This window comes from Schistocerca gregaria, chromosome 1, assembly GCF_023897955.1.
Source record: "Schistocerca gregaria isolate iqSchGreg1 chromosome 1, iqSchGreg1.2, whole genome shotgun sequence".
In the NCBI taxonomy this organism is placed as follows: domain Eukaryota; kingdom Metazoa; phylum Arthropoda; class Insecta; order Orthoptera; family Acrididae; genus Schistocerca; species Schistocerca gregaria.
This window is the reverse complement of record NC_064920.1, coordinates 79,322,661-79,611,018: the sequence shown is the minus strand read 5'-3', so window position 1 is coordinate 79,611,018 and position 288,358 is coordinate 79,322,661.

The window sequence follows — 288,358 nt, the reverse complement described above, 5'->3', positions numbered from 1 at the left end:
AAACCGCAAGTAACGAGGCATTGGCTACCTTAAGAGAGTCATAGTTACTCGTCCCAATTGCTCACCCAGTCTGCCACTTTTCCTTACTGCGGCCAGTCTGCCAGAAGCGATATGTCACTCGTTGTGTATCTTAAGAGATTCATCGTTACTCTTTCCATAGGTTACTGATATTCTCTGATTCAATGCCTCTCGTGACGAAAAAGTGGCTATCTTAATAGTGCAATACTTCTTCCTCCCATTTGCTCACACAGTTTACTACTTTTTTGTGTAGTTTTTGTCTGCCAGAAACTATAATTCACTAGTTTTGTATCATAAAAGAGTCATCGTTTCTCCTCCTAGGGGTTATTCGAGACCTCTTAATGCAAACCGCAAGTAACGAGGCATTGGCTACCTTAAGAGAGTCATAGTTACTCGTCCCAATTGCTCACCCAGTCGGCCACTTTTCCTTACTGCGGCCAGTCTGCCAGAAGCGATATGTCACTCGTTGTGTATCTTAAGAGATTCATCGTTACTCTTTCCATAGGTTACTGGTATTCTCTGATTCAATGCCTCTCGTGACGAAAAAGTGGCTATCTTAATAGTGCAATACTTCTTCCTCCCAGTTGCTCACACAGTTTACTACTTTTTTGTGTAGTTTTTGTCTGCCAGAAACTATAATTCACTAGTTTTGTATCATAAAAGAGTCATCGTTTCTCCTCCTAGGGGTTATTCGAGACCTCTGAATCCAAACCGCAAGTAACGAGGCATTGGCTACCTTAAGAGAGTCATAGTTACTCGTCCCAATTGCTCACCCTCCCTGCCACTTTTTCTTACTGCGGCCAGTCTGCCAGAAGCGATATGTCACTCGTTGTGTATCTTAAGAGATTCATCGTTACTCTTTCCATAGGTTACTGAAATTCTCTGATTCAATGCCTCTCGTGACGAAAAAGTGGCTATCTTAATAGTGCAATACTTCTTCCTCCCAGTTGCTCACACAGTTTACTACTTTTTTGTGTAGTTTTTGTCTGCCAGAAACTATAATTCACTAGTTTTGTATCATAAAAGAGTCATCGTTTCTCCTCCTAGGGGTTATTCGAGACCTCTTAATGCAAACCGCAAGTAACGAGGCATTGGCTACCTTAAGAGAGTCATAGTTACTCGTCCCAATTGCTCACCCAGTCTGCCACTTTTCCTTACTGCGGCCAGTCTGCCAGAAGCGATATGTCACTCGTTGTGTATCTTAAGAGATTCATCGTTACTCTTTCCATAGGTTACTGGTATTCTCTGATTCAATGCCTCTCGTGACGAAAAAGTGGCTATCTTAATAGTGCAATACTTCTTCCTCCCAGTTGCTCACACAGTTTACTACTTTTTTGTGTAGTTTTTGTCTGCCAGAAACTATAATTCACTAGCTGTGTATCATAAAAGAGTCATCGTTTCTCCTCCTAGGGGTTTTCGAGATTTCTTAATCCAAACCGCAAGTAACGAGGCATTGGCTACCTTAAGAGAGTCATAGTTACTCGTCCCCATTGCTCACCCAGTCTGCCACTTTTTATAAACTGTGGCCAGTCTGCCAGAAGCGATATGTCACTCGTTGTGTATCTTAAGAGATTCATCGTTACTCCTTCCATAGGTTACTGGTATTCTCTGAGTCAATACCTCTCTTGACGAAAAAGTGGCTATCTTAATAGTGCAATACTTCTTCCTCCGAGTTGCTCACACAGTTTACTACTTTTTGTGTACTTGCCAGTCTGCCAGAAGCGATATGTCACTAGTTGTGTATCATAAAAGGGTCATCGCTTCTCCTCCTAGGGGTTATTCGAGATTTCTTAATCCAAACCGCAAGTAACGAGGCATTGGCTACCTTAAGAGAGTCATAGTTACTTGTCCCAATTGCTCACCCAGTCTGCCACTTTTCCTTACTGCGGCCAGTCTGCCAGAAGCGATATGTCACTCGTTGTGTATCTTAAGAGATTCATCGTTACTCTTTCCATAGGTTACTGATATTCTCTGATTCAATGCCTCTCGTGACGAAAAAGTGGCTATCTTAATAGTGCAATACTTCTTCCTCCCATTTGCTCACACAGTTTACTACTTTTTTGTGTAGTTTTTGTCTGCCAGAAACTATAATTCACTAGTTTTGTATCATAAAAGAGTCATCGTTTCTCCTCCTAGGGGTTATTCGAGACCTCTTAATGCAAACCGCAAGTAACGAGGCATTGGCTACCTTAAGAGAGTCATAGTTACTCGTCCCAATTGCTCACCCAGTCTGCCACTTTTCCTTACTGCGGCCAGTCTGCCAGAAGCGATATGTCACTCGTTGTGTATCTTAAGAGATTCATCGTTACTCTTTCCATAGGTTACTGGTATTCTCTGATTCAATGCCTCTCGTGACGAAAAAGTGGCTATCTTAATAGTGCAATACTTCTTCCTCCCAGTTGCTCACACAGTTTACTACTTTTTTGTGTAGTTTTTGTCTGCCAGAAACTATAATTCACTAGTTTTGTATCATAAAAGAGTCATCGTTTCTCCTCCTAGGGGTTTTCGAGATTTCTTAATCCAAACCGCAAGTAACGAGGCATTGGCTACCTTAAGAGAGTCATAGTTACTCGTCCCAATTGCTCACCCAGTCTGCCACTTTTCCTTACTGCGGCCAGTCTGCCAGAAGCGATATGTCACTCGTTGTGTATCTTAAGAGATTCATCGTTACTCTTTCCATAGGTTACTGAAATTCTCTGATTCAATGCCTCTCGTGACGAAAAAGAGGCTATCTTAATAGTGCAATACTTCTTCCTCCCAGTTGCTCACACAGTTTACTACTTTTTTGTGTAGTTTTTGTCTGCCAGGAACTATAATTCACTAGTTTTGTATCATAAAAGAGTCATCGTTTCTCCTCCTAGGGGTTATTCGAGACCTCTTAATGCAAACCGCAAGTAACGAGGCATTGGCTACCTTAAGAGAGTCATAGTTACTAGTCCCAATTGCTCACCCAGTCTGCCACTTTTCCTTACTGCGGCCAGTCTGCCAGAAGCGATATGTCACTCGTTGTGTATCTTAAGAGATTCATCGTTACTCTTTCCATAGGTTACTGGTATTCTCTGATTCAATGCCTCTCGTGACGAAAAAGTGGCTATCTTAATAGTGCAATACTTCTTCCTCCCAGTTGCTCACACAGTTTACTACTTTTTTGTGTAGTTTTTGTCTGCCAGAAACTATAATTCACTAGCTGTGTATCATAAAAGAGTCATCGTTTCTCCTCCTAGGGGTTTTCGAGATTTCTTAATCCAAACCGCAAGTAACGAGGCATTGGCTACCTTAAGAGAGTCATAGTTACTCGTCCCCATTGCTCACCAAGTCTGCCACTTTTTATAAACTGTGGCCAGTCTGCCAGAAGCGATATGTCACTCGTTGTGTATCTTAAGAGATTCATCGTTACTCCTTCCATAGGTTACTGGTATTCTCTGAGTCAATACCTCTCTTGACGAAAAAGTGGCTATCTTAATAGTGCAATACTTCTTCCTCCGAGTTGCTCACACAGTTTACTACTTTTTGTGTACTTGCCAGTCTGCCAGAAGCGATATGTCACTAGTTGTGTATCATAAAAGGGTCATCGCTTCTCCTCCTAGGGGTTATTCGAGATTTCTTAATCCAAACCGCAAGTAACGAGGCATTGGCTACCTTAAGAGAGTCATAGTTACTTGTCCCGATTGCTCACCCAGTCTGCCACTTTTCCTTACTGCGGCCAGTCTGCCAGAAGCGATATGTCACTCGTTGTGTATCTTAAGAGATTCATCGTTACTCTTTCCATAGGTTACTGATATTCTCTGATTCAATGCCTCTCGTGACGAAAAAGTGGCTATCTTAATAGTGCAATACTTCTTCCTCCCATTTGCTCACACAGTTTACTACTTTTTTGTGTAGTTTTTGTCTGCCAGAAACTATAATTCACTAGTTTTGTATCATAAAAGAGTCATCGTTTCTCCTCCTAGGGGTTATTCGAGACCTCTTAATGCAAACCGCAAGTAACGAGGCATTGGCTACCTTAAGAGAGTCATAGTTACTCGTCCCAATTGCTCACCCAGTCTGCCACTTTTCCTTACTGCGGCCAATCTGCCAGAAGCGATATGTCACTCGTTGTGTATCTTAAGAGATTCATCGTTACTCTTTCCATAGGTTACTGGTATTCTCTGATTCAATGCCTCTCGTGACGAAAAAGTGGCTATCTTAATAGTGCAATACTTCTTCCTCCCAGTTGCTCACACAGTTTACTACTTTTTTGTGTAGTTTTTGTCTGCCAGAAACTATAATTCACTAGTTTTGTATCATAAAAGAGTCATCGTTTCTCCTCCTAGGGGTTATTCGAGACCTCTGAATCCAAACCGCAAGTAACGAGGCATTGGCTACCTTAAGAGAGTCATAGTTACTCGTCCCAATTGCTCACCCAGTCTGCCACTTTTTCTTACTGCGGCCAGTCTGCCAGAAGCGATATGTCACTCGTTGTGTATCTTAAGAGATTCATCGTTACTCTTTCCGTAGGTTACTGGTATTCTCTGATTCAATGCCTCTCGTGACGAAAAAGTGGCTATCTTAATAGTGCAATACTTCTTCCTCCCAGTTGCTCACACAGTTTACTACTTTTTTGTGTAGTTTTTGTCTGCCAGAAACTATAATTCACTAGTTTTGTATCATAAAAGAGTCATCGTTTCTCCTCCTAGGGGTTATTCGAGACCTCTTAATCCAAACCGCAAGTAACGAGGCATTGGCTACCTTAAGAGAGTCATAGTTACTCGTCCCAATTGCTCACCCAGTCTGCCACTTTTTCTTACTGCGGCCAGTCTGCCAGAAGCGATATGTCACTCGTTGTGTATCTTAAGAGATTCATCGTTACTCCTTCCATAGGTTACTGGTATTCTCTGAGTCAATACCTCTCGTGACGAAAAAGTGGCTATCTTAATAGTGCAATACTTCTTCCTCCCAGTTGCTCACACAGTTTACTACTTTTTGTGTAGTTTTTGTCTGCCAGAAACTATAATTCACTAGCTGTGTAACATAAAAGAGTCATCGTTTCTCCTCCTAGGGGTTTCCGAGATTTCTTAATCCAAACCGCAAGTAACGAGGCATTGGCTACCTTAAGAGAGTCATAGTTACTCGTCCCAATTGCTCACCCAGTCTGCCACTTTTCCTTACTGCGGCCAGTCTGCCAGAAGCGATATGTCACTCGTTGTGTATCTTAAGAGATTCATCGTTACTCTTTCCATAGGTTACTGATATTCTCTGATTCAATGCCTCTCGTGACGAAAAAGTGGCTATCTTAATAGTGCAATACTTCTTCCTCCCATTTGCACACACAGTTTACTACTTTTTTGTGTAGTTTTTGTCTGCCAGAAACTATAATTCACTAGTTTTGTATCATAAAAGAGTCATCGTTTCTCCTCCTAGGGGTTATTCGAGACCTCTTAATGCAAACCGCAAGTAACGAGGCATTGGCTACCTTAAGAGAGTCATAGTTACTCGTCCCAATTGCTCACCCAGTCGGCCACTTTTCCTTACTGCGGCCAGTCTGCCAGAAGCGATATGTCACTCGTTGTGTATCTTAAGAGATTCATCGTTACTCTTTCCATAGGTTACTGGTATTCTCTGATTCAATGCCTCTCGTGACGAAAAAGTGGCTATCTTAATAGTGCAATACTTCTTCCTCCCAGTTGCTCACACAGTTTACTACTTTTTTCTGTAGTTTTTGTCTGCCAGAAACTATAATTCACTAGTTTTGTATCATAAAAGAGTCATCGTTTCTCCTCCTAGGGGTTATTCGAGACCTCTGAATCCAAACCGCAAGTAACGAGGCATTGGCTACCTTAAGAGAGTCATAGTTACTCGTCCCAATTGCTCACCCAGTCTGCCACTTTTTCTTACTGCGGCCAGTCTGCCAGAAGCGATATGTCACTCGTTGTGTATCTTAAGAGATTCATCGTTACTCTTTCCGTAGGTTACTGGTATTCTCTGATTCAATGCCTCTCGTGACGAAAAAGTGGCTATCTTAATAGTGCAATACTTCTTCCTCCCAGTTGCTCACACAGTTTACTACTTTTTTGTGTAGTTTTTGTCTGCCAGAAACTATAATTCACTAGTTTTGTATCATAAAAGAGTCATCGTTTCTCCTCCTAGGGGTTATTCGAGACCTCTTAATCCAAACCGCAAGTAACGAGGCATTGGCTACCTTAAGAGAGTCATAGTTACTCGTCCCAATTGCTCACCCAGTCTGCCACTTTTTCTTACTGCGGCCAGTCTGCCAGAAGCGATATGTCACTCGTTGTGTATCTTAAGAGATTCATCGTTACTCCTTCCATAGGTTACTGGTATTCTCTGAGTCAATACCTCTCGTGACGAAAAAGTGGCTATCTTAATAGTGCAATACTTCTTCCTCCCAGTTGCTCACACAGTTTACTACTTTTTGTGTAGTTTTTGTCTGCCAGAAACTATAATTCACTAGCTGTGTAACATAAAAGAGTCATCGTTTCTCCTCCTAGGGGTTTTCGAGATTTCTTAATCCAAACCGCAAGTAACGAGGCATTGGCTACCTTAAGAGAGTCATAGTTACTCGTCCCAATTGCTCACCCAGTCTGCCACTTTTCCTTACTGCGGCCAGTCTGCCAGAAGCGATATGTCACTCGTTGTGTATCTTAAGAGATTCATCGTTACTCTTTCCATAGGTTACTGAAATTCTCTGATTCAATGCCTCTCGTGACGAAAAAGTGGCTATCTTAATAGTGCAATACTTCTTCCTCCCAGTTGCTCACACAGTTTACTACTTTTTTGTGTAGTTTTTGTCTGCCAGGAACTATAATTCACTAGTTTTGTATCATAAAAGAGTCATCGTTTCTCCTCCTAGGGGTTATTCGAGACCTCTTAATGCAAACCGCAAGTAACGAGGCATTGGCTACCTTAAGAGAGTCATAGTTACTCGTCCCAATTGCTCACCCAGTCTGCCACTTTTCCTTACTGCGGCCAGTCTGCCAGAAGCGATATGTCACTCGTTGTGTATCTTAAGAGATTCATCGTTACTCTTTCCATAGGTTACTGGTATTCTCTGATTCAATGCCTCTCGTGACGAAAAAGTGGCTATCTTAATAGTGCAATACTTCTTCCTCCCAGTTGCTCACACAGTTTACTACTTTTTTGTGTAGTTTTTGTCTGCCAGAAACTATAATTCACTAGCTGTGTATCATAAAAGAGTCATCGTTTCTCCTCCTAGGGGTTTTCGAGATTTCTTAATCCAAACCGCAAGTAACGAGGCATTGGCTACCTTAAGAGAGTCATAGTTACTCGTCCCCATTGCTCACCCAGTCTGCCACTTTTTATAAACTGTGGCCAGTCTGCCAGAAGCGATATGTCACTCGTTGTGTATCTTAAGAGATTCATCGTTACTCCTTCCATAGGTTACTGGTATTCTCTGAGTCAATACCTCTCTTGACGAAAAAGTGGCTATCTTAATAGTGCAATACTTCTTCCTCCGAGTTGCTCACACAGTTTACTACTTTTTGTGTACTTGCCAGTCTGCCAGAAGCGATATGTCACTAGTTGTGTATCATAAAAGGGTCATCGCTTCTCCTCCTAGGGGTTATTCGAGATTTCTTAATCCAAACCGCAAGTAACGAGGCATTGGCTACCTTAAGAGAGTCATAGTTACTTGTCCCAATTGCTCACCCAGTCTGCCACTTTTCCTTACTGCGGCCAGTCTGCCAGAAGCGATATGTCACTCGTTGTGTATCTTAAGAGATTCATCGTTACTCTTTCCATAGGTTACTGATATTCTCTGATTCAATGCCTCTCGTGACGAAAAAGTGGCTATCTTAATAGTGCAATACTTCTTCCTCCCATTTGCTCACACAGTTTACTACATTTTTGTGTAGTTTTTGTCTGCCAGAAACTATTATTCACTAGTTTTGTATCATAAAAGGGTCATCGTTTCTCCTCCTAGGGGTTATTCGAGACCTCTTAATGCAAACCGCAAGTAACGAGGCATTGGCTACCTTAAGAGAGTCATAGTTACTCGTCCCAATTGCTCACCCAGTCGGCCACTTTTCCTTACTGCGGCCAGTCTGCCAGAAGCGATATGTCACTCGTTGTGTATCTTAAGAGATTCATCGTTACTCTTTCCATAGGTTACTGGTATTCTCTGATTCAATGCCTCTCGTGACGAAAAAGTGGCTATCTTAATAGTGCAATACTTCTTCCTCCCAGTTGCTCACAAAGTTTACTACTTTTTTGTGTAGTTTTTGTCTGCCAGAAACTATAATTCACTAGTTTTGTATCATAAAAGAGTCATCGTTTCTCCTCCTAGGGGTTATTCGAGACCTCTTAATGCAAACCGCAAGTAACGAGGCATTGGCTACCTTAAGAGAGTCATAGTTACTCGTCCCAATTGCTCACCCAGTCTGCCACTTTTTCTTACTGCGGCCAGTCTGCCAAAAGCGATATGTCACTCGTTGTGTATCTTAAGAGATTCATCGTTACTCTTTCCGTAGGTTACTGGTATTCTCTGATTCAATGCCTCTCGTGACGAAAAAGTGGCTATCTTAATAGTGCAACACTTCTTCCTCCCAGTTGCTCACACAGTTTACTACTTTTTTGTGAGTTTTTGTCTGCCAGAAACTATAATTCACTAGTTTTGTATCATAAAAGAGTCATCGTTTCTCCTCCTAGGGGTTATTCGAGACCTCTTAATGCAAACCGCAAGTAACGAGGCATTGGCTACCTTAAGAGAGTCATAGTTACTCGTCCCAATTGCTCACCCAGTCTGCCACTTTTCCTTACTGCGGCCAGTCTGCCAGAAGCGATATGTCACTCGTTGTGTATCTTAAGAGATTCATCGTTACTCTTTCCATAGGTTACTGGTATTCTCTGATTCAATGCCTCTCGTGACGAAAAAGTGGCTATCTTAATAGTGCAATACTTCTTCCTCCCAGTTGCTCGCACAGTTTACTACTTTTTTGTGTAGTTTTTGTCTGCCAGAAACTATAATTCACTAGTTTTGTATCATAAAAGAGTCATCGTTTCTCCTCCTAGGGGTTATTCGAGACCTCTTAATCCAAACCGCAAGTAACGAGGCATTGGCTACCTTAAGAGAGTCATAGTTACTCGTCCCAATTGCTCACCCAGTCTGCCACTTTTTCTTACTGCGGCCAGTCTGCCAGAAGCGATATGTCACTCGTTGTGTATCTTAAGAGATTCATCGTTACTCCTTCCATAGGTTACTGGTATTCTCTGAGTCAATACCTCTCGTGACGAAAAAGTGGCTATCTTAATAGTGCAATACTTCTTCCTCCCAGTTGCTCACACAGTTTACTACTTTTTGTGTAGTTTTTGTCTGCCAGAAACTATAATTCACTAGCTGTGTATCATAAAAGAGTCATCGTTTCTCCTCCTAGGGGTTTTCGAGATTTCTTAATCCAAACCGCAAGTAACGAGGCATTGGCTACCTTAAGAGAGTCATAGTTACTCGTCCCAATTGCTCACCCAGTCTGCCACTTTTCCTTACTGCGGCCAGTCTGCCAGAAGCGATATGTCACTCGTTGTGTATCTTAAGAGATTCATCGTTACTCTTTCCATAGGTTACTGAAATTCTCTGATTCAATGCCTCTCGTGACGAAAAAGTGGCTATCTTAATAGTGCAATACTTCTTCCTCCCAGTTGCTCACACAGTTTACTACTTTTTTGTGTAGTTTTTGTCTGCCAGAAACTATAATTCACTAGTTTTGTATCATAAAAGAGTCATCGTTTCTCCTCCTAGGGGTTATTCGAGACCTCTTAATGCAAACCGCAAGTAACGAGGCATTGGCTACCTTAAGAGAGTCATAGTTACTCGTCCCAATTGCTCACCCAGTCTGCCACTTTTCCTTACTGCGGCCAGTCTGCCAGAAGCGATATGTCACTCGTTGTGTATCTTAAGAGATTCATCGTTACTCTTTCCATAGGTTACTGGTATTCTCTGATTCAATGCCTCTCGTGACGAAAAAGTGGCTATCTTAATAGTGCAATACTTCTTCCCCCCAGTTGCTCACACAGTTTACTACTTTTTTGTGTAGTTTTTGTCTGCCAGAAACTATAATTCACTAGCTGTGTATCATAAAAGAGTCATCGTTTCTCCTCCTAGGGGTTTTCGAGATTTCTTAATCCAAACCGCAAGTAACGAGGCATTGGCTACCTTAAGAGAGTCATAGTTACTCGTCCCCATTGCTCACCCAGTCTGCCACTTTTTATAAACTGTGGCAAGTCTGCCAGAAGCGATATGTCACTCGTTGTGTATCTTAAGAGATTCATCGTTACTCCTTCCATAGGTTACTGGTATTCTCTGAGTCAATACCTCTCTTGACGAAAAAGTGGCTATCTTAATAGTGCAATACTTCTTCCTCCGAGTTGCTCACACAGTTTACTACTTTTTGTGTACTTGCCAGTCTGCCAGAAGCGATATGTCACTAGTTGTGTATCATAAAAGGGTCATCGCTTCTCCTCCTAGGGGTTATTCGAGACCTCTGAATCCAAACCGCAAGTAACGAGGCATTGGCTACCTTAAGAGAGTCATAGTTACTCGTCCCAATTGCTCACCCAGTCTGCCACTTTTTCTTACTGCGGCCAGTCTGCCAGAAGCGATATGTCACTCGTTGTGTATCTTAAGAGATTCATCGTTACTCTTTCCGTAGGTTACTGGTATTCTCTGATTCAATGCCTCTCGTGACGAAAAAGTGGCTATCTTAATAGTGCAATACTTCTTCCTCCCAGTTGCTCACACAGTTTACTACTTTTTTGTGTAGTTTTTGTCTGCCAGAAACTATAATTCACTAGTTTTGTATCATAAAAGAGTCATCGTTTCTCCTCCTAGGGGTTATTCGAGACCTCTTAATCCAAACCGCAAGTAACGAGGCATTGGCTACCTTAAGAGAGTCATAGTTACTCGTCCCAATTGCTCACCCAGTCTGCCACTTTTTCTTACTGCGGCCAGTCTGCCAGAAGCGATATGTCACTCGTTGTGTATCTTAAGAGATTCATCGTTACTCCTTCCATAGGTTACTGGTATTCTCTGAGTCAATACCTCTCGTGACGAAAAAGTGGCTATCTTAATAGTGCAATACTTCTTCCTCCCAGTTGCTCACACAGTTTACTACTTTTTGTGTAGTTTTTGTCTGCCAGAAACTATAATTCACTAGCTGTGTATCATAAAAGAGTCATCGTTTCTCCTCCTAGGGGTTTTCGAGATTTCTTAATCCAAACCGCAAGTACCGAGGCATTGGCTACCTTAAGAGAGTCATAGTTACTCGTCCCCATTGCTCACCCAGTCTGCCACTTTTTATAAACTGTGGCCAGTCTGCCAGAAGCGATATGTCACTCGTTGTGTATCTTAAGAGATTCATCGTTACTCCTTCCATAGGTTACTGGTATTCTCTGAGTCAATACCTCTCTTGACGAAAAAGTGGCTATCTTAATAGTGCAATACTTCTTCCTCCGAGTTGCTCACACAGTTTACTACTTTTTGTGTACTTGCCAGTCTGCCAGAAGCGATATGTCACTAGTTGTGTATCATAAAAGGGTCATCGCTTCTCCTCCTAGGGGTTATTCGAGATTTCTTAATCCAAACCGCAAGTAACGAGGCATTGGCTACCTTAAGAGAGTCATAGTTACTTGTCCCAATTGCTCACCCAGTCTGCCACTTTTCCTTACTGCGGCCAGTCTGCCAGAAGCGATATGTCACTCTTTGTGTATCTTAAGAGATTCATCGTTACTCTTTCCATAGGTTACTGATATTCTCTGATTCAATGCCTCTCGTGACGAAAAAGTGGCTATCTTAATAGTGCAATACTTCTTCCTCCCATTTGCTCACACAGTTTACTACTTTTTTGTGTAGTTTTTGTCTGCCAGAAACTATAATTCACTAGTTCTGTATCATAAAAGAGTCATCGTTTCTCCTCCTAGGGGTTATTCGAGACCTCTTAATGCAAACCGCAAGTAACGAGGCATTGGCTACCTTAAGAGAGTCATAGTTACTCGTCCCAATTGCTCACCCAGTCGGCCACTTTTCCTTACTGCGGCCAGTCTGCCAGAAGCGATATGTCACTCGTTCTGTATCTTAAGAGATTCATCGTTACTCTTTCCATAGGTTACTGGTATTCTCTGATTCAATGCCTCTCGTGACGAAAAAGTGGCTATCTTAATAGTGCAATACTTCTTCCTCCCAGTTGCTCACACAGTTTACTACTTTTTTGTGTAGTTTTTGTCTGCCAGAAACTATAATTCACTAGTTTTGTATCATAAAAGAGTCATCGTTTCTCCTCCTAGGGGTTATTCGAGACCTCTTAATGCAAACCGCAAGTAACGAGGCATTGGCTACCTTAAGAGAGTCATAGTTACTCGTCCCAATTGCTCACCCAGTCTGCCACTTTTTCTTACTGCGGCCAGTCTGCCAGAAGCGATATGTCACTCGTTGTGTATCTTAAGAGATTCATCGTTACTCTTTCCGTAGGTTACTGGTATTCTCTGATTCAATGCCTCTCGTGACGAAAAAGTGGCTATCTTAATAGTGCAATACTTCTTCCTCCCAGTTGCTCACACAGTTTACTACTTTTTTGTGCAGTTTTTGTCTGCCAGAAACTATAATTCACTAGTTTTGTATCATAAAAGAGTCATCGTTTCTCCTCCTAGGGGTTATTCGAGACCTCTTAATGCAAACCGCAAGTAACGAGGCATTGGCTACCTTAAGAGAGTCATAGTTACTCGTCCCAATTGCTCACCCAGTCTGCCACTTTTCCTTACTGCGGCCAGTCTGCCAGAAGCGATATGTCACTCGTTGTGTATCTTAAGAGATTCATCGTTACTCTTTCCATAGGTTACTGGTATTCTCTGATTCAATGCCTCTCGTGACGAAAAAGTGGCTATCTTAATAGTGCAATACTTCTTCCTCCCAGTTGCTCACACAGTTTACTACTTTTTTGTGTAGTTTTTGTCTGCCAGAAACTATAATTCACTAGTTTTGTATCATAAAAGAGTCATCGTTTCTCCTCCTAGGGGTTATTCGAGACCTCTTAATCCAAACCGCAAGTAACGAGGCATTGGCTACCTTAAGAGAGTCATAGTTACTCGTCCCAATTGCTCACCCAGTCTGCCACTTTTTCTTACTGCGGCCAGTCTGCCAGAAGCGATATGTCACTCGTTGTGTATCTTAAGAGATTCATCGTTACTCCTTCCATAGGTTACTGGTATTCTCTGAGTCAATACCTCTCGTGACGAAAAAGTGGCTATCTTAATAGTGCAATACTTCTTCCTCCCAGTTGCTCACACAGTTTACTACTTTTTGTGTAGTTTTTGTCTGCCAGAAACTATAATTCACTAGCTGTGTATCATAAAAGAGTCATCGTTTCTCCTCCTAGGGGTTTTCGAGATTTCTTAATCCAAACCGCAAGTAACGAGGCATTGGCTACCTAAAGAGAGTCATAGATACTCGTCCCAATTGCTCACCCAGTCTGCCACTTTTCCTTACTGCGGCCAGTCTGCCAGAAGCGATATGTCACTCGTTGTGTATCTTAAGAGATTCATCGTTACTCTTTCCATAGGTTACTGAAATTCTCTGATTCAATGCCTCTCGTGACGAAAAAGTGGCTATCTTAATAGTGCAATACTTCTTCCTCCCAGTTGCCCACACAGTTTACTACATTTTTGTGTAGTTTTTGTCTGCCAGAAACTATAATTCACTAGTTTTGTATCATAAAAGGGTCATCGTTTCTCCTCCTAGGGGTTATTCGAGACCTCTTAATGCAAACCGCAAGTAACGAGGCATTGGCTACCTTAAGAGAGTCATAGTTACTCGTCCCAATTGCTCACCCAGTCTGCCACTTTTCCTTACTGCGGCCAGTCTGCCAGAAGCGATATGTCACTCGTTGTGTATCTTAAGAGATTCATCGTTACTCTTTCCATAGGTTACTGGTATTCTCTGATTCAATGCCTCTCGTGACGAAAAAGTGGCTATCTTATTAGTGCAATACTTCTTCCTCCCAGTTGCTCACACAGTTTACTACTTTTTTGTGTAGTTTTTGTCTGCCAGAAACTATAATTCACTAGCTGTGTATCATAAAAGAGTCATCGTTTCTCCTCCTAGGGGTTTTCGAGATTTCTTAATCCAAACCGCAAGTAACGAGGCATTGGCTACCTTAAGAGAGTCATAGTTACTCGTCCCCATTGCTCACCCAGTCTGCCACTTTTTATAAACTGTGGCCAGTCTGCCAGAAGCGATATGTCACTCGTTGTGTATCTTAAGAGATTCATCGTTACTCCTTCCATAGGTTACTGGTATTCTCTGAGTCAATACCTCTCTTGACGAAAAAGTGGCTATCTTAATAGTGCAATACTTCTTCCTCCGAGTTGCTCACACAGTTTACTACTTTTTGTGTACTTGCCAGTCTGCCAGAAGCGATATGTCACTAGTTGTGTATCATAAAAGGGTCATCGCTTCTCCTCCTAGGGGTTATTCGAGATTTCTTAATCCAAACCGCAAGTAACGAGGCATTGGCTACCTTAAGAGAGTCATAGTTACTTGTCCCAATTGCTCACCCAGTCTGCCACTTTTCCTTACTGCGGCCAGTCTGCCAGAAGCGATATGTCACTCGTTGTGTATCTTAAGAGATTCATCGTTACTCTTTCCATAGGTTACTGATATTCTCTGATTCAATGCCTCTCGTGACGAAAAAGTGGCTATCTTAATAGTGCAATACATCTTCCTCCCATTTGCTCACACAGTTTACTACTTTTTTATGTAGTTTTTGTCTGCCAGAAACTATAATTCACTAGTTTTGTATCATAAAAGAGTCATCGTTTCTCCTCCTAGGGGTTATTCGAGACCTCTTAATGCAAACCGCAAGTAACGAGGCATTGGCTACCTTAAGAGAGTCATAGTTACTCGTCCCAATTGCTCACCCAGTCTGCCACTTTTCCTTACTGCGGCCAGTCTGCCAGAAGCGATATGTCACTCGTTGTGTATCTTAAGAGATTCATCGTTACTCTTTCCATAGGTTACTGGTATTCTCTGATTCAATGCCTCTCGTGACGAAAAAGTGGCTATCTTAATAGTGCAATACTTCTTCCTCCCAGTTGCTCACACAGTTTACTACTTTTTTGTGTAGTTTTTGTCTGCCAGAAACTATAATTCACTAGTTTTGTATCATAAAAGAGTCATCGTTTCTCCTCCTAGGGGTTATTCGAGACCTCTTAATCCAAACCGCAAGTAACGAGGCATTGGCTACCTTAAGAGAGTCATAGTTACTCGTCCCAATTGCTCACCCAGTCTGCCACTTTTTCTTACTGCGGCGAGTCTGCCAGAAGCGATATGTCACTCGTTGTGTATCTTAAGAGATTCATCGTTACTCCTTCCATAGGTTACTGGTATTCTCTGAGTCAATACCTCTCGTGACGAAAAAGTGGCTATCTTAATAGTGCAATACTTCTTCCTCCCAGTTGCTCACACAGTTTACTACTTTTTGTGTAGTTTTTGTCTGCCAGAAACTATAATTCACTAGCTGTGTATCATAAAAGAGTCATCGTTTCTCCTCCTAGGGGTTTTCGAGATTTCTTAATCCAAACCGAAAGTAACGAGGCATTGGCTACCTTAAGAGAGTCATAGTTACTGGTCCCAATTGCTCACCCAGTCTGCCACTTTTCCTTACTGCGGCCAGTCTGCCAGAAGCGATATGTCACTCGTTGTGTATCTTAAGAGATTCATCGTTACTCTTTCCATAGGTTACTGGTATTCTCTGATTCAATGCCTCTCGTGACGAAAAAGTGGCTATCTTAATAGTGCAATACTTCTTCCTCCCAGTTGCTCACACAGTTTACTACTTTTTTGTGTAGTTTTTGTCTGCCAGAAACTATAATTCACTAGTTTTGTATCATAAAAGAGTCATCGTTTCTCCTCCTAGGGGTTATTCGAGACCTCTTAATCCAAACCGCAAGTAACGAGGCATTGGCTACCTTAAGAGAGTCATAGTTACTCGTCCCAATTGCTCACCCAGTCTGCCACTTTTTCTTACTGCGGCGAGTCTGCCAGAAGCGATATGTCACTCGTTGTGTATCTTAAGAGATTCATCGTTACTCCTTCCATAGGTTACTGGTATTCTCTGAGTCAATACCTCTCGTGACGAAAAAGTGGCTATCTTAATAGTGCAATACTTCTTCCTCCCAGTTGCTCACACAGTTTACTACTTTTTGTGTAGTTTTTGTCTGCCAGAAACTATAATTCACTAGCTGTGTATCATAAAAGTGTCATCGTTTCTCCTCCTAGGGGTTTTCGAGATTTCTTAATCCAAACCGAAAGTAACGAGGCATTGGCTACCTTAAGAGAGTCATAGTTACTGGTCCCAATTGCTCACCCAGTCTGCCACTTTTCCTTACTGCGGCCAGTCTGCCAGAAGCGATATGTCACTCGTTGTGTATCTTAAGAGATTCATCGTTACTCTTTCCATAGGTTACTGAAATTCTCTGATTCAATGCCTCTCGTGACGAAAAAGTGGCTATCTTAATAGTGCAATACTTCTTCCTCCCAGTTGCTCACACAGTTTACTTCTTTTTTGTGTAGTTTTTGTCTGCCAGAAACTATAATTCACTAGTTTTGTATCATAAAAGAGTCATCGTTTCTCCTCCTAGGGGTTATTCGAGACCTCTTAATGCAAACCGCAAGTAACGAGGCATTGGCTACCTTAAGAGAGTCATAGTTACTCGTCCCAATTGCTCACCCAGTCTGCCACTTTTCCTTACTGCGGCCAGTCTGCCAGAAGCGATATGTCACTCGTTGTGTATCTTAAGAGATTCATCGTTACTCTTTCCATAGGTTACTGGTATTCTCTGATTCAATGCCTCTCGTGACGAAAAAGTGGCTATCTTAATAGTGCAATACTTCTTCCTCCCAGTTGCTCACACAGTTTACTACTTTTTTGTGTAGTTTTTGTCTGCCAGAAACTATAATTCACTAGTTTTGTATCATAAAAGAGTCATCGTTTCTCCTCCTAGGGGTTATTCGAGACCTCTTAATCCAAACCGCAAGTAACGAGGCATTGGCTACCTTAAGAGAGTCATAGTTACTCGTCCCAATTGCTCACCCAGTCTGCCACTTTTTCTTACTGCGGCCAGTCTGCCAGAAGCGATATGTCACTCGTTGTGTATCTTAAGAGATTCATTGTTACTCCTTCCATAGGTTACTGGTATTCTCTGAGTCAATACCTCTCGTGACGAAAAAGTGGCTATCTTAATAGTGCAATACTTCTTCCTCCCAGTTGCTCACACAGTTTACTACTTTTTTGTGTAGTTTTTGTCTGCCAGAAACTATAATTCACTAGCTGTGTATCATAAAAGAGTCATCGTTTCTCCTCCTAGGGGTTTTCGAGATTTCTTAATCCAAACCGCAAGTAACGAGACATTGGCTACCTTAAGAGAGTCATAGTTACTCGTTCCCATTGCTCACCCAGTCTGCCACTTTTTCTTACTGTGGCCAGTCTGCCAGAAGCGATATGTCACTCGTTGTGTATCTTAAGAGATTCATCGTTACTCCTTCCATAGGTTACTGGTATTCTCTGAGTCAATACCTCTCTTGACGAAAAAGTGGCTATCTTAATAGTGCAATACTTCTTCCTCCGAGTTGCTCACACAGTTTACTACTTTTTGTGTACTTGCCAGTCTGCCAGAAGCGATATGTCACTAGTTGTGTATCATAAAAGCGTCATCGTTTCTCCTCCTAGGGGTTATTCGAGATTTCTTAATCCAAACCGCAAGTAACGAGGCATTGGCTACCTTAAGAGAGTCATAGTTACTCGTCCCAATTGCTCACCCAGTCTGCCACTTTTCCTTACTGCGGCCAGTCTGCCAGAAGCGATATGTCACTCGTTGTGTATCTTAAGAGATTCATTGTTACTCTTTCCATAGGTTACTGATATTCTCTGATTCAATGCCTCTCGTGACGAAAAAGTGGCTATCTTAATAGTGCAATACTTCTTCCTCCCATTTGCTCACACAGTTTACTACTTTTTTGTGTAGTTTTTGTCTGCCAGAAACTATAATTCACTAGTTTTGTATCATAAAAGAGTCATCGTTTCTCCTCCTAGGGGTTATTCGAGACCTCTTAATGCAAACCGCAAGTAACGAGGCATTGGCTACCTTAAGAGAGTCATAGTTACTCGTCCCAATTGCTCACCCAGTCGGCCACTTTTCCTTACTGCGGCCAGTCTGCCAGAAGCGATATGTCACTCGTTGTGTATCTTAAGAGATTCATCGTTACTCTTCCCATAGGTTACTGGTATTCTCTGATTCAATGCCTCTCGTGACGAAAAAGTGGCTATCTTAATAGTGCAATACTTCTTCCTCCCAGTTGCTCACACAGTTTACTACTTTTTTGTGTAGTTTTTGTCTGCCAGAAACTATAATTCACTAGTTTTGTATCATAAAAGAGTCATCGTTTCTCCTCCTAGGGGTTATTCGAGACCTCTTAATGCAAACCGCAAGTAACGAGGCATTGGCTACCTTAAGAGAGTCATAGTTACTCGTCCCAATTGCTCACCCAGTCTGCCACTTTTTCTTACTGCGGCCAGTCTGCCAGAAGCGATATGTCACTCGTTGTGTATCTTAAGAGATTTATCGTTACTCCTTCCATAGGTTACTGGTATTCTCTGAGTCAATACCTCTCGTGACGAAAAAGTGGCTATCTTAATAGTGCAATACTTCTTCCTCCGAGTTGCTCACACAGTTTACTACTTTTTGTGTACTTGCCAGTCTGCCAGAAGCGATATGTCACTAGTTGTGTATCATAAAAGGGTCATCGTTTCTCCTCCTAGGGGTTATTCGAGATTTCTTAATCCAAACCGCAAGTAACGAGGCATTGGCTACCTTAAGAGAGTCATAGTTACTCGTCCCAATTGCTCACCCAGTCTGCCACTTTTCCTTACTGCGGCCAGTCTGCCAGAAGCGATATGTCACTCGTTGTGTATCTTAAGAGATTCATCGTTACTCTTTCCATAGGTTACTGATATTCTCTGATTCAATGCCTCTCGTGACGAAAAAGTGGCTATCTTAATAGTGCAATACTTCTTCCTCCCATTTGCTCACACAGTTTACTACTTTTTTGTGTAGTTTTTGTCTGCCAGAAACTATAATTCACTAGTTTTGTATCATAAAAGAGTCATCGTTTCTCCTCCTAGGGGTTTTCGAGATTTCTTAATCCAAACCGCAAGTAACGAGGTATTGGCTACCTTAAGAGAGTCATAGTTACTCGTCCCAATTGCTCACCCAGTCTGCCACTTTTCCTTACTGCGGCCAGTCTGCCAGAAGCGATATGTCACTCGTTGTGTATCTTAAGAGATTCATCGTTACTCCTTCCATAGGTTACTGGTATTCTCTGAGTCAATACCTCTCTTGACGAAAAAGTGGCTATCTTAATAGTGCAATACTTCTTCCTCCGAGTTGCTCACACAGTTTACTACTTTTTGTGTACTTGCCAGTCTACCAGAAGCGATATGTCACTAGTTGTGTATCATAAAAGGGTCATCGTTTCTCCTCCTAGGGGTTATTCGAGATTTCTTAATCCAAACCGCAAGTAACGAGGCATTGGCTACCTTAAGAGAGTCATAGTTACTCGTCCCAATTGCTCACCCAGTCTGCCACTTTTCCTTACTGCGGCCAGTCTGCCAGAAGCGATATGTCACTCGTTGTGTATCTTAAGAGATTCATCGTTACTCTTTCCATAGGTTACTGATATTCTCTGATTCAATGCCTCTTGTGACGAAAAAGTGGCTATCTTAATAGTGCAATTCTTCTTCCTCCCATTTGCTCACACAGTTTACTACTCTTTTTTGTGTAGTTTTTGTCTGCCAGAAACTATAATTCACTAGTTTTGTATCATAAAAGAGTCATCGTTTCTCCTCCTAGGGGTTATTCGAGACCTCTTAATGCAAACCGCAAGTAACGAGGCATTGGCTACCTTAAGAGAGTCATAGTTACTCGTCCCAATTGCTCACCCAGTCGGCCACTTTTCCTTACTGCGGCCAGTCTGCCAGAAGCGATATGTCACTCGTTGTGTATCTTAAGAGATTCATCGTTACTCTTTCCATAGGTTACTGGTATTCTCTGATTCAATGCCTCTCGTGACGAAAAAGTGGCTATCTTAATAGTGCAATACTTCTTCCTCCCAGTTGCTCACACAGTTTACTACTTTTTTGTGTAGTTTTTGTCTGCCAGAAACTATAATTCACTAGTTTTGTATCATAAAAGAGTCATCGTTTCTCCTCCTAGGGGCTATTCGAGACCTCTTAATTCAAACCGCAAGTAACGAGGCATTGGCTACCTTAAGAGAGTCATAGTTACTCGTCCCAATTGCTCACCCAGTCTGCCACTTTTTCTTACTGCGGCCAGTCTGCCAGAAGCGATATGTCACTCGTTGTGTATCTTAAGATATTCATCGTTACTCCTTCCATAGGTTACTGGTATTCTCTGAGTCAATACCTCTCGTGACGAAAAAGTGGCTATCTTAATAGTGCAATACTTCTTCCTCCCAGTTGCTCACACAGTTTACTACTTTTTTGTGTAGTTTTTGTCTGACAGAAACTATAATTCACTAGCTGTGTATCATAAAAGAGTCATCGTTTCTCCTCCTAGGGGTTTTCGAGATTTCTTAATCCAAACCGCAAGTAACGAGGCATTGGCTACCTTAAGAGAGTCATAGTTACTCGTCCCCATTGCTCACCCAGTCTGCCACTTTTTCTTACTGTGGCCAGTCTGCCAGAAGCGATATGTCACTCGTTGTGTATCTTAAGAGATTCATCGTTACTCTTTCCATAGGTTACTGATATTCTCTGAGTCAATACCTCTCGTGACGAAAAAGTGGCTATCTTAATAGTGCAATACTTCTTCCTCCCAGTTGCTCACACAGTTTACTACTTTTTTGTGTAGTATTTGTCTGCCAGAAACTATAATTCACCAGCTGTGTATCATAAAAGAGTCATCGTTTCTCCTCCTAGGGGTTTTCGAGATTTCTTAATCCAAACCGCAAGTAACGAGGCATTGGCTACCTTAAGAGAGTCATAGTAACTCGTCCCCATTGCTCACCCAGTCTGCCACTATTTCTTACTGTGGCCAGTCTGCCAGAAGCGATATGTCACTCGTTGTGTATCTTAAGAGATTCATCGTTACTCCTTCCATAGGTTACTGGTATTCTCAGAGTCAATACCTCTCTTGACGAAAAAGTGGCTATCTTAATAGTGCAATACTTCTTCCTCCGAGTTGCTCACACAGTTTACTACTTTTTGTGTACTTGCCAGTCTGTCAGAAGCGATATGTCACTAGTTGTGTATCATAAAAGGGTCATCGTTTCTCCTCCTAGGGGTTATTCGAGATTTCTTAATCCAAACCGCAAGTAACGAGGCATTGGCTACCTTAAGAGAGTCATAGTTACTCGTCCCAATTGCTCACCCAGTCTGCCACTTTTCCTTACTGCGGCCAGTCTGCCAGAAGCGATATGTCACTCGTTGTGTATCTTAAGAGATTCATCGTTACTCTTTCCATAGGTTACTGATATTCTCTGATTCAATGCCTCTCGTGACGAAAAAGTGGCTATCTTAATAGTGCAATACTTCTTCCTCCCATTTGCTCACACAGTTTACTACTTTTTTGTGTAGTTTTTGTCTGCCAGAAACTATAATTCACTAGTTTTGTATCATAAAAGAGTCATCGTTTCTCCTCCTAGGGGTTATTCGAGACCTCTTAATGCAAACCGCAAGTAACGAGGCATTGGCTACCTTAAGAGAGTCATAGTTACTCGTCCCAATTGCTCACCCAGTCGGCCACTTTTCCTTACTGCGGCCAGTCTGCCAGAAGCGATATGTCACTCGTTGTGTATCTTAAGAGATTCATCGTTACTCTTTCCATAGGTTACTGGTATTCTCTGATTCAATGCCTCTCGTGACGAAAAAGTGGCTATCTTAATAGTGCAATACTTCTTCCTCCCAGTTGCTCACACAGTTTACTACTTTTTTGTGTAGTTTTTGTCTGCCAGAAACTATAATTCACTAGTTTTGTATCATAAAAGAGTCATCGTTTCTCCTCCTAGGGGTTATTCGAGACCTCTTAATGCAAACCGCAAGTAACGAGGCATTGGCTACCTTAAGAGAGTCATAGTTACTCGTCCCAATTGCTCACCCAGTCGGCCACTTTTCCTTACTGCGGCCAGTCTGCCAGAAGCGATATGTCACTCGTTGTGTATCTTAAGAGATTTATCGTTACTCCTTCCATAGGTTACTGGTATTCTCTGAGTCAATACATCTCGTGACGAAAAAGTGGCTATCTTAATAGTGCAATACTTCTTCCTCCGAGTTGCTCACACAGTTTACTACTTTTTTGTGTAGGTTTTGTCTGCCAGAAACTATAATTCACTAGCTGTGTATCATAAAAGATTCATCGTTTCTCCTCCTAGGGGTTTTCGAGATTTCTTAATCCAAACCGCAAGTAACGAGGTATTGGCTACCTTAAGAGAGTCATAGTTACTCGTCCCAATTGCTCACCCAGTCTGCCACTTTTCCTTACTGCGGCCAGTCTGCCAGAAGCGATATGTCACTCGTTGTGTATCTTAAGAGATTCATCGTTACTCCTTCCATAGGTTACTGGTATTCTCTGAGTCAATACCTCTCTTGACGAAAAAGTGGCTATCTTAATAGTGCAATACTTCTTCCTCCGAGTTGCTCACACAGTTTACTACTTTTTGTGTACTTGCCAGTCTGCCAGAAGCGATATGTCACTAGTTGTGTATCATAAAAGGGTCATCGTTTCTCCTCCTAGGGGTTATTCGAGATTTCTTAATCCAAACCGCAAGTAACGAGGCATTGGCTACCTTAAGAGAGTCATAGTTACTCGTCCCAATTGCTCACTCAGTCTGCCACTTTTCCTTACTGCGGCCAGTCTGCCAGAAGCGATATGTCACTCGTTGTGTATCTTAAGAGATTCATCGTTACTCTTTCCATAGGTTACTGGTATTCTCTGATTCAATGCCTCTCGTGACGAAAAAGTGGCTATCTTAATAGTGCAATACTTCTTCCTCCCAGTTGCTCACACAGTTTACTACTTTTTTGTGTAGTTTTTGTCTGCCAGAAACTATAATTCACTAGTTTTGTATCATAAAAGAGTCATCGTTTCTCCTCCTAGGGGCTATTCGAGACCTCTTAATCCAAACCGCAAGTAACGAGGCATTGGCTACCTTAAGAGAGTCATAGTTACTCGTCCCAATTGCTCACCCAGTCTGCCACTTTTTCTTACTGCGGCCAGTCTGCCAGAAGCGATATGTCACTCGTTGTGTATCTTAAGAGATTCATCGTTACTCCTTCCATAGGTTACTGGTATTCTCTGAGTCAATACCTCTCGTGACGAAAAAGTGGCTATCTTAATAGTGCAATACTTCTTCCTCCCAGTTGCTCACACAGTTTACTACTTTTTTGTGTAGTTTTTGTCTGCCAGAAACTATAATTCACCAGCTGTGTATCATAAAAGAGTCATCGTTTCTCCTCCTAGGGGTTTTCGAGATTTCTTAATCCAAACCGCAAGTAACGAGGCATTGGCTACCTTAAGAGAGTCATAGTTACTCGTCCCCATTGCTCACCCAGTCTGCCACTTTTTCTTACTGTGGCCAGTCTGCCAGAAGCGATATGTCACTCGTTGTGTATCTTAAGAGATTCATCGTTACTCCTTCCATAGGTTACTGGTATTCTCAGAGTCAATACCTCTCTTGACGAAAAAGTGGCTATCTTAATAGTGCAATACTTCTTCCTCCGAGTTGCTCACACAGTTTACTACTTTTTGTGTACTTGCCAGTCTGTCAGAAGCGATATGTCACTAGTTGTGTATCATAAAAGGGTCATCGTTTCTCCTCCTAGGGGTTATTCGAGATTTCTTAATCCAAACCGCAAGTAACGAGGCATTGGCTACCTTAAGAGAGTCATAGTTACTCGTCCCAATTGCTCACCCAGTCTGCCACTTTTCCTTACTGCGGCCAGTCTGCCAGAAGCGATATGTCACTCGTTGTGTATCTTAAGAGATTCATCGTTACTCTTTCCATAGGTTACTGATATTCTCTGTTTCAATGCCTCTCGTGACGAAAAAGTGGCTATCTTAATAGTGCAATACTTCTTCCTCTCATTTGCTCACACAGTTTACAACTTTTTTGTGTAGTTTTTGTCTGCCAGAAACTATAATTCACTAGTTTTGTATCATAAAAGAGTCATCGTTTCTCCTCCTAGGGGTTATTCGAGACCTCTTAATGCAAACCGCAAGTAACGAGGCATTGGCTACCTTAAGAGAGTCATAGTTACTCGTCCCAATTGCTCACCCAGTCTGCCACTTTTCCTTACTGCGGCCAGTCTGCCAGAAGCGATATGTCACTCGTTGTGTATCTTAAGAGATTCATCGTTACTCTTTCCATAGGTTACTGGTATTCTCTGATTCAATGCCTCTCGTGACGAAAAAGTGGCTATCTTAATAGTGCAATACTTCTTCCTCCCAGTTGCTCACACAGTTTACTACTTTTTTGTGTAGTTTTTGTCTGCCAGAAACTATAATTCACTAGTTTTGTATCATAAAAGAGTCATCGTTTCTCCTCCTAGGGGTTATTCGAGACCTCTTAATGCAAACCGCAAGTAACGAGGCATTGGCTACCTTAAGAGAGTCATAGTTACTCGTCCCAATTGCTCACCCAGTCGGCCACTTTTCCTTACTGCGGCCAGTCTGCCAGAAGCGATATGTCACTCGTTGTGTATCTTAAGAGATTTATCGTTACTCCTTCCATAGGTTACTGGTATTCTCTGAGTCAATACCTCTCGTGACGAAAAAGTGGCTATCTTAATAGTGCAATACTTCTTCCTCCGAGTTGCTCACACAGTTTACTACTTTTTTGTGTAGGTTTTGTCTGCCAGAAACTATAATTCACTAGCTGTGTATCATAAAAGATTCATCGTTTCTCCTCCTAGGGGTTTTCGAGATTTCTTAATCCAAACCGCAAGTAACGAGGTATTGGCTACCTTAAGAGAGTCATAGTTACTCGTCCCAATTGCTCACCCAGTCTGCCACTTTTCCTTACTGCGGCCAGTCTCCCAGAAGCGATATGTCACTCGTTGTGTATCTTAAGAGATTCATCGTTACTCCTTCCATAGGTTACTGGTATTCTCTGAGTCAATACCTCTCTTGACGAAAAAGTGGCTATCTTAATAGTGCAATACTTCTTCCTCCGAGTTGCTCACACAGTTTACTACTTTTTGTGTACTTGCCAGTCTGCCAGAAGCGATATGTCACTAGTTGTGTATCATAAAAGGGTCATCGTTTCTCCTCCTAGGGGTTATTCGAGATTTCTTAATCCAAACCGCAAGTAACGAGGCATTGGCTACCTTAAGAGAGTCATAGTTACTCGTCCCAATTGCTCACCCAGTCTGCCACTTTTCCTTACTGCGGCCAGTCTGCCAGAAGCGATATGTCACTCGTTGTGTATCTTAAGAGATTCATCGTTACTCTTTCCATAGGTTACTGATATTCTCTGTTTCAATGCCTCTCGTGACGAAAAAGTGGCTATCTTAATAGTGCAATACTTCTTCCTCTCATTTGCTCACACAGTTTACAACTTTTTTGTGTAGTTTTTGTCTGCCAGAAACTATAATTCACTAGTTTTGTATCATAAAAGAGTCATCGTTTCTCCTCCTAGGGGTTATTCGAGACCTCTTAATGCAAACCGCAAGTAACGAGGCATTGGCTACCTTAAGAGAGTCATAGTTACTCGTCCCAATTGCTCACCCAGTCTGCCACTTTTCCTTACTGCGGCCAGTCTGCCAGAAGCGATATGTCACTCGTTGTGTATCTTAAGAGATTCATCGTTACTCTTTCCATAGGTTACTGGTATTCTCTGATTCAATGCCTCTCGTGACGAAAAAGTGGCTATCTTAATAGTGCAATACTTCTTCCTCCCAGTTGCTCACACAGTTTACTACTTTTTTGTGTAGTTTTTGTCTGCCAGAAACTATAATTCACTAGTTTTGTATCATAAAAGAGTCATCGTTTCTCCTCCTAGGGGTTATTCGAGACCTCTTAATGCAAACCGCAAGTAACGAGGCATTGGCTACCTTAAGAGAGTCATAGTTACTCGTCCCAATTGCTCACCCAGTCGGCCACTTTTCCTTACTGCGGCCAGTCTGCCAGAAGCGATATGTCACTCGTTGTGTATCTTAAGAGATTTATCGTTACTCCTTCCATAGGTTACTGGTATTCTCTGAGTCAATACCTCTCGTGACGAAAAAGTGGCTATCTTAATAGTGCAATACTTCTTCCTCCGAGTTGCTCACACAGTTTACTACTTTTTTGTGTAGGTTTTGTCTGCCAGAAACTATAATTCACTAGCTGTGTATCATAAAAGATTCATCGTTTCTCCTCCTAGGGGTTTTCGAGATTTCTTAATCCAAACCGCAAGTAACGAGGTATTGGCTACCTTAAGAGAGTCATAGTTACTCGTCCCAATTGCTCACCCAGTCTGCCACTTTTCCTTACTGCGGCCAGTCTGCCAGAAGCGATATGTCACTCGTTGTGTATCTTAAGAGATTCATCGTTACTCCTTCCATAGGTTACTGGTATTCTCTGAGTCAATACCTCTCTTGACGAAAAAGTGGCTATCTTAATAGTGCAATACTTCTTCCTCCGAGTTGCTCACACAGTTTACTACTTTTTGTGTACTTGCCAGTCTGCCAGAAGCGATATGTCACTAGTTGTGTATCATAAAAGGGTCATCGTTTCTCCTCCTAGGGGTTATTCGAGATTTCTTAATCCAAACCGCAAGTAACGAGGCATTGGCTACCTTAAGAGAGTCATAGTTACTCGTCCCAATTGCTCACCCAGTCTGCCACTTTTCCTTACTGCGGCCAGTCTGCCAGAAGCGATATGTCACTCGTTGTGTATCTTAAGAGATTCATCGTTACTCTTTCCATAGGTTACTGATATTCTCTGATTCAATGCCTCTCGTGACGAAAAAGTGGCTATCTTAATAGTGCAATTCTTCTTCCTCCCATTTGCTCACACAGTTTACTACTCTTTTTTGTGTAGTTTTTGTCTGCCAGAAACTATAATTCACTAGTTTTGTATCATAAAAGAGTCATCGTTTCTCCTCCTAGGGGTTATTCGAGACCTCTTAATGCAAACCGCAAGTAACGAGGCATTGGCTACCTTAAGAGAGTCATAGTTACTCGTCCCAATTGCTCACCCAGTCGGCCACTTTTCCTTACTGCGGCCAGTCTGCCAGAAGCGATATGTCACTCGTTGTGTATCTTAAGAGATTCATCGTTACTCTTTCCATAGGTTACTGGTATTCTCTGATTCAATGCCTCTCGTGACGAAAAAGTGGCTATCTTAATAGTGCAATACTTCTTCCTCCCAGTTGCTCACACAGTTTACTACTTTTTTGTGTAGTTTTTGTCTGCCAGAAACTATAATTCACTAGTTTTGTATCATAAAAGAGTCATCGTTTCTCCTCCTAGGGGCTATTCGAGACCTCTTAATTCAAACCGCAAGTAACGAGGCATTGGCTACCTTAAGAGAGTCATAGTTACTCGTCCCAATTGCTCACCCAGTCTGCCACTTTTTCTTACTGCGGCCAGTCTGCCAGAAGCGATATGTCACTCGTTGTGTATCTTAAGAGATTCATCGTTACTCCTTCCATAGGTTACTGGTATTCTCTGAGTCAATACCTCTCGTGACGAAAAAGTGGCTATCTTAATAGTGCAATACTTCTTCCTCCCAGTTGCTCACACAGTTTACTACTTTTTTGTGTAGTTTTTGTCTGACAGAAACTATAATTCACTAGCTGTGTATCATAAAAGAGTCATCGTTTCTCCTCCTAGGGGTTTTCGAGATTTCTTAATCCAAACCGCAAGTAACGAGGCATTGGCTACCTTAAGAGAGTCATAGTTACTCGTCCCCATTGCTCACCCAGTCTGCCACTTTTTCTTACTGTGGCCAGTCTGCCAGAAGCGATATGTCACTCGTTGTGTATCTTAAGAGATTCATCGTTACTCTTTCCATAGGTTACTGATATTCTCTGAGTCAATACCTCTCGTGACGAAAAAGTGGCTATCTTAATAGTGCAATACTTCTTCCTCCCAGTTGCTCACACAGTTTACTACTTTTTTGTGTAGTATTTGTCTGCCAGAAACTATAATTCACCAGCTGTGTATCATAAAAGAGTCATCGTTTCTCCTCCTAGGGGTTTTCGAGATTTCTTAATCCAAACCGCAAGTAACGAGGCATTGGCTACCTTAAGAGAGTCATAGTAACTCGTCCCCATTGCTCACCCAGTCTGCCACTATTTCTTACTGTGGCCAGTCTGCCAGAAGCGATATGTCACTCGTTGTGTATCTTAAGAGATTCATCGTTACTCCTTCCATAGGTTACTGATATTCTCAGAGTCAATACCTCTCTTGACGAAAAAGTGGCTATCTTAATAGTGCAATACTTCTTCCTCCGAGTTGCTCACACAGTTTACTACTTTTTGTGTACTTGCCAGTCTGTCAGAAGCGATATGTCACTAGTTGTGTATCATAAAAGGGTCATCGTTTCTCCTCCTAGGGGTTATTCGAGATTTCTTAATCCAAACCGCAAGTAACGAGGCATTGGCTACCTTAAGAGAGTCATAGTTACTCGTCCCAATTGCTCACCCAGTCTGCCACTTTTCCTTACTGCGGCCAGTCTGCCAGAAGCGATATGTCACTCGTTGTGTATCTTAAGAGATTCATCGTTACTCTTTCCATAGGTTACTGATATTCTCTGATTCAATGCCTCTCGTGACGAAAAAGTGGCTATCTTAATAGTGCAATACTTCTTCCTCCCATTTGCTCACACAGTTTACTACTTTTTTGTGTAGTTTTTGTCTGCCAGAAACTATAATTCACTAGTTTTGTATCATAAAAGAGTCATCGTTTCTCCTCCTAGGGGTTATTCGAGACCTCTTAATGTAAACCGCAAGTAACGAGGCATTGGCTACCTTAAGAGAGTCATAGTTACTCGTCCCAATTGCTCACCCAGTCGGCCACTTTTCCTTACTGCGGCCAGTCTGCCAGAAGCGATATGTCACTCGTTGTGTATCTTAAGAGATTCATCGTTACTCTTTCCATAGGTTACTGGTATTCTCTGATTCAATGCCTCTCGTGACGAAAAAGTGGCTATCTTAATAGTGCAATACTTCTTCCTCCGAGTTGCTCACACAGTTTACTACTTTTTGTGTAGTTTTTGTCTGCCAGAAACTATAATTCACTAGTTTTGTATCATAAAAGAGTCATCGTTTCTCCTCCTAGGGGCTATTCGAGACCTCTTAATCCAAACCGCAAGTAACGAGGCATTGGCTACCTTAAGAGAGTCATAGTTACTCGTCCCAATTGCTCACCCAGTCTGCCACTTTTTCTTACTGCGGCCAGTCTGCCAGAAGCGATATGTCACTCGTTGTGTATCTTAAGAGATTCATCGTTACTCCTTCCATAGGTTACTGGTATTCTCTGAGTCAATACCTCTCGTGACGAAAAAGTGGCTATCTTAATAGTGCAATACTTCTTCCTCCCAGTTGCTCACACAGTTTACTACTTTTTTGTGTAGTTTTTGTCTGCCAGAAACTATAATTCACCAGCTGTGTATCATAAAAGAGTCATCGTTTCTCCTCCTAGGGGTTTTCGAGATTTCTTAATCCAAACCGCAAGTAACGAGGCATTGGCTACCTTAAGAGAGTCATAGTTACTCGTCCCCATTGCTCACCCAGTCTGCCACTTTTTCTTACTGTGGCCAGTCTGCCAGAAGCGATATGTCACTCGTTGTGTATCTTAAGAGATTCATCGTTACTCCTTCCATAGGTTACTGGTATTCTCAGAGTCAATACCTCTCTTGACGAAAAAGTGGCTATCTTAATAGTGCAATACTTCTTCCTCCGAGTTGCTCACACAGTTTACTACTTTTTGTGTACTTGCCAGTCTGTCAGAAGCGATATGTCACTAGTTGTGTATCATAAAAGGGTCATCGTTTCTCCTCCTAGGGGTTATTCGAGATTTCTTAATCCAAACCGCAAGTAACGAGGCCTTGGCTACCTTAAGAGAGTCATAGTTACTCGTCCCAATTGCTCACCCAGTCTGCCACTTTTCCTTACTGCGGCCAGTCTGCCAGAAGCGATATGTCACTCGTTGTGTATCTTAAGAGATTCATCGTTACTCTTTCCATAGGTTACTGATATTCTCTGTTTCAATGCCTCTCGTGACGAAAAAGTGGCTATCTTAATAGTGCAATACTTCTTCCTCTCATTTGCTCACACAGTTTACAACTTTTTTGTGTAGTTTTTGTCTGCCAGAAACTATAATTCACTAGTTTTGTATCATAAAAGAGTCATCGTTTCTCCTCCTAGGGGTTATTCGAGACCTCTGAATGCAAACCGCAAGTAACGAGGCATTGGCTACCTTAAGAGAGTCATAGTTACTCGTCCCAATTGCTCACCCAGTCTGCCACTTTTCCTTACTGCGGCCAGTCTGCCAGAAGCGATATGTCACTCGTTGTGTATCTTAAGAGATTCATCGTTACTCTTTCCATAGGTTACTGGTATTCTCTGATTCAATGCCTCTCGTGACGAAAAAGTGGCTATCTTAATAGTGCAATACTTCTTCCTCCCAGTTGCTCACACAGTTTACTACTTTTTTGTGTAGTTTTTGTCTGCCAGAAACTATAATTCACTAGTTTTGTATCATAAAAGAGTCATCGTTTCTCCTCCTAGGGGTTATTCGAGACCTCTTAATCCAAACCGCAAGTAACGAGGCATTGGCTACCTTAAGAGAGTCATAGTTACTCGTCCCCATTGCTCACCCAGTCTGCCACTTCTTCTTACTGTGGCCAGTCTGCCAGAAGCGATATGTCACTCGTTGTGTATCTTAAGAGATTCATCGTTACTCCTTCCATAGGTTACTGGTATTCTCTGAGTCAATACCTCTCTTGACGAAAAAGTGGCTATCTTAATAGTGCAATACTTCTTCCTCCGAGTTGCTCACACAGTTTACTACTTTTTGTGTACTTGCCAGTCTGCCAGAAGCGATATGTCAATAGTTGTGTATCATAAAAGGGTCATCGTTTCTCCTCCTAGGGGTTATTCGAGATTTCTTAATCCAAACCGCAAGTAACGAGGCATTGGCTACCTTAAGAGAGTCATAGTTACTCGTCCCAATTGCTCACCCAGTCTGCCACTTTTCCTTACTGCGGCCAGTCTGCCAGAAGCGATATGTCACTCGTTGTGTATCTTAAGAGATTCATCGTTACTCTTTCCATAGGTTACTGATATTCTCTGATTCAATGCCTCTCGTGACGAAAAAGTGGCTATCTTAATAGTGCAATACTTCTTCCTCCCATTTGCTCACACAGTTTACTACTTTTTTGTGTAGTTTTTGTCTGCCAGAAACTATAATTCACTAGTTTTGTATCATAAAAGAGTCATCGTTTCTCCTCCTAGGGGTTATTCAGGACCTCTTAATGCAAACCGCAAGTAACGAGGCATTGGCTACCTTAAGAGAGTCATAGTTACTCGTCTCAATTGCTCACCCAGTCTGCCACTTTTCCTTACTGCGGCCAGTCTGCCAGAAGCAATATGTCACTCGTTGTGTATCTTAAGAGATTCATCGTTACTCCTTCCATAGGTTACTGGTATTCTCTGATTCAATGCCTCTCGTGACGAAAAAGTGGCTATCTTAATAGTGCAATACTTCTCCTCCCAGTTGCTCACACAGTTTACTACTTTTTTGTGTAGTTTTTGTCTGCCAGAAACTATAATTCACTAGTTTTGTATCATAAAAGAGTCATCGTTTCTCCTCCTAGGGGTTATTCGAGACCTCTTAATCCAAACCGCAAGTAACGAGGCATTGGCTACCTTAAGAGAGTCATAGTTACTCGTCCCAATTGCTCACCCAGTCTGCCACTTTTTCTTACTGCGGCCAGTCTGCCAGAAGCGATATGTCACTCGTTGTGTATCTTAAGAGATTCATCATTACTCCTTCCATAGTTTACTGGTATTCTATGAGTCAATACCTCTCGTGACGAAAAAGTGGCTATCTTAATAGTGCAATACTTCTTCCTCCGAGTTGCTCACACAGTTTACTACTTTTTGTGTAGTTTTTGTCTGCCAGAAACTATAATTCACTAGCTGTGTATCATAAAAGAGTCATCGTTTCTCCTCCTAGGGGTTTTCGAGATTTCTTAATCCAAACCGCAAGTAACGTGGCATTGGCTACCTTAAGAGAGTCATAGTTACTCGTCCCAATTGCTCACCCAGTCTGCCACTTTTCCTTACTGCGGCCAGTCTGCCAGAAGCGATATGTCACTCGTTGTGTATCTTAAGAGATTCATCGTTACTCTTTCCATAGGTTACTGGTATTCTCTGATTCAATGCCTCTCGTAACGAAAAAGTGGCTATCTTAATAGTGCAATACTTCTTCCTCCCAGTTGCTCACACAGTTTACTACTTTTTTGTGTAGTTTTTGTCTGCCAGAAACTATAATTCACTAGTTTTGTATCATAAAAGAGTCATCGTTTCTCCTTCTAGGGGTTATTCGAGACCTCTTAATGCAAACCGCAAGTAACGAGGCATTGGCTACCTTAAGAGAGTCATAGTTACTCGTCCCAATTGCTCACCCAGTCTGCCACTTTTTCTTACTGCGGCCAGTCTGCCAGAAGCGATATGTCACTCGTTGTGTATCTTAAGAGATTCATCGTTACTCCTTCCATAGGTTACTGGTATTCTCTGAGTCAATACCTCTCGTGACGAAAAAGTGGCTATCTTAATAGTGCAATACTTCTTCCTCCCAGTTGCTCACACAGTTTACTACTTTTTTGTGTAGTTTTTGTCTGACAGAAACTATAATTCACTAGCTGTGTATCATAAAAGAGTCATCGTTTCTCCTCCTAGGGGTTTTCGAGATTTCTTAATCCAAACCGCAAGTAACGAGGCATTGGCTACCTTAAGAGAGTCATAGTTACTCGTCCCCATTGCTCACCCAGTCTGCCACTTTTTCTTACTGTGGCCAGTCTGCCAGAAGCGATATGTCACTCGTTGTGTATCTTAAGAGATTCATCGTTACTCTTTCCATAGGTTACTGATATTCTCTGAGTCAATACCTCTCGTGACGAAAAAGTGGCTATCTTAATAGTGCAATACTTCTTCCTCCCAGTTGCTCACACAGTTTACTACTTTTTTGTGTAGTATTTGTCTGCCAGAAACTATAATTCACCAGCTGTGTATCATAAAAGAGTCATCGTTTCTCCTCCTAGGGGTTTTCGAGATTTCTTAATCCAAACCGCAAGTAACGAGGCATTGGCTACCTTAAGAGAGTCATAGTAACTCGTCCCCATTGCTCACCCAGTCTGCCACTATTTCTTACTGTGGCCAGTCTGCCAGAAGCGATATGTCACTCGTTGTGTATCTTAAGAGATTCATCGTTACTCCTTCCATAGGTTACTGGTATTCTCAGAGTCAATACCTCTCTTGACGAAAAAGTGGCTATCTTAATAGTGCAATACTTCTTCCTCCGAGTTGCTCACACAGTTTACTACTTTTTGTGTACTTGCCAGTCTGTCAGAAGCGATATGTCACTAGTTGTGTATCATAAAAGGGTCATCGTTTCTCCTCCTAGGGGTTATTCGAGATTTCTTAATCCAAACCGCAAGTAACGAGGCATTGGCTACCTTAAGAGAGTCATAGTTACTCGTCCCAATTGCTCACCCAGTCTGCCACTTTTCCTTACTGCGGCCAGTCTGCCAGAAGCGATATGTCACTCGTTGTGTATCTTAAGAGATTCATCGTTACTCTTTCCATAGGTTACTGATATTCTCTGATTCAATGCCTCTCGTGACGAAAAAGTGGCTATCTTAATAGTGCAATACTTCTTCCTCCCATTTGCTCACACAGTTTACTACTTTTTTGTGTAGTTTTTGTCTGCCAGAAACTATAATTCACTAGTTTTGTATCATAAAAGAGTCATCGTTTCTCCTCCTAGGGGTTATTCGAGACCTCTTAATGTAAACCGCAAGTAACGAGGCATTGGCTACCTTAAGAGAGTCATAGTTACTCGTCCCAATTGCTCACCCAGTCGGCCACTTTTCCTTACTGCGGCCAGTCTGCCAGAAGCGATATGTCACTCGTTGTGTATCTTAAGAGATTCATCGTTACTCTTTCCATAGGTTACTGGTATTCTCTGATTCAATGCCTCTCGTGACGAAAAAGTGGCTATCTTAATAGTGCAATACTTCTTCCTCCCAGTTGCTCACACAGTTTACTACTTTTTTGTGTAGTTTTTGTCTGCCAGAAACTATAATTCACTAGTTTTGCATCATAAAAGAGTCATCGTTTCTCCTCCTAGGGGCTATTCGAGACCTCTTAATCCAAACCGCAAGTAACGAGGCATTGGCTACCTTAAGAGAGTCATAGTTACTCGTCCCAATTGCTCACCCAGTCTGCCACTTTTTCTTACTGCGGCCAGTCTGCCAGAAGCGATATGTCACTCGTTGTGTATCTTAAGAGATTCATCGTTACTCCTTCCATAGGTTACTGGTATTCTCTGAGTCAATACCTCTCGTGACGAAAAAGTGGCTATCTTAATAGTGCAATACTTCTTCCTCCCAGTTGCTCACACAGTTTACTACTTTTATGTGTAGTTTTTGTCTGCCAGAAACTATAATTCACCAGCTGTGTATCATAAAAGAGTCATCGTTTCTCCTCCTAGGGGTTTTCGAGATTTCTTAATCCAAACCGCAAGTAACGAGGCATTGGCTACCTTAAGAGAGTCATAGTTACTCGTCCCCATTGCTCACCCAGTCTGCCACTTTTTCTTACTGTGGCCAGTCTGCCAGAAGCGATATGTCACTCGTTGTGTATCTTAAGAGATTCATCGTTACTCCTTCCATAGGTTACTGGTATTCTCAGAGTCAATACCTCTCTTGACGAAAAAGTGGCTATCTTAATAGTGCAATACTTCTTCCTCCGAGTTGCTCACACAGTTTACTACTTTTTGTGTACTTGCCAGTCTGTCAGAAGCGATATGTCACTAGTTGTGTATCATAAAAGGGTCATCGTTTCTCCTCCTAGGGGTTATTCGAGATTTCTTAATCCAAACCGCAAGTAACGAGGCATTGGCTACCTTAAGAGAGTCATAGTTACTCGTCCCAATTGCTCACCCAGTCTGCCACTTTTCCTTACTGCGGCCAGTCTGCCAGAAGCGATATGTCACTCGTTGTGTATCTTAAGAGATTCATCGTTACTCTTTCCATAGGTTACTGATATTCTCTGTTTCAATGCCTCTCGTGACGAAAAAGTGGCTATCTTAATAGTGCAATACTTCTTCCTCTCATTTGCTCACACAGTTTACAACTTTTTTGTGTAGTTTTTGTCTGCCAGAAACTATAATTCACTAGTTTTGTATCATAAAAGAGTCATCGTTTCTCCTCCTAGGGGTTATTCGAGACCTCTTAATGCAAACCGCAAGTAACGAGGCATTGGCTACCTTAAGAGAGTCATAGTTACTCGTCCCAATTGCTCACCCAGTCTGCCACTTTTCCTTACTGCGGCCAGTCTGCCAGAAGCGATATGTCACTCGTTGTGTATCTTAAGAGATTCATCGTTACTCTTTCCATAGGTTACTGGTATTCTCTGATTCAATGCCTCTCGTGACGAAAAAGTGGCTATCTTAATAGTGCAATACTTCTTCCTCCCAGTTGCTCACACAGTTTACTACTTTTTTGTGTAGTTTTTGTCTGCCAGAAACTATAATTCACTAGTTTTGTATCATAAAAGAGTCATCGTTTCTCCTCCTAGGGGTTATTCGAGACCTCTTAATCCAAACCGCAAGTAACGAGGCATTGGCTACCTTAAGAGAGTCATAGTTACTCGTCCCCATTGCTCACCCAGTCTGCCACTTCTTCTTACTGTGGCCAGTCTGCCAGAAGCGATATGTCACTCGTTGTGTATCTTAAGAGATTCATCGTTACTCCTTCCATAGGTTACTGGTATTCTCTGAGTCAATACCTCTCTTGACGAAAAAGTGGCTATCTTAATAGTGCAATACTTCTTCCTCCGAGTTGCTCACACAGTTTACTACTTTTTGTGTACTTGCCAGTCTGCCAGAAGCGATATGTCAATAGTTGTGTATCATAAAAGGGTCATCGTTTCTCCTCCTAGGGGTTATTCGAGATTTCTTAATCCAAACCGCAAGTAACGAGGCATTGGCTACCTTAAGAGAGTCATAGTTACTCGTCCCGATTGCTCACCCAGTCTGCCACTTTTCCTTACTGCGGCCAGTCTGCCAGAAGCGATATGTCACTCGTTGTGTATCTTAAGAGATTCATCGTTACTCTTTCCATAGGTTACTGATATTCTCTGATTCAATGCCTCTCGTGACGAAAAAGTGGCTATCTTAATAGTGCAATACTTCTTCCTCCCATTTGCTCACACAGTTTACTACTTTTTTGTGTAGTTTTTGTCTGCCAGAAACTATAATTCACTAGTTTTGTATCATAAAAGAGTCATCGTTTCTCCTCCTAGGGGTTATTCAGGACCTCTTAATGCAAACCGCAAGTAACGAGGCATTGGCTACCTTAAGAGAGTCATAGTTACTCGTCTCAATTGCTCACCCAGTCTGCCACTTTTCCTTACTGCGGCCAGTCTGCCAGAAGCAATATGTCACTCGTTGTGTATCTTAAGAGATTCATCGTTACTCCTTCCATAGGTTACTGGTATTCTCTGATTCAATGCCTCTCGTGACGAAAAAGTGGCTATCTTAATAGTGCAATACTTCTCCTCCCAGTTGCTCACACAGTTTACTACTTTTTTGTGTAGTTTTTGTCTGCCAGAAACTATAATTCACTAGTTTTGTATCATAAAAGAGTCATCGTTTCTCCTCCTAGGGGTTATTCGAGACCTCTTAATCCAAACCGCAAGTAACGAGGCATTGGCTACCTTAAGAGAGTCATAGTTACTCGTCCCAATTGCTCAGCCAGTCTGCCACTTTTTCTTACTGCGGCCAGTCTGCCAGAAGCGATATGTCACTCGTTGTGTATCTTAAGAGATTCATCGTTACTCCTTCCATAGTTTACTGGTATTCTATGAGTCAATACCTCTCGTGACGAAAAAGTGGCTATCTTAATAGTGCAATACTTCTTCCTCCGAGTTGCTCACACAGTTTACTACTTTTTGTGTAGTTTTTGTCTGCCAGAAACTATAATTCACTAGCTGTGTATCATAAAAGAGTCATCGTTTCTCCTCCTAGGGGTTTTCGAGATTTCTTAATCCAAACCGCAAGTAACGAGGCATTGGCTACCTTAAGAGAGTCATAGTTACTCGTCCCAATTGCTCACCCAGTCTGCCACTTTTCCTTACTGCGGCCAGTCTGCCAGAAGCGATATGTCACTCGTTGTGTATCTTAAGAGATTCATCGTTACTCTTTCCATAGGTTACTGGTATTCTCTGATTCAATGCCTCTCGTAACGAAAAAGGGGCTATCTTAATAGTGCAATACTTCTTCCTCCCAGTTGCTCACACAGTTTACTACTTTTTTGTGTAGTTTTTGTCTGCCAGAAACTATAATTCACTAGTTTTGTATCATAAAAGAGTCATCGTTTCTCCTCCTAGGGGTTATTCGAGACCTCTTAATGCAAACCGCAAGTAACGAGGCATTGGCTACATTAAGAGAGTCATAGTTACTCTTCCCAATTGCTCACCCAGTCTGCCACTTTTCCTTACTGCGGCCAGTCTGCCAGAAGCGATATGTCACTCGTTGTGTATCTTAAGAGATTCATCGTTACTCTTTCCATAGGTTACTGATATTCTCTGATTCAATGCCTCTCGTGACGAAAAAGTGGCTATCTTAATAGTGCAATACTTCTTCCTCCCATTTGCTCACACAGTTTACTACTTTTTTGTGTAGTTTTTGTCTGCCAGAAACTATAATTCACTAGTTTTGTATCATAAAAGAGTCATCGTTTCTCCTCCTAGGGGTTATTCGAGACCTCTTAATGCAAACCGCAAGTAACGAGGCATTGGCTACCTTAAGAGAGTCATAGTTACTCGTCCCAATTGCTCACCCAGTCGGCCACTTTTCCTTACTGCGGCCAGTCCGCCAGAAGCGATATGTCACTCGTTGTGTATCTTAAGAGATTCATCGTTACTCTTTCCATAGGTTACTGGTATTCTCTGATTCAATGCCTCTCGTGACGAAAAAGTGGCTATCTTAATAGTGCAATACTTCTTCCTCCCAGTTGCTCACACAGTTTACTACTTTTTTGTGTAGTTTTTGTCTGCCAGAAACTATAATTCACTAGTTTTGTATCATAAAAGAGTCATCGTTTCTCCTCCTAGGGGCTATTCGAGACCTCTTAATCCAAACCGCAAGTAACGAGGCATTGGCTACCTTATGAGAGTCATAGTTACTCGTCCCAATTGCTCACCCAGTCTGCCACTTTTTCTTACTGCGGCCAGTCTGCCAGAAGCGATATGTCACTCGTTGTGTATCTTAAGAGATTCTTCGTTACTCCTTCCATAGGTTACTGGTATTCTCTGAGTCAATACCTCTCGTGACGAAAAAGTGGCTATCTTAATAGTGCAATACTTCTTCCTCCCAGTTGCTCACACAGTTTACTACTTTTTTGTGTAGTTTTTGTCTGACAGAAACTATAATTCACTAGCTGTGTATCATAAAAGAGTCATCGTTTCTCCTCCTAGGGGTTTTCGAGATTTCTTAATCCAAACCGCAAGTAACGAGGCATTGGCTACCTTAAGAGAGTCATAGTTACTCGTCCCAATTGCTCACCCAGTCTGCCACTTTTCCTTACTGCGGCCAGTCTGCCAGAAGCGATATGTCACTCGTTGTGTATCTTAAGAGATTCATCGTTACTCTTTCCATAGGTTACTGATATTCTCTGAGTCAATACCTCTCGTGACGAAAAAGTGGCTATCTTAATAGTGCAATACTTCTTCCTCCCAGTTGCTCACACAGTTTACTACTTTTTTGTGTAGTTTTTGTCTGCCAGAAACTATAATTCACCAGCTGTGTATCATAAAAGAGTCATCGTTTCTCCTCCTAGGGGTTTTCGAGATTTCTTAATCCAAACCGCAAGTAACGAGGCATTGGGTACCTTAAGAGAGTCATAGTTACTCGTCCCCATTGCTCACCCAGTCTGCCACTTTTTCTTACTGTGGCCAGTCTGCCAGAAGCGATATGTCACTCGTTGTGTATCTTAAGAGATTCATCGTTACTCCTTCCATAGGTTACTGGTATTCTCAGAGTCAATACCTCTCTTGACGAAAAAGTGGCTATCTTAATAGTGCAATACTTCTTCCTCCGAGTTGCTCACACAGTTTACTACTTTTTGTGTACTTGCCAGTCTGTCAGAAGCGATATGTCACTAGTTGTGTATCATAAAAGGGTCATCGTTTCTCCTCCTAGGGGTTTTCGAGATTTCTTAATCCAAACCGCAAGTAACGAGGCATTGGCTACCTTAAGAGAGTCATAGTTACTCGTCCCAATTGCTCACCCAGTCTGCCACTTTTCCTTACTGCGGCCAGTCTGCCAGAAGCGATATGTCACTCGTTGTGTATCTTAAGAGATTCATCGTTACTCTTTCCATAGGTTACTGGTATTCTCTGATTCAATGCCTCTCGTAACGAAAAAGTGGCTATCTTAATAGTGCAATACTTCTTCCTCCCAGTTGCTCACACAGTTTACTACTTTTTTGTGTAGTTTTTGTCTGCCAGAAACTATAATTCACTAGTTTTGTATCATAAAAGAGTCATCGTTTCTCCTCCTAGGGGTTATTCGAGACCTCTTAATGCAAACCGCAAGTAACGAGGCATTGGCTACATTAAGAGAGTCATAGTTACTCGTCCCAATTGCTCACCCAGTCTGCCACTTTTCCTTACTGCGGCCAGTCTGCCAGAAGCGATATGTCACTCGTTGTGTATCTTAAGAGATTCATCGTTACTCTTTCCATAGGTTACTGATATTCTCTGATTCAATGCCTCTCGTGACGAAAAAGTGGCTATCTTAATAGTGCAATACTTCTTCCTCCCATTTGCTCACACAGTTTACTACTTTTTTGTGTAGTTTTTGTCTGCCAGAAACTATAATTCACTAGTTTTGTATCATAAAAGAGTCATCGTTTCTCCTCCTAGGGGTTATTCGAGACCTCTTAATGCAAACCGCAAGTAACGAGGCATTGGCTACCTTAAGAGAGTCATAGTTACTCGTCCCAATTGCTCACCCAGTCGGCCACTTTTCCTTACTGCGGCCAGTCCGCCAGAAGCGATATGTCACTCGTTGTGTATCTTAAGAGATTCATCGTTACTCTTTCCATAGGTTACTGGTATTCTCTGATTCAATGCCTCTCGTGACGAAAAAGTGGCTATCTTAATAGTGCAATACTTCTTCCTCCCAGTTGCTCACACAGTTTACTACTTTTTTGTGTAGTTTTTGTCTGCCAGAAACTATAATTCACTAGTTTTGTATCATAAAAGAGTCATCGTTTCTCCTCCTAGGGGCTATTCGAGACCTCTTAATCCAAACCGCAAGTAACGAGGCATTGGCTACCTTATGAGAGTCATAGTTACTCGTCCCAATTGCTCACCCAGTCTGCCACGTTTTCTTACTGCGGCCAGTCTGCCAGAAGCGATATGTCACTCGTTGTGTATCTTAAGAGATTCTTCGTTACTCCTTCCATAGGTTACTGGTATTCTCTGAGTCAATACCTCTCGTGACGAAAAAGTGGCTATCTTAATAGTGCAATACTTCTTCCTCCCAGTTGCTCACACAGTTTACTACTTTTTTGTGTAGTTTTTGTCTGACAGAAACTATAATTCACTAGCTGTGTATCATAAAAGAGTCATCGTTTCTCCTCCTAGGGGTTTTCGAGATTTCTTAATCCAAACCGCAAGTAACGAGGCATTGGCTACCTTAAGAGAGTCATAGTTACTCGTCCCAATTGCTCACCCAGTCTGCCACTTTTCCTTACTGCGGCCAGTCTGCCAGAAGCGATATGTCACTCGTTGTGTATCTTAAGAGATTCATCGTTACTCTTTCCATAGGTTACTGATATTCTCTGAGTCAATACCTCTCGTGACGAAAAAGTGGCTATCTTAATAGTGCAATACTTCTTCCTCCCAGTTGCTCACACAGTTTACTACTTTTTTGTGTAGTTTTTGTCTGCCAGAAACTATAATTCACCAGCTGTGTATCATAAAAGAGTCATCGTTTCTCCTCCTAGGGGTTTTCGAGATTTCTTAATCGAAACCGCAAGTAACGAGGCATTGGGTACCTTAAGAGAGTCATAGTTACTCGTCCCCATTGCTCACCCAGTCTGCCACTTTTTCTTACTGTGGCCAGTCTGCCAGAAGCGATATGTCACTCGTTGTGTATCTTAAGAGATTCATCGTTACTCCTTCCATAGGTTACTGGTATTCTCAGAGTCAATACCTCTCTTGACGAAAAAGTGGCTATCTTAATAGTGCAATACTTCTTCCTCCGAGTTGCTCACACAGTTTACTACTTTTTGTGTACTTGCCAGTCTGTCAGAAGCGATATGTCACTAGTTGTGTATCATAAAAGGGTCATCGTTTCTCCTCCTAGGGGTTATTCGAGATTTCTTAATCCAAACCGCAAGTAACGAGGCATTGGCTACCTTAAGAGAGTCATAGTTACTCGTCCCAATTGCTCACCCAGTCTGCCACTTTTCCTTACTGCGGCCAGTCTGCCAGAAGCGATATGTCACTCGTTGTGTATCTTAAGAGATACATCGTTACTCTTTCCATAGGTTACTGATATTCTCTGATTCAATGCCTCTCGTGACGAAAAAGTGGCTATCTTAATACTTCTTCCTCCCATTTGCTCACACAGTTTACTACTTTTTTGTGTAGTTTTTGTCTGCCAGAAACTATAATTCACTAGTTTTGTATCATAAAAGAGTCATCGTTTCTCCTCCTAGGGGTTATTCGAGACCTCTTAATGCAAACCGCAAGTAACGAGGCATTGGCTACCTTAAGAGAGTCATAGTTACTCGTCCCAATTGCTCACCCAGTCTGCCACTTTTCCTTACTGCGGCCAGTCTGCCAGAAGCGATATGTCACTCGTTGTGTATCTTAAGAGATTCATCGTTACTCTTTCCATAGGTTACTGATATTCTCTGATTCAATGCCTCTCGTGACGAAAAAGTGGCTATCTTAATAGTGCAATACTTCTTCCTCCCATTTGCTCACACAGTTTACTACTTTTTTGTGTAGTTTTTGTCTGCCAGAAACTATAATTCACTAGTTTTGTATCATAAAAGAGTCATCGTTTCTCCTCCTAGGGGTTATTCGAGACCTCTTAATGCAAACCGCAAGTAACGAGGCATTGGCTACCTTAAGAGAGTCATAGTTACTCGTCCCAATTGCTCACCCAGTCGGCCACTTTTCCTTACTGCGGCCAGTCCGCCAGAAGCGATATGTCACTCGTTGTGTATCTTAAGAGATTCATCGTTACTCTTTCCATAGGTTACTGGTATTCTCTGATTCAATGCCTCTCGTGACGAAAAAGTGGCTATCTTAATAGTGCAATACTTCTTCCTCCCAGTTGCTCACACAGTTTACTACTTTTTTGTGTAGTTTTTGTCTGCCAAAAACTATAATTCACTAGCTGTGTATCATAAAAGAGTCATCGTTTCTCCTCCTAGGGGTTATTCGAGACCTCTTAATCCAAACCGCAAGTAACGAGGCATTGGCTACCTTAAGAGAGTCATAGTTACTCGTCCCAATTGCTCACCCAGTCTGCCACTTTTTCTTACTGCGGCCAGTCTGCCAGAAGCGATATGTCACTCGTTGTGTATCTTAAGAGATTCATCGTTACTCCTTCCATAGGTTACTGGTATTCTATGAGTCAATACCTCTCGTGACGAAAAAGTGGCTATCTTAATAGTGCAATACTTCTTCCTCCGAGTTGCTCACACAGTTTACTACTTTTTGTGTAGTTTTTGTCTGCCAGAAACTATAATTCACTAGCTGTGTATCATAAAAGAGTCATCGTTTCTCCTCCTAGGGGTTTTCGAGATTTCTTAATCCAAACCGCAAGTAACGAGGCATTGGCTGGTTACCTTAAGAGAGTCATAGTTACTCGTCCCAATTGCTCACCCAGTCTGCCACTTTTCCTTACTGCGGCCAGTCTGCCAGAAGCGATATGTCACTCGTTGTGTATCTTAAGAGATTCATCGTTACTCTTTCCATAGGTTACTGGTATTCTCTGATTCAATGCCTCTCGTGACGAAAAAGTGGCTATCTTAATAGTGCAATACTTCTTCCTCCCATTTGCTCACACAGTTTACTACTTTTTTGTGTAGTTTTTGTCTGCCAGAAACTATAATTCACTAGTTTTGTATCATAAAAGAGTCATCGTTTCTCCTCCTAGGGGTTATTCGAGACCTCTTAATGCAAACCGCAAGTAACGAGGCATTGGCTACCTTAAGAGAGTCATAGTTACTCGTCCCAATTGCTCACCCAGTCGGCCACTTTTCCTTACTGCGGCCAGTCTGCCAGAAGCGATATGTCACTCGTTGTGTATCTTAAGAGATTCATCGTTACTCTTTCCATAGGTTACTGGTATTCTCTGATTCAATGCCTCTCGTAACGAAAAAGTGGCTATCTTAATAGTGCAATACTTCTTCCTCCCAGTTGCTCACACAGTTTACTACTTTTTTGTGTAGTTTTTGTCTGCCAGAAACTATAATTCACTAGTTTTGTATCATAAAAGAGTCATCGTTTCTCCTCCTAGGGGTTATTCGAGACCTCTTAATGCAAACCGCAAGTAACGAGGCATTGGCTACATTAAGAGAGTCATAGTTACTCGTCCCAATTGCTCACCCAGTCTGCCACTTTTCCTTACTGCGGCCAGTCTGCCAGAAGCGATATGTCACTCGTTGTGTATCTTAAGAGATTCATCGTTACTCTTTCCATAGGTTACTGATATTCTCTGATTCAATGCCTCTCGTGACGAAAAAGTGGCTATCTTAATAGTGCAATACTTCTTCCTCCCATTTGCTCACACAGTTTACTACTTTTTTGTGTAGTTTTTGTCTGCCAGAAACTATAATTCACTAGTTTTGTATCATAAAAGAGTCATCGTTTCTCCTCCTAGGGGTTATTCGAGACCTCTTAATGCAAACCGCAAGTAACGAGGCATTGGCTACCTTAAGAGAGTCATAGTTACTCGTCCCAATTGCTCACCCAGTCGGCCACTTTTCCTTACTGCGGCCAGTCCGCCAGAAGCGATATGTCACTCGTTGTGTATCTTAAGAGATTCATCGTTACTCTTTCCATAGGTTACTGGTATTCTCTGATTCAATGCCTCTCGTGACGAAAAAGTGGCTATCTTAATAGTGCAATACTTCTTCCTCCCAGTTGCTCACACAGTTTACTACTTTTTTGTGTAGTTTTTGTCTGCCAGAAACTATAATTCACTAGTTTTGTATCATAAAAGAGTCATCGTTTCTCCTCCTAGGGGCTATTCGAGACCTCTTAATCCAAACCGCAAGTAACGAGGCATTGGCTACCTTATGAGAGTCATAGTTACTCGTCCCAATTGCTCACCCAGTCTGCCACTTTTTCTTACTGCGGCCAGTCTGCCAGAAGCGATATGTCACTCGTTGTGTATCTTAAGAGATTCTTCGTTACTCCTTCCATAGGTTACTGGTATTCTCTGAGTCAATACCTCTCGTGACGAAAAAGTGGCTATCTTAATAGTGCAATACTTCTTCCTACCAGTTGCTCACACAGTTTACTACTTTTTTGTGTAGTTTTTGTCTGACAGAAACTATAATTCACTAGCTGTGTATCATAAAAGAGTCATCGTTTCTCCTCCTAGGGGTTTTCGAGATTTCTTAATCCAAACCGCAAGTAACGAGGCATTGGCTGGTTACCTTAAGAGAGTCATAGTTACTCGTCCCAATTGCTCACCCAGTCTGCCACTTTTCCTTACTGCGGCCAGTCTGCCAGAAGCGATATGTCACTCGTTGTGTATCTTAAGAGATTCATCGTTACTCTTTCCATAGGTTACTGGTATTCTCTGATTCAATGCCTCTCGTGACGAAAAAGTGGCTATCTTAATAGTGCAATACTTCTTCCTCCCATTTGCTCACACAGTTTACTACTTTTTTGTGTAGTTTTTGTCTGCCAGAAACTATAATTCACTAGTTTTGTATCATAAAAGGGTCATCGTTTCTCCTCCTAGGGGTTATTCGAGACCTCTTAATGCAAACCGCAAGTAACGAGGCATTGGCTACCTTAAGAGAGTCATAGTTACTCGTCCCAATTGCTCACCCAGTCGGCCACTTTTCCTTACTGCGGCCAGTCTGCCAGAAGCGATATGTCACTCGTTGTGTATCTTAAGAGATTCATCGTTACTCTTTCCATAGGTTACTGGTATTCTCTGATTCAATGCCTCTCGTAACGAAAAAGTGGCTATCTTAATAGTGCAATACTTCTTCCTCCCAGTTGCTCACACAGTTTACTACTTTTTTGTGTAGTTTTTGTCTGCCAGAAACTATAATTCACTAGTTTTGTATCATAAAAGAGTCATCGTTTCTCCTCCTAGGGGTTATTCGAGACCTCTTAATGCAAACCGCAAGTAACGAGGCATTGGCTACATTAAGAGAGTCATAGTTACTCGTCCCAATTGCTCACCCAGTCTGCCACTTTTCCTTACTGCGGCCAGTCTGCCAGAAGCGATATGTCACTCGTTGTGTATCTTAAGAGATTCATCGTTACTCTTTCCATAGGTTACTGATATTCTCTGATTCAATGCCTCTCGTGACGAAAAAGTGGCTATCTTAATAGTGCAATACTTCTTCCTCCCATTTGCTCACACAGTTTACTACTTTTTTGTGTAGTTTTTGTCTGCCAGAAACTATAATTCACTAGTTTTGTATCATAAAAGAGTCATCGTTTCTCCTCCTAGGGGTTATTCGAGACCTCTTAATGCAAACCGCAAGTAACGAGGCATTGGCTACCTTAAGAGAGTCATAGTTACTCGTCCCAATTGCTCACCCAGTCGGCCACTTTTCCTTACTGCGGCCAGTCCGCCAGAAGCGATATGTCACTCGTTGTGTATCTTAAGAGATTCATCGTTACTCTTTCCATAGGTTACTGGTATTCTCTGATTCAATGCCTCTCGTGACGAAAAAGTGGCTATCTTAATAGTGCAATACTTCTTCCTCCCAGTTGCTCACACAGTTTACTACTTTTTTGTGTAGTTTTTGTCTGCCAGAAACTATAATTCACTAGTTTTGTATCATAAAAGAGTCATCGTTTCTCCTCCTAGGGGCTATTCGAGACCTCTTAATCCAAACCGCAAGTAACGAGGCATTGGCTACCTTATGAGAGTCATAGTTACTCGTCCCAATTGCTCACCCAGTCTGCCACTTTTTCTTACTGCGGCCAGTCTGCCAGAAGCGATATGTCACTCGTTGTGTATCTTAAGAGATTCTTCGTTACTCCTTCCATAGGTTACTGGTATTCTCTGAGTCAATACCTCTCGTGACGAAAAAGTGGCTATCTTAATAGTGCAATACTTCTTCCTACCAGTTGCTCACACAGTTTACTACTTTTTTGTGTAGTTTTTGTCTGACAGAAACTATAATTCACTAGCTGTGTATCATAAAAGAGTCATCGTTTCTCCTCCTAGGGGTTTTCGAGATTTCTTAATCCAAACCGCAAGTAACGAGGCATTGGCTACCTTAAGAGAGTCATAGTTACTCGTCCCAATTGCTCACCCAGTCTGCCACTTTTCCTTACTGCGGCCAGTCTGCCAGAAGCGATATGTCACTCGTTGTGTATCTTAAGAGATTCATCGTTACTCTTTCCATAGGTTACTGATATTCTCTGAGTCAATACCTCTCGTGACGAAAAAGTGGCTATCTTAATAGTGCAATACTTCTTCCTCCCAGTTGCTCACACAGTTTACTACTTTTTTGTGTAGTTTTTGTCTGCCAGAAACTATAATTCACCAGCTGTGTATCATAAAAGAGTCATCGTTTCTCCTCCTAGGGGTTTTCGAGATTTCTTAATCCAAACCGCAAGTAACGAGGCATTGGGTACCTTAAGAGAGTCATAGTTACTCGTCCCCATTGCTCACCCAGTCTGCCACTTTTTCTTACTGTGGCCAGTCTGCCAGAAGCGATATGTCACTCGTTGTGTATCTTAAGAGATTCATCGTTACTCCTTCCATAGGTTACTGGTATTCTCAGAGTCAATACCTCTCTTGACGAAAAAGTGGCTATCTTAATAGTGCAATACTTCTTCCTCCCAGTTGCTCACACAGTTTACTACTTTTTGTGTACTTGCCAGTCTGTCAGAAGCGATATGTCACTAGTTGTGTATCATAAAAGGGTCATCGTTTCTCCTCCTAGGGGTTATTCGAGATTTCTTAATCGAAACCGCAAGTAACGAGGCATTGGCTACCTTAAGAGAGTCATAGTTACTCGTCCCAATTGCTCACCCAGTCTGCCACTTTTCCTTACTGCGGCCAGTCTGCCAGAAACAATATGTCACTCGTTGTGTATCTTAAGAGATACATCGTTACTCTTTCCATAGGTTACTGATATTCTCTGATTCAATGCCTCTCGTGACGAAAAAGTGGCTATCTTAATAGTGCAATACTTCTTCCTCCCATTTGCTCACACAGTTTACTACTTTTTTGTGTAGTTTTTGTCTGCCAGAAACTATAATTCACTAGTTTTGTATCATGAAAGAGTCATCGTTTCTCCTCCTAGGGGTTATTCGAGACCTCTTAATGCAAACCGCAAGTAACGAGGCATTGGCTACCTTAAGAGAGTCATAGTTACTCGTCCCAATTGCTCACCCAGTCTGCCACTTTTCCTTACTGCGGCCAGTCTGCCAGAAGCGATATGTCACTCGTTGTGTATCTTAAGAGATTCATCGTTACTCTTTCCATAGGTTACTGATATTCTCTGATTCAATGCCTCTCGTGACGAAAAAGTGGCTATCTTAATAGTGCAATACTTCTTCCTCCCATTTGCTCACACAGTTTACTACTTTTTTGTGTAGTTTTTGTCTGCCAGAAACTATAATTCACTAGTTTTGTATCATAAAAGAGTCATCGTTTCTCCTCCTAGGGGTTATTCGAGACCTCTTAATGCAAACCGCAAGTAACGAGGCATTGGCTACCTTAAGAGAGTCATAGTTACTCGTCCCAATTGCTCACCCAGTCGGCCACTTTTCCTTACTGCGGCCAGTCCGCCAGAAGCGAAATGTCACTCGTTGTGTATCTTAAGAGATTCATCGTTACTCTTTCCATAGGTTACTGGTATTCTCTGATTCAATGCCTCTCGTGACGAAAAAGTGGCTATCTTAATAGTGCAATACTTCTTCCTCCCAGTTGCTCACACAGTTTACTACTTTTTTGTGTAGTTTTTGTCTGCCAGAAACTATAATTCACTAGTTTTGTATCATAAAAGAGTCATCGTTTCTCCTCCTAGGGGCTATTCGAGACCTCTTAATCCAAACCGCAAGTAACGAGGCATTGGCTACCTTATGAGAGTCATAGTTACTCGTCCCAATTGCTCACCCAGTCTGCCACTTTTTCTTACTGCGGCCAGTCTGCCAGAAGCGATATGTCACTCGTTGTGTATCTTAAGAGATTCTTCGTTACTCCTTCCATAGGTTACTGGTATTCTCTGAGTCAATACCTCTCGTGACGAAAAAGTGGCTATCTTAATAGTGCAATACTTCTTCCTACCAGTTGCTCACACAGTTTACTACTTTTTTGTGTAGTTTTTGTCTGACAGAAACTATAATTCACTAGCTGTGTATCATAAAAGAGTCATCGTTTCTCCTCCTAGGGGTTTTCGAGATTTCTTAATCCAAACCGCAAGTAACGAGGCATTGGCTGGTTACCTTAAGAGAGTCATAGTTACTCGTCCCAATTGCTCACCCAGTCTGCCACTTTTCCTTACTGCGGCCAGTCTGCCAGAAGCGATATGTCACTCGTTGTGTATCTTAAGAGATTCATCGTTACTCTTTCCATAGGTTACTGGTATTCTCTGATTCAATGCCTCTCGTGACGAAAAAGTGGCTATCTTAATAGTGCAATACTTCTTCCTCCCATTTGCTCACACAGTTTACTACTTTTTTGTGTAGTTTTTGTCTGCCAGAAACTATAATTCACTAGTTTTGTATCATAAAAGAGTCATAGTTTCTCCTCCTAGGGGTTATTCGAGACCTCTTAATGCAAACCGCAAGTAACGAGGCATTGGCTACCTTAAGAGAGTCATAGTTACTCGTCCCAATTGCTCACCCAGTCGGCCACTTTTCCTTACTGCGGCCAGTCTGCCAGAAGCGATATGTCACTCGTTGTGTATCTTAAGAGATTCATCGTTACTCTTTCCATAGGTTACTGGTATTCTCTGATTCAATGCCTCTCGTAACGAAAAAGTGGCTATCTTAATAGTGCAATACTTCTTCCTCCCAGTTGCTCACACAGTTTACTACTTTTTTGTGTAGTTTTTGTCTGCCAGAAACTATAATTCACTAGTTTTGTATCATAAAAGAGTCATCGTTTCTCCTCCTAGGGGTTATTCGAGACCTCTTAATGCAAACCGCAAGTAACGAGGCATTGGCTACATTAAGAGAGTCATAGTTACTCGTCCCAATTGCTCACCCAGTCTGCCACTTTTCCTTACTGCGGCCAGTCTGCCAGAAGCGATATGTCACTCGTTGTGTATCTTAAGAGATTCATCGTTACTCTTTCCATAGGTTACTGATATTCTCTGATTCAATGCCTCTCGTGACGAAAAAGTGGCTATCTTAATAGTGCAATACTTCTTCCTCCCATTTGCTCACACAGTTTACTACTTTTTTGTGTAGTTTTTGTCTGCCAGAAACTATAATTCACTAGTTTTGTATCATAAAAGAGTCATCGTTTCTCCTCCTAGGGGTTATTCGAGACCTCTTAATGCAAACCGCAAGTAACGAGGCATTGGCTACCTTAAGAGAGTCATAGTTACTCGTCCCAATTGCTCACCCAGTCGGCCACTTTTCCTTACTGCGGCCAGTCCGCCAGAAGCGATATGTCACTCGTTGTGTATCTTAAGAGATTCATCGTTACTCTTTCCATAGGTTACTGGTATTCTCTGATTCAATGCCTCTCGTGACGAAAAAGTGGCTATCTTAATAGTGCAATACTTCTTCCTCCCAGTTGCTCACACAGTTTACTACTTTTTTGTGTAGTTTTTGTCTGCCAGAAACTATAATTCACTAGTTTTGTATCATAAAAGAGTCATCGTTTCTCCTCCTAGGGGCTATTCGAGACCTCTTAATCCAAACCGCAAGTAACGAGGCATTGGCTACCTTATGAGAGTCATAGTTACTCGTCCCAATTGCTCACCCAGTCTGCCACTTTTTCTTACTGCGGCCAGTCTGCCAGAAGCGATATGTCACTCGTTGTGTATCTTAAGAGATTCTTCGTTACTCCTTCCATAGGTTACTGGTATTCTCTGAGTCAATACCTCTCGTGACGAAAAAGTGGCTATCTTAATAGTGCAATACTTCTTCCTACCAGTTGCTCACACAGTTTACTACTTTTTTGTGTAGTTTTTGTCTGACAGAAACTATAATTCACTAGCTGTGTATCATAAAAGAGTCATCGTTTCTCCTCCTAGGGGTTTTCGAGATTTCTTAATCCAAACCGCAAGTAACGAGGCATTGGCTACCTTAAGAGAGTCATAGTTACTCGTCCCAATTGCTCACCCAGTCTGCCACTTTTCCTTACTGCGGCCAGTCTGCCAGAAGCGATATGTCACTCGTTGTGTATCTTAAGAGATTCATCGTTACTCTTTCCATAGGTTACTGATATTCTCTGAGTCAATACCTCTCGTGACGAAAAAGTGGCTATCTTAATAGTGCAATACTTCTTCCTCCCAGTTGCTCACACAGTTTACTACTTTTTTGTGTAGTTTTTGTCTGCCAGAAACTATAATTCACCAGCTGTGTATCATAAAAGAGTCATCGTTTCTCCTCCTAGGGGTTTTCGAGATTTCTTAATCCAAACCGCAAGTAACGAGGCATTGGGTACCTTAAGAGAGTCATAGTTACTCGTCCCCATTGCTCACCCAGTCTGCCACTTTTTCTTACTGTGGCCAGTCTGCCAGAAGCGATATGTCACTCGTTGTGTATCTTAAGAGATTCATCGTTACTCCTTCCATAGGTTACTGGTATTCTCAGAGTCAATACCTCTCTTGACGAAAAAGTGGCTATCTTAATAGTGCAATACTTCTTCCTCCGAGTTGCTCACACAGTTTACTACTTTTTGTGTACTTGCCAGTCTGTCAGAAGCGATATGTCACTAGTTGTGTATCATAAAAGGGTCATCGTTTCTCCTCCTAGGGGTTATTCGAGATTTCTTAATCGAAACCGCAAGTAACGAGGCATTGGCTACCTTAAGAGAGTCATAGTTACTCGTCCCAATTGCTCACCCAGTCTGCCACTTTTCCTTACTGCGGCCAGTCTGCCAGAAACAATATGTCACTCGTTGTGTATCTTAAGAGATACATCGTTACTCTTTCCATAGGTTACTGATATTCTCTGATTCAATGCCTCTCGTGACGAAAAAGTGGCTATCTTAATAGTGCAATACTTCTTCCTCCCATTTGCTCACACAGTTTACTACTTTTTTGTGTAGTTTTTGTCTGCCAGAAACTATAATTCACTAGTTTTGTATCATAAAAGAGTCATCGTTTCTCCTCCTAGGGGTTATTCGAGACCTCTTAATGCAAACCGCAAGTAACGAGGCATTGGCTACCTTAAGAGAGTCATAGTTACTCGTCCCAATTGCTCACCCAGTCTGCCACTTTTCCTTACTGCGGCCAGTCTGCCAGAAGCGATATGTCACTCGTTGTGTATCTTAAGAGATTCATCGTTACTCTTTCCATAGGTTACTGATATTCTCTGATTCAATGCCTCTCGTGACTAAAAAGTGGCTATCTTAATAGTGCAATACTTCTTCCTCCCATTTGCTCACACAGTTTACTACTTTTTTGTGTAGTTTTTGTCTGCCAGAAACTATAATTCACTAGTTTTGTATCATAAAAGAGTCATCGTTTCTCCTCCTAGGGGTTATTCGAGACCTCTTAATGCAAACCGCAAGTAACGAGGCATTGGCTACCTTAAGAGAGTCATAGTTACTCGTCCCAATTGCTCACCCAGTCGGCCACTTTTCCTTACTGCGGCCAGTCCGCCAGAGACGATATGTCACTCGTTGTGTATCTTAAGAGATTCATCGTTACTCTTTCCATAGGTTACTGGTATTCTCTGATTCAATGCCTCTCGTGACGAAAAAGTGGCTATCTTAATAGTGCAATACTTCTTCCTCCGAGTTGCTCACACAGTTTACTACTTTTTGTGTAGTTTTTGTCTGCCAGAAACTATAATTCACTAGCTGTGTATCATAAAAGAGTCATCGTTTCTCCTCCTAGGGGTTTTCGAGATTTCTTAATCCAAACCGCAAGTAACGAGGCATTGGCTGGTTACCTTAAGAGAGTCATAGTTACTCGTCCCAATTGCTCACCCAGTCTGCCACTTTTCCTTACTGCGGCCAGTCTGCCAGAAGCGATATGTCACTCGTTGTGTATCTTAAGAGATTCATCGTTACTCTTTCCATAGGTTACTGGTATTCTCTGATTCAATGCCTCTCGTGACGAAAAAGTGGCTATCTTAATAGTGCAATACTTCTTCCTCCCATTTGCTCACACAGTTTACTACTTTTTTGTGTAGTTTTTGTCTGCCAGAAACTATAATTCACTAGTTTTGTATCATAAAAGAGTCATCGTTTCTCCTCCTAGGGGTTATTCGAGACCTCTTAATGCAAACCGCAAGTAACGAGGCATTGGCTACCTTAAGAGAGTCATAGTTACTCGTCCCAATTGCTCACCCAGTCGGCCACTTTTCCTTACTGCGGCCAGTCTGCCAGAAGCGATATGTCACTCGTTGTGTATCTTAAGAGATTCATCGTTACTCTTTCCATAGGTTACTGGTATTCTCTGATTCAATGCCTCTCGTGACGAAAAAGTGGCTATCTTAATAGTGCAATACTTCTTCCTCCCAGTTGCTCAAACAGTTTACTACTTTTTTGTGTAGTTATCGTCTGCCAGAAACTATAATTCACTAGTTTTGTATCATAAAAGAGTCATCGTTTCTCCTCCTAGGGGTTATTCGAGACCTCTTAATGCAAACCGCAAGTAACGAGGCATTGGCTACCTTAAGAGAGTCATAGTTACTCGTCCCAATTGCTCACCCAGTCTGCCACTTTTTCTTACTGCGACCAGTCTGCCAGAAGCGATATGTCACTCGTTGTGTATCTTAAGAGATTCATCGTTACTCCTTCCATAGGTTACTGGTATTCTCTGAGTCAATACCTCTCGTGACGAAAAAGTGGCTATCTTAATAGTGCAATACTTCTTCCTCCCAGTTGCTCACACAGTTTACTACTTTTTGTGTAGTTTTTGTCTGCCAGAAACTATAATTCACTAGCTGTGTATCATAAAAGAGTCATCGTTTCTCCTCCTAGGGGTTTTCGAGATTTCTTAATCCAAACCGCAAGTAACGAGGCATTGGCTACTTTAAGAGAGTCATAGTTACTCGTCCCAATTGCTCACCCAGTCTGCCACTTTTCCTTACTGCGGGCAGTCTGCCAGAAGCGATATGTCACTCGTTGTGTATCTTAAGAGATTCATCGTTACTCTTTCCATAGGTTACTGGTATTCTCTGATTCAATGCCTCTCGTGACGAAAAAGTGGCTATCTTAATAGTGCAATACTTCTTCCTCCCAGTTGCTCAGACAGTTTACTACTTTTTTGTGTAGTTTTTGTCTGCCAGAAACTATAATTCACTAGTTTTGTATCATAAAAGAGTCATCGTTTCTCCTCCTAGGGGTTATTCGAGACCTCTTAATGCAAACCGCAAGTAACGAGGCATTGGCTACCTTAAGAGAGTCATAGTTACTCGTCCCAATTGCTCACCCAGTCTGCCACTTTTCCTTACTGCGGGCAGTCTGCCAGAAGCGATATGTCACTCGTTGTGTATCTTAAGAGATTCATCGTTACTCTTTCCATAGGTTACTGGTATTCTCTGATTCAATGCCTCTCGTGACAAAAAGTGGCTATCTTAATAGTGCAATACTCCTTCCTCCCAGTTGCTCACACAGTTTACTAATTTTTTGTGTAGTTTTTGTCTGCCAGAAACTATAATTCACTAGCTGTGTATCATAAAAGAGTCATCGTTTCTCCTCCTAGGGGTTATTCGAGACCTCTTAATGCAAACCGCAAGTAACGAGGCATTGGCTACCTTAAGAGAGTCATAGTTACTCGTCCCAATTGCTCACCCAGTCTGCCACTTTTCCATACTGCGGCCAGTCTGCCAGAAGCGATATGTCACTCGTTGTGTATCTTAAGAGATTCATCGTTACTCTTTCCATAGGTTACTGGTATTCTCTGATTCAATGCCTCTCGTGACGAAAAAGTGGCTATCTTAATAGTGCAATACTTCTTCCTCCCAGTTGCTCACACAGTTTACTACTTTTTTGTGTAGTTTTTGTCTGCCAGAAACTATAATTCACTAGTTTTGTATCATAAAAGAGTCATCGTTTCTCCTCCTAGGGGTTATTCGAGACCTCTTAATCCAAACCGCAAGTAACGAGGCATTGGCTACCTTAAGAGAGTCATAGTTACTCGTCCCAATTGCTCACCCAGTCTGCCACTTTTTCTTACTGCGGCCAGTCTGCCAGAAGCGATATGTCACTCGTTGTGTATCTTAAGAGATTCATCGTTACTCCTTCCATAGTTTACTGGTATTCTATGAGTCAATACCTCTCGTGACGAAAAAGTGGCTATCATAATAGTGCAATACTTCTTCCTCCGAGTTGCTCACACAGTTTACTACTTTTTGTGTAGTTTTTGTCTGCCAGAAACTATAATTCACTAGCTGTGTATCATAAAAGAGTCATCGTTTATCCTCCTAGGGGTTTTCGAGATTTCTTAATCCAAACCGCAAGTAACGAGGCATTGGCTACCTTAAGAGAGGCATAGTTACTCGTCCCAATTGCTCACCCAGTCTGCCACTTTTCCTTACTGCGGCCAGTCTGCCAGAAGCGATATGTCACTCGTTGTGTATCTTAAGAGATTCATCGTTACTCTTTCCATAGGTTACTGGTATTCTCTGATTCAATGCCTCTCGTGACGAAAAAGTGGCTATCTTAATAGTGCAATACTTCTTCCTCCCAGTTGCTCACACAGTTTACTACTTTTTTGTGTAGTTTTTGTCTGCCAGAAACTATAATTCACTAGTTTTGTATCATAAAAGAGTCATCGTTTCTCCTCCTAGGGGTTATTCGAGACCTCTTAATGCAAACCGCAAGTAACGAGGCATCGGCTACATTAAGAGAGTCATAGTTACTCGTCCCAATTGCTCACCCAGTCTGCCACTTTTCCTTACTGCGGCCAGTCTGCCAGAAGCAATATGTCACTCGTTGTGTATCTTAAGAGATTCATCGTTACTCTTTCCATAGGTTACTGGTATTCTCTGATTCAATGCCTCTCGTGACGAAAAAGTGGCTATCTTAATAGTGCAATACTTCTTCCTCCCAGTTGCTCACACAGTTTACTAGTTTTTTGTGTAGTTTTTGTCTGCCAGAAACTATAATTCACTAGTTTTGTATCATAAAAGAGTCATCGTTTCTCCTCCTAGGGGTTATTCGAGACCTCTTAATGCAAACCGCAAGTAACGGGGCATTGGCTACCTTAAGAGAGTCATAGTTACTCGTCCCAATTGCTCACCCAGTCTGCCACTTTTCCTTACTGCGGCCAGTCTGCCAGAAGCGATATGTCACTCGTTGTGTATCTTAAGAGATTCATCGTTACTCTTTCCATAGGTTACTGGTATTCTCTGATTCAATGCCTCTCGTGACGAAAAAGTGGCTATCTTAATAGTGCAATACTTCTTCCTCCCAGTTGCTCACACAGTTTACTACTTTTTTGTGTAGTTTTTGTCTGCCAGAAACTATAATTCACTAGTTTTGTATCATAAAAGAGTCATCGTTTCTCCTCCTAGGGGTTTTCGAGATTTCTTAATCCAAACCGCAAGTAACGAGGCATTGGCTACCTTAAGAGAGTCATAGTTACTCGTCCCAATTGCTCACCCAGTCTGCCACTTTTTCTTACTGTGGCCAGTCTGCCAGAAGCGATATGTCACTCGTTGTGTATCTTAAGAGATTCATCGTTACTCTTTCCATAGGTTACTGGTATTCTCTGATTCAATACCTCTCTTGACGAAAAAGTGGCTATCTTAATAGTGCAATACTTCTTCCTCCGAGTTGCTCACACAGTTTACTACTTTTTGTGTACTTGCCAGTCTGCCAGAAGCGATATGTCACTAGTTGTGTATCATAAAAGGGTCATCGTTACTCTTTCCATAGGTTACTGGTATTCTCTGATTCAATGCCTCTCGTGACGAAAAAGTGGCTATCTTAATAGTGCAATACTTCTTCCTCCCAGTTGCTCACACAGTTTACTACTTTTTTGTGTAGTTTTTGTCTGCCAGAAACTATAATTCACTAGTTTTGTATCATAAAAGAGTCATCGTTTCTCCTCCTAGGGGTTATTCGAGACCTCTTAATGCAAACCGCAAGTAACGAGGCATTGGCTACCTTAAGAGAGTCATAGTTACTCGTCCCAATTGCTCACCCAGTCTGCCACTTTTCCTTACTGCGGCCAGTCTGCCAGAAGCGATATGTCACTCGTTGTGTATCTTAAGAGATTCATCGTTACTCTTTCCATAGGTTACTGGTATTCTCTGATTCAATGCCTCTCGTGACGAAAAAGTGGCTATCTTAATAGTGCAATACTTCTTCCTCCCAGTTGCTCACACAGTTTACTACTTTTTTGTGTAGTTTTTGTCTGCCAGAAACTATAATTCACTAGTTTTGTATCATAAAAGAGTCATCGTTTCTCCTCCTAGGGGTTATTCGAGACCTCTTAATCCAAACCGCAAGTAACGAGGCATTGGCCACCTTAAGAGAGTCATAGTTACTCGTCCCAATTGCTCACCCAGTCTGCCACTTTTTCTTACTGCGGCCAGTCTGCCAGAAGCGATATGTCACTCGTTGTGTATCTTAAGAGATTCATCGTTACTCCTTCCATAGGTTACTGGTATTCTCTGAGTCAATACCTCTCGTGACGAAAAAGTGGCTATCTTAATAGTGCAATACTTCTTCCTCCCAGTTGCTCACACAGTTTACTACTTTTTTGTGTAGTTTTTGTCTGCCAGAAACTATAATTCACTAGCTGTGTATCATAAAAGAGTCATCGTTTCTCCTCCTAAGGGTTTTCGAGATTTCTTAATCCAAACCGCAAGTAACGAGGCATTGGCTACCTTAAGAGAGTCATAGTTACTCGTCCCCATTGCTCACCCAGTCTGCCACTTTTTCTTACTGTGGCCAGTCTGCCAGAAGCGATATGTCACTCGTTGTGTATCTTAAGAGATTCATCGTTACTCTTTCCATAGGTTACTGGTATTTTCTGATTCAATACCTCTCTTGACGAAAAAGTGGCTATCTTAATAGTGCAATACTTCTTCCTCCGAGTTGCTCACACAGTTTACTACTTTTTGTGTACTTGCCAGTCTGCCAGAAGCGATATGTCACTAGTTGTGTATCATAAAAGGGTCATCGTTACTCTTTCCATAGGTTACTGGTATTCTCTGATTCAATGCCTCTCGTGACGAAAAAGTGGCTATCTTAATAGTGCAATACTTCTTCCTCCCAGTTGCTCACACAGTTTACTACTTTTTTGTGTAGTTTTTGTCTGCCAGAAACTATAATTCACTAGTTTTGTATCATAAAAGAGTCATCGTTTCTCCTCCTAGGGGTTATTCGAGACCTCTTAATGCAAACCGCAAGTAACGAGGCATTGGCTACCTTAAGAGATTCATAGTTACTCGTCCCAATTGCTCACCCAGTCTGCCACTTTTCCTTACTGCGGCCAGTCTGCCAGAAGCGATATGTCACTCGTTGTGTATCTTAAGAGATTCATCGTTTCTCTTTCCATAGGTTACTGGTATTCTCTGATTCAATGCCTCTCGTGACGAAAAAGTGGCTATCTTAATAGTGCAATACTTCTTCCTCCCAGTTGTTCACACAGTTTACTACTTTTTTGTGTAGTTTTTGTCTGCCAGAAACTATAATTCACTAGTTTTGTATCATAAAAGAGTCATCGTTTCTCCTCCTAGGGGTTATTCGAGACCTCTTAATCCAAACCGCAAGTAACGAGGCATTGGCTACCTTAAGAGAGTCATAGTTACTCGTCCCAATTGCTCACCCAGTCTGCCACTTTTTCTTACTGCGGCCAGTCTGCCAGAAGCGATATGTCACTCGTTGTGTATCTTAAGAGATTCATCGTTACTCCTTCCATAGTTTACTGGTATTCTATGAGTCAATACCTCTCGTGACGAAAAAGTGGCTATCATAATAGTGCAATACTTCTTCCTCCGAGTTGCTCACACAGTTTACTACTTTTTGTGTAGTTTTTGTCTGCCAGAAACTATAATTCACTAGCTGTGTATCATAAAAGAGTCATCGTTTCTCCTCCTAGGGGTTTTCGAGATTTCTTAATCCAAACCGCAAGTAACGAGGCATTGGCTACCTTAAGAGAGTCATAGTTACTCGTCCCAATTGCTCACCCAGTCTGCCACTTTTCCTTACTGCGGCCAGTCTGCCAGAAGCGATATGTCACTCGTTGTGTATCTTAAGAGATTCATCGTTACTCTTTCCATAGGTTACTGGTATTCTCTGATTCAATGCCTCTCGTGACGAAAAAGTGGCTATCTTAATAGTGCAATACTTCTTCCTCCCAGTTGCTCACACAGTTTACTACTTTTTTGTGTAGTTTTTGTCTGCCAGAAACTATAATTCACTAGTTTTGTATCATAAAAGAGTCATCGTTTCTCCTCCTAGGGGTTATTCGAGACCTCTTAATGCAAACCGCAAGTAACGAGGCATCGGCTACATTAAGAGAGTCATAGTTACTCGTCCCAATTGCTCACCCAGTCTGCCACTTTTCCTTACTGCGGCCAGTCTGCCAGAAGCAATATGTCACTCGTTGTGTATCTTAAGAGATTCATCGTTACTCTTTCCATAGGTTACTGGTATTCTCTGATTCAATGCCTCTCGTGACGAAAAAGTGGCTATCTTAATAGTGCAATACTTCTTCCTCCCAGTTGCTCACACAGTTTACTACTTTTTTGTGTAGTTTTTGTCTGCCAGAAACTATAATTCACTAGTTTTGTATCATAAAAGAGTCATCGTTTCTCCTCCTAGGGGTTATTCGAGACCTCTTAATGCAAACCGCAAGTAACGAGGCATTGGCTACCTTAAGAGAGTCATAGTTACTCGTCCCAATTGCTCACCCAGTCTGCCACTTTTCCTTACTGCGGCCACTCTGCCAGAAGCGATATGTCACTCGTTGTGTATCTTAAGAGATTCATCGTTACTCTTTCCATAGGTTACTGGTATTCTCTGATTCAATGCCTCTCGTGACGAAAAAGTGGCTATCTTAATAGTGCAATACTTCTTCCTCCCAGTTGCTCACACAGTTTACTACTTTTTTGTGTAGTTTTTGTCTGCCAGAAACTATAATTCACTAGTTTTGTATCATAAAAGAGTCATCGTTTCTCCTCCTAGGGGTTTTCGAGATTTCTTAATCCAAACCGCAAGTAACGAGGCATTGGCTACCTTAAGAGAGTCATAGTTACTCGTCCCAATTGCTCACCCAGTCTGCCACTTTTTCTTACTGTGGCCAGTCTGCCAGAAGCGATATGTCACTCGTTGTGTATCTTAAGAGATTCATCGTTACTCTTTCCATAGGTTACTGGTATTCTCTGATTCAATACCTCTCTTGACGAAAAAGTGGCTATCTTAATAGTGCAATACTTCTTCCTCCGAGTTGCTCACACAGTTTACTACTTTTTGTGTACTTGCCAGTCTGCCAGAAGCGATATGTCACTAGTTGTGTATCATAAAAGGGTCATCGTTACTCTTTCCATAGGTTACTGGTATTCTCTGATTCAATGCCTCTCGTGACGAAAAAGTGGCTATCTTAATAGTGCAATACTTCTTCCTCCCATTTGCTCACACAGTTTACTACTTTTTTGTGTAGTTTTTGTCTGCCAGAAACTATAATTCACTAGTTTTGTATCATAAAAGAGTCATCGTTTCTCCTCCTAGGGGTTATTCGAGACCTCTTAATGCAAACCGCAAGTAACGAGGCATTGGCTACCTTAAGAGAGTCATAGTTACTCGTCCCAATTGCTCACCCAGTCGGCCACTTTTCCTTACTGCGGCCAGTCTGCCAGAAGCGATATGTCACTCGTTGTGTATCTTAAGAGATTCATCGTTACTCTTTCCATAGGTTACTGGTATTCTCTGATTCAATGTCTCTCGTGACGAAAAAGTGGCTATCTTAATACTTCTTCCTCCCAGTTGCTCACACAGTTTACTACTTTTTTGTGTAGTTTTTGTCTGCCAGAAACTATAATTCACTAGTTTTGTATCATAAAAGAGTCATCGTTTCTCCTCCTAGGGGTTATTCGAGACCTCTTAATGCAAACCGCAAGTAACGAGGCATTGGCTACCTTAAGAGAGTCATAGTTACTCGTCCCAATTGCTCACCCAGTCTGCCACTTTTCCTTACTGCGGCCAGTCTGCCAGAAGCAATATGTCACTCGTTGTGTATCTTAAGAGATTCATCGTTACTCTTTCCATAGGTTACTGGTATTCTCTGATTCAATGCCTCTCGTGACGAAAAAGTGGCTATCTTAATAGTGCAATACTTCTTCCTCCCAGTTGCTCACACAGTTTACTACTTTTTTGTGTAGTTTTTGTCTGCCAGAAACTATAATTCACTAGTTTTGTATCATAAAAGAGTCATCGTTTCTCCTCCTAGGGGTTATTCGAGACCTCTTAATCCAAACCGCAAGTAACGAGGCATTGGCTACCTTAAGAGAGTCATAGTTACTCGTCCCAATTGCTCACCCAGTCTGCCACTTTTTCTTACTGCGGCCAGTCTGCCAGAAGCGATATGTCACTCGTTGTGTATCTTAAGAGATTCATCGTTACTCCTTCCATAGGTTACTGGTATTCTCTGAGTCAATACCTCTCGTGACGAAAAAGTGGCTATCTTAATAGTGCAATACTTCTTCCTCCCAGTTGCTCACACAATTTACTACTTTTTTGTGTAGTTTTTGTCTGCCAGAAACTATAATTCACTAGCTGTGTATCATAAAAGAGTCATCGTTTCTCCTCCTAAGGGTTTTCGAGATTTCTTAATCCAAACCGCAAGTAACGAGGCATTGGCTACCTTAAGAGAGTCATAGTTACTCGTCCCCATTGCTCACCCAGTCTGCCACTTTTTCTTACTGTGGCCAGTCTGCCAGAAGCGATATGTCACTCGTTGTGTATCTTAAGAGATTCATCGTTACTCTTTCCATAGGTTACTGGTATTTTCTGATTCAATACCTCTCTTGACGAAAAAGTGGCTATCTTAATAGTGCAATACTTCTTCCTCCGAGTTGCTCACACAGTTTACTACTTTTTGTGTACTTGCCAGTCTGCCAGAAGCGATATGTCACTAGTTGTGTATCATAAAAGGGTCATCGTTACTCTTTCCATAGGTTACTGGTATTCTCTGATTCAATGCCTCTCGTGACGAAAAAGTGGCTATCTTAATAGTGCAATACTTCTTCCTCCCAGTTGCTCACACAGTTTACTACTTTTTTGTGTAGTTTTTGTCTGCCAGAAACTATAATTCACTAGTTTTGTATCATAAAAGAGTCATCGTTTCTCCTCCTAGGGGTTATTCGAGACCTCTTAATGCAAACCGCAAGTAACGAGGCATTGGCTACCTTAAGAGAGTCATAGTTACTCGTCCCAATTGCTCACCCAGTCTGCCACTTTTCCTTACTGCGGCCAGTCTGCCAGAAGCGATATGTCACTCGTTGTGTATCTTAAGAGATTCATCGTTACTCTTTCCATAGGTTACTGGTATTCTCTGATTCAATGCCTCTCGTGACGAAAAAGTGGCTATCTTAATAGTGCAATACTTCTTCCTCCCAGTTGCTCACACAGTTTACTACTTTTTTGTGTAGTTTTTGTCTGCCAGAAACTATAATTCACTAGCTGTGTATCATAAAAGAGTCATCGTTTCTCCTCCTAGGGGTTATTCGAGACCTCTTAATCCAAACCGCAAGTAACGAGGCATTGGCTACCTTAAGAGAGTCATAGTTACTCGTCCCAATTGCTCACCCAGTCTGCCACTTTTTCTTACTGCGGCCAGTCTGCCAGAAGCGATATGTCACTCGTTGTGTATCTTAAGAGATTCATCGTTACTCCTTCCATAGGTTACTGGTATTCTATGAGTCAATACCTCTCGTGACGAAAAAGTGGCTATCTTAATAGTGCAATACTTCTTCCTCCGAGTTGCTCACACAGTTTACTACTTTTTGTGTAGTTTTTGTCTGCCAGAAACTATAATTCACTAGCTGTGTATCATAAAAGAGTCATCGTTTCTCCTCCTAGGGGTTTTCGAGATTTCTTAATCCAAACCGCAAGTAACGAGGCATTGGCTGGTTACCTTAAGAGAGTCATAGTTACTCGTCCCAATTGCTCACCCAGTCTGCCACTTTTCCTTACTGCGGCCAATCTGCCAGAAGCGATATGTCACTCGTTGTGTATCTTAAGAGATTCATCGTTACTCTTTCCATAGGTTACTGGTATTCTCTGATTCAATGCCTCTCGTGACGAAAAAGTGGCTATCTTAATAGTGCAATACTTCTTCCTCCCATTTGCTCACACAGTTTACTACTTTTTTGTGTAGTTTTTGTCTGCCAGAAACTATAATTCACTAGTTTTGTATCATAAAAGAGTCATCGTTTCTCCTCCTAGGGGTTATTCGAGACATCTTAATGCAAACCGCAAGTAACGAGGCATTGGCTACCTTAAGAGAGTCATAGTTACTCGTCCCAATTGCTCACCCAGTCGGCCACTTTTCCTTACTGCGGCCAGTCTGCCAGAAGCGATATGTCACTCGTTGTGTATCTTAAGAGATTCATCGTTACTCCTTCCATAGGTTACTGGTATTCTCTGAGTCAATACCTCTCGTGACGAAAAAGTGGCTATCTTAATAGTGCAATACTTCTTCCTCCCAGTTGCTCACACAGTTTACTACTTTTTTGTGTAGTTTTTGTCTGCCAGAAACTATAATTCACTAGCTGTGTATCATAAAAGAGTCATCGTTTCTCCTTCTAGGGGTTTTCGAGATTTCTTAATCCAAACCGCAAGTAACGAGGCATTGGCTACCTTAAGAGAGTCATAGTTACTCGTCCCCATTGTTCACCCAGTCTGCCACTTTTTCTTACTGTGGCCAGTCTGCCAGAAGCGATATGTCACTCGTTGTGTATCTTAAGAGATTCATCGTTACTCTTTCCATAGGTTACTGGTATTCTCTGATTCAATACCTCTCGTGACGAAAAAGTGGCTATCTTAATAGTGCAATACTTCTTCCTCCGAGTTGCTCACACAGTTTACTACTTTTTGTGTACTTGCCAGTCTGCCAGAAGCGATATGTCACTAGTTGTGTATCATAAAAGGGTCATCGTTACTCTTTCCATAGGTTACTGGTATTCTCTGATTCAATGCCTCTCGTGACGAAAAAGTGGCTATCTTAATAGTGCAATACTTCTTCCTCCCAGTTGCTCACACAGTTTACTACTTTTTTGTGTAGTTTTTGTCTGCCAGAAACTATAATTCACTAGCTGTGTATCATAAAAGAGTCATCGTTTCTCCTCCTAGGGGTTTTCGAGATTTCTTAATCCAAACCGCAAGTAACGAGGCATTGGCTACCTTAAGAGAGTCATAGTTACTCGTCCCCATTGCTCACCCAGTCTGCCACTTTTTCTTACTGTGGCCAGTCTGCCAGAAGCGATATGTCACTCGTTGTGTATCTTAAGAGATTCATCGTTACTCTTTCCATAGGTTACTGGTATTCTCTGATTCAATACCTCTCGTGACGAAAAAGTGGCTATCTTAATAGTGCAATACTTCTTCCTCCCAGTTGCTCACACAGTTTACTACTTTTTTGTGTAGTTTTTGTCTGCCAGAAACTATAATTCACTAGTTTTGTATCATAAAAGAGTCATCGTTTCTCCTCCTAGGGGTTATTCGAGACCTCTTAATGCAAACCGCAAGTAACGAGGCATTGGCTACCTTAAGAGAGTCATAGTTACTCGTCCCAATTGCTCACCCAGTCTGCCACTTTTCCTTACTGCGGCCAGTCTGCCAGAAGCGATATGTCACTCGTTGTGTATCTTAAGAGATTCATCGTTACTCTTTCCATAGGTTACTGGTATTCTCTGATTCAATGCCTCTCGTGACGAAAAAGTGGCTATCTTAATAGTGCAATACTTCTTCCTCCCAGTTGCTCACACAGTTTACTACTTTTTTGTGTAGTTTTTGTCTGCCAGAAACTATAATTCACTAGCTGTGTATCATAAAAGAGTCATTGTTTCTCCTCCTAGGGGTTATTCGAGACCTCTTAATCCAAACCGCAAGTAACGAGGCATTGGCTACCTTAAGAGAGTCATAGTTACTCGTCCCAATTGCTCACCCAGTCTGCCACTTTTTCTTACTGCGGCCAGTCTGCCAGAAGCGATATGTCACTCGTTGTGTATCTTAAGAGATTCATCGTTACTCCTTCCATAGGTTACTGGTATTCTATGAGTCAATAGCTCTCGTGACGAAAAAGTGGCTATCTTAATAGTGCAATACTTCTTCCTCCGAGTTGCTCACACAGTTTACTACTTTTTGTGTAGTTTTTGTCTGCCAGAAACTATAATTCACTAGCTGTGTATCATAAAAGAGTCATCGTTTCTCCTCCTAGGGGTTTTCGAGATTTCTTAATCCAAACCGCAAGTAACGAGGCATTGGCTGGTTACCTTAAGAGAGTCATAGTTACTCGTCCCAATTGCTCACCCAGTCTGCCACTTTTCCTTACTGCGGCCAGTCTGCCAGAAGCGATATGTCACTCGTTGTGTATCTTAAGAGATTCATCGTTACTCTTTCCATAGGTTACTGGTATTCTCTGATTCAATGCCTCTCGTGACGAAAAAGTGGCTATCTTAATAGTGCAATACTTCTTCCTCCCATTTGCTCACACAGTTTACTACTTTTTTGTGTAGTTTTTGTCTGCCAGAAACTATAATTCACTAGTTTTGTATCATAAAAGAGTCATCGTTTCTCCTCCTAGGGGTTATTCGAGACATCTTAATGCAAACCGCAAGTAACGAGGCATTGGCTACCTTAAGAGAGTCATAGTTACTCGTCCCAATTGCTCACCCAGTCGGCCACTTTTCCTTACTGCGGCCAGTCTGCCAGAAGCGATATGTCACTCGTTGTGTATCTTAAGAGATTCATCGTTACTCTTTCCATAGGTTAATGGTGTTCTCTGATTCAATGCCTCTCGTGACGAAAAAGTGGCTATCTTAATAGTGCAATACTTCTTCCTCCCAGTTGCTCAAACAGTTTACTACTTTTTTGTGTAGTTTTCGTCTGCCAGAAACTATAATTCACTAGATTTGTATCATAAAAGAGTCATCGTTTCTCCTCCTAGGGGTTATTCGAGACCTCTTAATGCAAACCGCAAGTAACGAGGCATTGGCTACCTTAAGAGAGTCATAGTTACTCGTCCCAATTGCTCACCCAGTCTGCCACTTTTTCTTACTGCGACCAGTCTGCCAGAAGCGATATGTCGCTCGTTGTGTATCTTAAGAGATTCATCGTTACTCCTTCCATAGGTTACTGGTATTCTCTGAGTCAATACCTCTCGTGACGAAAAAGTGGCTATCTTAATAGTGCAATACTTCTTCCTCCCAGTTGCTCACACAGTTTACTACTTTTTGTGTAGTTTTTGTCTGCCAGAAACTATAATTCACTAGCTGTGTATCATAAAAGAGTCATCGTTTCTCCTCCTAGGGGTTTTCGAGATTTCTTAATCCAAACCGCAAGTAACGAGGCATTGGCTACCTTAAGAGAGTCATAGTTACTCGTCCCAATTGCTCACCCAGTCTGCCACTTTTCCTTACTGCGGCCAGTCTGCCAGAAGCGATATGTCACTCGTTGTGTATCTTAAGAGATTCATCGTTACTCTTTCCATAGGTTACTGGTATTCTCTGATTCAATGCCTCCCGTGACGAAAAAGTGGCTATCTTAATAGTGCAATACTTCTTCCTCCCAGTTGCTCACACAGTTTACTACTTTTTTGTGTAGTTTTTGTCTGCCAGAAACTATAATTCACTAGTTTTGTATCATAAAAGAGTCATCGTTTCTCCTCCTAGGGGTTTTTCGAGACCTCTTAATGCAAACCGCAAGTAACGAGGCATTGGCTACCTTAAGAGAGTCATAGTTACTCGTCTCAATTGCTCACCCAGTCTGCCACTTTTCCTTACTGCGGCCAGTCTGCCAGAAGCAATATGTCACTCGTTGTGTATCTTAAGAGATTCAACGTTACTCTTTCCATAGGCTACTGGTATTCTCTGATTCAATGCCTCTCGTGACGAAAAAGTGGCTATCTTAATAGTGCAATACTTCTTCCTCCCAGTTGCTCACACAGTTTACTACTTTTTTGTGTAGTTTTTGTCTGCCAGAAACTATAATTCACTAGTTTTGTATCATAAAAGAGTCATCGTTTCTCCTCCTAGGGGTTATTCGAGACCTCTAAATCCAAACCGCAAGTAACGAGGCATTGGCTACCTTAAGAGAGTCATAGTTACTCGTCCCAATTGCTCACCCAGTCTGCCACTTTTTCTTACTGCGGCCAGTCTGCCAGAAGCGATATGTCACTCGTTGTGTATCTTAAGAGATTCATCGTTACTCCTTCCATAGTTTACTGGTATTCTATGAGTCAATACCTCTCGTGACGAAAAAGTGGCTATCTTAATAGTGCAATACTTCTTCCTCCGAGTTGCTCACACAGTTTACTACTTTTTGTGTAGTTTTTGTCTGCCAGAAACTATAATTCACTAGCTGTGTATCATAAAAGAGTCATCGTTTCTCCTCCTAGGGGTTTTCGAGATTTCTTAATCCAAACCGCAAGTAACGAGGCATTGGCTGGTTACCTTAAGAGAGTCATAGTTACTCGTCCCAATTGCTCACCCAGTCTGCCACTTTTCCTTACTGCGGCCAATCTGCCAGAAGCGATATGTCACTCGTTGTGTATCTTAAGAGATTCATCGTTACTCTTTCCATAGGTTACTGGTATTCTCTGATTCAATGCCTCTCGTGACGAAAAAGTGGCTATCTTAATAGTGCAATACTTCTTCCTCCCATTTGCTCACACAGTTTACTACTTTTTTGTGTAGTTTTTGTCTGCCAGAAACTATAATTCACTAGTTTTGTATCATAAAAGAGTCATCGTTTCTCCTCCTAGGGGTTATTCGAGACATCTTAATGCAAACCGCAAGTAACGAGGCATTGGCTACCTTAAGAGAGTCATAGTTACTCGTCCCAATTGCTCACCCAGTCGGCCACTTTTCCTTACTGCGGCCAGTCTGCCAGAAGCGATATGTCACTCGTTGTGTATCTTAAGAGATTCATCGTTACTCCTTCCATAGGTTACTGGTATTCTCTGAGTCAATACCTCTCGTGACGAAAAAGTGGCTATCTTAATAGTGCAATACTTCTTCCTCCCAGTTGCTCACACAGTTTACTACTTTTTTGTGTAGTTTTTGTCTGCCAGAAACTATAATTCACTAGCTGTGTATCATAAAAGAGTCATCGTTTCTCCTTCTAGGGGTTTTCGAGATTTCTTAATCCAAACCGCAAGTAACGAGGCATTGGCTACCTTAAGAGAGTCATAGTTACTCGTCCCCATTGCTCACCCAGTCTGCCACTTTTTCTTACTGTGGCCAGTCTGCCAGAAGCGATATGTCACTCGTTGTGTATCTTAAGAGATTCATCGTTACTCTTTCCATAGGTTACTGGTATTCTCTGATTCAATACCTCTCGTGACGAAAAAGTGGCTATCTTAATAGTGCAATACTTCTTCCTCCGAGTTGCTCACACAGTTTACTACTTTTTGTGTACTTGCCAGTCTGCCAGAAGCGATATGTCACTAGTTGTGTATCATAAAAGGGTCATCGTTACTCTTTCCATAGGTTACTGGTATTCTCTGATTCAATGCCTCTCGTGACGAAAAAGTGGCTATCTTAATAGTGCAATACTTCTTCCTCCCAGTTGCTCACACAGTTTACTACTTTTTTGTGTAGTTTTTGTCTGCCAGAAACTATAATTCACTAGCTGTGTATCATAAAAGAGTCATCGTTTCTCCTCCTAGGGGTTTTCGAGATTTCTTAATCCAAACCGCAAGTAACGAGGCATTGGCTACCTTAAGAGAGTCATAGTTACTCGTCCCCATTGCTCACCCAGTCTGCCACTTTTTCTTACTGTGGCCAGTCTGCCAGAAGCGATATGTCACTCGTTGTGTATCTTAAGAGATTCATCGTTACTCTTTCCATAGGTTACTGGTATTCTCTGATTCAATACCTCTCGTGACGAAAAAATGGCTATCTTAATAGTGCAATACTTCTTCCTCCCAGTTGCTCACACAGTTTACTACTTTTTTGTGTAGTTTTTGTCTGCCAGAAACTATAATTCACTAGTTTTGTATCATAAAAGAGTCATCGTTTCTCCTCCTAGGGGTTATTCGAGACCTCTTAATGCAAACCGCAAGTAACGAGGCATTGGCTACCTTAAGAGAGTCATAGTTACTCGTCCCAATTGCTCACCCAGTCTGCCACTTTTCCTTACTGCGGCCAGTCTGCCAGAAGCGATATGTCACTCGTTGTGTATCTTAAGAGATTCATCGTTACTCTTTCCATAGGTTACTGGTATTCTCTGATTCAATGCCTCTCGTGACGAAAAAGTGGCTATCTTAATAGTGCAATACTTCTTCCTCCCAGTTGCTCACACAGTTTACTACTTTTTTGTGTAGTTTTTGTCTGCCAGAAACTATAATTCACTAGCTGTGTATCATAAAAGAGTCATTGTTTCTCCTCCTAGGGGTTATTCGAGACCTCTTAATCCAAACCGCAAGTAACGAGGCATTGGCTACCTTAAGAGAGTCATAGTTACTCGTCCCAATTGCTCACCCAGTCTGCCACTTTTTCTTACTGCGGCCAGTCTGCCAGAAGCGATATGTCACTCGTTGTGTATCTTAAGAGATTCATCGTTACTCCTTCCATAGGTTACTGGTATTCTATGAGTCAATACCTCTCGTGACGAAAAAGTGGCTATCTTAATAGTGCAATACTTCTTCCTCCGAGTTGCTCACACAGTTTACTACTTTTTGTGTAGTTTTTGTCTGCCAGAAACTATAATTCACTAGCTGTGTATCATAAAAGAGTCATCGTTTCTCCTCCTAGGGGTTTTCGAGATTTCTTAATCCAAACCGCAAGTAACGAGGCATTGGCTGGTTACCTTAAGAGAGTCATAGTTACTCGTCCCAATTGCTCACCCAGTCTGCCACTTTTCCTTACTGCGGCCAGTCTGCCAGAAGCGATATGTCACTCGTTGTGTATCTTAAGAGATTCATCGTTACTCTTTCCATAGGTTACTGGTATTCTCTGATTCAATGCCTCTCGTGACGAAAAAGTGGCTATCTTAATAGTGCAATACTTCTTCCTCCCATTTGCTCACACAGTTTACTACTTTTTTGTGTAGTTTTTGTCTGCCAGAAACTGTAATTCACTAGTTTTGTATCATAAAAGAGTCATCGTTTCTCCTCCTAGGGGTTATTCGAGACATCTTAATGCAAACCGCAAGTAACGAGGCATTGGCTACCTTAAGAGAGTCATAGTTACTCGTCCCAATTGCTCACCCAGTCGGCCACTTTTCCTTACTGCGGCCAGTCTGCCAGAAGCGATATGTCACTCGTTGTGTATCTTAAGAGATTCATCGTTACTCTTTCCATAGGTTAATGGTGTTCTCTGATTCAATGCCTCTCGTGACGAAAAAGTGGCTATCTTAATAGTGCAATACTTCTTCCTCCCAGTTGCTCAAACAGTTTACTACTTTTTTGTGTAGTTTTCGTCTGCCAGAAACTATAATTCACTAGATTTGTATCATAAAAGAGTCATCGTTTCTCCTCCTAGGGGTTATTCGAGACCTCTTAATGCAAACCGCAAGTAACGAGGCATTGGCTACCTTAAGAGAGTCATAGTTACTCGTCCCAATTGCTCACCCAGTCTGCCACTTTTTCTTACTGCGACCAGTCTGCCAGAAGCGATATGTCGCTCGTTGTGTATCTTAAGAGATTCATCGTTACTCCTTCCATAGGTTACTGGTATTCTCTGAGTCAATACCTCTCGTGACGAAAAAGTGGCTATCTTAATAGTGCAATACTTCTTCCTCCCAGTTGCTCACACAGTTTACTACTTTTTGTGTAGTTTTTGTCTGCCAGAAACTATAATTCACTAGCTGTGTATCATAAAAGAGTCATCGTTTCTCCTCCTAGGGGTTTTCGAGATTTCTTAATCCAAACCGCAAGTAACGAGGCATTGGCTACCTTAAGAGAGTCATAGTTACTCGTCCCAATTGCTCACCCAGTCTGCCACTTTTCCTTACTGCGGCCAGTCTGCCAGAAGCGATATGTCACTCGTTGTGTATCTTAAGAGATTCATCGTTACTCTTTCCATAGGTTACTGGTATTCTCTGATTCAATGCCTCCCGTGACGAAAAAGTGGCTATCTTAATAGTGCAATACTTCTTCCTCCCAGTTGCTCACACAGTTTACTACTTTTTTGTGTAGTTTTTGTCTGCCAGAAACTATAATTCACTAGTTTTGTATCATAAAAGAGTCATCGTTTCTCCTCCTAGGGGTTTTTCGAGACCTCTTAATGCAAACCGCAAGTAACGAGGCATTGGCTACCTTAAGAGAGTCATAGTTACTCGTCTCAATTGCTCACCCAGTCTGCCACTTTTCCTTACTGCGGCCAGTCTGCCAGAAGCAATATGTCACTCGTTGTGTATCTTAAGAGATTCAACGTTACTCTTTCCATAGGCTACTGGTATTCTCTGATTCAATGCCTCTCGTGACGAAAAAGTGGCTATCTTAATAGTGCAATACTTCTTCCTCCCAGTTGCTCACACAGTTTACTACTTTTTTGTGTAGTTTTTGTCTGCCAGAAACTATAATTCACTAGTTTTGTATCATAAAAGAGTCATCGTTTCTCCTTCTAGGGGTTTTCGAGATTTCTTAATCCAAACCGCAAGTAACGAGGCATTGGCTACCTTAAGAGAGTCATAGTTACTCGTCCCCATTGTTCACCCAGTCTGCCACTTTTTCTTACTGTGGCCAGTCTGCCAGAAGCGATATGTCACTCGTTGTGTATCTTAAGAGATTCATCGTTACTCTTTCCATAGGTTACTGGTATTCTCTGATTCAATACCTCTCGTGACGAAAAAGTGGCTATCTTAATAGTGCAATACTTCTTCCTCCGAGTTGCTCACACAGTTTACTACTTTTTGTGTACTTGCCAGTCTGCCAGAAGCGATATGTCACTAGTTGTGTATCATAAAAGGGTCATCGTTACTCTTTCCATAGGTTACTGGTATTCTCTGATTCAATGCCTCTCGTGACGAAAAAGTGGCTATCTTAATAGTGCAATACTTCTTCCTCCCAGTTGCTCACACAGTTTACTACTTTTTTGTGTAGTTTTTGTCTGCCAGAAACTATAATTCACTAGCTGTGTATCATAAAAGAGTCATCGTTTCTCCTCCTAGGGGTTTTCGAGATTTCTTAATCCAAACCGCAAGTAACGAGGCATTGGCTACCTTAAGAGAGTCATAGTTACTCGTCCCCATTGCTCACCCAGTCTGCCACTTTTTCTTACTGTGGCCAGTCTGCCAGAAGCGATATGTCACTCGTTGTGTATCTTAAGAGATTCATCGTTACTCTTTCCATAGGTTACTGGTATTCTCTGATTCAATACCTCTCGTGACGAAAAAGTGGCTATCTTAATAGTGCAATACTTCTTCCTCCCAGTTGCTCACACAGTTTACTACTTTTTTGTGTAGTTTTTGTCTGCCAGAAACTATAATTCACTAGTTTTGTATCATAAAAGAGTCATCGTTTCTCCTCCTAGGGGTTATTCGAGACCTCTTAATGCAAACCGCAAGTAACGAGGCATTGGCTACCTTAAGAGAGTCATAGTTACTCGTCCCAATTGCTCACCCAGTCTGCCACTTTTCCTTACTGCGGCCAGTCTGCCAGAAGCGATATGTCACTCGTTGTGTATCTTAAGAGATTCATCGTTACTCTTTCCATAGGTTACTGGTATTCTCTGATTCAATGCCTCTCGTGACGAAAAAGTGGCTATCTTAATAGTGCAATACTTCTTCCTCCCAGTTGCTCACACAGTTTACTACTTTTTTGTGTAGTTTTTGTCTGCCAGAAACTATAATTCACTAGCTGTGTATCATAAAAGAGTCATTGTTTCTCCTCCTAGGGGTTATTCGAGAACTCTTAATCCAAACCGCAAGTAACGAGGCATTGGCTACCTTAAGAGAGTCATAGTTACTCGTCCCAATTGCTCACCCAGTCTGCCACTTTTTCTTACTGCGGCCAGTCTGCCAGAAGCGATATGTCACTCGTTGTGTATCTTAAGAGATTCATCGTTACTCCTTCCATAGGTTACTGGTATTCTATGAGTCAATACCTCTCGTGACGAAAAAGTGGCTATCTTAATAGTGCAATACTTCTTCCTCCGAGTTGCTCACACAGTTTACTACTTTTTGTGTAGTTTTTGTCTGCCAGAAACTATAATTCACTAGCTGTGTATCATAAAAGAGTCATCGTTTCTCCTCCTAGGGGTTTTCGAGATTTCTTAATCCAAACCGCAAGTAACGAGGCATTGGCTGGTTACCTTAAGAGAGTCATAGTTACTCGTCCCAATTGCTCACCCAGTCTGCCACTTTTCCTTACTGCGGCCAGTCTGCCAGAAGCGATATGTCACTCGTTGTGTATCTTAAGAGATTCATCGTTACTCTTTCCATAGGTTACTGGTATTCTCTGATTCAATGCCTCTCGTGACGAAAAAGTGGCTATCTTAATAGTGCAATACTTCTTCCTCCCATTTGCTCACACAGTTTACTACTTTTTTGTGTAGTTTTTGTCTGCCAGAAACTATAATTCACTAGTTTTGTATCATAAAAGAGTCATCGTTTCTCCTCCTAGGGGTTATTCGAGACATCTTAATGCAAACCGCAAGTAACGAGGCATTGGCTACCTTAAGAGAGTCATAGTTACTCGTCCCAATTGCTCACCCAGTCGGCCACTTTTCCTTACTGCGGCCAGTCTGCCAGAAGCGATATGTCACTCGTTGTGTATCTTAAGAGATTCATCGTTACTCTTTCCATAGGTTAATGGTGTTCTCTGATTCAATGCCTCTCGTGACGAAAAAGTGGCTATCTTAATAGTGCAATACTTCTTCCTCCCAGTTGCTCAAACAGTTTACTACTTTTTTGTGTAGTTTTCGTCTGCCAGAAACTATAATTCACTAGATTTGTATCATAAAAGAGTCATCGTTTCTCCTCCTAGGGGTTATTCGAGACCTCTTAATGCAAACCGCAAGTAACGAGGCATTGGCTACCTTAAGAGAGTCATAGTTACTCGTCCCAATTGCTCACCCAGTCTGCCACTTTTTCTTACTGCGACCAGTCTGCCAGAAGCGATATGTCGCTCGTTGTGTATCTTAAGAGATTCATCGTTACTCCTTCCATAGGTTACTGGTATTCTCTGAGTCAATACCTCTCGTGACGAAAAAGTGGCTATCTTAATAGTGCAATACTTCTTCCTCCCAGTTGCTCACACAGTTTACTACTTTTTGTGTAGTTTTTGTCTGCCAGAAACTATAATTCACTAGCTGTGTATCATAAAAGAGTCATCGTTTCTCCTCCTAGGGGTTTTCGAGATTTCTTAATCCAAACCGCAAGTAACGAGGCATTGGCTACCTTAAGAGAGTCATAGTTACTCGTCCCAATTGCTCACCCAGTCTGCCACTTTTCCTTACTGCGGCCAGTCTGCCAGAAGCGATATGTCACTCGTTGTGTATCTTAAGAGATTCATCGTTACTCTTTCCATAGGTTACTGGTATTCTCTGATTCAATGCCTCCCGTGACGAAAAAGTGGCTATCTTAATAGTGCAATACTTCTTCCTCCCAGTTGCTCACACAGTTTACTACTTTTTTGTGTAGTTTTTGTCTGCCAGAAACTATAATTCACTAGTTTTGTATCATAAAAGAGTCATCGTTTCTCCTCCTAGGGGTTTTTCGAGACCTCTTAATGCAAACCGCAAGTAACGAGGCATTGGCTACCTTAAGAGAGTCATAGTTACTCGTCTCAATTGCTCACCCAGTCTGCCACTTTTCCTTACTGCGGCCAGTCTGCCAGAAGCAATATGTCACTCGTTGTGTATCTTAAGAGATTCAACGTTACTCTTTCCATAGGCTACTGGTATTCTCTGATTCAATGCCTCTCGTGACGAAAAAGTGGCTATCTTAATAGTGCAATACTTCTTCCTCCCAGTTGCTCACACAGTTTACTACTTTTTTGTGTAGTTTTTGTCTGCCAGAAACTATAATTCACTAGTTTTGTATCATAAAAGAGTCATCGTTTCTCCTCCTAGGGGTTATTCGAGACCTCTAAATCCAAACCGCAAGTAACGAGGCATTGGCTACCTTAAGAGAGTCATAGTTACTCGTCCCAATTGCTCACCCAGTCTGCCACTTTTTCTTACTGCGGCCAGTCTGCCAGAAGCGATATGTCACTCGTTGTGTATCTTAAGAGATTCATCGTTACTCCTTCCATAGTTTACTGGTATTCTATGAGTCAATACCTCTCGTGACGAAAAAGTGGCTATCTTAATAGTGCAATACTTCTTCCTCCGAGTTGCTCACACAGTTTACTACTTTTTGTGTAGTTTTTGTCTGCCAGAAACTATAATTCACTAGCTGTGTATCATAAAAGAGTCATCGTTTCTCCTCCTAGGGGTTTTCGAGATTTCTTAATCCAAACCGCAAGTAACGAGGCATTGGCTGGTTACCTTAAGAGAGTCATAGTTACTCGTCCCAATTGCTCACCCAGTCTGCCACTTTTCCTTACTGCGGCCAATCTGCCAGAAGCGATATGTCACTCGTTGTGTATCTTAAGAGATTCATCGTTACTCTTTCCATAGGTTACTGGTATTCTCTGATTCAATGCCTCTCGTGACGAAAAAGTGGCTATCTTAATAGTGCAATACTTCTTCCTCCCATTTGCTCACACAGTTTACTACTTTTTTGTGTAGTTTTTGTCTGCCAGAAACTATAATTCACTAGTTTTGTATCATAAAAGAGTCATCGTTTCTCCTCCTAGGGGTTATTCGAGACATCTTAATGCAAACCGCAAGTAACGAGGCATTGGCTACCTTAAGAGAGTCATAGTTACTCGTCCCAATTGCTCACCCAGTCGGCCACTTTTCCTTACTGCGGCCAGTCTGCCAGAAGCGATATGTCACTCGTTGTGTATCTTAAGAGATTCATCGTTACTCCTTCCATAGGTTACTGGTATTCTCTGAGTCAATACCTCTCGTGACGAAAAAGTGGCTATCTTAATAGTGCAATACTTCTTCCTCCCAGTTGCTCACACAGTTTACTACTTTTTTGTGTAGTTTTTGTCTGCCAGAAACTATAATTCACTAGCTGTGTATCATAAAAGAGTCATCGTTTCTCCTTCTAGGGGTTTTCGAGATTTCTTAATCCAAACCGCAAGTAACGAGGCATTGGCTACCTTAAGAGAGTCATAGTTACTCGTCCCCATTGCTCACCCAGTCTGCCACTTTTTCTTACTGTGGCCAGTCTGCCAGAAGCGATATGTCACTCGTTGTGTATCTTAAGAGATTCATCGTTACTCTTTCCATAGGTTACTGGTATTCTCTGATTCAATACCTCTCGTGACGAAAAAGTGGCTATCTTAATAGTGCAATACTTCTTCCTCCGAGTTGCTCACACAGTTTACTACTTTTTGTGTACTTGCCAGTCTGCCAGAAGCGATATGTCACTAGTTGTGTATCATAAAAGGGTCATCGTTACTCTTTCCATAGGTTACTGGTATTCTCTGATTCAATGCCTCTCGTGACGAAAAAGTGGCTATCTTAATAGTGCAATACTTCTTCCTCCCAGTTGCTCACACAGTTTACTACTTTTTTGTGTAGTTTTTGTCTGCCAGAAACTATAATTCACTAGCTGTGTATCATAAAAGAGTCATCGTTTCTCCTCCTAGGGGTTTTCGAGATTTCTTAATCCAAACCGCAAGTAACGAGGCATTGGCTACCTTAAGAGAGTCATAGTTACTCGTCCCCATTGCTCACCCAGTCTGCCACTTTTTCTTACTGTGGCCAGTCTGCCAGAAGCGATATGTCACTCGTTGTGTATCTTAAGAGATTCATCGTTACTCTTTCCATAGGTTACTGGTATTCTCTGATTCAATACCTCTCGTGACGAAAAAGTGGCTATCTTAATAGTGCAATACTTCTTCCTCCCAGTTGCTCACACAGTTTACTACTTTTTTGTGTAGTTTTTGTCTGCCAGAAACTATAATTCACTAGTTTTGTATCATAAAAGAGTCATCGTTTCTCCTCCTAGGGGTTATTCGAGACCTCTTAATGCAAACCGCAAGTAACGAGGCATTGGCTACCTTAAGAGAGTCATAGTTACTCGTCCCAATTGCTCACCCAGTCTGCCACTTTTCCTTACTGCGGCCAGTCTGCCAGAAGCGATATGTCACTCGTTGTGTATCTTAAGAGATTCATCGTTACTCTTTCCATAGGTTACTGGTATTCTCTGATTCAATGCCTCTCGTGACGAAAAAGTGGCTATCTTAATAGTGCAATACTTCTTCCTCCCAGTTGCTCACACAGTTTACTACTTTTTTGTGTAGTTTTTGTCTGCCAGAAACTATAATTCACTAGCTGTGTATCATAAAAGAGTCATTGTTTCTCCTCCTAGGGGTTATTCGAGACCTCTTAATCCAAACCGCAAGTAACGAGGCATTGGCTACCTTAAGAGAGTCATAGTTACTCGTCCCAATTGCTCACCCAGTCTGCCACTTTTTCTTACTGCGGCCAGTCTGCCAGAAGCGATATGTCACTCGTTGTGTATCTTAAGAGATTCATCGTTACTCCTTCCATAGGTTACTGGTATTCTATGAGTCAATACCTCTCGTGACGAAAAAGTGGCTATCTTAATAGTGCAATACTTCTTCCTCCGAGTTGCTCACACAGTTTACTACTTTTTGTGTAGTTTTTGTCTGCCAGAAACTATAATTCACTAGCTGTGTATCATAAAAGAGTCATCGTTTCTCCTCCTAGGGGTTTTCGAGATTTCTTAATCCAAACCGCAAGTAACGAGGCATTGGCTGGTTACCTTAAGAGAGTCATAGTTACTCGTCCCAATTGCTCACCCAGTCTGCCACTTTTCCTTACTGCGGCCAGTCTGCCAGAAGCGATATGTCACTCGTTGTGTATCTTAAGAGATTCATCGTTACTCTTTCCATAGGTTACTGGTATTCTCTGATTCAATGCCTCTCGTGACGAAAAAGTGGCTATCTTAATAGTGCAATACTTCTTCCTCCCATTTGCTCACACAGTTTACTACTTTTTTGTGTAGTTTTTGTCTGCCAGAAACTATAATTCACTAGTTTTGTATCATAAAAGAGTCATCGTTTCTCCTCCTAGGGGTTATTCGAGACATCTTAATGCAAACCGCAAGTAACGAGGCATTGGCTACCTTAAGAGAGTCATAGTTACTCGTCCCAATTGCTCACCCAGTCGGCCACTTTTCCTTACTGCGGCCAGTCTGCCAGAAGCGATATGTCACTCGTTGTGTATCTTAAGAGATTCATCGTTACTCTTTCCATAGGTTAATGGTGTTCTCTGATTCAATGCCTCTCGTGACGAAAAAGTGGCTATCTTAATAGTGCAATACTTCTTCCTCCCAGTTGCTCAAACAGTTTACTACTTTTTTGTGTAGTTTTCGTCTGCCAGAAACTATAATTCACTAGATTTGTATCATAAAAGAGTCATCGTTTCTCCTCCTAGGGGTTATTCGAGACCTCTTAATGCAAACCGCAAGTAACGAGGCATTGGCTACCTTAAGAGAGTCATAGTTACTCGTCCCAATTGCTCACCCAGTCTGCCACTTTTTCTTACTGCGACCAGTCTGCCAGAAGCGATATGTCGCTCGTTGTGTATCTTAAGAGATTCATCGTTACTCCTTCCATAGGTTACTGGTATTCTCTGAGTCAATACCTCTCGTGACGAAAAAGTGGCTATCTTAATAGTGCAATACTTCTTCCTCCCAGTTGCTCACACAGTTTACTACTTTTTGTGTAGTTTTTGTCTGCCAGAAACTATAATTCACTAGCTGTGTATCATAAAAGAGTCATCGTTTCTCCTCCTAGGGGTTTTCGAGATTTCTTAATCCAAACCGCAAGTAACGAGGCATTGGCTACCTTAAGAGAGTCATAGTTACTCGTCCCAATTGCTCACCCAGTCTGCCACTTTTCCTTACTGCGGCCAGTCTGCCAGAAGCGATATGTCACTCGTTGTGTATCTTAAGAGATTCATCGTTACTCTTTCCATAGGTTACTGGTATTCTCTGATTCAATGCCTCCCGTGACGAAAAAGTGGCTATCTTAATAGTGCAATACTTCTTCCTCCCAGTTGCTCACACAGTTTACTACTTTTTTGTGTAGTTTTTGTCTGCCAGAAACTATAATTCACTAGTTTTGTATCATAAAAGAGTCATCGTTTCTCCTCCTAGGGGTTTTTCGAGACCTCTTAATGCAAACCGCAAGTAACGAGGCATTGGCTACCTTAAGAGAGTCATAGTTACTCGTCTCAATTGCTCACCCAGTCTGCCACTTTTCCTTACTGCGGCCAGTCTGCCAGAAGCAATATGTCACTCGTTGTGTATCTTAAGAGATTCAACGTTACTCTTTCCATAGGCTACTGGTATTCTCTGATTCAATGCCTCTCGTGACGAAAAAGTGGCTATCTTAATAGTGCAATACTTCTTCCTCCCAGTTGCTCACACAGTTTACTACTTTTTTGTGTAGTTTTTGTCTGCCAGAAACTATAATTCACTAGTTTTGTATCATAAAAGAGTCATCGTTTCTCCTCCTAGGGGTTATTCGAGACCTCTAAATCCAAACCGCAAGTAACGAGGCATTGGCTACCTTAAGAGAGTCATAGTTACTCGTCCCAATTGCTCACCCAGTCTGCCACTTTTTCTTACTGCGGCCAGTCTGCCAGAAGCGATATGTCACTCGTTGTGTATCTTAAGAGATTCATCGTTACTCCTTCCATAGTTTACTGGTATTCTATGAGTCAATACCTCTCGTGACGAAAAAGTGGCTATCTTAATAGTGCAATACTTCTTCCTCCGAGTTGCTCACACAGTTTACTACTTTTTGTGTAGTTTTTGTCTGCCAGAAACTATAATTCACTAGTTTTGTATCATAAAAGAGTCATCGTTTCTCCTCCTAGGGGTTATTCGAGACCTCTTAATGCAAACCGCAAGTAACGAGGCATCGGCTACCTTAAGAGAGTCATAGTTACTCGTCCCAATTGCTCACCCAGTCTGCCACTTTTCCTTACTGCGGCCAGTCTGCCAGAAGCAATATGTCACTCGTTGTGTATCTTAAGAGATTCATCGTTACTCTTTCCATAGGTTACTGGTATTCTCTGATTCAATGCCTCTCGTGACGAAAAAGTGGCTATCTTAATAGTGCAATACTTCTTCCTCCCAGTTGCTCACACAGTTTACTACTTTTTTGTGTAGTTTTTGTCTGCCAGAAACTATAATTCACTAGTTTTGTATCATAAAAGAGTCATCGTTTCTCCTCCTAGGGGTTATTCGAGACCTCTTAATGCAAACCGCAAGTAACGAGGCATTGGCTACCTTAAGAGAGTCATAGTTACTCGTCCCAATTGCTCACCCAGTCTGCCACTTTTCCTTACTGCGGCCAGTCTGCCAGAAGCGATATGTCACTCGTTGTGTATCTTAAGAGATTCATCGTTACTCTTTCCATAGGTTACTGGTATTCTCTGATTCAATGCCTCTCGTGACGAAAAAGTGGCTATCTTAATAGTGCAATACTTCTTCCTCCCAGTTGCTCACACAGTTTACTACTTTTTTGTGTAGTTTTTGTCTGCCAGAAACTATAATTCACTAGTTTTGTATCATAAAAGAGTCATCGTTTCTCCTCCTAGGGGTTTTCGAGATTTCTTAATCCAAACCGCAAGTAACGAGGCATTGGCTACCTTAAGAGAGTCATAGTTACTCGTCCCAATTGCTCACCCAGTCTGCCACTTTTCCTTACTGCGGCCAGTCTGCCAGAAGCGATATGTCACTCGTTGTGTATCTTAAGAGATTCATCGTTACTCTTTCCATAGGTTACTGGTATTCTCTGATTCAATGTCTCTCGTGACGAAAAAGTGGCTATCTTAATACTTCTTCCTCCCAGTTGCTCACACAGTTTACTACTTTTTTGTGTAGTTTTTGTCTGCCAGAAACTATAATTCACTAGTTTTGTATCATAAAAGAGTCATCGTTTCTCCTCCTAGGGGTTATTCGAGACCTCTTAATGCAAACCGCAAGTAACGAGGCATTGGCTACCTTAAGAGAGTCATAGTTACTCGTCCCAATTGCTCACCCAGTCTGCCACTTTTCCTTACTGCGGCCAGTCTGCCAGAAGCGATATGTCACTCGTTGTGTATCTTAAGAGATTCATCGTTACTCTTTCCATAGGTTACTGGTATTCTCTGATTCAATGCCTCTCGTGACAAAAAAGTGGCTATCTTAATAGTGCAATACTTCTTCCTCCCAGTTGCTCACACAGTTTACTACTTTTTTGTGTAGTTTTTGTCTGCCAGAAACTATAATTCACTAGTTTTGTATCATAAAAGAGTCATCGTTTCTCCTCCTAGGGGTTATTCGAGACCTCTTAATGCAAACCGCAAGTAACGAGGCATTGGCTACCTTAAGAGAGTCATAGTTACTCGTCCCAATAGCTCACCCAGTCTGCCACTTTTCCTTACTGCGGCCAGTCTGCCAGAAGCGATATGTCACTCGTTGTGTATCTTAAGAGATTCATCGTTACTCTTTCCATAGGTTACTGGTATTCTCTGATTCAATGCCTCTCGTGACGAAAAAGTGGCTATCTTAATAGTGCAATACTTCTTCCTCCCAGTTGCTCACACAGTTTACTACTTTTTTGTGTAGTTTTTGTCTGCCAGAAACTATGATTCACTAGCTGTGTATCATAAAAGAGTCATCGTTTCTCCTCCTAGGGGTTATTCGAGACCTCTTAATGCAAACCGCAAGTAACGAGGCATTGGCTACCTTAAGAGAGTCATAGTTACTCGTCCCAATTGCTCACCCAGTCTGCCACTTTTCCTTACTGCGGCCAGTCTGCCAGAAGCGATATGTCACTCGTTGTGTATCTTAAGAGATTCATCGTTACTCTTTCCATAGGTTACTGGTATTCTCTGATTCAATGCCTCTCGTGACGAAAAAGTGGCTATCTTAATAGTGCAATACTTCTTCCTCCCAGTTGCTCACACAGTTTACTACTTTTTTGTGTAGTTTTTGTCTGCCAGAAACTATAATTCACTAGCTGTGTATCATAAAAGAGTCATCGTTTCTCCTCCTAGGGGTTATTCGAGACCTCTTAATGCAAACCGCAAGTAACGAGGCATTGGCTACCTTAAGAGAGTCATAGTTACTCGTCCCAATTGCTCACCCAGTCTGCCACTTTTCCTTACTGCGGCCAGTCTGCCAGAAGCGATATGTCACTCGTTGTGTATCTTAAGAGATTCATCGTTACTCTTTCCATAGGTTACTGGTATTCTCTGATTCAATGTCTCTCGTGACGAAAAAGTGGCTATCTTAATACTTCTTCCTCCCAGTTGCTCACACAGTTTACTACTTTTTTGTGTAGTTTTTGTCTGCCAGAAACTATAATTCACTAGTTTTGTATCATAAAAGAGTCATCGTTTCTCCTCCTAGGGGTTATTCGAGACCTCTTAATGCAAACCGCAAGTAACGAGGCATTGGCTACCTTAAGAGAGTCATAGTTACTCGTCCCAATTGCTCACCCAGTCTGCCACTTTTCCTTACTGCGGCCAGTCTGCCAGAAGCGATATGTCACTCGTTGTGTATCTTAAGAGATTCATCGTTACTCTTTCCATAGGTTACTGGTATTCTCTGATTCAATGCCTCTCGTGACGAAAAAGTGGCTATCTTAATAGTGCAATACTTCTTCCTCCCAGTTGCTCACACAGTGTACTACTTTTTTGTGTAGTTTTTGTCTGCCAGAAACTATAATTCACTAGTTTTGTATCATAAAAGAGTCATCGTTTCTCCTCCTAGGGGTTTTCGAGATTTCTTAATCCAAACCGCAAGTAACGAGGCATTGGCTACCTTAAGAGAGTCATAGTTACTCGTCCCAATTGCTCACCCAGTCTGCCACTTTTCCTTACTGCGGCCAGTCTGCCAGAAGCGATATGTCACTCGTTGTGTATCTTAAGAGATTCATCGTTACTCTTTCCATAGGTTACTGGTATTCTCTGATTCAATGTCTCTCGTGACGAAAAAGTGGCTATCTTAATACTTCTTCCTCCCAGTTGCTCACACAGTGTACTACTTTTTTGTGTAGTTTTTGTCTGCCAGAAACTATAATTCACTAGTTTTGTATCATAAAAGAGTCATCGTTTCTCCTCCTAGGGGTTATTCGAGACCTCTTAATGCAAACCGCAAGTAACGAGGCATTGGCTACCTTAAGAGAGTCATAGTTACTCGTCCCAATTGCTCACCCAGTCTGCCACTTTTCCTTACTGCGGCCAGTCTGCCAGAAGCGATATGTCACTCGTTGTGTATCTTAAGAGATTCATCGTTACTCTTTCCATAGTTTACTGGTATTCTATGAGTCAATACCTCTCGTGACGAAAAAGTGGCTATCTTAATAGTGCAATACTTCTTCCTCCGAGTTGCTCACACAGTTTACTACTTTTTGTGTAGTTTTTGTCTGCCAGAAACTATAATTCACTAGTTTTGTATCATAAAAGAGTCATCGTTTCTCCTCCTAGGGGTTATTCGAGACCTCTTAATGCAAACCGCAAGTAACGAGGCATCGGCTACCTTAAGAGAGTCATAGTTACTCGTCCCAATTGCTCACCCAGTCTGCCACTTTTCCTTACTGCGGCCAGTCTGCCAGAAGCAATATGTCACTCGTTGTGTATCTTAAGAGATTCATCGTTACTCTTTCCATAGGTTACTGGTATTCTCTGATTCAATGCCTCTCGTGACGAAAAAGTGGCTATCTTAATAGTGCAATACTTCTTCCTCCCAGTTGCTCACACAGTTTACTACTTTTTTGTGTAGTTTTTGTCTGCCAGAAACTATAATTCACTAGTTTTGTATCATAAAAGAGTCATCGTTTCTCCTCCTAGGGGTTATTCGAGACCTCTTAATGCAAACCGCAAGTAACGAGGCATTGGCTACCTTAAGAGAGTCATAGTTACTCGTCCCAATTGCTCACCCAGTCTGCCACTTTTCCTTACTGCGGCCAGTCTGCCAGAAGCGATATGTCACTCGTTGTGTATCTTAAGAGATTCATCGTTACTCTTTCCATAGGTTACTGGTATTCTCTGATTCAATGCCTCTCGTGACGAAAAAGTGGCTATCTTAATAGTGCAATACTTCTTCCTCCCAGTTGCTCACACAGTTTACTACTTTTTTGTGTAGTTTTTGTCTGCCAGAAACTATAATTCACTAGTTTTGTATCATAAAAGAGTCATCGTTTCTCCTCCTAGGGGTTTTCGAGATTTCTTAATCCAAACCGCAAGTAACGAGGCATTGGCTACCTTAAGAGAGTCATAGTTACTCGTCCCAATTGCTCACCCAGTCTGCCACTTTTCCTTACTGCGGCCAGTCTGCCAGAAGCGATATGTCACTCGTTGTGTATCTTAAGAGATTCATCGTTACTCTTTCCATAGGTTACTGGTATTCTCTGATTCAATGTCTCTCGTGACGAAAAAGTGGCTATCTTAATACTTCTTCCTCCCAGTTGCTCACACAGTTTACTACTTTTTTGTGTAGTTTTTGTCTGCCAGAAACTATAATTCACTAGTTTTGTATCATAAAAGAGTCATCGTTTCTCCTCCTAGGGGTTATTCGAGACCTCTTAATGCAAACCGCAAGTAACGAGGCATTGGCTACCTTAAGAGAGTCATAGTTACTCGTCCCAATTGCTCACCCAGTCTGCCACTTTTCCTTACTGCGGCCAGTCTGCCAGAAGCGATATGTCACTCGTTGTGTATCTTAAGAGATTCATCGTTACTCTTTCCATAGGTTACTGGTATTCTCTGATTCAATGCCTCTCGTGACAAAAAAGTGGCTATCTTAATAGTGCAATACTTCTTCCTCCCAGTTGCTCACACAGTTTACTACTTTTTTGTTTAGTTTTTGTCTGCCAGAAACTATAATTCACTAGTTTTGTATCATAAAAGAGTCATCGTTTCTCCTCCTAGGGGTTATTCGAGACCTCTTAATGCAAACCGCAAGTAACGAGGCATTGGCTACCTTAAGAGAGTCATAGTTACTCGTCCCAATAGCTCACCCAGTCTGCCACTTTTCCTTACTGCGGCCAGTCTGCCAGAAGCGATATGTCACTCGTTGTGTATCTTAAGAGATTCATCGTTACTCTTTCCATAGGTTACTGGTATTCTCTGATTCAATGCCTCTCGTGACGAAAAAGTGGCTATCTTAATAGTGCAATACTTCTTCCTCCCAGTTGCTCACACAGTTTACTACTTTTTTGTGTAGTTTTTGTCTGCCAGAAACTATAATTCACTAGCTGTGTATCATAAAAGAGTCATCGTTTCTCCTCCTAGGGGTTATTCGAGACCTCTTAATGCAAACCGCAAGTAACGAGGCATTGGCTACCTTAAGAGAGTCATAGTTACTCGTCCCAATTGCTCACCCAGTCTGCCACTTTTCCTTACTGCGGCCAGTCTGCCAGAAGCGATATGTCACTCGTTGTGTATCTTAAGAGATTCATCGTTACTCTTTCCATAGGTTACTGGTATTCTCTGATTCAATGCCTCTCGTGACGAAAAAGTGGCTATCTTAATAGTGCAATACTTCTTCCTCCCAGTTGCTCACACAGTTTACTACTTTTTTGTGTAGTTTTTGTCTGCCAGAAACTATAATTCACTAGCTGTGTATCATAAAAGAGTCATCGTTTCTCCTCCTAGGGGTTATTCGAGACCTCTTAATGCAAACCGCAAGTAACGAGGCATTGGCTACCTTAAGAGAGTCATAGTTACTCGTCCCAATTGCTCACCCAGTCTGCCACTTTTCCTTACTGCGGCCAGTCTGCCAGAAGCGATATGTCACTCGTTGTGTATCTTAAGAGATTCATCGTTACTCTTTCCATAGGTTACTGGTATTCTCTGATTCAATGTCTCTCGTGACGAAAAAGTGGCTATCTTAATACTTCTTCCTCCCAGTTGCTCACACAGTTTACTACTTTTTTGTGTAGTTTTTGTCTGCCAGAAACTATAATTCACTAGTTTTGTATCATAAAAGAGTCATCGTTTCTCCTCCTAGGGGTTATTCGAGACCTCTTAATGCAAACCGCAAGTAACGAGGCATTGGCTACCTTAAGAGAGTCATAGTTACTCGTCCCAATTGCTCACCCAGTCTGCCACTTTTCCTTACTGCGGCCAGTCTGCCAGAAGCGATATGTCACTCGTTGTGTATCTTAAGAGATTCATCGTTACTCTTTCCATAGGTTACTGGTATTCTCTGATTCAATGCCTCTCGTGACGAAAAAGTGGCTATCTTAATAGTGCAATACTTCTTCCTCCCAGTTGCTCACACAGTGTACTACTTTTTTGTGTAGTTTTTGTCTGCCAGAAACTATAATTCACTAGTTTTGTATCATAAAAGAGTCATCGTTTCTCCTCCTAGGGGTTTTCGAGATTTCTTAATCCAAACCGCAAGTAACGAGGCATTGGCTACCTTAAGAGAGTCATAGTTACTCGTCCCAATTGCTCACCCAGTCTGCCACTTTTCCTTACTGCGGCCAGTCTGCCAGAAGCGATATGTCACTCGTTGTGTATCTTAAGAGATTCATCGTTACTCTTTCCATAGGTTACTGGTATTCTCTGATTCAATGTCTCTCGTGACGAAAAAGTGGCTATCTTAATACTTCTTCCTCCCAGTTGCTCACACAGTTTACTACTTTTTTGTGTAGTTTTTGTCTGCCAGAAACTATAATTTACTAGTTTTGTATCATAAAAGAGTCATCGTTTCTCCTCCTAGGGGTTATTCGAGACCTCTTAATGCAAACCGCAAGTAACGAGGCATTGGCTACCTTAAGAGAGTCATAGTTACTCGTCCCAATTGCTCACCCAGTCTGCCACTTTTCCTTACTGCGGCCAGTCTGCCAGAAGCGATATGTCACTCGTTGAGTATCTTAAGAGATTCATCGTTACTCTTTCCATAGGTTACTGGTATTCTCTGATTCAATGCCTCTCGTGACGAAAAAGTGGCTATCTTAATAGTGCAATACTTCTTCCTCCCAGTTGCTCACACAGTTTACTACTTTTTTGTGTAGTTTTTGTCTGCCAGAAACTATAATTCACTAGTTTTGTATCATAAAAGAGTCATCGTTTCTCCTCCTAGGGGTTTTCGAGATTTCTTAATCCAAACCGCAAGTAACGAGGCATTGGCTACCTTAAGAGAGTCATAGTTACTCGTCCCAATTGCTCACCCAGTCTGCCACTTTTCCTTACTGCGGCCAGTCTGCCAGAAGCGATATGTCACTCGTTGTGTATCTTAAGAGATTCATCGTTACTCTTTCCATAGGTTACTGGTATTCTCTGATTCAATGTCTCTCGTGACGAAAAAGTGGCTATCTTAATACTTCTTCCTCCCAGTTGCTCACACAGTTTACTACTTTTTTGTGTAGTTTTTGTCTGCCAGAAACTATAATTCACTAGTTTTGTATCATAAAAGAGTCATCGTTTCTCCTCCTAGGGGTTATTCGAGACCTCTTAATCCAAACCGCAAGTAACGAGGCATTGGCTACCTTAAGAGAGTCATAGTTACTCGTCCCAATTGCTCACCCAGTCTGCCACTTTTTCTTACTGCGGCCAGTCTGCCAGAAGCGATATGTCACTCGTTGTGTATCTTAAGAGATTCATCGTTACTCCTTCCATAGGTTACTGGTATTCTCTGAGTCAATACCTCTCGTGACGAAAAAGTGACTATCTTAATAGTGCAATATTTCTTATTCCGAGTTGCTCACACAGTTTACGACTTTTTGTGTAGTTTTTGTCTGCCAGAAACTATAATTCACTAGCTGTGTGTCATAAAAGAGTCATCGTTTCTCCTCCTAGGGGTTTTCGAGATTTCTTAATCCAAACCGCAAGTAACGAGGCATTGGCTACCTTAAGAGAGTCATAGTTACTCGTCCCAATTGCTCACCCAGTCTGCCACTTTTCCTTACTGCGGCCAGTCTGCCAGAAGCGATATGTCACTCGTTGTGTATCTTAAGAGATTCATCGTTACTCTTTCCATAGGTTACTGGTATTCTCTGATTCAATGCCTCTCGTGACGAAAAAGTGGCTATCTTAATAGTGCAATACTCCTTCCTCCCAGTTGCTCACACAGTTTACTACTTTTTGTGTAGTTTTTGTCTGCCAGAAACTATAATTCACTAGTTTTGTATCATAAAAGAGTCATCGTTTCTCCTCCTAGGGGTTATTCGAGACCTCTTAATGCAAACCGCAAGTAACGAGGCATTGGCTACCTTAAGAGAGTCATAGTTACTCGTCCCAATTGCTCACCCAGTCTGCCACTTTTCCTTACTGCGGCCAGTCTGTCAGAAGCGATATGTCACTCGTTGTGTATCTTAAGAGATTCATCGTTACTCTTTCCATAGGTTACTGGTATTCTCTGATTCAATGCCTCTCGTGACGAAAAAGTGGCTATCTTAATAGTGCAATACTTCTTCCTCCCAGTTGCTCACACAGTTTACTACTTTTTTGTGTAGTTTTTGTCTGCCAGAAACGATAATTCACTAGTTTTGTATCATAAAAGAGTCATCGTTTCTCCTCCTAGGGGTTATTCGAGACCTCTTAATGCAAACCGCAAGTAACGAGGCGTTGGCTACCTTAAGAGAGTCATACTTACTCGCCCCAATTGCTCACCCAGTCTGCCACTTTTCCTTACTGCGGCCAGTCTGCCAGAAGCGATATGTCACTCGTTGTGTATCTTAAGAGATTCATCGTTACTCTTTCCATTGGTTACTGGAATTCTCTGATTCAATGCCTCTCGTGACGAAAAAGTGGCTATCTTAATAGTGCAATACTTCTTCCTCCCAGTTGCTCACACAGTTTACTACTTTTTTGTGTAGTTTTTGTCTGCCAGAAACTATAATTCACTAGTTTTGTATCATAAAAGAGTCATCGTTTCTCCTCCTAGGGGTTATTCGAGACCTCTTAATGCAAACCGCAAGTAACGAGGCATTGGCTACCTTAAGAGAGTCATAGTTACTCGTCCCAATTGCTCACCCAGTCTGCCACTTTTCCTTACTGCGGCCAGTCTGCCAGAAGCGATATGTCACTCGTTGTGTATCTTAAGAGATTCATCGTTACTCTTTCCATAGGTTACTGGTATTCTCTGATTCAATGCCTCTCGTGACGAAAAAGTGGCTATCTTAATAGTGCAATACTTCTTCCTCCCAGTTGCTCACACAGTGTACTACTTTTTTGTGTAGTTTTTGTCTGCCAGAAACTATAATTCACTAGTTTTGTATCATAAAAGAGTCATCGTTTCTCCTCCTAGGGGTTTTCGAGATTTCTTAATCCAAACCGCAAGTAACGAGGTATTGGCTACCTTAAGAGAGTCATAGTTACTCGTCCCAATTGCTCACCCAGTCTGCCACTTTTCCTTACTGCGGCCAGTCTGCCAGAAGCGATATGTCACTCGTTGTGTATCTTAAGAGATTCATCGTTACTCTTTCCATAGGTTACTGGTATTCTCTGATTCAATGTCTCTCGTGACGAAAAAGTGGCTATCTTAATTCTTCTTCCTCCCAGTTGCTCACACAGTTTACTACTTTTTTGTGTAGTTTTTGTCTGCCAGAAACTATAATTCACTAGTTTTGTATCATAAAAGAGTCATCGTTTCTCCTCCTAAGGCTTATTCGAGACCTCTTAATCCAAACCGCAAGTAACGAGGCATTGGCTACCTTAAGAGAGTCATAGTTACTCGTCCCAATTGCTCACCCAGTCTGCCACTTTTTCTTACTGCGGCCAGTCTGCCAGAAGCGATATGTCACTCGTTGTGTATCTTAAGAGATTCATCGTTACTCCTTCCATAGGTTACTGGTATTCTCTGAGTCAATACCTCTCGTGACGAAAAAGTGGCTATCTTAATAGTGCAATACTTCTTCCTCACAGTTGCTCACACAGTTTACTACTTTTTGTGTAGTTTTTGTCTGCCAGAAACTATAATTCACTAGCTGTGTGTCATAAAAGAGTCATCGTTTCTCCTCCTAGGGGTTTTCGAGATTTCTTAATCCAAACCGCAAGTAACGAGGCATTGGCTACCTTAAGAGAGTCATAGTTACTCGTCCCAATTGCTCACCCAGTCTGCCACTTTTCCTTACTGCGGCCAGTCTGCCAGAAGCGATATGTCACTCGTTGTGTATCTTAAGAGATTCATCGTTACTCTTTCCATAGGTTACTGGTATTCTCTGATTCAATGCCTCTCGTGACGAAAAAGTGGCTATCTTAATAGTGCAATACTTCTTCCTCCCAGTTGCTCACACAGTTTACTACTTTTTGTGTAGTTTTTGTCTGCCAGAAACTATAATTCACTAGTTTTGTATCATAAAAGAGTCATCGTTTCTCCTCCTAGGGGTTATTCGAGACCTCTTAATGCAAACCGCAAGTAACGAGGCATTGGCTACCTTAAGAGAGTCATAGTTACTCGTCCCAATTGCTCACCCAGTCTGCCACTTTTCCTTACTGCGGCCAGTCTGCCAGAAGCGATATGTCACTCGTTGTGTATCTTAAGAGATTCATCGTTACTCTTTCCATAGGTTACTGGTATTCTCTGATTCAATGCCTCTCGTGACGAAAAAGTGGCTATCTTAATAGTGCAATACTTCTTCCTCCCAGTTGCTCACACAGTTTACTACTTTTTTGTGTAGTTTTTGTCTGCCAGAAACTATAATTCACTAGCTGTGTATCATAAAAGAGTCATCGTTTCTCCTCCTAGGGGTTATTCGAGACCTCTTAATGCAAACCGCAAGTAACGAGGCGTTGGCTACCTTAAGAGAGTCATACCTACTCGTCCCAATTGCTCACCCAGTCTGCCACTTTTCCTTACTGCGGCCAGTCTGCCAGAAGCGATATGTCACTCGTTGTGTACCTTAAGAGATTCATCGTTACTCTTTCCATAGGTTACTGGAATTCTCTGATTCAATGCCTCTCGTGACGAAAAAGTGGCTATCTTAATAGTGCAATACTTCTTCCTCCCAGTTGCTCACACAGTTTACTACTTTTTTGTGTAGGTTTTGTCTGCCAGAAACTATAATTCACTAGTTTTGTATCATAAAAGAGTCATCGTTTCTCCTCCTAGGGGTTATTCGAGACCTCTTAATGCAAACCGCAAGTAACGAGGCATTGGCTACCTTAAGAGAGTCATAGTTACTCGTCCCAATTGCTCACCCAGTCTGCCACTTTTCCTTACTGCGGCCAGTCTGCCAGAAGCGATATGTCACTCGTTGTGTATCTTAAGAGATTCATCGTTACTCTTTCCATAGGTTACTGGTATTCTCTGATTCAATGCCTCTCGTGACGAAAAAGTGGCTATCTTAATAGTGCAATACTTCTTCCTCCCAGTTGCTCACACAGTTTACTACTTTTTTGTGTAGTTTTTGTCTGCCAGAAACTATAATTCACTAGTTTTGTATCATAAAAGAGTCATCGTTTCTCCTCCTAGGGGTTTTCGAGATTTCTTAATCCAAACCGCAAGTAACGAGGCATTGGCTACCTTAAGAGAGTCATAGTTACTCGTCCCAATTGCTCACCCAGTCTGCCACTTTTCCTTACTGCGGCCAGTCTGCCAGAAGCGATATGTCACTCGTTGTGTATCTTAAGAGATTCATCGTTACTCTTTCCATAGGTTACTGGTATTCTCTGATTCAATGTCTCTCGTGACGAAAAAGTGGCTATCTTAATACTTCTTCCTCCCAGTTGCTCACACAGTTTACTACTTTTTTGTGTAGTTTTTGTCTGCCAGAAACTATAATTCACTAGTTTTGTATCATAAAAGAGTCATCGTTTCTCCTCCTAAGGGTTATTCGAGACCTCTTAATCCAAACCGCAAGTAACGAGGCATTGGCTACCTTAAGAGAGTCATAGTTACTCGTCCCAATTGCTCACCCAGTCTGCCACTTTTTCTTACTGCGGCCAGTCTGCCAGAAGCGATATGTCACTCGTTGTGTATCTTAAGAGATTCATCGTTACTCCTTCCATAGGTTACTGGTATTCTCTGAGTCAATACCTCTCGTGACGAAAAAGTGGCTATCTTAATAGTGCAATACTTCTTCCTCCGAGTTGCTCACACAGTTTACTACTTTTTGTGTAGTTTTTGTCTGCCAGAAACTATAATTCACTAGCTGTGTTTCATAAAAGAGTCATCGTTTCTCCTCCTAGGGGTTTTCGAGATTTCTTAATCCAAACCGCAAGTAACGAGGCATTGGCTACCTTAAGAGAGTCATAGTTACTCGTCCCAATTGCTCACCCAGTCTGCCACTTTTCCTTACTGCGGCCAGTCTGCCAGAAGCGATATGTCACTCGTTGTGTATCTTAAGAGATTCATCGTTACTCTTTCCATAGGTTACTGGTATTCTCTGATTCAATGCCTCTCGTGACGAAAAAGTGGCTATCTTAATAGTGCAATACTTCTTCCTCCCAGTTGCTCACACAGTTTACTACTTTTTGTGTAGTTTTTGTCTGCCAGAAACTATAATTCACTAGTTTTGTATCATAAAAGAGTCATCGTTTCTCCTCCTAGGGGTTATTCGAGACCTCTTAATGCAAACCGCAAGTAACGAGGCATTGGCTACCTTAAGAGAGTCATAGTTACTCGTCCCAATTGCTCACCCAGTCTGCCACTTTTCCTTACTGCGGCCAGTCTGCCAGAAGCGATATGTCACTCGTTGTGTATCTTAAGAGATTCATCGTTACTCTTTCCATAGGTTACTGGTATTCTCTGATTCAATGCCTCTCGTGACGAAAAAGTGGCTATCTTAATAGTGCAATACTTCTTCCTCCCAGTTGCTCACACAGTTTACTACTTTTTTGTGTAGTTTTTGTCTGCCAGAAACTATAATTCACTAGCTGTGTATCATAAAAGAGTCATCGTTTCTCCTCCTAGGGGTTATTCGAGACCTCTTAATGCAAACCGCAAGTAACGAGGCGTTGGCTACCTTAAGAGAGTCATACCTACTCGTCCCAATTGCTCACCCAGTCTGCCACTTTTCCTTACTGCGGCCAGTCTGCCAGAAGCGATATGTCACTCGTTGTGTACCTTAAGAGATTCATCGTTACTCTTTCCATAGGTTACTGGAATTCTCTGATTCAATGCCTCTCGTGACGAAAAAGTGGCTATCTTAATAGTGCAATACTTCTTCCTCCCAGTTGCTCACACAGTTTACTACTTTTTTGTGTAGGTTTTGTCTGCCAGAAACTATAATTCACTAGTTTTGTATCATAAAAGAGTCATCGTTTCTCCTCCTAGGGGTTATTCGAGACCTCTTAATGCAAACCGCAAGTAACGAGGCATTGGCTACCTTAAGAGAGTCATAGTTACTCGTCCCAATTGCTCACCCAGTCTGCCACTTTTCCTTACTGCGGCCAGTCTGCCAGAAGCGATATGTCACTCGTTGTGTATCTTAAGAGATTCATCGTTACTCTTTCCATAGGTTACTGGTATTCTCTGATTCAATGCCTCTCGTGACGAAAAAGTGGCTATCTTAATAGTGCAATACTTCTTCCTCCCAGTTGCTCACACAGTTTACTACTTTTTTGTGTAGTTTTTGTCTGCCAGAAACTATAATTCACTAGTTTTGTATCATAAAAGAGTCATCGTTTCTCCTCCTAGGGGTTTTCGAGATTTCTTAATCCAAACCGCAAGTAACGAGGCATTGGCTACCTTAAGAGAGTCATAGTTACTCGTCCCAATTGCTCACCCAGTCTGCCACTTTTCCTTACTGCGGCCAGTCTGCCAGAAGCGATATGTCACTCGTTGTGTATCTTAAGAGATTCATCGTTACTCTTTCCATAGGTTACTGGTATTCTCTGATTCAATGTCTCTCGTGACGAAAAAGTGGCTATCTTAATACTTCTTCCTCCCAGTTGCTCACACAGTTTACTACTTTTTTGTGTAGTTTTTGTCTGCCAGAAACTATAATTCACTAGTTTTGTATCATAAAAGAGTCATCGTTTCTCCTCCTAAGGGTTATTCGAGACCTCTTAATCCAAACCGCAAGTAACGAGGCATTGGCTACCTTAAGAGAGTCATAGTTACTCGTCCCAATTGCTCACCCAGTCTGCCACTTTTTCTTACTGCGGCCAGTCTGCCAGAAGCGATATGTCACTCGTTGTGTATCTTAAGAGATTCATCGTTACTCCTTCCATAGGTTACTGGTATTCTCTGAGTCAATACCTCTCGTGACGAAAAAGTGGCTATCTTAATAGTGCAATACTTCTTCCTCCGAGTTGCTCACACAGTTTACTACTTTTTGTGTAGTTTTTGTCTGCCAGAAACTATAATTCACTAGCTGTGTGTCATAAAAGAGTCATCGTTTCTCCTCCTAGGGGTTTTCGAGATTTCTTAATCCAAACCGCAAGTAACGAGGCATTGGCTACCTTAAGAGAGTCATAGATACTCGTCCCAATTGCTCACCCAGTCTGCCACTTTTCCTTACTGCGGCCAGTCTGCCAGAAGCGATATGTCACTCGTTGTGTATCTTAAGAGATTCATCGTTACTCTTTCCATAGGTTACTGGTATTCTCTGATTCAATGCCTCTCGTGACGAAAAAGTGGCTATCTTAATAGTGCAACACTTCTTCCTCCCAGTTGCTTACACTGTTTACTACTTTTTGTGTAGTTTTTGTCTGCCAGAAACTATAATTCACTAGTTTTGTATCATAAAAGAGTCATCGTTTCTCCTCCTAGGGGTTATTCGAGACCTCTTAATGCAAACCGCAAGTAACGAGGCATTGGCTACCTTAAGAGAGTCATAGTTACTCGTCCCAATTGCTCACCCAGTCTGCCACTTTTCCTTACTGCGGCCAGTCTGCCAGAAGCGATATGTCACTCGTTGTGTATCTTAAGAGATTCATCGTTACTCTTTCCATAGGTTACTGGTATTCTCTGATTCAATGCCTCTCGTGACGAAAAAGTGGCTATCTTAATAGTGCAATACTTCTTCCTCCCAGTTGCTCACACAGTTTACTACTTTTTTGTGTAGTTTTTGACTGCCAGAAACTATAATTCACTAGTTTTGTATCATAAAAGAGTCATCGTTTCTCCTCCTAGGGGTTATTCGAGACCTCTTAATGCAAACCGCAAGTAACGAGGCATTGGCTACCTTAAGAGAGTCATAGTTACTCGTCCCAATTGCTCACCCAGTCTGCCACTTTTCCTTACTGCGGCCAGTCTGCCAGAAGCGATATGTCACTCGTTGTGTATCTTAAGAGATTCATCGTTACTCTTTCCATAGGTTACTGGTATTCTCTGATTCAATGCCTCTCGTGACGAAAAAGTGGCTATCTTAATAGTGCAATACTTCTTCCTCCCAGTTGCTCACACAGTTTACTACTTTTTTGTGTAGTTTTTGTCTGCCAGAAACTATAATTCACTAGCTGTGTATCATAAAAGAGTCATCGTTTCTCCTCCTAGGGGTTATTCGAGACCTCTTAATGCAAACCGCAAGTAACGAGGCATTGGCTACCTTAAGAGAGTCATAGTTACTCGTCCCAATTGCTCACCCAGTCTGCCACTTTTCCTTACTGCGGCCAGTCTGCCAGAAGCGATATGTCACTCGTTGTGTATCTTAAGAGATTCATCGTTACTCTTTCCATAGGTTACTGGTATTCTCTGATTCAATGCCTCTCGTGACGAAAAAGTGGCTATCTTAATAGTGCAATACTTCTTCCTCCCAGTTGCTCACACAGTTTACTACCTTTTTGTGTAGCTTTTGTCTGCCAGAAACTATAATTCACTAGTTTTGTATCATAAAAGAGTCATCGTTTCTCCTCCTAGGGGTTATTCGAGACCTCTTAATCCAAAACCGCAAGTAACGAGGCATTGGCTACCTTAAGAGAGTCATAGTTACTCGTCCCAATTGCTCACCCAGTCTGCCACTTTTCCTTACTGCGGCCAGTCTGCCAGAAGCGATATGTCACTCGTTGTGTATCTTAAGAGATTCATCGTTACTCTTTCCATAGGTTACTGGTATTCTCTGATTCAATGCCTCTCGTGACGAAAAAGTGGCTATCTTAATAGTGCAATACTTCTTCCTCCCAGTTGCTCACACAGTTTACTACTTTTTTGTGTAGTTTTTGTCTGCCAGAAACTATAATTCACTAGCTGTGTATCATAAAAGAGTCATCGTTTCTCCTCCTAGGGGTTATTCGAGACCTCTTAATGCAAACCGCAAGTAACGAGGCATTGGCTACCTTAAGAGAGTCATAGTTACTCGTCCCAATTCCTCACCCAGTCTGCCACTTTTCCTTACTGCGGCCAGTCTGCCAGAAGCGATATGTCACTCGTTGTGTATCTTAAGAGATTCATCGTTACTCTTTCCATAGGTTACTGGTATTCTCTGATTCAATGCCTCTCGTGACGAAAAAGTGGCTATCTTAATAGTGCAATACTTCTTCCTCCCAGTTGCTCACACAGTTTACTACTTTTTTGTGTAGTTTTTGTCTGCCAGAAACTATAATTCACTAGTTTTGTATCATAAAAGAGTCATCGTTTCTCCTCCTAGGGGTTATTCGAGACCTCTTAATCCAAACCGCAAGTAACGAGGCATTGGCTACCTTAAGAGAGTCATAGTTACTCGTCCCAATTGCTCACCCAGTCTGCCACTTTTCCTTACTGCGGCCAGTCTGCCAGAAGCAATATGTCACTCGTTGTGTATCTTAAGAGATTCATCGTTACTCTTTCCATAGGTTACTGGTATTCTCTGATTCAATGCCTCTCGTGACGAAAAAGTGGCTATCTTAATAGTGCAATACTTCTTCCTCCCAGTTGCTCACACAGTTTACTACTTTTTTGTGTAGTTTTTGTCTACCAGAAACTATAATTCACTAGCTGTGTATCATAAAAGACTCATCGTTTCTCCTCCTAGGGGTTATTCGAGACCTCTTAATGCAAACCGCAAGTAACGAGGCATTGGCTACCTTAAGAGAGTCATAGTTACTCGTCCCAATTGCTCACCCAGTCTGCCACTTTTCCTTACTGCGGCCAGTCTGCCAGAAGCGATATGTCACTCGTTGTGTATCTTAAGAGATTCATCGTTACTCTTTCCATAGGTTACTGGTATTCTCTGATTCAATGCCTCTCGTGACGAAAAAGTGGCTATCTTAATAGTGCAATACTTCTTCCTCCCAGTTGCTCACACAGTTTACTACTTTTTTGTGTAGTTTTTGTCTGCCAGAAACTATAATTCACTAGTTTTGTATCATAAAAGAGTCATCGTTTCTCCTCCTAGGGGTTATTCGAGACCTCTTAATCCAAAACCGCAAGTAACGAGGCATTGGCTACCTTAAGAGAGTCATAGTTACTCGTCCCAATTGCTCACCCAGACTGCCACTTTTCCTTACTGCGGCCAGTCTGCCAGAAGCGATATGTCACTCGTTGTGTATCTTAAGAGATTCATCGTTACTCTTTCCATAGGTTACTGGTATTCTCTGATTCAATGCCTCTCGTGACGAAAATGTGGCTATCTTAATAGTGCAATACTTCTTCCTCCCAGTTGCTCACACAGTTTACTACTTTTTTGTGTAGTTTTTGTCTGCCAGAAACTATAATTCACTAGCTGTGTATCATAAAAGAGTCATCGTTTCTCCTCCTAGGGGTTATTCGAGACCTCTTAATGCAAACCGCAAGTAACGAGGCATTGGCTACCTTAAGAGAGTCATAGTTACTCGTCCCAATTCCTCACCCAGTCTGCCACTTTTCCTTACTGCGGCCAGTCTGCCAGAAGCGATATGTCACTCGTTGTGTATCTTAAGAGATTCATCGTTACTCTTTCCATAGGTTACTGGTATTCTCTGATTCAATGCCTCTCGTGACGAAAAAGTGGCTATCTTAATAGTGCAATACTTCTTCCTCCCAGTTGCTCACACAGTTTACTACTTTTTTGTGTAGTTTTTGTCTGCCAGAAACTATAATTCACTAGTTTTGTATCATAAAAGAGTCATCGTTTCTCCTCCTAGGGGTTATTCGAGACCTCTTAATCCAAACCGCAAGTAACGAGGCATTGGCTACCTTAAGAGAGTCATAGTTACTCGTCCCAATTGCTCACCCAGTCTGCCACTTTTCCTTACTGCGGCCAGTCTGCCAGAAGCAATATGTCACTCGTTGTGTATCTTAAGAGATTCATCGTTACTCTTTCCATAGGTTACTGGTATTCTCTGATTCAATGCCTCTCGTGACGAAAAAGTGGCTATCTTAATAGTGCAATACTTCTTCCTCCCAGTTGCTCACACAGTTTACTACTTTTTTGTGTAGTTTTTGTCTGCCAGAAACTATAATTCACTAGCTGTGTATCATAAAAGAGTCATCGTTTCTCCTCCTAGGGGTTATTCGAGACCTCTTAATGCAAACCGCAAGTAACGAGGCATTGGCTACCTTAAGAGAGTCATAGTTACTCGTCCCAATTGCTCACCCAGTCTGCCACTTTTCCTTACTGCGGCCAGTCTGCCAGAAGCGATATGTCACTCGTTGTGTATCTTAAGAGATTCATCGTTACTCTTTCCATAGGTTACTGGTATTCCCTGATTCAATGCCTCTCGTGACGAAAAAGTGGCTATCTTAATAGTGCAATACTTCTTCCTCCCAGTTGCTCACACAGTTTACTACTTTTTTGTGTAGTTTTTGTCTGCCAGAAACTATAATTCACTAGCTGTGTATCATAAAAGAGTCATCGTTTCTCCTCCTAGGGGTTATTCGAGACCTCTTAATGCAAACCGCAAGTAACGAGGCATTGGCTACCTTAAGAGAGTCATAGTTACTCGTCCCAATTGCTCACCCAGTCTGCCACTTTTCCTTACTGCGGCCAGTCTGCCAGAAGCGATATGTCACTCGTTGTGTATCTTAAGAGATTCATCGTTACTCCTTCCATAGGTTACTGGTATTGTATGAGTCAATACCTCTCGTGACGAAAAAGTGGCTATCTTAATAGTGCAATACTTCTTCCTCCGAGTTGCTCACATAGTTTACTACTTTTTGTGTAGTTTCTGTCTGCCAGAAACTATAATTCACTAGTTTTGTATCATAAAAGAGTCATCGTTTCTCCTCCTAGGGGTTATTCGAGACCTCTTAATGCAAACCGCAAGTAACGAGGCATTGGCTACCTTAAGAGAGTCATAGTTACTCGTCCCAATTGCTCACCCAGTGTGCCACTTTTCCTTACTGCGGCCAGTCTGCCAGAAGCAATATGTCACTCGTTGTGTATCTTAAGAGATTCATCGTTACTCTTTCCATAGGTTACTGGTATTCTCTGATTCAATGCCTCTCGTGACGAAAAAGTGGCTATCTTAATAGTGCAATACTTCTTCCTCCGAGTTGCTCACACAGTTTACTACTTTTTGTGTAGTTTTTGTCTGCCAGAAACTATAATTCACTAGCTGTGTATCATAAAAGAGTCATCGTTTCTCCTCCTAGGGGTTTTCGAGATTTCTTAATGCAAACCGCAAGTAACGAGGCATTAGCTACCTTAAGAGAGTCATAGTTACTCGTCCCAATTGCTCACCCAGTCTGCCACTTTTCCTTACTGCGGCCAGTCTGCCAGAAGCGATATGTCACTCGTTGTGTATCTTAAGAGATTCATCGTTACTCTTTCCATAGGTTACTGGTATTCTCTGATTCAATGCCTCTCGTGACGAAAAAGTGGCTATCTTAATAGTGCAATACTTCTTCCTCCCAGTTGCTCACACAGTTTACTACTTTTTTGTGTAGTTTTTGTCTGCCAGAAACTATAATTCACTAGTTTTGTATCATAAAAGAGTCATCGTTTCTCCTCCTAGGGGTTATTCGAGACCTCTTAATGCAAACCGCAAGTAACGAGGCATTGGCTACCTTAAGAGAGTCATAGTTACTCGTCCCAATTGCTCACCCAGTCTGCCACTTTTCCTTACTGCGGCCAGTCTGCCAGAAGCAATATGTCACTCGTTGTGTATCTTAAGAGATTCATCGTTACTCTTTCCATAGGTTACTGGTATTCTCTGATTCAATGCCTCTCGTGACGAAAAAGTGGCTATCTTAATAGTGCAATACTTCTTCCTCCCAGTTGCTCACACAGTTTACTACTTTTTTGTGTAGTTTTTGTCTGCCAGAAACTATAATTCACTAGCTGTGTATCATAAAAGAGTCATCGTTTCTCCTCCTAGGGGTTATTCGAGACCTCTTAATGCAAACCGCAAGTAACGAGGCATTGGCTACCTTAAGAGAGTCATAGTTACTCGTCCCAATTGCTCACCCAGTCTGCCACTTTTCCTTACTGCGGCCAGTCTGCCAGAAGCGATATGTCACTCGTTGTGTATCTTAAGAGATTCATCGTTACTCTTTCCATAGGTTACTGGTATTCTCTGATTCAATGCCTCTCGTGACGAAAAAGTGGCTATCTTAATAGTGCAATACTTCTTCCTCCCAGTTTCTCACACAGTTTACTACTTTTTTGTGTAGTTTTTGTCTGCCAGAAACTATAATTCACTAGTTTTGTATCATAAAAGAGTCATCGTTTCTCCTCCTAGGGGTTATTCGAGACCTCTTAATCCAAACCGCAAGTAACGAGGCATTGGCTACCTTAAGAGAGTCATAGTTACTCGTCCCAATTGCTCACCCAGTCTGCCACTTTTTCTTACTGCGGCCAGTCTGCCAGAAGCGATATGTCACTCGTTGTGTATCTTAAGAGATTCATCGTTACTCCTTCCATAGGTTACTGGTATTCTATGAGTCAATACCTCTCGTGACGAAAAAGTGGCTATCTTAATAGTGCAATACTACTTCCTCCGAGTTGCTCACACAGTTTACTACTTTTTGTGTAGTTTTTGTCTGCCAGAAACTATAATTCACTAGCTGTGTATCATAAAAGAGTCATCGTTTCTCCTCCTAGGGGTTTTCGAGATTTCTTAATGCAAACCGCAAGTAACGAGGCATTGGCTACCTTAAGAGAGTCATAGTTACTCGTCCCAATTGCTCACCCAGTCTGCCACTTTTCCTTACTGCGGCCAGTCTGCCAGAAGCGATATGTCACTCGTTGTGTATCTTAAGAGATTCATCGTTACTCTTTCCATAGGTTACTGGTATTCTCTGATTCAATGCCTCTCGTGACGAAAAAGTGGCTATCTTAATAGTGCAATACTTCTTCCTCCCAGTTGCTCACACAGTTTACTACTTTTTTGTGTAGTTTTTGTCTGCCAGAAACTATAATTCACTAGTTTTGTATCATAAAAGAGTCATCGTTTCTCCTCCTAGGGGTTATTCGAGACCTCTTAATGCAAACCGCAAGTAACGAGGCATTGGCTACCTTAAGAGAGTCATAGTTACTCGTCCCAATTGCTCACCCAGTCTGCCACTTTTCCTTACTGCGGCCAGTCTGCCAGAAGCAATATGTCACTCGTTGTGTATCTTAAGAGATTCATCGTTACTCTTTCCATAGGTTACTGGTATTCTCTGATTCAATGCCTCTCGTGACGAAAAAGTGGCTATCTTAATAGTGCAATACTTCTTCCTCCCAGTTGCTCACACAGTTTACTACTTTTTTGTGTAGTTTTTGTCTGCCAGAAACTATAATTCACTAGTTTTGTATCATAAAAGAGTCATCGTTTCTCCTCCTAGGGGTTATTCGAGACCTCTTAATGCAAACCGCAAGTAACGAGGCATTGGCTACCTTAAGAGAGTCATAGTTACTCGTCCCAATTGCTCACCCAGTCTGCCACTTTTCCTTACTGCGGCCAGTCTGCCAGAAGCGATATGTCACTCGTTGTGTATCTTAAGAGATTCATCGTTACTCTTTCCATAGGTTACTGGTATTCTCTGATTCAATGCCTCTCGTGACGAAAAAGTGGCTATCTTAATAGTGCAATACTTCTTCCTCCCAGTTGCTCACACAGTTTACTACTTTTTTGTGTAGTTTTTGTCTGCCAGAAACTATAATTCACTAGCTGTGTATCATAAAAGACTCATCGTTTCTCCTCCTAGGGGTTATTCGAGACCTCTTAATGCAAACCGCAAGTAACGAGGCATTGGCTACCTTAAGAGAGTCATAGTTACTCGTCCCAATTGCTCACCCAGTCTGCCACTTTTCCTTACTGCGGCCAGTCTGCCAGAAGCGATATGTCACTCGTTGTGTATCTTAAGAGATTCATCGTTACTCTTTCCATAGGTTACTGGTATTCTCTGATTCAATGCCTCTCGTGACGAAAAAGTGGCTATCTTAATAGTGCAATACTTCTTCCTCCCAGTTGCTCACACAGTTTACTACTTTTTTGTGTAGTTTTTGTCTGCCAGAAACTATAATTCACTAGTTTTGTATCATAAAAGAGTCATCGTTTCTCCTCCTAGGGGTTATTCGAGACCTCTTAATCCAAACCGCAAGTAACGAGGCATTGGCTACCTTAAGAGAGTCATAGTTACTCGTCCCAATTGCTCACCCAGTCTGCCACTTTTTCTTACTGCGGCCAGTCTGCCAGAAGCGATATGTCACTCGTTGTGTATCTTAAGAGATTCATCGTTACTCCTTCCATAGGTTACTGGTATTCTATGAGTCAATACCTCTCGTGACGAAAAAGTGGCTATCTTAATAGTGCAATACTTCTTCCTCCGAGTTGCTCACACAGTTTACTACTTTTTGTGTAGTTTTTGTCTGCCAGAAACTATAATTCACTAGCTGTGTATCATAAAAGAGTCATCGTTTCTCCTCCTAGGGGTTTTCGAGATTTCTTAATGCAAACCGCAAGTAACGAGGCATTGGCTACCTTAAGAGAGTCATAGTTACTCGTCCCAATTGCTCACCCAGTCTGCCACTTTTCCTTACTGCGGCCAGTCTGCCAGAAGCGATATGTCACTCGTTGTGTATCTTAAGAGATTCATCGTTACTCTTTCCATAGGTTACTGGTATTCTCTGATTCAATGCCTCTCGTGACGAAAAAGTGGCTATCTTAATAGTGCAATACTTCTTCCTCCCAGTTGCTCACACAGTTTACTACTTTTTTGTGTAGTTTTTGTCTGCCAGAAACTATAATTCACTAGTTTTGTATCATAAAAGAGTCATCGTTTCTCCTCCTAGGGGTTATTCGAGACCTCTTAATGCAAACCGCAAGTAACGAGGCATTGGCTACCTTAAGAGAGTCATAGTTACTCGTCCCAATTGCTCACCCAGTCTGCCACTTTTCCTTACTGCGGCCAGTCTGCCACAAGCAATATGTCACTCGTTGTGTATCTTAAAAGATTCATCGTTACTCTTTCCATAGGTTACTGGTATTCTCTGATTCAATGCCTCTCGTGACGAAAAAGTGGCTATCTTAATAGTGCAATACTTCTTCCTCCGAGTTGCTCACACAGTTTACTACTTTTTGTGTAGTTTTTGTCTGCCAGAAACTATAATTCACTAGCTGTGTATCATAAAAGAGTCATCGTTTCTCCTCCTAGGGGTTATTCGAGACCTCTTAATGCAAACCTGCAAGTAACGAGGCATTGGCTACCTTAAGAGAGTCATAGTTACTCGTCCCAATTGCTCACCCAGTCTGCCACTTTTCCTTACTGCGGCCAGTCTGCCAGAAGCAATATGTCACTCGTTGTGTATCTTAAGAGATTCATCGTTACTCTTTCCATAGGTTACTGGTATTCTCTGATTCAATGCCTCTCGTGACGAAAAAGTGGCTATCTTAATAGTGCAATACTTCTTCCTCCCAGTTGCTCACACAGTTTACTACTTTTTTGTGTAGTTTTTGTCTGCCAGAAACTATAATTCACTAGTTTTGTATCATAAAAGAGTCATCGTTTCTCCTCCTAGGGGTTATTCGAGACCTCTTAATGCAAACCGCAAGTAACGAGGCATTGGCTACCTTAAGAGAGTCATAGTTACTCGTCCCAATTGCTCACCCAGTCTGCCACTTTTCCTTACTGCGGCCAGTCTGCCAGAAGCGATATGTCACTCGTTGTGTATCTTAAGAGATTCATCGTTACTCTTTCCATAGGTTACTGGTATTCTTTGATTCAATGCCTCTCGTGACGAAAAAGTGGCTATCTTAATAGTGCAATACTTCTTCCTCCCAGTTGCTCACACAGTTTACTACTTTTTTGTGTAGTTTTTGTCTGCCAGAAACTATAATTCACTAGCTGTGTATCATAAAAGAGTCATCGTTTCTCCTCCTAGGGGTTATTCGAGACCTCTTAATGCAAACCGCAAGTAACGAGGCATTGGCTACCTTAAGAGAGTCATAGTTACTCGTCCCAATTGCTCACCCAGTCTGCCACTTTTCCTTACTGCGGCCAGTCTGCCAGAAGCGATATGTCACTCGTTGTGTATCTTAAGAGATTCATCGTTACTCTTTCCATAGGTTACTGGTATTCTCTGATTCAATGCCTCTCGTGACGAAAAAGTGGCTATCTTAATAGTGCAATACTTCTTCCTCCCAGTTGCTCACACAGTTTACTACTTTTTTGTGTAGTTTTTGTCTTCCAGAAACTATAATTCACTAGTTTTGTATCATAAAAGAGTCATCGTTTCTCCTCCTAGGGGTTATTCGAGACCTCTTAATCCAAACCGCAAGTAACGAGGCATTGGCTACCTTAAGAGAGTCATAATTACTCGTCCCAATTGCTCACCCAGTCTGCCACTTTTTCTTACTGCGGCCAGTCTGCCAGAAGCGATATGTCACTCGTTGTGTATCTTAAGAGATTCATCGTTACTCCTTCCATAGGTTACTGGTATTCTATGAGTCAATACCTCTCGTGACGAAAAAGTGGCTATCTTAATAGTGCAATACTTCTTCCTCCGAGTTGCTCACACAGTTTACTACTTTTTGTGTAGTTTTTGTCTGCCAGAAACTATAATTCACTAGCTGTGTATCATAAAAGAGTCATCGTTTCTCCTCCTAGGGGTTTTCGAGATTTCTTAATGCAAACCGCAAGCAACGAGGCATTGGCTACCTTAAGAGAGTCATAGTTACTCGTCCCAATTGCTCACCCAGTCTGCCACTTTTCCTTACTGCGGCCAGTCTGCCAGAAGCGATATGTCACTCGTTGTGTATCTTAAGAGATTCATCGTTACTCTTTCCATAGGTTACTGGTATTCTCTGATTCAATGCCTCTCGTGACGAAAAAGTGGCTATCTTAATAGTGCAATACTTCTTCCTCCCAGTTGCTCACACAGTTTACTACTTTTTGTGTAGTTTTTGTCTGCCAGAAACTATAATTCACTAGTTTTGTATCATAAAAGTGTCATCGTTTCTCCTCCTAGGGGTTATTCGAGACCTCTTAATGCAAACCGCAAGTAACGAGGCATTGGCTACCTTAAGAGAGTCATAGTTACTCGTCCCAATTGCTCACCCAGTCTGCCACTTTTCCTTACTGCGGCCAGTCTGCCAGAAGCAATATGTCACTCGTTGTGTATCTTAAGAGATTCATCGTTACTCTTTCCATAGGTTACTGGTATTCTCTGATTCAATGCCTCTCGTGACGAAAAAGTGGCTATCTTAATAGTGCAATACTTCTTCCTCCCAGTTGCTCACACAGTTTACTACTTTTTTGTGTAGTTTTTGTCTGCCAGAAACTATAATTCACTAGTTTTGTATCATAAAAGAGTCATCGTTTCTCCTCCTAGGGGTTATTCGAGACCTCTTAATGCAAACCGCAAGTAACGAGGCATTGGCTACCTTAAGAGAGTCATAGTTAATCGTCCCAATTGCTCACCCAGTCTGCCACTTTTCCTTACTGCGGCCAGTCTGCCAGAAGCGATATGTCACTCGTTGTGTATCTTAAGAGATTCATCGTTACTCTTTCCATAGGTTACTGGTATTCTCTGATTCAATGCCTCTCGTGACGAAAAAGTGGCTATCTTAATAGTGCAATACTTCTTCCTCCCAGTTGCTCACACAGTTTACTACTTTTTTGTGTAGTTTTTGTCTGCCAGAAACTATAATTCACTGGTTTTGTATCATAAAAGAGTCATCGTTTCTCCTCCTAGGGGTTATTCGAGACCTCTTAATCCAAACCGCAAGTAACGAGGCATTGGCTACCTTAAGAGAGTCATAGTTACTCGTCCCAATTGCTCACCCAGTCTGCCACTTTTTCTTACTGCGGCCAGTCTGCCAGAAGCGATATGTCACTCGTTGTGTATCTTAAGAGATTCATCGTTACTCCTTCCATAGGTTACTGGTATTCTATGAGTCAATACCTCTCGTGACGAAAAAGTGGCTATCTTAATAGTGCAATACTTCTTCCTCCGAGTTGCTCACACAGTTTACTACTTTTTGTGTAGTTTTTGTCTGCCAGAAACTATAATTCACTAGCTGTGTATCATAAAAGAGTCATCGTTTCTCCTCCTAGGGGTTTTCGAGATTTCTTAATCCAAACCGCAAGTAACGAGGCATTGGCTACCTTAAGAGAGTCATAGTTACTCGTCCCAATTGCTCACCCAGTCTGCCACTTTTCCTTACTGTGGCCAGTCTGCCAGAAGCGATATGTCACTCGTTGTGTATCTTAAGAGATTCATCGTTACTCTTTCCATAGGTTACTGGTATTCTCTGATTCAATGCCTCTCGTGACGAAAAAGTGGCTATCTTAATAGTGCAATACTTCTTCCTCCCAGTTGCTCACACAGTTTACTACTTTTTTGTGTAGTTTTTGTCTGCCAGAAACTATAATTCACTAGTTTTGTATCATAAAAGAGTCATCGTTTCTCCTCCTAGGGGTTATTCGAGACCTCTTAATGCAAACCGCAAGTAACGAGGCATTGGCTACCTTAAGAGAGTCATAGCTAATCGTCCCAATTGCTCACCCAGTCTGCCACTTTTCCTTACTGCGGCCAGTCTGCCAGAAGCAATATGTCATTCGTTGTGTATCTTAAGAGATTCATCGTTACTCTTTCCATAGGTTACTGGTATTCTCTGATTCAATGCCTCTCGTGACGAAAAAGTGGCTATCTTAATAGTGCAATACTTCTTCCTCCCAGTTGCTCACACAGTTTACTACTTTTTTGTGTAGTTTTTGTCTGCCAGAAACTATAATTCACTAGTTTTGTATCTTAAAAGAGTCATCGTTTCTCCTCCTAGGGGTTATTCGAGACCTCTTAATGCAAACCGCAAGTAACGAGGCATTGGCTACCTTAAGAGAGTCATAGTTACTCGTCCCAATTGCTCACCCAGTCTGCCACTTTTCCTTACTGCGGCCAGTCTGCCAGAAGCGATATGTCACTCGTTGTGTATCTTAAGAGATTCATCGTTACTCTTTCCATAGGTTACTGGTATTCTCTGATTCAATGCCTCTCGTGACGAAAAAGTGGCTATCTTAATAGTGCAATACTTCTTCCTCCGAGTTGCTCACACAGTTTACTACTTTTTGTGTAGTTTTTGTCTGCCAGAAACTATAATTCACTAGCTGTGTATCATAAAAGAGTCATCGTTTCTCCTCCTAGGGGTTTTCGAGATTTCTTAATCCAAACCGCAAGTAACGAGGCATTGGCTACCTTAAGAGAGTCATAGTTACTCGTCCCAATTGCTCACCCAGTCTGCCACTTTTTCTTACTGCGGCCAGTCTGCCAGAAGCGATATGTCACTCGTTGTGTATCTTAAGAGATTCATCGTTACTCCTTCCATAGGTTACTGGTATTCTATGAGTCAATACCTCTCGTGACGAAAAAGTGGCTATCTTAATAGTGCAATACTTCTTCCTCCGAGTTGCTCACACAGTTTACTACTTTTTGTGTAGTTTTTGTCTGCCAGAAACTATAATTCACTAGCTGTGTATCATAAAAGAGTCATCGTTTCTCCTCCTAGGGGTTTTCGAGATTTCTTAATGCAAACCGCAAGTAACGAGGCATTGGCTACCTTAAGAGAGTCATAGTTACTCGTCCCAATTGCTCACCCATTCTGCCACTTTTCCTTACTGCGGCCAGTCTGCCAGGAGCGATATGTCACTCGTTGTGTATCTTAAGAGATTCATCGTTACTCTTTCCATAGGTTACTGGTATTCTCTGATTCAATGCCTCTCGTGACGAAAAAGTGGCTATCTTAATAGTGCAATACTTCTTCCTCCCAGTTGCTCACACAGTTTACTACTTTTTTGTGTAGTTTTTGTCTGCCAGAAACTATAATTCACTAGTTTTGTATCATAAAAGAGTCATCGTTTCTCCTCCTAGGGGTTATTCGAGACCTCTTAATGCAAACCGCAAGTAACGAGGCATTGGCTACCTTAAGAGAGTCATAGTTACTCGTCCCAATTGCTCACCCAGTCTGCCACTTTTCCTTACTGCGGCCAGTCTGCAAGAAGCAATATGTCACTCGTTGTGTATCTTAAGAGATTCATCGTTACTCTTTCCATAGGTTACTGGTATTCTCTGATTCAATGCCTCTCGTGACGAAAAAGTGGCTATCTTAATAGTGCAATACTTCTTCCTCCCAGTTGCTCACACAGTTTACTACTTTTTTGTGTAGTTTTTGTCTGCCAGAAACTATAATTCACTAGTTTTGTATCTTAAAAGAGTCATCGTTTCTCCTCCTAGGGGTTATTCGAGACCTCTTAATGCAAACCGCAAGTAACGAGGCATTGGCTACCTTAAGAGAGTCATAGTTACTCGTCCCAATTGCTCACCCAGTCTGCCACTTTTCCTTACTGCGGCCAGTCTGCCAGAAGCGATATGTCACTCGTTGTGTATCTTAAGAGATTCATCGTTACTCTTTCCATAGGTTACTGGTATTCTCTGATTCAATGCCTCTCGTGACGAAAAAGTGGCTATCTTAATAGTGCAATACTTCTTCCTCCCAGTTGCTCACACAGTTTACTACTTTTTTGTGTAGTTTTTGTCTGCCAGAAACTATAATTCACTAGTTTTGTATCATAAAAGAGTCATCGTTTCTCCTCCTAGGGGTTATTCGAGACCTCTTAATCCAAACCGCAAGTAACGAGGCATTGGCTACCTTAAGAGAGTCATAGTTACTCGTCCCAATTGCTCACCCAGTCTGCCACTTTTTCTTACTGCGGCCAGTCTGCCAGAAGCGATATGTCACTCGTTGTGTATCTTAAGAGATTCATTGTTACTCCTTCCATAGGTTACTGGTATTCTATGAGTCAATACCTCTCGTGACGAAAAAGTGGCTATCTTAATAGTGCAATACTTCTTCCTCCGAGTTGCTCACACAGTTTACTACTTTCTTGTGTAGTTTTTGTCTGCCAGAAACTATAATTCACTAGCTGTGTATCATAAAAGGGTCATCGTTTCTCCTCCTATTGGTTATTCGAGACCTCTTAATGCAAACCGCAAGTAACGAGGCATTGGCTACCTTAAGAGAGTCATAGTTACTCGTCCCAATTGCTCACCCAGTCTGCCACTTTTCCTTACTGCGGCCAGTCTGCCAGAAGCGATATGTCACTCGTTGTGTATCTTAAGAGATTCATCGTTACTCCTTCCATAGGTTACTGGTATTCTATGAGTCAATACCTCTCGTGACGAAAAAGTGGCTATCTTAATAGTGCAATACTTCTTCCTCCGAGTTGCTCACACAGTTTACTACTTTTTGTGTAGTTTTTGTCTGCCAGAAACTATAATTCACTAGCTGTGTATCATAAAAGAGTCATCGTTTCTCCTCCTAGGGGTTTTCGAGATTTCTTAATCCAAACCGGAAGTAACGAGGCATTGGCTACCTTAAGAGAGTCATAGTTACTCGTCCCAATTGCTCACCCAGTCTGCCACTTTTTCTTACTGCGGCCAGTCTGCCAGAAGCGATATGTCACTCGTTGTGTATCTTAAGAGATTCATCGTTACTCCTTCCATAGGTTACTGGTATTCTATGAGTCAATACCTCTCGTGACGAAAAAGTGGCTATCTTAATAGTGCAATACTTCTTCCTCCCAGTTGCTCACACAGTTTACTACTTTTTTGTGTAGTTTTTGTCTGCCAGAAACTATAATTCACTAGTTTTGTATCATAAAAGAGTCATCGTTTCTCCTCCTAGGGGTTATTCGAGACCTCTTAATGCAAACCGCAAGTAACGAGGCATTGGCTACCTTAAGAGAGTCATAGTTACTCGTCCCAATTGCTCACCCAGTCTGCCACTTTTCCTTACTGCGGCCAGTCTGCAAGAAGCAATATGTCACTCGTTGTGTATCTTAAGAGATTCATCGTTACTCTTTCCATAGGTTACTGGTATTCTCTGATTCAATGCCTCTCGTGACGAAAAAGTGGCTATCTTAATAGTGCAATACTTCTTCCTCCCAGTTGCTCACACAGTTTACTACTTTTTTGTGTAGTTTTTGTCTGCCAGAAACTATAATTCACTAGTTTTGTATCTTAAAAGAGTCATCGTTTCTCCGCCTAGGGGTTATTCGAGACCTCTTAATGCAAACCGCAAGTAACGAGGCATTGGCTACCTTAAGAGAGTCATAGTTACTCGTCCCAATTGCTCACCCAGTCTGCCACTTTTCCTTACTGCGGCCAGTCTGCCAGAAGCGATATGTCACTCGTTGTGTATCTTAAGAGATTCATCGTTACTCTTTCCATAGGTTACTGGTATTCTCTGATTCAATGCCTCTCGTGACGACAAAGTGGCTATCTTAATAGTGCAATACTTCTTCATCCCAGTTGCTCACACAGTTTACTACTTTTTTGTGTAGTTTTTGTCTGCCAGAAACTATAATTCACTAGTTTTGTATCATAAAAGAGTCATCGTTTCTCCTCCTAGGGGTTATTCGAGACCTCTTAATCCAAACCGCAAGTAACGAGGCATTGGCTACCTTAAGAGAGTCATAGTTACTCGTCCCAATTGCTCACCCAGTCTGCCACTTTTCCTTACTGCGGCCAGTCTGCCAGAAGCGATATGTCACTCGTTGTGTATCTTAAGAGATTCATCGTTACTCTTTCCATAGGTTACTGGTATTCTCTGATTCAATGCCTCTCGTGACGAAAAAGTGGCTATCTTAATAGTGCAATACTTCTTCCTCCCAGTTGCTCACACAGTTTACTACTTTTTTGTGTAGTTTTTGTCTGCCAGAAACTATAATTCACTAGTTTTGTATCATAAAAGAGTCATCGTTTCTCCTCCTAGGGGTTATTCGAGACCTCTTAATGCAAACCGCAAGTAACGAGGCATTGGCTACCTTAAGAGAGTCATAGTTACTCGTCCCAATTGCTCACCCAGTCTGCCACTTTTCCTTACTGCGGCCAGTCTGCCAGAAGCGATATGTCACTCGTTGTGTATCTTAAGAGATTCATCGTTACTCTTTCCATAGGTTACTGGTATTCTCTGATTCAATGCCTCTCGTGACGAAAAAGTGGCTATCTTAATAGTGCAATACTTCTTCCTCCCAGTTGCTCACACAGTTTACTACTTTTTTGTGTAGTTTTTGTCTGCCAGAAACTATAATTCACTAGTTTTGTATCATAAAAGAGTCATCGTTTCTCCTCCTAGGGGTTATTCGAGACCTCTTAATCCAAACCGCAAGTAACGAGGCATTGGCTACCTTAAGAGAGTCATAGTTACTCGTCCCAATTGCTCACCCAGTCTGCCACTTTTTCTTACTGCGGCCAGTCTGCCAGAAGCGATATGTCACTCGTTGTGTATCTTAAGAGATTCATCGTTACTCCTTCCATAGGTTACTGGTATTCTATGAGTCAATACCTCTCGTGACGAAAAAGTGGCTATCTTAATAGTGCAATACTTCTTCCTCCCAGTTGCTCACACAGTTTACTAGTTTTTTGTGTAGTTTTTGTCTGTCAGAAACTATAATTCACTAGTTTTGTATCATAAAAGAGTCATCGTTTCTCCTCCTAGGGGTTATTCGAGACCTCTTAATGCAAACCGCAAGTAACGAGGCATTGGCTACCTTAAGAGAGTCATAGTTACTCGTCCCAATTGCTCACCCAGTCTGCCACTTTTCCTTACTGCGGCCAGTCTGCCAGAAGCGATATGTCACTCGTTGTGTATCTTAAGAGATTCATCGTTACTCTTTCCATAGGTTACTGGTATTCTCTGATTCAATGCCTCTCGTGACGAAAAAGTGGCTATCTTAATAGTGCAATACTTCTTCCTCCCAGTTGCTCACACAGTTTACTACTTTTTTGTGTAGTTTTTGTCTGCCAGAAACTATAATTCACTAGTTTTGTATCATAAAAGAGTCATCGTTTCTCCTCCTAGGGGTTATTCGAGACCTCTTAATGCAAACCGCAAGTAACGAGGCATTGGCTACCTTAAGAGAGTCATAGTTACTCGTCCCAATTGCTCACCCAGTCTGCCACTTTTCCTTACTGCGGCCAGTCTGCCAGAAGCGATATGTCACTCGTTGTGTATCTTAAGAGATTCATCGTTACTCTTTCCATAGGTTACTGGTATTCTCTGATTCAATGCCTCTCGTGACGAAAAAGTGGCTATCTTAATAGTGCAATACTTCTTCCTCCCAGTTGCTCACACAGTTTACTACTTTTTTGTGTAGTTTTTGTCTGCCAGAAACTATAATTCACTAGTTTTGTATCATAAAAGAGTCATCGTTTCTCCTCCTAGGGGTTATTCGAGACCTCTTAATCCAAACCGCAAGTAACGAGGCATTGGCTACCTTAAGAGAGTCATAGTTACTCGTCCCAATTGCTCACCCAGTCTGCCACTTTTTCTTACTGCGGCCAGTCTGCCAGAAGCGATATGTCACTCGTTGTGTATCTTAAGAGATTCATCGTTACTCCTTCCATAGGTTACTGGTATTCTATGAGTCAATACCTCTCGTGACGAAAAAGTGGCTATCTTAATAGTGCAATACTTCTTCCTCCGAGTTGCTCACACAGTTTACTACTTTTTGTATAGTTTTTGTCTGCCAGAAACTATAATTCACTAGCTGTGTATCATAAAAGAGTCATCGTTTCTCCTCCTAGGGGTTTTCGAGATTTCTTAATGCAAACCGCAAGTAACGAGGCATTGGCTACCTTAAGAGAGTCATAGTTACTCGTCCCAATTGCTCACCCAGTCTGCCACTTTTCCTTACTGCGGCCAGTCTGCCAGAAGCGATATGTCACTCGTTGTGTATCTTAAGAGATTCATCGTTACTCTTTCCATAGGTTACTGGTATTCTCTGATTCAATGCCTCTCGTGACGAAAAAGTGGCTATCTTAATAGTGCAATACTTCTTCCTCCCAGTTGCTCACACAGTTTACTACTTTTTTGTGTAGTTTTTGTCTGCCAGAAACTATAATTCACTAGTTTTGTATCATAAAAGAGTCATCGTTTCTCCTCCTAGGGGTTATTCGAGACCTCTTAATGCAAACCGCAAGTAACGAGGCATTGGCTACCTTAAGAGAGTCATAGTTACTCGTCCCAATTGCTCACCCAGTCTGCCACTTTTCCTTACTGCGGCCAGTCTGCCAGAAGCGATATGTCACTCGTTGTGTATCTTAAGAGATTCATCGTTACTCTTTCCATAGGTTACTGGTATTCTCTGATTCAATGCCTCTCGTGACGAAAAAGTGGCTATCTTAATAGTGCAATACTTCTTCCTCCCAGTTGCTCACACAGTTTACTACTTTTTTGTGTAGTTTTTGTCTGCCAGAAACTATAATTCACTAGTTTTGTATCATAAAAGAGTCATCGTTTCTCCTCCTAGGGGTTATTCGAGACCTCTTAATCCAAACCGCAAGTAACGAGGCATTGGCTACCTTAAGAGAGTCATAGTTACTCGTCCCAATTGCTCACCCAGTCTGCCACTTTTTTTTACTGCGGCCAGTCTGCCAGAAGCGATATGTCACTCGTTGTGTATCTTAAGAGATTCATCGTTACTCCTTCCATAGGTTACTGGTATTCTATGAGTCAATACCTCTCGTGACGAAAAAGTGGCTATCTTAATAGTGCAATACTTCTTCCTCCGAGTTGCTCACACAGTTTACTACTTTTTGTATAGTTTTTGTCTGCCAGAAACTATAATTCACTAGCTGTGTATCATAAAAGAGTCATCGTTTCTCCTCCTAGGGGTTTTCGAGATTTCTTAATGCAAACCGCAAGTAACGAGGCATTGGCTACCTTAAGAGAGTCATAGTTACTCGTCCCAATTGCTCACCCAGTCTGCCACTTTTCCTTACTGCGGACAGTCTGCCAGAAGCGATATGTCACTCGTTGTGTATCTTAAGAGATTCATCGTTACTCTTTCCATAGGTTACTGGTATTCTCTGATTCAATGCCTCTCGTGACGAAAAAGTGGCTATCTTAATAGTGCAATACTTCTTCCTCCCAGTTGCTCACACAGTTTACTACTTTTTTGTGTAGTTTTTGTCTGCCAGAAACTATAATTCACTAGTTTTGTATCATAAAAGAGTCATCGTTTCTCCTCCTAGGGGTTATTCGAGACCTCTTAATGCAAACCGCAAGTAACGAGGCATTGGCTACCTTAAGAGAGTCATAGTTACTCGTCCCAATTGCTCACCCAGTCTGCCACTTTTCCTTACTGCGGCCAGTCTGCCAGAAGCGATATGTCACTCGTTGTGTATCTTAAGAGATTCATCGTTACTCTTTCCATAGGTTACTGGTATTCTCTGATTCAATGCCTCTCGTGACGAAAAAGTGGCTATCTTAATAGTGCAATACTTCTTCCTCCCAGTTGCTCACACAGTTTACTACTTTTTTGTGTAGTTTTTGTCTGCCAGAAACTATAATTCACTAGTTTTGTATCATAAAAGAGTCATCGTTTCTCCTCCTAGGGGTTATTCGAGACCTCTTAATCCAAACCGCAAGTAACGAGGCATTGGCTACCTTAAGAGAGTCATAGTTACTCGTCCCAATTGCTCACCCAGTCTGCCACTTTTTCTTACTGCGGCCAGTCTGCCAGAAGCGATATGTCACTCGTTGTGTATCTTAAGAGATTCATCGTTACTCCTTCCATAGGTTACTGGTATTCTATGAGTCAATACCTCTCGTGACGAAAAAGTGGCTATCTTAATAGTGCAATACTTCTTCCTCCGAGTTGCTCACACAGTTTACTACTTTTTGTATAGTTTTTGTCTGCCAGAAACTATAATTCACTAGCTGTGTATCATAAAAGAGTCATCGTTTCTCCTCCTAGGGGTTTTCGAGATTTCTTAATGCAAACCGCAAGTAACGAGGCATTGGCTACCTTAAGAGAGTCATAGTTACTCGTCCCAATTGCTCACCCAGTCTGCCACTTTTCCTTACTGCGGCCAGTCTGCCAGAAGCGATATGTCACTCGTTGTGTATCTTAAGAGATTCATCGTTACTCTTTCCATAGGTTACTGGTATTCTCTGATTCAATGCCTCTCGTGACGAAAAAGTGGCTATCTTAATAGTGCAATACTTCTTCCTCCCAGTTGCTCACACAGTTTACTACTTTTTTGTGTAGTTTTTGTCTGCCAGAAACTATAATTCACTAGTTTTGTATCATAAAAGAGTCATCGTTTCTCCTCCTAGGGGTTATTCGAGACCTCTTAATGCAAACCGCAAGTAACGAGGCATTGGCTACCTTAAGAGAGTCATAGTTACTCGTCCCAATTGCTCACCCAGTCTGCCACTTTTCCTTACTGCGGCCAGTCTGCCAGAAGCGATATGTCACTCGTTGTGTATCTTAAGAGATTCATCGTTACTCTTTCCATAGGTTACTGGTATTCTCTGATTCAATGCCTCTCGTGACGAAAAAGTGGCTATCTTAATAGTGCAATACTTCTTCCTCCCAGTTGCTCACACAGTTTACTACTTTTTTGTGTAGTTTTTGTCTGCCAGAAACTAAAATTCACTAGTTTTGTATCATAAAAGAGTCATCGTTTCTCCTCCTAGGGGTTATTCGAGACCTCTTAATCCAAACCGCAAGTAACGAGGCATTGGCTACCTTAAGAGAGTCATAGTTACTCGTCCCAATTGCTCACCCAGTCTGCCACTTTTTCTTACTGCGGCCAGTCTGCCAGAAGCGATATGTCACTCGTTGTGTATCTTAAGAGATTCATCGTTACTCCTTCCATAGGTTACTGGTATTCTATGAGTCAATACCTCTCGTGACGAAAAAGTGGCTATCTTAATAGTGCAATACTTCTTCCTCCGAGTTGCTCACACAGTTTACTACTTTTTGTATAGTTTTTGTCTGCCAGAAACTATAATTCACTAGCTGTGTATCATAAAAGAGTCATCGTTTCTCCTCCTAGGGGTTTTCGAGATTTCTTAATGCAAACCGCAAGTAACGAGGCATTGGCTACCTTAAGAGAGTCATAGTTACTCGTCCCAATTGCTCACCCAGTCTGCCACTTTTCCTTACTGCGGCCAGTCTGCCAGAAGCGATATGTCACTCGTTGTGTATCTTAAGAGATTCATCGTTACTCTTTCCATAGGTTACTGGTATTCTCTGATTCAATGCCTCTCGTGACGAAAAAGTGGCTATCTTAATAGTGCAATACTTCTTCCTCCCAGTTGCTCACACAGTTTACTACTTTTTTGTGTAGTTTTTGTCTGCCAGAAACTATAATTCACTAGTTTTGTATCATAAAAGAGTCATCGTTTCTCCTCCTAGGGGTTATTCGAGACCTCTTAATGCAAACCGCAAGTAACGAGGCATTGGCTACCTTAAGAGAGTCATAGTTAATCGTCCCAATTGCTCACCCAGTCTGCCACTTTTCCTTACTGCGGCCAGTCTGCCAGAAGCGATATGTCACTCGTTGTGTATCTTAAGAGATTCATCGTTACTCTTTCCATAGGTTACTGGTATTCTCTGATTCAATGCCTCTCGTGACGAAAAAGGGGCTATCTTAATAGTGCAATACTTCTTCCTCCCAGTTGCTCACACAGTTTACTACTTTTTTGTGTAGTTTTTGTCTGCCAGAAACTATAATTCACTAGTTTTGTATCATAAAAGAGTCATCGTTTCTCCTCCTAGGGGTTATTCGAGACCTCTTAATCCAAACCGCAAGTAACGAGGCATTGGCTACCTTAAGAGAGTCATAGTTACTCGTCCCAATTGCTCACCCAGTCTGCCACTTTTTCTTACTGCGGCCAGTCTGCCAGAAGCGATATGTCACTCGTTGTGTATCTTAAGAGATTCATCGTTACTCCTTCCATAGGTTACTGGTATTCTATGAGTCAATACCTCTCGTGACGAAAAAGTGGCTATCTTAATAGTGCAATACTTCTTCCTCCGAGTTGCTCACACAGTTTACTACTTTTTGTGTAGTTTTTGTCTGCCAGAAACTATAATTCACTAGCTGTGTATCATAAAAGAGTCATCGTTTCTCCTCCTAGGGGTTTTCGAGATTTCTTAATCCAAACCGCAAGTAACGAGGCATTGGCTACCTTAAGAGAGTCATAGTTACTCGTCCCAATTGCTCACCCAGTCTGCCACTTTTCCTTACTGTGGCCAGTGTGCCAGAAGCGATATGTCACTCGTTGTGTATCTTAAGAGATTCATCGTTACTCTTTCCATAGGTTACTGGTATTCTCTGATTCAATGCCTCTCGTGACGAAAAAGTGGCTATCTTAATAGTGCAATACTTCTTCCTCCCAGTTGCTCACACAGTTTACTACTTTTTTGTGTAGTTTTTGTCTGCCAGAAACTATAATTCACTAGTTTTGTATCATAAAAGAGTCATCGTTTCTCCTCCTAGGGGTTATTCGAGACCTCTTAATGCAAACCGCAAGTAACGAGGCATTGGCTACCTTAAGAGAGTCATAGCTAATCGTCCCAATTGCTCACCCTGTCTGCCACTTTTCCTTACTGCGGCCAGTCTGCCAGAAGCAATATGTCATTCGTTGTGTATCTTAAGAGATTCATCGTTACTCTTTCCATAGGTTACTGGTATTCTCTGATTCAATGCCTCTCGTGACGAAAAAGTGGCTATCTTAATAGTGCAATACTTCTTCCTCCCAGTTGCTCACACAGTTTACTACTTTTTTGTGTAGTTTTTGTCTGCCAGAAACTATAATTCACTAGTTTTGTATCATAAAAGAGTCATCGTTTCTCCTCCTAGGGGTTATTCGAGACCTCTTAATGCAAACCGCAAGTAACGAGGCATTGGCTACCTTAAGAGAGTCATAGTTACTCGTCCCAATTGCTCACCCAGTCTGCCACTTTTCCTTACTGCGGCCAGTCTGCCAGAAGCGATATGTCACTCGTTGTGTATCTTAAGAGATTCATCGTTACTCATTCCATAGGTTACTGGTATTCTCTGATTCAATGCCTCTCGTGACGAAAAAGTGGCTATCTTAATAGTGCAATACTTCTTCCTCCCAGTTGCTCACACAGTTTACTACTTTTTTGTGTAGTTTTTGTCTGCCAGAAACTATAATTCACTAGTTTTGTATCATAAAAGAGTCATCGTTTCTCCTCCTAGGGGTTTTCGAGATTTCTTAATCCAAACCGCAAGTAACGAGGCATTGGCTACCTTAAGAGAGTCATAGTTACTCGTCCCAATTGCTCACCCAGTCTGCCACTTTTCCTTACTGCGGCCAGTCTGCCAGAAGCGATATGTCACTCGTTGTGTATCTTAAGAGATTCATCGTTACTCATTCCATAGGTTACTGGTATTCTCTGATTCAATGCCTCTCGTGACGAAAAAGTGGCTATCTTAATAGTGCAATACTTCTTCCTCCCAGTTGCTCACACAGTTTACTACTTTTTTGTGTAGTTTTTGTCTGCCAGAAACTATAATTCACTAGTTTTGTATCATAAAAGAGTCATCGTTTCTCCTCCTAGGGGTTTTCGAGATTTCTTAATCCAAACCGCAAGTAACGAGGCATTGGCTACCTTAAGAGAGTCATAGTTACTCGTCCCAATTGCTCACCCAGTCTGCCACTTTTCCTTACTGCGGCCAGTCTGCCAGAAGCGATATGTCACTCGTTGTGTATCTTAAGAGATTCATCGTTACTCTTTCCATAGGTTACTGGTATTCTCTGATTCAATGTCTCTCGTGACGAAAAAGTGGCTATCTTAATAGTGCAATACTTCTTCCTCCCAGTTGCTCACACAGTTTACTACTTTTTTGTGTAGTTTTTGTCTGCCAGAAACTATAATTCACTAGTTTTGTATCATAAAAGAGTCATCGTTTCTCCTCCTAGGGGTTATTCGAGACCTCTTAATGCAAACCGCAAGTAACGAGGCATTGGCTACCTTAAGAGAGTCATAGTTACTCGTCCCAATTGCTCACCCAGTCTGCCACTTTTCCTTACTGCGGCCAGTCTGCCAGAAGCGATATGTCACTCGTTGTGTATCTTAAGAGATTCATCGTTACTCTTTCCATAGGTTACTGGTATTCTCTGATTCAATGCCTCTCGTGACGAAAAAGTGGCTATCTTAATAGTGCAATACTTCTTCCTCCCAGTTGCTCACACAGTTTACTACTTTTTTGTGTAGTTTTTGTCTGCCAGAAACTATAATTCACTAGTTTTGTATCATAAAAGAGTCATCGTTTCTCCTCCTAGGGGTTATTCGAGACCTCTTAATCCAAACCGCAAGTAACGAGGCATTGGCTACCTTAAGAGAGTCATAGTTACTCGTCCCAATTGCTCACCCAGTCTGCCACTTTTTCTTACTGCGGCCAGTCTGCCAGAAGCGATATGTCACTCGTTGTGTATCTTAAGAGATACATCGTTACTCCTTCCATAGGTTACTGGTATTCTATGAGTCAATACCTCTCGTGACGAAAAAGTGGCTATCTTAATAGTGCAATACTTCTTCCTCCGAGTTGCTCACACAGTTTACTACTTTTTGTGTAGTTTTTGTCTGCCAGAAACTATAATTCACTAGCTGTGTATCATAAAAGAGTCATCGTTTCTCCTCCTAGGGGTTTTCGACATTTCTTAATCCAAACCGCAAGTAACGAGGCATTGGCTACCTTAAGAGAGTCATAGTTACTCGTCCCAATTGCTCACCCAGTCTGCCACTTTTTCCCACTGCGGCCAGTCTGCCAGAAGCGATATGTCACTCGTTGTGTATCTTAAGAGATTCATCGTTACTCCTTCCATAGGTTACTGGTATTCTATGAGTCAATACCTCTCGTGACGAAAAAGTGGCTATCTTAATAGTGCAATACTTCTTCCTCCGAGTTGCTCACACAGTTTACTACTTTTTGTGTAGTTTTTGTCTGCGAGAAACTATAATTCACTAGCTGTGTATCATAAAAGAGTCATCGTTTCTCCTCCTAGGGGTTATTCGAGACCTCTTAATCCAAACCGCAAGTAACGAGGCATTGGCTACCTTAAGAGAGTCATAGTTACTCGTCCCAATTGCTCACCCAGTCTGCCACTTTTTCTTACTGTGGCCAGTCTGCCAGAAGCGATATGTCACTCGTTGTGTATCTTAAGAGATTCATCGTTACTCCTTCCATAGGTTACTGGTATTCTATGAGTCAATACCTCTCGTTACGAAAAAGTGGCTATCTTAATAGTGCAATACTTCTTCCTCCGAGTTGCTCACACAGTTTACTACTTTTTGTGTAGTTTTTGTCTGCCAGAAACTATAATTCACTAGCTGTGTATCATAAAAGAGTCATCGTTTCTCCTCCTAGGGGTTTTCGAGATTTCTTAATCCAAACCGCAAGTAACGAGGCATTGGCTACCTTAAGAGAGTCATAGTTACTCGTCCCAATTGCTCACCCAGTCTGCCACTTTTTCTTACTGCGGCCAGTCTGCCAGAAGCGATATGTCACTCGTTGTGTATCTTAAGAGATTCATCGTTACTCCTTCCATAGGTTACTGGTATTCTATGAGTCAATACCTCTCGTGACGAAAAAGTGGCTATCTTAATAGTGCAATACTTCTTCCTCCGAGTTGCTCACACAGTTTACTACTTTTTGTGTAGTTTTTGTCTGCCAGAAACTATAATTCACTAGCTGTGTATCATAAAAGAGTCATCGTTTCTCCTCCTAGGGGTTTTCGAGATTTCTTAATGCAAACCGCAAGTAACGAGGCATTGGCTACCTTAAGAGAGTCATAGTTACTCGTCCCAATTGCTCACCCATTCTGCCACTTTTCCTTACTGCGGCCAGTCTGCCAGGAGCGATATGTCACTCGTTGTGTATCTTAAGAGATTCATCGTTACTCTTTCCATAGGTTACTGGTATTCTCTGATTCAATGCCTCTCGTGACGAAAAAGTGGCTATCTTAATAGTGCAATACTTCTTCCTCCCAGTTGCTCACACAGTTTACTACTTTTTTGTGTAGTTTTTGTCTGCCAGAAACTATAATTCACTAGTTTTGTATCATAAAAGAGTCATCGTTTCTCCTCCTAGGGGTTATTCGAGACCTCTTAATGCAAACCGCAAGTAACGAGGCATTGGCTACCTTAAGAGAGTCATAGTTACTCGTCCCAACTGCTCACCCAGTCTGCCACTTTTCCTTACTGCGGCCAGTCTGCAAGAAGCAATATGTCACTCGTTGTGTATCTTAAGAGATTCATCGTTACTCTTTCCATAGGTTACTGGTATTCTCTGATTCAATGCCTCTCGTGACGAAAAAGTGGCTATCTTAATAGTGCAATACTTCTTCCTCCCAGTTGCTCACACAGTTTACTACTTTTTTGTGTAGTTTTTGTCTGCCAGAAACTATAATTCACTAGTTTTGTATCTTAAAAGAGTCATCGTTTCTCCTCCTAGGGGTTATTCGAGACCTCTTAATGCAAACCGCAAGTAACGAGGCATTGGCTACCTTAAGAGAGTCATAGTTACTCGTCCCAATTGCTCACCCAGTCTGCCACTTTTCCTTACTGCGGCCAGTCTGCCAGAAGCGATATGTCACTCGTTGTGTATCTTAAGAGATTCATCGTTACTCTTTCCATAGGTTACTGGTATTCTCTGATTCAATGCCTCTCGTGACGAAAAAGTGGCTATCTTAATAGTGCAATACTTCTTCCTCCCAGTTGCTCACACAGTTTACTACTTTTTTGTGTAGTTTTTGTCTGCCAGAAACTATAATTCACTAGTTTTGTATCATAAAAGAGTCATCGTTTCTCCTCCTAGGGGTTATTCGAGACCTCTTAATGCAAACCGCAAGTAACGAGGCATTGGCTACCTTAAGAGAGTCATAGTTAATCGTCCCAATTGCTCACCCAGTCTGCCACTTTTCCTTACTGCGGCCAGTCTGCCAGAAGCGATATGTCACTCGTTGTGTATCTTAAGAGATTCATCGTTACTCTTTCCATAGGTTACTGGTATTCTCTGATTCAATGCCTCTCGTGACGAAAAAGGGGCTATCTTAATAGTGCAATACTTCTTCCTCCCAGTTGCTCACACAGTTTACTACTTTTTTGTGTAGTTTTTGTCTGCCAGAAACTATAATTCACTAGTTTTGTATCATAAAAGAGTCATCGTTTCTCCTCCTAGGGGTTATTCGAGACCTCTTAATCCAAACCGCAAGTAACGAGGCATTGGCTACCTTAAGAGAGTCATAGTTACTCGTCCCAATTGCTCACCCAGTCTGCCACTTTTCCTTACTTCGGCCAGTCTGCCAGAAGCAATATGTCACTCGTTGTGTATCTTAAGAGATTCATCGTTACTCTTTCCATAGGTTACTGGTATTCTCTGATTCAATGCCTCTCGTGACGAAAAAGTGGCTATCTTAATAGTGCAATACTTCTTCCTCCCAGTTGCTCACACAGTTTACTACTTTTTTGTGTAGTTTTTGTCTGCCAGAAACTATAATTCACTAGTTTTGTATCATAAAAGAGTCATCGTTTCTCCTCCTAGGGGTTATTCGAGACCTCTTAATGCAAACCGCAAGTAACGAGGCATTGGCTACCTTAAGAGAGTCATAGTTAATCGTCCCAATTGCTCACCCAGTCTGCCACTTTTCCTTACTGCGGCCAGTCTGCCAGAAGCGATATGTCACTCGTTGTGTATCTTAAGAGATTCATCGTTACTCTTTCCATAGGTTACTGGTATTCTCTGATTCAATGCCTCTCGTGACGAAAAAGGGGCTATCTTAATAGTGCAATACTTCTTCCTCCCAGTTGCTCACACAGTTTACTACTTTTTTGTGTAGTTTTTGTCTGCCAGAAACTATAATTCACTAGTTTTGTATCATAAAAGAGTCATCGTTTCTCCTCCTAGGGGTTATTCGAGACCTCTTAATCCAAACCGCAAGTAACGAGGCATTGGCTACCTTAAGAGAGTCATAGTTACTCGTCCCAATTGCTCACCCAGTCTGCCACTTTTTCTTACTGCGGCCAGTCTGCCAGAAGCGATATGTCACTCGTTGTGTATCTTAAGAGATTCATCGTTACTCCTTCCATAGGTTACTGGTATTCTATGAGTCAATACCTCTCGTGACGAAAAAGTGGCTATCTTAATAGTGCAATACTTCTTCCTCCGAGTTGCTCACACAGTTTACTACTTTTTGTGTAGTTTTTGTCTGCCAGAAACTATAATTCACTAGCTGTGTATCATAAAAGAGTCATCGTTTCTCCTCCTAGGGGTTTTCGAGATTTCTTAATCCAAACCGCAAGTAACGAGGCATTGGCTACCTTAAGAGAGTCATAGTTACTCGTCCCAATTGCTCACCCAGTCTGCCACTTTTCCTTACTGTGGCCAGTGTGCCAGAAGCGATATGTCACTCGTTGTGTATCTTAAGAGATTCATCGTTACTCTTTCCATAGGTTACTGGTATTCTCTGATTCAATGCCTCTCGTGACGAAAAAGTGGCTATCTTAATAGTGCAATACTTCTTCCTCCCAGTTGCTCACACAGTTTACTACTTTTTTGTGTAGTTTTTGTCTGCCAGAAACTATAATTCACTAGTTTTGTATCATAAAAGAGTCATCGTTTCTCCTCCTAGGGGTTATTCGAGACCTCTTAATGCAAACCGCAAGTAACGAGGCATTGGCTACCTTAAGAGAGTCATAGCTAATCGTCCCAATTGCTCACCCTGTCTGCCACTTTTCCTTACTGCGGCCAGTCTGCCAGAAGCAATATGTCATTCGTTGTGTATCTTAAGAGATTCATCGTTACTCTTTCCATAGGTTACTGGTATTCTCTGATTCAATGCCTCTCGTGACGAAAAAGTGGCTATCTTAATAGTGCAATACTTCTTCCTCCCAGTTGCTCACACAGTTTACTACTTTTTTGTGTAGTTTTTGTCTGCCAGAAACTATAATTCACTAGTTTTGTATCATAAAAGAGTCATCGTTTCTCCTCCTAGGGGTTATTCGAGACCTCTTAATGCAAACCGCAAGTAACGAGGCATTGGCTACCTTAAGAGAGTCATAGTTACTCGTCCCAATTGCTCACCCAGTCTGCCACTTTTCCTTACTGCGGCCAGTCTGCCAGAAGCGATATGTCACTCGTTGTGTATCTTAAGAGATTCATCGTTACTCATTCCATAGGTTACTGGTATTCTCTGATTCAATGCCTCTCGTGACGAAAAAGTGGCTATCTTAATAGTGCAATACTTCTTCCTCCCAGTTGCTCACACAGTTTACTACTTTTTTGTGTAGTTTTTGTCTGCCAGAAACTATAATTCACTAGTTTTGTATCATAAAAGAGTCATCGTTTCTCCTCCTAGGGGTTTTCGAGATTTCTTAATCCAAACCGCAAGTAACGAGGCATTGGCTACCTTAAGAGAGTCATAGTTACTCGTCCCAATTGCTCACCCAGTCTGCCACTTTTCCTTACTGCGGCCAGTCTGCCAGAAGCGATATGTCACTCGTTGTGTATCTTAAGAGATTCATCGTTACTCTTTCCATAGGTTACTGGTATTCTCTGATTCAATGCCTCTCGTGACGAAAAAGTGGCTATCTTAATAGTGCAATACTTCTTCCTCCCAGTTGCTCACACAGTTTACTACTTTTTTGTGTAGTTTTTGTCTGCCAGAAACTATAATTCACTAGCTGTGTATCATAAAAGACTCATCGTTTCTCCTCCTAGGGGTTATTCGAGACCTCTTAATGCAAACCGCAAGTAACGAGGCATTGGCTACCTTAAGAGAGTCATAGTTACTCGTCCCAATTGCTCACCCAGTCTGCCACTTTTCCTTACTGCGGCCAGTCTGCCAGAAGCGATATGTCACTCGTTGTGTATCTTAAGAGATTCATCGTTACTCTTTCCATAGGTTACTGGTATTCTCTGATTCAATGCCTCTCGTGACGAAAAAGTGGCTATCTTAATAGTGCAATACTTCTTCCTCCCAGTTGCTCACACAGTTTACTACTTTTTTGTGTAGTTTTTGTCTGCCAGAAACTATAATTCACTAGTTTTGTATCATAAAAGAGTCATCGTTTCTCCTCCTAGGGGTTATTCGAGACCTCTTAATCCAAACCGCAAGTAACGAGGCATTGGCTACCTTAAGAGAGTCATAGTTACTCGTCCCAATTGCTCACCCAGTCTGCCACTTTTTCTTACTGCGGCCAGTCTGCCAGAAGCGATATGTCACTCGTTGTGTATCTTAAGAGATACATCGTTACTCCTTCCATAGGTTACTGGTATTCTATGAGTCAATACCTCTCGTGACGAAAAAGTGGCTATCTTAATAGTGCAATACTTCTTCCTCCGAGTTGCTCACACAGTTTACTACTTTTTGTGTAGTTTTTGTCTGCCAGAAACTATAATTCACTAGCTGTGTATCATAAAAGAGTCATCGTTTCTCCTCCTAGGGGTTTTCGAGATTTCTTAATCCAAACCGCAAGTAACGAGGCATTGGCTACCTTAAGAGAGTCATAGTTACTCGTCCCAATTGCTCACCCAGTCTGCCACTTTTCCTTACTGCGGCCAGTCTGCCAGAAGCGATATGTCACTCGTTGTGTATCTTAAGAGATTCATCGTTACTCTTTCCATAGGTTACTGGTATTCTCTGATTCAATGCCTCTCGTGACGAAAAAGTGGCTATCTTAATAGTGCAATACTTCTTCCTCCCAGTTGCTCACACAGTTTACTACTTTTTTGTGTAGTTTTTGTCTGCCAGAAACTATAATTCACTAGTTTTGTATCATAAAAGAGTCATCGTTTCTCCTCCTAGGGGTTATTCGAGACCTCTTAATCCAAACCGCAAGTAACGAGGCATTGGCTACCTTAAGAGAGTCATAGTTACTCGTCCCAATTGCTCACCCAGTCTGCCACTTTTTCTTACTGTGGCCAGTCTGCCAGAAGCGATATGTCACTCGTTGTGTATCTTAAGAGATTCATCGTTACTCCTTCCATAGGTTACTGGTATTCTATGAGTCAATACCTCTCGTTACGAAAAAGTGGCTATCTTAATAGTGCAATACTTCTTCCTCCGAGTTGCTCACACAGTTTACTACTTTTTGTGTAGTTTTTGTCTGCCAGAAACTATAATTCACTAGCTGTGTATCATAAAAGAGTCATCGTTTCTCCTCCTAGGGGTTTTCGAGATTTCTTAATCCAAACCGCAAGTAACGAGGCATTGGCTACCTTAAGAGAGTCATAGTTACTCGTCCCAATTGCTCACCCAGTCTGCCACTTTTTCTTACTGCGGCCAGTCTGCCAGAAGCGATATGTCACTCGTTGTGTATCTTAAGAGATTCATCGTTACTCCTTCCATAGGTTACTGGTATTCTATGAGTCAATACCTCTCGTGACGAAAAAGTGGCTATCTTAATAGTGCAATACTTCTTCCTCCGAGTTGCTCACACAGTTTACTACTTTTTGTGTAGTTTTTGTCTGCCAGAAACTATAATTCACTAGCTGTGTATCATAAAAGAGTCATCGTTTCTCCTCCTAGGGGTTTTCGAGATTTCTTAATGCAAACCGCAAGTAACGAGGCATTGGCGACCTTAAGAGAGTCATAGTTACTCGTCCCAATTGCTCACCCATTCTGCCACTTTTCCTTACTGCGGCCAGTCTGCCAGGAGCGATATGTCACTCGTTGTGTATCTTAAGAGATTCATCGTTACTCTTTCCATAGGTTACTGGTATTCTCTGATTCAATGCCTCTCGTGACGAAAAAGTGGCTATCTTAATAGTGCAATACTTCTTCCTCCCAGTTGCTCACACAGTTTACTACTTTTTTGTGTAGTTTTTGTCTGCCAGAAACTATAATTCACTAGTTTTGTATCATAAAAGAGTCATCGTTTCTCCTCCTAGGGGTTATTCGAGACCTCTTAATGCAAACCGCAAGTAACGAGGCATTGGCTACCTTAAGAGAGTCATAGTTACTCGTCCCAATTGCTCACCCAGTCTGCCACTTTTCCTTACTGCGGCCAGTCTGCAAGAAGCAATATGTCACTCGTTGTGTATCTTAAGAGATTCATCGTTACTCTTTCCATAGGTTACTGGTATTCTCTGATTCAATGCCTCTCGTGACGAAAAAGTGGCTATCTTAATAGTGCAATACTTCTTCCTCCCAGTTGCTCACACAGTTTACTACTTTTTTGTGTAGTTTTTGTCTGCCAGAAACTATAATTCACTAGTTTTGTATCTTAAAAGAGTCATCGTTTCTCCTCCTAGGGGTTATTCGAGACCTCTTAATGCAAACCGCAAGTAACGAGGCATTGGCTACCTTAAGAGAGTCATAGTTACTCGTCCCAATTGCTCACCCAGTCTGCCACTTTTCCTTACTGCGGCCAGTCTGCCAGAAGCGATATGTCACTCGTTGTGTATCTTAAGAGATTCATCGTTACTCTTTCCATAGGTTACTGGTATTCTCTGATTCAATGCCTCTCGTGACGAAAAAGTGGCTATCTTAATAGTGCAATACTTCTTCCTCCCAGTTGCTCCCACAGTTTACTACTTTTTTGTGTAGTTTTTGTCTGCCAGAAACTATAATTCACTAGTTTTGTATCATAAAAGAGTCATCGTTTCTCCTCCTAGGGGTTATTCGAGACCTCTTAATCCAAACCGCAAGTAACGAGGCATTGGCTACCTTAAGAGAGTCATAGTTACTCGTCCCAATTGCTCACCCAGTCTGCCACTTTTTCTTACTGCGGCCAGTCTGCCAGAAGCGATATGTCACTCGTTGTGTATCTTAAGAGATTCATTGTTACTCCTTCCATAGGTTACTGGTATTCTATGAGTCAATACCTCTCGTGACGAAAAAGTGGCTATCTTAATAGTGCAATACTTCTTCCTCCGAGTTGCTCACACAGTTTACTACTTTTTTGTGTAGTTTTTGTCTGCCAGAAACTATAATTCACTAGTTTTGTATCATAAAAGAGTCATCGTTTCTCCTCCTAGGGGTTATTCGAGACCTCTTAATCCAAACCGCAAGTAACGAGGCATTGGCTACCTTAAGAGAGTCATAGTTACTCGTCCCAATTGCTCACCCAGTCTGCCACTTTTTCTTACTGCGGCCAGTCTGCCAGAAGCGATATGTCACTCGTTGTGTATCTTAAGAGATTCATCGTTACTCCTTCCATAGGTTACTGGTATTCTATGAGTCAATACCTCTCGTGACGAAAAAGTGGCTATCTTAATAGTGCAATACTTCTTCCTCCGAGTTGCTCACACAGTTTACTACTTTTTGTGTAGTTTTTGTCTGCCAGAAACTATAATTCACTAGCTGTGTATCATAAAAGGGTCATCGTTTCTCCTCCTAGGGGTTTTCGAGATTTCTTAATCCAAACCGCAAGTAACGAGGCATTGGCTACCTTAAGAGAGTCATAGTTACTCGTCCCAATTGCTCACCCAGTCTGCCACTTTTTCCCACTGCGGCCAGTCTGCCAGAAGCGATATGTCACTCGTTGTGTATCTTAAGAGATTCATCGTTACTCCTTCCATAGGTTACTGGTATTCTATGAGTCAATACCTCTCGTGACGAAAAAGTGGCTACCTTAATAGTGCAATACTTCTTCCTCCGAGTTGCTCACACAGTTTACTACTTTTTGTGTAGTTTTTGTCTGCGAGAAACTATAATTCACTAGCTGTGTATCATAAAAGAGTCATCGTTTCTCCTCCTAGGGGTTTTCGAGATTTCTTAATCCAAACCGCAAGTAACGAGGCATTGGCTACCTTAAGAGAGTCATAGTTACTCGTCCCAATTGCTCACCCAGTCTGCCACTTTTCCTTACTGCGGCCAGTCTGCCAGAAGCGATATGTCACTCGTTGTGTATCTTAAGAGATTCATCGTTACTCTTTCCATAGGTTACTGGTATTCTCTGATTCAATGCCTCTCGTGACGAAAAAGTGGCTATCTTAATAGTGCAATACTTCTTCCTCCCAGTTGCTCACACAGTTTACTACTTTTTTGTGTAGTTTTTGTCTGCCAGAAACTATAATTCACTAGTTTTGTATCATAAAAGAGTCATCGTTTCTCCTCCTAGGGGTTATTCGAGACCTCTTAATCCAAACCGCAAGTAACGAGGCATTGGCTACCTTAAGAGAGTCATAGTTACTCGTCCCAATTGCTCACCCAGTCTGCCACTTTTTCTTACTGTGGCCAGTCTGCCAGAAGCGATATGTCACTCGTTGTGTATCTTAATAGATTCATCGTTACTCCTTCCATAGGTTACTGGTATTCTATGAGTCAATACCTCTCGTGACGAAAAAGTGGCTATCTTAATAGTGCAATACTTCTTCCTCCGAGTTGCTCACACAGTTTACTACTTTTTGTGTAGTTTTTGTCTGCCAGAAACTATAATTCACTAGCTGTGTATCATAAAAGAGTCATCGTTTCTCCTCCTAGGGGTTTTCGAGATTTCTTAATCCAAACCGCAAGTAACGAGGCATTGGCTACCTTAAGAGAGTCATAGTTACTCGTCCCAATTGCTCACCCAGTCTGCCACTTTTTCTTACTGCGGCCAGTCTGCCAGAAGCGATATGTCACTCGTTGTGTATCTTAAGAGATTCATCGTTACTCCTTCCATAGGTTACTGGTATTCTATGAGTCAATACCTCTCGTGACGAAAAAGTGGCTATCTTAATAGTGCAATACTTCTTCCTCCGAGTTGCTCACACAGTTTACTACTTTTTGTGTAGTTTTTGTCTGCCAGAAACTATAATTCACTAGCTGTGTATCATAAAAGAGTCATCGTTTCTCCTCCTAGGGGTTTTCGAGATTTCTTAATGCAAACCGCAAGTAACGAGGCATTGGCTACCTTAAGAGAGTCATAGTTACTCGTCCCAATTGCTCACCCATTCTGCCACTTTTCCTTACTGCGGCCAGTCTGCCAGGAGCGATATGTCACTCGTTGTGTATCTTAAGAGATTCATCGTTACTCTTTCCATAGGTTACTGGTATTCTCTGATTCAATGCCTCTCGTGACGAAAAAGTGGCTATCTTAATAGTGCAATACTACTTCCTCCCAGTTGCTCACACAGTTTACTACTTTTTTGTGTAGTTTTTGTCTGCCAGAAACTATAATTCACTAGTTTTGTATCATAAAAGAGTCATCGTTTCTCCTCCTAGGGGTTATTCGAGACCTCTTAATGCAAACCGCAAGTAACGAGGCATTGGCTACCTTAAGAGAGTCATAGTTACTCGTCCCAATTGCTCACCTAGTCTGCCACTTTTCCTTACTGCGGCCAGTCTGCAAGAAGCAATATGTCACTCGTTGTGTATCTTAAGAGATTCATCGTTACTCTTTCCATAGGTTACTGGTATTCTCTGATTCAATGCCTCTCGTGACGAAAAAGTGGCTATCTTAATAGTGCAATACTTCTTCCTCCCAGTTGCTCACACAGTTTACTACTTTTTTGTGTAGTTTTTGTCTGCCAGAAACTATAATTCACTAGTTTTGTATCTTAAAAGAGTCATCGTTTCTCCTCCTAGGGGTTATTCGAGACCTCTTAATGCAAACCGCAAGTAACGAGGCATTGGCTACCTTAAGAGAGTCATAGTTACTCGTCCCAATTGCTCACCCAGTCTGCCACTTTTCCTTACTGCGGCCAGTCTGCCAGAAGCGATATGTCACTCGTTGTGTATCTTAAGAGATTCATCGTTACTCTTTCCATAGGTTACTGGTATTCTCTGATTCAATGCCTCTCGTGACGAAAAAGTGGCTATCTTAATAGTGCAATACTTCTTCCTCCCAGTTGCTCACACAGTTTACTACTTTTTTGTGTAGTTTTTGTCTGCCAGAAACTATAATTCACTAGTTTTGTATCATAAAAGAGTCATCGTTTCTCCTCCTAGGGGTTATTCGAGACCTCTTAATCCAAACCGCAAGTAACGAGGCATTGGCTACCTTAAGAGAGTCATAGTTACTCGTCCCAATTGCTCACCCAGTCTGCCACTTTTTCTTACTGCGGCCAGTCTGCCAGAAGCGATATGTCACTCGTTGTGTATCTTAAGAGATTCATTGTTACTCCTTCCATAGGTTACTGGTATTCTATGAGTCAATACCTCTCGTGACGAAAAAGTGGCTATCTTAATAGTGCAATACTTCTTCCTCCGAGTTGCTCACACAGTTTACTACTTTCTTGTGTAGTTTTTGTCTGCCAGAAACTATAATTCACTAGTTTTGTATCATAAAAGAGTCATCGTTTCTCCTCCTAGGGGTTATTCGAGACCTCTTAATGCAAACCGCAAGTAACGAGGCATTGGCTACCTTAAGAGAGTCATAGTTACTCGTCCCAATTGCTCACCCAGTCTGCCACTTTTCCTTACTGCGGCCAGTCTGCCAGAAGCGATATGTCACTCGTTGTGTATCTTAAGAGATTCATCGTTACTCTTTCCATAGGTTACTGGTATTCTCTGATTCAATGCCTCACGTGACGAAAAAGTGGCTATCTTAATAGTGCAATACTTCTTCCTCCCAGTTGCTCACACAGTTTACTACTTTTTTGTGTAGTTTTTGTCTGCCAGAAACTATAATTCACTAGTTTTGTATCATAAAAGAGTCATCGTTTCTCCTCCTAGGGGTTATTCGAGACCTCTTAATGCAAACCGCAAGTAACGAGGCATTGGCTACCTTAAGAGAGTCATAGTTACTCGTCCCAATTGCTCACCCAGTCTGCCACTTTTCCTTACTGCGGCCAGTCTGCCAGAAGCGATATGTCACTCGTTGTGTATCTTAAGAGATTCATCGTTACTCTTTCCATAGGTTACTGGTATTCTCTGATTCAATGCCTCTCGTGACGAAAAAGTGGCTATCTTAATAGTGCAATACTTCTTCCTCCGAGTTGCTCACACAGTTTACTACTTTTTGTGTAGTTTTTGTCTGCCAGAAACTATAATTCACTAGCTGTGTATCATAAAAGAGTCATCGTTTCTCCTCCTAGGGGTTTTCGAGATTTCTTAATGCAAACCGCAAGTAACGAGGCATTGGCTACCTTAAGAGAGTCATAGTTACTCGTCCCAATTGCTCACCCAGTCTGCCACTTTTCCTTACTGCGGCCAGTCTGCCAGAAGCGATATGTCACTCGTTGTGTATCTTAAGAGATTCATCGTTACTCTTTCCATAGGTTACTGGTATTCTCTGATTCAATGCCTCTCGTGACGAAAAAGTGGCTATCTTAATAGTGCAATACTTCTTCCTCCCAGTTGCTCACACAGATTACTACTTTTTTGTGTAGTTTTTGTCTGCCAGAAACTATAATTCACTAGTTTTGTATCTTAAAAGAGTCATCGTTTCTCCTCCTAGGGGTTATTCGAGACCTCTTAATGCAAACCGCAAGTAACGAGGCATTGGCTACCTTAAGAGAGTCATAGTTACTCGTCCCAATTGCTCACCCAGTCTGCCACTTTTCCTTACTGCGGCCAGTCTGCCAGAAGCGATATGTCACTCGTTGTGTATCTTAAGAGATTCATCGTTACTCTTTCCATAGGTTACTGGTATTCTCTGATTCAATGCCTCTCGTGACGAAAAAGTGGCTATCTTAATAGTGCAATACTTCTTCCTCCCAGTTGCTCACACAGTTTACTACTTTTTTGTGTAGTTTTTGTCTGCCAGAAACTATAATTCACTAGTTTTGTATCATAAAAGAGTCATCGTTTCTCCTCCTAGGGGTTATTCGAGACCTCTTAATCCAAACCGCAAGTAACGAGGCATTGGCTACCTTAAGAGAGTCATAGTTACTCGTCCCAATTGCTCACCCAGTCTGCCACTTTTCCTTACTGCGGCCAGTCTGCCAGAAGCGATATGTCACTCGTTGTGTATCTTAAGAGATTCATTGTTACTCCTTCCATAGGTTACTGGTATTCTATGAGTCAATACCTCTCGTGACGAAAAAGTGGCTATCTTAATAGTGCAATACTTCTTCCTCCGAGTTGCTCACACAGTTTACTACTTTCTTGTGTAGTTTTTGTCTGCCAGAAACTATAATTCACTAGCTGTGTATCATAAAAGAGTCATCGTTTCTCCTCCTAGGGGTTAATCGAGACCTCTTAATGCAAACCGCAAGTAACGAGGCATTGGCTACCTTAAGAGAGTCATAGTTACTCGTCCCAATTGCTCACCCAGTCTGCCACTTTTCCTTACTGCGGCCAGTCTGCCAGAAGCGATATGTCACTCGTTGTGTATCTTAAGAGATTCATCGTTACTCTTTCCATAGGTTACTGGTATTCTCTGATTCAATGCCTCTCGTGACGAAAAAGTGGCTATCTTAATAGTGCAATACTTCTTCCTCCCAGTTGCTCACACAGTTTACTACTTTTTTGTGTAGTTTTTGTCTGCCAGAAACTATAATTCACTAGTTTTGTATCATAAAAGAGTCATCGTTTCTCCTCCTAGGGGTTATTCGAGACCTCTTAATGCAAACCGCAAGTAACGAGGCATTGGCTACCTTAAGAGAGTCATAGTTACTCGTCCCAATTGCTCACCCAGTCTGCCACTTTTCCTTACTGCGGCCAGTCTGCCAGAAGCGATATGTCACTCGTTGTGTATCTTAAGAGATTCATCGTTACTCTTTCCATAGGTTACTGGTATTCTCTGATTCAATGCCTCTCGTGACGAAAAAGTGGCTATCTTAATAGTGCAATACTTCTTCCTCCCAGTTGCTCACACAGTTTACTACTTTTTTGTGTAGTTTTTGTCTGCCAGAAACTATAATTCACTAGTTTTGTATCATAAAAGAGTCATCGTTTCTCCTCCTAGGGGTTATTCGAGACCTCTTAATCCAAACCGCAAGTAACGAGGCATTGGCTACCTTAAGAGAGTCATAGTTACTCGTCCCAATTGCTCACCCAGTCTGCCACTTTTTCTTACTGCGGCCAGTCTGCCAGAAGCGATATGTCACTCGTTGTGTATCTTAAGAGATTCATCGTTACTCCTTCCATAGGTTACTGGTATTCTATGAGTCAATACCTCTCGTGACGAAAAAGTGGCTATCTTAATAGTGCAATACTTCTTCCTCCGAGTTGCTCACACAGTTTACTACTTTTTGTGTAGTTTTTGTCTGCCAGAAACTATAATTCACTAGCTGTGTATCATAAAAGAGTCATCGTTTCTCCTCCTAGGGGTTTTCGAGATTTCTTAATGCAAACCGCAAGTAACGAGGCATTGGCTACCTTAAGAGAGTCATAGTTACTCGTCCCAATTGCTCACCCAGTCTGCCACTTTTCCTTACTGCGGCCAGTCTGCCAGAAGCGATATGTCACTCGTTGTGTATCTTAAGAGATTCATCGTTACTCTTTCCATAGGTTACTGGTATTCTCTGATTCAATGCCTCTCGTGACGAAAAAGTGGCTATCTTAATAGTGCAATACTTCTTCCTCCCAGTTGCTCACACAGATTACTACTTTTTTGTGTAGTTTTTGTCTGCCAGAAACTATAATTCACTAGTTTTGTATCATAAAAGAGTCATCGTTTCTCCTCCTAGGGGTTATTCGAGACCTCTTAATGCAAACCGCAAGTAACGAGGCATTGGCTACCTTAAGAGAGTCATAGTTACTCGTCCCAATTGCTCACCCAGTCTGCCACTTTTCCTTACTGCGGCCAGTCTGCAAGAAGCAATATGTCACTCGTTGTGTATCTTAAGAGATTCATCGTTACTCTTTCCATAGGTTACTGGTATTCTCTGATTCAATGCCTCTCGTGACGAAAAAGTGGCTATCTTAATAGTGCAATACTTCTTCCTCCCAGTTGCTCACACAGTTTACTACTTTTTTGTGTAGTTTTTGTCTGCCAGAAACTATAATTCACTAGTTTTGTATCTTAAAAGAGTCATCGTTTCTCCTCCTAGGGGTTATTCGAGACCTCTTAATGCAAACCGCAAGTAACGAGGCATTGGCTACCTTAAGAGAGTCATAGTTACTCGTCCCAATTGCTCACCCAGTCTGCCACTTTTCCTTACTGCGGCCAGTCTGCCAGAAGCGATATGTCACTCGTTGTGTATCTTAAGAGATTCATCGTTACTCTTTCCATAGGTTACTGGTATTCTCTGATTCAATGCCTCTCGTGACGAAAAAGTGGCTATCTTAATAGTGCAATACTTCTTCCTCCCAGTTGCTCACACAGTTTACTACTTTTTTGTGTAGTTTTTGTCTGCCAGAAACTATAATTCACTAGTTTTGTATCATAAAAGAGTCATCGTTTCTCCTCCTAGGGGTTATTCGAGACCTCTTAATCCAAACCGCAAGTAACGAGGCATTGGCTACCTTAAGAGAGTCATAGTTACTCGTCCCAATTGCTCACCCAGTCTGCCACTTTTCCTTACTGCGGCCAGTCTGCCAGAAGCGATATGTCACTCGTTGTGTATCTTAAGAGATTCATTGTTACTCCTTCCATAGGTTACTGGTATTCTATGAGTCAATACCTCTCGTGACGAAAAAGTGGCTATCTTAATAGTGCAATACTTCTTCCTCCGAGTTGCTCACACAGTTTACTACTTTCTTGTGTAGTTTTTGTCTGCCAGAAACTATAATTCACTAGCTGTGTATCATAAAAGGGTCATCGTTTCTCCTCCTAGGGGTTAATCGAGACCTCTTAATGCAAACCGCAAGTAACGAGGCATTGGCTACCTTAAGAGAGTCATAGTTACTCGTCCCAATTGCTCACCCAGTCTGCCACTTTTCCTTACTGCGGCCAGTCTGCCAGAAGCGATATGTCACTCGTTGTGTATCTTAAGAGATTCATCGTTACTCTTTCCATAGGTTACTGGTATTCTCTGATTCAATGCCTCTCGTGACGAAAAAGTGGCTATCTTAATAGTGCAATACTTCTTCCTCCCAGTTGCTCACACAGTTTACTACTTTTTTGTGTAGTTTTTGTCTGCCAGAAACTATAATTCACTAGTTTTGTATCATAAAAGAGTCATCGTTTCTCCTCCTAGGGGTTATTCGAGACCTCTTAATGCAAACCGCAAGTAACGAGGCATTGGCTACCTTAAGAGAGTCATAGTTACTCGTCCCAATTGCTCACCCAGTCTGCCACTTTTCCTTACTGCGGCCAGTCTGCCAGAAGCGATATGTCACTCGTTGTGTATCTTAAGAGATTCATCGTTACTCTTTCCATAGGTTACTGGTATTCTCTGATTCAATGCCTCTCGTGACGAAAAAGTGGCTATCTTAATAGTGCAATACTTCTTCCTCCCAGTTGCTCACACAGTTTACTACTTTTTTGTGTAGTTTTTGTCTGCCAGAAACTATAATTCACTAGTTTTGTATCATAAAAGAGTCATCGTTTCTCCTCCTAGGGGTTATTCGAGACCTCTTAATCCAAACCGCAAGTAACGAGGCATTGGCTACCTTAAGAGAGTCATAGTTACTCGTCCCAATTGCTCACCCAGTCTGCCACTTTTTCTTACTGCGGCCAGTCTGCCAGAAGCGATATGTCACTCGTTGTGTATCTTAAGAGATTCATCGTTACTCCTTCCATAGGTTACTGGTATTCTATGAGTCAATACCTCTCGTGACGAAAAAGTGGCTATCTTAATAGTGCAATACTTCTTCCTCCGAGTTGCTCACACAGTTTACTACTTTTTGTGTAGTTTTTGTCTGCCAGAAACTATAATTCACTAGCTGTGTATCATAAAAGATTCATCGTTTCTCCTCCTAGGGGTTTTCGAGATTTCTTAATGCAAACCGCAAGTAACGAGGCATTGGGTACCTTAAGAGAGTCATAGTTACTCGTCCCAATTGCTCACCCAGTCTGCCACTTTTCCTTACTGCGGCCAGTCTGCCAGAAGCGATATGTCACTCGTTGTGTATCTTAAGAGATTCATCGTTACTCTTTCCATAGGTTACTGGTATTCTCTGATTCAATGCCTCTCGTGACGAAAAAGTGGCTATCTTAATAGTGCAATACTTCTTCCTCCCAGTTGCTCACACAGTTTACTACTTTTTTGTGTAGTTTTTGTCTGCCAGAAACTATAATTCACTAGTTTTGTATCATAAAAGAGTCATCGTTTCTCCTCCTAGGGGTTATTCGAGACCTCTTAATGCAAACCGCAAGTAACGAGGCATTGGCTACCTTAAGAGAGTCATAGTTACTCGTCCCAATTGCTCACCCAGTCTGCCACTTTTCCTTACTGCGGCCAGTCTGCCAGAAGCAATATGTCACTCGTTGTGTATCTTAAGAGATTCATCGTTACTCTTTCCATAGGTTACTGGTATTCTCTGATTCAATGCCTCTCGTGACGAAAAAGTGGCTATCTTAATAGTGCAATACTTCTTCCTCCCAGTTGCTCACACAGTTTACTACTTTTTTGTGTAGTTTTTGTCTGCCAGAAACTATAATTCACTAGTTTTGTATCATAAAAGAGTCATCGTTTCTCCTCCTAGGGGTTATTCGAGACCTCTTAATGCAAACCGCAAGTAACGAGGCATTGGCTACCTTAGGAGAGTCATAGTTAATCGTCCCAATTGCTCACCCAGTCTGCCACTTTTCCTTACTGCGGCCAGTCTGCCAGAAGCGATATGTCACTCGTTGTGTATCTTAAGAGATTCATCGTTACTCTTTCCATAGGTTACTGGTATTCTCTGATTCAATGCCTCTCGTGACGAAAAAGGGGCTATCTTAATAGTGCAATACTTCTTCCTCCCAGTTGCTCACACAGTTTACTACTTTTTTGTGTAGTTTTTGTCTGCCAGAAACTATAATTCACTAGTTTTGTATCATAAAAGAGTCATCGTTTCTCCTCCTAGGGGTTATTCGAGACCTCTTAATCCAAACCGCAAGTAACGAGGCATTGGCTACCTTAAGAGAGTCATAGTTACTCGTCCCAATTGCTCACCCAGTCTGCCACTTTTTCTTACTGCGGCCAGTCTGCCAGAAGCGATATGTCACTCGTTGTGTATCTTAAGAGATTCATCGTTACTCCTTCCATAGGTTACTGGTATTCTATGAGTCAATACCTCTCGTGACGAAAAAGTGGCTATCTTAATAGTGCAATACTTCTTCCTCCGAGTTGCTCACACAGTTTACTACTTTTTGTGTAGTTTTTGTCTGCCAGAAACTATAATTCACTAGCTGTGTATCATAAAAGAGTCATCGTTTCTCCTCCTAGGGGTTTTCGAGATTTCTTAATCCAAACCGCAACTAACGAGGCATTGGCTACCTTAAGAGAGTCATAGTTACTCGTCCCAATTGCTCACCCAGTCTGCCACTTTTCCTTACTGTGGCCAGTCTGGCAGAAGCGATATGTCACTCGTTGTGTATCTTAAGAGATTCATCGTTACTCTTTCCATAGGTTACTGGTATTCTCTGATTCAATGCCTCTCGTGACGAAAAAGTGGCTATCTTAATAGTGCAATACTTCTTCCTCCCAGTTGCTCACACAGTTTACTACTTTTTTGTGTAGTTTTTGTCTGCCAGAAACTATAATTCACTAGTTTTGTATCATAAAAGAGTCATCGTTTCTCCTCCTAGGGGTTATTCGAGACCTCTTAATGCAAACCGCAAGTAACGAGGCATTGGCTACCTTAAGAGAGTCATAGCTAATCGTCCCAATTGCTCACCCAGTCTGCCACTTTTCCTTACTGCGGCCAGTCTGCCAGAAGCAATATGTCATTCGTTGTGTATCTTAAGAGATTCATCGTTACTCTTTCCATAGGTTACTGGTATTCTCTGATTCAATGCCTCTCGTGACGAAAAAGTGGCTATCTTAATAGTGCAATACTTCTTCCTCCCAGTTGCTCACACAGTTTACTACTTTTTTGTGTAGTTTTTGTCTGCCAGAAACTATAATTCACTAGTTTTGTATCATAAAAGAGTCATCGTTTCTCCTCCTAGGGGTTATTCGAGACCTCTTAATGCAAACCGCAAGTAACGAGGCATTGGCTACCTTAAGAGAGTCATAGTTACTCGACCCAATTGCTCACCCAGTCTGCCACTTTTCCTTACTGCGGCCAGTCTGCCAGAAGCGATATGTCACTCGTTGTGTATCTTAAGAGATTCATCGTTACTCATTCCATAGGTTACTGGTATTCTCTGATTCAATGCCTCTCGTGACGAAAAAGTGGCTATCTTCATAGTGCAATACTTCTTCCTCCCAGTTGCTCACACAGTTTACTACTTTTTTGTGTAGTTTTTGTCTGCCAGAAACTATAATTCACCAGCTGTGTATCATAAAAGAGTCATCGTTTCTCCTCCTAGGGGTTTTCGAGATTTCTTAATCCAAACCGCAAGTAACGAGGCATTGGCTACCTTAAGAGAGTCATAGTTACTCGTCCCAATTGCTCACCCAGTCTGCCACTTTTCCTTACTGCGGCCAGTCTGCCAGAAGCGATATGTCACTCGTTGTGTATCTTAAGAGATTCATCGTTACTCTTTCCATAGGTTACTGGTATTCTCTGATTCAATGTCTCTCGTGACGAAAATGTGGCTATCTTAATAGTGCAATACTTCTTCCTCCCAGTTGCTCACACAGTTTACTACTTTTTTGTGTAGTTTTTGTCTGCCAGAAACTATAATTCACTAGTTTTGTATCATAAAAGAGTCATCGTTTCTCCTCCTAGGGGTTATTCGAGACCTCTTAATGCAAACCGCAAGTAACGAGGCATTGGCTACCTTAAGAGAGTCATAGTTACTCGTCCCAATTGCTCACCCAGTCTGCCACTTTTCCTTACTGCGGCCAGTCTGCAAGAAGCAATATGTCACTCGTTGTGTATCTTAAGAGATTCATCGTTACTCTTTCCATAGGTTACTGGTATTCTCTGATTCAATGCCTCTCGTGACGAAAAAGTGGCTATCTTAATAGTGCAATACTTCTTCCTCCCAGTTGCTCACACAGTTTACTACTTTTTTGTGTAGTTTTTGTCTGCCAGAAACTATAATTCACTAGTTTTGTATCTTAAAAGAGTCATCGTTTCTCCTCCTAGGGGTTATTCGAGACCTCTTAATGCAAACCGCAAGTAACGAGGCATTGGCTACCTTAAGAGAGTCATAGTTACTCGTCCCAATTGCTCACCCAGTCTGCCACTTTTCCTTACTGCGGCCAGTCTGCCAGAAGCGATATGTCACTCGTTGTGTATCTTAAGAGATTCATCGTTACTCTTTCCATAGGTTACTGGTATTCTCTGATTCAATGCCTCTCGTGACGAAAAAGTGGCTATCTTAATAGTGCAATACTTCTTCCTCCCAGTTGCTCACACAGTTTACTACTTTTTTGTGTAGTTTTTGTCTGCCAGAAACTATAATTCACTAGTTTTGTATCATAAAAGAGTCATCGTTTCTCCTCCTAGGGGTTATTCGAGACCTCTTAATCCAAACCGCAAGTAACGAGGCATTGGCTACCTTAAGAGAGTCATAGTTACTCGTCCCAATTGCTCACCCAGTCTGCCACTTTTCCTTACTGCGGCCAGTCTGCCAGAAGCGATATGTCACTCGTTGTGTATCTTAAGAGATTCATTGTTACTCCTTCCATAGGTTACTGGTATTCTATGAGTCAATACCTCTCGTGACGAAAAAGTGGCTATCTTAATAGTGCAATACTTCTTCCTCCGAGTTGCTCACACAGTTTACTACTTTCTTGTGTAGTTTTTGTCTGCCAGAAACTATAATTCACTAGCTGTGTATCATAAAAGGGTCATCGTTTCTCCTCCTAGGGGTTATTCGAGACCTCTTAATGCAAACCGCAAGTAACGAGGCATTGGCTACCTTAAGAGAGTCATAGTTACTCGTCCCAATTGCTCACCCAGTCTGCCACTTTTCCTTACTGCGGCCAGTCTGCCAGAAGCGATATGTCACTCGTTGTGTATCTTAAGAGATTCATCGTTACTCTTTCCATAGGTTACTGGTATTCTCTGATTCAATGCCTCTCGTGACGAAAAAGTGGCTATCTTAATAGTGCAATACTTCTTCCTCCCAGTTGCTCACACAGTTTACTACTTTTTTGTGTAGTTTTTGTCTGCCAGAAACTATAATTCACTAGTTTTGTATCATAAAAGAGTCATCGTTTCTCCTCCTAGGGGTTATTCGAGACCTCTTAATGCAAACCGCAAGTAACGAGGCATTGGCTACCTTAAGAGAGTCATAGTTACTCGTCCCAATTGCTCACCCAGTCTGCCACTTTTCCTTACTGCGGCCAGTCTGCCAGAAGCGATATGTCACTCGTTGTGTATCTTAAGAGATTCATCGTTACTCTTTCCATAGGTTACTGGTATTCTCTGATTCAATGCCTCTCGTGACGAAAAAGTGGCTATCTTAATAGTGCAATACTTCTTCCTCCCAGTTGCTCACACAGTTTACTACTTTTTTGTGTAGTTTTTGTCTGCCAGAAACTATAATTCACTAGTTTTGTATCATAAAAGAGTCATCGTTTCTCCTCCTAGGGGTTATTCGAGACCTCTTAATCCAAACCGCAAGTAACGAGGCATTGGCTACCTTAAGAGAGTCATAGTTACTCGTCCCAATTGCTCACCCAGTCTGCCACTTTTTCTTACTGCGGCCAGTCTGCCAGAAGCGATATGTCACTCGTTGTGTATCTTAAGAGATTCATCGTTACTCCTTCCATAGGTTACTGGTATTCTATGAGTCAATACCTCTCGTGACGAAAAAGTGGCTATCTTAATAGTGCAATACTTCTTCCTCCGAGTTGCTCACACAGTTTACTACTTTTTGTGTAGTTTTTGTCTGCCAGAAACTATAATTCACTAGCTGTGTATCATAAAAGAGTCATCGTTTCTCCTCCTAGGGGTTTTCGAGATTTCTTAATGCAAACCGCAAGTAACGAGGCATTGGCTACCTTAAGAGAGTCATAGTTACTCGTCCCAATTGCTCACCCAGTCTGCCACTTTTCCTTACTGCGGCCAGTCTGCCAGAAGCGATATGTCACTCGTTGTGTATCTTAAGAGATTCATCGTTACTCTTTCCATAGGTTACTGGTATTCTCTGATTCAATGCCTCTCGTGACGAAAAAGTGGCTATCTTAATAGTGCAATACTTCTTCCTCCCAGTTGCTCACACAGTTTACTACTTTTTTGTGTAGTTTTTGTCTGCCAGAAACTATAATTCACTAGTTTTGTATCATAAAAGAGTCATCGTTTCTCCTCCTAGGGGTTATTCGAGACCTCTTAATGCAAACCGCAAGTAACGAGGCATTGGCTACCTTAAGAGAGTCATAGTTACTCGTCCCAATTGCTCACCCAGTCTGCCACTTTTCCTTACTGCGGCCAGTCTGCCAGAAGCAATATGTCACTCGTTGTGTATCTTAAGAGATTCATCGTTACTCTTTCCATAGGTTACTGGTATTCTCTGATTCAATGCCTCTCGTGACGAAAAAGTGGCTATCTTAATAGTGCAATACTTCTTCCTCCCAGTTGCTCACACAGTTTACTACTTTTTTGTGTAGTTTTTGTCTGCCAGAAACTATAATTCACTAGTTTTGTATCATAAAAGAGTCATCGTTTCTCCTCCTAGGGGTTATTCGAGACCTCTTAATGCAAACCGCAAGTAACGAGGCATTGGCTACCTTAAGAGAGTCATAGTTAATCGTCCCAATTGCTCACCCAGTCTGCCACTTTTCCTTACTGCGGCCAGTCTGCCAGAAGCGATATGTCACTCGTTGTGTATCTTAAGAGATTCATCGTTACTCTTTCCATAGGTTACTGGTATTCTCTGATTCAATGCCTCTCGTGACGAAAAAGGGGCTATCTTAATAGTGCAATACTTCTTCCTCCCAGTTGCTCACACAGTTTACTACTTTTTTGTGTAGTTTTTGTCTGCCAGAAACTATAATTCACTAGTTTTGTATCATAAAAGAGTCATCGTTTCTCCTCCTAGGGGTTATTCGAGACCTCTTAATCCAAACCGCAAGTAACGAGGCATTGGCTACCTTAAGAGAGTCATAGTTACTCGTCCCAATTGCTCACCCAGTCTGCCACTTTTTCTTACTGCGGCCAGTCTGCCAGAAGCGATATGTCACTCGTTGTGTATCTTAAGAGATTCATCGTTACTCCTTCCATAGGTTACTGGTATTCTATGAGTCAATACCTCTCGTGACGAAAAAGTGGCTATCTTAATAGTGCAATACTTCTTCCTCCGAGTTGCTCACACAGTTTACTACTTTTTGTGTAGTTTTTGTCTGCCAGAAACTATAATTCACTAGCTGTGTATCATAAAAGAGTCATCGTTTCTCCTCCTAGGGGTTTTCGAGATTTCTTAATCCAAACCGCAACTAACGAGGCATTGGCTACCTTAAGAGAGTCATAGTTACTCGTCCCAATTGCTCACCCAGTCTGCCACTTTTCCTTACTGTGGCCAGTCTGCCAGAAGCGATATGTCACTCGTTGTGTATCTTAAGAGATTCATCGTTACTCTTTCCATAGGTTACTGGTATTCTCTGATTCAATGCCTCTCGTGACGAAAAAGTGGCTATCTTAATAGTGCAATACTTCTTCCTCCCAGTTGCTCACACAGTTTACTACTTTTTTGTGTAGTTTTTGTCTGCCAGAAACTATAATTCACTAGTTTTGTATCATAAAAGAGTCATCGTTTCTCCTCCTAGGGGTTATTCGAGACCTCTTAATGCAAACCGCAAGTAACGAGGCATTGGCTACCTTAAGAGAGTCATAGCTAATCGTCCCAATTGCTCACCCAGTCTGCCACTTTTCCTTACTGCGGCCAGTCTGCCAGAAGCAATATGTCATTCGTTGTGTATCTTAAGAGATTCATCGTTACTCTTTCCATAGGTTACTGGTATTCTCTGATTCAATGCCTCTCGTGACGAAAAAGTGGCTATCTTAATAGTGCAATACTTCTTCCTCCCAGTTGCTCACACAGTTTACTACTTTTTTGTGTAGTTTTTGTCTGCCAGAAACTATAATTCACTAGTTTTGTATCATAAAAGAGTCATCGTTTCTCCTCCTAGGGGTTATTCGAGACCTCTTAATGCAAACCGCAAGTAACGAGGCATTGGCTACCTTAAGAGAGTCATAGTTACTCGTCCCAATTGCTCACCCAGTCTGCCACTTTTCCTTACTGCGGCCAGTCTGCCAGAAGCGATATGTCACTCGTTGTGTATCTTAAGAGATTCATCGTTACTCATTCCATAGGTTACTGGTATTCTCTGATTCAATGCCTCTCGTGACGAAAAAGTGGCTATCTTAATAGTGCAATACTTCTTCCTCCCAGTTGCTCACACAGTTTACTACTTTTTTGTGTAGTTTTTGTCTGCCAGAAACTATAATTCACTAGTTTTGTATCATAAAAGAGTCATCGTTTCTCCTCCTAGGGGTTATTCGAGACCTCTTAATGCAAACCGCAAGTAACGAGGCATTGGCTACCTTAAGAGAGTCATAGTTACTCGTCCCAATTGCTCACCCAGTCTGCCACTTTTCCTTACTGCGGCCAGTCTGCCAGAAGCGATATGTCACTCGTTGTGTATCTTAAGAGATTCATCGTTACTCTTTCCATAGGTTACTGGTATTCTCTGATTCAATGCCTCTCGTGACGAAAAAGTGGCTATCTTAATAGTGCAATACTTCTTCCTCCCAGTTGCTCACACAGTTTACTACTTTTTTGTGTAGTTTTTGTCTGCCAGAAACTATAATTCACTAGTTTTGTATCATAAAAGAGTCATCGTTTCTCCTCCTAGGGGTTATTCGAGACCTCTTAATCCAAACCGCAAGTAACGAGGCATTGGCTACCTTAAGAGAGTCATAGTTACTCGTCCCAATTGCTCACCCAGTCTGCCACTTTTTCTTACTGCGGCCAGTCTGCCAGAAGCGATATGTCACTCGTTGTGTATCTTAAGAGATTCATCGTTACTCCTTCCATAGGTTACTGGTATTCTATGAGTCAATACCTCTCGTGACGAAAAAGTGGCTATCTTAATAGTGCAATACTTCTTCCTCCGAGTTGCTCACACAGTTTACTACTTTTTGTGTAGTTTTTGTCTGCCAGAAACTATAATTCACTAGCTGTGTATCATAAAAGAGTCATCATTTCTCCTCCTAGGGGTTTTCGAGATTTCTTAATCCAAACCACAAGTAACGAGGCATTGGCTACCTTAAGAGAGTCATAGTTACTCGTCCCAATTGCTCACCCAGTCTGCCACTTTTTCTTACTGCGGCCAGTCTGCCAGAAGCGATATGTCACTCGTTGTGTATCTTAAGAGATTCATCGTTACTCCTTCCATAGGTTACTGGTATTCTATGAGTCAATACCTCTCGTGACGAAAAAGTGGCTATCTTAATAGTGCAATACTTCTTCCTCCGAGTTGCTCACACAGTTTACTACTTTTTGTGTAGTTTTTGTCTGCCAGAAACTATAATTCACTAGCTGTGTATCATAAAAGAGTCATCGTTTCTCCTCCTAGGGGTTTTCGAGATTTCTTAATCCAAACCGCAAGTAACGAGGCATTGGCTACCTTAAGAGAGTCATAGTTACTCGTCCCAATTGCTCACCCAGTCTGCCACTTTTCCTTACTGCGGCCAGTCTGCCAGGAGCGATATGTCACTCGTTGTGTATCTTAAGAGATTCATCGTTACTCTTTCCATAGGTTACTGGTATTCTCTGATTCAATGCCTCTCGTGACGAAAAAGTGGCTATCTTAATAGTGCAATACTTCTTACTCCCAGTTGCTCACACAGTTTACTACTTTTTTGTGTAGTTTTTGTCTGCCAGAAACTATAATTCACTAGTTTTGTATCATAAAAGAGTCATCCTTTCTCCTCCTAGGGGTTATTCGAGACCTCTTAATGCAAACCGCAAGTAACGAGGCATTGGCTACCTTAAGAGAGTCATAGTTACTCGTCCCAATTGCTCACCCAGTCTGCCACTTTTCCTTACTGCGGCCAGTCTGCCAGAAGCGATATGTCACTCTTTGTGTATCTTAAGAGATTCATCGTTACTCATTCCATAGGTTACTGGTATTCTCTGATTCAATGCCTCTCGTGACGAAAAAGTGGCTATCTTAATAGTGCAATACTTCTTCCTCCCAGTTGCTCACACAGTTTACTACTTTTTTGTGTAGTTTTTGTCTGCCAGAAACTATAATTCACTAGTTTTGTATCATAAAAGTGTCATCGTTTCTCCTCCTAGGGGTTTTCGAGATTTCTTAATCCAAACCGCAAGTAACGAGGCATTGGCTACCTTAAGAGAGTCATAGTTACTCGTCCCAATTGCTCACCCAGTCTGCCACTTTTCCTTACTGCGGCCAGTCTGCCAGAAGCGATATGTCACTCGTTGTGTATCTTAAGAGATTCATCGTTACTCTTTCCATAGGTTACTGGTATTCTCTGATTCAATGTCTCTCGTGACGAAAAAGTGGCTATCTTAATAGTGCAATACTTCTTCCTCCCAGTTGCTCACACAGTTTACTACTTTTTTGTGTAGTTTTTGTCTGCCAGAAACTATAATTCACTAGTTTTGTATCATAAAAGAGTCATCGTTTCTCCTCCTAGGGGTTATTCGAGACCTCTTAATGCAAACCGCAAGTAACGAGGCATTGGCTACCTTAAGAGAGTCATAGTTACTCGTCCCAATTGCTCACCCAGTCTGCCACTTTTCCTTACTGCGGCCAGTCTGCCAGAAGCGATATGTCACTCGTTGTGTATCTTATGAGATTCATCGTTACTCTTTCCATAGGTTACTGGTATTCTCTGATTCAATGCCTCTCGTGACGAAAAAGTGGCTATCTTAATAGTGCAATACTTCTTCCTCCCAGTTGCTCACACAGTTTACTACTTTTTTGTGTAGTTTTTGTCTGCCAGAAACTATAATTCACTAGTTTTGTATCATAAAAGAGTCATCGTTTCTCCTCCTAGGGGTTATTCGAGACCTCTTAATCCAAACCGCAAGTAACGAGGCATTGGCTACCTTAAGAGAGTCATAGTTACTCGTCCCAATTGCTCACCCAGTCTGCCACTTTTTCTTACTGCGGCCAGTCTGCCAGAAGCGATATGTCACTCGTTGTGTATCTTAAGAGATTCATTGTTACTCCTTCCATAGGTTACTGGTATTCTATGAGTCAATACCTCTCGTGACGAAAAAGTGGCTATCTTAATAGTGCAATACTTCTTCCTCCGAGTTGCTCACACAGTTTACTACTTTTTGTGTAGTTTTTGTCTGCCAGAAACTATAATTCACTAGCTGTGTATCATAAAAGAGTCATCGTTTCTCCTCCTAGGGGTTTTCGAGATTTCTTAATCCAAACCGCAAGTAACGAGGCATTGGCTACCTTAAGAGAGTCATAGTTACTCGTCCCAATTGCTCACCCAGTCTGCCACTTTTCCTTACTGCGGCCAGTCTGCCAGAAGCGATATGTCACTCGTTGTGTATCTTAAGAGATTCATCGTTACTCTTTCCATAGGTTACTGGTATTCTCTGATTCAATGCCTCTCGTGACGAAAAAGTGGCTATCTTAATAGTGCAATACTTCTTCCTCCCAGTTGCTCACACAGTTTACTACTTTTTTGTGTAGTTTTTGTCTGCCAGAAACTATAATTCACTAGTTTTGTATCATAAAAGAGTCATCGTTTCTCCTCCTAGGGGTTTTCGAGATTTCTTAATCCAAACCGCAAGTAACGAGGCATTGGCTGGCTACCTTAAGAGAGTCATAGTTACTCGTCCCAATTGCTCACCCAGTCTGCCACTTTTCCTTACTGCGGCCAGTCTGCCAGAAGCGATATGTCACTCGTTGTGTATCTTAAGAGATTCATCGTTACTCTTTCCATAGGTTAGTGGTATTCTCTGATTCAATGTCTCTCGTGACGAAAAAGTGGCTATCTTAATAGTGCAATACTTCTTCCTCCCAGTTGCTCACACAGTTTACTACTTTTTGTGTAGTTTTTGTCTGCCAGAAACTATAATTCACTAGCTGTGTATCATAAAAGAGTCATCGTTTCTCCTCCTAGGGGTTATTCGAGACCTCTTAATGCAAACCGCAAGTAACGAGGCATTGGCTACCTTAAGAGAGTCATAGTTACTCGTCCCAATTGCTCACCCAGTCTGCCACTTTTCCTTACTGCGGCCAGTCTGCCAGAAGCGATATGTCACTCGTTGTGTATCTTAAGAGATTCATCGTTACTCTTTCCATAGGTTACTGGTATTCTCTGATTCAATGCCTCTCGTGACGAAAAAGTGGCTATCTTAATAGTGCAATACTTCTTCCTCCCAGTTGCTCACACAGTTTACTACTTTTTTGTGTAGTTTTTGTCTGCCAGAAACTATAATTCACTAGTTTTGTATCATAAAAGAGTCATCGTTTCTCCTCCTAGGGGTTATTCGAGACCTCTTAATGCAAACCGCAAGTAACAAGGCATTGGCTACCTTAAGAGAGTCATAGTTACTCGTCCCAATTGCTCACCCAGTCTGCCACTTTTCCTTACTGCGGCCAGTCTGCCAGAAGCGATATGTCACTCGTTGTGTATCTTAAGAGATTCATCGTTACTCTTTCCATAGGTTACTGGTATTCTCTGATTCAATGCCTCTCGTGACGAAAAAGTGGCTATCTTAATAGTGCAATACTTCTTCCTCCCAGTTGCTCACACAGTTTACTACTTTTTTGTGTAGTTTTTGTCTGCCAGAAACTATAATTCACTAGTTTTGTATCATAAAAGAGTCATCGATTCTCCTCCTAGGGGTTATTCGGGACCTCTTAATCCAAACCGCAAGTAACGAGGCATTGGCTACCTTAAGAGAGTCATAGTTACTCGTCCCAATTGCTCACCCAGTCTGCCACTTTTTCTTACTGCGGCCAGTCTGCCAGAAGCGATATGTCACTCGTTGTGTATCTTAAGAGATTCATCGTTACTCCTTCCATAGGTTACTGGTATTCTCTGAGTCAATACCTCTCGTGACGAAAAAGTGGCTATCTTAATAGTGCAATACTTCTTCCTCCGAGTTGCTCACACAGTTTACTACTTTTTGTGTAGTTTTTGTCTGCCAGAAACTATAATTGACTAGCTGTGTATCATAAAAGTGTCATCGTTTCTCCTCCTAGGGGTTTTCGAGATTTCTTAATCCAAACCGCAAGTAACGAGGCATTGGCTACCTTAAGAGAGTCATAGTTACTCGTCCCAATTGCTCACCCAGTCTGCCACTTTTCCTTACTGCGGCCAGTCTGCCAGAAGCGATATGTCACTCGTTGTGTATCTTAAGAGATTCATCGTTACTCTTTCCATAGGTTACTGGTATTCTCTGATTCAATGCCTCTCGTGACGAAAAAGTGGCTATCTTAATAGTGCAATACTTCTTCCTCCCAGTTGCTCACACAGTTTACTACTTTTTTGTGTAGTTTTTGTCTGCCAGAAACTATAATTCACTAGTTTTGTATCATAAAAGAGTCATCGTTTCTCCTCCTAGGGGTTATTCGAGACCTCTTAATCCAAACCGCAAGTAACGAGGCATTGGCTACCTTAAGAGAGTCATAGTTACTCGTCCCAATTGCTCACCCAGTCTGCCACTTTTTCTTACTACGGCCAGTCTGCCAGAAGCGATATGTCACTCGTTGTGTATCTTAAGAGATTCATCGTTACTCCTTCCATAGGTTACTGGTGTTCTATGAGTCAATACCTCTCGTGACGAAAAAGTGGCTATCTTAATAGTGCAATACTTCTTCCTCCGAGTTGCTCACACAGTTTACTACTTTTTGTGTAGTTTTTGTCTGCCAGAAACTATAATTCACTAGCTGTGTATCATAAAAGAGTCATCGTTTCTCCTCCTAGGGGTTTTCGAGATTTCTTAATCCAAACCGCAAGTAACGAGGCATTGGCTACCTTAAGAGAGTCATAGTTACTCGTCCCAATTGCTCACCCAGTCTGCCACTTTTCCTTACTGCGGCCAGTCTGCCAGAAGCGATATGTCACTCGTTGTGTATCTTAAGAGATTCATCGTTACTCTTTCCATAGGTTACTGGTATTCTCTGATTCAATGCCTCTCGTGACGAAAAAGTGGCTATCTTAATAGTGCAATACTTCTTCCTCCCAGTTGCTCACACAGTTTACTACTTTTTTGTGTAGTTTTTGTCTGCCAGAAACTATAATTCACTAGTTTTGTGTCATAAAAGAGTCATCGTTTCTCCTCCTAGGGGTTATTCGAGACCTCTTAATGCAAACCGCAAGTAACGAGGCATTGGCTACCTTAAGAGAGTCATAGTTACTCGTCCCAATTGCTCACCCAGTCTGCCACTTTTCCTTACTGCAGCCAGACTGCCAGAAGCGATATGTCACTCGTTGTGTATCTTAAGAGATTCATCGTTACTCTTTCCATAGGTTACTGGTATTCTCTGATTCAATGCCTCTCGTGACGAAAAAGTGGCTATCTTAATAGTGCAATACTTCTTCCTCCCAGTTGCTCACACAGTTTACTACTTTTTTGTGTAGTTTTTGTCTGCCAGAAACTATAATTCACTAGCTGTGTGTCATAAAAGAGTCATCGTTTCTCCTCCTAGGGGTTATTCGAGACCTCTTAATGCAAACCGCAAGTAACGAGGCATTGGCTACCTTAAGAGAGTCATAGTTACTCGTCCCAATTGCTCACCCAGTCTGCCACTTTTCCTTACTGCGGCCAGTCTGCCAGAAGCGATATGTCACTCGTTGTGTATCTTAAGAGATTCATCGTTACTCTTTCCATAGGTTACTGGTATTCTCTGATTCAATGCCTCTCGTGACGAAAAAGTGGCTATCTTAATAGTGCAATACTTCTTCCTCCCAGTTGCTCACACAGTTTACTACTTTTTTGTGTAGTTTTTGTCTGCCAGAAACTATAATTCACTAGCTGTGTATCATAAAAGAGTCATCGTTTCTCCTCCTAGGGGTTATTCGAGACCTCTTAATGCAAACCGCAAGTAACGAGGCATTGGCTACCTTAAGAGAGTCATAGTTACTCGTCCCAATTGCTCACCCAGTCTGCCACTCTTCCTTACTGCGGCCAGTCTGCCAGAAGCGATATGTCACTCGTTGTGTATCTTAAGAGATTCATCGTTACTCCTTCCATAGGTTACTGGTGTTCTATGAGTCAATACCTCTCGTGACGAAAAAGTGGCTATCTTAATAGTGCAATACTTCTTCCTCCGAGTTGCTCACACAGTTTACTACTTTTTGTGTAGTTTTTGTCTGCCAGAAACTATAATTCACTAGCTGTGTATCATAAAAGAGTCATCGTTTCTCCTCCTAGGGGTTTTCGAGATTTCTTAATCCAAACCGCAAGTAACGAGGCATTGGCTACCTTAAGAGAGTCATAGTTACTCGTCCCAATTGCTCACCCAGTCTGCCACTTTTCCTTACTGCGGCCAGTCTGCCAGAAGCGATATGTCACTCGTTGTGTATCTTAAGAGATTCATCGTTACTCTTTCCATAGGTTACTGGTATTCTCTGATTCAATGCCTCTCGTGACGAAAAAGTGGCTATCTTAATAGTGCAATACTTCTTCCTCCCAGTTGCTCACACAGTTTACTACTTTTTTGTGTAGTTTTTGTCTGCCAGAAACTATAATTCACTAGTTTTGTGTCATAAAAGAGTCATCGTTTCTCCTCCTAGGGGTTATTCGAGACCTCTTAATGCAAACCGCAAGTAACGAGGCATTGGCTACCTTAAGAGAGTCATAGTTACTCGTCCCAATTGCTCACCCAGTCTGCCACTTTTCCTTACTGCAGCCAGACTGCCAGAAGCGATATGTCACTCGTTGTGTATCTTAAGAGATTCATCGTTACTCTTTCCATAGGTTACTGGTATTCTCTGATTCAATGCCTCTCGTGACGAAAAAGTGGCTATCTTAATAGTGCAATACTTCTTCCTCCCAGTTGCTCACACAGTTTACTACTTTTTTGTGTAGTTTTTGTCTGCCAGAAACTATAATTCACTAGCTGTGTGTCATAAAAGAGTCATCGTTTCTCCTCCTAGGGGTTATTCGAGACCTCTTAATGCAAACCGCAAGTAACGAGGCATTGGCTACCTTAAGAGAGTCATAGTTACTCGTCCCAATTGCTCACCCAGTCTGCCACTTTTCCTTACTGCGGCCAGTCTGCCAGAAGCGATATGTCACTCGTTGTGTATCTTAAGAGATTCATCGTTACTCTTTCCATAGGTTACTGGTATTCTCTGATTCAATGCCTCTCGTGACGAAAAAGTGGCTATCTTAATAGTGCAATACTTCTTCCTCCCAGTTGCTCACACAGTTTACTACTTTTTTGTGTAGTTTTTGTCTGCCAGAAACTATAATTCACTAGCTGTGTATCATAAAAGAGTCATCGTTTCTCCTCCTAGGGGTTATTCGAGACCTCTTAATGCAAACCGCAAGTAACGAGGCATTGGCTACCTTAAGAGAGTCATAGTTACTCGTCCCAATTGCTCACCCAGTCTGCCACTCTTCCTTACTGCGGCCAGTCTGCCAGAAGCGATATGTCACTCGTTGTGTATCTTAAGAGATTCATCGTTACTCTTTCCATAGGTTAGTGGTATTCTCTGATTCAATGTCTCTCGTGACGAAAAAGTGGCTATCTTAATAGTGCAATACTTCTTCCTCCCAGTTGCTCACACAGTTTACTACTTTTTGTGTAGTTTTTGTCTGCCAGAAACTATAATTCACTAGCTGTGTATCATAAAAGAGTCATCGTTTCTCCTCCTAGGGGTTTTCGAGATTTCTTAATCCAAACCGCAAGTAACGAGGCATTGGCTACCTTAAGAGAGTCATAGTTACTCGTCCCAATTGCTCACCCAGTCTGCCACTTTTCCTTACTGCGGCCAGTCTGCCAGAAGCGATATGTCACTCGTTGTGTATCTTAAGAGATTCATCGTTACTCTTTCCATAGGTTACTGGTATTCTCTGATTCAATGCCTCTCGTGACGAAAAAGTGGCTATCTTAATAGTGCAATACTTCTTCCTCCCAGTTGCTCACACAGTTTACTACTTTTTTGTGTAGTTTTTGTCTGCCAGAAACTATAATTCACTAGTTTTGTATCATAAAAGAGTCATCGTTTCTCCTCCTAGGGGTTATTCGAGACCTCTTAATGCAAACCGCAAGTAACAAGGCATTGGCTACCTTAAGAGAGTCATAGTTACTCGTCCCAATTGCTCACCCAGTCTGCCACTTTTCCTTACTGCGGCCAGTCTGCCAGAAGCGATATGTCACTCGTTGTGTATCTTAAGAGATTCATCGTTACTCTTTCCATAGGTTAGTGGTATTCTCTGATTCAATGTCTCTCGTGACGAAAAAGTGGCTATCTTAATAGTGCAATACTTCTTCCTCCCAGTTGCTCACACAGTTTACTACTTTTTGTGTAGTTTTTGTCTGCCAGAAACTATAATTCACTAGCTGTGTATCATAAAAGAGACATCGTTTCTCCTCCTAGGGGTTTTCGAGATTTCTTAATCCAAACCGCAAGTAACGAGGCATTGGCTACCTTAAGAGAGTCATAGTTACTCGTCCCAATTGCTCACCCAGTCTGCCACTTTTCCTTACTGCGGCCAGTCTGCCAGAAGCGATATGTCACTCGTTGTGTATCTTAAGAGATTCATCGTTACTCTTTCCATAGGTTACTGGTATTCTCTGATTCAATGCCTCTCGTGACGAAAAAGTGGCTATCTTAATAGTGCAATACTTCTTCCTCCCAGTTGCTCACACAGTTTACTACTTTTTTGTGTAGTTTTTGTCTGCCAGAAACTATAATTCACTAGTTTTGTATCATAAAAGAGTCATCGTTTCTCCTCCTACGGGTTATTCGAGACCTCTTAATGCAAACCGCAAGTAACAAGGCATTGGCTACCTTAAGAGAGTCATAGTTACTCGTCCCAATTGCTCACCCAGTCTGCCACTTTTCCTTACTGCGGCCAGTCTGCCAGAAGCGATATGTCACTCGTTGTGTATCTTAAGAGATTCATCGTTACTCTTTCCATAGGTTACTGGTATTCTCTGATTCAATGCCTCTCGTGACGAAAAAGTGGCTATCTTAATAGTGCAATACTTCTTCCTCCCAGTTGCTCACACAGTTTACTACTTTTTTGTGTAGTTTTTGTCTGCCAGAAACTATAATTCACTAGTTTTGTATCATAAAAGAGTCATCGATTCTCCTCCTAGGGGTTATTCGGGACCTCTTAATCCAAACCGCAAGTAACAAGGCATTGGCTACCTTAAGAGAGTCATAGTTACTCGTCCCAATTGCTCACCCAGTCTGCCACTTTTTCTTACTGCGGCCAGTCTGCCAGAAGCGATATGTCACTCGTTGTGTATCTTAAGAGATTCATCGTTACTCCTTCCATAGGTTACTGGTATTCTCTGAGTCAATACCTCTCGTGACGAAAAAGTGGCTATCTTAATAGTGCAATACTTCTTCCTCCGAGTTGCTCACACAGTTTACTACTTTTTGTGTAGTTTTTGTCTGCCAGAAACTATAATTCACTAGCTGTGTATCATAAAAGTGTCATCGTTTCTCCTCCTAGGGGTTTTCGAGATTTCTTAATCCAAACCGCAAGTAACGAGGCATTGGCTACCTTAAGAGAGTCATAGTTACTCGTCCCAATTGCTCACCCAGTCTGCCACTTTTCCTTACTGCGGCCAGTCTGCCAGAAGCGATATGTCACTCGTTGTGTATCTTAAGAGATTCATCGTTACTCTTTCCATAGGTTACTGGTATTCTCTGATTCAATGCCTCTCGTGACGAAAAAGTGGCTATCTTAATAGTGCAATACTTCTTCCTCCCAGTTGCTCACACAGTTTACTACTTTTTTGTGTAGTTTTTGTCTGCCAGAAACTATAATTCACTAGTTTTGTATCATAAAAGAGTCATCGTTTCTCCTCCTAGGGGTTATTCGAGACCTCTTAATCCAAACCGCAAGTAACGAGGCATTGGCTACCTTAAGAGAGTCATAGTTACTCGTCCCAATTGCTCACCCAGTCTGCCACTTTTTCTTACTACGGCCAGTCTGCCAGAAGCGATATGTCACTCGTTGTGTATCTTAAGAGATTCATCGTTACTCCTTCCATAGGTTACTGGTGTTCTATGAGTCAATACCTCTCGTGACGAAAAAGTGGCTATCTTAATAGTGCAATACTTCTTCCTCCGAGTTGCTCACACAGTTTACTACTTTTTGTGTAGTTTTTGTCTGCCAGAAACTATAATTCACTAGCTGTGTATCATAAAAGAGTCATCGTTTCTCCTCCTAGGGGTTTTCGAGATTTCTTAATCCAAACCGCAAGTAACGAGGCATTGGCTACCTTAAGAGAGTCATAGTTACTCGTCCCAATTGCTCACCCAGTCTGCCACTTTTCCTTACTGCGGCCAGTCTGCCAGAAGCGATATGTCACTCGTTGTGTATCTTAAGAGATTCATCGTTACTCTTTCCATAGGTTACTGGTATTCTCTGATTCAATGCCTCTCGTGACGAAAAAGTGGCTATCTTAATAGTGCAATACTTCTTCCTCCCAGTTGCTCACACAGTTTACTACTTTTTTGTGTAGTTTTTGTCTGCCAGAAACTATAATTCACTAGTTTTGTATCATAAAAGAGTCATCGTTTCTCCTCCTAGGGGTTATTCGAGACCTCTTAATGCAAACCGCAAGTAACGAGGCATTGGCTACCTTAAGAGAGTCATAGTTACTCGTCCCAATTGCTCACCCAGTCTGCCACTTTTCCTTACTGCAGCCAGACTGCCAGAAGCGATATGTCACTCGTTGTGTATCTTAAGAGATTCATCGTTACTCTTTCCATAGGTTACTGGTATTCTCTGATTCAATGCCTCTCGTGACGAAAAAGTGGCTATCTTAATAGTGCAATACTTCTTCCTCCCAGTTGCTCACACAGTTTACTACTTTTTTGTGTAGTTTTTGTCTGCCAGAAACTATAATTCACTAGCTGTGTGTCATAAAAGAGTCATCGTTTCTCCTCCTAGGGGTTATTCGAGACCTCTTAATGCAAACCGCAAGTAACGAGGCATTGGCTACCTTAAGAGAGTCATAGTTACTCGTCCCAATTGCTCACCCAGTCTGCCACTTTTCCTTACTGCGGCCAGTCTGCCAGAAGCGATATGTCACTCGTTGTGTATCTTAAGAGATTCATCGTTACTCTTTCCATAGGTTACTGGTATTCTCTGATTCAATGCCTCTCGTGACGAAAAAGTGGCTATCTTAATAGTGCAATACTTCTTCCTCCCAGTTGCTCACACAGTTTACTACTTTTTTGTGTAGTTTTTGTCTGCCAGAAACTATAATTCACTAGCTGTGTATCATAAAAGAGTCATCGTTTCTCCTCCTAGGGGTTATTCGAGACCTCTTAATGCAAACCGCAAGTAACGAGGCATTGGCTACCTTAAGAGAGTCATAGTTACTCGTCCCAATTGCTCACCCAGTCTGCCACTTTTCCTTACTGCGGCCAGTCTGCCAGAAGCGATATGTCACTCGTTGTGTATCTTAAGAGATTCATCGTTACTCTTTCCATAGGTTACTGGTATTCTCTGATTCAATGCCTCTCGTGACGAAAAAGTGGCTATCTTAATAGTGCAATACTTCTTCCTCCCAGTTGCTCACACAGTTTACTACTTTTTTGTGTAGTTTTTGTCTGCCAGAAACTATAATTCACTAGTTTTGTATCATAAAAGAGTCATCGTTTCTCCTCCTAGGGGTTATTCGAGACCTCTTAATCCAAACCGCAAGTAACGAGGCATTGGCTACCTTAAGAGAGTCATAGTTACTCGTCCCAATTGCTCACCCAGTCTGCCACTTTTTCTTACTGCGGCCAGTCTGCCAGAAGCGATATGTCACTCGTTGTGTATCTTAAGAGATTCATCGTTACTCCTTCCATAGGTTACTGGTATTCTATGAGTCAATACCTCTCGTGACGAAAAAGTGGCTATCTTAATAGTGCAATACTTCTTCCTCCGAGTTGCTCACACAGTTTACTACTTTTTGTGTAGTTTTTGTCTGCCAGAAACTATAATTCACTAGCTGTGTATCATAAAAGAGTCATCGTTTCTCCTCCTAGGGGTTTTCGAGATTTCTTAATCCAAACCGCAAGTAACGAGGCATTGGCTACCTTAAGAGAGTCATAGTTACTCGTCCCAATTGCTCACCCAGTCTGCCACTTTTCCTTACTGCGGCCAGTCTACCAGAAGCGATATGTCACTCGTTGTGTATCTCAAGAGATTCATCGTTACTCTTTCCATAGGTTACTGGTATTCTCTGATTCAATGCCTCTCGTGACGAAAATGTGGCTATCTTAATAGTGCAATACTTCTTCCTCCCAGTTGCTCACACAGTTTACTACTTTTTGTGTAGTTTTTGTCTGCCAGAAACTATAATTCACTAGCTGTGTATCATAAAAGTGTCATCGTTTCTCCTCCTAGGGGTTTTCGAGATTTCTTAATCCAAACCGCAAGTAACGAGGCATTGGCTACCTTAAGAGAGTCATAGTTACTCGTCCCAATTGCTCACCCAGTCTGCCACTTTTCCTTACTGCGGCCAGTCTGCCAGAAGCGATATGTCACTCGTTGTGTATCTTAAGAGATTCATCGTTACTCTTTCCATAGGTTACTGGTATTCTCTGATTCAATGCCTCTCGTGACGAAAAAGTGGCTATCTTAATAGTGCAATACTTCTTCCTCCCAGTTGCTCACACAGTTTACTACTTTTTTGTGTAGTTTTTGTCTGCCAGAAACTATAATTCACTAGTTTTGTATCATAAAAGAGTCATCGTTTCTCCTCCTAGGGGTTATTCGAGACCTCTTAATCCAAACCGCAAGTAACGAGGCATTGGCTACCTTAAGAGAGTCATAGTTACTCGTCCCAATTGCTCACCCAGTCTGCCACTTTTTCTTACTACGGCCAGTCTGCCAGAAGCGATATGTCACTCGTTGTGTATCTTAAGAGATTCATCGTTACTCCTTCCATAGGTTACTGGTGTTCTATGAGTCAATACCTCTCGTGACGAAAAAGTGGCTATCTTAATAGTGCAATACTTCTTCCTCCGAGTTGCTCACACAGTTTACTACTTTTTGTGTAGTTTTTGTCTGCCAGAAACTATAATTCACTAGCTGTGTATCATAAAAGAGTCATCGTTTCTCCTCCTAGGGGTTTTCGAGATTTCTTAATCCAAACCGCAAGTAACGAGGCATTGGCTACCTTAAGAGAGTCATAGTTACTCGTCCCAATTGCTCACCCAGTCTGCCACTTTTCCTTACTGCGGCCAGTCTGCCAGAAGCGATATGTCACTCGTTGTGTATCTTAAGAGATTCATCGTTACTCTTTCCATAGGTTACTGGTATTCTCTGATTCAATGCCTCTCGTGACGAAAAAGTGGCTATCTTAATAGTGCAATACTTCTTCCTCCCAGTTGCTCACACAGTTTACTACTTTTTTGTGTAGTTTTTGTCTGCCAGAAACTATAATTCACTAGTTTTGTATCATAAAAGAGTCATCGTTTCTCCTCCTAGGGGTTATTCGAGACCTCTTAATGCAAACCGCAAGTAACGAGGCATTGGCTACCTTAAGAGAGTCATAGTTACTCGTCCCAATTGCTCACCCAGTCTGCCACTTTTCCTTACTGCAGCCAGACTGCCAGAAGCGATATGTCACTCGTTGTGTATCTTAAGAGATTCATCGTTACTCTTTCCATAGGTTACTGGTATTCTCTGATTCAATGCCTCTCGTGACGAAAAAGTGGCTATCTTAATAGTGCAATACTTCTTCCTCCCAGTTGCTCACACAGTTTACTACTTTTTTGTGTAGTTTTTGTCTGCCAGAAACTATAATTCACTAGCTGTGTGTCATAAAAGAGTCATCGTTTCTCCTCCTAGGGGTTATTCGAGACCTCTTAATGCAAACCGCAAGTAACGAGGCATTGGCTACCTTAAGAGAGTCATAGTTACTCGTCCCAATTGCTCACCCAGTCTGCCACTTTTCCTTACTGCGGCCAGTCTGCCAGAAGCGATATGTCACTCGTTGTGTATCTTAAGAGATTCATCGTTACTCTTTCCATAGGTTACTGGTATTCTCTGATTCAATGCCTCTCGTGACGAAAAAGTGGCTATCTTAATAGTGCAATACTTCTTCCTCCCAGTTGCTCACACAGTTTACTACTTTTTTGTGTAGTTTTTGTCTGCCAGAAACTATAATTCACTAGCTGTGTATCATAAAAGAGTCATCGTTTCTCCTCCTAGGGGTTATTCGAGACCTCTTAATGCAAACCGCAAGTAACGAGGCATTGGCTACCTTAAGAGAGTCATAGTTACTCGTCCCAATTGCTCACCCAGTCTGCCACTTTTCCTTACTGCGGCCAGTCTGCCAGAAGCGATATGTCACTCGTTGTGTATCTTAAGAGATTCATCGTTACTCTTTCCATAGGTTACTGGTATTCTCTGATTCAATGCCTCTCGTGACGAAAAAGTGGCTATCTTAATAGTGCAATACTTCTTCCTCCCAGATGCTCACACAGTTTACTACTTTTTTGTGTAGTTTTTGTCTGCCAGAAACTATAATTCACTAGTTTTGTATCATAAAAGAGTCATCGTTTCTCCTCCTAGGGGTTATTCGAGACCTCTTAATCCAAACCGCAAGTAACGAGGCATTGGCTACCTTAAGAGAGTCATAGTTACTCGTCCCAATTGCTCACCCAGTCTGCCACTTTTTCTTACTGCGGCCAGTCTGCCAGAAGCGATATGTCACTCGTTGTGTATCTTAAGAGATTCATCGTTACTCCTTCCATAGGTTACTGGTATTCTATGAGTCAATACCTCTCGTGACGAAAAAGTGGCTATCTTAATAGTGCAATACTTCTTCCTCCGAGTTGCTCACACAGTTTACTACTTTTTGTGTAGTTTTTGTCTGCCAGAAACTATAATTCACTAGCTGTGTATCATAAAAGAGTCATCGTTTCTCCTCCTAGGGGTTTTCGAGATTTCTTAATCCAAACCGCAAGTAACGAGGCATTGGCTACCTTAAGAGAGTCATAGTTACTCGTCCCAATTGCTCACCCAGTCTGCCACTTTTCCTTACTGCGGCCAGTCTACCAGAAGCGATATGTCACTCGTTGTGTATCTCAAGAGATTCATCGTTACTCTTTCCATAGGTTACTGGTATTCTCTGATTCAATGCCTCTCGTGACGAAAATGTGGCTATCTTAATAGTGCAATACTTCTTCCTCCCAGTTGCTCACACAGTTTACTACTTTTTTGTGTAGTTTTTGTCTGCCAGAAACTATAATTCACTTGTTTTGTATCATAAAAGAGTCATCGTTTCTCCTCCTAGGGGTTATTCGAGACCTCTTAATGCAAACCGCAAGTAACGAGGCATTGGCTACCTGAAGAGAGTCATAGTTACTCGTCCCAATTGCTCACCCAGTCTGCCACTTTTCCTTACTGCGGCCAGTCTGCCAGAAGCAATATGTCACTCGTTGTGTATCTTAAGAGATTCATCGTTACCCTTTCCCTAGGTTACTGGTATTCTCTGATTCAATGCCTCTCGTGACGAAAAAGTGGCTATCTTAATAGTGCAATACTTCTTCCTCCCAGTTGCTCACACAGTTTACTACTTTTTTGTGTAGTTTTTGTCTGCCAGAAACTATAATTCACTAGTTTTGTATCTTAGAAGAGTCATCGTTTCTCCTCCTAGGGGTTATTAGAAACCTCCTAATGCAAACCGCAAGTAACGAGGCATTGGCTACCTTAAGAGAGTCATAGTTACTCGTCCCAATTGCTCACCCAGTCTGCCACTTTTCCTTACTGCGGCCAGTCTGCCAGAAGCGATATGTCACTCGTTGTGTATCTTAAGAGATTCATCGTTACTCTTTCCATAGGTTACTGGTATTCTCTGATTCAATGCCTCTCGTGACGAAAAAGTGGCTATCTTAATAGTGCAATACTTCTTCCTCCCAGTTGCTCACACAGTTTACTACTTTTTTGTGTAGTTTTTGTCTGCCAGAAACTATAATTCACTAGTTTTGTATCATAAAAGAGTCATCGTTTCTCCTCCTAGGGGTTATTCGAGACCTCTTACTCCAAACCGCAAGTAACGAGGCATTGGCTACCTTAAGAGAGTCATAGTTACTCGTCCCAATTGCTCACCCAGTCTGCCACTTTTCCTTACTGCGGCCAGTCTGCCAGAAGCGATATGTCACTCGTTGTGTATCTTAAGAGATTCATCGTTACTCTTTTTATAGGTTACTGGTATTCTCTGATTCAATGCCTCTCGTGACGAAAAAGTGGCTATCTTAATAGTGCAATACTTCTTCCTCCCAGTTGCTCACACAGTTTACTACTTTTTTGTGTAGTTTTTGTCTGCCAGAAACTATAATTCACTAGCTGTGTATCATAAAAGAGTCATCGTTTCTCCTCCTAGGGGTTATTCGAGACCTCTTAATGCAAACCGCAAGTAACGAGGCATTGGCTACCTTAAGAGAGTCATAGTTACTCGTCCCAATTGCTCACCCAGTCTGCCACTTTTCCTTACTGCGGCCAGTCTGCCAGAAGCGATATGTCACTCGTTGTGTATCTTAAGAGATTCATCGTTACTCTTTCCATAGGTTACTGGTATTCTCTGATTCAATGCCTCTCGTGACGAAAAAGTGGCTATCTTAATAGTGCAATACTTCTTCCTCCCAGTTGCTCACACAGTTTACTACTTTTTTGTGTAGTTTTTGTCTGCCAGAAACTATAATTCACTAGTTTTGTATCATAAAAGAGTCATCGTTTCTCCTCCTAGGGGTTATTCGAGACCTCTTAATCCAAACCGCAAATAACGAGGCATTGGCTACCTTAAGAGAGTCATAGTTACTCGTCCCAATTGCTCACCCAGTCTGCCACTTTTTCTTACTGCGGCCAGTCTGCCAGAAGCGATATGTCACTCGTTGTGTATCTTAAGAGATTCATCGTTACTCCTTCCATAGGTTACTGGTATTCTATGAGTCAATACCTCTCGTGACGAAAAAGTGGCTATCTTAATAGTGCAATACTTCTTCCTCCGAGTTGCTCACACAGTTTACTACTTTTTGTGTAGTTTTTGTCTGCCAGAAACTATAATTCACTAGCTGTGTGTCATAAAAGAGTCATCGTTTCTCCTCCTAGGGGTTTTCGAGATTTCTTAATCCAAACCGCAAGTAACGAGGCATTGGCTACCTTAAGAGAGTCATAGTTACTCGTCCCAATTGCTCACCCAGTCTGCCACTTTTCCTTACTGCGGCCAGTCTGCCAGAAGCGATATGTCACTCGTTGTGTATCTCAAGAGATTCATCGTTACTCTTTCCATAGGTTACTGGTATTCTCTGATTCAATGCCTCTCGTGACGAAAATGTGGCTATCTTAATAGTGCAATACTTCTTCCTCCCAGTTGCTCACACAGTTTACTACTTTTTTGTGTAGTTTTTGTCTGCCAGAAACTATAATTCACTTGTTTTGTATCATAAAAGAGTCATCGTTTCTCCTCCTAGGGGTTATTCGAGACCTCTTAATGCAAACCGCAAGTAACGAGGCATTGGCTACCTGAAGAGAGTCATAGTTACTCGTCCCAATTGCTCACCCAGTCTGCCACTTTTCCTTACTGCGGCCAGTCTGCCAGAAGCAATATGTCACTCGTTGTGTATCTTAAGAGATTCATCGTTACCCTTTCCCTAGGTTACTGGTATTCTCTGATTCAATGCCTCTCGTGACGAAAAAGTGGCTATCTTAATAGTGCAATACTTCTTCCTCCCAGTTGCTCACACAGTTTACTACTTTTTTGTGTAGTTTTTGTCTGCCAGAAACTATAATTCACTAGTTTTGTATCTTAAAAGAGTCATCGTTTCTCCTCCTAGGGGTTATTAGAGACCTCCTAATGCAAACCGCAAGTAACGAGGCATTGGCTACCTTAAGAGAGTCATAGTTACTCGTCCCAATTGCTCACCCAGTCTGCCACTTTTCCTTACTGCGGCCAGTCTGCCAGAAGCGATATGTCACTCGTTGTGTATCTTAAGAGATTCATCGTTACTCTTTCCATAGGTTACTGGTATTCTCTGATTCAATGCCTCTCGTGACGAAAAAGTGGCTATCTTAATAGTGCAATACTTCTTCCTCCCAGTTGCTCACACAGTTTACTAATTTTTGTGTAGTTTTTGTCTGCCAGAAACTATAATTCACTAGTTTTGTATCATAAAAGAGTCATCGTTTCTCCTCCTAGGGGTTTTCGAGATTTCTTAATCCAAACCGCAAGTAACGAGGCATTGGCTACCTTAAGAGAGTCATAGTTACTCGTCCCAATTGCTCACCCAGTCTGCCACTTTTCCTTACTGCGGCCAGTCTGCCAGAAGCGATATGTCACTCGTTGTGTATCTTAAGAGATTCATCGTTACTCTTTCCATAGGTTACTGGTATTCTCTGATTCAATGTCTCTCGTGACGAAAAAGTGGCTATCTTAATAGTGCAATACTTCTTCCTCCCAGTTGCTCACACAGTTTACTACTTTTTTGTGTAGTTTTTGTCTGCCAGAAACTATAATTCATTAGTTTTGTATCATAAAAGAGTCATCGTTTCTCCTCCTAGGGGTTTTCGAGACCTCTTAATGCAAACCGCAAGTAACAAGGCATTGGCTACCTTAAGAGAGTCATAGTTACTCGTCCCAATTGCTCACCCAGTCTGCCACTTTTCCTTACTGCGGCCAGTCTGCCAGAAGCGATATGTCACTCGTTGTGTATCTTAAGAGATTCATCGTTACTCTTTCCATAGGTTACTGGTATTCTCTGATTAAATGCCTCTCGTGACGAAAAAGTGGCTATCTTAATAGTGCAATACTTCTTCCTCCCAGTTGCTCACACAGTTTACTACTTTTTTGTGTAGTTTTTGTCTGCCAGAAACTATAATTCACTAGTTTTGTATCATAAAAGAGTCATCGATTCTCCTCCTAGGGGTTTTCGAGACCTGTTAATGCAAACCGCAAGTAACAAGGCATTGGCTACCTTAAGAGAGTCATAGTTACTCGTCCCAATTGCTCACCCAGTCTGCCACTTTTCCTTACTGCGGCCAGTCTGCCAGAAGCGATATGTCACTCGTTGTGTATCTTAAGAGATTCATCGTTACTCTTTCCATAGGTTACTGGTATTCTCTGATTAAATGCCTCTCGTGACGAAAAAGTGGCTATCTTAATAGTGCAATACTTCTTCCTCCCAGTTGCTCACACAGTTTACTACTTTTTTGTGTAGTTTTTGTCTGCCAGAAACTATAATTCACTAGTTTTGTATCATAAAAGAGTCATCGATTCTCCTCCTAGGGGTTATTCGGGACCTCTTAATCCAAACCGCAAGTAACGAGGCATTGGCTACCTTAAGAGAGTCATAGTTACTCGTCCCAATTGCTCACCCAGTCTGCCACTTTTTCTTACTGCGGCCAGTCTGCCAGAAGCGATATGTCACTCGTTGTGTATCTTAAGAGATTCATCGTTACTCCTTCCATAGGTTACTGGTATTCTCTGAGTCAATACCTCTCGTGACGAAAAAGTGGCTATCTTAATAGTGCAATACTTCTTCCTCCGAGTTGCTCACACAGTTTACTACTTTTTGTGTAGTTTTTGTCTGCCAGAAACTATAATTCACTAGCTGTGTATCATAAAATTGTCATCGTTTCTCCTCCTAGGGGTTTTCGAGATTTCTTAATCCAAACCGCAAGTAACGAGGCATTGGCTACCTTAAGAGAGTCATAGTTACTCGTCCCAATTGCTCACCCAGTCTGCCACTTTTCCTTACTGCGGCCAGTCTGCCAGAAGCGATATGTCACTCGTTGTGTATCTTAAGAGATTCATCGTTACTCTTTCCATAGGTTACTGGTATTCTCTGATTCAATGCCTCTCGTGACAAAAAAGTGGCTATCTTAATAGTGCAATACTTCTTCCTCCGAGTTGCTCACACAGTTTACTACTTTTTTGTGTAGTTTTTGTCTGCCAGAAACTATAATTCACTAGTTTTGTATCATAAAAGAGTCATCGTTTCTCCTCCTAGGGGTTATTCGGGACCTCTTAATCCAAACCGCAAGTAACGAGGCATTGGCTACCTTAAGAGAGTCATAGTTACTCGTCCCAATTGCTCACCCAGTCTGCCACTTTTTCTTACTGCGGCCAGTCTGCCAGAAGCGATATGTCACTCGTTGTGTATCTTAAGAGATTCATCGTTACTCCTTCCATAGGTTACTGGTATTCTATGAGTCAATACCTCTCGTGACGAAAAAGTGGCTATCTTAATAGTGCAATACTTCTTCCTCCGAGTTGCTCACACAGTTTACTACTTTTTGTGTAGTTTTTGTCTGCCAGAAACTATAATTCACTAGCTGTGTATCATAAAAGAGTCATCGTTTCTCCTCCTAGGGGTTTTCGAGATTTCTTAATCCAAACCGCAAGTAACGAGGCATTGGCTACCTTAAGAGAGTCATAGTTACTCGTCCCAATTGCTCACCCAGTCTGCCACTTTTCCTTACTGCGGCCAGTCTGCCAGAAGCGATATGTCACTCGTTGTGTATCTTAAGAGATTCATCGTTACTCTTTCCATAGGTTACTGGTATTCTCTGATTCAATGCCTCTCGTGACGAAAAAGTGGCTATCTTAATAGTGCAATACTTCTTCCTCCCAGTTGCTCACACAGTTTACTACTTTTTTGTGTAGTTTTTGTCTGCCAGAAACTATAATTCACTAGTTTTGTATCATAAAAGAGTCATCGTTTCTCCTCCTAGGGGTTATTCGAGACCTCTTAATGCAAACCGCAAGTAACGAGGCATTGGCTACCTTAAGAGAGTCATAGTTACTCGTCCCAATTGCTCACCCAGTCTGCCACTTTTCCTTACTGCAGCCAGACTGCCAGAAGCGATATGTCACTCGTTGTGTATCTTAAGAGATTCATCGTTACTCTTTCCATAGGTTACTGGTATTCTCTGATTCAATGCCTCTCGTGACGAAAAAGTGGCTATCTTAATAGTGCAATACTTCTTCCTAGCAGTTGCTCACACAGTTTACTACTTTTTTGTGTAGTTTTTGTCTGCCAGAAACTATAATTCACTAGTTTTGTATCATAAAAGAGTCATCGTTTCTCCTCCTAGGGGTTATTCGAGACGTCTTAATGCAAACCGCAAGTAACGAGGCATTGGCTACCTTAAGAGAGTCATAGTTACTCGTCCCAATTGCTCACCCAGTCTGCCACTTTTCCTTACTGCGGCCAGTCTGCCAGAAGCGATATGTCACTCGTTGTGTATCTTAAGAGATTCATCGTTACTCTTTCCATAGGTTACTGGTATTCTCTGATTCAATGCCTCTCGTGACGAAAAAGTGGCTATCTTAATAGTGCAATACTTCTTCCTCCCAGTTGCTCACACAGTTTACTACTTTTTTGTGTAGTTTTTGTCTGCCAGAAACTATAATTCACTAGCTGTGTATCATAAAAGAGTCATCGTTTCTCCTCCTAGGGGTTATTCGAGACCTCTTAATGCAAACCGCAAGTAACGAGGCATTGGCTACCTTAAGAGAGTCATAGTTACTCGTCCCAATTGCTCACCCAGTCTGCCACTTTTCCTTACTGCGGCCAGTCTGCCAGAAGCGATATGTCACTCGTTGTGTATCTTAAGAGATTCATCGTTACTCTTTCCATAGGTTACTGGTATTCTCTGATTCAATGCCTCTCGTGACGAAAAAGTGGCTATCTTAATAGTGCAATACTTCTTCCTCCCAGTTGCTCACACAGTTTACTACTTTTTTGTGTAGTTTTTGTCTGCCAGAAACTATAATTCACTAGTTTTGTATCATAAAAGAGTCATCGTTTCTCCTCCTAGGGGTTATTCGAGACCTCTTAATCCAAACCGCAAGTAACGAGGCATTGGCTACCTTAAGAGAGTCATAGTTACTCGTCCCAATTGCTCACCCAGTCTGCCACTTTTTCTTACTGCGGCCAGTCTGCCAGAAGCGATATGTCACTCGTTGTGTATCTTAAGAGATTCATCGTTACTCCTTCCATAGGTTACTGGTATTCTATGAGTCAATACCTCTCGTGACGAAAAAGTGGCTATCTTAATAGTGCAATACTTCTTCCTCCGAGTTGCTCACACAGTTTACTACTTTTTGTGTAGTTTTTGTCTGCCAGAAACTATAATTCACTAGCTGTGTATCATAAAAGAGTCATCGTTTCTCCTCCTAGGGGTTTTCGAGATTTCTTAATCCAAACCGCAAGTAACGAGGCATTGGCTACCTTAAGAGAGTCATAGTTACTCGTCCCAATTGCTCACCCAGTCTGCCACTTTTCCTTACTGCGGCCAGTCTGCCAGAAGCGATATGTCACTCGTTGTGTATCTCAAGAGATTCATCGTTACTCTTTCCATAGGTTACTGGTATTCTCTGATTCAATGCCTCTCGTGACGAAAATGTGGCTATCTTAATAGTGCAATACTTCTTCCTCCCAGTTGCTCACACAGTTTACTACTTTTTTGTGTAGTTTTTGTCTGCCAGAAACTATAATTCACTTGTTTTGTATCATAAAAGAGTCATCGTTTCTCCTCCTAGGGGTTATTCGAGACCTCTTAATGCAAACCGCAAGTAACGAGGCATTGGCTACCTGAAGAGAGTCATAGTTACTCGTCCCAATTGCTCACCCAGTCTGCCACTTTTCCTTACTGCGGCCAGTCTGCCAGAAGCAATATGTCACTCGTTGTGTATCTTAAGAGATTCATCGTTACCCTTTCCCTAGGTTACTGGTATTCTCTGATTCAATGCCTCTCGTGACGAAAAAGTGGCTATCTTAATAGTGCAATACTTCTCCCTCCCAGTTGCTCACACAGTTTACTACTTTTTTGTGTAGTTTTTGTCTGCCAGAAACTATAATTCACTAGTTTTGTATCTTAAAAGAGTCATCGTTTCTCCTCCTAGGGGTTATTAGAGACCTCCTAATGCAAACCGCAAGTAACGAGGTATTGGCTACCTTAAGAGAGTCATAGTTACTCGTCCCAATTGCTCACCCAGTCTGCCACTTTTCCTTACTGCGGCCAGTCTGCCAGAAGCGATATGTCACTCGTTGTGTATCTTAAGAGATTCATCGTTACTCTTTCCATAGGTTACTGGTATTCTCTGATTCAATGCCTCTCGTGACGAAAAAGTGGCTATCTTAATAGTGCAATACTTCTTCCTCCCAGTTGCTCACACAGTTTACTACTTTTTTGTGTAGTTTTTGTCTGCCAGAAACTATAATTCACTAGTTTTGTATCATAAAAGAGTCATCGTTTCTCCTCTTAGGGGTTTTCGAGATTTCTTAATCCAAACCGCAAGTAACGAGGCATTGGCTACCTTAAGAGAGTCATAGTTACTCGTCCCAATTGCTCACCCAGTCTGCCACTTTTCCTTACTGCGGCCAGTCTGCCAGAAGCGATATGTCACTCGTTGTGTATCTTAAGAGATTCATCGTTACTCTTTCCATAGGTTACTGGTATTCTCTGATTCAATGTCTCTCGTGACGAAAAAGTGGCTATATTAATAGTGCAATACTTATTCCTCCCAGTTGCTCACACAGTTTACTACTTTCTTGTGCAGTTTTTGTCTGCCAGAAACTATAATTCACTAGCTGTGTATCATAAAAGAGTCATCGTTTCTCCTCCTAGGGGTTTTCGAGATTTCTTAATCCAAACCGCAAGTAACGAGGCATTGGCTACCTTAAGAGAGTCATAGTTACTCGTCCCAATTGCTCACCCAGTCTGCCACTTTTCCTTACTGCGGCCAGTCTGCCAGAAGCGATATGTCACTCGTTGTGTATCTTAAGAGATTCATCGTTACTCTTTCCATAGGTTACTGGTATTCTCTGATTCAATGCCTCTCGTGACGAAAAAGTGGCTATCTTAATAGTGCAATACTTCTTCCTCCCAGTTGCTCACACAGTTTACTACTTTTTGTGTAGTTTTTGTCTGCCAGAAACTATAATTCACTAGTTTTGTATCATAAAAGAGTCATCGTTTCTCCTCCTAGGGGTTATTCGAGACCTCTTAATGCAAACCGCAAGTAACGAGGCATTGGCTACCTTAAGAGAGTCATAGTTACTCGTCCCAATTGCTCACCCAGTCTGCCACTTTTCCTTACTGCGGCCAGTCTGCCAGAAGCGATATGTCACATGTTGTGTATCTTAAGAGATTCATCGTTACTCTTTCCATAGGTTACTGGTATTCTCTGATTCAATGCCTCTCGTGACGAAAAAGTGGCTATCTTAATAGTGCAATACTTCTTCCTCCCAGTTGCTCACACAGTTTACTACTTTTTGTGTAGTTTTTGTCTGCCAGAAACTATAATTCACTAGCTGTGTATCATAAAAGAGTCATCGTTTCTCCTCCTAGGGGTTATTCGAGACCTCTTAATGCAAACCGCAAGTAACGAGGCATTGGCTACCTTAAGAGAGTCATAGTTACTCGTCCCAATTGCTCACCCAGTCTGCCACTTTTCCTTACTGCGGCCAGTCTGCCAGAAGCGATATGTCACTCGTTGTGTATCTTAAGAGATTCATCGTTACTCTTTCCATACGTTACGGGTATTCTCTGATTCAATGCCTCTCGTGACGAAAAAGTGGCTATCTTAATAGTGCAATACTTCTTCCTCCCAGTTGCTCACACAGTTTACTACTTTTTTGTGTAGTTTTTGTCTGCCAGAAACTATAATTCACTAGTTTTGTATCATAAAAGAGTCATCGTTTCTCCTCCTAGGGGTTATTCGAGACCTCTTAATCCAAACCGCAAGTAACGAGGCATTGGCTACCTTAAGAGAGTCATAGTTACTCGTCCCAATTGCTCACCCAGTCTGCCACTTTTCCTTACTGCGGCCAGTCTGCCAGAAGCGATATGTCACTCGTTGTGTATCTTAAGAGATTCATCGTTACTCTTTCCATAGGTTACTGGTATTCTCTGATTCAATGCCTCTCGTGACGAAAAAGTGGCTATCTTAATAGTGCAATACTTCTTCCTCCGAGTTGCTCACACAGTTTACTACTTTTTTGTGTAGTTTTTGTCTGCCAGAAACTATAATTCACTAGCTGTGTATCATAAAAGAGTCATCGTTTCTCCTCCTAGGGGTTTTCGAGATTTCTTAATCCAAACCGCAAGTAACGAGGCATTGGCTACCTTAAGAGAGTCATAGTTACTCGTCCCAATTGCTCACCCAGTCTGCCACTTTTCCTTACTGCGGCCAGTCTGCCAGAAGCGATATGTCACTCGTTGTGTATCTTAAGAGATTCATCGTTACTCTTTCCATAGGTTACTGGTATTCTCTGATTCAATGCCTCTCGTGACGAAAAAGTGGCTATCTTAATAGTGCAATACTTCTTCCTCCCAGTTGCTCACACAGTTTACTACTTTTTTGTGTAGTTTTTGTCTGCCAGAAACTATAATTCACTAGTTTTGTATCATAAAAGAGTCATCGTTTCTCCTCCTAGGGGTTATTCGAGACCTCTTAATCCAAACCGCAAGTAACGAGGCATTGGCTACCTTAAGAGAGTCATAGTTACTCGTCCCAATTGCTCACCCAGTCTGCCACTTTTTCTTACTGCGGCCAGTCTGCCAGAAGCGATATGTCACTCGTTGTGTATCTTAAGAGATTCATCGTTACTCCTTCCATAGGTTACTGGTATTCTCTGAGTCAATACCTCTCGTGACGAAATAGTGGCTATCTTAATAGTGCAATACTTCTTCCTCCGAGTTGCTCACACAGTTTACTACTTTTTGTGTAGTTTTTGTCTGCCAGAAACTATAATTCACTAGCTGTGTATCATAAAAGAGTCATCGTTTCTCCTCCTAGGGGTTTTCGAGATTTCTTAATCCAAACCGCAAGTAACGAGGCATTGGCTACCTTAAGAGAGTCATAGTTACTCGTCCCAATTGCTCACCCAGTCTGCCACTTTTCCTTACTGCGGCCAGTCTGCCAGAAGCGATATGTCACTCGTTGTGTATCTTAAGAGATTCATCGTTACTCTTTCCATAGGTTACTGGTATTCTCTGATTCAATGCCTCTCGTGACGAAAAAGTGGCTATCTTAATAGTGCAATACTTCTTCCTCCGAGTTGCTCACACAGTTTACTACTTTTTTGTGTAGTTTTTGTCTGCCAGAAACTATAATTCACTAGCTGTGTATCATAAAAGAGTCATCGTTTCTCCTCCTAGGGGTTTTCGAGATTTCTTAATCCAAACCGCAAGTAACGAGGCATTGGCTACCTTAAGAGAGTCATAGTTACTCGTCCCAATTGCTCACCCAGTCTGCCACTTTTCCTTACTGCGGCCAGTCTGCCAGAAGCGATATGTCACTCGTTGTGTATCTTAAGAGATTCATCGTTACTCCTTCCATAGGTTACTGGTATTCTCTGATTCAATGCCTCTCGTGACGAAAAAGTGGCTATCTTAATAGTGCAATACTTCTTCCTCCCAGTTGCTCACACAGTTTACTACTTTTTGTGTAGTTTTTGTCTGCCAGAAACTATAATTCACTAGCTGTGTATCATAAAAGAGTCATCGTTTCTCCTCCTAGGGGTTATTCGAGACCTCTTAATGCAAACCGCAAGTAACGAGGCATTGGCTACCTTAAGAGAGTCATAGTTACTCGTCCCAATTGCTCACCCAGTCTGCCACTTTTCCTTACTGCGGCCAGTCTGCCAGAAGCGATATGTCACTCGTTGTGTATCTTAAGAGATTCATCGTTACTCTTTCCATACGTTACTGGTATTCTCTGATTCAATGCCTCTCGTGACGAAAAAAAGGCTATCTTAATAGTGCAATACTTCTTCCTCCCAGTTGCTCACACAGTTTACTACTTTTTTGTGTAGTTTTTGTCTGCCAGAAACTATAATTCACTAGTTTTGTATCATAAAAGAGTCATCGTTTCTCCTCCTAGGGGTTATTCGAGACCTCTTAATCCAAACCGCAAGTAACGAGGCATTGGCTACCTTAAGAGAGTCATAGTTACTCGTCCCAATTGCTCACCCAGTCTGCCACTTTTTCTTACTGCGGCCAGTCTGCCAGAAGCGATATGTCACTCGTTGTGTATCTTAAGAGATTCATCGTTACTCCTTCCATAGGTTACTGGTATTCTCTGAGTCAATACCTCAGGTGACGAAACAGTGGCTATCTTAATAGTGCAATACTTCTTCCTCCCAGTTGCTCACACAGTTTACTACTTTTTGTGTAGTTTTTGTCTGCCAGAAACTATAATTCACTAGCTGTGTATCATAAAAGAGTCATCGTTTCTCCTCCTTGGGGTTTTCGAGATTTCTTAATCCAAACCGCAAGTAACGAGGCATTGGCTACCGTAAGAGAGTCATAGTTACTCGTCCCAATTGCTCACCCAGTCTGCCACTTTTCCTTACTGCGGCCAGTCTGCCAGAAGCGATATGTCACTCGTTGTGTATCTTAAGAGATTCATCGTTACTCTTTCCATAGGTTACTGGTATTCTCTGATTCAATGCCTCTCGTGACGAAAAAGTGGCTATCTTAATAGTGCAATACTTCTTCCTCCGAGTTGCTCACACAGTTTACTACTTTTTTGTGTAGTTTTTGTCTGCCAGAAACTATAATTCACTAGCTGTGTATCATAAAAGAGTCATCGTTTCTCCTCCTAGGGGTTTTCGAGATTTCTTAATCCAAACCGCAAGTAACGAGGCATTGGCTACCTTAAGAGAGTCATAGTTACTCGTCCCAATTGCTCACCCAGTCTGCCACTTTTCCTTACTGCGGCCAGTCTGCCAGAAGCGATATGTCACTCGTTGTGTATCTTAAGAGATTCATCGTTACTCCTTCCATAGGTTACTGGTATTCTCTGATTCAATGCCTCTCGTGACGAAAAAGTGGCTATCTTAATAGTGCAATACTTCTTCCTCCCAGTTGCTCACACAGTTTACTACTTTTTGTGTAGTTTTTGTCTGCCAGAAACTATAATTCACTAGCTGTGTATCATAAAAGAGTCATCGTTTCTCCTCCTAGGGGTTATTCGAGACCTCTTAATGCAAACCGCAAGTAACGAGGCATTGGCTACCTTAAGAGAGTCATAGTTACTCGTCCCAATTGCTCACCCAGTCTGCCACTTTTCCTTACTGCGGCCAGTCTGCCAGAAGCGATATGTCACTCGTTGTGTATCTTAAGAGATTCATCGTTACTCTTTCCATACGTTACTGGTATTCTCTGATTCAATGCCTCTCGTGACGAAAAAAAGGCTATCTTAATAGTGCAATACTTCTTCCTCCCAGTTGCTCACACAGTTTACTACTTTTTTGTGTAGTTTTTGTCTGCCAGAAACTATAATTCACTAGTTTTGTATCATAAAAGAGTCATCGTTTCTCCTCCTAGGGGTTATTCGAGACCTCTTAATCCAAACCGCAAGTAACGAGGCATTGGCTACCTTAAGAGAGTCATAGTTACTCGTCCCAATTGCTCACCCAGTCTGCCACTTTTTCTTACTGCGGCCAGTCTGCCAGATGCGATATGTCACTCGTTGTGTATCTTAAGAGATTCATCGTTACTCCTTCCATAGGTTACTGGTATTCTCTGAGTCAATACCTCAGGTGACGAAACAGTGGCTATCTTAATAGTGCAATACTTCTTCCTCCCAGTTGCTCACACAGTTTACTACTTTTTGTGTAGTTTTTGTCTGCCAGAAACTATAATTCACTAGCTGTGTATCATAAAAGAGTCATCGTTTCTCCTCCTTGGGGTTTTCGAGATTTCTTAATCCAAACCGCAAGTAACGAGGCATTGGCTACCTTAAGAGAGTCATAGTTACTCGTCCCAATTGCTCACCCAGTCTGCCACTTTTCCATACTGCGGCCAGTCTGCCAGAAGCGATATGTCACTCGTTGTGTATCTTAAGAGATTCATCGTTACTCTTTCCATAGGTTACTGGTATTCTCTGATTCAATGCCTCTCGTGACGAAAAAGTGGCTATCTTAATAGTGCAATACTTCTTCCTCCCAGTTGCTCACACAGTTTACTACCTTTTTGTGTAGTTTTTGTCTGCCAGAAACTATAATTCACTAGTTTTGTATCATAAAAGAGTCATCGTTTCTCCTCCTAGGGGTTATTCGAGACCTCTTAATCCAAACCTCAAGTAACGAGGCATTGGCTACCTTAAGAGAGTCATAGTTACTCGTCCCAATTGCTCACCCAGTCTGCCACTTATTCTTACTGTGGCCAGTCTGCCAGAAGCGATATGTCACTCGTTGTGTATCTTAAGAGATTCATCGTTACTCCTTCCATAGGTTACTGGTATTCTATGAGTCAATACCTCTCGTGACGAAAAAGTGGCTATCTTAATGGTGCAATACTTCTTCCTCCGAGTTGCTCACACAGTTTACTACTTTTTGTGTAGTTTTTGTCTGCCAGAAACTATAATTCACTAGCTGTGTATCATAAAAGAGTCATCGTTTCTCCTCCTAGGGGTTTTCGAGATTTCTTAATCCAAACCGCAAGTAACGAGGCATTGGCTACCTTAAGAGAGTCATAGTTACTCGTCCCAATTGCTCACACAGTCTGCCACTTTTTCTTACTGCGGCCAGTCTGCCAGAAGCGATATGTCACTCGTTGTGTATCTTAAGAGATTCAACGTTACTCTTTCCATACGTTACTGGTATTCTCTGATTCAATGCCTCTCGTGACGAAAAAGTGGCTATCTTAATAGTGCAATACTTCTTCCTCCCAGTTGCTCACACAGTTTACTACTTTTTTGTGTAGTTTTTGTCTGCCAGAAACTATAATTCACTAGTTTTGTATCATAAAAGAGTCATCGTTTCTCCTCCTAGGGGTTATTCGAGACCTCTTAATCCAAACCGCAAGTAACGAGGCATTGGCTACCTTAAGAGAGTCATAGTTACTCGTCCCAATTGCTCACCCAGTCTGCCACTTTTTCTTACTGCGGCCAGTCTGCCAGAAGCGATATGTCACTCGTTGTGTATCTTAAGAGATTCATCGTTACTCCTTCCATAGGTTACTGGTATTCTCTGAGTCAATACCTCTCGTGACGAAATAGTGGCTATCTTAATAGTGCAATACTTCTTCCTCCGAGTTGCTCACACAGTTTACTACTTTTTGTGTAGTTTTTGTCTGCCAGAAACTATAATTCACTAGCTGTGTATCATAAAAGAGTCATCGTTTCTCCTCCTAGGGGTTTTCGAGATTTCTTAATCCAAACCGCAAGTAACGAGGCATTGGCTACCTTAAGAGAGTCATAGTTACTCGTCCCAATTGCTCACCCAGTCTGCCACTTTTCCTTACTGCGGCCAGTCTGCCAGAAGCGATATGTCACTCGTTGTGTATCTTAAGAGATTCATCGTTACTCTTTCCATAGGTTACTGGTATTCTCTGATTCAATGCCTCTCGTGACGAAAAAGTGGCTATCTTAATAGTGCAATACTTCTTCCTCCCAGTTGCTCACACAGTTTACTACTTTTTTGTGTAGTTTTTGTCTGCCAGAAACTATAATTCACTAGTTTTGTATCATAAAAGAGTCATCGTTTCTCCTCCTAGGGGTTATTCGAGACCTCTTAATCCAAACCGCAAGTAACGAGGCATTGGCTACCTTAAGAGAGTCATAGTTACTCGTCCCAATTGCTCACCCAGTCTGCCACTTTTTCTTACTGCGGCCAGTCTGCCAGAAGCGATATGTCACTCGTTGTGTATCTTAAGAGATTCATCGTTACTCCTTCCATAGGTTACTGGTATTCTCTGAGTCAATACCTCTCGTGACGAAATAGTGGCTATCTTAATAGTGCAATACTTCTTCCTCCGAGTTGCTCACACAGTTTACTACTTTTTGTGTAGTTTTTGTCTGCCAGAAACTATAATTCACTAGCTGTGTATCATAAAAGAGTCATCGTTTCTCCTCCTAGGGGTTTTCGAGATTTCTTAATCCAAACCGCAAGTAACGAGGCATTGGCTACCTTAAGAGAGTCATAGTTACTCGTCCCAATTGCTCACCCAGTCTGCCACTTTTCCTTACTGCGGCCAGTCTGCCAGAAGCGATATGTCACTCGTTGTGTATCTTAAGGGATTCATCGTTACTCTTTCCATAGGTTACTGGTATTCTCTGATTCAATGCCTCTCGTGACGAAAAAGTGGCTATCTTAATAGTGCAATACTTCTTCCTCCGAGTTGCTCACACAGTTTACTACTTTTTTGTGTAGTTTTTGTCTGCCAGAAACTATAATTCACTAGCTGTGTATCATAAAAGAGTCATCGTTTCTCCTCCTAGGGGTTTTCGAGATTTCTTAATCCAAACCGCAAGTAACGAGGCATTGGCTACCTTAAGAGAGTCATAGTTACTCGTCCCAATTGCTCACCCAGTCTGCCACTTTTCCTTACTGCGGCCAGTCTGCCAGAAGCGATATGTCACTCGTTGTGTATCTTAAGAGATTCATCGTTACTCCTTCCATAGGTTACTGGTATTCTCTGATTCAATGCCTCTCGTGACGAAAAAGTGGCTATCTTAATAGTGCAATACTTCTTCCTCCCAGTTGCTCACACAGTTTACTACTTTTTGTGTAGTTTTTGTCTGCCAGAAACTATAATTCACTAGCTGTGTATCATAAAAGAGTCATCGTTTCTCCTCCTAGGGGTTATTCGAGACCTCTTAATGCAAACCGCAAGTAACGAGGCATTGGCTACCTTAAGAGAGTCATAGTTACTCGTCCCAATTGCTCACCCAGTCTGCCACTTTTCCTTACTGCGGCCAGTCTGCCAGAAGCGATATGTCACTCGTTGTGTATCTTAAGAGATTCATCGTTACTCTTTCCATACGTTACTGGTATTCTCTGATTCAATGCCTCTCGTGACGAAAAAAAGGCTATCTTAATAGTGCAATACTTCTTCCTCCCAGTTGCTCACACAGTTTACTACTTTTTTGTGTAGTTTTTGTCTGCCAGAAACTATAATTCACTAGTTTTGTATCATAAAAGAGTCATCGTTTCTCCTCCTAGGGGTTATTCGAGACCTCTTAATCCAAACCGCAAGTAACGAGGCATTGGCTACCTTAAGAGAGTCATAGTTACTCGTCCCAATTGCTCACCCAGTCTGCCACTTTTTCTTACTGCGGCCAGTCTGCCAGAAGCGATATGTCACTCGTTGTGTATCTTAAGAGATTCATCGTTACTCCTTCCATAGGTTACTGGTATTCTCTGAGTCAATACCTCAGGTGACGAAACAGTGGCTATCTTAATAGTGCAATACTTCTTCCTCCCAGTTGCTCACACAGTTTACTACTTTTTGTGTAGTTTTTGTCTGCCAGAAACTATAATTCACTAGCTGTGTATCATAAAAGAGTCATCGTTTCTCCTCCTAGGGGTTTTCGAGATTTCTTAATCCAAACCGCAAGTAACGAGGCATTGGCTACCTTAAGAGAGTCATAGTTACTCGTCCCAATTGCTCACCCAGTCTGCCACTTTTCCTTACTGCGGCCAGTCTGCCAGAAGCGATATGTCACTCGTTGTGTATCTTAAGAGATTCATCGTTACTCTTTCCATAGGTTACTGGTATTCTCTGATTCAATGCCTCTCGTGACGAAAAAGTGGCTATCTTAATAGTGCAATACTTCTTCCTCCCAGTTGCTCACACAGTTTACTACCTTTTTGTGTAGTTTTTGTCTGCCAGAAACTATAATTCACTAGTTTTGTATCATAAAAGAGTCATCGTTTCTCCTCCTAGGGGTTATTCGAGACCTCTTAATCCAAACCGCAAGTAACGAGGCATTGGCTACCTTAAGAGAGTCATAGTTACTCGTCCCAATTGCTCACCCAGTCTGCCACTTATTCTTACTGTGGCCAGTCTGCCAGAAGCGATATGTCACTCGTTGTGTATCTTAAGAGATTCATCGTTACTCCTTCCATAGGTTACTGGTATTCTATGAGTCAATACCTCTCGTGACGAAAAAGTGGCTATCTTAATGGTGCAATACTTCTTCCTCCGAGTTGCTCACACAGTTTACTACTTTTTGTGTAGTTTTTGTCTGCCAGAAACTATAATTCACTAGCTGTGTATCATAAAAGAGTCATCGTTTCTCCTCCTAGGGGTTTTCGAGATTTCTTAATCCAAACCGCAAGTAACGAGGCATTGGCTACCTTAAGAGAGTCATAGTTACTCGTCCCAATTGCTCACACAGTCTGCCACTTTTTCTTACTGCGGCCAGTCTGCCAGAAGCGATATGTCACTCGTTGTGTATCTTAAGAGATTCAACGTTACTCTTTCCATACGTTACTGGTATTCTCTGATTCAATGCCTCTCGTGACGAAAAAGTGGCTATCTTAATAGTGCAATACTTCTTCCTCCCAGTTGCTCACACAGTTTACTACTTTTTTGTGTAGTTTTTGTCTGCCAGAAACTATAATTCACTAGTTTTGTATCATAAAAGAGTCATCGTTTCTCCTCCTAGGGGTTATTCGAGACCTCTTAATCCAAACCGCAAGTAACGAGGCATTGGCTACCTTAAGAGAGTCATAGTTACTCGTCCCAATTGCTCACCCAGTCTGCCACTTTTTCTTACTGCGGCCAGTCTGCCAGAAGCGATATGTCACTCGTTGTGTATCTTAAGAGATTCATCGTTACTCCTTCCATAGGTTACTGGTATTCTCTGAGTCAATACCTCTCGTGACGAAATAGTGGCTATCTTAATAGTGCAATACTTCTTCCTCCGAGTTGCTCACACAGTTTACTACTTTTTGTGTAGTTTTTGTCTGCCAGAAACTATAATTCACTAGCTGTGTATCATAAAAGAGTCATCGTTTCTCCTCCTAGGGGTTTTCGAGATTTCTTAATCCAAACCGCAAGTAACGAGGCATTGGCTACCTTAAGAGAGTCATAGTTACTCGTCCCAATTGCTCACCCAGTCTGCCACTTTTCCTTACTGCGGCCAGTCTGCCAGAAGCGATATGTCACTCGTTGTGTATCTTAAGAGATTCATCGTTACTCTTTCCATAGGTTACTGGTATTCTCTGATTCAATGCCTCTCGTGACGAAAAAGTGGCTATCTTAATAGTGCAATACTTCTTCCTCCGAGTTGCTCACACAGTTTACTACTTTTTTGTGTAGTTTTTGTCTGCCAGAAACTATAATTCACTAGCTGTGTATCATAAAAGAGTCATCGTTTCTCCTCCTAGGGGTTTTCGAGATTTCTTAATCCAAACCGCAAGTAACGAGGCATTGGCTACCTTAAGAGAGTCATAGTTACTCGTCCCAATTGCTCACCCAGTCTGCCACTTTTCCTTACTGCGGCCAGTCTGCCAGAAGCGATATGTCACTCGTTGTGTATCTTAAGAGATTCATCGTTACTCCTTCCATAGGTTACTGGTATTCTCTGATTCAATGCCTCTCGTGACGAAAAAGTGGCTATCTTAATAGTGCAATACTTCTTCCTCCCAGTTGCTCACACAGTTTACTACTTTTTGTGTAGTTTTTGTCTGCCAGAAACTATAATTCACTAGCTGTGTATCATAAAAGAGTCATCGTTTCTCCTCCTAGGGGTTATTCGAGACCTCTTAATGCAAACCGCAAGTAACGAGGCATTGGCTACCTTAAGAGAGTCATAGTTACTCGTCCCAATTGCTCACCCAGTCTGCCACTTTTCCTTACTGCGGCCAGTCTGCCAGAAGCGATATGTCACTCGTTGTGTATCTTAAGAGATTCATCGTTACTCTTTCCATACGTTACTGGTATTCTCTGATTCAATGCCTCTCGTGACGAAAAAAAGGCTATCTTAATAGTGCAATACTTCTTCCTCCCAGTTGCTCACACAGTTTACTACTTTTTTGTGTAGTTTTTGTCTGCCAGAAACTATAATTCACTAGTTTTGTATCATAAAAGATTCATCGTTTCTCCTCCTAGGGGTTATTCGAGACCTCTTAATCCAAACCGCAAGCAACGAGGCATTGGCTACCTTAAGAGAGTCATAGTTACTCGTCCCAATTGCTCACCCAGTCTGCCACTTTTTCTTACTGCGGCCAGTCTGCCAGAAGCGATATGTCACTCGTTGTGTATCTTAAGAGATTCATCGTTACTCCTTCCATAGGTTACTGGTATTCTCTGAGTCAATACCTCAGGTGACGAAACAGTGGCTATCTTAATAGTGCAATACTTCTTCCTCCCAGTTGCTCACACAGTTTACTACTTTTTGTGTAGTTTTTGTCTGCCAGAAACTATAATTCACTAGCTGTGTATCATAAAAGAGTCATCGTTTCTCCTCCTAGGGGTTTTCGAGATTTCTTAATCCAAACCGCAAGTAACGAGGCATTGGCTACCTTAAGAGAGTCATAGTTACTCGTCCCAATTGCTCACCCAGTCTGCCACTTTTCCTTACTGCGGCCAGTCTGCCAGAAGCGATATGTCACTCGTTGTGTATCTTAAGAGATTCATCGTTACTCTTTCCATACGTTACTGGTATTCTCTGATTCAATGCCTCTCGTGACGAAAAAAAGGCTATCTTAATAGTGCAATACTTCTTCCTCCCAGTTGCTCACACAGTTTACTACTTTTTTGTGTAGTTTTTGTCTGCCAGAAACTATAATTCACTAGTTTTGTATCATAAAAGAGTCATCGTTTCTCCTCCTAGGGGTTATTCGAGACCTCTTAATCCAAACCGCAAGTAACGAGGCATTGGCTACCTTAAGAGAGTCATAGTTACTCGTCCCAATTGCTCACCCAGTCTGCCACTTTTTCTTACTGCGGCCAGTCTGCCAGAAGCGATATGTCACTCGTTGTGTATCTTAAGAGATTCATCGTTACTCCTTCCATAGGTTACTGGTATTCTCTGAGTCAATACCTCAGGTGACGAAACAGTGGCTATCTTAATAGTGCAATACTTCTTCCTCCCAGTTGCTCACACAGTTTACTACTTTTTGTGTAGTTTTTGTCTGCCAGAAACTATAATTCACTAGCTGTGTATCATAAAAGAGTCATCGTTTCTCCTCCTAGGGGTTTTCGAGATTTCTTAATCCAAACCGCAAGTAACGAGGCATTGGCTACCTTAAGAGAGTCATAGTTACTCGTCCCAATTGCTCACCCAGTCTGCCACTTTTCCTTACTGCGGCCAGTCTGCCAGAAGCGATATGTCACTCGTTGTGTATCTTAAGAGATTCATCGTTACTCTTTCCATAGGTTACTGGTATTCTCTGATTCAATGCCTCTCGTGACGAAAAAGTGGCTATCTTAATAGTGCAATACTTCTTCCTCCCAGTTGCTCACACAGTTTACTACCTTTTTGTGTAGTTTTTGTCTGCCAGAAACTATAATTCACTAGTTTTGTATCATAAAAGAGTCATCGTTTCTCCTCCTAGGGGTTATTCGAGACCTCTTAATCCAAACCGCAAGTAACGAGGCATTGGCTACCTTAAGAGAGTCATAGTTACTCGTCCCAATTTCTCACCCAGTCTGCCACTTATTCTTACTGTGGCCAGTCTGCCAGAAGCGATATGTCACTCGTTGTGTATCTTAAGAGATTCATCGTTACTCCTTCCATAGGTTACTGGTATTCTCTGAGTCAATACCTCTCGTGACGAAAAAGTGGCTATCTTAATGGTGCAATACTTCTTCCTCCGAGTTGCTCACACAGTTTACTACTTTTTGTGTAGTTTTTGTCTGCCAGAAACTATAATTCACTAGCTGTGTATCATAAAAGAGTCATCGTTTCTCCTCCTAGGGGTTTTCGAGATTTCTTAATCCAAACCGCAAGTAACGAGGCATTGGCTACCTTAAGAGAGTCATAGTTACTCGTCCCAATTGCTCACACAGTCTGCCACTTTTTCTTACTGCGGCCAGTCTGCCAGAAGCGATATGTCACTCGTTGTGTATCTTAAGAGATTCATCGTTACTCTTTCCATACGTTACTGGTATTCTCTGATTCAATGCCTCTCGTGACGAAAAAGTGGCTATCTTAATAGTGCAATACTTCTTCCTCCCAGTTGCTCACACAGTTTACTACTTTTTTGTGTAGTTTTTGTCTGCCAGAAACTATAATTCACTAGTTTTGTATCATAAAAGAGTCATCGTTTCTCCTCCTAGGGGTTATTCGAGACCTCTTAATCCAAACCGCAAGTAACGAGGCATTGGCTACCTTAAGAGAGTCATAGTTACTCGTCCCAATTGCTCACCCAGTCTGCCACTTTTTCTTACTGCGGCCAGTCTGCCAGAAGCGATATGTCACTCGTTGTGTATCTTAAGAGATTCATCGTTACTCCTTCCATAGGTTACTGGTATTCTCTGAGTCAATACCTCTCGTGACGAAATAGTGGCTATCTTAATAGTGCAATACTTCTTCCTCCGAGTTGCTCACACAGTTTACTACTTTTTGTGTAGTTTTTGTCTGCCAGAAACTATAATTCACTAGCTGTGTATCATAAAAGAGTCATCGTTTCTCCTCCTAGGTGTTTTCGAGATTTCTTAATCCAAACCGCAAGTAACGAGGCATTGGCTACCTTAAGAGAGTCATAGTTACTCGTCCCAATTGCTCACCCAGTCTGCCACTTTTCCTTACTGCGGCCAGTCTGCCAGAAGCGATATGTCACTCGTTGTGTATCTTAAGAGATTCATCGTTACTCTTTCCATAGGTTACTGGTATTCTCTGATTCAATGCCTCTCGTGACGAAAAAGTGGCTATCTTAATAGTGCAATACTTCTTCCTCCGAGTTGCTCACACAGTTTACTACTTTTTTGTGTAGTTTTTGTCTGCCAGAAACTATAATTCACTAGCTGTGTATCATAAAAGAGTCATCGTTTCTCCTCCTAGGGGTTTTCGAGATTTCTTAATCCAAACCGCAAGTAACGAGGCATTGGCTACCTTAAGAGAGTCATAGTTACTCGTCCCAATTGCTCACCCAGTCTGCCACTTTTCCTTACTGCGGCCAGTCTGCCAGAAGCGATATGTCACTCGTTGTGTATCTTAAGAGATTCATCGTTACTCCTTCCATAGGTTACTGGTATTCTCTGATTCAATGCCTCTCGTGACGAAAAAGTGGCTATCTTAATAGTGCAATACTTCTTCCTCCCAGTTGCTCACACAGTTTACTACTTTTTGTGTAGTTTTTGTCTGCCAGAAACTATAATTCACTAGCTGTGTATCATAAAAGAGTCATCGTTTCTCCTCCTAGGGGTTATTCGAGACCTCTTAATGCAAACCGCAAGTAACGAGGCATTGGCTACCTTAAGAGAGTCATAGTTACTCGTCCCAATTGCTCACCCAGTCTGCCACTTTTTCTTACTGCGGCCAGTCTGCCAGAAGCGATATGTCACTCGTTGTGTATCTTAAGAGATTCATCGTTACTCCTTCCATAGGTTACTGGTATTCTCTGAGTCAATACCTCAGGTGACGAAACAGTGGCTATCTTAATAGTGCAATACTTCTTCCTCCGAGTTGCTCACACAGTTTACTACTTTTTGTGTAGTTTTTGTCTGCCAGAAACTATAATTCACTAGCTGTGTATCATAAAAGAGTCATCGTTTCTCCTCCTAGGGGTTTTCGAGATTTCTTAATCCAAACCGCAAGTAACGAGGCATTGGCTACCTTAAGAGAGTCATAGTTACTCGTCCCAATTGCTCACCCAGTCTGCCACTTTTCCTTACTGCGGCCAGTCTGCCAGAAGCGATATGTCACTCGTTGTGTATCTTAAGAGATTCATCGTTACTCTTTCCATAGGTTACTGGTATTCTCTGATTCAATGCCTCTCGTGACGAAAAAGTGGCTATCTTAATAGTGCAATACTTCTTCCTCCCAGTTGCTCACACAGTTTACTACCTTTTTGTGTAGTTTTTGTCTGCCAGAAACTATAATTCACTAGTTTTGTATCATAAAAGAGTCATCGTTTCTCCTCCTAGGGGTTATTCGAGACCTCTTAATCCAAACCGCAAGTAACGAGGCATTGGCTACCTTAAGAGAGTCATAGTTACTCGTCCCAATTGCTCACCCAGTCTGCCACTTATTCTTACTGTGGCCAGTCTGCCAGAAGCGATATGTCACTCGTTGTGTATCTTAAGAGATTCATCGTTACTCCTTCCATAGGTTACTGGTATTCTATGAGTCAATACCTCTCGTGACGAAAAAGTGGCTATCTTAATGGTGCAATACTTCTTCCTCCGAGTTGCTCACACAGTTTACTACTTTTTGTGTAGTTTTTGTCTGCCAGAAACTATAATTCACTAGCTGTGTATCATAAAAGAGTCATCGTTTCTCCTCCTAGGGGTTTTCGAGATTTCTTAATCCAAACCGCAAGTAACGAGGCATTGGCTACCTTAAGAGAGTCATAGTTACTCGTCCCAATTGCTCACCCAGTCTGCCACTTTTTCTTACTGCGGCCAGTCTGCCAGAAGCGATATGTCACTCGTTGTGTATCTTAAGAGATTCATCGTTACTCTTTCCATACGTTACTGGTATTCTCTGATTCAATGCCTCTCGTGACGAAAAAGTGGCTATCTTAATAGTGCAATACTTCTTCCTCCCAGTTGCTCACACAGTTTACTACTTTTTTGTGTAGTTTTTGTCTGCCAGAAACTATAATTCACTAGTTTTGTATCATAAAAGAGTCATCGTTTCTCCTCCTAGGGGTTATTCGAGACCTCTTAATCCAAACCGCAAGTAACGAGGCATTGGCTACCTTAAGAGAGTCATAGTTACTCGTCCCAATTGCTCACCCAGTCTGCCACTTTTTCTTACTGCGGCCAGTCTGCCAGAAGCGATATGTCACTCGTTGTGTATCTTAAGAGATTCATCGTTACTCCTTCCATAGGTTACTGGTATTCTCTGAGTCAATACCTCTCGTGACGAAACAGTGGCTATCTTAATAGTGCAATACTTCTTCCTCCGAGTTGCTCACACAGTTTACTACTTTTTGTGTAGTTTTTGTCTGCCAGAAACTATAATTCACTAGCTGTGTATCATAAAAGAGTCATCGTTTCTCCTCCTAGGGGTTTTCGAGATTTCTTAATCCAAACCGCAAGTAACGAGGCATTGGCTACCTTAAGAGAGTCATAGTTACTCGTCCCAATTGCTCACCCAGTCTGCCACTTTTCCTTACTGCGGCCAGTCTGCCAGAAGCGATATGTCACTCGTTGTGTATCTTAAGAGATTCATCGTTACTCTTTCCATAGGTTACTGGTATTCTCTGATTCAATGCCTCTCGTGACGAAAAAGTAGCTATCTTATTAGTGCAATACTTCTTCCTCCCAGTTGCTCACACAGTTTACTACCTTTTTGGGTAGTTTTTGTCTGCCAGAAACTATAATTCACTAGTTTTGTATCATAAAAGAGTCATCGTTTCTCCTCCTAGGGGTTATTCGAGACCTCTTAATCCAAACCGCAAGTAACGAGGCATTGGCTACCTTAAGAGAGTCATAGTTACTCGTCCCAATTGCTCACCCAGTCTGCCACTTATTCTTACTGTGGCCAGTCTGCCAGAAGCGATATGTCACTCGTTGTGTATCTTAAGAGATTCATCGTTACTCCTTCCATAGGTTACTGGTATTCTATGAGTCAATACCTCTCGTGACGAAAAAGTGGCTATCTTAATGGTGCAATACTTCTTCCTCCGAGTTGCTCACACAGTTTACTACTTTTTGTGTAGTTTTTGTCTGCCAGAAACTATAATTCACTAGCTGTGTATCATAAAAGAGTCATCGTTTCTCCTCCTAGGGGTTTTCGAGATTTCTTAATCCAAACCGCAAGTAACGAGGCATTGGCTACCTTAAGAGAGTCATAGTTACTCGTCCCAATTGCTCACCCAGTCTGCCACTTTTTCTTACTGCGGCCAGTCTGCCAGAAGCGATATGTCACTCGTTGTGTATCTTAAGAGATTCATCGTTACTCTTTCCATAGGTTACTGGTATTCTATGAGTCAATACCTCTCGTGCCGAAAAAGTGGCTATCTTAATAGTGCAATACTTCTTCCTCCGAGTTGCTCACACAGTTTACTACTTTTTGTGTAGTTTTTGTCTGCCAGAAACTATAATTCACTAGTTTTGTATCATAAAAGAGTCATCGTTTCTCCTCCTAGGGGTTTTCGAGATTTCTTAATCCAAACCGCAAGTAACGAGGCATTGGCTACCTTAAGAGAGTCATAGTTACTCGTCCCAATTGCTCACCCAGTCTGCCACTTTTCCTTACTGCGGCCAGTCTGCCAGAAGCGATATGTCACTCGTTGTGTATCTTAAGAGATTCATCGTTACTCTTTCCATAGGTTACTGGTATTCTCTGATTCAATGCCTCTCGTGACGAAAAAGTGGCTATCTTAATGGTGCAATACTTCTTCCTCCGAGTTGCTCACACAGTTTACTACTTTTTGTGTAGTTTTTGTCTGCCAGAAACTATAATTCACTAGCTGTGTATCATAAAAGAGTCATCGTTTCTCCTCCTAGGGGTTTTCGAGATTTCTTAATCCAAACCGCAAGTAACGAGGCATTGGCTACCTTAAGAGAGTCATAGTTACTCGTCCCAATTGCTCACCCAGTCTGCCACTTTTTATAAACTGTGGCCAGTCTGCCAGAAGCGATATGTCACTCGTTGTGTATCTTAAGAGATTCATCGTTACTCTTTCCATAGGTTACTGGTATTCTCTGATTCAATGCCTCTCGTGACGAAAAAGTGGCTATCTTAATAGTGCAATACTTCTTCCTCCCAGTTGCTCACACAGTTTACTACTTTTTTGTGTAGTTTTTGTCTGCCAGAAACTATAATTCACTAGTTTTGTATCATAAAAGAGTCATCGTTTCTCCTCCTAGGGGTTATTCGAGACCTCTTAATGCAAACCGCAAGTAACGAGGCATTGGCTACCTTAAGAGAGTCATAGTTACTCGTCCCAATTGCTCACCCAGTCTGCCACTTTTCCTTACTGCGGCCAGTCTGCCAGAAGCGATATGTCACTCGTTGTGTATCTTAAGAGATTCATCGTTACTCTTTCCATAGGTTACTGGTATTCTCTGATTCAATGCCTCTCGTGACGAAAAAGTGGCTATCTTAATAGTGCAATACTTCTTCCTCCCAGTTGCTCACACAGTTTACTACTTTTTTGTGTAGTTTTTGTCTGCCAGAAACTATAATTCACTAGCTGTGTATCATAAAAGAGTCATCGTTTCTCCTCCTAGGGGTTATTCGAGACCTCTTAATGCAAACCGCAAGTAACGAGGCATTGGCTACCTTAAGAGAGTCATAGTTACTCGTCCCAATTGCTCACCCAGTCTGCCACTTTTCCTTACTGCGGCCAGTCTGCCAGAATCGATATGTCACTCGTTGTGTATCTTAAGAGATTCATCGTTACTCTTTCCATACGTTACTGGTATTCTCTGATTCAATGCCTCTCGTGACGAAAAAGTGGCTATCTTAATAGTGCAATACTTCTTCCTCCCAGTTGCTCACACAGTTTACTACTTTTTTGTGTAGTTTTTGTCTACCAGAAACTAAAATTCACTAGTTTTGTATCATAAAAGAGTCATCGTTTCTCCTCCTAGGGGTTATTCGAGACCTCTTAATCCAAACCGCAAGTAACGAGGCATTGGCTACCTTAAGAGAGTCATAGTTACTCGTCCCAATTGCTCACCCAGTCTGCCACTTTTTCTTACTGCGGCCAGTCTGCCAGAAGCGATATGTCACTCGTTGTGTATCTTAAGAGATTCATCGTTACTCCTTCCATAGGTTACTGGTATTCTCTGAGTCAATACCTCTCGTGACGAAACAGTGGCTATCTTAATAGTGCAATACTTCTTCCTCCGAGTTGCTCACACAGTTTACTACTTTTTGTGTAGTTTTTGTCTGCCAGAAACTATAATTCACTAGCTGTGTATCATAAAAGAGTCATCGTTTCTCCTCCTAGGGGTTTTCGAGATTTCTTAATCCAAACCGCAAGTAACGAGGCATTGGCTACCTTAAGAGAGTCATAGTTACTCGTCCCAATTGCTCACCCAGTCTGCCACTTTTCCTTACTGCGGCCAGTCTGCCAGAAGCGATATGTCACTCGTTGTGTATCTTAAGAGATTCATCGTTACTCCTTCCATAGGTTACTGGTATTCTATGAGTCAATACCTCTCGTGACGAAAAAGTGGCTATCTTAATGGTGCAATACTTCTTCCTCCGAGTTGCTCACACAGTTTACTACTTTTTGTGTAGTTTTTGTCTGCCAGAAACTATAATTCACTAGCTGTGTATCATAAAAGAGTCATCGTTTCTCCTCCTAGGGGTTTTCGAGATTTCTTAATCCAAACCGCAAGTAACGAGGCATTGGCTACCTTAAGAGAGTCATAGTTACTCGTCCCAATTGCTCACCCAGTCTGCCACTTTTTCTTACTGCGGCCAGTCTGCCAGAAGCGATATGTCACTCGTTGTGTATCTTAAGAGATTAATCGTTACTCCTTCCATAGGTTACTGGTATTCTATGAGTCAATACCTCTCGTGACGAAAAAGTGGCTATCTTAATAGTGCAATACTTCTTCCTCCGAGTTGCTCACACAGTTTACTACTTTTTGTGTAGTTTTTGTCTGCCAGAAACTATAATTCACTAGTTTTGTATCATAAAAGAGTCATCGTTTCTCCTCCTAGGGGTTTTCGAGATTTCTTAATCCAAACCGCAAGTAACGAGGCATTGGCTACCTTAAGAGAGTCATAGTTACTCGTCCCAATTGCTCACCCAGTCTGCCACTTTTCCTTACTGCGGCCAGTCTGCCAGAAGCGATATGTCACTCGTTGTGTATCTTAAGAGATTCATCGTTACTCTTTCCATAGGTTACTGGTATTCTCTGATTCAATGCCTCTCGTGACGAAAAAGTGGCTATCTTAATAGTGCAATACTTCTTCCTCCCAGTTGCTCACACAGTTTACTACTTTTTTGTGTAGTTTTTGTCTGCCAGAAACTATAATTCACTAGCTGTGTATCATAAAAGAGTCATCGTTTCTCCTCCTAGGGGTTATTCGAGACCTCTTAATGCAAACCGCAAGTAACGAGGCATTGGCTACCTTAAGAGAGTCATAGTTACTCGTCCCAATTGCTCACCCAGTCTGCCACTTTTCCTTACTGCGGCCAGTCTGCCAGAAGCGATATGTCACTCGTTGTGTATCTTAAGAGATTCATCGTTACTCTTTCCATACGTTACTGGTATTCTCTGATTCAATGCCTCTCGTGACGAAAAAGTGGCTATCTTAATAGTGCAATACTTCTTCCTCCCAGTTGCTCACACAGTTTACTACTTTTTTGTGTAGTTTTTGTCTACCAGAAATTAAATTCACTAGTTTTGTATCATAAAAGAGTCATCGTTTCTCCTCCTAGGGGTTATTCGAGACCTCTTAATCCAAACCGCAAGTAACGAGGCATTGGCTACCTTAAGAGAGTCATAGTTACTCGTCCCAATTGCTCACCCAGTCTGCCACTTTTTCTTACTGCGGCCAGTCTGCCAGAAGCGATATGTCACTCGTTGTGTATCTTAAGAGATTCATCGTTACTCCTTCCATAGGTTACTGGTATTCTCTGAGTCAATACCTCTCGTGACGAAACAGTGGCTATCTTAATAGTGCAATACTTCTTCCTCCGAGTTGCTCACACAGTTTACTACTTTTTGTGTAGTTTTTGTCTGCCAGAAACTATAATTCACTAGCTGTGTATCATAAAAGAGTCATCGTTTCTCCTCCTAGGGGTTTTCGAGATTTCTTAATCCAAACCGCAAGTAACGAGGCATTGGCTACCTTAAGAGAGTCATAGTTACTCGTCCCAATTGCTCACCCAGTCTGCCACTTTTCCTTACTGCGGCCAGTCTGCCAGAAGCGATATGTCACTCGTTGTGTATCTTAAGAGATTCATCGTTACTCCTTCCATAGGTTACTGGTATTCTATGAGTCAATACCTCTCGTGACGAAAAAGTGGCTATCTTAATGGTGCAATACTTCTTCCTCCGAGTTGCTCACACAGTTTACTACTTTTTGTGTAGTTTTTGTCTGCCAGAAACTATAATTCACTAGCTGTGTATCATAAAAGAGTCATCGTTTCTCCTCCTAGGGGTTTTCGAGATTTCTTAATCCAAACCGCAAGTAACGAGGCATTGGCTACCTTAAGAGAGTCATAGTTACTCGTCCCAATTGCTCACCCAGTCTGCCACTTTTTCTTACTGCGGCCAGTCTGCCAGAAGCGATATGTCACTCGTTGTGTATCTTAAGAGATTAATCGTTACTCCTTCCATAGGTTACTGGTATTCTATGAGTCAATACCTCTCGTGACGAAAAAGTGGCTATCTTAATAGTGCAATACTTCTTCCTCCGAGTTGCTCACACAGTTTACTACTTTTTGTGTAGTTTTTGTCTGCCAGAAACTATAATTCACTAGTTTTGTATCATAAAAGAGTCATCGTTTCTCCTCCTAGGGGTTTTCGAGATTTCTTAATCCAAACCGCAAGTAACGAGGCATTGGCTACCTTAAGAGAGTCATAGTTACTCGTCCCAATTGCTCACCCAGTCTGCCACTTTTCCTTACTGCGGCCAGTCTGCCAGAAGCGATATGTCACTCGTTGTGTATCTTAAGAGATTCATCGTTACTCTTTCCATAGGTTACTGGTATTCTCTGATTCAATGCCTCTCGTGACGAAAAAGTGGCTATCTTAATAGTGCAATACTTCTTCCTCCCAGTTGCTCACACAGTTTACTACTTTTTTGTGTAGTTTTTGTCTGCCAGAAACTATAATTCACTAGTTTTGTATCATAAAAGAGTCATCGTTTCTCCTCCTAGGGGTTATTCGAGACCTCTTAATCCAAACCGCAAGTAACGAGGCATTGGCTACCTTAAGAGAGTCATAGTTACTCGTCCCAATTGCTCACCCAGTCTGCCACTTTTTCTTACTGCGGCCAGTCTGCCAGAAGCGATATGTCACTCGTTGTGTATCTTAAGAGATTCATCGTTACTCCTTCCATAGGTTACTGGTATTCTATGAGTCAATACCTCTCGTGACGAAAAAGTGGCTATCTTAATAGTGCAATACTTCTTCCTCCCAGTTGCTCACACAGTTTACTACTTTTTTGTGTAGTTTTTGTCTGCCAGAAACTATAATTCACTAGTTTTGTATCATAAAAGAGCCATCGTTTCTCCTCCTAGGGGTTATTCGAGACCTCGTAATGCAAACCGCAAGTAACGAGGCATTGGCTACCTTAAGAGGGCCATAGTTACTCGTCCCAATTGCTCACCCAGTCTGCCACTTTTCCTTACTGCGGCCAGTCTGCCAGAAGCGATATGTCACTCGTTGTGTATCTTAAGAAATTCATCGTTACTCTTTCCATAGGTTACTGGTATTCTCTGATTCAATGCCTCTCGTGACGAAAAAGTGGCTATCTTAATAGTGCAATACTTCTTCCTCCCAGTTGCTCACACAGTTTACTACTTTTTTGTGTAGTTTTTGTCTGCCAGAAACTATAATTCACTAGTTTTGTATCATAAAAGAGTCATCGTTTCTCCTCCTAGGGGTTATTCGAGACCTCTTAATCCAAACCGCAAGTAACGAGGCATTGGCTACCTTAAGAGAGTCATAGTTACTCGTCCCAATTGCTCACCCAGTCTGCCACTTTTCCTTACTGCGGCCAGTCTGCCAGAAGCGATATGTCACTCGTTGTGTATCTTAAGAGATTCATCGTTACTCCTTCCATAGGTTACTGGTATTCTCTGAGTCAATACCTCTCGTGACGAAAAAGTGGCTATCTTAATAGTGCAATACTTCTTCCTCCGAGTTGCTCACACAGTTTACTACTTTTTGTGTAGTTTTTGTCTGCCAGAAACTATAATTCACTAGTTTTGTATCATAAAAGAGCCATCGTTTCTCCTCCTAGGGGTTATTCGAGACCTCTTAAAGCAAACCGCAAGTAACGAGGCATTGGCTACCTTAAGAGAGTCATAGTTACTCGTCCCAATTGCTCACCCAGTCTGCCACTTTTCCTTACTGCGGCCAGTCTGCCAGAAGCGATATGTCACTCGTTGTGTATCTTAAGAGATTCATCGTTACTCCTTCCATAGGTTACTGGTATTCTATGAGTCAATACCTCTCGTGACGAAAAAGTGGCTATCTTAATGGTGCAATACTTCTTCCTCCGAGTTGCTCACACAGTTTACTACTTTTTGTGTAGTTTTTGTCTGCCAGAAACTATAATTCACTAGCTGTGTATCATAAAAGAGTCATCGTTTCTCCTCCTAGGGGTTTTCGAGATTTCTTAATCCAAACCGCAAGTAACGAGGCATTGGCTACCTTAAGAGAGTCATAGTTACTCGTCCCAATTGCTCACCCAGTCTGCCACTTTTTCTTACTGCGGCCAGTCTGCCAGAAGCGATATGTCACTCGTTGTGTATCTTAAGAGATTAATCGTTACTCCTTCCATAGGTTACTGGTATTCTATGAGTCAATACCTCTCGTGACGAAAAAGTGGCTATCTTAATAGTGCAATACTTCTTCCTCCGAGTTGCTCACACAGTTTACTACTTTTTGTGTAGTTTTTGTCTGCCAGAAACTATAATTCACTAGTTTTGTATCATAAAAGAGTCATCGTTTCTCCTCCTAGGGGTTTTCGAGATTTCTTAATCCAAACCGCAAGTAACGAGGCATTGGCTACCTTAAGAGAGTCATAGTTACTCGTCCCAATTGCTCACCCAGTCTGCCACTTTTCCTTACTGCGGCCAGTCTGCCAGAAGCGATATGTCACTCGTTGTGTATCTTAAGAGATTCATCGTTACTCTTTCCATAGGTTACTGGTATTCTCTGATTCAATGCCTCTCGTGACGAAAAAGTGGCTATCTTAATAGTGCAATACTTCTTCCTCCCAGTTGCTCACACAGTTTACTACTTTTTTGTGTAGTTTTTGTCTGCCAGAAACTATAATTCACTAGTTTTGTATCATAAAAGAGTCATCGTTTCTCCTCCTAGGGGTTATTCGAGACCTCTTAATCCAAACCGCAAGTAACGAGGCATTGGCTACCTTAAGAGAGTCATAGTTACTCGTCCCAATTGCTCACCCAGTCTGCCACTTTTTCTTACTGCGGCCAGTCTGCCAGAAGCGATATGTCACTCGTTGTGTATCTTAAGAGATTCATCGTTACTCCTTCCATAGGTTACTGGTATTCTATGAGTCAATACCTCTCGTGACGAAAAAGTGGCTATCTTAATAGTGCAATACTTCTTCCTCCCAGTTGCTCACACAGTTTACTACTTTTTTGTGTAGTTTTTGTCTGCCAGAAACTATAATTCACTAGTTTTGTATCATAAAAGAGCCATCGTTTCTCCTCCTAGGGGTTATTCGAGACCTCTTAATGCAAACCGCAAGTAACGAGGCATTGGCTACCTTAAGAGGGCCATAGTTACTCGTCCCAATTGCTCACCCAGTCTGCCACTTTTCCTTACTGCGGCCAGTCTGCCAGAAGCGATATGTCACTCGTTGTGTATCTTAAGAAATTCATCGTTACTCTTTCCATAGGTTACTGGTATTCTCTGATTCAATGCCTCTCGTGACGAAAAAGTGGCTATCTTAATAGTGCAATACTTCTTCCTCCCAGTTGCTCACACAGTTTACTACTTTTTTGTGTAGTTTTTGTCTGCCAGAAACTATAATTCACTAGTTTTGTATCATAAAAGAGTCATCGTTTCTCCTCCTAGGGGTTATTCGAGACCTCTTAATCCAAACCGCAAGTAACGAGGCATTGGCTACCTTAAGAGAGTCATAGTTACTCGTCCCAATTGCTCACCCAGTCTGCCACTTTTCCTTACTGCGGCCAGTCTGCCAGAAGCGATATGTCACTCGTTGTGTATCTTAAGAGATTCATCGTTACTCCTTCCATAGGTTACTGGTATTCTCTGAGTCAATACCTCTCGTGACGAAAAAGTGGCTATCTTAATAGTGCAATACTTCTTCCTCCGAGTTGCTCACACAGTTTACTACTTTTTGTGTAGTTTTTGTCTGCCAGAAACTATAATTCACTAGTTTTGTATCATAAAAGAGCCATCGTTTCTCCTCCTAGGGGTTATTCGAGACCTCTTAATGCAAACCGCAAGTAACGAGGCATTGGCTACCTTAAGAGAGTCATAGTTACTCGTCCCAATTGCTCACCCAGTCTGCCACTTTTTCTTACTGCGGCCAGTCTGCCAGAAGCGATATGTCACTCGTTGTGTATCTTAAGAGATTCATCGTTACTCCTTCCATAGGTTACTGGTATTCTCTGAGTCAATACCTCTCGTGACGAAAAAGTGGCTATCTTAATAGTGCAATACTTCTTCCTCCGAGTTGCTCACACAGTTTACTACTTTTTGTGTAGTTTTTGTCTGCCAGAAACTATAATTCACTAGCTGTGTATCATAAAAGAGTCATCGTTTCTCCTCCTAGGGGTTATTCGAGACCTCTTAATCCAAACCGCAAGTAACGAGGCATTGGCTACCTTAAGAGAGTCATAGTTACTCGTCCCAATTGCTCACCCAGTCTGCCACTTTTCCTTACTGCGGCCAGTCTGCCAGAAGCGATATGTCACTCGTTGTGTATCTTAAGAGATTCATCGTTACTCTTTCCATAGGTTACTGGTATTCTCTGATTCAATGCCTCTCGTGACGAAAAAGTGGCTATCTTAATAGTGCAATACTTCTTCCTCCCAGTTGCTCAGACAGTTTACTACTTTTTTGTGTAGTTTTTGTCTGCCAGAAACTATAATTCACTAGTTTTGTATCATAAAAGAGTCATCGTTTCTCCTCCTAGGGGTTATTCGAGACCTCTTAATGCAAACCGCAAGTAACGAGGCATTGGATACCTTAAGAGAGTCATAGTTACTCGTCCCAATTGCTCACCCAGTCTGCCACTTTTCCTTACTGCGGCCAGTCTGCCAGAAGCGATATGTCACTCGTTGTGTATCTTAAGAGATTCATCGTTACTCTTTCCATAGGTTACTGGTATTCTCTGATTCAATGCCTCTCGTGACGAAAAAGTGGCTATCTTAATAGTGCAATACTTCTTCCTCCCAGTTGCTCACACAGTTTACTACTTTTTTGTGTAGTTTTTGTCTGCCAGAAACTATAATTCACTAGCTGTGTATCATAAAAGAGTCATCGATTCTCCTCCTAGGGGTTATTCGAGACCTCTTAATGCAAACCGCAAGTAACGAGGCATTGGCTACCTTAAGAGAGTCATAGTTACTCGTCCCAATTGCTCACCCAGTCTGCCACTTTTCCTTACTGCGGCCAGTCTGCCAGAAGCGATATGTCACTCGTTGTGTATCTTAAGAGATTCATCGTTACTCTTTCCATACGTTACTGGTATTCTCTGATTCAATGCCTCTCGTGACGAAAAAGTGGCTATCTTAATAGTGCAATACTTCTTCCTCCCAGTTGCTCACACAGTTTACTACTTTTTTGTGTAGTTTTTGTCTGCCAGAAACTATAATTCACTAGTTTTGTATCATAAAAGAGTCATCGTTTCTCCTCCTAGGGGTTATTCGAGACCTCTTAATCCAAACCGCAAGTAACGAGGCATTGGCTACCTTAAGAGAGTCATAGTTACTCGTCCCAATTGCTCACCCAGTCTGCCACTTTTTCTTACTGCGGCCAGTCTGCCAGAAGCGATATGTCACTCGTTGTGTATCTTAAGAGATTCATCGTTACTCCTTCCATAGGTTACTGGTATTCTCTGAGTCAATACCTCTCGTGACGAAACAGTGGCTATCTTAATAGTGCAATACTTCTTCCTCCGAGTTGCTCACACAGTTTACTACTTTTTGTGTAGTTTTTGTCTGCCAGAAACTATAATTCACTAGCTGTGTATCATAAAAGAGTCATCGTTTCTCCTCCTAGGGGTTTTCGAGATTTCTTAATCCAATCCGCAAGTAACGAGGCATTGGCTACCTTAAGAGAGTCATAGTTACTCGTCCCAATTGCTCACCCAGTCTGCCACTTTTCCTTACTGCGGCCAGTCTGCCAGAAGCGATATGTCACTCGTTGTGTATCTTAAGGGATTCATCGTTACTCTTTCCATAGGTTACTGGTATTCTCTGATTCAATGCCTCTCGTGACGAAAAAGTGGCTATCTTAATAGTGCAATACTTCTTCCTCCGAGTTGCTCACACAGTTTACTACTTTTTGTGTAGTTTTTGTCTGCCAGAAACTATAATTCACTAGCTGTGTATCATAAAGAGTCATCGTTTCTCCTCCTAGGGGTTTTCGAGATTTCTTAATCCAAACCGCAAGTAACGAGGCATTGGCTACCTTAAGAGAGTCATAGTTACTCGTCCCAATTGCTCACCCAGTCTGCCACTTTTCCTTACTGCGGCCAGTCTGCCAGAAGCGATATGTCACTCGTTGTGTATCTTAAGAGATTCATCGTTACTCTTTCCATAGGTTACTGGTATTCTCTGATTCAATGCCTCTCGTGACGAAAAAGTGGCTATCTTAATAGTGCAATACTTCTTCCTCCCAGTTGCTCACACAGTTTACTACTTTTTTGTGTAGTTTTTGTCTGCCAGAAACTATAATTCACTAGTTTTGTATCATAAAAGAGTCATCGTTTCTCCTCCTAGGGGTTATTCGAGACCTCTTAATCCAAACCGCAAGTAACGAGGCATTGGCTACCTTAAGAGAGTCATAGTTACTCGTCCCAATTGCTCACCCAGTCTGCCACTTATTCTTACTGTGGCCAGTCTGCCAGAAGCGATATGTCACTCGTTGTGTATCTTAAGAGATTCATCGTTACCCCTTCCATAGGTTACTGGTATTCTATGAGTCAATACCTCTCGTGACGAAAAAGTGGCTATCTTAATGGTGCAATACTTCTTCCTCCGAGTTGCTCACACAGTTTACTACTTTTTGTGTAGTTTTTGTCTGCCAGAAACTATAATTCACTAGCTGTGTATCATAAAAGAGTCATCGTTTCTCCTCCTAGGGGTTTTCGAGATTTCTTAATCCAAACCGCAAGTAACGAGGCATTGGCTACCTTAAGAGAGTCATAGTTACTCGTCCCAATTGCTCACCCAGTCTGCCACTTTTCCTTACTGCGGCCAGTCTGCCAGAAGCGATATGTCACTCGTTGTGTATCTTAAGAGATTCTTCGTTACTCTTTCCATACGTTACTGGTATTCTCTGATTCAATGCCTCTCGTGACGAAAAAGTGGCTATCTTAATAGTGCAATACTTCTTCCTCCCAGTTGCTCACACAGTTTACTACTTTTTTGTGTAGTTTTTGTCTGCCAGAAACTATAATTCACTAGTTTTGTATCATAAAAGAGCCATCGTTTCTCCTCCTAGGGGTTATTCGAGACCTCTTAATGCAAACCGCAAGTAACGTGGCATTGGCTACCTTAAGAGAGCCATAGTTACTCGTCCCAATTGCTCACCCAGTCTGCCACTTTTCCTTACTGCGGCCAGTCTGCCAGAAGCGATATGTCACTCGTTGTGTATCTTAAGAGATTCATCGTTACTCTTTCCATAGGTTACTGGTATTCTCTGATTCAATGCCTCTCGTGACGAAAAAGTGGCTATCTTAATAGTGCAATACTTCTTCCTCCCAGTTGCTCACACAGTTTACTACTTTTTTGTGTAGTTTTTGTCTGCCAGAAACTATAATTCACTAGTTTTGTATCATAAAAGAGTCATCGTTTCTCCTCCTAGGGGCTATTCGAGACCTCTTAATCCAAACCGCAAGTAACGAGGCATTGGCTACCTTAAGAGAGTCATAGTTACTCGTCCCAATTGCTCACCCAGTCTGCCACTTTTTCTTACTGCGGGCAGTCTGCCAGAAGCGATATGTCACTCGTTGTGTATCTTAAGAGATTCATCGTTACTCTTTCCATAGGTTACTGGTATTCCCTGATTCAATGCCTCTCGTGACGAAAAAGTGGCTATCTTAATAGTGCAATACTTCTTCCTCCGAGTTGCTCACACAGTTTACTACTTTTTGTGTAGTTTTTGTCTGCCAGAAACTATAATTCACTAGCTGTGTATCATAAAAGAGTCATCGTTTCTCCTCCTAGGGGTTATTCGAGACCTCTTAATCCAAACCGCAAGTAACGAGGCATTGGCTACCTTAAGAGAGTCATAGTTACTCGTCCCAATTGCTCACCCAGTCTGCCACTTTTCCTTACTGCGGCCAGTCTGCCAGAAGCGATATGTCACTCGTTGTGTATCTTAAGAGATTCATCGTTACTCTTTCCATAGGTTACTGGTATTCTCTGATTCAATGCCTCTCGTGACGAAAAAGTGGCTATCTTAATAGTGCAATACTTCTTCCTCCCAGTTGCTCAGACAGTTTACTACTTTTTTGTGTAGTTTTTGTCTGCCAGAAACTATAATTCACTAGTTTTGTATCATAAAAGAGTCATCGTTTCTCCTCCTAGGGGTTATTCGAGACCTCTTAATGCAAACCGCAAGTAACGAGGCATTGGATACCTTAAGAGAGTCATAGTTACTCGTCCCAATTGCTCACCCAGTCTGCCACTTTTCCTTACTGCGGCCAGTCTGCCAGAAGCGATATGTCACTCGTTGTGTATCTTAAGAGATTCATCGTTACTCTTTCCATAGGTTACTGGTATTCTCTGATTCAATGCCTCTCGTGACGAAAAAGTGGCTATCTTAATAGTGCAATACTGCTTCCTCCCAGTTGCTCACACAGTTTACTACTTTTTTGTGTAGTTTTTGTCTGCCAGAAACTATAATTCACTAGTTTTGTATCATAAAAGAGTCATCGTTTCTCCTCCTAGGGGTTATTCGAGACCTCTTAATCCAAACCGCAAGTAACGAGGCATTGGCTACCTTAAGAGAGTCATAGTTACTCGTCCCAATTGCTCACCCAGTCTGCCACTTTTTCTTACTGCGGCCAGTCTGCCAGAAGCGATATGTCACTCGTTGTGTATCTTAAGAGATTCATCGTTACTCCTTCCATAGGTTACTGGTATTCTCTGAGTCAATACCTCTCGTGACGAAACAGTGGCAATCTTAATAGTGCAATACTTCTTCCTCCGAGTTGCTCACACAGTTTACTACTTTTTGTGTAGTTTTTGTCTGCCAGAAACTATAATTCACTAGCTGTGTATCATAAAAGAGTCATCGTTTCTCCTCCTAGGGGTTTTCGAGATTTCTTAATCCAATCCGCAAGTAACGAGGCATTGGCTACCTTAAGAGAGTCATAGTTACTCGTCCCAATTGCTCACCCAGTCTGCCACTTTTCCTTACTGCGGCCAGTCTGCCAGAAGCGATATGTCACTCGTTGTGTATCTTAAGAGATTCATCGTTACTCTTTCCATAGGTTACTGGTATTCTCTGATTCAATGCCTCTCGTGACGAAAAAGTGGCTATCTTAATAGTGCAATACTTCTTCCTCCGAGTTGCTCACACAGTTTACTAGTTTTTGTGTAGTTTTTGTCTGCCAGAAACTATAATTCACTAGCTGTGTATCATAAAAGAGTCATCGTTTCTCCTCCTAGGGGTTTTCGAGATTTCTTAATCCAAACCGCAAGTAACGAGGCATTGGCTACCTTAAGAGAGTCATAGTTACTCGTCCCAATTGCTCACCCAGTCTGCCACTTTTCCTTACTGCGGCCAGTCTGCCAGAAGCGATATGTCACTCGTTGTGTATCTTAAGAGATTCATCGTTACTCTTTCCATAGGTTACTGGTATTCTCTGACTCAATGCCTCTCGTGACGAAAAAGTGGCTATCTTAATAGTGCAATACTTCTTCCTCCCAGTTGCTCACACAGTTTACTACTTTTTTGTGTAGTTTTTGTCTGCCAGAAACTATAATTCACTAGTTTTGTATCATAAAAGAGTCATCGTTTCTCCTCCTAGGGGTTATTCGAGACCTCTTAATCCAAACCGCAAGTAACGAGGCATTGGCTACCTTAAGAGAGTCATAGTTACTCGTCCCAATTGCTCACCCAGTCTGCCACTTATTCTTACTGTGGCCAGTCTGCCAGAAGCGATATGTCACTCGTTGTGTATCTTAAGAGATTCATCGTTACCCCTTCCATAGGTTACTGGTATTCTATGAGTCAATACCTCTCGTGACGAAAAAGTGGCTATCTTAATGGTGCAATACTTCTTCCTCCGATTTGCTCACACAGTTTACTACTTTTTGTGTAGTTTTTGTCTGCCAGAAACTATAATTCACTAGCTGTGTATCATAAAAGAGTCATCGTTTCTCCTCCTAGGGGTTTTCGAGATTTCTTAATCCAAACCGCAAGTAACGAGGCATTGGCTACCTTAAGAGAGTCATAGTTACTCGTCCCAATTGCTCACCCAGTCTGCCACTTTTCCTTACTGCGGCCAGTCTGCCAGAAGCGATATGTCACTCGTTGTGTATCTTAAGAGATTCTTCGTTACTCTTTCCATACGTTACTGGTATTCTCTGATTCAATGCCTCTCGTGACGAAAAAGTGGCTATCTTAATAGTGCAATACTTCTTCCTCCCAGTTGCTCACACAGTTTACTACTTTTTTGTGTAGTTTTTGTCTGCCAGAAACTATAATTCACTAGTTTTGTATCATAAAAGAGTCATCGTTTCTCCTCCTAGGGGTTATTCGAGACCTCTTAATCCAAACCGCAAGTAACGAAGCATTGGCTACCTTAAGAGAGTCATAGTTACTCGTCCCAATTGCTCACCCAGTCTGCCACTTTTTCTTACTGCGGCCAGTCTGCCAGAAGCGATATGTCACTCGTTGTGTATCTTAAGAGATTCATCGTTACTCTTTCCATAGGTTACTGGTATTCTCTGATTCAATGCCTCTCGTGACAAAAAAGTGGCTATCTTAATAGTGCAATACTTCTTCCTCCCAGTTGCTCACACAGTTTACTACCTTTTTGTGTAGTTTTTGTCTGCCAGAAACTATAATTCACTAGTTTTGTATCATAAAAGAGTCATCGTTTCTCCTCCTAGGGGTTATTCGAGACCTCTTAATCCAAACCGCAAGTAACGAGGCATTGGCTACCTTAAGAGAGTCATAGTTACTCGTCCCAATTGCTCACCCAGTCTGCCACTTTTCCTTACTGCGGCCAGTCTGCCAGAAGCGATATGTCACTCGTTGTGTATCTTAAGAGATTCATCGTTACTCTTTCCATACGTTACTGGTATTCTCTGATTCAATGCCTCTCGTGACGAAAAAGTGGCTATCTTAATAGTGCAATACTTCTTCCTCCCAGTTGCTCACACAGTTTACTACTTTTTTGTGTAGTTTTTGTCTGCCAGAAACTATAATTCACTAGTTTTGTATCATAAAAGAGTCATCGTTTCTCCTCCTAGGGGTTATTCGAGACCTCTTAATCCAAACCGCAAGTAACGAGGCATTGGCTACCTTAAGAGAGTCATAGTTACTCGTCCCAATTGCTCACCCAGTCTGCCACTTTTTCTTACTGCGGCCAGTCTGCCAGAAGCGATATGTCACTCGTTGTGTATCTTAAGAGATTCATCGTTACTCCTTCCATAAGTTACTGATATTCTATGAGTCAATACCTCTCGTGACGAAAAAGTGGCTATCTTAATAGTGCAATACTTCTTCCTCCGAGTTGCTCACACAGTTTACTACTTTTTTGTGTAGTTTTTGTCTGCCAGAAACTATAATTCACTAGTTTTGTATCATAAAAGAGCCATCGTTTCTCCTCCTAGGGGTTATTCGAGACCTCTTAATGCAAACCGCAAGTAACGAGGCATTGGCTACCTTAAGAGAGCCATAGTTACTCGTCCCAATTGCTCACCCAGTCTGCCACTTTTCCTTACTGCGGCCAGTCTGCCAGAAGCGATATGTCACTCGTTGTGTATCTTAAGAGATTCATCGTTACTCTTTCCATAGGTTACTGGTATTCTCTGATTCAATGCCTCTCGTGACGAAAAAGTGGCTATCTTAATAGTGCAATACTTCTTCCTCCCAGTTGCTCACACAGTTTACTACTTTTTTGTGTAGTTTTTGTCTGCCAGAAACTATAATTCACTAGTTTTGTATCATAAAAGAGTCATCGTTTCTCCTCCTAGGGGCTATTCGAGACCTCTTAATCCAAACCGCAAGTAACGAGGCATTGGCTACCTTAAGAGAGTCATAGTTACTCGTCCCAATTGCTCACCCAGTCTGCCACTTTTTCTTACTGCGGGCAGTCTGCCAGAAGCGATATGTCACTCGTTGTGTATCTTAAGAGATTCATCGTTATTCTTTCCATAGGTTACTGGTATTCTCTGATTCAATGCCTCTCGTGACGAAAAAGTGGCTATCTTAATAGTGCAATACTTCTTCCTCCCAGTTGCTCACACAGTTTACTACTTTTTTGTGTAGTTTTTGTCTGCCAGAAACTATAATTCACTAGTTTTGTATCATAAAAGAGTCATCGTTTCTCCTCCTAGGGGTTATTCGAGACCTCTTAATCCAAACCGCAAGTAACGAGGCATTGGCTACCTTAAGAGAGTCATAGTTACTCGTCCCAATTGCTCACCCAGTCTGCCACTTTTTCTTACTGCGGCCAGTCTGCCAGAAGCGATATGTCACTCGTTGTGTATCTTAAGAGATTCATCGCTACTCTTTCCATAGGTTACTGGTATTCTCTGAGTCAATACCTCTCGTGACGAAACAGTGGCTATCTTAATAGTGCAATACTTCCTCCTCCGAGTTGCTCACACAGTTTACTACTTTTTGTGTAGTTTTTGTCTGCCAGAAACTATAATTTACTAGCTGTGTATCATAAAAGAGTCATCGTTTCTCCTCCTAGGGGTTTTCGAGATTTCTTAATCCAAACCGCAAGTAACGAGGCATTGGCTACCTTAAGAGAGTCATAGTTACTCGTCCCAATTGCTCACCCATTCTGCCACTTTTCCTTACTGCGGCCAGTCTGCCAGAAGCGATATGTCACTCGTTGTGTATCTTAAGAGATTCATCGTTACTCTTTCCATAGGTTACTGGTATTCTCTGATTCAATGCCTCTCGTGACAAAAAAGTGGCTATCTTAATAGTGCAATACTTCTTCCTCCCAGTTGCTCACACAGTTTACTACCTTTTTGTGTAGTTTTTGTCTGCCAGAAACTATAATTCACTAGTTTTGTATCATAAAAGAGTCATCGTTTCTCCTCCTAGGGGTTATTCGAGACCTCTTAATCCAAACCGCAAGTAACGAGGCATTGGCTACCTTAAGAGAGTCATAGTTACTCGTCCCAATTGCTCACCCAGTCTGCCACTTATTCTTACTGTGGCCAGTCTGCCAGAAGCGATATGTCACTCGTTGTGTATCTTAAGAGATTCATCGTTACTCCTTCCATAGGTTACTGGTATTCTATGAGTCAATACCTCTCGTGACGAAAAAGTGGCTATCTTAATGGTGCAATACTTCTTCCTCCGAGTTGCTCACACAGTTTACTACTTTTTGTGTAGTTTTTGTCTGCCAGAAACTATAATTCACAAGCTGTGTATCATAAAAGAGTCATCGTTTCTCCTCCTAGGGGTTTTCGAGATTTCTTAATCCAAACCGCAAGTAACGAGGCATTGGCTACCTTAAGAGAGTCATAGTTACTCGTCCCAATTGCTCACCCATTCTGCCACTTTTTCTTACTGCGGCCAGTCTGCCAGAAGCGATATGTCACTCGTTGTGTATCTTAAGAGATTCATCGTTACTCTTTCCATAGGTTACTGGTATTCTATGAGTCAATACCTCTCGTGACGAAAAAGTGGCTATCTTAATAGTGCAATACTTCTTCCTCCGAGTTGCTCACACAGTTTACTACTTTTTGTGTAGTTTTTGTCTGCCAGAAACTATAATTCACTAGCTGTGTATCATAAAAGAGTCATCGTTTCTCCTCCTAGGGGTTTTCGAGATTTCTTAATCCAAACCGCAAGTAACGAGGCATTGGCTACCTTAAGAGAGTCATAGTTACTCGTCCCAATTGCTCACCCATTCTGCCACTTTTCCTTACTGCGGCCAGTCTGCCAGAAGCGATATGTCACTCGTTGTGTATCTTAAGAGATTCATCGTTACTCTTTCCATAGGTTACTGGTATTCTCTGATTCAATGCCTCTCGTGACGAAAAAGTGGCTATCTTAATAGTGCAATACTTCTTCCTCCCAGTTGCTCACACAGTTTACTACCTTTTTGTGTAGTTTTTGTCTGCCAGAAACTATAATTCACTAGTTTTGTATCATAAAAGAGTCATCGTTTCTCCTCCTAGGGGTTATTCGAGACCTCTTAATCCAAACCGCAAGTAACGAGGCATTGGCTACCTTAAGAGAGTCATAGTTACTCGTCCCAATTGCTCACCCAGTCTGCCACTTATTCTTACTGTGGCCAGTCTGCCAGAAGCGATATGTCACTCGTTGTGTATCTTAAGAGATTCATCGTTACTCCTTCCATAGGTTACTGGTATTCTATGAGTCAATACCTCTCGTGACGAAAAAGTGGCTATCTTAATGGTGCAATACTTCTTCCTCCGAGTTGCTCACACAGTTTACTACTTTTTGTGTAGTTTTTGTCTGCCAGAAACTATAATTCACTAGCTGTGTATCATAAAAGAGTCATCGTTTCTCCTCCTAGGGGTTTTCGAGATTTCTTAATCCAAACCGCAAGTAACGAGGCATTGGCTACCTTAAGAGAGTCATAGTTACTCGTCCCAATTGCTCACCCAGTCTGCCACTTTTTCTTACTGCGGCCAGTCTGCCAGAAGCGATATGTCACTCGTTGTGTATCTTAAGAGATTCATCGTTACTCTTTCCATAGGTTACTGGTATTCTATGAGTCAATACCTCTCGTGACGAAAAAGTGGCTATCTTAATAGTGCAATACTTCTTCCTCCGAGTTGCTCACACAGTTTACTACTTTTTGTGTAGTTTTTGTCTGCCAGAAACTATAATTCACTAGTTTTGTATCATAAAAGAGTCATCGTTTCTCCTCCTAGGGGTTTTCGAGATTTCTTAATCCAAACCGCAAGTAACGAGGCATTGGCTACCTTAAGAGAGTCATAGTTACTCGTCCCAATTGCTCACCCAGTCTGCCACTTTTCCTTACTGCGGCCAGTCTGCCAGAAGCGATATGTCACTCGTTGTGTATCTTAAGAGATTCATCGTTACTCTTTCCATAGGTTACTGGTATTCTCTGATTCAATGCCTCTCGTGACGAAAAAGTGGCTATCTTAATGGTGCAATACTTCTTCCTCCGAGTTGCTCACACAGTTTACTACTTTTTGTGTAGTTTTTGTCTGCCAGAAACTATAATTCACTAGCTGTGTATCATAAAAGAGTCATCGTTTCTCCTCCTAGGGGTTTTCGAGATTTCTTAATCCAAACCGCAAGTAACGAGGCATTGGCTACCTTAAGAGAGTCATAGTTACTCGTCCCAATTGCTCACCCAGTCTTGCCACTTTTCCTTACTGCGGCCAGTCTGCCAGAAGCGATATGTCACTCGTTGTGTATCTTAAGAGATTCATCGTTACTCTTTCCATAGGTTACTGGTATTCTCTGATTCAATGCCTCTCGTGACGAAAAAGTGGCTATCTTAATAGTGCAATACTTCTTCCTCCCAGTTGCTCACACAGTTTACTACTTTTTTGTGTAGTTTTTGTCTGCCAGAAACTATAATTCACTAGTTTTGTATCATAAAAGAGTCATCGTTTCTCCTCCTAGGGGTTATTCGAGACCTCTTAATGCAAACCGCAAGTAACGAGGCATTGGCTACCTTAAGAGAGTCATAGTTACTCGTCCCAATTGCTCACCCAGTCTGCCACTTTTCCTTACTGCGGCCAGTCTGCCAGAAGCGATATGTCACTCGTTGTGTATCTTAAGAGATTCATCGTTACTCTTTCCATAGGTTACTGGTATTCTCTGATTCAATGCCTCTCGTGACCAAAAAGTGGCTATCTTAATAGTGCAATACTTCTTCCTCCCAGTTGCTCACACAGTTTACTACTTTTTTGTGTAGTTTTTGTCTGCCAGAAACTATAATTCACTAGCTGTGTATCATAAAAGAGTCATCGTTTCTCCTCCTAGGGGTTATTCGAGACCTCTTAATGCAAACCGCAAGTAACGAGGCATTGGCTACCTTAAGAGAGTCATAGTTACTCGTCCCAATTGCTCACCCAGTCTGCCACTTTTCCTTACTGCGGCCAGTCTGCCAGAAGCGATATGTCACTCGTTGTGTATCTTAAGAGATTCATCGTTACTCTTTCCATACGTTACTGGTATTCTCTGATTCAATGCCTCTCGTGACGAAAAAGTGGCTATCTTAATAGTGCAATACTTCTTCCTCCCAGTTGCTCACACAGTTTACTACTTTTTTGTGTAGTTTTTGTCTGCCAGAAACTATAATTCACTAGTTTTGTATCATAAAAGAGTCATCGTTTCTCCTCCTAGGGGTTATTCGAGACCTCTTAATGCAAACCGCAAGTAACGAGGCATTGGCTACCTTAAGAGAGTCATAGTTACTCGTCCCAATTGCTCACCCAGTCTGCCACTTGTCCTTACTGCGGCCAGTCTGCCAGAAGCGATATGTCACTCGTTGTGTATCTTAAGAGATTCATCGTTACTCCTTCCATAGGTTACTGGTATTCTCTGAGTCAATACCTCTCGTGACGAAAAAGTGGCTATCTTAATAGTGCAATACTTCTTCCTCCGAGTTGCTCACACAGTTTACTACTTTTTTGTGTAGTTTTTGTCTGCCAGAAACTATAATTCACTAGTTTTGTATCATAAAAGAGTCATGGTTTCTCCTCCTAGGGGTTATTCGAGACCTCTTAATCCAAACCGCAAGTAACGAGGCATTGGCTACCTTAAGAGAGTCATAGTTACTCGTCCCAATTGCTCACCCAGTCTGCCACTTATTCTTACTGTGGCCAGTCTGCCAGAAGCGATAAGTCACTCGTTGTGTATCTTAAGAGATTCATCGTTACTCCTTCCATAGGTTACTGGTATTCTATGAGTCAATACCTCTCGTGACGAAAAAGTGGCTATCTTAATGGTGCAATACTTCTTCCTCCGAGTTGCTCACACAGTTTACTACTTTTTGTGTAGTTTTTGTCTGCCAGAAACTATAATTCACTAGCTGTGTATCATAAAAGAGTCATCGTTTCTCCTCCTAGGGGTTTTCGAGATTTCTTAATCCAAACCGCAAGTAACGAGGCATTGGCTACCTTAAGAGAGTCATAGTTACTCGTCCCAATTGCTCACCCAGTCTGCCACTTTTTCTTACTGCGGCCAGTCTGCCAGAAGCGATATGTCACTCGTTGTGTATCTTAAGAGATTCATCGTTACTCCTTCCATAGGTTACTGGTATTCTATGAGTCAATACCTCTCGTGACGAAAAAGTGGCTATCTTAATAGTGCAATACTTCTTCCTCCGAGTTGCTCACACAGTTTACTACTTTTTGTGTAGTTTTTGTCTGCCAGAAACTATAATTCACTAGTTTTGTATCATAAAAGAGTCATCGTTTCTCCTCCTAGGGGTTTTCGAGATTTCTTAATCCAAACCGCAAGTAACGAGGCATTGGCTACCTTAAGAGAGTCATAGTTACTCGTCCCAATTGCTCACCCAGTCTGCCACTTTTCCTTACTGCGGCCAGTCTGCCAGAAGCGATATGTCACTCGTTGTGTATCTTAAGAGATTCATCGTTACTCTTTCCATAGGTTACTGGTATTCTCTGATTCAATGCCTCTCGTGACGAAAAAGTGGCTATCTTAATAGTGCAATACTTCTTCCTCCCAGTTGCTCACACAGTTTACTACTTTTTTGTGTAGTTTTTGTCTGCCAGAAACTATAATTCACTAGTTTTGTATCATAAAAGAGTCATCGTTTCTCCTCCTAGGGGTTTTCGAGATTTCTTAATCCAAACCGCAAGTAACGAGGCATTGGCTACCTTAAGAGAGTCATAGTTACTCGTCCCAATTGCTCACCCAGTCTGCCACTTTTCCTTACTGCGGCCAGTCTGCCAGAAGCGATATGTCACTCGTTGTGTATCTTAAGAGATTCATCGTTACTCTTTCCATAGGTTACTGGTATTCTCTGATTCAATGCCTCTCGTGACGAAAAAGTGGCTATCTTAATAGTGCAATACTTCTTCCTCCCAGTTGCTCACACAGTTTACTACTTTTTTGTGTAGTTTTTGTCTGCCAGAAACTATAATTCACTAGTTTTGTATCATAAAAGAGTCATCGTTTCTCCTCCTAGGGGTTATTCGAGACCTCTTAATCCAAACCGCAAGTAACGAGGCATTGGCTACCTTAAGAGAGTCATAGTTACTCGTCCCAATTGCTCACCCAGTCTGCCACTTTTCCTTACTGCGGCCAGTCTGCCAGGAGCGATATGTCACTCGTTGTGTATCTTAAGAGATTCATCGTTACTCCTTCCATAGGTTACTGGTATTCTATGAGTCAATACCTCTCGTGACGAAAAAGTGGCTATCTTAATAGTGCAATACTTCTTCCTCCCAGTTGCTCACACAGTTTACTACTTTTTTGTGTAGTTTTTGTCTGCCAGAAACTATAATTCACTAGTTTTGTATCATAAAAGAGCCATCGTTTCTCCTCCTAGGGGTTATTCGAGACCTCTTAATGCAAACCGCAAGTAACGAGGCATTGGCTACCTTAAGAGAGCCATAGTTACTCGTCCCAATTGCTCACCCAGTCTGCCACTTTTCCTTACTGCGGCCAGTCTGCCAGAAGCGATATGTCACTCGTTGTGTATCTTAAGAGATTCATCGTTACTCTTTCCATAGGTTACTGGTATTCTCTGATTCAATGCCTCTCGTGACGAAAAAGTGGCTATCTTAATAGTGCAATACTTCTTCCTCCCAGTTGCTCACACAGTTTACTACTTTTTTGTGTAGTTTTTGTCTGCCAGAAACTATAATTCACTAGTTTTGTATCATAAAAGAGTCATCGTTTCTCCTCCTAGGGGTTATTCGAGACCTCTTAATCCAAACCGCAAGTAACGACGCATTGGCTACCTTAAGAGAGTCATAGTTACTCGTCCCAATTGCTCACCCAGTCTGCCACTTTTTCTTACTGCGGCCAGTCTGCCAGAAGCGATATGTCACTCGTTGTGTATCTTAAGAGATTCATCGTTACTCCTTCCATAGGTTACTGGTATTCTCTGAGTCAATACCTCTCGTGACGAAAAAGTGGCTATCTTAATAGTGCAATACTTCTTCCTCCGAGTTGCTCACACAGTTTACTACTTTTTGTGTAGTTTTTGTCTGCCAGAAACTATAATTCACTAGCTGTGTATCATAAAAGAGTCATCGTTTCTCCTCCTAGGGGTTATTCGAGACCTCTTAATCCAAACCGCAAGTAACGAGGCATTGGCTACCTTAAGAGAGTCATAGTTACTCGTCCCAATTGCTCACCCAGTCTGCCACTTTTCCTTACTGCGGCCAGTCTGCCAGAAGCGATATGTCACTCGTTGTGTATCTTAAGAGATTCATCGTTACTCTTTCCATAGGTTACTGGTATTCTCTGATTCAATGCCTCTCGTGACGAAAAAGTGGCTATCTTAATAGTGCAATACTTCTTCCTCCCAGTTGCTCACACAGTTTACTACTTTTTTGTGTAGTTTTTGTCTGCCAGAAACTATAATTCACTAGTTTTGTATCATAAAAGAGTCATCGTTTCTCCTCCTAGGGGTTATTCGAGACCTCTTAATGCAAACCGCAAGTAACGAGGCATTGGCTACCTTAAGAGAGTCATAGTTACTCGTCCCAATTGCTCACCCAGTCTGCCACTTTTCCTTACTGCGGCCAGTCTGCCAGAAGCGATATGTCACTCGTTGTGTATCTTAAGAGATTCATCGTTACTCTTTCCATAGGTTACTGGTATTCTCTGATTCAATGCCTCTCGTGACGAAAAAGTGGCTATCTTAATAGTGCAATACTTCTTCCTCCCAGTTGCTCACACAGTTTACTACTTTTTTGTGTAGTTTTTGTCTGCCAGAAACTATAATTCACTAGCTGTGTATCATAAAAGAGTCATCGTTTCTCCTCCTAGGGGTTATTCGAGACCTCTTAATGCAAACCGCAAGTAACGAGGCATTGGCTACCTTAAGAGAGTCATAGTTACTCGTCCCAATTGCTCACCCAGTCTGCCACTTTTTCTTACTGCGGCCAGTCTGCCAGAAGCGATATGTCACTCGTTGTGTATCTTAAGAGATTCATCGTTACTCTTTCCATACGTTACTGGTATTCTCTGATTCAATGCCTCTCGTGACGAAAAAGTGGCTATCTTAATAGTGCAATACTTCTTCCTCCGAGTTGCTCACACAGTTTACTACTTTTTTGTGTAGTTTTTGTCTGCCAGAAACTATAATTCACTAGTTTTGTATCATAAAAGAGTCATCGTTTCTCCTCCTAGGGGTTATTCGAGACCTCTTAATCCAAACCGCAAGTAACGAGGCATTGGCTACCTTAAGAGAGTCATAGTTACTCGTCCCAATTGCTCACCCAGTCTGCCACTTTTTCTTACTGCGGCCAGTCTGCCAGAAGCGATATGTCACTCGTTGTGTATCTTAAGAGATTCATCGTTACTCCTTCCATAGGTTACTGGTATTCTCTGAGTCAATACCTCTCGTGACGAAACAGTGGCTATCTTAATAGTGCAATACTTCTTCCTCCGAGTTGCTCACACAGTTTACTACTTTTTGTGTAGTTTTTGTCTGCCAGAAACTATAATTCACTAGCTGTGTATCATAAAAGAGTCATCGTTTCTCCTCCTAGGGGTTTTCGAGATTTCTTAATCCAATCCGCAAGTAACGAGGCATTGGCTACCTTAAGAGAGTCATAGTTACTCGTCCCAATTGCTCACCCAGTCTGCCACTTTTCCTTACTGCGGCCAGTCTGCCAGAAGCGATATGTCACTCGTTGTGTATCTTAAGAGATTCATCGTTACTCTTTCCATAGGTTACTGGTATTCTCTGATTCAATGCCTCTCGTGACGAAAAAGTGGGTATCTTAATAGTGCAATACTTCTTCCTCCCAGTTGCTCACACAGTTTACTACTTTTTTGTGTAGTTTTTGTCTGCCAGAAACTATAATTCACTAGTTTTGTATCATAAAAGAGTCATCGTTTCTCCTCCTAGGGGTTATTCGAGTCCTCTTAATCCAAACCGCAAGTAACGAGGCATTGGCTTCCTTAAGAGAGTCATAGTTACTCGTCCCAATTGCTCACCCAGTCTGCCACTTTTTCTTACTGCGGCCAGTCTGCCAGAAGCGATATGTCACTCGTTGTGTATCTTAAGAGATTCATCGTTACTCCTTCCATAGGTTACTGGTATTCTATGAGTCAATACCTCTCGTGACGAAAAAGTGGCTATCTTAATAGTGCAATACTTCTTCCTCCGAGTTGCTCACACAGTTTACTACTTTTTGTGTAGTTTTTGTCTGCCAGAAACTATAATTCACTAGCTGTGTATCATAAAAGAGTCATCGTTTCTCCTCCTAGGGGTTTTCGAGATTTCTTAATCCAAACCGCAAGTAACGAGGCATTGGCTACCTTAAGAGAGTCATAGTTACTCGTCCCAATTGCTCACCCAGTCTGCCACTTTTCCTTACTGCGGCCAGTCTGCCAGAAGCGATATGTCACTCGTTGTGTATCTTAAGAGATTCATCGTTACTCTTTCCATAGGTTACTGGTATTCTCTGATTCAATGCCTCTCGTGACGAAAAAGTGGCTATCTTAATAGTGCAATACTTCTTCCTCCCAGTTGCTCACACAGTTTACTACTTTTTTGTGTAGTTTTTGTCTGCCAGAAACTATAATTCACTAGTTTTGTATCATAAAAGAGTCATCGTTTCTCCTCCTAGGGGTTATTCGAGACCTCTTAATCCAAACCGCAAGTAACGAGGCATTGGCTACCTTAAGAGAGTCATAGTTACTCGTCCCAATTGCTCACCCAGTCTGCCACTTATTCTTACTGTGGCCAGTCTGCCAGAAGCGATATGTCACTCGTTGTGTATCTTAAGAGATTCATCGTTACCCCTTCCATAGGTTACTGGTATTCTATGAGTCAATACCTCTCGTGACGAAAAAGTGGCTATCTTAATAGTGCAATACTTCTTCCTCCGAGTTGCTCACACAGTTTACTACTTTTTGTGTAGTTTTTGTCTGCCAGAAACTATAATTCACTAGCTGTGTATCATAAAAGAGTCATCGTTTCTCCTCCTAGGGGTTTTCGAGATTTCTTAATCCAAACCGCAAGTAACGAGGCATTGGCTACCTTAAGAGAGTCATAGTTACTCGTCCCAATTGCTCACCCAGTCTGCCACTTTTCCTTACTGCGGCCAGTCTGCCAGAAGCGATATGTCACTCGTTGTGTATCTTAAGAGATTCATCGTTACTCTTTCCATACGTTACTGGTATTCTCTGATTCAATGCCTCTCGTGACGAAAAAGTGGCTATCTTAATAGTGCAATACTTCTTCCTCCCAGTTGCTCACACAGTTTACTACTTTTTTGTGTAGTTTTTGTCTGCCAGAAACTATAATTCACTAGTTTTGTATCATAAAAGAGTCATCGTTTCTCCTCCTAGGGGTTATTCGAGACCTCTTAATCCAAACCGCAAGTAACGAGGCATTGGCTACCTTAAGAGAGTCATAGTTACTCGTCCCAATTGCTCACCCAGTCTGCCACTTTTTCTTACTGCGGCCAGTCTGCCAGAAGCGATATGTCACTCGTTGTGTATCTTAAGAGATTCATCGTTACTCCTTCCATAGGTTACTGATATTCTATGAGTCAATACCTCTCGTGACGAAAAAGTGGCTATCTTAATAGTGCAATACTTCTTCCTCCCAGTTGCTCACACAGTTTACTACTTTTTTGTGTAGTTTTTGTCTGCCAGAAACTATAATTCACTAGTTTTGTATCATAAAAGAGTCATCGTTTCTCCTCCTAGGGGTTATTCGAGACCTCTTAATCCAAACCGCAAGTAACGAAGCATTGGCTACCTTAAGAGAGTCATAGTTACTCGTCCCAATTGCTCACCCAGTCTGCCACTTTTTCTTACTGCGGCCAGTCTGCCAGAAGCGATATGTCACTCGTTGTGTATCTTAAGAGATTCATCGTTACTCCTTTTATAGGTTACTGGTATTCTATGAGTCAATACCTCTCGTGACGAAAAAGTGTCTATCTTAATAGTGCAATACTTCTTCCTCCGAGTTGCTCACACAGTTTACTACTTTTTGTGTAGTTTTTGTCTGCCAGAAACTATAATTCACTAGCTGTGTATCATAAAAGAGTCATCGTTTCTCCTCCTAGGGGTTATTCGAGTCCTCTTAATCCAAACCGCAAGTAACGAGGCATTGGCTACCTTAAGAGAGTCATAGTTACTCGTCCCAATTGCTCACCCAGTCTGCCACTTTTCCTTACTGCGGCCAGTCTGCCAGAAGCGATATGTCACTCGTTGTGTATCTTAAGAGATTCATCGTCACTCTTTCCATACGTTACTGGTATTCTCTGATTCAATGCCTCTCGTGACGAAAAAGTGGCTATCTTAATAGTGCAATACTTCTTCCTCCCAGTTGCTCACACAGTTTACTACTTTTTTGTGTAGTTTTTGTCTGCCAGAAACTATAATTCACTAGTTTTGTATCATAAAAGAGTCATCGTTTCTCCTCCTAGGGGCTATTCGAGACCTCTTAATCCAAACCGCAAGTAACGAGGCATTGGCTACCTTAAGAGAGTCATAGTTACTCGTCCCAATTGCTCACCCAGTCTGCCACTTTTTCTTACTGCGGCCAGTCTGCCAGAAGCGATATGTCACTCGTTGTGTATCTTAAGAGATTCATCGTTACTCTTTCCATAGGTTACTGGTATTCTCTGATTCAATGCCTCTCGTGACGAAAAAGTGGCTATCTTAATAGTGCAATACTTCTTCCTCCCAGTTGCTCACATAGTTTACTACTTTTTTGTGTAGTTTTTGTCTGCCAGAAACTATAATTCACTAGTTTTGTATCATAAAAGAGTCATCGTTTCTCCTCCTAGGGGTTATTCGAGTCCTCTTAATCCAAACCGCAAGTAACGAGGCATTGGCTACCTTAAGAGAGTCATAGTTACTCGTCCCAATTGCTCACCCAGTCTGCCACTTTTTCTTACTGCGGCCAGTCTGCCAGAAGCGATATGTCACTCGTTGTGTATCTTAAGAGATTCATCGTTACTCCTTCCATAGGTTACTGGTATTCTATGAGTCAATACCTCTCGTGACGAAAAAGTGGCTATCTTAATAGTGCAATACTTCTTCCTCCGAGTTGCTCACACAGTTTACTACTTTTTGTGTAGTTTTTGTCTGCCAGAAACTATAATTCACTAGCTGTGTATCATAAAAGAGTCATCGTTTCTCCTCCTAGGGGTTTTCGAGATTTCTTAATCCAAACCGCAAGTAACGAGGCATTGGCTACCTTAAGAGAGTCATAGTTACTCGTCCCAATTGCTCACCCAGTCTGCCACTTTTCCTTACTGCGGCCAGTCTGCCAGAAGCGATATGTCACTCGTTGTGTATCTTAAGAGATTCATCGTTACTCTTTCCATAGGTTACTGGTATTCTCTGATTCAATGCCTCTCGTGACGAAAAAGTGGCTATCTTAATAGTGCAATACTTCTTCCTCCCAGTTGCTCACACAGTTTACTACTTTTTTGTGTAGTTTTTGTCTGCCAGAAACTATAATTCACTAGTTTTGTATCATAAAAGAGTCATCGTTTCTCCTCCTAGGGGTTATTCGAGACCTCTTAATCCAAACCGCAAGTAACGAGGCATTGGCTACCTTAAGAGAGTCATAGTTACTCGTCCCAATTGCTCACCCAGTCTGCCACTTATTCTTACTGTGGCCAGTCTGCCAGAAGCGATATGTCACTCGTTGTGTATCTTAAGAGATTCATCGTTACCCCTTCCATAGGTTACTGGTATTCTATGAGTCAATACCTCTCGTGACGAAAAAGTGGCTATCTTAATGGTACAATACTTCTTCCTCCGAGTTGCTCACACAGTTTACTACTTTTTGTGTAGTTTTTGTCTGCCAGAAACTATAATTCACTAGCTGTGTATCATAAAAGAGTCATCGTTTCTCCTCCTAGGGGTTTTCGAGATTTCTTAATCCAAACCGCAAGTAACGAGGCATTGGCTACCTTAAGAGAGTCATAGTTACTCGTCCCAATTGCTCACCCAGTCTGCCACTTTTCCTTACTGCGGCCAGTCTGCCAGAAGCGATATGTCACTCGTTGTGTATCTTAAGAGATTCTTCGTTACTCTTTCCATACGTTACTGGTATTCTCTGATTCAATGCCTCTCGTGACGAAAAAGTGGCTATCTTAATAGTGCAATACTTCTTCCTCCCAGTTGCTCACACAGGTCACTACTTTTTTGTGTAGTTTTTGTCTGCCAGAAACTATAATTCACTAGTTTTGTATCATAAAAGAGTCATCGTTTCTCCTCCTAGGGGTTATTCGAGACCTCTTAATCCAAACCGCAAGTAACGAAGCATTGGCTACCTTAAGAGAGTCATAGTTACTCGTCCCAATTGCTCACCCAGTCTGCCACTTTTTCTTACTGCGGCCAGTCTGCCAGAAGCGATATGTCACTCGTTGTGTATCTTAAGAGATTCATCGTTACTCCTTTTATAGGTTACTGGTATTCTATGAGTCAATACCTCTCGTGACGAAAAAGTGGCTATCTTAATAGTGCAATACTTCTTCCTCCGAGTTGCTCACACAGTTTACTACTTTTTGTGTAGTTTTTGTCTGCCAGAAACTATAATTCACTAGCTGTGTATCATAAAAGAGTCATCGTTTCTCCTCCTAGGGGTTTTCGAGATTTCTTAATCCAATCCGCAAGTAACGAGGCATTGGCTACCTTTAGAGAGTCATAGTTACTCGTCCCAATTGCTCACCCAGTCTGCCACTTTTCCTTACTGCGGCCAGTCTGCCAGAAGCGATATGTCACTCGTTGTGTATCTTAAGAGATTCATCGTTACTCTTTCCATACGTTACTGGTATTCTCTGATTCAATGCCTCTCGTGACGAAAAAGTGGCTATCTTAATAGTGCAATACTTCTTCCTCCCAGTTGCTCACACAGTTTACTACTTTTTTGTGTAGTTTTTGTCTGCCAGAAACTATAATTCACTAGTTTTGTATCATAAAAGAGTCATCGTTTCTCCTCCTAGGGGTTATTCGAGACCTCTTAATCCAAACCGCAAGTAACGAGGCATTGGCTACCTTAAGAGAGTCATAGTTACTCGTCCCAATTGCTCACCCAGTCTGCCACTTTTTCTTACTGCGGCCAGTCTGCCAGAAGCGATATGTCACTCGTTGTGTATCTTAAGAGATTCATCGTTACTCCTTCCATAGGTTACTGATATTCTATGAGTCAATACCTCTCGTGACGAAAAAGTGGCTATCTTAATAGTGCAATACTTCTTCCTCCCAGTTGCTCACACAGTTTACTACTTTTTTGTGTAGTTTTTGTCTGCCAGAAACTATAATTCACTAGTTTTGTATCATAAAAGAGTCATCGTTTCTCCTCCTAGGGGTTATTCGAGACCTCTTAATCCAAACCGCAAGTAACGAAGCATTGGCTACCTTAAGAGAGTCATAGTTACTCGTCCCAATTGCTCACCCAGTCTGCCACTTTTTCTTACTGCGGCCAGTCTGCCAGAAGCGATATGTCACTCGTTGTGTATCTTAAGAGATTCATCGTTACTCCTTTTATAGGTTACTGGTATTCTATGAGTCAATACCTCTCGTGACGAAAAAGTGGCTATCTTAATAGTGCAATACTTCTTCCTCCGAGTTGCTCACACAGTTTACTACTTTTTGTGTAGTTTTTGTCTGCCAGAAACTATAATTCACTAGCTGTGTATCATAAAAGAGTCATCGTTTCTCCTCCTAGGGGTTTTCGAGATTTCTTAATCCAAACCGCAAGTAACGAGGCATTGGCTACCTTAAGAGAGTCATAGTTACTCGTCCCAATTGCTCACCCAGTCTGCCACTTTTCCTTACTGCGGCCAGTCTGCCAGAAGCGATATGTCACTCGTTGTGTATCTTAAGAGATTCATCGTTACTCTTTCCATACGTTACTGGTATTCTCTGATTCAATGCCTCTCGTGACGAAAAAGTGGCTATCTTAATAGTGCAATACTTCTTCCTCCCAGTTGCTCACACAGTTTACTACTTTTTTGTGTAGTTTTTGTCTGCCAGAAACTATAATTCACTAGTTTTGTATCATAAAAGAGCCATCGTTTCTCCTCCTAGGGGTTATTCGAGACCTCTTAATGCAAACCGCAAGTAACGAGGCATTGGCTACCTTAAGAGAGCCATAGTTACTCGTCCCAATTGCTCACCCAGTCTGCCACTTTTCCTTACTGCGGCCAGTCTGCCAGAAGCGATATGTCACTCGTTGTGTATCTTAAGAGATTCATCGTTACTCTTTCCATAGGTTACTGGTATTCTCTGATTCAATGCCTCTCGTGACGAAAAAGTGGCTATCTTAATAGTGCAATACTTCTTCCTCCCAGTTGCTCACACAGTTTACTACTTTTTTGTGTAGTTTTTGTCTGCCAGAAACTATAATTCACTAGTTTTGTATCATAAAAGAGTCATCGTTTCTCCTCCTAGGGGCTATTCGAGACCTCTTAATCCAAACCGCAAGTAACGAGGCATTGGCTACCTTAAGAGAGTCATAGTTACTCGTCCCAATTGCTCACCCAGTCTGCCACTTTTTCTTACTGCGGCCAGTCTGCCAGAAGCGATATGTCACTCGTTGTGTATCTTAAGAGATTCATCGTTACTCCTTCCATAGGTTACTGGTATTCTATGAGTCAATACCTCTCGTGACGAAAAAGTGGCTATCTTAATAGTGCAATACTTCTTCCTCCCAGTTGCTCACACAGTTTACTACTTTTTTGTGTAGTTTTTGTCTGCCAGAAACTATAATTCACTAGTTTTGTATCATAAAAGAGCCATCGTTTCTCCTCCTAGGGGTTATTCGAGACCTCTTAATGCAAACCGCAAGTAACGAGGCATTGGCTACCTTAAGAGAGTCATAGTTACTTGTCCCAATTGCTCACCCAGTCTGCCACTTTTCCTTACTGCGGCCAGTCTGCCAGAAGCGATATGTCACTCGTTGTGTATCTTAAGAGATTCATCGTTACTCTTTCCATAGGTTACTGGTATTCTCTGATTCAATGCATCTCGTGACGAAAAAGTGGCTATCTTAATAGTGCAATACTTCTTCCTCCCAGTTGCTCACACAGTTTACTACTTTTTTGTGTAGTTTTTGTCTACCAGAAACTATAATTCACTAGTTTTGTATCATAAAAGAGTCATCGTATCTCCTCCTAGGGGTTATTCGAGACCTCTTAATCCAAACCGCAAGTAACGAGGCATTGGCTACCTTAAGAGAGTCATAGTTACTCATCCCAATTGCTCACCCAGTCTGCCACTTTTTCTTACTGCGGCCAGTCTGCCAGAAGCGATATGTCACTCGTTGTGTATCTTAAGAGATTCATCGTTACTCCTTCCATAGGTTACTGGTATTCTCTGAGTCAATACCTCTCGTGACGAAAAAGTGGCTATCTTAATAGTGCAATACTTCTTCCTCCGAGTTGCTCACACAGTTTACTACTTTTTGTGTAGTTTTCGTCTGCCAGAAACTATAATTCACTAGCTGTGTATCATAAAAGAGTCATCGTTTCTCCTCCTAGGGGTTTTCGAGATTTCTTAATCCAAACTGCAAGTAACGAGGCATTGGCTACCTTAAGAGAGTCATAGTTACTCGTCCCAATTGCTCACCCAGTCTGCCACTTTTCCTTACTGCGGCCAGTCTGCCAGAAGCGATATGTCACTCGTTGTGTATCTTAAGAGATTCATCGTTACTCTTTCCATACGTTACTGGTATTCTCTGATTCAATGCCTCTCGTGACGAAAAAGTGGCTATCTTAATAGTGCAATACTTCTTCCTCCCAGTTGCTCACACAGTTTACTACTTTTTTGTGTAGTTTTTGTCTGCCAGAAACTATAATTCACTAGTTTTGTATCATAAAAGAGTCATCGTTTCTCCTCCTAGGGGTTATTCGAGACCTCTTAATGCAAACCGCAAGTAACGAGGCATTGGCTACCTTAAGAGAGTCATATTTACTCGTCCCAATTGCTCACCCAGTCTGCCACTTTTCCTTACTGAGGCCAGTCTGCCAGAAGCAATATGTCACTCGTTGTGTATCTTAAGAGATTCATCGTTACTCTTTCCATAGGTTACTGGTATTCTCTGATTCAATGCCTCTCGTGACGAAAAAGTGGCTATCTTAATAGTGCAATACTTCTTCCTCCCAGTTGCTCACACAGTTTACTACTTTTTTGTGTAGTTTTTGTCTGCCAGAAACTATAATTCACTAGCTGTGTATCATAAAAGAGTCATCGTTTCTCCTCCTAGGGGTTATTCGAGACCTCTTAATGCAAACCGCAAGTAACGAGGCATTGGCTACCTTAAGAGAGTCATAGTTACTCGTCCCAATTGCTCACCCAGTCTGCCACTTTTCCTTACTGCGGCCAGTCTGCCAGAAGCGATATGTCACTCGTTGTGTATCTTAAGAGATTCATCGTTACTCTTTCCATAGGTTACTGGTATTCTCTGATTCAATGCCTCTCGTGACGAAAAAGTGGCTATCTTAATAGTGCAATACTTCTTCCTCCCAGTTGCTCACACAGTTTACTACTTTTTTGTGTAGTTTTTGTCTGCCAGAAACTATAATTCACTAGTTTTGTATCATAAAAGAGTCATCGTTTCTCCTCCTAGGGGTTATTCGAGACCTCTTAATGCAAACCGCAAGTAACGAGGCATTGGCTACCTTAAGAGAGTCATAGTTACTCGTCCCAATTGCTCACCCAGTCTGCCACTTGTCCTTACTGCGGCCAGTCTGCCAGAAGCGATATGTCACTCGTTGTGTATCTTAAGAGATTCATCGTTACTCCTTCCATAGGTTACTGGTATTCTCTGAGTCAATACCTCTCGTGACGAAAAAGTGGCTATCTTAATAGTGCAATACTTCTTCCTCCGAGTTGCTCACACAGTTTACTACTTTTTGTGTACTTGCCAGTCTGCCAGAAGCGATATGTCACTCGTTGTGTATCATAAAAGAGTCATCGTTTCTCCTCCTAGGGGTTTTCGAGATTTCTTAATCCAAACCGCAAGTAACGAGGCATTGGCTACCTTAAGAGAGTCATAGTTCCTCGTCCCAATTGCTCACCCAGTCTGCCACTTTTCCTTACTGCGGCCAGTCTGCCAGAAGCGATATGTCACTCGTTGTGTATCTTAAGAGATTCATCGTTACTCTTTCCATAGGTTACTGGTATTCTCTGATTCAATGCCTCTCGTGACGAAAAAGTGGCTATCTTAATAGTGCAATACTTCTTCCTCCCAGTTGCTCACACAGTTTACTACTTTTTTGTGTAGTTTTTGTCTGCCAGAAACTATAATTCACTAGTTTTGTATCATAAAAGAGTCATCGTTTCTCCTCCTAGGGGTTATTCGAGACCTCTTAATCCAAACCGCAAGTAACGAGGCATTGGCTACCTTAAGAGAGTCATAGTTACTCGTCCCAATTGCTCACCCAGTCTGCCACTTTTTCTTACTGCGGCCAGTCTGCCAGAAGCGATATGTCACTCGTTGTGTATCTTAAGAGATTCATCGTTACTCCTTCCATAGGTTACTGGTATTCTCTGAGTCAATACCTCTCGTGACGAAAAAGTGGCTATCTTAATAGTGCAATACTTCTTCCTCCGAGTTGCTCACACAGTTTACTACTTTTTGTGTAGTTTTTGTCTGCCAGAAACTATAATTCACTAGCTGTGTATCATAAAAGAGTCATCGTTTCTCCTCCTAGGGGTTTTCGAGATTTCTTAATCCAAACCGCAAGTATCGAGGCATTGGCTACCTTAAGAGAGTGATAGTTACTCGTCCCAATTGCTCACCCAGTCTGCCACTTTTCCTTACTGCGGCCAGTCTGCCAGAAGCGATATGTCACTCGTTGTGTATCTTAAGAGATTCATCGTTACTCTTTCCATAGGTTACTGGTATTCTCTGATTCAATGCCTCTCGTGACGAAAAAGTGGCTATCTTAATAGTGCAATACTTCTTCCTCCCAGTTGCTCACACAGTTTACTACTTTTTTGTGTAGTTTTTGTCTGCCAGAAACTATAATTCACTAGTTTTGTATCATAAAAGAGTCATCGTTTCTCCTCCTAGGGGTTATTCGAGACCTCTTAATGCAAACCGCAAGTAACGAGGCATTGGCTACCTTAAGAGAGTCATAGTTACTCGTCCCAATTGCTCACCCAGTCTGCCACTTGTCCTTACTGCGGCCAGTCTGCCAGAAGCGATATGTCACTCGTTGTGTATCTTAAGAGATTCATCGTTACTCCTTCCATAGGTTACTGGTATTCTCTGAGTCAATACCTCTCGTGACGAAAAAGTGGCTATCTTAATAGTGCAATACTTCTTCCTCCGAGTTGCTCACACAGTTTACTACTTTTTGTGTACTTGCCAGTCTGCCAGAAGCGATATGTCACTCGTTGTGTATCATAAAAGAGTCATCGTTTCTCCTCCTAGGGGTTTTCGAGATTTCTTAATCCAAACCGCAAGTAACGAGGCATTGGCTACCTTAAGAGAGTCATAGTTCCTCGTCCCAATTGCTCACCCAGTCTGCCACTTTTCCTTACTGCGGCCAGTCTGCCAGAAGCGATATGTCACTCGTTGTGTATCTTAAGAGATTCATCGTTACTCTTTCCATAGGTTACTGGTATTCTCTGATTCAATGCCTCTCGTGACGAAAAAGTGGCTATCTTAATAGTGCAATACTTCTTCCTCCCAGTTGCTCACACAGTTTACTACTTTTTTGTGTAGTTTTTGTCTGCCAGAAACTATAATTCACTAGTTTTGTATCATAAAAGAGTCATCGTTTCTCCTCCTAGGGGTTATTCGAGACCTCTTAATCCAAACCGCAAGTAACGAGGCATTGGCTACCTTAAGAGAGTCATAGTTACTCGTCCCAATTGCTCACCCAGTCTGCCACTTTTTCTTACTGCGGCCAGTCTGCCAGAAGCGATATGTCACTCGTTGTGTATCTTAAGAGATTCATCGTTACTCCTTCCATAGGTTACTGGTATTCTCTGAGTCAATACCTCTCGTGACGAAAAAGTGGCTATCTTAATAGTGCAATACTTCTTCCTCCGAGTTGCTCACACAGTTTACTACTTTTTGTGTAGTTTTTGTCTGCCAGAAACTATAATTCACTAGCTGTGTATCATAAAAGAGTCATCGTTTCTCCTCCTAGGGGTTTTCGAGATTTCTTAATCCAAACCGCAAGTATCGAGGCATTGGCTACCTTAAGAGAGTGATAGTTACTCGTCCCAATTGCTCACCCAGTCTGCCACTTTTCCTTACTGCGGCCAGTCTGCCAGAAGCGATATGTCACTCGTTGTGTATCTTAAGAGATTCATCGTTACTCTTTCCATAGGTTACTGGTATTCTCTGATTCAATGCCTCTCGTGACGAAAAAGTGGCTATCTTAATAGTGCAATACTTCTTCCTCCCAGTTGCTCACACAGTTTACTACTTTTTTGTGTAGTTTTTGTCTGCCAGAAACTATAATTCACTAGTTTTGTATCATAAAAGAGTCATCGTTTCTCCTCCTAGGGGTTATTCGAGACCTCTTAATCCAAACCGCAAGTAACGAGGCATTGGCTACCTTAAGAGAGTCATAGTTACTCGTCCCAATTGCTCACCCAGTCTGCCACTTTTTCTTACTGCGGCCAGTCTGCCAGAAGCGATATGTCACTCGTTGTGTATCTTAAGAGATTCATCGTTACTCCTTCCATAGGTTACTGGTATTCTATGAGTCAATACCTCTCGTGACGAAAAAGTGGCTATCTTAATAGTGCAATACTTCTTCCTCCCAGTTGCTCACACAGTTTACTACTTTTTTGTGTAGTTTTTGTCTGCCAGAAACTATAATTCACTAGTTTTGTATCATAAAAAAGCCATCGTTTCTCCTCCTAGGGGTTATTCGAGACCTCTTAATGCAAACCGCAAGTAACGAGGCATTGGCTACCTTAAGAGAGTCATAGTTACTCGTCCCAACTGCTCACCCAGTCTGCCACTTTTTCTTACTGCGGCCAGTCTGCCAGAAGCGATATGTCACTCGTTGTGTATCTTAAGAGATTCATCGTTACTCTTTCCATAGGTTACTGGTATTCTCTGATTCAATGCCTCTCGTGACGTAAAAGTGGCTATCTTAATAGTGCAATACTTCTTACTCCCAGTTGCTCACACAGTTTACTACTTTTTTTTGTAGTTTTTGTCTGCCAGAAACTATAATTCACTAGCTGTGTATCATAAAAGAGTCATCGTTTCTCCTCCTAGGGGTTATTCGAGACCTCTTAATGCAAACCTCAAGTAACGAGGCATTGGCTACCTTAAGAGAGTCATAGTTACTCGTCCCAATTGCTCACCCAGTCTGCCACTTTTCCTTACTGCGGCCAGTCTGCCAGAAGCGATATGTCACTCGTTGTGTATCTTAAGAGATTCATCGTTACTCTTTCCATAGGTTACTGGTATTCTCTGATTCAATGCCTCTCGTGACGAAAAAGTGGCTATCTTAATAGTGCAATACTTCTTCCTCCCAGTTGCTCACACAGTTTACTACTTTTTTGTGTAGTTTTTGTCTGCCAGAAACTATAATTCACTAGTTTTGTATCATAAAAGAGTCATCGTTTCTCCTCCTAGGGGTTATTCGAGACCTCTTAATCCAAACCGCAAGTAACGAGGCATTGGCTACCTTAAGAGAGTCATAGTTACTCGTCCCAATTGCTCACCCAGTCTGCCACTTTTTCTTACTGCGGCCTGTCTGCCAGAAGCGATATGTCACTCGTTGTGTATCTTAAGAGATTCATCGTTACTCCTTCCATAGGTTACTGGTATTCTATGAGTCAATACCTCTCGTGACAAAAAAGTGGCTATCTTAATGGTGCAATACTTCTTCCTCCGAGTTGCTCACACAGTTTACTACTTTTTGTGTAGTTTTTGTCTGCCAGAAACTATAATTCACTAGCTGTGTATCATAAAAGAGTCATCGTTTCTCCTCCTAGGGGTTTTCGAGATTTCTTAATCCAAACCGCAAGTAACGAGGCATTGGCTACCTTAAGAGAGTCATAGTTACTCGTCCCAATTGCTCACCCAGTCTGCCACTTTTCCTTACTGCGGCCAGTCTGCCAGAAGCGATATGTCACTCGTTGTGTATCTTAAGAGATTCATCGTTACTCTTTCATAGGTTACTGGTATTCTCTGATTCAATGCCTCTCGTGACGAAAAAGTGGCTATCTTAATAGTGCAATACTTCTTCCTCCCAGTTGCTCACACAGTTTACTACTTTTTTGTGTAGTTTTTGTCTACCAGAAACTATAATTCACTAGTTTTGTATCATAAAAGAGTCATCGTTTCTCCTCCTAGGGGTTATTCGAGACCTCTTAATCCAAACCGCAAGTAACGATGCATTGGCTACCTTAAGAGAGTCATAGTTACTCGTCCCAATTGCTCACCCAGTCTGCCACTTTTTCTTACTGCGGCCAGTCTGCCAGAAGCGATATGTCACTCGTTGTGTATCTTAAGAGATTCATCGTTACTCCTTCCATAGGTTACTGGTATTCTCTGAGTCAATACCTCTCGTGACGAAAAAGTGGCTATCTTAATAGTGCAATACTTCTTCCTCCGAGTTGCTCACACAGTTTACTACTTTTTGTGTAGTTTTTGTCTGCCAGAAACTATAATTCACTAGCTGTGTATCATAAAAGAGTCATCGTTTCTCCTCCTAGGGGTTTTCGAGATTTCTTAATCCAAACCGCAAGTAACGAGGCATTGGCTACCTTAAGAGAGTCATAGTTACTCGTCCCAATTGCTCACCCAGTCTGCCACTTTTCCTTACTGCGGCCAGTCTGCCAGAAGCGATATGTCACTCGTTGTGTATCTTAAGAGATTCATCGTTACTCTTTCCATAGGTTACTGGTATTCTCTGATTCAATGCCTCTCGTGACGAAAAAGTGGCTATCTTAATAGTGCAATACTTCTTCCTCCCAGTTGCTCACACAGTTTACTACTTTTTTGTGTAGTTTTTGTCTGCCAGAAACTATAATTCACTAGTTTTGTATCATAAAAGAGTCATCGTTTCTCCTCCTAGGGGTTATTCGAGACCTCTTAATCCAAACCGCAAGTAACGAGGCATTGGCTACCTTAAGAGAGTCATAGTTACTCGTCCCAATTGCTCACCCAGTCTGCCACTTTTTCTTACTGCGGCCAGTCTGCCAGAAGCGATATGTCACTCGTTGTGTATCTTAAGAGATTCATCGTTACTCCTTCCATAGGTTACTGGTATTCTATGAGTCAATACCTCTCGTGACGAAAAAGTGGCTATCTTAATAGTGCAATACTTCTTCCTCCCAGTTGCTCACACAGTTTACTACTTTTTTGTGTAGTTTTTGTCTGCCAGAAACTATAATTCACTAGTTTTGTATCATAAAAGAGCCATCGTTTCTCCTCCTAGGGGTTATTCGAGACCTCTTAATGCAAACCGCAAGTAACGAGGCATTGGCTACCTTAAGAGAGTCATAGTTACTCGTCCCAATTGCTCACCCAGTCTGCCACTTTTTCTTACTGCGGCCAGTCTGCCAGAAGCGATATGTCACTCGTTGTGTATCTTAAGAGATTCATCGTTACTCTTTCCATAGGTTACTGGTATTCTCTGATTCAATGCCTCTCGTGACGAAAAAGTGGCTATCTTAATAGTGCAATACTTCTTACTCCCAGTTGCTCACACAGTTTACTACTTTTTTTTGTAGTTTTTGTCTGCCAGAAACTATAATTCACTAGCTGTGTATCATAAAAGAGTCATCGTTTCTCCTCCTAGGGGTTATTCGAGACCTCTTAATGCAAACCTCAAGTAACGAGGCATTGGCTACCTTAAGAGAGTCATAGTTACTCGTCCCAATTGCTCACCCAGTCTGCCACTTTTCCTTACTGCGGCCAGTCTGCCAGAAGCGATATGTCACTCGTTGTGTATCTTAAGAGATTCATCGTTACTCTTTCCATAGGTTACTGGTATTCTCTGATTCAATGCCTCTCGTGACAAAAAAGTGGCTATCTTAATGGTGCAATACTTCTTCCTCCGAGTTGCTCACACAGTTTACTACTTTTTGTGTAGTTTTTGTCTGCCAGAAACTATAATTCACTAGCTGTGTATCATAAAAGAGTCATCGTTTCTCCTCCTAGGGGTTTTCGAGATTTCTTAATCCAAACCGCAAGTAACGAGGCATTGGCTACCTTAAGAGAGTCATAGTTACTCGTCCCAATTGCTCACCCAGTCTGCCACTTTTCCTTACTGCGGCCAGTCTGCCAGAAGCGATATGTCACTCGTTGTGTATCTTAAGAGATTCATCGTTACTCTTTCCATAGGTTACTGGTATTCTCTGATTCAATGCCTCTCGTGACGAAAAAGTGGCTATCTTAATAGTGCAATACTTCTTCCTCCCAGTTGCTCACACAGTTTACTACTTTTTTGTGTAGTTTTTGTCTACCAGAAACTATAATTCACTAGTTTTGTATCATAAAAGAGTCATCGTTTCTCCTCCTAGGGGTTATTCGAGACCTCTTAGTCCAAACCGCAAGTAACGATGCATTGGCTACCTTAAGAGAGTCATAGTTACTCGTCCCAATTGCTCACCCAGTCTGCCACTTTTTCTTACTGCGGCCAGTCTGCCAGAAGCGATATGTCACTCGTTGTGTATCTTAAGAGATTCATCGTTACTCCTTCCATAGGTTACTGGTATTCTATGAGTCAATACCTCTCGTGACGAAAGAGTGGCTATCTTAATAGTGCAATACTTCTTCCTCCCAGTTGCTCACACAGTTTACTACTTTGTTGTGTAGTTTTTGTCTGCCAGAAACTATAATTCACTAGTTTTGTATCATAAAAGAGCCATCGTTTCTCCACCTAGGGGTTATTCGAGACCTCTTAATGCAAACCGCAAGTAACGAGGCATTGGCTACCTTAAGAGAGTCATAGTTACTCGTCCCAATTGCTCACCCAGTCTGCCACTTTTTCTTACTGCGGCCAGTCTGCCAGAAGCGATATGTCACTCGTTGTTTATCTTAAGAGATTCATCGTTACTCCTTCCATAGGTTATTGGTATTCTATGAGTCAATACCTCTCGTGACGAAAAAGTGGCTATCTTAATAGTGCAATACTTCTTCCTCCGAGTTGCTCACACAGTTTACTACTTTTTGTGTAGTTTTTGTCTGCCAGAAACTATAATTCACTAGCTGTGTATCATAAAAGAGTCATCGTTTCTCCTCCTAGGGGTTTTCGAGATTTCTTAATCCAAACCGCAAGTAACGAGGCATTGGCTACCTTAAGAGAGTCATAGTTACTCGTCCCAATTGCTCACCCAGTCTGCCACTTTTCCTTACTGCGGCCAGTCTGCCAGAAGCGATATGTCACTCGTTGTGTATCTTAAGAGATTCATCGTTACTCTTTCCATAGGTTACTGGTATTCTCTGATTCAATGCCTCTCGTGACGAAAAAGTGGCTATCTTAATAGTGCAATACTTCTTACTCCCAGTTGCTCACACAGTTTACTACTTTTTTTTGTAGTTTTTGTCTGCCAGAAACTATAATTCACTAGCTGTGTATCATAAAAGAGTCATCGTTTCTCCTCCTAGGGGTTATTCGAGACCTCTTAATGCAAACCTCAAGTAACGAGGCATTGGCTACCTTAAGAGAGTCATAGTTACTCGTCCCAATTGCTCACCCAGTCTGCCACTTTTCCTTACTGCGGCCAGTCTGCCAGAAGCGATATGTCACTCGTTGTGTATCTTAAGAGATTCATCGTTACTCCTTCCATAGGTTACTGGTATTCTATGAGTCAATACCTCTCGTGACGAAAAAGTGGCTATCTTAATAGTGCAATACTTCTTCCTCCGAGTTGCTCACACAGTTTACGACTTTTTGTGTAGTTTTTGTCTGCCAGAAACTATAATTCACTAGCTGTGTATCATAAAAGAGTCATCGTTTCTCCTCCTAGGGGTTTTCGAGATTTCTTAATGCAAACCGCAAGTAACGAGGCATTGGCTACCTTAAGAGAGTCATAGTTACTCGTCCCAATTGCTCACCCAGTCTGCCACTTTTCCTTACTGCGGCCAGTCTGCCAGAAGCGATATGTCACTCGTTGTGTATCTTAAGAGATTCATCGTTACTCTTTCCATAGGTTACTGGTATTCTCTGATTCAATGCCTCTCGTGACAAAAAAGTGGCTATCTTAATAGTGCAATACTTCTTACTCCCAGTTGCTCACACAGTTTACTACTTTTTTTTTGTAGTTTTTGTCTGCCAGAAACTATAATTCACTAGCTGTGTATCATAAAAGAGTCATCGTTTCTCCTCCTAGGGGTTATTCGAGACCTCTTAATGCAAACCTCAAGTAACGAGGCATTGGCTACCTTAAGAGAGTCATAGTTACTCGTCCCAATTGCTCACCCAGTCTGCCACTTTTCCTTACTGCGGCCAGTCTGCCAGAAGCGATATGTCACTCGTTGTGTATCTTAAGAGATTCATCGTTACTCTTTCCATAGGTTACTGGTATTCTCTGATTCAATGCCTCTCGTGACGAAAAAGTGGCTATCTTAATAGTGCAATACTTCTTCCTCCCAGTTGCTCACACAGTTTACTACTTTTTTGTGTAGTTTTTGTCTGCCAGAAACTATAATTCACTAGTTTTGTATCATAAAAGAGTCATCGTTTCTCCTCCTAGGGGTTATTCGAGACCTCTTAATCCAAACCGCAAGTAACGAGGCATTGGCTACCTTAAGAGAGTCATAGTTACTCGTCCCAATTGCTCACCCAGTCTGCCACTTTTTCTTACTGCGGCCAGTCTGCCAGAAGCGATATGTCACTCGTTGTGTATCTTAAGAGATTCATCGTTACTCCTTCCATAGGTTACTGGTATTCTATGAGTCAATACCTCTCGTGACAAAAATGTGGCTATCTTAATGGTGCAATACTTCTTCCTCCGAGTTGCTCACACAGTTTACTACTTTTTGTGTAGTTTTTGTCTGCCAGAAACTATAATTCAGTAGCTGTGTATCATAAAAGAGTCATCGTTTCTCCTCCTAGGGGTTTTCGAGATTTCTTAATCCAAACCGCAAGTAACGAGGCATTGGCTACCTTAAGAGAGTCATAGTTACTCGTCCCAATTGCTCACCCAGTCTGCCACTTTTCCTTACTGCGGCCAGTCTGCCAGAAGCGATATGTCACTCGTTGTGTATCTTAAGAGATTCATCGTTACTCTTTCCATAGGTTACTGGTATTCTCTGATTCAATGCCTCTCGTGACGAAAAAGTGGCTATCTTAATAGTGCAATACTTCTTCCTCCCAGTTGCTCACACAGTTTACTACTTTTTTGTGTAGTTTTTGTCTGCCAGAAACTATAATCCACTAGCTGTGTATCAAGAAAGAGTCATCGTTTCTCCTCCTAGGGGTTATTCGAGACCTCTTAATGCAAACCGCAAGTAACGAGGCATTGGCTACCTTAAGAGAGTCATAGTTACTCGTCCCAATTGCTCACCCAGTCTGCCACTTTTCCTTACTGCGGCCAGTCTGCCAGAAGCGATATGTCACTCGTTGTGTATCTTAAGAGATTCATCGTTACTCTTTCCATAGGTTACTGGTATTCTCTGATTCAATGCCTCTCGTGACGAAAAAGTGGCTATCTTAATAGTGCAATACTTCTTCCTCCCAGTTGCTCACACAGTTTACTACTTTTTTGTGTAGTTTTTGTCTGCCAGAAACTATAATTCACTAGTTTTGTATCATAAAAGAGTCATCGTTTCTCCTCCTAGGGGTTATTCGAGACCTCTTAATCCAAACCGCAAGTAACGAGGCATTAGCTACCTTAAGAGAGTCATAGTTACTCGTCCCAATTGCTCACCCAGTCTGCCACTTTTTCTTACTGCGGCCAGTCTGCCAGAAGCGATATGTCACTCGTTGTGTATCTTAAGAGATTCATCGTTACTCCTTCCATAGGTTACTGGTATTCTCTGAGTCAATACCTCTCGTGACGAAAAAGTGGCTATCTTAATAGTGCAATACTTCTTCCTCCGAGTTGCTCACACAGTTTACTACTTTTTGTGTAGTTTTTGTCTGCCAGAAACTATAATTCACTAGCTGTGTATCATAAAAGAGTCATCGTTTCTCCTCCTAGGGGTTTTCGAGATTTCTTAATCCAAACCGCAAGTAACGAGGCATTGGCTACCTTAAGAGAGTCATAGTTACTCGTCCCAATTGCTCACCCAGTCTGCCACTTTTCCTTACTGCGGCCAGTCTGCCAGAAGCGATATGTCACTCGTTGTGTATCTTAAGAGATTCATCGTTACTCTTTCCATAGGTTACTGGTATTCTCTGATTCAATGCCTCTCGTGACGAAAAAGTGGCTATCTTAATAGTGCAATACTTCTTCCTCCCAGTTGCTCACACAGTTTACTACTTTTTTGTGTAGTTTTTGTCTGCCAGAAACTATAATTCACTAGTTTTGTATCATAAAAGAGTCATCGTTTCTCCTCCTAGGGGTTATTCGAGACCTCTTAATGCAAACCGCAAGTAACGAGGCATTGGCTACCTTAAGAGAGTCATAGTTACTCGTCCCAATTGCTCACCCAGTCTGCCACTTTTCCTTACTGCGGCCAGTCTGCCAGAAGCGATATGTCACTCGTTGTGTATCTTAAGAGATTCATCGTTACTCTTTCCATAGGTTACTGGTATTCTCTGATTCAATGCCTCTCGTGACGAAAAAGTGGCTATCTTAATAGTGCAATACTTCTTCCTCCCAGTTGCTCACACAGTTTACTACTTTTTTGTGTAGTTTTTGTCTGCCAGAAACTATAATTCACTAGCTGTGTATCATAAAAGAGTCATCGTTTCTCCTCCTAGGGGTTATTCGAGACCTCTTAATGCAAACCGCAAGTAACGAGGCATTGGCTACCTTAAGAGAGTCATAGTTACTCGTCCCAATTGCTCACCCAGTCTGCCACTTTTCCTTACTGCGGCCAGTCTGCCAGAAGCGATATGTCACTCGTTGTGTATCTTAAGAGATTCATCGTTACTCTTTCCATAGGTTACTGGTATTCTCTGATTCAATGCCTCTCGTGACGAAAAAGTGGCTATCTTAATAGTGCAATACTTCTTCCTCCCAGTTGCTCACACAGTTTACTACTTTCTTGTGTAGTTTTTGTCTGCCAGAAACTATAATTCACTAGTTTTGTATCATAAAAGAGTCATCGTTTCTCCTCCTAGGGGTTATTCGAGACCTCTTAATCCAAACCGCAAGTAACGAGGCATTGGCTACCTTAAGAGAGTCATAGTTACTCGTCCCAATTGCTCACCCAGTCTGCCACTTATTCTTACTGCGGCCAGTCTGCCAGAAGTGATATGTCACTCGTTGTGTATCTTAAGAGATTCATCGTTACTCCTTCCATAGGTTACTGGTATTCTATGAGTCAATACCTCTCGTGACGAAAAAGTGGCTATCTTAATGGTGCAATACTTCTTCCTCCGAGTTGCTCACACAGTTTACTACTTTTTGTGTAGTTTTTGTCTGCCAGAAACTATAATTCACTAGCTGTGTATCATAAAAGAGTCATCGTTTCTCCTCCTAGGGGTTTTCGAGATTTCTTAATCCAAACCGCAAGTAACGAGGCATTGGCTACCTTAAGAGAGTCATAGTTTTTCGTCCCAATTGCTCACCCAGTCTGCCACTTTTCCTTACTGCGGCCAGTCTGCCAGAAGCGATATGTCACTCGTTGTGTATCTTAAGAGATTCATCGTTACTCTTTCCATAGGTTACTGGTATTCTCTGATTCAATGCCTCTCGTGACGAAAAAGTGGCTATCTTAATAGTGCAATACTTCTTCCTCCCAGTTGCTCACACAGTTTACTACTTTTTTGTGTAGTTTTTGTCTGCCAGAAACTATAATTCACTAGTTTTGTATCATAAAAGAGTCATCGTTTCTCCTCCTAGGGGTTATTCGAGACCTCTTAATCCAAACCGCAAGTAACGAGGCATTGGCTACCTTAAGAGAGTCATAGTTACTCGTCCCAATTGCTCACCCAGTCTGCCACTTTTTCTTACTGCGGCCAGTCTGCCAGAAGCGATATGTCACTCGTTGTCTATCTTAAGAGATTCATCGTTACTCCTTCCATAGGTTACTGGTATTCTATGAGTCAATACCTCTCGTGACGAAAAAGTGGCTATCTTAATAGTGCAATACTTCTTCCTCCGAGTTGCTCACACAGTTTACTACTTTTTGTGTAGTTTTTGTCTGCCAGAAACTATAATTCACTAGCTGTGTATCATAAAAGAGTCATCGTTTCTCCTCCTAGGGGTTTTCGAGATTTCTTAATCCAAACCGCAAGTAACGAGGCATTGGCTACCTTAAGAGAGTCATAGTTACTCGTCCCAATTGCTCACCCAGTCTGCCACTTTTCCTTACTGCGGCCAGTCTGCCAGAAGCGATATGTCACTCGTTGTGTATCTTAAGAGATTCATCGTTACTCTTTCCATAGGTTACTGGTATTCTCTGATTCAATGCCTCTCGTGACGAAAAAGTGGCTATCTTAATAGTGCAATACTTCTTCCTCCCAGTTGCTCACACAGTTTACTACTTTTTTGTGTAGTTTTTGTCTGCCAGAAACTATAATTCACTAGTTTTGTATCATAAAAGAGTCATCGTTTCTCCTCCTAGGGGTTATTCGAGACCTCTTAATCCAAACCGCAAGTAACGAGGCATTGGCTACCTTAAGAGAGTCATAGTTACTCGTCCCAATTGCTCACCCAGTCTGCCACTTTTTCTTACTGCGGCCAGTCTGCCAGAAGCGATATGTCACTCGTTGTGTATCTTAAGAGATTCATCGTTACTCCTTCCATAGGTTACTGGTATTCTATGAGTCAATACCTCTCGTGACGAAAAAGTGGCTATCTTAATAGTGCAATACTTCTTCCTCCGAGTTGCTCACACAGTTTACTACTTTTTGTGTAGTTTTTGTCTGCCAGAAACTATAATTCACTAGCTGTGTATCATAAAAGAGTCATCGTTTCTCCTCCTAGGGGTTTTCGAGATTTCTTAATCCAAACCGCAAGTAACGAGGCATTGGCTACCTTAAGAGAGTCATAGTTACTCATCCCAATTGCTCACCCAGTCTGCCACTTTTCCTTACTGCGGCCAGTCTGCCAGAAGCGATATGTCACTCGTTGTGTATCTTAAGAGATTCATCGTTACTCTTTCCATAGGTTACTGGTATTCTCTGATTCAATGCCTCTCGTGACGAAAAAGTGGCTATCTTAATAGTGCAATACTTCTTCCTCCCAGTTGCTCACACAGTTTACTACTTTTTTGTGTAGTTTTTGTCTGCCAGAAACTATAATTCACTAGTTTTGTATCATAAAAGAGTCATCGTTTCTCCTCCTAGGGGTTATTCGAGACCTCTTAATGCAAACCGCAAGTAACGAGGCATTGGCTACCTTAAGAGAGTCATAGTTACTCGTCCCAATTGCTCACCCAGTCTGCCACTTTTCCTTACTGCGGCCAGTCTGCCAGAAGCGATATGTCACTCGTTGTGTATCTTAAGAGATTCATCGTTACTCCTTCCATAGGTTACTGGTATTCTATGAGTCAATACCTCTCGTGACGAAAAAGTGGCTATCTTAATAGTGCAATACTTCTTCCTCCGAGTTGCTCACACAGTTTACTACTTTTTGTGTAGTTTTTGTCTGCCAGAAACTATAATTCACTAGCTGTGTATCATAAAAGAGTCATCGTTTCTCGTCCTAGGGGTTTTCGAGATTTCTTAACCCAAACCGCAAGTAACGAGGCATTGGCTACCTTAAGAGAGTCATAGTTACTCATCCCAATTGCTCACCCAGTCTGCCACATTTCCTTACTGCGGCCAGTCTGCCAGAAGCGATATGTCACTCGTTGTGTATCTTAAGAGATTCATCGTTACTCTTTCCATAGGTTACTGGTATTCTCTGATTCAATGCCTCTCGTGACGAAAAAGTGGCTATCTTAATAGTGCAATACTTCTTCCTCCCAGTTGCTCACACAGTTTACTACTTTTTTGTGTAGTTTTTGTCTGCCAGAAACTATAATTCACTAGTTTTGTATCATAAAAGAGTCATCGTTTCTCCTCCTAGGGGTTATTCGAGACCTCTTAATGCAAACCGCAAGTAACGAGGCATTGGCTACCTTAAGAGAGTCATAGTTACTCGTCCCAATTGCTCACCCAGTCTGCCACTTTTCCTTACTGCGGCCAGTCTGCCAGAAGCGATATGTCACTCGTTGTGTATCTTAAGAGATTCATCGTTACTCCTTCCATAGGTTACTGGTATTCTATGAGTCAATACCTCTCGTGACGAAAAAGTGGCTATCTTAATAGTGCAATACTTCTTCCTCCGAGTTGCTCACACAGTTTACTACTTTTTGTGTAGTTTTTGTCTGCCAGAAACTATAATTCACTAGCTGTGTATCATAAAAGAGTCATCGTTTCTCGTCCTAGGGGTTTTCGAGATTTCTTAATCCAAACCGCAAGTAACGAGGCATTGGCTACCTTAAGAGAGTCATAGTTACTCATCCCAATTGCTCACCCAGTCTGCCACATTTCCTTACTGCGGCCAGTCTGCCAGAAGCGATATGTCACTCGTTGTGTATCTTAAGAGATTCATCGTTACTCTTTCCATAGGTTACTGGTATTCTCTGATTCAATGCCTCTCGTGACGAAAAAGTGGCTATCTTAATAGTGCAATACTTCTTCCTCCCAGTTGCTCACACAGTTTACTACTTTTTTGTGTAGTTTTTGTCTGCCAGAAACTATAATTCACTAGTTTTGTATCATAAAAGAGTCATCGTTTCTCCTCCTAGGGGTTATTCGAGACCTCTTAATGCAAACCGCAAGTAACGAGGCATTGGCTACCTTAAGAGAGTCATAGTTACTCGTCCCAATTGCTCACCCAGTCTGCCACTTTTCCTTACTGCGGCCACTCTGCCAGAAGCGATATGTCACTCGTTGTGTATCTTAAGAGATTCATCGTTACTCTTTCCATAGGTTACTGGTATTCTCTGATTCAATGCCTCTCGTGACGAAAAAGTGGCTATCTTAATAGTGCAATACTTCTTCCTCCCAGTTGCTCACACAGTTTACTACTTTTTTGTGTAGTTTTTGTCTGCCAGAAACTATAATTCACTAGCTGTGTATCATAAAAGAGTCATCGTTTCTCCTCCTAGGGGTTATTCGAGACCTCTTAATGCAAACCGCAAGTAACGAGGCATTGGCTACCTTAAGAGAGTCATAGTTACTCGTCCCAATTGCTCACCCAGTCTGCCACTTTTCCTTACTGCGGCCACTCTGCCAGAAGCGATATGTCACTCGTTGTGTATCTTAAGAGATTCATCGTTACTCTTTCCATAGGTTACTGGTATTCTCTGATTCAATGCCTCTCGTGACGAAAAAGTGGCTATCTTAATAGTGCAATACTTCTTCCTCCCAGTTGCTCACACAGTTTACTACTTTTTTGTGTAGTTTTTGTCTGCCAGAAACTATAATTCACTAGTTTTGTATCATAAAAGAGTCATCGTTTCTCCTCCTAGGGGTTATTCGAGACCTCTTAATCCAAACCGCAAGTAACGAGGCATTGGCTACCTTAAGAGAGTCATAGTTACTCGTCCCAATTGCTCACCCAGTCTGCCACTTATTCTTACTGCGGCCAGTCTGCCAGAAGCGATATGTCACTCGTTGTGTATCTTAAGAGATTCATCGTTACTCCTTCCATAGGTTACTGGTATTCTATGGGTCAATACCTCTCGTGACGAAAAAGTGGCTATCTTAATGGTGCAATACTTCTTCCTCCGAGTTGCTCACACAGTTTACTACTTTTTGTGTAGTTTTTGTCTGCCAGAAACTATAATTCACTTGCTGTGTATCATAAAAGAGTCATCGTTTCTCCTCCTAGGGGTTTTCGAGATTTCTTAATCCAAACCGCAAGTAACGAGGCATTGGCTACCTTAAGAGAGTCATAGTTACTCGTCCCAATTGCTCACCCAGTCTGCCACTTTTCCTTACTGCGGCCAGTCTGCCAGAAGCGATATGTCACTCGTTGTGTATCTTAAGAGATTCATCGTTACTCTTTCCATAGGTTACTGGTATTCTCTGATTCAATGCCTCTCGTGACGAAAAAGTGGCTATCTTAATAGTGCAATACTTCTTCCTCCCAGTTGCTCACACAGTTTACTACTTTTTTGTGTAGTTTTTGTCTGCCAGAAACTATAATTCACTAGTTTTGTATCATAAAAGAGTCATCGTTTCTCCTCCTAGGGGTTATTCGAGACCTCTTAATCCAAACCGCAAGTAACGAGGCATTGGCTACCTTAAGAGAGTCATAGTTACTCGTCCCAATTGCTCACCCAGTCTGCCACTTTTTCTTACTGCGGCCAGTCTGCCAGAAGCGATATGTCACTCGTTGTGTATCTTAAGAGATTCATCGTTACTCCTTCCATAGGTTACTGGTATTCTCTCAGTCAATACCTCTCGTGACGAAAAAGTGGCTATCTTAATAGTGCAATACTTCTTCCTCCGAGTTGCTCACACAGTTTACTACTTTTTGTGTAGTTTTTGTCTGCCAGAAACTATAATTCACTAGCTGTGTATCATAAAAGAGTCATCGTTTCTCCTCCTAGGGGTTTTCGAGATTTCTTAATCCAAACCGCAAGTAACGAGGCATTGGCTACCTTAAGAGAGTCATAGTTACTCGTCCCAATTGCTCACCCAGTCTGCCACTTTTCCTTACTGCGGCCAGTCTGCCAGAAGCGATATGTCACTCGTTGTGTATCGTAAGAGATTCATCGTTACTCTTTCCATAGGTTACTGGTATTCTCTGATTCAATGCCTCTCGTGACGAAAAAGTGGCTATCTTAATAGTGCAATACTTCTTCCTCCCAGTTGCTCACACAGTTTACTACTTTTTTGTGTAGTTTTTGTCTGCCAGAAACTATAATTCACTAGTTTTGTATCATAAAAGAGTCATCGTTTCTCCTCCTAGGGGTTATTCGAGACCTCTTAATCCAAACCGCAAGTAACGAGGCATTGGCTACCTTAAGAGAGTCATAGTTACTCGTCCCAATTGCTCACCCAGTCTGCCACTTTTTCTTACTGCGGCCAGTCTGCCAGAAGCGATATGTCACTCGTTGTGTATCTTAAGAGATTCATCGTTACTCCTTCCATAGGTTACTGGTATTCTATGAGTCAATACCTCTCGTGACGAAAAAGTGGCTATCTTAATAGTGCAATACTTCTTCCTCCCAGTTGCTCACACAGTTTACTACATTTTTGTGTAGTTTTTGTCTGCCAGAAACTATAATTCACTAGTTTTGTATCATAAAAGAGCCATCGTTTCTCCTCCAAGGAGTTATTCGAGACCTCTTAATCCAAACCGCAAGTAACGAGGCATTGGCTACCTTAAGAGAGTCATAGTTACTCGTCCCAATTGCTCACCCAGTCTGCCACTTTTTCTTACTGCGGCCAGTCTGCCAGAAGCGATATGTCACTCGTTGTGTATCTTAAGAGATTCATCGTTACTCCTTCCATAGGTTACTGGTATTCTCTGAGTCAATACCTCTCGTGACGAAAAAGTGGCTATCTTAATAGTGCAATACTTCTTCCTCCGAGTTGCTCACACAGTTTACTACTTTTTGTGTAGTTTTTGTCTGCCAGAAACTATAATTCACTAGCTGTGTATCATAAAAGAGTCATCGTTTCTCCTCCTAGGGGTTTTCGAGATTTCTTAATCCAAACCGCAAGTAACGAGGCATTGGCTACCTTAAGAGAGTCATAGTTACTCGTCCCAATTGCTCACCCAGTCTGCCACTTTTCCTTACTGCGGCCAGTCTGCCAGAAGCGATATGTCACTCGTTGTGTATCTTAAGAGATTCATCGTTACTCTTTCCATAGGTTACTGGTATTCTCTGATTCAATGCCTCTCGTGACGAAAAAGTGGCTATCTTAATAGTGCAATACTTCTTCCTCCGAGTTGCTCACACAGTTTACTACTTTTTTGTGTAGTTTTTGTCTGCCAGAAACTATAATTCACTAGTTTTGTATCATAAAAGAGTCATCGTTTCTCCTCCTAGGGTTTATTCGAGACCTCTTAATGCAAACCGCAAGTAACGAGGCATTGGCTACCTTAAGAGAGTCATAGTTACTCGTCCCAATTGCTCACCCAGTCTGCCACTTTTCCTTACTGCGGCCAGTCTGCCAGAAGCGATATGTCACTCGTTGTGTATCTTAAGAGATTCATCGTTACTCTTTCCATAGGTTACTGGTATTCTCTGATTCAATGCCTCTCGTGACGAAAAAGTGGCTATCTTAATAGTGCAATACTTCTTCCTCCCAGTTGCTCACACAGTTTACTACTTTTTTGTGTAGTTTTTGTCTGCCAGAAACTATAATTCACTAGTTTTGTATCATAAAAGAGCCATCGTTTCTCCTCCTAGGGGTTATTCGAGACCTCTTAATGCAAACCGCAAGTAACGAGGCATTGGCTACCTTAAGAGAGTCATAGTTACTCGTCCCAATTGCTCACCCAGTCTGCCACTTTTTCTTACTGCGGCCAGTCTGCCAGAAGCGATATGTCACTCGTTGTGTATCTTAAGAGATTCATCGTTACTCCTTCCATAGGTTACTGGTATTCTATGAGTCAATACCTCTCGTGACGAAAAAGTGGCTATCTTAATAGTGCAATACTTCTTCCTCCGAGTTGCTCACACAGTTTACTACTTTTTGTGTAGTTTTTGTCTGCCAGAAACTATAATTCACTAGCTGTGTATCATAAAAGAGTCATCGTTTCTCCTCCTAGGGGTTTTCGAGATTTCTTAATCCAAACCGCAAGTAACGAGGCATTGGCTACCTTAAGAGAGTCATAGTTACTCGTCCCAATTGCTCACCCAGTCTGCCACTTTTCCTTACTGCGGCCAGTCTGCCAGAAGCGATATGTCACTCGTTGTGTATCTTAAGAGATTCATCGTTACTCTTTCCATAGGTTACTGGTATTCTCTGATTCAATGCCTCTCGTGACGAAAAAGTGGCTATCTTAATAGTGCAATACTTCTTACTCCCAGTTGCTCACACAGTTTACTACTTTTTTTTGTAGTTTTTGTCTGCCAGAAACTATAATTCACTAGCTGTGTATCATAAAAGAGTCATCGTTTCTCCTCCTAGGGGTTATTCGAGACCTCTTAATGCAAACCTCAAGTAACGAGGCATTGGCTACCTTAAGAGAGTCATAGTTACTCGTCCCAATTGCTCACCCAGTCTGCCACTTTTCCTTACTGCGGCCAGTCTGCCAGAAGCGATATGTCACTCGTTGTGTATCTTAAGAGATTCATCGTTACTCTTTCCATAGGTTACTGGTATTCTCTGATTCAATGCCTCTCGTGACGAAAAAGTGGCTATCTTAATAGTGCAATACTTCTTCCTCCCAGTTGCTCACACAGTTTACTACTTTTTTGTGTAATTTTTGTCTGCCAGAAACTATAATTCACTAGTTTTGTATCATAAAAGAGTCATCGTTTCTCCTCCTAGGGGTTATTCGAGACCTCTTAATCCAAACCGCAAGTAACGAGGCATTAGCTACCTTAAGATAGTCATAGTTACTCGTCCCAATTGCTCACCCAGTCTGCCACTTTTTCTTACTGCGGCCAGTCTGCCAGAAGCGATATGTCACTCGTTGTGTATCTTAAGAGATTCATCGTTACTCCTTCCATAGGTTACTGGTATTCTATGAGTCAATACCTCTCGTGACAAAAAAGTGGCTATCTTAATGGTGCAATACTTCTTCCTCCGAGTTGCTCACACAGTTTACTACTTTTTGTGTAGTTTTTGTCTGCCAGAAACTATAATTCACTAGCTGTGTATCATAAAAGAGTCATCGTTTCTCCTCCTAGGAGTTTTCGAGATTTCTTAATCCAAACCGCAAGTAACGAGGCATTGGCTACCTTAAGAGAGTCATAGTTACTCGTCCCAATTGCTCACCCAGTCTGCCACTTTTTCTTACTGCGGCCAGTCTGCCAGAAGCGATATGTCACTCGTTGTGTATCTTAAGAGATTCATCGTTACTCCTTCCATAGGTTACTGGTATTCTATGAGTCAATACCTCTCGTGACAAAAAAGTGGCTATCTTAATGGTGCAATACTTCTTCCTCCGAGTTGCTCACACAGTTTACTACTTTTTGTGTAGTTTTTGTCTGCCAGAAACTATAATTCACTAGTTTTGTATCATAAAAGAGCCATCGTTTCTCCTCCTAGGGGTTATTCGAGACCTCTTAATGCAAACCGCAAGTAACGAGGCATTGGCTACCTTAAGAGAGTCATAGTTACTCGTCCCAATTGCTCACCCAGTCTGCCACTTTTTCTTACTGCGGCCAGTCTGCCAGAAGCGATATGTCACTCGTTGTGTATCTTAAGAGATTCATCGTTACTCCTTCCATAGGTTACTGGTATTCTATGAGTCAATACCTCTCGTGACGAAAAAGTGGCTATCTTAATAGTGCAATACTTCTTCCTCCGAGTTGCTCACACAGTTTACTACTTTTTGTGTAGTTTTTGTCTGCCAGAAACTATAATTCACTAGCTGTGTATCATAAAAGAGTCACCGTTTCTCCTCCTAGGGGTTTTCGAGATTTCTTAATCCAAACCGCAAGTAACGAGGCATTGGCTACCTTAAGAGAGTCATAGTTACTCGTCCCAATTGCTCACCCAGTCTGCCACTTTTCCTTACTGCGGCCAGTCTGCCAGAAGCGATATGTCACTCGTTGTGTATCTTAAGAGATTCATCGTTACTCTTTCCATAGGTTACTGGTATTCTCTGATTCAATGCCTCTCGTGACGAAAAAGTGGCTATCTTAATAGTGCAATACTTCTTACTCCCAGTTGCTCACACAGTTTACTACTTTTTTTTTGTAGTTTTTGTCTGCCAAAAACTATAATTCACTAGCTGTGTATCATAAAAGAGTCATCGTTTCTCCTCCTAGGGGTTATTCGAGACCTCTTAATGCAAACCTCAAGTAACGAGGCATTGGCTACCTTAAGAGAGTCATAGTTACTCGTCCCAATTGCTCACCCAGTCTGCCACTTTTCCTTACTGCGGCCAGTCTGCCAGAAGCGATATGTCACTCGTTGTGTATCTTAAGAGATTCATCGTTACTCTTTCCATAGGTTACTGGTATTCTCTGATTCAATGCCTCTCGTGACGAAAAAGTGGCTATCTTAATAGTGCAATACTTCTTCCTCCCAGTTGCTCACACAGTTTACTACTTTTTTGTGTAGTTTTTGTCTGCCAGAAACTATAATTCACTAGTTTTGTATCATAAAAGAGTCATCGTTTCTCCTCCTAGGGGTTATTCGAGACCTCTTAATCCAAACCGCAAGTAACGAGGCATTGGCTACCTTAAGAGAGTCATAGTTACTCGTCCCAATTGCTCACCCAGTCTGCCACTTTTTCTTACTGCGGCCAGTCTGCCAGAAGCGATATGTCACTCGTTGTGTATCTTAAGAGATTCATCGTTACTCCTTCCATAGGTTACTGGTATTCTATGAGTCAATACCTCTCGTGACAAAAAAGTGGCTATCTTAATGGTGCAATACTTCTTCCTCCGAGTTGCTCACACAGTTTACTACTTTTTGTGTAGTTTTTGTCTGCCAGAAACTATAATTCACTAGCTGTGTATCATAAAAGAGTCATCGTTTCTCCTCCTAGGAGTTTTCGAGATTTCTTAATCCAAACCGCAAGTAACGAGGCATTGGCTACCTTAAGAGAGTCATAGTTACTCGTCCCAATTGCTCACCCAGTCTGCCACTTTTCCTTACTGCGGCCAGTCTGCCAGAAGCGATATGTCACTCGTTGTGTATCTTAAGAGATTCATCGTTACTCTTTCCATAGGTTACTGGTATTCTCTGATTCAATGCCTCTCGTGTCGAAAAAGTGGCTATCTTAATAGTGCAATACTTCTTCCTCCCAGTTGCTCACACAGTTTACTACTTTTTTGTGTAGTTTTTGTCTGCCAGAAACTATAATTCACTAGTTTTGTATCATAAAAGAGTCATCGTTTCTCCTCCTAGGGGTTATTCGAGACCTCTTAATGCAAACCGCAAGTAACGAGGCATTGGCTACCTTAAGAGAGTCATAGTTACTCGTCCCAATTGCTCACCCAGTCTGCCACTTTTTCTTACTGCGGCCAGTCTGCCAGAAGCGATATGTCACTCGTTGTGTATCTTAAGAGATTCATCGTTACTCCTTCCATAGGTTACTGGTATTCTATGAGTCAATACCTCTAGTGAGGAAAAAGTGGCTATCTTAATAGTGCAATACTTCTTCCTCCCAGTTGCTCACACAGTTTACTACTTTTTTGTGTAGTTTTTGTCTGCCAGAAACTATAATTCACTAGTTTTGTATCATAAAAGAGCCATCGTTTCTCCTCCTAGGAGTTATTCGAGACCTCTTAATCCAAACCGCAAGTAACGAGGCATTGGCTACCTTAAGAGAGTCATAGTTACTCGTCCCAATTGCTCACCCAGTCTGCCACTTTTTCTTACTGCGGCCAGTCTGCCAGAAGCGATATGTCACTCGTTGTGTATCTTAAGAGATTCATCGTTACTCCTTCCATAGGTTACTGGTATTCTCTGAGTCAATACCTCTCGTGACGAAAAAGTGGCTATCTTAATAGTGCAATACTTCTTCCTCCGAGTTGCTCACACAGTTTACTACTTTTTGTGTAGTTTTTGTCTGCCAGAAACTATAATTCACTAGCTGTGTATCATAAAAGAGTCATCGTTTCTCCTCCTAGGGGTTTTCGAGATTTCTTAATCCAAACCGCAAGTAACGAGGCATTGGCTACCTTAAGAGAGTCATAGTTACTCGTCCCCATTGCTCATCCAGTCTGCCACTTTTCCTTACTGCGGCCAGTCTGCCAGAAGCGATATGTCACTCGTTGTGTATCTTAAGAGATTCATCGTTACTCTTTCCATAGGTTACTGGTATTCTCTGATTCAATGCCTCTCGTGGCGAAAAAGTGGCTATCTTAATAGTGGAATACTTCTTCCTCCCAGTTGCTCACACAGTTTACTACTTTTTTGTGTAGTTTTTGTCTGCCAGAAACTATAATTCACTAGTTTTGTATCATAAAAGAGTCATCGTTTCTCCTCCTAGGGGTTATTCGAGACCTCTTAATGCAAACCGCAAGTAACGAGGCATTGGCTACCTTAAGAGAGTCATAGTTACTCGTCCCAATTGCTCACCCAGTCTGCCACTTTTCCTTACTGCGGCCAGTCTGCCAGAAGCGATATGTCACTCGTTGTGTATCTTAAGAGATTCATCGTTACTCTTTCCATAGGTTACTGGTATTCTCTGATTCAATGCCTCTCGTGACGAAAAAGTGGCTATCTTAATAGTGCAATACTTCTTCCTCCCAGTTGCTCACACAGTTTACTACTTTTTTGTGTAGTTTTTGTCTGCCAGAAACTATAATTCACTAGCTGTGTATCATAAAAGAGTCATCGTTTCTCCTCCTAGGGGTTATTCGAGACCTCTTAATGCAAACCGCAAGTAACGAGGCATTGGCTACCTTAAGAGAGTCATAGTTACTCGTCCCAATTGCTCACCCAGTCTGCCACTTTTTCTTACTGCGGCCAGTCTGCCAGAAGCGATATGTCACTCGTTGTGTATCTTAAGAGATTCATCGTTACTCCTTCCATAGGTTACTGGTATTCTATGAGTCAATACCTCTCGTGACAAAAAAGTGGCTATCTTAATGGTGCAATACTTCTTCCTCCGAGTTGCTCACACAGTTTACTACTTTTTGTGTAGTTTTTGTCTGCCAGAAACTATAATTCACTAGCTGTGTATCATAAAAGTGTCATCGTTTCTCCTCCTAGGAGTTTTCGAGATTTCTTAATCCAAACCGCAAGTAACGAGGCATTGGCTACCTTAAGAGAGTCATAGTTACTCGTCCCAATTGCTCACCCAGTCTGCCACTTTTCCTTACTGCGGCCAGTCTGCCAGAAGCGATATGTCACTCGTTGTGTATCTTAAGAGATTCATCGTTACTCTTTCCATAGGTTACTGGTATTCTCTGATTCAATGCCTCTCGTGACTAAAAAGTGGCTATCTTAATAGTGCAATACTTCTTCCTCCCAGTTGCTCACACAGTTTACTACTTTTTTGTGTAGTTTTTGTCTGCCAGAAACTATAATTCACTAGTTTTGTATCATAAAAGAGTCATCGTTTCTCCTCCTAGGGGTTATTCGAGACCTCTTAATGCAAACCGCAAGTAACGAGGCATTGGCTACCTTAAGAGAGTCATAGTTACACGTCCCAATTGCTCACCCAGTCTGCCACTTTTTCTTACTGCGGCCAGTCTGCCAGAAGCGATATGTCACTCGTTGTGTATCTTAAGAGATTCATCGTTACTCCTTCCATAGGTTACTGGTATTCTATGAGTCAATACCTCTCGTGAGGAAAAAGTGGCTATCTTAATAGTGCAATACTTCTTCCTCCCAGTTGCTCACACAGTTTACTACTTTTTTGTGTAGTTTTTGTCTGCCAGAAACTATAATTCACTAGTTTTGTATCATAAAAGAGCCATCGTTTCTCCTCCTAGGAGTTATTCGAGACCTCTTAATCCAAACCGCAAGTAACGAGGCATTGGCTACCTTAAGAGAGTCATAGTTACTCGTCCCAATTGCTCACCCAGTCTGCCACTTTCTCTTACTGCGGCCAGTCTGCCAGAAGCGATATGTCACCCGTTGTGTATCTTAAGAGATTCATCGTTACTCCTTCCATAGGTTACTGGTATTCTCTGAGTCAATACCTCTCGTGACGAAAAAGTGGCTATCTTAATAGTGCAATACTTCTTCCTCCGAGTTGCTCACACAGTTTACTACTTTTTGTGTAGTTTTTGTCTGCCAGAAACTATAATTCACTAGCTGCGTATCATAAAAGAGTCATCGTTACTCCTCCTAGGAGTTTTCGAGATTTCTTAATCCAAACCGCAAGTAACGAGGCATTGGCTACCTTAAGAGAGTCATAGTTACTCGTCCCAATTGCTCACCCAGTCTGCCACTTTTCCTTACTGCGGCCAGTCTGCCAGAAGCGATATGTCACTCGTTGTGTATCTTAAGAAATTCATCGTTACTCTTTCCATAGGTTACTGGTATTCTCTGATTCAATGCCTCTCGTGACGAAAAAGTGGCTATCTTAATAGTGCAATACTTCTTCCTCCCAGTTGCTCACACAGTTTACTACTTTTTTGTGTAGTTTTTGTCTGCCAGAAACTATTATTCACTAGTTTTGTATCATAAAAGAGTCATCGTTTCTCCTCCTAGGGGTTATTCGAGACCTCTTAATGCAAACCGCAAGTAACGAGGCATTGGCTACCTTAAGAGAGTCATAGTTACTCGTCCCAATTGCTCACCCAGTCTGCCACTTTTCCTTACTGCGGCCAGTCTGCCAGAAGCGATATGTCACTCGTTGTGTATCTTAAGAGATTCATCGTTACTCCTTCCATAGGTTACTGGTATTCTATGAGTCAATACCTCTCGTGAGGAAAAAGTGGCTATCTTAATAGTGCAATACTTCTTCCTCCCAGTTGCTCACACAGTTTACTACTTTTTTGTGTAGTTTTTGTCTGCCAGAAACTATAATTCACTAGTTTTGTATCATAAAAGAGCCATCGTTTCTCCTCCTAGGAGTTATTCGAGACCTCTTAATCCAAACCGCAAGTAACGAGGCATTGGCTACCTTAAGAGAGTCATAGTTACTCGTCCCAATTGCTCACCCAGTCTGCCACTTTTTCTTACTGCGGCCAGTCTGCCAGAAGCGATATGTCACTCGTTGTGTATCTTAAGAGATTCATCGTTACTCCTTCCATAGGTTACTGGTATTCTCTGAGTCAATACCTCTCGTGACGAAAAAGTGGCTATCTTAATAGTGCAATACTTCTTCCTCCGAGTTGCTCACACAGTTTACTACTTTTTGTGTAGTTTTTGTCTGCCAGAAACTATAATTCACTAGCTGTGTATCATAAAAGAGTCATCGTTTCTCCTCCTAGGGGTTTTCGAGATTTCTTAATCCAAACCGCAAGTGACGAGGCATTGGCTACCTTAAGAGAGTCATAGTTACTCGTCCCAATTGCTCACCCAGTCTGCCACTTTTCCTTACTGCGGCCAGTCTGCCAGAAGCGATATGTCACTCGTTGTGTATCTTAAGAGATTCATCGTTACTCTTTCCATAGGTTACTGGTATTCTCTGATTCAATGCCTCTCGTGACGAAAAAGTGGCTATCTTAATAGTGCAATACTTCTTCCTCCCAGTTGCTCACACAGTTTACTACTTTTTTGTGTAGTTTTTGTCTGCCAGAAACTATAATTCACTAGTTTTGTATCATAAAAGAGTCATCGTTTCTCCTCCTAGGGGTTATTCGAGACCTCTTAATGCAAACCGCAAGTAACGAGGCATTGGCTACCTTAAGAGAGTCATAGTTACTCGTCCCAATTGCTCACCCAGTCTGCCACTTTACCTTACTGCGGCCAGTCTGCCAGAAGCGATATGTCACTCGTTGTGTATCTTAAGAGATTCATCGTTACTCTTTCCATAGGTTACTGGTATTCTCTGATTCAATGCCTCTCGTGACGAAAAAGTGGCTATCTTAATAGTGCAATACTTCTTCCTCCCAGTTGCTCACACAGTTTACTACTTTTTTGTGTAGTTTTTGTCTGCCAGAAACTATAATTCACTAGCTGTGTATCATAAAAGAGTCATCGTTTCTCCTCCTAGGGGTTATTCGAGACCTCTTAATGCAAACCGCAAGTAACGAGGCATTGGCTACCTTAAGAGAGTCATAGTTACTCGTCCCAATTGCTCACCCAGTCTGCCACTTTTCCTTACTGCGGCCAGTCTGCCAGAAGCGATATGTCACTCGTTGTGTATCTTAAGAGATTCATCGTTACTCTTTCCATAGGTTACTGGTATTCTCTGATTCAATGCCTCTCATGATGAAAAAGTGGCTATCTTAATAGTGCAATACTTCTTCCTCCCAGTTGCTCACACAGTTTACTACTTTTTTGTGTAGTTTTTGTCTGCCAGAAACTATAATTCACTAGTTTTGTATCATAAAAGAGTCATCGTTTCTCCTCCTAGGGGTTATTCGAGACCTCTTAATGCAAACCGCAAGTAACGAGGCATTGGCTACCTTAAGAGAGTCATAGTTACTCGTCCCAATTGCTCACCCAGTCTGCCACTTTTCCTTACTGCGGCCAGTCTGCCAGAAGCGATATGTCACTCGTTGTGTATCTTAAGAGATTCATCGTTACTCCTTCCATAGGATACTGGTATTCTATGAGTCAATACCTCTCGTGACGAAAAAGTGGCTATCTTAATGGTGCAATACTTCTTCCTCCGAGTTGCTCACACAGTTTATTACTTTTTGTGTAGTTTTTGTCTGCCAGAAACTATAATTCACTAGCTGTGTATCATAAAAGAGTCATCGTTTCTCCTCCTAGGGGTTTTCGAGATTTCTTAATCCAAACCGCAAGTAACGAGGCATTGGCTACCTTAAGAGAGTCATAGTTACTCGTCCCAATTGCTCACCCAGTCTGCCACTTTTCCTTACTGCGGCCAGTCTGCCAGAAGCGATATGTCACTCGTTGTGTATCTTAAGAGATTCATCGTTACTCTTTCCATAGGTTACTGGTATTCTCTGATTCAATGCCTCTCGTGACGAAAAAGTGGCTATCTTAATAGTGCAATACTTCTTCCTCCCAGTTGCTCACACAGTTTACTACTTTTTTGTGTAGTTTTTGTCTGCCAGAAACTATAATTCACTAGTTTTGTATCATAAAAGAGTCATCGTTTCTCCTCCTAGGGGTTATTCGAGACCTCTTAATCCAAACCGCAAGTAACGAGGCATTGGCTACCTTAAGAGAGTCATAGTTACTCGTCCCAATTGCTCACCCAGTCTGCCACTTTTTCTTACTGCGGCCAGTCTGCCAGAAGCGATATGTCACTCGTTGTGTATCTTAAGAGATTCATCGTTACTCCTTCCATAGGTTACTGGTATTCTATGAGTCAATACCTCTCGTGACAAAAAAGTGGCTATCTTAATGGTGCAATACTTCTTCCTCCGAGTTGCTCACACAGTTTACTACTTTTTGTGTAGTTTTTGTCTGCCAGAAACTATAATTCACTAGCTGTGTATCATAAAAGAGTCATCGTTTCTCCTCCTAGGAGTTTTCGAGATTTCTTAATCCAAACCGCAAGTAACGAGGCATTGGCTACCTTAAGAGAGTCATAGTTCTCGTCCCAATTGCTCACCCAGTCTGCCACTTTTCCTTACTGCGGCCAGTCTGCCAGAAGCGATATGTCACTCGTTGTGTATCTTAAGAGATTCATCGTTACTCTTTCCATAGGTTACTGGTATTCTCTGATTCAATGCCTCTCGTGACGAAAAAGTGGCTATCTTAATAGTGCAATACTTCTTCCTCCCAGTTGCTCACACAGTTTACTACTTTTTTGTGTAGTTTTTGTCTGCCAGAAACTATAATTCACTAGTTTTGTATCATAAAAGAGTCATCGTTTCTCCTCCTAGGGGTTATTCGAGACCTCTTAATGCAAACCGCAAGTAACGAGGCATTGGCTACCTTAAGAGAGTCATAGTTACTCGTCCCAATTGCTCACCCAGTCTGCCACTTTTTCTTACTGCGGCCAGTCTGCCAGAAGCGATATGTCACTCGTTGTGTATCTTAAGAGATTCATCGTTACTCCTTCCATAGGTTACTGGTATTCTATGAGTCAATACCTCTCGTGAGGAAAAAGTGGCTATCTTAATAGTGCAATACTTCTTCCTCCCAGTTGCTCACACAGTTTACTACTTTTTTGTGTAGTTTTTGTCTGCCAGAAACTATAATTCACTAGTTTTGTATCATAAAAAAGCCATCGTTTCTCCTCCTAGGAGTTATTCGAGACCTCTTAATCCAAACCGCAAGTAACGAGGCATTGGCTACCTTAAGAGAGTCATAGTTACTCGTCCCAATTGCTCACCCAGTCTGCCACTTTTTCTTACTGCGGCCAGTCTGCCAGAAGCGATATGTCACTCGTTGTGTATCTTAAGAGATTCATCGTTACTCCTTCCATAGGTTACTGGTATTCTCTGAGTCAATACCTCTCGTGACGAAAAAGTGGCTATCTTAATAGTGCAATACTTCTTCCTCCGAGTTGCTCACACAGTTTACTACTTTTTTTGTAGTTTTTGTCTGCCAGAAACTATAATTCACTAGCTGTGTATCATAAAAGAGTCATCGTTTCTCCTCCTAGGAGTTTTCGAGATTTCTTAATCCAAACCGCAAGTAACGAGGCATTGGCTACCTTAAGAGAGTCATAGTTACTCGTCCCAATTGTTCACCCAGTCTGCCACTTTTCCTTACTGCGGCCAGTCTGCCAGAAGCGATATGTCACTCGTTGTGTATCTTAAGAGATTCATCGTTACTCTTTCCATAGGTTACTGGTATTCTCTGATTCAATGCCTCTCGTGACGAAAAAGTGGCTATCTTAATAGTGCAATACTTCTTCCTCCCAGTTGCTCACACAGTTTACTACTTTTTTGTGTAGTTTTTGTCTGCCAGAAACTATAATTCACTAGTTTTGTATCATAAAAGATTCATCGTTTCTCCTCCTAGGGGTTATTCGAGACCTCTTAATGCAAACCGCAAGTAACGAGGCATTGGCTACCTTAAGAGAGTCATAGTGACTCGTCCGAATTGCTCACCCAGTCTGCCACTTTTTCTTACTGCGGCCAGTCTGCCAGAAGCGATATGTCACTCGTTGTGTATCTTAAGAGATTCATCGTTACTCCTTCCATAGGTTACTGGTATTCTATGAGTCAATACCTCTCGTGAGGAAAAAGTGGCTATCTTAATAGTGCAATACTTCTTCCTCCCAGTTGCTCACACAGTTTACTACTTTTTTGTGTAGTTTTTGTCTGCCAGAAACTATAATTCACTAGTTTTGTATCATAAAAGAGTCATCGTTTCTCCTCCTAGGGGTTATTCGAGACCTCTTAATGCAAACCGCAAGTAACGAGGCATTGGCTACCTTAAGAGAGTCATAGTTACTCGTCCCAATTGCTCACCCAGTCTGCCACTTTTCCTTACGGCGGCCAGTCTGCCAGAAGCGATATGTCACTCGTTGTGTATCTTAAGAGATTCATCGTTACTCTTTCCATAGGTTACTGGTATTCTCTGATTCAATGCCTCTCGTGACGAAAAAGTGGCTATCTTAATAGTGCAATACTTCTTCCTCCCAGTTGCTCACACAGTTTACTACTTTTTTGTGTAGTTTTTGTCTGCCAGAAACTATAATTCACTAGCTGTGTATCATAAAAGAGTCATCGTTTCTCCTCCTAGGGGTTATTCGAGACCTCTTAATGCAAACCGCAAGTAACGAGGCATTGGCTACCTTAAGAGAGTCATAGTTACTCGTCCCAATTGCTCACCCAGTCTGCCACTTTTCCTTACTGCGGCCAGTCTGCCAGAAGCGATATGTCACTCGTTGTGTATCTTAAGAGATTCATCGTTACTCTTTCCATAGGTTACTGGTATTCTCTGATTCAATGCCTCTCATGACGAAAAAGTGGCTATCTTAATAGTGCAATACTTCTTCCTCCCAGTTGCTCACACAGTTTACTACTTTTTTGTGTAGTTTTTGTCTGCCAGAAACTATAATTCACTAGTTTTGTATCATAAAAGAGTCATCGTTTCTCCTCCTAGGGGTTATTCGAGACCTCTTAATGCAAACCGCAAGTAACGAGGCATTGGCTACCTTAAGAGAGTCATAGTTACTCGTCCCAATTGCTTACCCAGTCTGCCACTTTTCCTTACTGCGGCCAGTCTGCCAGAAGCGATATGTCACTCGTTGTGTATCTTAAGAGATTCATCGTTACTCTTTCCATAGGTTACTGGTATTCTCTGATTCAATGCCTCTCGTGACGAAAAAGTGGCTATCTTAATAGTGCAATACTTCTTCCTCCCAGTTGCTCACACAGTTTACTACATTTTTGTGTAGTTCTTGTCTGCCAGAAACTATAATTCACTAGTTTTGTATCATAAAAGAGTCATCGTTTCTCCTCCTAGGGGTTATTCGAGACCTCTTAATGCAAACCGCAAGTAACGAGGCATTGGCTACCTTAAGAGAGTCATAGTTACTCGTCCCAATTGCTCACCCAGTCTGCCACTTTTCCTTACTGCGGCCAGTCTGCCAGAAGCGATATGTCACTCGTTGTGTATCTTAAGAGATTCATCGTTACTCTTTCCATAGGTTACTGGTATTCTCTGATTCAATGCCTCTCGTGACGAAAAAGTGGCTATCTTAATAGTGCAATACTTCTTCCTCCCAGTTGCTCACACAGTTTACTACTTTTTTGTGTAGTTTTTGTCTGCCAGAAACTATAATTCACTAGTTTTGTATCATAAAAGAGTCATCGTTTCTCCTCCTAGGGGTTATTCGAGACCTCTTAATCCAAACCGCAAGTAACGAGGCATTGGCTACCTTAAGAGGGTCATAGTTACTCGTCCCAATTGCTCACCCAGTCTGCCACTTATTCTTACTGCGGCCAGTCTGCCAGAAGCGATATGTCACTCGTTGTGTATCTTAAGAGATTCATCGTTACTCCTTCCATAGGTTACTGGTATTCTCTGAGTCAATACCTCTCGTGACGAAAAAGTGGCTATCTTAATAGTGCAATACTTCTTCCTCCGAGTTGCATACACAGTTTACTACTTTTTTTGTAGTTTTTGTCTGCCAGAAACTATAATTCACTAGCTGTGTATCATAAAAGAGTCATCGTTTCTCCTCCTAGGAGTTTTCGAGATTTCTTAATCCAAACCGCAAGTAACGAGGCATTGGCTACCTTAAGAGAGTCATAGTTACTCGTCCCAATTGTTCACCCAGTCTGCCACTTTTCCTTACTGCGGCCAGTCTGCCAGAAGCGATATGTCACTCGTTGTGTATCTTAAGAGATTCATCGTTACTCTTTCCATAGGTTACTGGTATTCTCTGATTCAATGCCTCTCGTGACGAAAAAGTGGCTATCTTAATAGTGCAATACTTCTTCCTCCCAGTTGCTCACACAGTTTACTACTTTTTTGTGTAGTTTTTGTCTGCCAGAAACTATAATTCACTAGTTTTGTATCATAAAAGATTCATCGTTTCTCCTCCTAGGGGTTATTCGAGACCTCTTAATGCAAACCGCAAGTAACGAGGCATTGGCTACCTTAAGAGAGTCATAGTGACTCGTCCGAATTGCTCACCCAGTCTGCCACTTTTTCTTACTGCGGCCAGTCTGCCAGAAGCGATATGTCACTCGTTGTGTATCTTAAGAGATTCATCGTTACTCCTTCCATAGGTTACTGGTATTCTATGAGTCAATACCTCTCGTGAGGAAAAAGTGGCTATCTTAATAGTGCAATACTTCTTCCTCCCAGTTGCTCACACAGTTTACTACTTTTTTGTGTAGTTTTTGTCTGCCAGAAACTATAATTCACTAGTTTTGTATCATAAAAGAGTCATCGTTTCTCCTCCTAGGGGTTATTCGAGACCTCTTAATGCAAACCGCAAGTAACGAGGCATTGGCTACCTTAAGAGAGTCATAGTTACTCGTCCCAATTGCTCACCCAGTCTGCCACTTTTCCTTACGGCGGCCAGTCTGCCAGAAGCGATATGTCACTCGTTGTGTATCTTAAGAGATTCATCGTTACTCTTTCCATAGGTTACTGGTATTCTCTGATTCAATGCCTCTCGTGACGAAAAAGTGGCTATCTTAATAGTGCAATACTTCTTCCTCCCAGTTGCTCACACAGTTTACTACTTTTTTGTGTAGTTTTTGTCTGCCAGAAACTATAATTCACTAGCTGTGTATCATAAAAGAGTCATCGTTTCTCCTCCTAGGGGTTATTCGAGACCTCTTAATGCAAACCGCAAGTAACGAGGCATTGGCTACCTTAAGAGAGTCATAGTTACTCGTCCCAATTGCTCACCCAGTCTGCCACTTTTCCTTACTGCGGCCAGTCTGCCAGAAGCGATATGTCACTCGTTGTGTATCTTAAGAGATTCATCGTTACTCTTTCCATAGGTTACTGGTATTCTCTGATTCAATGCCTCTCATGACGAAAAAGTGGCTATCTTAATAGTGCAATACTTCTTCCTCCCAGTTGCTCACACAGTTTACTACTTTTTTGTGTAGTTTTTGTCTGCCAGAAACTATAATTCACTAGTTTTGTATCATAAAAGAGTCATCGTTTCTCCTCCTAGGGGTTATTCGAGACCTCTTAATGCAAACCGCAAGTAACGAGGCATTGGCTACCTTAAGAGAGTCATAGTTACTCGTCCCAATTGCTTACCCAGTCTGCCACTTTTCCTTACTGCGGCCAGTCTGCCAGAAGCGATATGTCACTCGTTGTGTATCTTAAGAGATTCATCGTTACTCTTTCCATAGGTTACTGGTATTCTCTGATTCAATGCCTCTCGTGACGAAAAAGTGGCTATCTTAATAGTGCAATACTTCTTCCTCCCAGTTGCTCACACAGTTTACTACATTTTTGTGTAGTTCTTGTCTGCCAGAAACTATAATTCACTAGTTTTGTATCATAAAAGAGTCATCGTTTCTCCTCCTAGGGGTTATTCGAGACCTCTTAATGCAAACCGCAAGTAACGAGGCATTGGCTACCTTAAGAGAGTCATAGTTACTCGTCCCAATTGCTCACCCAGTCTGCCACTTTTCCTTACTGCGGCCAGTCTGCCAGAAGCGATATGTCACTCGTTGTGTATCTTAAGAGATTCATCGTTACTCTTTCCATAGGTTACTGGTATTCTCTGATTCAATGCCTCTCGTGACGAAAAAGTGGCTATCTTAATAGTGCAATACTTCTTCCTCCCAGTTGCTCACACAGTTTACTACTTTTTTGTGTAGTTTTTGTCTGCCAGAAACTATAATTCACTAGTTTTGTATCATAAAAGAGTCATCGTTTCTCCTCCTAGGGGTTATTCGAGACCTCTTAATCCAAACCGCAAGTAACGAGGCATTGGCTACCTTAAGAGGGTCATAGTTACTCGTCCCAATTGCTCACCCAGTCTGCCACTTATTCTTACTGCGGCCAGTCTGCCAGAAGCGATATGTCACTCGTTGTGTATCTTAAGAGATTCATCGTTACTCCTTCCATAGGTTACTGGTATTCTCTGAGTCAATACCTCTCGTGACGAAAAAGTGGCTATCTTAATAGTGCAATACTTCTTCCTCCGAGTTGCATACACAGTTTACTACTTTTTTTGTAGTTTTTGTCTGCCAGAAACTATAATTCACTAGCTGTGTATCATAAAAGAGTCATCGTTTCTCCTCCTAGGAGTTTTCGAGATTTCTTAATCCAAACCGCAAGTAACGAGGCATTGGCTACCTTAAGAGAGTCATAGTTACTCGTCCCAATTGTTCACCCAGTCTGCCACTTTTCCTTACTGCGGCCAGTCTGCCAGAAGCGATATGTCACTCGTTGTGTATCTTAAGAGATTCATCGTTACTCTTTCCATAGGTTACTGGTATTCTCTGATTCAATGCCTCTCGTGACGAAAAAGTGGCTATCTTAATAGTGCAATACTTCTTCCTCCCAGTTGCTCACACAGTTTACTACTTTTTTGTGTAGTTTTTGTCTGCCAGAAACTATAATTCACTAGTTTTGTATCATAAAAGATTCATCGTTTCTCCTCCTAGGGGTTATTCGAGACCTCTTAATGCAAACCGCAAGTAACGAGGCATTGGCTACCTTAAGAGAGTCATAGTGACTCGTCCGAATTGCTCACCCAGTCTGCCACTTTTTCTTACTGCGGCCAGTCTGCCAGAAGCGATATGTCACTCGTTGTGTATCTTAAGAGATTCATCGTTACTCCTTCCATAGGTTACTGGTATTCTATGAGTCAATACCTCTCGTGAGGAAAAAGTGGCTATCTTAATAGTGCAATACTTCTTCCTCCCAGTTGCTCACACAGTTTACTACTTTTTTGTGTAGTTTTTGTCTGCCAGAAACTATAATTCACTAGTTTTGTATCATAAAAGAGTCATCGTTTCTCCTCCTAGGGGTTATTCGAGACCTCTTAATGCAAACCGCAAGTAACGAGGCATTGGCTACCTTAAGAGAGTCATAGTTACTCGTCCCAATTGCTCACCCAGTCTGCCACTTTTCCTTACTGCGGCCAGTCTGCCAGAAGCGATATGTCACTCGTTGTGTATCTTAAGAGATTCATCGTTACTCTTTCCATAGGTTACTGGTATTCTCTGATTCAATGCCTCTCGTGACGAAAAAGTGGCTATCTTAATAGTGCAATACTTCTTCCTCCCAGTTGCTCACACAGTTTACTACTTTTTTGTGTAGTTTTTGTCTGCCAGAAACTATAATTCACTAGCTGTGTATCATAAAAGAGTCATCGTTTCTCCTCCTAGGGGTTATTCGAGACCTCTTAATGCAAACCGCAAGTAACGAGGCATTGGCTACCTTAAGAGAGTCATAGTTACTCGTCCCAATTGCTCACCCAGTCTGCCACTTTTCCTTACTGCGGCCAGTCTGCCAGAAGCGATATGTCACTCGTTGTGTATCTTAAGAGATTCATCGTTACTCTTTCCATAGGTTACTGGTATTCTCTGATTCAATGCCTCTCATGACGAAAAAGTGGCTATCTTAATAGTGCAATACTTCTTCCTCCCAGTTGCTCACACAGTTTACTACTTTTTTGTGTAGTTTTTGTCTGCCAGAAACTATAATTCACTAGTTTTGTATCATAAAAGAGTCATCGTTTCTCCTCCTAGGGGTTATTCGAGACCTCTTAATGCAAACCGCAAGTAACGAGGCATTGGCTACCTTAAGAGAGTCATAGTTACTCGTCCCAATTGCTTACCCAGTCTGCCACTTTTCCTTACTGCGGCCAGTCTGCCAGAAGCGATATGTCACTCGTTGTGTATCTTAAGAGATTCATCGTTACTCTTTCCATAGGTTACTGGTATTCTCTGATTCAATGCCTCTCGTGACGAAAAAGTGGCTATCTTAATAGTGCAATACTTCTTCCTCCCAGTTGCTCACACAGTTTACTACATTTTTGTGTAGTTCTTGTCTGCCAGAAACTATAATTCACTAGCTGTGTATCATAAAAGAGTCATCGTTTCTCCTCCTAGGGGTTATTCGAGACCTCTTAATGCAAACCGCAAGTAACGAGGCATTGGCTACCTTAAGAGAGTCATAGTTACTCGTCCCAATTGCTCACCCAGTCTGCCACTTTTCCTTACTGCGGCCAGTCTGCCAGAAGCGATATGTCACTCGTTGTGTATCTTAAGAGATTCATCGTTACTCTTTCCATAGGTTACTGGTATTCTCTGATTCAATGCCTCTCGTGACGAAAAAGTGGCTATCTTAATAGTGCAATACTTCTTCCTCCCAGTTGCTCACACAGTTTACTACTTTTTTGTGTAGTTTTTGTCTGCCAGAAACTATAATTCACTACTTTTGTATCATAAAAGAGTCATCGTTTCTCCTCCTAGGGGTTATTCGAGACCTCTTAATCCAAACCGCAAGTAACGAGGCATTGGCTACCTTAAGAGGGTCATAGTTACTCGTCCCAATTGCTCACCCAGTCTGCCACTTATTCTTACTGCGGCCAGTCTGCCAGAAGCGATATGTCACTCGTTGTGTATCTTAAGAGATTCATCGTTACTCCTTCCATAGGTTACTGGTATTCTATGAGTCAATACCTCTCGTGACGAAAAAGTGGCTATCTTAATGGTGCAATACTTCTTCCTCCGAGTTGCTCACACAGTTTATTACTTTTTGTGTAGTTTTTGTCTGCCAGAAACTATAATTCACTAGCTGTGTATCATAAAAGAGTCATCGTTTCTCCTCCTAGGGGTTTTCGAGATTTCTTAATCCAAACCGCAAGTAACGAGGCATTGGCTACCTTAAGAGAGTCATAGTTACTCGTCCCAATTGCTCACCCAGTCTGCCACTTTTCCTTACTGCGGCCAGTCTGCCAGAAGCGATATGTCACTCGTTGTGTATCTTAAGAGATTCATCGTTACTCTTTGCATAGGTTACTGGTATTCTCTGATTCAATGCCTCTCGTGACGAAAAAGTGGCTATCTTAATAGTGCAATACTTCTTCCTCCCAGTTGCTCACACAGTTTACTACTTTTTGTGTAGTTTTTGTCTGCCAGAAACTATAATTCACTAGCTGTGTATCATAAAAGAGTCATCGTTTCTCCTCCTAGGAGTTTTCGAGATTTCTTAATCCAAACCGCAAGTAACGAGGCATTGGCTACCTTAAGAGAGTCATAGTTACTCGTCCCAATTGCTCACCCAGTCTGCCACTTTTCCTTACTGCGGCCAGTCTGCCAGAAGCGATATGTCACTCGTTGTGTATCTTAAGAGATTCATCGTTACTCTTTCCATATGTTACTGGTATTCTCTGATTCAATGTCTCTCGTGACGAAAAAGTGGCTATCTTAATAGTGCAATACTTCTTCCTCCCAGTTGCTCACACAGTTTACTACTTTTTTGTGTAGTTTTTGTCTGCCAGAAACTATAATTCACTAGTTTTGTATCATAAAAGAGTCATCGTTTCTCCTCCTAGGGGTTATTCGAGACCTCTTAATGCAAACCGCAAGTAACGAGGCATTGGCTACCTTAAGAGAGTCATAGTTACTCGTCCCAATTGCTCACCCAGTCTGCCACTTTTTCTTACTGCGGCCAGTCTGCCAGAAGCGATATGTCACTCGTTGTGTATCTTAAGAGATTCATCGTCACTCCTTCCATAGGTTACTGGTATTCTATGAGTCAATACCTCTCGTGAGGAAAAAGTGGCTATCTTAATAGTGCAATACTTCTTCCTCCCAGTTGCTCACACAGTTTACTACTTTTTTGTGTAGTTTTTGTCTGCCAGAAACTATAATTCACTAGTTTTGTATCATAAAAAAGCCATCGTTTCTCCTCCTAGGAGTTATTCGAGACCTCTTAATCCAAACCGCAAGTAACGAGGCATTGGCTACCTTAAGAGAGTCATAGTTACTCGTCCCAATTGCTCACCCAGTCTGCCACTTTTTCTTACTGCGGCCAGTCTGCCAGAAGCGATATGTCACTCGTTGTGTATCTTAAGAGATTCATCGTTACTCCTTCCATAGGTTACTGGTATTCTCTGAGTCAATACCTCTCGTGACGAAAAAGTGGCTATCTTAATAGTGCAATACTTCTTCCTCCGAGTTGCTCACACAGTTTACTACTTTTTGTGTAGTTTTTGTCTGCCAGAAACTATAATTCACTAGCTGTGTATCATAAAAGAGTCATCGTTTCTCCTCCTAGGGGTTTTCGAGATTTCTTAATCCAAACCGCAAGTAACGAGGCATTGGCTACCTTAAGAGAGTCATAGTTACTCGTCCCAATTGCTCACCCAGTCTGCCACTTTCCTTACTGCGGCCAGTCTGCCAGAAGCGATATGTCACTCGTTGTGTATCTTAAGAGATTCATCGTTACTCTTTCCATAGGTTACTGGTATTCTCTGATTCAATGCCTCTCGTGACGAAAAAGTGGCTATCTTAATAGTGCAATACTTCTTCCTCCCAGTTGCTCACACAGTTTACTACTTTTTTCTGTAGTTTTTGTCTGCCAGAAACTATAATTCACTAGTTTTGTATCATAAAAGAGTCATCGTTTCTCCTCCTAGGGGTTATTCGAGACCTCTTAATGCAAACCGCAAGTAACGAGGCATTGGCTACCTTAAGAGAGTCATAGTGACTCGTCCGAATTGCTCACCCAGTCTGCCACTTTTTCTTACTGCGGCCAGTCTGCCAGAAGCGATATGTCACTCGTTGTGTATCTTAAGAGATTCATCGTTACTCCTTCCATAGGTTACTGGTATTCTATGAGTCAATACCTCTCGTGAGGAAAAAGTGGCTATCTTAATAGTGCAATACTTCTTCCTCCCAGTTGCTCACACAGTTTACTACTTTTTTGTGTAGTTTTTGTCTGCCAGAAACTATAATTCACTAGTTTTGTATCATAAAAGAGCCATCGTTTCTCCTCCTAGGAGTTATTCGAGACCTCTTAATCCAAACCGCAAGTAACGAGGCATTGGCTACCTTAAGAGAGTCATAGTTACTCGTCCCAGTTGCTCACCCAGTCTGCCATTTTTTCTTACTGCGGCCAGTCTGCCAGAAGCGATATGTCACTCGTTGTGTATCTTAAGAGATTCATCGTTACTCCTTCCATAAGTTACTGGTATTCTCTGAGTCAATACCTCTCGTGACGAAAAAGTGGCTATCTTAATAGTGCAATACTTCTTCCTCCGAGTTGCTCACACAGTTTACTACTTTTTGTGTAGTTTTTGTCTGCCAGAAACTATAATTCACTAGCTGTGTATCATAAAAGAGTCATCGTTTCTCCTCCTAGGGGTTTTCGAGATTTCTTAATCCAAACCGCAAGTAACGAGGCATTGGCTACCTTAAGAGAGTCATAGTTACTCGTCCCAATTGCTCACCCAGTCTGCCACTTTTCCTTACTGCGGCCAGTCTGCCAGAAGCGATATGTCACTCGTTGTGTATCTTAAGAGATTCATCGTTACTCTTTCCATAGGTTACTGGTATTCTCTGATTCAATGCCTCTCGTGACGAAAAAGTGGCTATCTTAATAGTGCAATACTTCTTCCTCCCAGTTGCTCACACAGTTTACTACTTTTTTGTGTAGTTTTTGTCTGCCAGAAACTATAATTCACTAGTTTTGTATCATAAAAGAGTCATCGTTTCTCCTCCTAGGGGTTATTCGAGACCTCTTAATGCAAACCGCAAGTAACGAGGCATTGGCTACCTTAAGAGAGTCATAGTTACTCGTCCCAATTGCTCACCCAGTCTGCCACTTTTTCTTACTGCGGCCAGTCTGCCAGAAGCGATATGTCACTCGTTGTGTATCTTAAGAGATTCATCGTCACTCCTTCCATAGGTTACTGGTATTCTATGAGTCAATACCTCTCGTGAGGAAAAAGTGGCTATCTTAATAGTGCAATACTTCTTCCTCCCAGTTGCTCACACAGTTTACTACTTTTTTGTGTAGTTTTTGTCTGCCAGAAACTATAATTCACTAGTTTTGTATCATAAAAAAGCCATCGTTTCTCCTCCTAGGAGTTATTCGAGACCTCTTAATCCAAACCGCAAGTAACGAGGCATTGGCTACCTTAAGAGAGTCATAGTTACTCGTCCCAATTGCTCACCCAGTCTGCCACTTTTTCTTACTGCGGCCAGTCTGCCAGAAGCGATATGTCACTCGTTGTGTATCTTAAGAGATTCATCGTTACTCCTTCCATAGGTTACTGGTATTCTCTGAGTCAATACCTCTCGTGACGAAAAAGTGGCTATCTTAATAGTGCAATACTTCTTCCTCCGAGTTGCTCACACAGTTTACTACTTTTTGTGTAGTTTTTGTCTGCCAGAAACTATAATTCACTAGCTGTGTATCATAAAAGAGTCATCGTTTCTCCTCCTAGGGGTTTTCGAGATTTCTTAATCCAAACCGCAAGTAACGAGGCATTGGCTACCTTAAGAGAGTCATAGTTACTCGTCCCAATTGCTCACCCAGTCTGCCACTTTCCTTACTGCGGCCAGTCTGCCAGAAGCGATATGTCACTCGTTGTGTATCTTAAGAGATTCATCGTTACTCTTTCCATAGGTTACTGGTATTCTCTGATTCAATGCCTCTCGTGACGAAAAAGTGGCTATCTTAATAGTGCAATACTTCTTCCTCCCAGTTGCTCACACAGTTTACTACTTTTTTCTGTAGTTTTTGTCTGCCAGAAACTATAATTCACTAGTTTTGTATCATAAAAGAGTCATCGTTTCTCCTCCTAGGGGTTATTCGAGACCTCTTAATGCAAACCGCAAGTAACGAGGCATTGGCTACCTTAAGAGAGTCATAGTGACTCGTCCGAATTGCTCACCCAGTCTGCCACTTTTTCTTACTGCGGCCAGTCTGCCAGAAGCGATATGTCACTCGTTGTGTATCTTAAGAGATTCATCGTTACTCCTTCCATAGGTTACTGGTATTCTATGAGTCAATACCTCTCGTGAGGAAAAAGTGGCTATCTTAATAGTGCAATACTTCTTCCTCCCAGTTGCTCACACAGTTTACTACTTTTTTGTGTAGTTTTTGTCTGCCAGAAACTATAATTCACTAGTTTTGTATCATAAAAGAGCCATCGTTTCTCCTCCTAGGAGTTATTCGAGACCTCTTAATCCAAACCGCAAGTAACGAGGCATTGGCTACCTTAAGAGAGTCATAGTTACTCGTCCCAGTTGCTCACCCAGTCTGCCATTTTTTCTTACTGCGGCCAGTCTGCCAGAAGCGATATGTCACTCGTTGTGTATCTTAAGAGATTCATCGTTACTCCTTCCATAAGTTACTGGTATTCTCTGAGTCAATACCTCTCGTGACGAAAAAGTGGCTATCTTAATAGTGCAATACTTCTTCCTCCGAGTTGCTCACACAGTTTACTACTTTTTGTGTAGTTTTTGTCTGCCAGAAACTATAATTCACTAGCTGTGTATCATAAAAGAGTCATCGTTTCTCCTCCTAGGGGTTTTCGAGATTTCTTAATCCAAACCGCAAGTAACGAGGCATTGGCTACCTTAAGAGAGTCATAGTTACTCGTCCCAATTGCTCACCCAGTCTGCCACTTTTCCTTACTGCGGCCAGTCTGCCAGAAGCGATATGTCACTCGTTGTGTATCTTAAGAGATTCATCGTTACTCTTTCCATAGGTTACTGGTATTCTCTGATTCAATGCCTCTCGTGACGAAAAAGTGGCTATCTTAATAGTGCAATACTTCTTCCTCCCAGTTGCTCACACAGTTTACTACTTTTTTGTGTAGTTTTTGTCTGCCAGAAACTATAATTCACTAGTTTTGTATCATAAAAGAGTCATCGTTTCTCCTCCTAGGGGTTATTCGAGACCTCTTAATGCACACCGCAAGTAACGAGGCATTGGCTACCTTAAGAGAGTCATAGTTACTCGTCCCAATTGCTCACCCAGTCTGCCACTTTTCCTTACTGCGGCCAGTTTGCCAGAAGCGATATGTCACTCGTTGTGTATCTTAATAGATTCATCGTTACTCTTTCCATAGGTTACTGGTATTCTCTGATTCAATGCCTCTCGTGACGAAAAAGTGGCTATCTTAATAGTGCAATACTTCTTCCTCCCAGTTGCTCACACAGTTTACTACTTTTTTGTGTAGTTTTTGTCTGCCAGAAACTATAATTCACTAGCTGTGTATCATAAAAGAGTCATCGTTTCTCCTCCTAGGGGTTATTCGAGACCTCTTAATGCAAACCGCAAGTAACGAGGCATTGGCTACCTTAAGAGAGTCATAGTTACTCGTCCCAATTGCTCACCCAGTCTGCCACTTTTCCTTACTGCGGCCAGTCTGCCAGAAGCGATATGTCACTCGTTGTGTATCTTAAGAGATTCATCGTTACTCTTTCCATAGGTTACTGGTATTCTCTGATTCAATGCATCTCGTGACGAAAAAGTGGCTATCTTAATAGTGCAATACTTCTTCCTCCCAGTTGCTCACACAGTTTACTACTTTTTTGTGTAGTTTTTGTCTGCCAGAAACTATAATTCACTAGTTTTGTATCATAAAAGAGTCATCGTTTCTCCTCCTAGGGGTTATTCGAGACCTCTTAATGCAAACCGCAAGTAACGAGGCATTGGCTACCTTAAGAGAGTCATAGTTACTCGTCCCAATTGCTCACCCAGTCTGCCACTTTTTCTTACTGCGGCCAGTCTGCCAGAAGCGATATGTCACTCGTTGTGTATCTTAAGAGATTCATCGTTACTCCTTCCATAGGTTACTGGTATTCTCTGAGTCAATACCTCTCGTGACGAAAAAGTGGCTATCTTAATAGTGCAATACTTCTTCCTCCGAGTTGCTCACACAGTTTACTACTTTTTGTGTAGTTTTTGTCTGCCAGAAACTATAATTCACTAGCTGTGTATCATAAAAGAGTCATCGTTTCTCCTCCTAGGAGTTTTCGAGATTTCTTAATCCAAACCGCAAGTAACGAGGCATTGGCTACCTTAAGAGAGTCATAGTTACTCGTCCCAATTGCTCACCCAGTCTGCCACTTTCCTTACTGCGGCCAGTCTGCCAGAAGCGATATGTCACTCGTTGTGTATCTTAAGAGATTCATCGTTACTCTTTCCATAGGTTACTGGTATTCTCTGATTCAATGCCTCTCGTGACGAAAAAGTGGCTATCTTAATAGTGCAATACTTCTTCCTCCCAGTTGCGCACACAGTTTACTACTTTTTTGTGTAGTTTTTGTCTGCCAGAAACTATAATTCACTAGTTTTGTATCATAAAAGAGTCATCGTTTCTCCTCCTAGGGGTTCTTCGAGACCTCTTAATGCAAACCGCAAGTAACGAGGCATTGGCTACCTTAAGAGAGTCATAGTGACTCGTCCGAATTGCTCACCCAGTCTGCCACTTTTTCTTACTGCGGCCAGTCTGCCAGAAGCGATATGTCACTCGTTGTGTATCTTAAGAGATTCATCGTTACTCCTTCCATAGGTTACTGGTATTCTATGAGTCAATACCTCTCGTGAGGAAAAAGTGGCTATCTTAATAGTGCAATACTTCTTCCTCCCAGTTGCTCACACAGTTTACTACTTTTTTGTGTAGTTTTTGTCTGCCAGAAACTATAATTCACTAGTTTTGTATCATAAAAGAGCCATCGTTTCTCCTCCTAGGAGTTATTCGAGACCTCTTAATCCAAACCGCAAGTAACGAGGCATTGGCTACCTTAAGAGAGTCATAGTTACTCGTCCCAATTGCTCACCCAGTCTGCCATTTTTTCTTACTGCGGCCAGTCTGCCAGAAGCGATATGTCACTCGTTGTGTATCTTAAGAGATTCATCGTTACTCCTTCCATAGGTTACTGGTATTCTCTGAGTCAATACCTCTCGTGACGAAAAAGTGGCTATCTTAATAGTGCAATACTTCTTCCTCCGAGTTGCTCACACAGTTTACTACTTTTTGTGTAGTTTTTGTCTGCCAGAAACTATAATTCACTAGCTGTGTATCATAAAAGAGTCATCGTTTCTCCTCCTAGGGGTTTTCGAGATTTCTTAATCCAAACCGCAAGTAACGAGGCATTGGCTACCTTAAGAGAGTCATAGTTACTCGTCCCAATTGCTCACCCAGTCTGCCACTTTTCCTTACTGCGGCCAGTCTGCCAGAAGCGATATGTCACTCGTTGTGTATCTTAAGAGATTCATCGTTACTCTTTCCATAGGTTACTGGTATTCTCTGATTCAATGCCTCTCGTGACGAAAAAGTGGCTATCTTAATAGTGCAATACTTCTTCCTCCCAGTTGCTCACACAGTTTACTACTTTTTTGTGTAGTTTTTGTCTGCCAGAAACTATAATTCACTAGTTTTGTATCATAAAAGAGTCATCGTTTCTCCTCCTAGGGGTTATTCGAGACCTCTTAATGCACACCGCAAGTAACGAGGCATTGGCTACCTTAAGAGAGTCATAGTTACTCGTCCCAATTGCTCACCCAGTCTGCCACTTTTCCTTACTGCGGCCAGTTTGCCAGAAGCGATATGTCACTCGTTGTGTATCTTAATAGATTCATCGTTACTCTTTCCATAGGTTACTGGTATTCTCTGATTCAATGCCTCTCGTGACGAAAAAGTGGCTATCTTAATAGTGCAATACTTCTTCCTCCCAGTTGCTCACACAGTTTACTACTTTTTTGTGTAGTTTTTGTCTGCCAGAAACTATAATTCACTAGCTGTGTATCATAAAAGAGTCATCGTTTCTCCTCCTAGGGGTTATTCGAGACCTCTTAATGCAAACCGCAAGTAACGAGGCATTGGCTACCTTAAGAGAGTCATAGTTACTCGTCCCAATTGCTCACCCAGTCTGCCACTTTTCCTTACTGCGGCCAGTCTGCCAGAAGCGATATGTCACTCGTTGTGTATCTTAAGAGATTCATCGTTACTCTTTCCATAGGTTACTGGTATTCTCTGATTCAATGCCTCTCGTGACGAAAAAGTGGCTATCTTAATAGTGCAATACTTCTTCCTCCGAGTTGCTCACACAGTTTACTACTTTTTGTGTAGTTTTTGTCTGCCAGAAACTATAATTCACTAGCTGTGTATCATAAAAGAGTCATCGTTTCTCCTCCTAGGGGTTTTCGAGATTTCTTAATCCAAACCGCAAGTAACGAGGCATTGGCTACCTTAAGAGAGTCATAGTTACTCGTCCCAATTGCTCACCCAGTCTGCCACTTTTCCTTACTGCGGCCAGTTTGCCAGAAGCGATATGTCACTCGTTGTGTATCTTAATAGATTCATCGTTACTCTTTCCATAGGTTACTGGTATTCTCTGATTCAATGCCTCTCGTGACGAAAAAGTGGCTATCTTAATAGTGCAATACTTCTTTCTCCCAGTTGCTCACACAGTTTACTACATTTTTGTGTAGTTTTTGTCTGCCAGAAACTATAATTCACTAGCTGTGTATCATAAAAGAGTCATCGTTTCTCCTCCTAGGGGTTATTCGAGACCTCTTAATGCAAACCGCAAGTAACGAGGCATTGGCTACCTTAAGAGAGTCATAGTTACTCGTCCCAATTGCTCACCCAGTCTGCCACTTTTCCTTACTGCGGCCAGTCTGCCAGAAGCGATATGTCACTCGTTGTGTATCTTAAGAGATTCATCGTTACTCTTTCCATAGGTTACTGGTATTCTCTGATTCAATGCCTCTCGTGACGAAAAAGTGGCTATCTTAATAGTGCAATACTTCTTCCTCCCATTTGCTCACACAGTTTACTACTTTTTTGTGTAGTTTTTGTCTGCCAGAAACTATAATTCACTAGTTTTGTATCATAAAAGAGTCATCGTTTCTCCTCCTAGGGGTTATTCGAGACCTCTTAATGCAAACCGCAAGTAACGAGGCATTGGCTACCTTAAGAGAGTCATAGTTACTCGTCCCAATTGCTCACCCAGTCTGCCACTTTTTCTTACTGCGGCCAGTCTGCCAGAAGCGATATGTCACTCGTTGTGTATCTTAAGAGATTCATCGTTACTCCTTCCATAGGTTACTGGTATTCTATGAGTCAATACCTCTCGTGACGAAAAAGTGGCTATCTTAATGGTGCAATACTTCTTCCTCCGAGTTGCTCACACAGTTTACTACTTTTTGTGTAGTTTTTGTCTGCCAGAAACTATAATTCACTAGCTGTGTATCATAAAAGAGTCATCGTTTCTCCTCCTAGGGGTTTTCGAGATTTCTTAATCCAAACCGCAAGTAACGAGGCATTGGCTACCTTAAGAGAGTCATAGTTACTCGTCCCAATTGCTCACCCAGTCTGCCACTTTTCCTTACTGCGGCCAGTCTGCCAGAAGCGATATGTCACTCGTTGTGTATCTTAAGAGATTCATCGTTACTCTTTCCATAGGTTACTGGTATTCTCTGATTCAATGCCTCTCGTGACGAAAAAGTGGCTATCTTAATAGTGCAATACTTCTTCCTCCCAGTTGCTCACACAGTTTACTACTTTTTTGTGTAGTTTTTGTCTGCCAGAAACTATAATTAACTAGTTTTTTATCATAAAAGAGTCATCGTTTCTCCTCCTAGGGGTTATTCGAGACCTCTTAATCCAAACCGCAAGTAACGAGGCATTGGCTACCTTAAGAGAGTCATAGTTACTCGTCCCAATTGCTCACCCAGTCTGCCACTTTTTCTTACTGCGGCCAGTCTGCCAGAAGCGATATGTCACTCGTTGTGTATCTTAAGAGATTCATCGTTACTCCTTCCATAGGTTACTGGTATTCTATGAGTCAATACCTCTCGTGACGAAAAAGTGGCTATCTTAATAGTGCATTACTTCTTCCTCCCAGTTGCTCACACAGTTTACTACTTTTTTGTGTAGTTTTTGTCTGCCAGAAACTATAATTCACTAGTTTTGTATCATAAAAGAGCCATCGTTTCTCCTCCTAGGGGTTATTCGAGACCTCTTAATGCAAACCGCAAGTAACGAGGCATTGGCTACCTTAAGAGAGTCATAGTTACTCGTCCCAATTGCTCACCCAGTCTGCCACTTTTTCTTACTGCGGCCAGTCTGCAAGAAGCGATATGTCACTCGTTGCGTATCTTAAGAGATTCATCGTTACTCTTTCCATAGGTTACTGGTATTCTCTGATTCAATGCCTCTCTTGACGAAAAAGTGGCTATCTTAATAGTGCAATACTTCTTCCTCCCAGTTGCTCACACAGTTTACTACTTTTTTGTGTAGTTTTTGTCTGCCAGAAACTATAATTCACTAGTTTTGTATCATAAAAGAGTCATCGTTTCTCCTCCTAGGGGTTATTCGAGACCTCTTAATCCAAACCGCAAGTAACGAGGCATTGGCTACCTTAAGAGAGTCATAGTTACTCGTCCCAATTGCTCACCCAGTCTGCCACTTATTCTTACTGCGGCCAGTCTGCCAGAAGCGATATGTCACTCGTTGTGTATCTTAAGAGATTCATCGTTACTCCTTCCACAGGTTACTGGTATTCTATGAGTCAATACCTCTCGTGACGAAAAAGTGGCTATCTTAATAGTGCAATACTTCTTCCTCCGAGTTGCTCACACAGTTTACTACTTTTTTGTGTAGTTTTTGTCTGCCAGAAACTATAATTCACTAGTTTTGTATCATAAAAGAGCCATCGTTTCTCCTCCTAGGGGTTATTCGAGACCTCTTAATGCAAACCGCAAGTAACGAGGCATTGGCTACCTTAAGAGAGTCATAGTTACTCGTCCCAATTGCTCACCCAGTCTGCCACTTTTTCTTACTGCGGCCAGTCTGCAAGAAGCGATATGTCACTCGTGGTGTATCTTAAGAGATTCATCGTTACTCTTTCCATAGGTTACTGGTATTCTCTGATTCAATGCCTCTCGTGACGAAAAAGTGGCTATCTTAATAGTGCAATACTTCTTCCTCCCAGTTGCTCACACAGTTTACTACTTTTTTGTGTAGTTTTTGTCTGCCAGAAACTATAATTCACTAGTTTTGTATCATAGAAGAGTCATCGTTTCTCCTCCTAGGGGTTATTCGAGACCTCTTAATCCAAACCGCAAGTAACGAGGCATTGGCTACCTTAAGAGAGTCATAGTTACTCGTCCCAATTGCTCACCCAGTCTGCCACTTTTCCTTACTGCGGCCAGTCTGCCAGAAGCGATATGTCACTCGTTGTGTATCTTAAGAGATTCATCGTTACTCTTTCCATAGGTTACTGGTATTCTCTGACTCAATGCCTCTCGTGACGAAAAAGTGGCTATCTTAATAGTGCAATACTTCTTCCTCCCAGTTGCTCACACAGTTTACTACTTTTTTGTGTAGTTTTTGTCTGCCAGAAACTATAATTCACTAGTTTTGTATCATAAAAGAGTCATCGTTTCTCCTCCTAGGGGTTATTCGAGACCTCTTAATGCAAACCGCAAGTAACGAGGCATTGGCTACCTTAAGAGAGTCATAGTTACTCGTCCCAATTGCTCACCCAGTCTGCCACTTTTTCTTACTGCGGCCAGTCTGCCAGAAGCGATATGTCACTCGTTGTGTATCTTAAGAGATTCATCGTTACTCCTTCCATAGGTTACTGGTATTCTATGAGTCAATACCTCTCGTGACGAAAAAGTGGCTATCTTAATAGTGCAATACTTCTTCCTCCGAGTTGCTCACACAGTTTACTACTTTTTGTGTAGTTTTTGTCTGCCAGAAACTATAATTCACTAGCTGTGTATCATAAAAGAGTCATCGTGTCTCCTCCTAGGGGTTTTCGAGATTTCTTAATCCAAACCGCAAGTAACGAGGCATTGGCTACCTTAAGAGAGTCATAGTTACTCGTCCCAATTGCTCACCCAGTCTGCCACTTTTCCTTACTGCGGCCAGTCTGCCAGAAGCGATATGTCACTCGTTGTGTATCTTAAGAGATTCATCGTTACTCTTTCCATAGGTTACTGGTATTCTCTGATTCAATGCCTCTCGTGACGAAAAAGTGGCTATCTTAATAGTGCAATACTTCTTACTCCCAGTTGCTCACACAGTTTACTACTTTTTTGTGTAGTTTTTGTCTGCCAGAAACTATAATTCACTAGTTTTGTATCATAAAAGAGTCATCGTTTCTCCTCCTAGGGGTTATTCGAGACCTCTTAATCCAAACCGCAAGTAACGAGGCATTGGCTACCTTAAGAGAGTCATAGTTACTCGTCCCAATTGCTCACCCAGTCTGCCACTTTTTCTTACTGCGGCCAGTCTGCCAGAAGCGATATGTCACTCGTTGTGTATCTTAAGAGATTCATCGTTACTCTTTCCATAGGTTACTTGTATTCTATGAGTCAATACCTCTCGTGACGAAAAAGTGGCTATCTTAATAGTGCAATACTTCTTCCTCCCAGTTGCTCACACAGTTTACTACTTTTTTGTGTAGTTTTTGTCTGCCAGAAACTATAATTCACTAGTTTTGTATCATAAAAGAGCCATCGTTTCTCCTCCTAGGGGTTATTCGAGACCTCTTAATGCAAACCGCAAGTAACGAGGCATTGGCTACCTTAAGAGAGTCATAGTTACTCGTCCCAATTGCTCACCCAGTCTGCCACTTTTTCTTACTGCGGCCAGTCTGCAAGAAGCGATATGTCACTCGTTGTGTATCTTAAGAGATTCATCGTTACTCTTTCCATAGGTTACTGGTATTCTCTGATTCAATGCCTCTCGTGACGAAAAAGTGGCTATCTTAATAGTGCAATACTTCTTCCTCCCAGTTGCTCACACAGTTTACTACTTTTTTGTGTAGTTTTTGTCTGCCAGAAACTATAATTCACTAGTTTTGTATCATAAAAGAGTCATCGTTTCTCCTCCTAGGGGTTATTCGAGACCTCTTAATCCAAACCGCAAGTAACGAGGCATTGGCTACCTTAAGAGAGTCATAGTTACTCGTCCCAATTGCTCACCCAGTCAGCCACTTTTCCTTACTGCGGCTAGTCTGCCAGAAGCGATATGTCACTCGTTGTGTATCTTAAGAGATTCATCGTTACTCCTTCCATAGGTTACTGGTATTCTATGAGTCAATACCTCTCGTGACGAAAAAGTGGCTATCTTAATGGTGCAATACTTCTTCCTCCGAGTTGCTCACACAGTTTACTACTTTTTGTGTAGTTTTTGTCTGCCAGAAACTATAATTCACTAGCTGTGTATCATAAAAGAGTCATCGTTTCTCCTCCTAGGGGTTTTCGAGATTTCTTAATCCAAACCGCAAGTAACGAGGCATTGGCTACCTTAAGAGAGTCATAGTTACTCGTCCCAATTGCTCACCCAGTCTGCCACTTTTCCTTACTGCGGCCAGTCTGCCAGAAGCGATATGTCACTCGTTGTGTATCTTAAGAGATTCATCGTTACTCTTTCCATAGGTTACTGGTATTCTCTGATTCAATGCCTCTCGTGACGAAAAAGTGGCTATCTTAATAGTGCAATACTTCTTCCTCCCAGTTGCTCACACAGTTTACTACTTTTTTGTGTAGTTTTTGTCTGCCAGAAACTATAATTCACTAGTTTTGTATCATAAAAGAGTCATCGTTTCTCCTCCTAGGGGTTATTCGAGACCTCTTAATGCAAACCGCAAGTAACGAGGCATTGGCTACCTTAAGAGAGTCATAGTTACTCGTCCCAATTGCTCACCCAGTCTGCCACTTTTCCTTACTGCGGCCAGTCTGCCAGAAGCGATATGTCACTCGTTGTGTATCTTAAGAGATTCATCGTTACTCTTTCCATAGGTTACTGGTATTCTCTGATTCAATGCCTCTCGTGACGAAAAAGTGGCTATCTTAATAGTGCAATACTTCTTCCTCCCAGTTGCTCACACAGTTTACTACTTTTTTGTGTAGTTTTTGTCTGCCAGAAACTATAATTCACTAGCTGTGTATCATAAAAGAGTCATCGTTTCTCCTCCTAGGGGTTATTCGAGTCCTCTTAATGCAAACCGCAAGTAACGAGGCATTGGCTACCTTAAGAGAGTCATAGTTACTCGTCCCAATTGCTCACCCAGTCTGCCACTTTTCCTTACTGCGGCCAGTCTGCCAGAAGCGATATGTCACTCGTTGTGTATCTTAAGAGATTCATCGTTACTCTTTCCATAGGTTACTGGTATTCTCTGATTCAATGCCTCTCGTGACGAAAAAGTGGCTATCTTAATAGTGCAATACTTCTTCCTCCCAGTTGCTCACACAGTTTACTACTTTTTTGTGTAGTTTTTGTCTGCCAGAAACTATAATTCACTAGTTTTGTATCATAAAAGAGTCATCGTTTCTCCTCCTAGGGGTTATTCGAGACCTCTTAATGCAAACCGCAAGTAACGAGGCATTGGCTACCTTAAGAGAGTCATAGTTACTCGTCCCAATTGCTCACCCAGTCTGCCACTTTTTCTTACTGCGGCCAGTCTGCCAGAAGCGATATGTCACTCGTTGTGTATCTTAAGAGATTCATCGTTACTCCTTCCACAGGTTACTGGTATTCTATGAGTCAATACCTCTCGTGACGAAAATGTGGCTATCTTAATAGTGCAATACTTCTTCCTCCGAGTTGCTCACACAGTTTACTACTTTTTGTGTAGTTTTTGTCTGCCAGAAACTATAATTCACTAGCTGTGTATCATAAAAGAGTCATCGTTTCTCCTCCTAGGGGTTTTCGTGATTTCTTAATCCAAACCGCAAGTAACGAGGCATTGGCTACCTTAAGAGAGTCATAGTTACTCGTCCCAATTGCTCACCCAGTCTGCCACTTTTCCTTACTGCGGCCAGTCTGCCAGAAGCGATATGTCACTCGTTGTGTATCTTAAGAGATTCATCGTTACTCTTTCCATAGGTTACTGGTATTCTCTGATTCAATGCCTCTGGTGACGAAAAAGTGGCTATCTTAATAGTGCAATACTTCATCCTCCCAGTTGCTCACAGAGTTTACTACTTTTTTGTGTAGTTTTTGTCTGCCAGAAGCTATAATTCACTAGTTTTGTATCATAAAAGAGTCATCGTTTCTCCTCCTAGGGGTTATTCGAGACCTCTTAATGCAAACCGCAAGTAACGAGGCATTGGCTACCTTAAGAGAGTCATAGTTACTCGTCCCAATTGCTCACCCAGTCTGCCACTTTTTCTTACTGCGGCCAGTCTGCAAGAAGCGATATGTCACTCGTTGTGTATCTTAAGAGATTCATCGTTACTCCTTCCATAGGTTACTGGTATTCTATGAGTCAATACCTCTCGTGACGAAACAGTGGCTATCTTAATAGTGCAATACTTCTTCCTCCCAGTTGCTCACACAGTTTACTACTTTTTTGTGTAGTTTTTGTCTGCCAGAAACTATAATTCACTAGTTTTGTATCATAAAAGAGCCATCGTTTCTCCTCCTAGGGGTTATTCGAGACCTCTTAATGCAAACCGCAAGTAATGAGGCATTGGCTACCTTAAGAGAGTCATAGTTACTCGTCCCAATTGCTCACCCAGTCTGCCACTATTTCTTACTGCGGCCAGTCTGCAAGAAGCGATATGTCACTCGTTGTGTATCTTAAGAGATTCATCGTTACTCTTTCCATAGGTTACTGGTATTCTCTGATTCAATGCCTCTCGTGACGAAAAAGTGGCTATCTTAATAGTGCAATACTTCTTCCTCCCAGTTGCTCACACAGTTTACTACTTTGTTGTGTAGTTTTTGTCTGCCAGAAACTATAATTCACTAGTTTTGTATCATAAAAGAGTCATCGTTTCTCCTCCTAGGGGTTATTCGAGACCTCTTAATCCAAACCGCAAGTAACGAGGCATTGGCTACCTTAAGAGAGTCATAGTTACTCGTCCCAATTGCTCACCCAGTCTGCCACTTATTCTTACTGCGGCCAGTCTGCCAGAAGCGATATGTCACTCGTTGTGTATCTTAAGAGATTCATCGTTACTCCTTCCATAGGTTACTGGTATTCTATGAGTCAATACCTCTCGTGACGAAAAAGTGGCTATCTTAATGGTGCAATACTTCTTCCTCCGAGTTGCTCACACAGTTTACTACTTTTTGTGTAGTTTTTGTCTGCCAGAAACTATAATTCACTAGCTGTGTATCATAAAAGAGTCATCGTTTCTCCTCCTAGGGTTTTCGAGATTTCTTAATCCAAACCGCAAGTAACGAGGCATTGGCTACCTTAAGAGAGTCATAGTTACTCGTCCCAATTGCTCACCCAGTCTGCCACTTTTCCTTACTGCGGCCAGTCTGCCAGAAGCGATATGTCACTCGTTGTGTATCTTAAGAGATTCATCGTTACTCTTTCCATAGGTTACTGGTATTCTCTGATTCAATGCCTCTCGTGACGAAAAAGTGGCTATCTTAATAGTGCAATACTTCTTCCTCCCAGTTGCTCACACAGTTTACTACTTTTTTGTGTAGTTTTTGTCTGCCAGAAACTATAATTCACTAGTTTTGTATCATAAAAGAGTCATCGTTTCTCCTCCTAGGGGTTATTCGAGACCTCTTAATGCAAACCGCAAGTAACGAGGCATTGGCTACCTTAAGAGAGTCATAGTTACTCGTCCCAATTGCTCACCCAGTCTGCCACTTTTTCTTACTGCGGCCAGTCTGCCAGAAGCGATATGTCACTCGTTGTGTATCTTAAGAGATTCATCGTTACTCCTTCCATAGGTTACTGGTATTCTATGAGTCAATACCTCTCGTGACGAAAAAGTGGCTATCTTAATAGTGCAATACTTCTTCCTCCGAGTTGCTCACACAGTTTACTACTTTTTGTGTAGTTTTTGTCTGCCAGAAACTATAATTCACTAGCTGTGTATCATAAAAGAGTCATCGTTTCTCCTCCTAGGGGTTTTCGAGATTTCTTAATCCAAACCGCAAGTAACGAGGCATTGGCTACCTTAAGAGAGTCATAGTTACTCGTCCCAATTGCTCACCCAGTCTGCCACTTTTCCTTACTGCGGCCAGTCTGCCAGAAGCGATATGTCACTCGTTGTGTATCTTAAGAGATTCATCGTTACTCTTTCCATAGGTTACTGGTATTCTCTGATTCAATGCATCTCGTGACGAAAAAGTGGCTATCTTAATAGTGCAATACTTCTTCCTCCCAGTTGCTCACACAGTTTACTACTTTTTTGTGTAGTTTTTGTCTGCCAGAAGCTATAATTCACTAGTTTTGTATCATAAAAGAGTCATCGTTTCTCCTCCTAGGGGTTATTCGAGACCTCTTAATCCAAACCGCAAGTAACGAGGCATTGGCTACCTTAAGAGAGTCATAGTTACTCGTCCCAATTGCTCACCCAGTCTGCCACTTTTTCTTACTGCGGCCAGTCTGCCAGAAGCGATATGTCACTCGTTGTGTATCTTAAGAGATTCATCGTTACTCCTTCCATAGGTTACTGGTATTCTATGAGTCAATACCTCTCGTGACGAAACAGTGGCTATCTTAATAGTGCAATACTTCTTCCTCCCAGTTGCTCACACAGTTTACTACTTTTTTGTGTAGTTTTTGTCTGCCAGAAACTATAATTCACTAGTTTTGTATCATAAAAGAGCCATCGTTTCTCCTCCTAGGGGTTATTCGAGACCTCTTAATGCAAACCGCAAGTAATGAGGCATTGGCTACCTTAAGAGAGTCATAGTTACTCGTCCCAATTGCTCACCCAGTCTGCCACTTTTTCTTACTGCGGCCAGTCTGCAAGAAGCGATATGTCACTCGTTGTGTATCTTAAGAGATTCATCGTTACTCTTTCCATAGGTTACTGGTATTCTCTGATTCAATGCCTCTCGTGACGAAAAAGTGGCTATCTTAATAGTGCAATACTTCTTCCTCCGAGTTGCTCACACAGTTTACTACTTTGTTGTGTAGTTTTTGTCTGCCAGAAACTATAATTCACTAGTTTTGTATCATAAAAGAGTCATCGTTTCTCCTCCTAGGGGTTATTCGAGACCTCTTAATCCAAACCGCAAGTAACGAGGCATTGGCTACCTTAAGAGAGTCATAGTTACTCGTCCCAATTGCTCACCCAGTCTGCCACTTATTCTTACTGCGGCCAGTCTGCCAGAAGCGATATGTCACTCGTTGTGTATCTTAAGAGATTCATCGTTACTCCTTCCATAGGTTACTGGTATTCTATGAGTCAATACCTCTCGTGACGAAAAAGTGGCTATCTTAATGGTGCAATACTTCTTCCTCCGAGTTGCTCACACAGTTTACTACTTTTTGTGTAGTTTTTGTCTGCCAGAAACTATAATTCACTAGCTGTGTATCATAAAAGAGTCATCGTTTCTCCTCCTAGGGGTTTTCGAGATTTCTTAATCCAAACCGCAAGTAACGAGGCATTGGCTACCTTAAGAGAGTCATAGTTACTCGTCCCAATTGCTCACCCAGTCTGCCACTTTTCCTTACTGCGGCCAGTCTGCCAGAAGCGATATGTCACTCGTTGTGTATCTTAAGAGATTCATCGTTACTCTTTCCATAGGTTACTGGTATTCTCTGATTCAATGCCTCTCGTGACGAAAAAGTGGCTATCTTAATAGTGCAATACTTCTTCCTCCCAGTTGCTCACACAGTTTACTACTTTTTTGTGTAGTTTTTGTCTGCCAGAAACTATAATTCACTAGTTTTGTATCATAAAAGAGTCATCGTTTCTCCTCCTAGGGGTTATTCGAGACCTCTTAATGCAAACCGCAAGTAACGAGGCATTGGCTACCTTAAGAGAGTCATAGTTACTCGTCCCAATTGCTCACCCAGTCTGCCACTTTTTCTTACTGCGGCCAGTCTGCCAGAAGCGATATGTCACTCGTTGTGTATCTTAAGAGATTCATCGTTACTCCTTCCATAGGTTACTGGTATTCTATGAGTCAATACCTCTCGTGACGAAAAAGTGGCTATCTTAATAGTGCAATACTTCTTCCTCCGAGTTGCTCACACAGTTTACTACTTTTTGTGTAGTTTTTGTCTGCCAGAAACTATAATTCACTAGCTGTGTATCATAAAAGAGTCATCGTTTCTCCTCCTAGGGGTTTTCGAGATTTCTTTATCCAAACCGCAAGTAACGAGGCATTGGCTACCTTAAGAGAGTCATAGTTACTCGTCCCAATTGCTCACCCAGTCTGCCACTTTTCCTTACTGCGGCCAGTCTGCCAGAAGCGATATATCACTCGTTGTGTATCTTAAGAGATTCATCGTTACTCTTTCCATAGGTTACTGGTATTCTATGAGTCAATACCTCTCGTGACGAAAAAGTGGCTATCTTAATAGTGCAATACTTCTTTCTCCCAGTTGCTCACACAGTTTACTACTTTTTTGTGTAGTTTTTGTCTGCCAGAAACTATAATTCACTAGTTTTGTATCATAAAAGAGTCATCGTTTCTCCTCCTAGGGGTTATTCGAGACCTCTTAATGCAAACCGCAAGTAACGAGGCATTGGCTACCTTAAGAGAGTCATAGTTACTCGTCCCAATTGCTCACCCAGTCTGCCACTTTTTCTTACTGCGGCCAGTCTGCCAGAAGCGATATGTCACTCGTTGTGTATCTTAAGAGATTCATCGTTACTCCTTCCATAGGTTACTGGTATTCTATGAGTCAATACCTCTCGTGACGAAAAAGTGGCTATCTTAATAGTGCAATACTTCTTCCTCCGAGTTGCTCACACAGTTTACTACTTTTTGTGTAGTTTTTGTCTGCCAGAAACTATAATTCACTAGCTGTGTATCATAAAAGAGTCATCGTTTCTCCTCCTAGGGGTTTTCGAGATTTCTTAATCCAAACCGCAAGTAACGAGGCATTGGCTACCTTAAGAGAGTCATAGTTACTCGTCCCAATTGCTCACCCAGTCTGCCACTTTTCCTTACTGCGGCCAGTCTGCCAGAAGCGATATGTCACTCGTTGTGTATCTTAAGAGATTCATCGTTACTCTTTCCATAGGTTACTGGTATTCTCTGATTCAATGCCTCTCGTGACGAAAAAGTGGCTATCTTAATAGTGCAATACTTCTTCCACCCAGTTGCTCACACAGTTTACTACTTTTTTGTGTAGTTTTTGTCTGCCAGAAACTATAATTCACTAGTTTTGTATCATAAAAGAGTCATCGTTTCTCCTCCTAGGGGTTATTCGAGACCTCTTAATCCAAACCGCAAGTAACGAGGCATTGGCTACCTTAAGAGAGTCATAGTTACTCGTCCCAATTGCTCACCCAGTCTGCCACTTTTTCTTACTGCGGCCAGTCTGCCAGAAGCGATATGTCACTCGTTGTGTATCTTAAGAGATTCATCGTTACTCTTTCCATAGGTTACTGGTATTCTCTGATTCAATGCCTCTCGTGACGAATAAGTGGCTATCTTAATAGTGCAATACTTCTTCCTCCCAGTTGCTCACACAGTTTACTACTTTTTTGTGTAGTTTTTGTCTGCCAGAAACTATAATTCACTAGTTTTGTATCATAAAAGAGTCATCGTTTCTCCTCCTAGGGGTTATTCGAGACCTCTTAATCCAAACCGCAAGTAACGAGGCATTGGCTACCTTAAGAGAGTCATAGTTACTCGTCCCAATTGCTCACCGAGTCTGCCACTTTTTCTTACTGCGGCCAGTCTGCCAGAAGCGATATGTCACTCGTTGTGTATCTTAAGAGATTCATCGTTACTCCTTCCATAGGTTACTGGTATTCTATGAGTCAATACCTCTCGTGACGAAAAAGTGGCTATCTTAATAGTGCAATACTTCTTCCTCCCAGTTGCTCACACAGTTTACTACTTTTTTGTGTAGTTTTTGTCTGCCAGAAACTATAATTCACTAGTTTTGTATCATAAAAGAGCCATCGTTTCTCCTCCTAGGGGTTATTCGAGACCTCTTAATGCAAACCGCAAGTAATGAGGCATTGGCTACCTTAAGAGAGTCATAGTTACTCGTCCCAATTGCTCACCCAGTCTGCCACTTTTTCTTACTGCGGCCAGTCTGCAAGAAGCGATATGTCACTCGTTGTGTATCTTAAGAGATTCATCGTTACTCTTTCCATAGGTTACTGGTATTCTCTGATTCAATGCCTCTCGTGACGAAAAAGTGGCTATCTTAATAGTGCAATACTTCTTCCTCCCAGTTGCTCACACAGTTTACTACTTTGTTGTGTAGTTTTTGTCTGCCAGAAACTATAATTCACTAGTTTTGTATCATAAAAGAGTCATCGTTTCTCCTCCTAGGGGTTATTCGAGACCTCTTAATCCAAACCGCAAGTAACGAGGCATTGGCTACCTTAAGAGAGTCATAGTTACTCGTCCCAATTGCTCACCCAGTCTGCCACTTATTCTTACTGCGGCCAGTCTGCCAGAAGCGATATGTCACTCGTTGTGTATCTTAAGAGATTCATCGTTACTCCTTCCATAGGTTACTGGTATTCTATGAGTCAATACCTCTCGTGACGAAAAAGTGGCTATCTTAATGGTGCAATACTTCTTCCTCCGAGTTGCTCACACAGTTTACTACTTTTTGTGTAGTTTTTGTCTGCCAGAAACTATAATTCACTAGCTGTGTATCATAAAAGAGTCATCGTTTCTCCTCCTAGGGGTTTTCGAGATTTCTTAATCCAAACCGCAAGTAACGAGGCATTGGCTACCTTAAGAGAGTCATAGTTACTCGTCCCAATTGCTCACCCAGTCTGCCACTATTCCTTACTGCGCCCAGTCTGCCAGAAGCGATATGTCACTCGTTGTGTATCTTAAGAGATTCATCGTTACTCTTTCCATAGGTTACTGGTATTCTCTGATTCAATGCCTCTCGTGACGAAAAAGTGGCTATCTTAATAGTGCAATACTTCTTCCTCCCAGTTGCTCACACAGTTTACTAGTTTTTTGTGTAGTTTTTGTCTGCCAGAAACGATAATTCACTAGTTTTGTATCATAAAAGAGTCATCGTTTCTCCTCCTAGGGGTTATTCGAGACCTCTTAATCCAAACCGCAAGTAACGAGGCATTGGCTACCTTATGAGAGTCATAGTTACTCGTCCCAATTGCTCACCCAGTCTGCCACTTTTTCTTACTGCGGCCAGTCTGCCAGAAGCGATATGTCACTCGTTGTGTATCTTAAGAGATTCATCGTTACTCCTTCCATAGGTTACTGGTATTCTATGAGTCAATACCTCTCGTGACGAAACAGTGGCTATCTTAATAGTGCAATACTTCTTCCTCCCAGTTGCTCACACAGTTTACTACTTTTTTGTGTAGTTTTTGTCTGCCAGAAACTATAATTCACTAGTTTTGTATCATAAAAGAGAGATCGCTTCTCCTCCTAGGGGTTATTCGAGACCTCTTAATGCAAACCGCAAGTAATGAGGCATTGGCTACCTTAAGAGAGTCATAGTTACTCGTCCCAATTGCTCACCCAGTCTGCCACTTTTTCTTACTGCGGCCAGTCTGCAAGAAGCGATATGTCACTCGTTGTGTATCTTAAGAGATTCATCGTTACTCTTTCCATAGGTTACTGGTATTCTCTGATTCAATGCCTCTCGTGACGAAAAAGTGGCTATCTTAATAGTGCAATACTTCTTCCTCCCAGTTGCTCACACAGTTTACTACTTTGTTGTGTAGTTTTTGTCTGCCAGAAACTATAATTCACTAGTTTTGTATCATAAAAGAGTCATCGTTTCTCCTCCTAGGGGTTATTCGAGACCTCTTAATCCAAACCGCAAGTAACGAGGCATTGGCTACCTTAAGAGAGTCATAGTTACTCGTCACAATTGCTCACCCAGTCTGCCACTTATTCTTACTGCGGCCAGTCTGCCAGAAGCGATATGTCACTCGTTGTGTATCTTAAGAGATTCATCGTTACTCCTTCCATAGGTTACTGGTATTCTATGAGTCAATACCTCTCGTGACGAAAAAGTGGCTATCTTAATGGTGCAATACTTCTTCCTCCGAGTTGCTCACACAGTTTACTACTTTTTGTGTAGTTTTTGTCTGCCAGAAACTATAATTCACTAGCTGTGTATCATAAAAGAGTCATCGTTTCTCCTCCTAGGGGTTTTCGAGATTTCTTAATCCAAACCGCAAGTAACGAGGCATTGGCTACCTTAAGAGAGTCATAGTTACTCGTCCCAATTGCTCACCCAGTCTGCCACTTTTCCTTACTGCGGCCAGTCTGCCAGAAGCGATATGTCACTCGTTGTGTATCTTAAGAGATTCATCGTTACTCTTTCCATAGGTTACTGGTATTCTCTGATTCAATGCCTCTCGTGACGAAAAAGTGGCTATCTTAATAGTGCAATACTTCTTCCTCCCAGTTGCTCACACAGTTTACTACTTTTTTGTGTAGTTTTTGTCTGCCAGAAACTATAATTCACTAGTTTTGTATCATAAAAGAGTCATCGTTTCTCCTCCTAGGGGTTATTCGAGACCTCTTAATGCAAACCGCAAGTAACGAGGCATTGGCTACCTTAAGAGAGTCATAGTTACTCGTCCCAATTGCTCACCCAGTCTGCCACTTTTCCTTACTGCGGCCAGTCTGCCAGAAGCGATATGTCACTCGTTGTGTATCTTAAGAGATTCATCGTTACTCTTTCCATAGGTTACTGGTATTCTCTGATTCAATGCCTCTCGTGACGAAAAAGTGGCTATCTTAATAGTGCAATACTTCTTCCACCCAGTTGCTCACACAGTTTACTACTTTTTTGTGTAGTTTTTGTCTGCCAGAAACTATAATTCACTAGTTTTGTATCATAAAAGAGTCATCGTTTCTCCTCCTAGGGGTTATTCGAGACCTCTTAATCCAAACCGCAAGTAACGAGGCATTGGCTACCTTAAGAGAGTCATAGTTACTCGTCCCAATTGCTCACCCAGTCTGCCACTTTTTCTTACTGCGGCCAGTCTGCCAGAAGCGATATGTCACTCGTTGTGTATCTTAAGAGATTCATCGTTACTCTTTCCATAGGTTACTGGTATTCTCTGATTCAATGCCTCTCGTGACGAAAAAGTGGCTATCTTAATAGTGCAATACTTCTTCCTCCCAGTTGCTCACACAGTTTACTACTTTTTTGTGTAGTTTTTGTCTGCCAGAAACTATAATTCACTAGTTTTGTATCATAAAAGAGTCATCGTTTCTCCTCCTAGGGGTTATTCGAGACCTCTTAATCCAAACCGCAAGTAACGAGGCATTGGCTACCTTAAGAGAGTCATAGTTACTCGTCCCAATTGCTCACCGAGTCTGCCACTTTTTCTTACTGCGGCCAGTCTGCCAGAAGCGATATGTCACTCGTTGTGTATCTTAAGAGATTCATCGTTACTCCTTCCATAGGTTACTGGTATTCTATGAGTCAATACCTCTCGTGACGAAAAAGTGGCTATCTTAATAGTGCAATACTTCTTCCTCCCAGTTGCTCACACAGTTTACTACTTTTTTGTGTAGTTTTTGTCTGCCAGAAACTATAATTCACTAGTTTTGTATCATAAAAGAGCCATCGTTTCTCCTCCTAGGGGTTATTCGAGACCTCTTAATGCAAACCGCAAGTAATGAGGCATTGGCTACCTTAAGAGAGTCATAGTTACTCGTCCCAATTGCTCACCCAGTCTGCCACTTTTTCTTACTGCGGCCAGTCTGCAAGAAGCGATATGTCACTCGTTGTGTATCTTAAGTGATTCATCGTTACTCTTTCCATAGGTTACTGGTATTCTCTGATTCAATGCCTCTCGTGACGAAAAAGTGGCTATCTTAATAGTGCAATACTTCTTCCTCCCAGTTGCTCACACAGTTTACTACTTTGTTGTGTAGTTTTTGTCTGCCAGAAACTATAATTCACTAGTTTTGTATCATAAAAGAGTCTTCGTTTCTCCTCCTAGGGGTTATTCGAGACCTCTTAATCCAAACCGCAAGTAACGAGGCATTGGCTACCTTAAGAGAGTCATAGTTACTCGTCCCAATTGCTCACCCAGTCTGCCACTTATTCTTACTGCGGCCAGTCTGCCAGAAGCGATATGTCACTCGTTGTGTATCTTAAGAGATTCATCGTTACTCCTTCCATAGGTTACTGGTATTCTATGAGTCAATACCTCTCGTGACGAAAAAGTGGCTATCTTAATGGTGCAATAGTTCTTCCTCCGAGTTGCTCACACAGTTTACTACTTTTTGTGTAGTTTTTGTCTGCCAGAAACTATAATTCACTAGCTGTGTATCATAAAAGAGTCATCGTTTCTCCACCTAGGGGTTTTCGAGATTTCTTAATCCAAACCGCAAGTAACGAGGCATTGGCTACCTTAAGAGAGTCATAGTTACTCGTCCCAATTGCTCACCCAGTCTGCCACTATTCCTTACTGCGGCCAGTCTGCCAGAAGCGATATGTCACTCGTTGTGTATCTTAAGAGATTCATCGTTACTCTTTCCATAGGTTACTGGTATTCTCTGATTCAATGCCTCTCGTGACGGAAAAGTGGCTATCTTAATAGTGCAATACTTCTTCCTCCCAGTTGCTCACACAGTTTACTACTTTTTTGTGTAGTTTTTGTCTGCCAGAAACTATAATTCACTAGTTTTGTATCATAAAAGAGTCATCGTTTCTCCTCCTAGGGGTTATTCGAGACCTCTTAATCCAAACCGCAAGTAACGAGGCATTGGCTACCTTATGAGAGTCATAGTTACTCGTCCCAATTGCTCACCCAGTCTGCCACTTTTCCTTACTGCGGCCAGTCTGCCAGAAGCGATATGTCACTCGTTGTGTATCTTAAGAGATTCATCGTTACTCCTTCCATAGGTTACTGGTATTCTATGAGTCAATACCTCTCGTGACGAAACAGTGGCTATCTTAATAGTGCAATACTTCTTCCTCCCAGTTGCTCACACAGTTTACTACTTTTTTGTGTAGTTTTTGTCTGCCAGAAACTATAATTCACTAGTTTTGTATCATAAAAGAGGCATCGTTTCTCCTCCTAGGGGTTATTCGAGACCTCTTAATGCAAACCGCAAGTAATGAGGCATTGGCTACCTTAAGAGAGTCATAGTTACTCGTCCCAATTGCTCACCCAGTCTGCCACTTTTTCTTACTGCGGCCAGTCTGCAAGAAGCGATATGTCACTCGTTGTGTATCTTAAGAGATTCATCGTTACTCTTTCCATAGGTTACTGGTATTCTCTGATTCAATGCCTCTCGTGACGAAAAAGTAGCTATCTTAATGGTGCAATACTTCTTCCTCCCAGTTGCTCACACAGTTTACTACTTTGTTGTGTAGTTTTTGTCTGCCAGAAACTATAATTCACTAGTTTTGTATCATAAAAGAGTCATCGTTTCTCCTCCTAGGGGTTATTCGAGACCTCTTAATCCAAACCGCAAGTAACGAGGCATTGGCTACCTTAAGAGAGTCATAGTTACTCGTCCCAATTGCTCACCCAGTCTGCCACTTATTCTTACTGCGGCCAGTCTGCCAGAAGCGATATGTCACTCGTTGTGTATCTTAAGAGATTCATCGTTACTCCTTCCATAGGTTACTGGTATTCTATGAGTCAATACCTCTCGTGACGAAAAAGTGGCTATCTTAATGGTGCAATACTTCTTCCTCCGAGTTGCTCACACAGTTTACTACTTTTTGTGTAGTTTTTGTCTGCCAGAAACTATAATTCACTAGCTGTGTATCATAAAAGAGTCATCGTTTCTCCTCCTAGGGGTTTTCGAGATTTCTTAATCCAAACCGCAAGTAACGAGGCATTGGCTACCTTAAGAGAGTCATAGTTACTCGTCCCAATTGCTCACCCAGTCTGCCACTTTTCCTTACTGCGGCCAGTCTGCCAGAAGCGATATGTCACTCGTTGTATATCTTAAGAGATTCATCGTTACTCTTTCCATAGGTTACTGGTATTCTCTGATTCAATGCCTCTCGTGACGAAAAAGTGGCTATCTTAATAGTGCAATACTTCTTCCTCCCAGTTGCTCACACAGTTTACTACTTTTTTGTGTAGTTTTTGTCTGCCAGAAACTATAATTCACTAGTTTTGTATCATAAAAGAGTCATCGTTTCTCCTCCTAGGGGTTATTCGAGACCTCTTAATGCAAACCGCAAGTAACGAGGCATTGGCTACCTTAAGAGAGTCATAGTTACTCGTCCCAATTGCTCACCCAGTCTGCCACTTTTTCTTACTGCGGCCAGTCTGCCAGAAGCGATATGTCACACGTTGTGTATCTTAAGAGATTCATCGTTACTCCTTCCATAGGTTACTGGTATTCTATGAGTCAATACCTCTCGTGACGAAAAAGTGGCTATCTTAATAGTGCAATACTTCTTCCTCCGAGTTGCTCACACAGTTTACTACTTTTTGTGTAGTTTTTGTCTGCCAGAAACTATAATTCACTAGCTGTGTATCATAAAAGAGTCATCGTTTCTCCTCCTAGGGGTTTTCGAGATTTCTTAATCCAAACCGCAAGTAACGAGGCATTGGCTACCTTAAGAGAGTCATAGTTACTCGTCCCAATTGCTCACCCAGTCTGCCACTTTTCCTTACTGCGGCCAGTCTGCCAGAAGCGATATGTCACTCGTTGTGTATCTTAAGAGATTCATCGTTACTCTTTCCATAGGTTACTGGTATTCTATGAGTCAATACCTCTCGTGACGAAAAAGTGGCTATCTTAATAGTGCAATACTTCTTCCTCCCAGTTGCTCACACAGTTTACTACTTTTTTGTGTAGTTTTTGTCTGCCAGAAACTATAATTCACTAGTTTTGTATCATAAAAGAGTCATCGTTTCTCCTCCTAGGGGTTATTCGAGACCTCTTAATGCAAACCGCAAGTAACGAGGCATTGGCTACCTTAAGAGAGTCATAGTTACTCGTCCCAATTGCTCACCCAGTCTGCCACTTTTTCTTACTGCAGCCAGTCTGCCAGAAGCGATATGTCACTCGTTGTGTATCTTAAGAGATTCATCGTTACTCCTTCCATAGGTTACTGGTATTCTATGAGTCAATACCTCTCGTGACGAAAAAGTGGCTATCTTAATAGTGCAATACTTCTTCCTCCGAGTTGCTCACACAGTTTACTACTTTTTGTGTAGTTTTTGTCTGCCAGAAACTATAATTCACTAGCTGTGTATCATAAAAGAGTCATCGTTTCTCCTCCTAGGGGTTTTCGAGATTTCTTAATCCAAACCGCAAGTAACGAGGCATTGGCTACCTTCAGAGAGTCATAGTTACTCGTCCCAATTGCTCACCCAGTCTGCCACTTTTCCTTACTGCGGCCAGTCTGCCAGAAGCGATATGTCACTCGTTGTGTATCTTAAGAGATTCATCGTTACTCTTTCCATAGGTTACTGGTATTCTCTGATTCAATGCCTCTCGTGACGAAAAAGTGGCTATCTTAATAGTGCAATACTTCTTCCACCCAGTTGCTCACACAGTTTACTACTTTTTTGTGTAGTTTTTGTCTGCCAGAAACTATAATTCACTAGTTTTGTATCATAAAAGAGTCATCGTTTCTCCTCCTAGGGGTTATTCGAGACCTCTTAATCCAAACCGCAAGTAACGAGGCATTGGCTACCTTAAGAGAGTCATAGTTACTCGTCCCAATTGCTCACCCAGTCTGCCACTTTTACTTACTGCGGCCAGTCTGCCAGAAGCGATATGTCACTCGTTGTGTATCTTAAGAGATTCATCGTTACTCTTTCCATAGGTTACTGGTATTCTCTGATTCAATGCCTCTCGTGACGAAAAAGTGGCTATCTTAATAGTGCAATACTTCTTCCTCCCAGTTGCTCACACAGTTTACTACTTTTTTGTGTAGTTTTTGTCTGCCAGAAACTATAATTCACTAGTTTTGTATCATAAAAGAGTCATCGTTTCTCCTCCTAGGGGTTATTCGAGACCTCTTAATCCAAACCGCAAGTAACGAGGCATTGGCTACCTTAAGAGAGTCATAGTTACTCGTCCCAATTGCTCACCCAGTCTGCCACTTTTTCTTACTGCGGCCAGTCTGCCAGAAGCGATATGTCACTCGTTGTGTATCTTAAGAGATTCATCGTTACTCCTTCCATAGGTTACTGGTATTCTATGAGTCAATACCTCTCGTGACGAAAAAGTGGCTATCTTAATAGTGCAATACTTCTTCCTCCCAGTTGCTCACACAGTTTACTACTTTTTTGTGTAGTTTTTGTCTGCCAGAAACTATAATTCACTAGTTTTGTATCATAAAAGAGCCATCGTTTCTCCTCCTAGGGGTTATTCGAGACCTCTTAATGCAAACCGCAAGTAATGAGGCATTGGCTACCTTAAGAGAGTCATAGTTACTCGTCCCAATTGCTCACCCAGTCTGCCACTTTTTCTTACTGCGGCCAGTCTGCAAGAAGCGATATGTCACTCGTTGTGTATCTTAAGAGATTCATCGTTACTCTTTCCATAGGTTACTGGTATTCTCTGATTCAATGCCTCTCGTGACGAAAAAGTGGCTATCTTAATAGTGCAATACTTCTTCCTCCCAGTTGCTCACACAGTTTACTACTTTGTTGTGTAGTTTTTGTCTGCCAGAAACTATAATTCACTAGTTTTGTATCATAAAAGAGTCATCGTTTCTCCTCCTAGGGGTTATTCGAGACCTCTTAATCCAAACCGCAAGTAACGAGGCATTGGCTACCTTAAGAGAGTCATAGTTACTCGTCCCAATTGCTCACCCAGTCTGCCACTTATTCTTACTGCGGCCAGTCTGCCAGAAGCGATATGTCACTCGTTGTGTATCTTAAGAGATTCATCGTTACTCCTTCCATAGGTTACTGGTATTCTATGAGTCAATACCTCTCGTGACGAAAAAGTGGCTATCTTAATGGTGCAATACTTCTTCCTCCGAGTTGCTCACACAGTTTACTACTTTTTGTGTAGTTTTTGTCTGCCAGAAACTATAATTCACTAGCTGTGTATCATAAAAGAGTCATCGTTTCTCCTCCTAGGGGTTTTCGAGATTTCTTAATCCAAACCGCAAGTAACGAGGCATTGGCTACCTTAAGAGAGTCATAGTTACTCGTCCCAATTGCTCACCCAGTCTGCCACTTTTCCTTACTGCGGCCAGTCTGCCAGAAGCGATATGTCACTCGTTGTGTATCTTAAGAGATTCATCGTTACTCTTTCCATAGGTTACTGGTATTCTCTGATTCAATGCCTCTCGTGACGAAAAAGTGGCTATCTTAATAGTGCAATACTTCTTCCTCCCAGTTGCTCACACAGTTTACTACTTTTTTGTGTAGTTTTTGTCTGCCAGAAACTATAATTCACTAGTTTTGTATCATAAAAGAGTCATCGTTTCTCCTCCTAGGGGTTATTCGAGACCTCTTAATCCAAACCGCAAGTAACGAGGCATTGGCTACCTTAAGAGAGTCATAGTTACTCGTCCCAATTGCTCACCCAGTCTGCCACTTTTTCTTACTGCGGCCAGTCTGCCAGAAGCGATATGTCACTCGTTGTGTATCTTAAGAGATTCATCGTTACTCTTTCCATAGGTTACTGGTATTCTCTGATTCAATGCCTCTCGTGACGAAAAAGTGGCTATCTTAATAGTGCAATACTTCTTCCTCCCAGTTGCTCACACAGTTTACTACTTTTTTGTGTAGTTTTTGTCTGCCAGAAACTATAATTCACTAGTTTTGTATCATAAAAGAGTCATCGTTTCTCCTCCTAGGGGTTATTCGAGACCTCTTAATCCAAACCGCAAGTAACGAGGCATTGGCTACCTTAAGAGAGTCATAGTTACTCGTCCCAATTGCTCACCCAGTCTGCCACTTTTTCTTACTGCGGCCAGTCTGCCAGAAGCGATATGTCACTCGTTGTGTATCTTAAGAGATTCATCGTTACTCCTTCCATAGGTTACTGGTATTCTATGAGTCAATACCTCTCGTGACGAAAAAGTGGCTATCTTAATAGTGCAATACTTCTTCCTCCCAGTTGCTCACACAGTTTACTACTTTTTTGTGTAGTTTTTGTCTGCCAGAAACTATAATTCACTAGTTTTGTATCATAAAAGAGCCATCGTTTCTCCTCCTAGGGGTTATTCGAGACCTCTTAATGCAAACCGCAAGTAATGAGGCATTGGCTACCTTAAGAGAGTCATAGTTACTCGTCCCAATTGCTCACCCAGTCTGCCACTTTTTCTTACTGCGGCCAGTCTGCAAGAAGCGATATGTCACTCGTTGTGTATCTTAAGAGATTCATCGTTACTCTTTCCATAGGTTACTGGTATTCTCTGATTCAATGCCTCTCGTGACGAAAAAGTGGCTATCTTAATAGTGCAATACTTCTTCCTCCCAGTTGCTCACACAGTTTACTACTTTGTTGTGTAGTTTTTGTCT